Here is a 267,068-nt window from a genome sequence, read left to right as displayed (position 1 = left end):
TCAGAGCCTCCTCTGCAAAAGAAGGATTCGGCTTCGGTCCTGGCCCAGCCCGCCACCCCGGGGCGCCTGCCTGGTACCGGTACCTCGGAGGGAGGCCTTGGCGCCCGCCCCCGTGGAGCTTGCAGTCCTGCAGCGGGTGAGTGAAAGCGAGAGAAAAGGAGCTCAGGTCCTCAGCCTCCAAACTCATCCTTCTTGCAGCGCTTCAGTGAAGGAGATGGCCTTGAAGTCCTAGGTACAAATCCCAGTTCTCCCGACTCCTTTACATCCTAGCTGCTGGACTTTGGCAACAAGTCCCCTGACCTCTCTCAGTGTCTTCATTTCTGAAGATGGGGAAGGTCGTATGTCAGACGCAAAGCCTCCTCTAGCAGTTGGGCGTTGTGAGGGTCAGAGGAGACAATGACTGTGGGAGTCTGGAGAGGGAGTGAGCTCTTTTAATGCCAGAGTTTCTTTCCTGCCTCCTGGACCTCAGTGCTATTTTGGGCGAGGCAGCTGCCCTCTATACACCTGCATCTACGATCTGGAAGACATATTTAGAATAGAGCCGCTAAGAGGAAAGAAGAGGACTATATTGCCAGGGTCCCCATAATCAGTGACTCCCCACAAAGTGAAACTGCACGGGAGCAGCGTCACTGGGACGTACAGTTTCTTCAGGATGAACAGCTAAAGCTGCTTTCAAAGCTCTACAAGGGGGAGGGGCAAGGCTGGTTTCCACCACCTTCCTGTTGGCGCCAGAGGTTGGCATGCATGGACAGCGGCCAGTATGCTGCACGGAGATGTGGGGCTGGGCAGTCCTGCCACACGCAGGAGTGGAGTTGAGGACGACAGGTTCAGCCACAAGTCCAGCAGCTGGGCAAAGCCTCTGCCACTGAAATACCAGGAGCTGGGCAGAGGAAACAGCAGCCCAGAGAGCAAATCCTTCTCCCTGCCCTAGGATGCAGTGCTCCTAACCTCGGTCCTGATCAGGCTTCCTCGCCGAGCTGCTAGGCTCCTGCTTTTCTATCTCCTAGGGCTCAGAGAAGCTAATGGACCTCTTCTCAGAAAAACACATTTATGTGCAGATAGCGCCTATCAGAGTATGCCAGACAGCTCAAAGTCTCCCTCGAGAGTAAGGTCAAGTTGGGAAGGGCATTGAGAATCCATACTAGCAACCACTGCCTGAAAATCTCTAGTGGCAAAAATGAACCACATGAGGAAAAACTATTAATTCCGAGTATCGGAGAATCTGAGGTCTAAACATCAGAGAAAATGTTCCTAAACTTTAGCCCAAAGTGTTGCCTCTCCTTAGAACTTCTACTCATGCATCACAGTTCTGCCCTCTTAAGTCACACAGAATTGATGTAAGGTACCTGTGGGTCTCCTGGGAGTTTCTCTGAAGTTAGAACTGGTTATAAATCCCAGTTCCGGCATATAGAAGTTGTGAGCCTGTCTGAACCTCAGTTTCTCATGTAAAATTCAGTGAACAATAGGTCTTTCCTCTCAAGGGGGTTGTTAACATTAAACAAGGGAAGTCAAGCCAGGACTTGTCACAGTCCCTGGCAGATAGGAAGTGACTGTTAACTTACTCTTCAGGAGCCCAAATTCAGGGAGATGAAATGCTTTGTGGAGGGTCTGGGAATGGGATGTTGACAGCCTGGAAAAGGGCAAAGGAAGGATAGAAACAACTTCAGCAGAAACCTTTAAGGTTGATGTCCCCCAAAGTCTTTTGATGCTCGCAAATGTGAATCATCACACATTCCCTACACTTAGGTCTGCCCTTCATGTCGTCTTCTCCATTCCACAGCTTAGTTTGCCTACATTCCATGGATCACTTCTGTTGAATTATGTTTCCCAGAAAAATACGTTGAAGTGCTAACATCCCCCACCCCCAACTTATGGATGTGACCTTATATGAAACAGGGACTTGACAGATGTTAAGGCAAGATCATTAGGGTGGGCCCTTATCCAATGTGACTAGTGTCCTTATAAGAAGAGATACAGAGAAGAGAATGCCATGAGAAGACACAGAGACACAGGAAGAAGAAGCCATCGACAGAGGCAGAGATTGGAGTATACTGCCACGAGCCAAGGGCTATTGGAAGATGGAGAAGGAAGGTAGGATCCTCCCCTAGACGGTTCAGCAGGAGCATGGCCCTGCGCGGACACCTTGATTTCAGACTTCTAAGCGACAGAACTGTGAGACAATACGTGTTTGTTTGGTACAGCCACCCCAAGAAACCAATGCACCCTCTTAGTTATGACTACGTAAATGTAGGAGAGAAGAGGGAAGATGTGAACCAGTCATCGAATAGAAGATCTTGGAGCCAACATTCATTCATTCATTCATTCATTCAACAAAACAAGTATTGGGCTGGGCGCAGTGGCTCAAGCCTGTAATCCCAGCACTTTGGGAGGCTGAGGCAGGCAGATTGCCTGAGGTCAGGAGTTTGAGACCAGCCTGGTCAACATGGTGAAACCCCATCTCTACTAAAAATATAAAAATTAGCTGGGCGTGGTAGTGGGCGCCTGTAATCCCAGCTACTTGGGAGGCTGAGGCAGAAGAATCTCTTGAACCCAGGAGATGGAGGTTGTAGTGAGCCAAGATCAAGCCACTGCACTACAGCCTGGGAGGCAGAGTGAGACTCTGCCTCAAAAAACAAAAAAACATGTATTTGAGTGCCCATTCAGTGCAGGCACAGGCTAGTGCTCAGGCTAGAGGATTGAGGAACTAGGTAAGGCTCAGCCCTCAGGGAGCATTCATTTCCAGACCACAAACCTTACAGATGGAATGATGGGACTTGGGAGATGAGCTCTAAGCCTTGAGTAGGAAGCTGCCACAGGAAGATGGAGGACAGGGCAGAGGAGAGCATGTGCGAAGGCCTGAAGTGGGCTCTTTTGAGGAAGAAAAGGAAAGGCAGTGTGGATTTAGATTATTCTAGGCACCAAGAAACTGTGGTCTTAGGGGAGCCCTTCATCAAATTCTGCCAGTGGGGAGCTGGGGGCTTAGAGGAAGGCCTCTCTATGAGCTTGCCACGATCATCCTTTCTCTTGCTCCGAACTTCCTTCCACGCTGCATTGCCCACGTTTATATTCTCCCTGCCTCTAGCACCCCCGAATATTATATTACTTGACAAAAACACCACTGTCCCTTGGAAAAGGGCCGGGTCTCTAACACCCAGGTCAGAGCACATACATGTCAATCTCAGACACTTTAAGACTTTATGCATGGACAGGAGATCCCAGAAAGTGACTTTTTTTTCTTCTAAAACATTTCAGAAGTTTCTATTAACTTCCTTGAGGCTTAGTTTACACATCTGTGAAGGAGGGATAAAGGCCCCCAAGCTCCGAGAAGACAGCCCCAGTTCTCAAGCTTACCTCGCCTCAGACCTGGGGCGCAGGAGGTTAAGGATGTTGAGTCCGAATTCCGATCTCATTTGCCCTCCTCCCAGCTGTGTGATCTTGGCTAAGTTACTGCCAGTCTCTGAGACGTTTACTCAGCTGCAAAACAGGAGTAACTGGAGAAACCTTTCGTGGAGGGTGTCAGGCGCTGGAGCGTGGCTAAGGCAGGGACCACGACCCAGCCTCCCTTTCCCGTCCCGCAGCGCGGGCACCTTCCCTTGGCTCTCCCGGCCGCGCACACCCAGCTCAGCAGCCCCTGCTGCCGCGGAAGCGCGCAGTGGGACTGGAGGGGCCACGAGCAGCACACTGGGCATGCGCGGCCTGTAGAGCCTTGAGAGACGCGGCGCGGCGCCGCGCTGCAGTACCGCCCGCGGCCTGTGGCGTCGCTGCGCACCCGACTGATCCAACTCTGCGTGTAGAGCTCTACCCAGCGCGCCGGGTGGTGCAGCCCTGCGCTCACCTGGCCGCCCACGCTCCCGCCCGCCCGGCGCCTCCAAGAATCGGGAATGTAATGTTTTGTGTTACATTCCCATTTGCTCCCTCCCCAGGCTGGCGTGGGATCCGAGGGTTCCTGATGACTGTGGCTCCTCACCCCTCCCGCTTTGTTCCCAGCAGCCCCTGGGCTGAAAGCGCCACCAGGAGCCGTGGCGCCTGGGCTTTGTTCATCATTAAAGCCTTGGAGATATAGCAGGAGCATAGTTCCCGGCAGAGAAGAGGTCTGGCTGCCACGGCCCATCCGGGCGGAGCCGCCAGCGTCCCTTGCCTAGACAGAGTTCTGGAAAGTGGAGAGGGGGACAGGGGCCGGCCCCAGAATGGTTCCGGAGGGGATAGATCAGAACCGGAGAGGGTGCATTTAGAAACTCATTGCAACCTGACAAAGCTGCAGTGTCCTAGCGCAGGATCAGCAACAGGAATTGGGGTGGGGTCGAACTCAGGGAGTGGTCGCTTGCGCGCAGTAGGTTCAAAAAGGATAGGCGTTGGGGGCAAGGCCTAGTCCTTCACCACAGGTAGATCTAGGCTGCTGCGGGGGTCTCCTGGCTCATCTCCCTGCATCCACTGGCCTCTCACCCACACTGCGACATCCAGAGTGGTCCTTACACAAAGCAAACTGAAGTCATTCCCCTGCTCCAGAGTCCTTGCAGCCTCCAGTCCTACAGGATGCGCCTCTGCCAGCCTGCCTGCCACGTCGTCTCATACCCTCTCCTCATGGTCTTCCAACACTGACTCCGCTCTGCACCGCTGACGCACCGGGCTTCTCCCGGGAAAGACCTTTGCACTATTACGCCTGCCTGGGATATCTCTTTCTCCTCTCAACTAAAAAATCACCTCCTCAGAGGCCTTTCTAACCATTTCATTACTCCTCATTCTGTCACATCCCTGTGTTTTATGTTCTTCATAATGAACTGAACCTGTTTGTGTATGCTTTCTTTGGTCTTTTCGTTTCCTTCCACTTGGAAGTAAGCTATTTTCTGTCTTGTCCACCCTTAGATTCCCAGAGCCTGAGGCAGAGGCCTGACACTTATAGGCACCTATTTTAGTTGAGTTGTCATTTATTAATTCAAGCAAAAAACTTGGGTCACCAAAGCATGAAAGCCCACTTGGAATCTCAGGGGTTTGGATATTAGCACTTAACTGTTCATCTACTCCTTCATCTCTAAATTTTCTCGTCAGAGAAAATCATGGAAATAATATTAGTATCTGTCTCATGAGGTTTCCATGAGGATGAGATGAGTTATCTTTTGTAGAAGACTCTCATGTTGAGAGACGTTTATGATTGCCATCAGTTAGGATGGGCTGGGTTACACTACAGTAGTTAAAAAAAAAACTCCCAAATCTTGGTAGCTTAGAAAGACAAAGGTTTCTTTTCACTGACACTAGATCTCCATCAGGGATTGCTTGAGGACTCCTTGGTATCTTTAGTCCAGAAACCAGACTGACCAAGCAGATAGCAACTGATGCGTAGTCACTTGTCAAGGCAGAGGGAAGAAGAGCTTGGCTTAACTGAGCACTGACTCTTAAGACTTCCAATCAAACATGGCACATTTCTTCCACTCTTATTTAACTAGCCAAAGCAAGTCACATGACCCCTCCTAACTGCAAGGAACAGGGGAGTGCCATCCTCTGTTCATGTGCCTTGGAGAACTGGACGTATTTTCTAAATGATAACAGATATTGTTACTATTCATTCTAGAAGACTTCCAGTATACTGTGATGTCCATAAACATCATGAATGAGAAAACTCAGGGAAGGCTGAGCTTATGTAGATATTCAGCATGGATTTTTTTATTCCCGTTCTTGGACATAGCCCAACATTCTTGCTTTGTGTTGAAGGAGTGTGTAGTGACAGGTCTCTTGGGGTTCACTTGTTCTCTCTTCACAAAATCTAGACAGCACTAGATAGTACTAGATGGTAAGACCCATTAGAAGAAACATCATCTATTTTCCTCTGCTTTTGTATACTGAGATGCTACTTAAATGGCTGGCACAATACTTACTGAATCAATGACTATTTGACAAGTATATCTTACTAGTAAAGGGATGACAGCCCTGAGAATTTATCTTTCCAGTTTATCCAGGAACACTGTAAAGAGAAATGTGGATGATCCATATATTTAGCAAATAAGTAGCTTGAGAATGTTGTTACATCAACAACTGGCACTAGAATTCCTCTTGGGGAGAAACCATCTTCATTAAGGAAAATAAAATTCCAGACCTTGCCTTGGCGACCTTACTTTCCATACCTAAAGCAGAGAGTTTACTCTTTATTCAAAACAGCATAAGGAGAGCAGCATAGCTCCAAGGATTTTTTTTTTTTTCTTTTCTTCAACTTTTAACTTCAGGGGTACATGTTCAGGATGTGCAGGCTTGTTGCATATGTAAACATGTACCATGGTGGTTTGCTGCACAGATCATCCCATCACCTAGGTATTAAACCCAGCATCCATTAACTATTGTTCTTGATGCTCTCCCTCCTGCCACTGACCCCAGTGTTTATTGTTCCCTACCATGTGTCCATGTGTTCTCATCATTCAGCTCCCACTTACAAGTGAGAACATGCAGTGCTTGGTTTTCTGTTCCTGTGTTAGTTTGCTGAGGATAATGGCTTCTACTTCCATCCATATCCCTGCAAAGACATGATCTTATTCCTTTTTATGGCTGCATAGTATTCCGTGGTGTATATAAATTTCCTTTATGTAGTCTATCATCAATGAGCATTTGGGTTGATTCCATGTCTTTTCTATTGTGAATAGTGTTGTAATGAACATACACGTACATGTATCTTTATAACAGAATGATTTATATTCCTTTGGGTATATACCCAGTAATGGGATTGCTGGGTCAAATGATATTTCCGCCTCTAGGTCTTTGAGGAATCACCACACTTTCTTCTACAATGGTTGAATCAATTTACACTCCCACCAACAGTGTAAAAGTGTTCCTATTTCTCTCACCAGCATCTGTTGTTTTTTGACTATTAATAGCCCTTCTGACTGGTGTGAGATGGTATTTCACTGTGGTTTTGATTTGCATTTCTCTAATAATTAGTGATGTTAAGCTTTTTTTTCATGTTTATTAGCTAAGTGTATGTCTTCCTTTGAGAAGCATCTGTTCTTGTCCTTTGCCCACTTTTTAATGAGGTTGTTTTCTTCTTATAAATTTGTTTAAGTTCCTTGTAGATTCTGGATATTAGACATTTGTCAGAAAGATAGACTGCAAAAATTTTTTCCTGCTCTGTAGGTTGTCTGTTTTCTCTGATGATAGTTTCTTTTGCTGTGCAGAAGAAATTTAATTAGTTTAAATGTAGTTCATTAAATTAGATCCCATTTGTCAATTTTTGCTTTCATTCCTATTGCTTTTGGCATTTTCATCATGAAGTATTTGCCTGTGCCTGTGTCCTGAATGGTATTGCCTAGATTTCCTTCTATGGTTTTTATAGTTTTGGCTTCCAGGAATTTGAGGTTAGGAAAACTTGAGAGAAAAGTTCAGAGTAGAGAGAGGAGGTGGGGTCTGGAGGAAACATCCTAAGGTGCTTTCTATGATAAATTTCCAGGAGTTATGTGGTAACAGACTTTTAAGAATGAGCAATATAATAGTTTCACTGTTTCCCTGACTCTTTAGGAAAAGTCTGATATATACAATGTAGTATTTGTAGTTATGTTGGAAGCTGCCAGAGTTTACCCAATGTGTTTTCTCTTTCTCCTTAATAGAACCCTACTTTAGTTAGATATATGGACACTGCGGCCCTTTAATCCTCTCTTTTTAGAAATACTCTCTGAAATGTTGCTAGACAACCCACCAAAACCTATAATTAGTTTAAGATTCCAGTGGTAGCATAGTCTGCTAATTGTTTCCCTAAATCTGTCTCTCCTCTCTTCTCCTTAATCATGACCTTCCTACAATTTCTTACTGGGCACTATAGCTGCTCAGCAAGGAAGACTGGGCTGGGCTGGGCTGGGCTGGGTGGCTGATACCTGTAATTCCAAAGTGTTGGGATTACAGGCGGGTCACTTGAGACCAGGAGTTTGAGACCAGCCTGGCCAATATGGTGAAATCCTGACTCTACTAAAAATACAATAATTAGCCAGGCATGGTGCTGCATGCCTGTAAGTACCCAGGAAGCTGAGGCAGGTAGTGGCCCACATAGTGAAACCCTGCCTCTACTAAAAATACAAAAATTATCCAGGTGTGGTGGCAATCACCTGTAGTATCAGCTACTCTGGAGGCTGAGACAGGAGAATTGCCTGAACCCAGGTGGTGGAGGCTGCAGTGAGCAGAGATAACACCATTGCACTCCAGCCTGGGTGGCAGAGTGAGACTCTGTCTCAAAAAAAGAAAACTGAACAGCATGTAATGGATGGTTTGCAAATTCAAATAGTTTAGCAGAAGCAAAAACTTGGAGTGAGAAGTCTACAGAAGAAAAAGAATTAATCTTTCTCTCCCAACACCACTCCTTCATAAATTCCCAGAAATAAAGTGATGTCCATTCCATCTCCTACTACAAGAGGGATGCTCTCACGATTTTTATTTGAATCTCAGAATAAAGAGTGATGTATCTTCTCTCGCTGTCTTTAAAGGAGTTTTGAGTCTGGGCAAAGGGCTCATGCCTATTATCCCAGCACTTTGGGAGGCCAAGGCAGGTGGATCACCTGTGATCAGGAGTTTGAGACCAGCCTGGCCAATATAATGAAACCCTGTCTTTACTAAAAATACAAAAAATTAGCCAAGTGTGGTGGCAGGCACCTGTAATCTCAGCTACTCGGGAGGCTGAGGCAGAAGAATCACTTGAATCCAGGAGGCGGAGGTTACAGTGAACCGAGATGGCACCATTGTACTCCTGCCTGGGCAACAAGAGCAAAACTCCGTTTCAAAAACAGAAAAAAAGAAAAGAGCTTTGAGTGCTCTGCATGCATATTATGGTTCGTGGTGATTAGACAAGCATGTTCAGAATTAGACGCTTAACCTGGTGTGCTATGTACTCCCTACCATCACAGTGATCAGCATGGAGTTTTGAACTACTTCTTTATAATCATTTTTAATGACTATCCATACTGACTAATAGACAAAATAAAAAGGCAAAGAGAATACCGATGCAAGAAAATGAGAGTAAACAATGACAATTTTCAGCTTTTTCACGCCTCAAGGTGAACTTTTTTCTAGGTACCTGAGTTCCAGGTATGTGATCCAAATTAATATGTAGAAGATGAAGACTTTTCCAGCAATTAAAAAATACAAAGAGAAATTATATCCAATTTGGCTTTAAGGTTTTTGGAAATAAAGACTGTCTACACCAAGAGTGTTTTATTTGCAGAGAAGTGCTTGCAAATACCTGCATGAAATTCTTTCTTATCATTTAGAAATAAAGTCATGAAAATTACAGATTAGAAACCACCTAATTTTAAGTGGAAAAATACTAGAGTTCTAAATAACTAGTCATGAAAACAGTGTATTTTCAGTGCTGCTTAATGTAATTTGCATTTTAATCTGTATTTTATATAAATTTTATTCTCAACCTAAACATATCTGTTTTTTTAAGCATAATTAATTATTTTAAAGTACTGATAAATAATGATGAATAGTTTTTTCAAAGCCATCCATGCATGTGGTTAAAAAATTAAATGGAATGGGAAGACAAAATGCAACAGTCTACTACTAAATCCCTTCTTAAGCATCCGTTCATTTGATGAATTTTGATTGAAGTTTGCTACAATGCCAAGCAAACATTATTGAAGGGTCTTTTAATTAATTCCACTTTTTCATTCTTCAAGCTATCGCATAGGAGAATTAGCTCCATATGGCTAAGTAATATTTGTATAATGTTCTTTTTTTGATTTATCAATTTTAGAAATTCTCTATTCTGTTATGATAGACAAAGAATTGCTTCTTTTATGTGAATCATCACTTCCCCTCCATGAAATTATTTTATATAATTATTTCTCTTTGTTTTTCTCTTTTGTTTCCTTTTCAGGTTGAAATAATATATTAAAACTTCTTTTTTTTCATTATAGACACAGCATCTTCTGCTCCTATCTTTGTAAGAGAATCCCCCCGCCCAGTGTCTTTCCTTCAGTCCTCTTCTCTTCCATCTCTTGCTTCTGTATTCTCTACTTTTACATCTTCAAGGCTGAACATGCATATTCTGCTCTTTAGCATAACTGAATCATTGCCTCTTTCTTCATTATGTGGATTATAAAAGTGGAAGTCAAAGTAGTTACATTATTGTAATTATAAGCATATGAAACTGGCTGGTTGTGGTGGCTCAGGCCTGTAATCCCAGCATTTTGGAAGGCCAAGGTGGGCGGATCACCTGAGGTCAGGAGTTCAAGACTAAACTGGCCAACGTGGTGAAACCGCGTTTCTACTAAAAATACAAAAATTAGCTGGGAGTGGTGACAGGTGCCTGTAATCCCAGCTACTCAGGAGGCTGAGGCAGGAGAGTCACTTGAACCCGGGAGGCAGAGGTTTCAGTGAGCAGAGATCGTACCATTGCACTCCAGCCTGAGTGACAAGAGTGAGACTCCATCTCCAAAAATAAATAAATAAGCACAAGCATATGAAATTATTTATTGTTGAATTTCTAACTTTCATGGGGAGTTTCTATATGCGGGTATTTTTTTAAATTACTAAACAAATATATTTTCAAAATTTTCCATGTCTTTATTAAATGGAGTGTTCTAAAAAGCTTCCCTTGTTCTCTCTCAACCCGCAAATTACCAGCAGACATGTTCTTTTTCCAGTGGTCATCTGCATGGGTAGCTACACCTGCTCCCCAGGGGTCATCCTATGATTTTCCCTCGTGGCTTTTCTCTTTTCTGTATTAAAATCCTGGATACCAGAATCTCTTGGCTTATTTACTTACTTTCTTTTTGCCGGAAAATATCTCAAATAATTTACTAAGAAACAGTAGTGTAGGACATAAGCTTTCTGAAAACTTACAGCCTGAAAATATCTTTTTCATTCCTCACATTAGGTCATTGATTATTCTAGGTTGAAAATATTTCTCCAAGCCTTTGAATAAAGAGCTCTGTTGTCTTCTTGGCTCAGTTTGGGTGAAAATTCTGATGCCTGTTTTTCTTTCCTTTATAGGTAAACTGTTATAGAGTTTTGTCTTTATCATTTGTGATGCTGTATCTAGATATGGATAAATACATATTTGTTGTTCTGTGCAATTAATACAGCTTTCAATGTAGAGATTCATGCCCTTCAATTCTGAAACTTGTTTTTGTTATCTTTTTGTGCTTTTTTTTTTTTTACACTATCTGTTTCTATCATCATTATAATCATGACAATATTATTATTCAGATATTGAAACTTCTGGATTGATCTTCTCCATCCAATCTCTTCTCTCATATTTTCTACCTTTCTTCCATTTCCATTTACCTTCTGGAAGATTTCTTTGACTTTATCTTCCAAAATTTACATAATTTCCTTGACTCTTCAATCTCATTGTCTTCTGTTTTTCCCTTTTCTATAGAATCTTGCACTTTATGACTGCATTGTATTCTCTAATCTCTCTGAGGATGCTACTTAGGATTTCTTTTCATCTGAGGTCATTTGTTCTCTAGCTTTTAAGTGGGAGTGTTTCCTCAAATTTCTGATGATCCTTGCTTGTCTTCTGAATAGTATAATGAGATAATCAAAAGCCAAAGGGAGATTAAGGTACACAGCAGGGCCCAATGACTGGCAAGCTTTGCTTTGGGTGGACTGAATGGAGCCATTATTTATGTTGCAAGATCCCTGGAAGTCCGCATGTGGATTTCATGCTTCTTAAGGCACTCTTTTTCCTTTTTGATTAGAGTCATTTCAAAATATTGTAAGAGCATTTAACAGTTATCCACATGGTCTTCACCCAGCTTTAGATAATATGAACATCTTACCATATTGCTTTAAATCTCCTCCTTTTCTTCCAAAATAAAACATAAACATTGTTGTTTACTTAAAGGTAGCTCTTTAAGTAAACATATACTTAAAGGTAGCTCTGTCTTTCTGCTATGCCACATTATCCTCCTCCTCTCCTAAAGAACACCATCATGCTAAATTTTGTGATGACTGTTTTGATGAATATTTATGTATTTTACTACATATGTATTATCTTAAATAAGAGTACTATTGTATGTGGTTAATTTCATGCATAATGTGATATGTATGTATATAGTTAAACATGAAATAGTAGTCTTTTTATTTTTATTTTTTTTGAGACAGAGTCTCACTCTGTCACCCAGGCTGGAGTACACTGGCACAACTTTGACTTATGCAACCTCTGCCTCCTGGGTTCAAGCAATTCTTCTGCCTCAATCTCCCAAGTAGGTGGGACTACAGGCATGCGCCATCTTGCCTGGCTAATTTTTGTATTTTTAGTAGAGATGGGGTTTCACCCTGTTGGCTAGACTGGTCTGGAACTCCTGACCTCAAGTGATCTACCTGCCTTGGTCTCCCAAAGTGTTGGGATTACAGGAAAATAGTACTCTTATATAAGTATGTATCACATATATATATATGTGATTATAGACATACACATGTGTGTGTATAAACTAAACACATAAAATATATATATGCACATTATATAATACAACAAACAACATATAATTGTATCTATCAACCTATATGTAATTATGATACATGCAGAAAATAAAAATTTTTAAAAAAAAGAACAAAAAAGATAAAATAATAATTATAATGCATGCACATTCTGCAACCTGTTTTTGATTCAACATCATATTTTTGATATCTATTTTGAGGTGCATAATCTAATTCATTTCCATGTTATATGAGATTCCATTTTATGACTATACTATGAGTATGGTTCTCTGTTCCTGGATGTTTAAGGTATTTCCAGTTTTCTGGTGTTTGATCAGTGCTGTAAGGAATATTCCTTTACAGATATGTAGAAGATGAATGGAGAGATGATAGAGGCAGGGCTACTGGTAGAAGACATAATGAAGACTTAAACTTGACAATGGTGGATTCAAACAAATTATAGAAACTTTTTGAGGTTATACATCAGCAGAACTTGGTGATTAATCAGAAATGGGGGTGAGAGTGGAAGTGGCGCATGAGGCAGAGGAAATAATTTATGATAACTCTAAGTTTCTGCCTTGCCTAAATAAATAGATCTTTGAACCACCTCCTGATATAGGGCATTCAGAGGATTAGTGGAGTGGGCAGAAAAAAAAAATTCCATTTTAGAAACAAGTTTATATGACCATGAGCTATTCAGTTGGAAATTTCCAGTGGCTAGAGAAGTTAAAGTGTTTTCCAACTCTGTGATTTCATGGCACTGCATATCTTGACTGCTTTGGTAAGCAAAAGCCCACTGGACATTTAAAAAGAGGGTTGTGTTAGTATCATAGGCTGAATAATGAAACTCCAAAGAGGTCCATGCCCTAATCTCTGGAACTTTATGTAGCAAAAAGAACTTTGCAAATGTAATCAAGTTAAGGATGTCAAAATGGGAAGATTACCTGCATTATCCAGGTGGGTCTAAGGCAATCACAAGGGTTTTCCATAGTTTAGATGTTTGTCTCCTCAAAATCTCACGTTGAAATGTAATCCCCAGCGTAGAAGGTGGGTCATGGTGGGAGGTATTGGAGCATGGGGGCAGATCCCTCAGCAACGGTTTAGTGCCATCCTCTCCAGGATGAGTGAGTTCTCACTCTGTTAGTTCATGTGAGATCTGATGTTTAAAGGAGGCTGGCACCTATTCCTCTCTCTCTTGTCCTAGCTCTTGCCATGTGACATACTGACTCCCCTTTCCCTTCCACCGTGATTGGAAGCTTCGGGAGGCCTCACCAGAAGCAGATGCTGATGCCATGCTTCCTGTACAGCCTGCAGAACTGTGAGCCAAATAAACCTATTTTCTTTATAAATTACCGAGCCTCAGGTATTCCCTTACAGCAATGCAAGAATGGACTAACACAGAGGAGTACAGGAGTTGGAGTCAGAGAGAAGGCAATGTGACAAAGAAAACACAAGGAAAAAGGCTGTTCGATGTGGAGCCAGGAGAGGAGGAATGCTAGTTCCGTTGGGAACCTGGAAGGCACAAGGAATGGAGTCATTTCTGGAGCCTCCAGAGGAAGCCAACCATGCTGACACTTTCATTTTAGCTCAATTTTTACTTCTGGCCTCCAAATCTGTAACATAATAAATGTGTGTTGTTTGAAGCCATCACGTTTGTGGTGATTTGTTATAGCAGCCATAGGAAATTAATGCAGTTGGCTTTTCAATAAGAAGACTTAACTGAAGATGGCTGGCTTCAGGGGCCTGTGATCTGTGTAGTCGCACAAGTCCTCACACTTAGGGGACCCCATGCTTGGTTTAATGCTCTGTGGTCACTGTCTTGACATGATTAATGATATTTTGAACAAGGAACCTGACTTATTCTTTTTTTTTTTTTTTTTTTTTTTGAGACAGAGTTTCGTTCTTATTGCCCAGGCTGGAGTACAGTGGCACAATCTCAGCTCACTGCAACCTCCACCTCTCCACCTCAAGCAATTCTCCTGACTCAGCCTCCCAAGTAGTTGGGATTATAGGCATGTGCCACCACGCCTGGCTAATTTTGTATTTGTATTAGAGACAGGGTTTCTCCATGTTGGTCAGGCTAGTCTCCAACTACCAACCTCAGGTGACCCACCTGCCTCAGCCTCCCAAAGTGCTGGGATTACAGGTGTGAGCCACCACGCCCAGCCCCACATATTCATTTTGAATGGGGCCCTGTCACTTGTGTACTCAGTCCTAACTAAAGATAACATATTTTGGGCATAGCTTTATTTTTCTTATATTTTTCTGTTATTAAGATATTCTAGGCCAGATGCCACCACACCTGGTGTCATGCCTGTTATCTTAGCACTTTGGGAGGCCAACGCTGGCAGATCAGTTGAGGTCAGGAGCTCAACACCATCCTGGCCAACACGGTGAAACCCCATCTCTACCAAAAATACAACAATTAGCCAGGTGTGATGGCACATACCTGTGATCCCAGCTACTCAGTGAGGCAGGAAAATTACTTGAACCCTGGAAGTGGAGGTTGTGGTGAGCTGAGACCATGCCACTGCATTCAGCCTGGGCAACAGAGTAAGACTCCCTTTCCAACAAAAATAAAAAAATAAAAAAATAAAACTATATCAAAGGGGAAATCTTTTTTTTTTTTTAAATTTAGTTGGAGTCTTGCTCTGTGGCCCAGGCTGGAGTGCAGTGGCTTGATCTTAGCTTACTGCAACTTCCGCCTCTAATGGTGAAATCACTTTTAAAAAGTCTAGGCCCCCACTCAACTGAAGAAATTACTCTGCTTAGCTTCTAACACTGCATTAGATTTGGGCTCTGTAGGAAGTGTTGGGAGTTAGAAACCACGGTCTTCAGAGCAGGGCTGCTACACTGCACAAGTCCATTGGGGGACTGCCATTCATATGGGATGAGAGGGACTACGTGTCAGAGCTGGGACTAACTCCTAGGTTTATCAAGGATGCTTTAGGACTTAGAAACAAGGGAGTCTCCCTGCATTTTCCTCTCCACACCTCTAGAATGGAAAATAATCATAGCTATTTTCAAAGCCTTTGTATAAGTTGAAATGGATGGTTTCACTTCTAATGAATAGAAAACTTTAAATTGGTTTAAACACTAAGGAAATATATGGTCTCATCCTTCATGAGGTCCAGTGGAAAGGGAAACCTCTGGATTGGTTAATCAGAGACTTCAGGTCCTCCTGTCTGTGCTTGCTGCCGTGGGGTGGGACACTATTTCCCTCCAGCTAATGGCAGCAGCCCAACCCTCCAGACAGTGCAACCCTCAAAGGGAAAAGAGCCTGACTGCCTGTGTGTAGTGAGAAACTTTCTAGAAGCTTAAGATTTCTTTTCCTGTCTCTCTTTGTTTTTTGTTTTTTTTGTTTTTTTTTGAGACAGAGTCTTGCTTTGCCACCCAGGCTGGACTGCAATGGTGTGATCTCGGCTCACCAAAACTCCAGCCTCCCAGGTTCCAATGATTCTCCTGCCTTGGCCTCCTGAGTAACTGGGACTACAGGCATGCGCCACCACACCCAGCTAATTTTTGTATTGTTAATGGAGATGAGGTTTCACCATGTTGGCCAGGCTGGTCTCAAACTCCTGACCTCAGGTGATCCACTCACCTTGGCCTTCCTAAGTGCTGTGATTACAGGCATGAGCCACAGCACCTGGCTTCTTCTTGTCTCTTTATAAAGAATGACAGCCAGCCGGGCATGGTGGCTCATGCCTGTCATTCCAGTACTTTGGGAGGCCAAGGCCAGCAGATCACCTGAGGTGAGGAGTTTGAGACCAGCCTGGTCAACATGGAAAAACCCCATCTCTACTGAAAATACAAAAATTATCCGGGCGTGGTGGCATGTACCTGTAATCCCAGCTACCTAGGAGGCTGCGGCAGGAGAATCTCTGGAACCCAAGAGGCAGAGGCTGCAGTGAGCCAACATTGCACCACTGCACCCCAGCCTGGGCAACAGAGCAAGATCTGTCTTTAAAAAAAAAGGACAGCCTGTGGTGGTGCTTCAGCCAGTCAGGCCCAGAACTGGCACCATGTGCTGATGACCTATGCAGTCACGCGGGCCCCGTGCTTAGAAGGATCTTGCACTTGGTTTAATACTTTGCTGTCACTATCTTGACCTTCTTAATACCTTTCGAGCATGGGGCCCTCGTTTTTAATTTGCACCAGACCCTGCAAATTCTGTAGCTGGTCTTCATCTGGATTTACCCTTTGGGCCTCAGGATAGAGCCAGCCTTGGAAGACCATGACTGCATGAGGATATCTGAGGGGGTACCTGACTACAGTGACAGCCATTTTCCTATACCTGTTGTGAGGATGGACATGGTCAGTTTCAACACAAGCTAGTTGACTAAAAGTTCGATGTTCAAGGAGTCACTGCAATGGGAGCCTTGGGGAATTGAAAGGATGCACAAGACCCCACAGGGTGTCCTCATTTAGAGCTTTAATAAAGGTAAAAGATGGTACAGCAGGAGAAAGAAAGCACAGGGGACCTGGAAACGTCCAGAAGCTTTACCTTTATTATTATTATTATTTTATTTTATCTTTAGATTGTGAACCACCAAAGTCTGTGTGAGGTGCCTTGGGTCAGTAAAATTTCCATTGAATATTTCCCCTGCGAGTCTAGAGAACCTAGCTAAAGGGTGGTAGTGTTTCTAAAGACAAAGCTGTCTTAATTGTTCATATTTGGCCACGTGCAGGTAAAGAGCCAGAATCATAAGATCCGAGTCAGGAATAACAAAGTCCACCTCACAGGTATCCTGTGAAGAGTAAAGAAAGATGATACAGCAACTCACTTATCAAGATGGGTCTTTGAGCATGAAGATTTCCTCTTCTATAAATAAATAAAACACCCTTCTCCCACTGACTTGTAATATCACCTTTATCACATCTTCAGTTTCCTATTTGTTGATGTAGTATTTTTAGTTACAGGGGTTTTATGTGTCACTACACTCCTGCCTGGGTGACAGAGCGAGACTCCGTCTAAAAAAGAATCTGCTAAAGCAAGCTTGGCTCCCACCCCATTTATCCCACTATGTTTTTCACCAGCATTTTCTTGGGTATTGTTTGACACTTACTCTTCACATGAAACTGTTTTTTCCTTTTGTGCCAGTGCTAAGGGTACAGAATTGCACGGCTTTGATCAGGTATCTTCTTCAACTACTGGTGCAAAAGCCCATCATCATGGTGGCACTTCTGAGCACTCCTGGGAAGCAGCCGTCGGGGATGCTGGTGGGCGCAGGGTGCCAGGCAAGGGGGGATACCTGGGTGAAGCAAGGGGTGGCATTGGGGTGCAATCCAGGCTGTGTTGTCATCTCCAAGGGGTGCATTTAACACAGAAGCTCCTTGTCAGTAGCAGCAGCCCCAGGGCAGAACTGCCACAGGCTGGCCTGGAGGGTCCGCCCCTCTCTTTAAACTGAAAGGCAGTTTAGAATGTCAATCATTAAAAGTCAAGAAACAATAGATTCTGGAGAAGGTGTGGAGAAATAGGAATGCTTTTGCATTGTGGGTGGGAGTGTAAATTAGCTTAACCATTGCGGAAAACAGTGTGGCGATTCCTCAAGGATCTAGAACCAGAAATATTATTTGACCCAGCAATCCCATTACTGGGTATATACCCAAAGGATTATAAATCATTCTATTATAAAGACACATATGTTTATTGCAGCACTATTCACAACAGCAAAGACTTGGAACCAATTCAGTTGCCCATCAATGATAGACTGGATAAAGAAAATGTGGCATGTATACACCATGGAATACTATGCAGCCATAAAAAGGATTAGTTCAGGTCCTTTGCGGGGACATGAATGAAGCTGGAAACTATAATTCTCAGCAATCTAACACAAGAACAGAAAACCATACACTGCTTGTTCTCACTCATAATTGGGAGTTGAACAATGAGAACATGTGGATACAGGGAGGGGAACATCACATACTGGGGCCTGTTGGGGGATGGGGGACAAGGAGAGGGATAGCATTAGGAGAAATACCTAATGTAGATGACAGGTTGATGGGTGTAGCAAACCACCATGGCACGTGCATACATATGTACCAAACCTTCACATTCTGCACATGTACCCCAGAACTTAAAGTATAATTTTTAAAAAGTATATATTTTGGCTCATAGAACAAAATCTTTCTAGTTTTTCTGTTCCTTAAAATTTATTGCCATATGTTTTAGGTCCTAGGAGATGGTTCTTCTTGGATGTTCTATGTGGACTAGGAAAATAATGTGTATTCTATATTTGTTTTGTGTTGTTTTGTGAACTAGTCTGTAAATGACCAGTCTAGTTGGTTGATAGTGGTGTTAAAATTTCCTATATATCCTTATTTATTTGCTTACTTTATCAGTTTCTGAGAATTGTTTTAAAATTTCCAAATATACTTATTTTTCCCTTTCAGTACTCTCAGTTTTTGCTTCTGAATATGTATTTATTTAAATAGCATTCTATTCATATTGTGTGGTTTCAGTGGCTTATCTCTCCATGAAATTAACTATATTTCTTGTGGTAGTATTTTTTTCTTCAGCATTCCAAATTATCTCTCTCCCTTGAGTTTTCCTTTTTTTTCTCGTTTGTAGCAATTTCAAACATGTCTTGGCTGGGCATGATGGCTCCCACCTGTAATCCCAGCACTTTAGGAGGCTGAGGCGGGTGAATCATCTGAGATGAGGAGTTCAAGACTAGCCTGGCCAACATGGTGAAACCCCATCTCTACCAAAAATACAAAAATTAGCTGGGCTCAGTGACGGGCGGCTATAATCCCAGCTACTTGGGAGGCTGAGGCAGGAAAATCGCTTTAATACAGGAGATGGAGGTTGCAGTGGACAGAGATCATGCCACTGCACTCCAGTCTGGGTGGCAGAGCAACCCTCTGCCTCAAAAATAAAATAAAATCCATGTCTTTCCCATTAGAAGCTTCCCTTCAAGCTTCTCATAGTTCACATGTGAGAGTGAGGCACAATCATGTGGATTGAAATTTGTATGTGCCTGGGTGAGCTCCACTGTAGCATGAGAGAGTAGGAATCTGCTCTTTCATCAGGGAGTCTGTTCTTTTACGATGTCGTTTATGAAGGATCAGTATTTGCAGCAGAACTGCTCTGTTCTCTTGTTTAAGGGTTATAATTCTATCAATTCCTCCTTGGAATCAAATGTTTAAAAAGGCATTGGGGGTTCTAAACATTGGTAATGAAACTTTCACTTATACCCCATTTCTCAGCACAGCACCCATCTCCCACTTTCAACTGTATCTTATATGCTTAATTCAAAATATTTCCTGGAGATGCATTGTCTTGATGGCTGCCAGAGCTGGGGAAGGATGATATCCTGGCTAAGTAAACCTCTGGTTCCTAGGTGAGGGATGTGTTGATGATAATAGATTCTTATAATGACTGCTGATGAATAACTCTTCTTTTCACCCCAGTCCCTTTACCAGTTCTGTCGTTGTTCTTATTGTTGTTTTGAGACAGAGTTTTGCTCTTGTTGCCTAGGCTGGAGTACAATAGCACGATTTCGGCTTACCACAACTTCCATCTCCCGGGTTCAAGTGTTTCTCCTGCCTCAGCCTCCTGAGTAGCTCGTATTACAGGCATGTGCCACCATGCCTGGCTAATTTTGTATTTTTAGTAGAGATAGGGTTTCTCCCTTTTGGTGAGGGTGGTCTCAAACTCCCGACCTCAGGTGATCCACCCACCCTCAGCCTCCCAAAGTGCTGGGATTACAGGCGTAAGACACCGCACCCGGCCCCCTTTACCAGTTTTTAAGGGTAAATAGTGACTCCAATTTCCAAGTCTTTCAAAGTTTTTATAATGGGAATCAACTTGTTTCTTATTGAGTTTCCTGATTATAATTGAGTTTCTACAGGGATCAAAGTTACGTTCTTATTTAGTTATATTTTTGCTGTTGTTTTGTTGTTGAGACAGAGTCTCACTCTGTTGCCCAGGCTGGAGTGCAGTGACCAAATCAATAAAGGAATTGAAAAGGCAAGAACATAGGATAGAAGGAATGGAAGAAGACATGGAAGAAGAAGATAGATGTCAACAAAATTCTGGATGGTGGAAATTAAATGGACAAATGGTAACTGAGTTAACAAAATGGAGGAAGCTAAAATGTTAGCCTAGTAGGAGGAAGTTCCATAAGAAACAATCTGATTCCCATTATGAAAACTTGGAAAGGCTTGGAAACTGGAGTCACTAATTACCCTTAAAATTAGTGGGGCGTGGTGGCTCATGCCACTAGTCCCAGCTACTCGGGAGGCTGAGGCACAAGAATTGTTTGAACCCAGGAAGTGCTGCTAATTCTTGTATTTTTAGTACAGATAGGATTTCACCATGTTGGCCAGGCTGGTCTTGAACTCCTGACCTCAAGTGATCTGTCTGCTTCGGACCCCCAAAGTGCTAGGACTACAGTGTGAGCCACTGTGTCTGGCTTCTTATTTAGCTATGTCTTAATTGGAAGTCTTATTACAGTGGGTGCATACATTTTGTATTTTACTAAATACTGCTAAATTGCTTTCCAAAATGCTATACTGATTGATGTTCCAACTAGTAGATGAAAATTTTAGTTTGTACATCCTCATCAGCTTTTGACATTATCTGAATGTTTAATTTGACTCAGTGTGATGGGTGAAAGTGCTAGGTAGTTGCTATTTTAATTAACGTTTCTCTGGCTGCTATTGTAGAAGTAGCTGTCAGATATGCATGAAGCCTGGAAATGCTGGGAGAGTTTTCTGGGTAATCGTCTTTTGCCAGGCCTCCCAATAAGCACTGAGGAATGTTCTAGGGTTTGTCTGCTCACTTTACTTTTATCTAATGGACTTCCGATACCAAAATCTGTATTAGTCTTGGTTCTCTAGAGGGACACAACTAATGGAATACACACACACACACACACACACACACACACACACGGAGCTTAATGGGTATAGATATGTGTATACACACACACACACATATATATATACACACACACACACACAAAGGGGGGTTTATTAAGAATTAACTCACATGATCACAAGGTCCCACAATAGGCTGGCTGTAGGCTGAGGACCAAAGAGAGCCAGTCCCAGTTCCAAAACTGAAGAACTTGGAGTCCGACGTTCGAAGGCAGGAAGCATCCAGCATGGGAGAAAGATGTAGGCTGGGAGGCTAGGCCAGTCTCGCCTTTTCATTTTTCTGCCTGCTTTATATTCTAGCCGTGCTGGCAGCTGATTAGATGGTGCCCACACAAATTAAGGCTGGGTCTGCCTTTCCCAGCCCACTGACTCAAATGTTAATCTCCTTTGCCCCCCACCCCAGACACACCCAGCATCAATACTTTGCATCCTTCAATCCAATCAAGTTGACACTCAGTACCAATCCTCACAAACAGGTAGCCAGGAAGCCCATTTGCCATTCTCATGGGGGTCGCTCAGTCTTCAGGCCTCTCTTTAGGCATTCTGGCTGAAGTCTCCCTCTGAGTGGGTCCATTGTCTAGTACTGAGGGACCACAGGAGCCAGACTCCATCTCCCACTCTGCTCCATTAGACTCCATGTCATTTGTCCTTTTTTTTTTTTTTTTTTTTTTTCAAAGAAGGAGTCTCACTGTTGCCCAGGCTGGAGTGCAGTGGCAAGATCTCAGCTCACTGCAACCTCCGCCTCCTGGGTTCAAGCAATTATCCTGTCTCAGCTCCCAAGTAGCTGGTATTACAGGCACACGCCACCGTGCCAGGCTAATTTTTGTGTTTTTAGTAGAAATGGGGTTTCATCATATTGGTCAGGCTGGTTTTGAACTCTTGTCCTGGTGATCTGCTCACCTCAGCCTCCCAAATTGCTAAGATTACAGGTGAGAGCCACCTCGACCGGCCATCATTTGTCTTTAATGATAGCTTCATGATAATGGCTATTGGCATCCTCTGTTAATTCCATCACAGACCAGCTATAATAGACACACAATAACAAAGCTGGATATCTTAACTTACAGGACTGGGTAATGCTTTCTAATCAGGGATGCCATAGCTAACCCTTCTCTCTTGAGGCCCTTCTGGGAGAAACCTCTGTACCAGCTCTGCTTGTTTCTCACCTGACTGGATATTAGCTTTTAAAGATGTTTGATAGGATTCATTTTGGTCTAGAGATTTTTTTTCGTGAGAAAGCTTCTCATTTCTTTTAACAATGAAGGGCTATTCAGATTTTCTATTTCTTCTTGTACTGATTTTCATCTGTAAAGTTATCTTTTTCAACTTCACTGGAATAAAAGTGCTTCTGATAGTTCTTTAATATCCCTTCAATGTCTGCAGTATCTGTTTTGTCTTTCATTTTTTGTTAGTAAGGTGTCCTTTTACTTAGTTTTTGGATTATTTTAGCTAGCTGTTTGTTAATTTTTTTTTTTTTTTTTTTGAGACAAAGTCTCACTCTGTCGCTTAGGCTGGAGTGCAGCCACTGCCTCCCCAGTTCAAGCAATTCTCCTGCCACAACCTCCTGAGTAGCTGAGACTACAGGGGCATGCCACCATGCCCAGCTAATTTTTGTATTTTTAGTAGAGACGAGGTTTCACCATGTGGTCAAGATGGTCTTGATCTCCTGACCTCATGATCTGCCCATCTCAACCTCCCAAAATGCTGGGATTACAGGCATGAGCCACTGTGCCCTGCCTATTAATCTTCTTAATTGTACTTAATTGTTACTAATTTTCTTAACTTACAGGAGTGGGTATCCAGCTTTTCCTGTGTGTGTGTTTACAACCTTTGCTTATTATATTAGGTTAATTGTCTTTTGACTTTGTTTAACTTTTGTAAACATTATAAATTTTGGTGTGATGAATCTATCAATATTTCCCTTGATGATTTTTTTTTGTTTTAAGAACTCTTTCCCTGTCTCAAAGTCTTAAAAATTATTAGACAAAGATGTAAGACTCAATTTAAAGATTGCTTTTCGATCTTAAGTATTTGATTCATGTAAAATATATTTTTGTATATGATTTGAGGTAGAGACATAATTGTATTTTTTTCTGGATGATGAGCCAGTTTACCCAGAACCACTTAATACATTATCTCTCCTTTCTCTACAGATGCTGCCTCTATTGTATCCACTTCCCTTCAAATCGGTAGTCTCTGCTTTATTCCCCATGGCCTAGAATAGTGCCCCTAAAACAGGAGTACAAGTTGAACAGTGTGTTCATTTGAACACCCCTGGTTTAGGAGTACAAGCACGTAGCCCATTATTGAATCTGGGCCACACTGGAAGAGTCTTGTTGGGCCACACATAAAATACACTAACACAAACAATAGCTGATGAGCTTTAAAAAAGGTTGCAAAAAAAAAAAAAATCTCATAATGTTTTAAGAAAGTTTACAAATTTATATTGAGCCACACTCAAAGCCATCCTGGGTTGCACGTGGCCCATGGGCTGAGGGTTGGACAAGCTCATTCTAAAGCCTGCATTCTGGGCACACCCTTCAAGTCTCTTCCTGAACATCTTCTCTGGGAAATTTTCCCAACTACATCCCTCCCCACACATCTCATTTCTGCCGACAAATGCAGTGGTGGTACAAGGGAAAGAATTTCCAAATCTATTATTTTGCATTACATGATCTTGTTAACATGTGTTATCTTTTGCTTAAAAAAAAAACACAGCTTCATTGAGGTATAATTGATATAATAAAAAACGGACATAGTTAATGTATACAATTTAATGAGTTAGGAGATATATGTACACTCACAACACCATCATCACCATCAAGGTAATAAGCACATCTGTCACCTCCAAACATTTCCTCCTGCCCCATCTCCTTTTTGGTGGTAAAAACACTTAACAAGCTTAACATGATGTCTACCTTCTTAACAAAATTTTAAGTAGATAACATTATTGTTGACCACAGGCACAATGCTATACAGCAGATCTCTAGTACCTATTAACCTAGTGTAACTAAAATTTTATATCCATTGAACAACAACCCTTCATTTCCCTCTCACCACAGCTTCTGGTGACAACTATTCTATTCTCTGTTCCTATGAGTTTATTTGAGATGCCTCATATAAGTGGAGTCATGCAGTATTTGTCATTCTGTGCCTGGCTATGTCATTTAGCATAATGTCCTCCAGATTCATCCACCTTGTCATATGTGGCAGGATTTCCTCCTTTTTTGAGGCTGAATAATACTCCATTGTATGTGTATAACACATTTTCTTCATTCATTATTTTATTTTATTTTATTTTATTGAGACAGAGTCTTGCTCTGTCACCCAGCCTGGAATGCAGTGACACAATCTTGGCCCACTGCAACCTCCGCTTCCCAGGTTCAAGTCATTTTCCCACCTCAGCCTCCTGAGTAGCTGGGATTACAGGCACCCACCATCAAGCCCAGCTAATTTTTTTATATTTTTAGTAGAGATGGAGTTTCACCATGTTGGTCAGACTGGTTTCAAACTCCTGACTTTAAGTGATCTGACCACCTCAGCCTCCCACAGTGCTAGGATTACAGGCATGAGCCACTGTGCCCCACCTATTCATTCACTTTTTATGGACATTTAGGTTGTTTCCATATCTTGGAATAATTGTGAAAAATACTCCAGTGAATATGGGTGTGCAGATATCTTTTCAAAATCCTGATTTGATTTCTTTTGGATACATACCCAGAAGTCGGATTGCTGAATATCACAGTTCCATTTTCAATTTTTTAAGGAAACTCTGTACTGTTTTCCACAGTGGCTGCACTACTTGGCATTCCCACCAGCAATGCACAGGGTTTCCATTGGTCTACAGCCTTGCCAACACTTGTTATCTTTTGTTTTTTGATACCGGCCAACAGGCATATGAAAAGGTGCTCAATTTCACTAATCATTGGGAAAAAGCAAATCGAAACCACAATGAGAGATTAACTCACACATGTTAAGATGGTTATTACATGTGTATCTTGCCTGCCAGGCTCCGAGCTCTCAATCACAGGGATCGTGTCTTTTTCACCTTCACCTCCAAAGTCTAGCATAATGCTCATACATCAATAATTGTTCTAGAAATTTTATCCTAAATTTGCCCTAAATATAATTTCAAAAGGGCTTTAGGGGCAATAGGGCATGAAACAAAATGAAGCTATGTTTTGAATTTCTTTCTTCAATACTCAGATACAGACAAAATTATAACATTTAATTACATATTTGCTTTTATTTAAATTAGCATGGCTATAAATTATGAATGTAAATGTGCTTAGCTAGAACAAATATTGCTCAGAATAAAGAAAGATATACAAATATAATGCTAATATTATACAATGTAGGCTATCTCATAAGAACTTGTATATGTGTACACACATACATGACAAGTGGCTACATTCGACAATGGAGTTCATTTGATTCCTCCACAGTAATTAGAAAAGGAGATTTAACTGATTACAGCTATGATGCAGTTACTCAAACACACCCATGCATGCACACATACACACATGCACACATGCATGTGCACACACACATACCCCCCACATAAATTTGGGAAAATTTTAAATTTTCTGACTCAGGACTTTTCAAAACTATCTCAAGGGAGCTTCATGAAAATATTTAATATTGGCCTCACCCCACAAGCACTCAGAGATAAGTGTTAAAATAGAAATCCAATCAAGTAATGGGAAACCAACCTAAATTATCTTATTTTTTTTTGTATATTTATTTGTCATCTGTCTCTTTTATTTACTGCTCTATTTTCAACATCTACAACAGTGCCTAGTAATGAATACACATGCAATACACAAAGGTGCTAACACAATACGTGACAAATGATGAGGCTATGCACGTTTCTCCAGAATGGGAATTATTTAGTCCAAAAAATATCTGGAATGCATAAACATTGTAACAGTATGAAACTAAAATTCTCTTACTCTGTTGAAACCAGGTATCAAGTAATACTTTTAAACTAAACATAAGGTAATGGTTAAAAAGGGATTAAAACACTGGAATTTGGGCATGTCAAAGCCAAATCATTGAATATTCAATTACAGATTTAATAAAGCAGGTAGACTGTGAATAGTATAATTGTGTATGAAGACCTTGGTTCTAGTCACAACTATGTCACTGTGAGATTTTGGCCAATGAAGTACAATTTCCTCAATTGTAAAATGCTTAGAAATAGCTACCCTATCTTCTTTACAGAAGTGTTGAAAGAAACAAATACAATCAGATTTATATACCCTTATTATTTAATCATCCATTACAAGCAAAATGTAAATGTGATTGTCCTTACTATGATCAACACTGAAAACAGTGAATTCAGAATGTCGCTGTGGCAGGCCAGAGGTGGGTCACTTGGGACTCCGCTGAAAGAACTTCCTGGCCAGAAAGTTAGTGGCCAGAATCCAGCCGTGCCTTCTGGATCTGCCATGGCATTTGCAGGTCTTTTTTTTTTTTTTTTTTTTTTCCAGGATAGCCCCAGACCATGACTTAGCATCGTGGGGCACTGAGACCTGGACATTTCTGCCCACCACGACACTCTCTTCTCTATGGAAGACTTTGCTTTGGGCCTCACCATGAGCTGGACAAGACACTCCAGAACTGTATCTCAATCTCATGCTTTTTCTACTCACTCCCCCACCTCCCCTCTTCCCTCTCACAGGTGGTAGCCTGAAAGCCCACCCCATACCCATACTTCTGTTTCTTCTCCCTTTGATCTTTCTCAAACATTAACCTCCAATCAGTGTTTGCACTTCGAACTCTGTCTTGGTGTCTGAGTTCTAGAAAACACGACTAACGCAGTCCCTCAAATCCCAATCATCTGAAGCAACCCATGTCAATATTTTCAATTTTATATTTTTTACAGAAATGTTCAAATAGATAAAAATATTGTGGGCTTTTTATTACAAGATGTTTAATTTCTTTTTTTTTCTTTCTTTTCCCCTCATTCTTGCTGTCATCTTAAGGCTACTTAATTTCTACTTCTTTTTCTTTTTGGAATTATATCATGTATGTATGATATAAGGTGATAAAGATAAGAGGTGATAATACATTATTTCAAATATATACCTCATCAAATGCTAACCTCCACCTGACATTCACCTATTTTACCAACAGCAGTGGTTGAGAGGACTCATAGACATTTCTTGAGAACACAGCATTGAATGGTATGGCCTCAATGAGTCAGTGAGTTGGAGTTATCAGTCATCTCCCAATAGCTTTGTAGGATGAGGGTCACATTCTTTCTTGACATGAGCCTGGAGCCCTTCTGTAGAGTCCTTGTTTCCATACTGTCCCTGGCTTGTTGAATTCCAGTAGAGAATGACCAGCAACCATATAGCTTTTAGCTCTGGCCAGACCAGTGAGTTCCCTAGTATCCAAGCTCCAATGTAAACACTCTTATCTCTTGGTTCATATGTAATCTTCTTCAGGCACACTCTAATAGGCTCAGTTAGGTCTCAAAAATGCCAGCTTTACAAAGAGCGTCTTCATTAAATGCTCCAGATGTAACTTACAGGCATCACTTCACATTTACCTTGTGAAGGAAGAGCACCTGAGCAGGTGTTTGGACGGTGGGTAGATGCTAAGAGCTTTTCCGAGAGCTCATCGTCTGCTGTCTTACAGAAGAGACGATCCTCAGCATTGTTGGTACTGTTTTCATCTGATTCTATTGACTTTTAATTCTTTTCAGTTTTCTTTCTGCATTAACGCTACAATTATATAATACTCTATGAATTTCCCGTGTAAGCTTTGCTACCATTTGGCATCATGATATACTGTTATTTTCAACAGTATATATATATATATAGTTTTTAAAAAGCCTATTACCAGGAGAAGAGTTTATTTACGGTGGTAAATCTGCATTTTCAAATTGTTTCTTTCTCTCTTTTATCGCTTTTCAACTTGATAGTAAAATGCCACAGTGTGGAGAATGCACCTGGGAAGATGAGCTTGCATGGAGCCAGGCAAAGCAGATTACAATCTGGGGCTCTCTTCTCATAACTGATTAAGATCCATAGCTTCTTCAAGCCTCTGCTTCCTCATCTTTATTGTAAAACAAGAATAAAATTAAATCCTCTTAATTTAATTTTATTAAATTAAGGCATAAGCCACCATGCCCTGCACAGGAATAATATCATGACATGTGCAATGTTACTGCAAGAATTAGCATTAATTTGAGGACAGTTTTTCTTCGTCTTTGAATGGAAGTCCGTAATTGGAATTGTTAATACAATTTTTAGTTTCCCTCAGACACATGCTTGGCTGATGGCTAGAGGAGGATATAATCTGAGCGCTTTACTATGTTTTTTTGTTTTTTGTTTTTTTGAGACGGAGTTTCGCTCTTGTTACCCAGGCTGGAGTGCAATGGCGCGATCTCGGCTCACTGCAACCTCTGCCTCCCAGGTTCAGGCAATTCTCCTGCCTCAGCCTCCTGAGTAGCTGGGACTACAGGTGTGCACCACCACGCCCGGCTAATTTTTTGTACCTTTAGTAGAGACGGGGTTTCACCATGTTGACCAGGATGGTCTCGATCTCTTGACCTCGTGATCCACCCGCCTCGGCCTCCCAAAGTGCTGGGATTACAGGCGTGAGCCACCGCGCCTGGCAACCAACATCTTTAGTGTAAGAAATCATCCACACATTGCAGACGTGTAAGGCCAAACAGCTGACATAAAGGCAGCACAGTGTCCTGTAAAGAGCATAGATTTGGGAATTTCCCATAGACTTGTTCTGCACTAGCTGCAAACAGTTAAGCAATAGCTTCTGGTCACCTTTGCTGCTTGCCTGTATCATGAGCATAATGGCTATGTTTATAGAATTTTGTTGTAGTTTAGAAGATACTTTTAAAACCTGAGTTTTTATTTATTTTTACTTACTTTCCAGTGGCCAGATACTAGAATGTTTTTATTTTCTCTGTGGTTTGAAAATAAACATTTTCTCTGTGGTTTGAACTTTTAAAATCGTGATTGATTTTCCACTTTCTGTTCTAGAGTGTTTTTCTTTTCTACAAAGTCAAAAAAGTCATCCTTGGAAGGCACAGAAAATAATCTTTTGAAATCAATGAAAACGATGGAAGCATTGAATCCAGTAAACCAAAGATAACATAAAAACCATGCTACAGAGGTGAGAAGTGTCTGGAGAGAGAGAGTGGCTGAGTCAGGTAACATTGTTTCCTGTGGGCCCCAGTTTTATCTTTCCCATCAATTAGTATAATGGGAAAATACTTGAAGTGTTCGATGATGGCTTCCACTGAATCAAACTTCTGAAACACAGAAAAGAAAGTTAATGATTTTTAAAGTATCTTTTGCCTCTGCAGGTTAAAGTATAGCTAAGGTGCTTCATTTTGCATGGGGAAGAGGTAAACCATGTAACAATTTTTGTATGGTAAAGATGTTTCAGGAAATGCTTTTTGTTTTGTTTTGTTTTCTGAGACATTGTTTTGCTCTGTCACCCAGGCTGGAGTGCAGTGGCCTGATCTTGGCTCACTGCAACCTCCACCTCCCAGGTTTAAGTGATTCTCCTGCCTCAGCCTCCCGAGTAGCTGGGATTACAGGCACGCGCCATCACGCCCAGCTAATTTTTGTATTTTTAGTAGAGACAGGGTTTTGCCATGCTGGCCAGGCTGGTCTCAAATCCTGACCTCAGGTGTTCAACCTGCCTTGGCTTCCCAAAGTGCTGGGATTAGAGGTGTGAGCCACCACGCCCGGCTGGAAGTAGTTTTTTAAAAAGAATAGGGCAAGCTTGAAGGATGAGTGAGAAGAATGATAACAAGGGAGGAAAAAAAAGTTATTAAGAGGACCAAAAGTGAACCCTATGGCAGCTCTTTAAATTTCCTCCACATGGAGTTTTCCCTCTCTGGAATCAGATCACATTGGTTAAGTTCCATTCTATTGTTATCACAACCTTTCTATCCTAGCAACTCAGATGGGTTAATTACACAGCAATCAGGCCTTGGAATCTCTGTTGCCTCCCAAACCTCAACCTTAGCTCTAACCAGCAAAAATATAGAAGATTGAGGCATGAATGTATTAAATTGGGAGGTGATGCCTGCAGTGAGTTTGCCCTCCAGTAATGAAGTCTAAGGAATTCTAGCAAATACAGAACAGAGACAACCACAGGGCTGCTTAGCCAATTTAGCTGCCCTCCTTGGACTTCTTGTGAAATAATGAGATGACTGCAGATTTCAGTGTTTCTAGATACACAGATAAAGTGTTATGACAATTTAACGGAAAGTAAGAGTATTTCAGGTTTAGGGAAATAGGGAAGTGCTTTGTCAAGGATACAGACTTGAAATGGGCTATGTTATGGTTCATTCCAGACAGAAAGGATTAAAGACATTAAAAGCGGAGAATGTACAGAGCCATGCACAAGGACAGGTATTGGGAAGACTTGAGCATATACAGTAATTTTTTAAAAAATTTCAGTGGCTTTAGAGGTACAAGTGGCTTTTGGTTATGTGGATGAATTGTATAGTGGCGAAGTCTGAGCTTTCAGCATACCCATCACCGTCATAATATACATTGTTCCAACAGGTGATTTTTTCATCCCTTACCCCCCTTCTCACTCTCTCCCTCTCTGAGTCTCCAATGTCCATTCTGCATATACAGTAATTCTGATTAGGTGAGTTTGGATGAGTTCCTGAAGGAGAATATTGGGAGATAATCAGGAAGAGCTTGCTCAACTTGCCTCCCCAGTTTCAAGACACCTTGGATTCTCCTTAGCAAGCCTATGAGGTGAACAGGGACAGGGAATTATTTTCTCTAAAGAGCTAAAGGAATTTCAGCTCAGAGAAGCGGACTAACTTACTCAGAGTCCCTTGGTTAGGGAGGCCGAGACCAGGAATGAAGCCTCACGTTTCTGGATACTTCTTTTTATTATTCAACTTTGCCTATAGCTCGTGACCTCTGATGTTCCAACAAACCAAGGTAGAGATGACATAGCCTGAAGAAACGGAGCCGCCGTGGGGGCTACTCTGCCTCTGATTTGGTTTTGTCTACTCCTTCCTCTGCCCAGGGCATCCTAGGTGCAGAAATGTTGGAAGGCCTCAGGAATAGCCAACAGGGAATGAGATTGACCAGTTAGGACCTCACAGAGATGACATTCTGTTGGAAGCATGCAGAAAACAATTTCCTATGCAAACAGATAATTTCATTTGGGGATATGTGCTGTGAAAATTGTCAATTGAGTTTAACAATCTCACCAGATCACTCAGTGGCTTCCCTCGGGGCTGTTGGGAGGGAACATTCTTTTTTGTTAGAAGCACACTGAATAAAAAGGAGTTAAAAAGCTAAAAACCTGTGACTTCCAGGGTCATCTCCTCCTTCCTACCATCATGGGGGTGGAGGGAGGTTGAAGAGCAAATAGACACCACAGTAGGGACAAAAATGTGGGGAAAGAAATGCGGAGTGGGAATTTCTTGATGTTAACTAGTCCCTGGATCGAGTCCATTTCTGTCCTTTCTGGTTACATGGATCAACCAATTTCCTCCTCTCCCACCTGAGCTCATTTGAGTTGGGGTTTCTCTTTTTATACCCAAAGAGTCCTGGTTCATTCTGTAAGTCCCTTGTCCCTCTGAGCCTTTTACTGGATCTGTGGCAGTTTCCAATGATATAACCTATGTGTCAGTCTGACTTAGTGTGTTCAGCCTGTTAAGATACTAGGCTGGAAGGCATGGTGGCTCACACTGGCAATCCCAGCACTTTGGGAGGCCAAGATGGGCATATCATGAGGTCAGGAGTTCGAGACCAGTCTGGCCAACATAGTGAAATCCCATCTCTACTAAAAATACAAACAATTAGCCAGGTGTGGTGGTGTGTGCCTGTAATCTCAGCTACTCGGGAGGCTGAGCGTTAGATGTAGTGAACCCCAAGTTTCTCTTCAAAGAATCGGTATGTCAGTATGTTCAGCTCTCTTTTTCTTTAATTCTCCATTTTAAAGTTTAACTTCCTTGTAGTTTCAGTAAACAACCTTTTCCACCAGTTCTAATCAGTAGTTTACATCTTCTCCCCTGGTTCCCTGCTCCGTCCTGACTCATCCCTGTCAACTGCTCCAGTCACCTGCTTTGACCCCTAGCTACCTGCTCTGACCTGCCTGTAATGTCCTTCCTGCCAAACTACCCACCCCACCACTCTGGCTCGTACCCCTGCTCCCTTTAAAATCAGCAATTGGAATTAGACTAGACTGTGTGATCTAACGCTAGATAATAGGGGAACGACACAGCAGTAGGGGCTACCTCCATCAGGAATAAGTACCCCTTCCCCTCTGTCCAACTGTGTGCTCACCATTGGTCCATCTGTGATCTGCACCCTTCTATACAAGTAAACTGCCTTGCCAAGGAAATTTATATTCAAATGCTACTTCTTTTGCAGCACTGAAAATTTTACTTATAACACAGAGGCAGGAGAATCACTTGAACATCGAAGGTGGAGGTTGCAGTGAGCTGAGATTGTATTCGGAGGTTGCAGTGCCATTGTATTCCAGCCTGGGCAACAGTGTGAGACTCCATCTAAAAGCAAACAAACAAACAAAACTAGGCCTGGCCCGGTGGCTCACACATATAATCCCAACTCTTTGGGAGGCCAAGGCAGACAGATCCCTTAAGGTCAGGAGTTCGAGCCCAGTCTGGCCAACATGGTGAAATCTCATCTCTAACAAAAATATAAAAAATTAGCCAGCCTTGGTGGCATGTGTCTGTAATCCCAGCTACTTGGGAGACTGAGACAGGAGAATCACTTGAGCCCGGGAGGCAGATGTTGCAGTGAGCCGTGATCACGCCACTGCACTCCAGCGTAGGAGACAGAGAAGAGACTCCATCTCAAAAAACAACAACAAAAAGCACTGTAAACTTAGCAGCTTAGAAACAGCAGAAACTTATGTCTCACAGTTCAAGAGCCTGGGGAGTCCAACATCAAGGCACTGGAAGATTCAGTGTCTAATGAGCCCATTTTCTTGCCTTAATGCTGTGTCCTCACATGGTCAAAAGAGCAATGTCCTCTTTTATAAGGGGACTAATCCCATTTGTGAGGTGTCCACTTTCAAGACATAAACACTTTCCAAAGTCCCCACTTCCTAACACCTTCACCTTAGGGCTTGGGATTTCAATGCATGAATTCTGGAGGAATACAAATGTTCAGACCATAGCACCACCCATATTACGTATACAATAAATATGAGTTTCTACCTGATGCTAAGGTAAGGTACTTTGCCTGTTGTCCAATGGGGAGAATAATTTCTAATACGTAAGGGTAATCCCAGCGGAACCTAAATGTCTGAGTTCAAAGCCCAGCTCTCCCAGCCACTAGCAGTGTGACTGTCAACATGTTTCTTGCATTCTCTGTGCCTCAGTTATTCTGTGAACAGTGATGGTGATGATAGGACCTGACTTTGAGGTTCACTGTGAGAATGGAATTGATGCATATACAGTACAGCACTGAAAAGAAAGTGTAACACACAGTGAGTGCTCAGTAAATGCCAGTCCTTACTATTAACTCCTCCCTTCTGGATTTGCCAAGAACATCATGGGAGAGCAATGAAATCACTAAGAAGTTTATAGACCATTACTGAAAGCCTTTAGGAAGAGAATAATTTTCTGTATTTCATTTCCAATTTTAAACCAAGCACAAAGTTTTCTTTTTCTTTCTTCATGCTTGATAAAACGAAAAGTTATTAACGACAACAAACACTTTTCATGCAGAATTCTTTCACAAACTTGGTTAAATCCACATCGCTAAAAGGAAATCTTTCCTAGTGTCAGTCTTCAGAAGGAGAATTATTTCTTTGTCCTGTTCTCATTCCTGTTTTCTTTAAGATTGTCCTGAAATAATACATTTGCTATTAATTGTTTTAATAATCTGCTACATGGATGACATTTCATATGAAATAGTAATTTTAACAGGTAGTAGGAAGCAAGACAGGTGAAATTAGTCACATGGTCTTTCCTTTTTTTTTTTTTTAAGATGGAGTCTCACTCTGTTGCACAGGCTGGAGTACAGTGACACAATCTTGGCTCATTGCATCCTCCACTTCCTAGGTTCAAGCAATTCTCCTGCCTCAGCCTCCCAAGTAGCTGGGATAACAGGCACGTGCCATGGCTCCTGGCTAACTTTTTGTGTTTTTAGTAGAGATGGGGTTTCACCAAGTTGACCAGGCTGGTCTCAAACTCCTGACCTCAAGTGATCCTCCCACCTCAGCGTCCTAAAGTGCTGGGATTACAGGCGTGAGCCATCATGCTCGGCCTGGTCTTTTCTTATTATTGGTTTCTAATGATGGGGTCAAAACTGAAATATTACCCTGAAGAGACTTTTTAAAAAAGATTATAATTGGCCAGGAGCAGTGGCTCATGCCTGTAATTCCAGCACTTTGGACGGCCAACACAGGGGGATCACGAGGTCAGGAGATGGAGACCATCCTGGCCAACATGGTGAAACCCCGTATCTACCAAAAATACAAAAATTAGCTGGGCGTGGTGGTGTGCGCCTGTAGCCCCAGCTACTCAGGAGGCTGAGGCAGGAGAATCACTTGAACTGGGGAGACGGAGGTTGCAGTGAGCCGAGGTCATGCCACTGCACTCCAGCCTGGGCAACAAAGGGAGACTCCATCTCAAAAAAAAAAAAAAATTATAATGAAGCTCTTGCATATTGAATCATCTTTTCCGGGGGGACAACAAATGTTATGCTAATATTAGATCTTAAAATCCATTTAAACCTTTTGTGTTTATTCTATATATGAACTGTGGACAACGTTTCCTTGCCAGAAAAGTAAATAAATCTGTTCGGGTGCACACATGAGAGTGAAAGAAGGAAAGGGGGAGAAAAGAGAGAGAGGGAAATGCCAAGCAAAAAGGATGAGGAGGAAGAAGACAGGAGGTGTGAAAAAAAAACCCACGGGTTAATTATTTGTCTGTCTTCTAGTCTTTAAAGTTTAGTTTATCATGTATATGGTGATTTTTAGAAAATTATAAACATTTGCAGAACAAAAAGGAAAGATCTGGAAATTGAAATTATTCCCTTCTCTGAGATTTCACAGAAATGTTGACAAACATGACTTATAAAACTGATACGCAGGCTGGGTGTGGTGGCTCACACCTGTAATCCCAGCACTTTGGGAAGCCGAGGTGGGCGGATCACCTGAGGCCGGGAGTTTGAGACCAGCCTGACCAACATGGAGAAACCCTGTCTCTACTAAAAATACAAAAAATTAGCCAGGCATGGTGGCACGTGCCTATAATCCTAGCTACACAGGAGGCTGAGGCAGGAGAATTGCTTGAACCCAGGAGGTAGAGGTTGCAGTGAGCCGAGATCACACCATTGTACTCCAGCCTGGGCAACAAGAGTGAAACTCTGTCTCAAAAACAACAACAAGCAACTGAGATGCAGGGTTGACATTTGGCAGCAGTTTGGCCTCCCAAAGTGCAGGCTGTTTAAGGCAGGTGCCTCCTTGGCTGGGAAGGGCCAGTGTTCCACCAATCTCATTCTTGCTTAGGTGCCTACAGAGATCAGCACAGGTGAACAGGGCCTTCCCTGAATAGCAGGGACTTGATATTACTCTTTCTGTGTTCCCAGAATGCAACGCTGAATCTAACATACTGTAGGCATACAATTAATGCTTAGACAATAAATAAGTAAATGAGCAGGGGGTGCTGAATGATTCCCCCTCCACTATGTCTATGTCCTAATCCCAGAATCTGTGAATGTGTCCTTACATTGTAAAAGAGTAAATACTATTTTATATGCTATAATACAGGATTCAGTTAAGGATCTTGAGAAGGGGAGCTTATCTGAGGTTATCTCAGTAGGCCCTAAAAGCAATCATGTGTTTCTTCATAAGATAGGAGCAGTGTGGCCAGGCCTGGTGGCTCAACCCTGTAATTCCAGCACTTTGGGAGGCTGAGGTGGGTGGATCACAAGGTCATTAGTTTGAGACAAGCCTGGCCATTTTGGTGAAACTCCGTCTGTATGAAAAATACAATAATTAGCTGGGATTAGTGGTGTGGGCATCTGTAGTCCCAGCTACTCAGGAGGCTCAGGCAGGAGAATCGCTTGAACGCAGGAGGTGGAGGTTGCAGTGAGCCAAGATCACACCACTGCACTCCAGCCTGGGCAACAGAGTGAGACTCCATCTCAAAAAAAAAAAAAAAAAAAAAAATGATGGGAGCAGTGGGAGATTTTGATCAGAGAAGAGGAGAAGGTCACGTGACCATAGAGGCAAAGACTGGAGTGATGGGGCCTTAAAGGAAGCCAAGGATTGCAGGCAGCCATGGAAAGCTGGAAGAGGCAAGGAGTGATTCTCCCCTGGAGCCTCTGGAAGAAGCGTGGCCCTGCTGATACCATCATGTTGGACTTCTGGCCTGCAGCACTGTGAAAGAATAAATTTCTGTTGTTTTAAACTGTGAAGTTTCTGGGGAAGTGATACTTATTAAGCACCTGCCTCTATGAGTCTGCCACTATTTACATCATCTCATGTCACACTCAAAATAACTCCTATGAGTTAGGCATTGCTGCATCATCTGTGTGGTTAAATTCAAAAGTTGCAAGATAGCTACAAAACCACAAGAAATTAAAATAATCCTTGAAGATGCTGTTTCTTATTATGTTTTTCCTGCTGAGTTGGGTGAAGATGCTTTCTTTATTTGAACACTGGCTAAGGTAGCTAGTTGTTGGCTTGCGTTTAGCAGAGCCTTGCTATGCAAAGTGCCTTTATCTTGTTTTAAAGAGGTGTGATTCTTTCTTAGCAAGACAAAAGGCTCAGGCTGTAAAAAGCTTGAAGGAGTTGAGTGAAATCCAGATGTCTTCCTCTTACACCTGGGTGTAGCTCCCTCAGAGGGGAGGCAGGAAGAACCACCTGTGAACTGTCATTTTTTTACCTACTCTCCAGCATACAGTAAACTCCAAGTAAGTGTTAACTATTCCTTAACGGTGATTCAGCCTGAAATGTTTTCAAACAGGTGAGGGATTGCTTGTATTTGCCATGTATGTGGAAGCGAGGCATGAGAAGGGAACCCAAGGACTTTCTAGAACCAAGTCAAATGGAAACCCATCAGCTATGACAGGAAATAACCTCTCCATGTACGTAAGGCATACACCAAGTAAATGACTGTGTAACTTTACTTCATCCTCTACATTTATACAGGGTGCACACCAAATAACCAATGGAAACCTCTAGAGGATATTTAAACTGCAGATAATTCTGTAAGGGGGCCCTTGAGCTCCTAGGCTTGGGCCCGATTCCACCCTGTGGAGTGAACTTTCATTTTCAGTAAATCTCTGCTTTTGTTGCTTCATTCTTTCCTTGCTTTGTTTGTTTTGCCCAGTTCTTTGTTCAAGATGCCAAGAACCTGGACACCTTCAACTGGTAACGGAAGTCAGTATTTTGCAAAATATGCTGTATCCCAGCATTCTCATTTGCTAGCTGTGACTTTGGGCCAGATACTTAGCATTTCTGTGTCTCAGTTTCACATTTGTTAAACCGAAATATTGACAGCACCTAACTCAGAGGGTGGCTATGAGGATTCAATAGATTAAATTAGTTATTAATGGCTAACTGCACAGAATAGTTTCAGTGCATATAAAAAACCACCAAAACTCAGGATTCTGCCTTGGATTTCTCTCTCATTGCTTGATTTGTGTATATATATTTGTATTATTAATGAATGCTTTAATTGATTCATTCTTTCACCTGTGGAAATGTATGTTCGACACATACGTGGGAAAAACAATAAGGAATGCAAAGGAGGAGAAAATTCCAGATGAACGCAGAAAGGAGCTTCTTAAAACAGACATTAGGTTCTCTAAGGGATCCTTGATGACAATTATTAGAGCAGCTCATCTGGAGGCGGAGGGTCTAATCTGTGGCCTGCCATAGGAGACGCTCCTTATTTGCCAAGACAGGCAGTGAACCGGCTGACAGTCTGATTAAGCTATTAGGATATTATCACAGAGTCACTCTACTTCTTCTTTATTAGCAGACCGAAGTAGGGCATGTTCCAGAAAAAGAAAAAGCTGTAACTATGTTCAGGTCTCAGTTTCCTTGCTAGTAAATGGGGTTCATTAATATGTCCTTTCCAGAGCTTTTTCAAGAACTCCATGTGAGAACAAATTAAACAGCATTTGGCCCAATGGCCTGGCACATGTAAAGGCACACCACGTCGACATCCTCTATTATCTAAGGAAAAGAAACCCTTAAACCCAAGCATTTAAGAATTATATAATGATTTCCTAGCTGGGAGTGGTGGCTCACCCTTGTAATCCCAGCACTCTGGGAGGCTGGGCGGGTGGATCACACGAGGTCGGGAGTTCAAGACCAGCCTTACCAACATGGAGAAACCCCATCTCTACTAAAAATATAAAATTAGCTGGGTGTGGTGGTGCACACCTGTAATCCCAGCTACTCAGGAGGCTGAGGCAGGAGAATCGCTTGAACCCAGGAGGCTGAGGCAGGAGAATCGCTTGAACCCAGGAGTCGAGATCGTGCCATTGCACTCCAGCCTGGGCAACAAGAGCAAGCAAGACTCCATTTCAAAAAATAAATCAGTAAGAATTATATAATGCTTTCCTAAAGATGAGAAATTCTATGAGCTGGGAGAAGATATAGAAGGATAAAGGGACATTGAGCTTGAAAGTCCATTACCATAGGTATCTCGGGGGACTATATCCTAGTTATATAAATGACTCAGTAATAGTAATAAAAATATAACTAACATTTATCATGGGCTTGATAGGTCCCAGGCACTGTTCTAAGTGTTTTACATTTATTAACTTGCCAGTCCTCTTCACAAAATGATGAACTGGCCCCTTCTCAATTTCGTGTTAACATAGCACTTTCTTAATGTGGTTGTGCCTGGTAGATTTATGTATTACTCTAGTGATTCACTCATGCACTTGTTCATGTCACAGTGTTCCCGGGCTGTAGCAAAGGATGGTGAACTGACCCCATAGTTGCCTCACTGGTGCTGACTACTCCTGTCTGAGTCTCAAAAGAGTGCTCTGAGTCAGAGTCAGACACGGGATTTAAGCTGGAATCTTTATGCAGCTTGCGAATCGATTTCACACACATGCCTACCTGAAGCATGTGGGCAGCCCTGATAATGTGCCCTATTTTTTTATCTGCTGAAAAACAGTCGGTATCAGTGTGAAAGTTCTGGTTTTATCCTGTGTTAGTCTGTCAAGGCTACCATAACTAAGCACTACAGACGAGGTGGCTTAAACAACAGAACTTTCTTTCTTCGCAGTTCTCAAGGCTGAAGTCCCAAGATCAAGGTGCTAGAAGGCTGCTTTCTCCCGCGGCCTCTCTCCTTGGTTTGCACATGGTCGTCTCTTCCCAGTGTCTTCATGTGGACCCCCCTGTGTGCGTGTCTGCTTCCTAATCTCCTCTTGTCATAAGGACATCAGTCATGTTGGATTAGGACTCGTTCCAATAACCTCATCTGACCTTCATGAGGTTATGACCTCTTTCAAGGCCCTATCTTCAATTACAGTCACATTCTGGGCTACTGGGGGTTAGGACTTCCATGTGTGGATTCTCTGGAGTGAGAGAGACACGATTCCGTCCGTAACTACGCACACCCACAGATAAAACTGCGACCTGGAGATGTTAAACGGGAATCACTAAATTATTGAAGTCTAGGCTTTAAAACATATACGTTTGAGGAAAATAAAGCCCAGAGACGTTAAGTCACTGCCTGAGCTTGCATCCTTAGATATGGTGACTCGTAACTCACTTCATTCCTTCTTTCCTTTACCCCTTCCTTTATCAACAGAAGAGTTGCAAGAGCAGCCTCTCCTTCCCACTCCCGTCACCGCCTGTGTGTCTTTGGTCATTTATTTAATTTTCCAAGCCTCAATTTTCCTACATCTGAGATAGGAAAAATCATGACATCAAAGAGTTGTTGAGGATCAAAACAAGTAATGCTAGCCAGGCACAGTGGTTCATGCCTGTAATCCCAGCACTTTGGGAGGCCGAGGCAGGCGGATCATCTGAGGTCAGGAGTTCAAGACCAGCCTGACCAACATGGTGAAACCCCATGTCTACTAAAAAAAATACAAAAATTAGCCAGGTGTGGTGGTGCATGCCTGTAATTCTGGCTACTCAGAGGCTGAGGCAAGAGAATCACTTGAACCTGGGAGGAGAAGGTTGCAGTGAGCCGAGATTGTGCCACTGCACTCCAGCCTGGGTGATAGAGTGCGACCCTGTCTCAAAAGAAAAAAAAAAAATGCAGATAGACTAGGCCTGGCATATACACTTTTTAATGAAAATTTCCCCTTTCTTGTGGATTGATTTATAAGTTACTCACAAATATTTTACTTGATTCATTCTTTCGCCCCCCACCAGCAGATGTGTACTGAGAACAGCCATGCTCAACATAGCCCAAACACTGTGTCTGAGTTCACATTTATTTTGGGGACACAAATCCATAGATAAGGAATTCTGACAGACATCAGAAATGTCTGCAGTGGGCAGTTCAGTGCTGAGGAGGAAAAGGAATCTGGCATTAGTATATGCTCCCCTGAAGGCTTCCCGGGAGGCAGAGTTTAGATGTGTCTTAAAGAATGGGTTTCTTTAACAGGCAAAGCAGGGGATGAGGTGCATGAAATGGTCAGAACTGGCCCGCTGGCCTGGTGGGCCAAAGTGTAAGACATATGAGATATTTGTGGAAGGGGAGGGGAGGTCAGCCTACATCCCCTCCTCCAGGGCAACATCTCCCAAACTCTTCCTTTATTTCTTGCACTTAGCCTGGAACAGGAAGGCAGTTAAGTTATACTCACCTCGTCTCCTCTGAGTCCTGTCCCCAGGGCAAACTGCTGATTCCTCTCCAGGAAGCGGATTTTTACATTGTAGACTTTGTTCCCGTTAAACACAACCAAAACATAGGGCTCTTCCTTGGATTTTGTGGAACAATCTCGGACCAAGAAAGTACCATCCTGAAGCAGAAAGAGTACCAGTCATCTTTTCAGGCATGCCAGCATTCTGCCCTTGTAATAGTGGCAACAATGATGTTTGCATGCATGAGATTCCCAGATGGATTTAGTTTTCGGTAAACCACAATTCAGTAAGTTTTTACTGAGTGTCTGCATGTCTAAGGGTTCTTGTCATTTTCTGAGATACGTAGCAGTTAGATCTTGACACTCTCTTCTTGAAAATCTTTCATCAAGACTAGGGGGTGGTGGCTCACGCCTGTAATGCCAGCACTTTGGGAGGCCAAGGCAGGTGGATCACCTGAGGTCAGGAGTTCGAGACCAGCCTGGCCAACACGGAAAATCCCCATCTCTATTAAAAATACAAAATTTAGCAGGGCGTGGTAGCGGGCTCCTGTAATCCCAGCTACTCATTAGGCTGAGGTAGAAGGGTCACTTGAACCCAGGAGGCAGAGATTGCAGTGAGCCAAGATTGCGGCCCTGCACTTTAGCCTAGGGGACAGAGTGGGACTCTGGTTAAAAAAAAAAAAAAAAAAAGAGAAAACAAAAAAATCTTTCATTATCTCCTACTGACCTGGGCATAGTGCCCATGAACTTAGCATGACCAGCCTATCTTGCAGTTTGATCTCTCATTGCTCCTGCAGCTCCTGCTCCTGGCTCCTGGCTCCAGCCAAGCCACCATTTCCCAAAGGCACCATCTGATTTGGGGCTCCCAGATTTTGCATGATGTATTCGTCTGTTTTCACATTGCTATAAAGAAATATCTGAGACTGGATAATTTATAAAGGAAAGAGGTTTAATTGACTCACAGTTCCATATGGCTGGGGAGGCCTCAGGAAACTTACAATCACGTGGAAGGCAAAGGGGAAGCAAATTTGGACCTTCTCACATGGCAGCAGGAGAGTAGAGTGAGGAGTGAAGGGAGAAAAGCCCCTTATAAAACCATTAGATCCCATGAGAACTCACTCACTAGAATAGCATGGGGAAAACTGCCCCCATGATCCAGTCACTCCCACCAGGTCTCTCCCTAGACACACGGCAATTATGGAGATCACAATTCAAGATGAGATTTGTGTAGGATCACAAACCATGCCACATGTGCTACTTCTTCTGCGTGGAGAAGCCCTTCCCCCGGCCCCTTCTTGATATATTCATCTCTGATGTTCACATATTTCCTCTTCTGCCTGATGCTTGGGTATTATTCTAGAGACAGTGAGAGCCACTGCAGGTTTTGAGCAGAAGAAGCTCTTACCTAATAAATTGGAATTCTGTGTGGAAAGATGTCTATGCAAGATTAGGGTTCCTGAAAGAGACTTGGGGCTTCTAAGTCATGGATATGAAACTGAGTGGAGAGATCCTGTATGGGAGGAGGTATTGTAGCCTAAGTTGAGGTGAAGGCAAGTACAGGGCAAAAAAGCGGAGACAGAAAAGACCTGGAAATATCTGAAAGATGAAGGAAGACCAGGAGATTCAGAGTGACAGAAGTCAAGACGTGGAGATTGACAGTTTCCAAAAGTAGGTCAACAGTGTCAAATGGTCCAAGAGCTGAGAACAGGATATTGATTAGAAATAATTTTTATACTCCAGGGAATAATTCAGAATGATACTAAGATCTGGTTGTAAAAGAGTGAGAAATGGAGCAGTCCTCCTGAACGTAAACACACCTACCAGGCTTAGTTTTGTGGTTACATTGTGTCATTTATGTGATGAAAAACACTGAAAAATCTGTAAGTGTAATTGTGTGTATTGTATAAAGGGTTATAAGTGATCTATGAAGAATAAATAGAGGCTGGATGAGATGGCTCATGCCTGTAATCCCAACACTTTGGGAGGCTGAGGTGGGTGGATCACTCGAGGTCAGGAGTTTGAGACCAGCATGGCCAAGATGGTGAAACCTCATCTCTACTAAAAATGCAAAAGTTAGCCAGGCATGGTGGCATGTGCCTGTAATCCCAGCTACTCTAGAGGCTGAGGCAGAGACTCTCTTGAACCCAGGAGGCAGAGATTGCAGTGAGCCAAGATCACGCCACTGCATTCCAGCCTGGGCAACAGAGTGAGACCCTGTTTCAAAAAAAAAAAGAATAGATATGATAGATATAGATAAAATATAGAGTGATTTATATCTATAATAATGAATTATAATTAGATTTTATAAAAGCTACATATAATTATGTATTTCTATAATGAATATTTATAAATTTAGATATATAATAATGGTAATAATACTATGCAGTGCAATATAGCAATGCTTTAAGTATACAAAATTTATAAATAATACTGTAACATTATAGTGATGTTATGATGATACTGGCAGCTAAGGTGCATTGAGAATTGCCCTCAAGGTGCCAAGCACTTTACACACATTGTTTCATTTGCAGGTTCTTTTTTTTTTTTTTTTTTGAGATATAGTCTTGTTCTTTCGCCCAAACTAGAGTGCAATGGTGTGATCTCAGCTCACTGCAACCTCCATCTCCCAGGTTCAAGTGATTCTCCTGCTCAGCCTCCTGAGTAGCTGGCATTACAGGTGCAAGCCACCACCCCCAGCTAATTTTTGTATTTTTAGTAGAGAAGGGGTTTCGCCATGTTGGCCAGGCTGGTCTCAAACCCCTGACCTCAGGTGAGCCACCCACCTTGGCCTCCCAAAGTGCTGGGATTATAGGCATGAACCACCACACCTGGTCCATTTATAGGTTCTTTACATAAATGTTGGGTTCTTTACATAAACGTTGATGGAAGTATTTTAGTCTCATTTTACAGGTAAAGGAATAAAGGTCTAAAGGCTTAAGTGAATCCCCTAAAGCATCACAGTTACTAAATGGAATACTTCAAAACCAAACCAAGTTCTTACTCTTTAAATACACAATCTCTGAGTTTATAAAGTAGGATGGAAGAATTTTCTGGAACTTGTTCTGCCTAAAATGTTTAGTCATAATTGAAGCCTTAATTTTCAAGCACAGAGCACTGCCAAAGATCAGAAAGAGAGAAGAGGCCAAAACTCATGGCCAATTTTTGGGTTTATCCTCTTAAACTTTGCAATGAATTTGTCAAAATAAATCTGAGTAATCCTGAAATTTAAATTAAATTATCTTTCATAAATAGGAAACACATTTTGACAGAACTGACTGAAACAAACAGAAAGGGAAAATATGAAGTCATTTAACTGAGATTTTATTTTCTTAATGTTTCTTGGGAAGAGGCAGAAATAGGCATACAGAAAGAGAGGAAGGGAGCATTTGCTGAGCGCCCAAATGCTGCCAGAAAAACATCAGGTAACACGCATATTGCTTTTCCAGAACAATCCATGCATGAGTTCCTGGAAGCAGGTCTACTAAGAGTAGCTTTTCTGGAAAACAGGCTCTGTGAGTGCTAGTGCACCGAGCACTGATTAGCCAAGAAGGAGAGCCAGGGTTGGAATCTACCATCACCAGGTTCACCACTCTACCACGGCATGGACAGATTCCCTGGAAGGAGAAAAGGAAGGTCCTCGAGGAGCTGCATCAGCCAACCACCCAGGCTTTCCACCTGGGCTGTGAAAAGAACTGTGAGGGCTACTATAAAGGCAGCTGAGATTTTGTGAAAAGTGCACTGATCTTGAACACGTGTTCTGCCGATATATTTACTTTCTGACCAACACATTGGCTTAGCCTCAGTTTCCCCATCTAGGAAATGGGATGTTCCATTTATTCCATGTATGTTCAAGATACTTTTTTAGCAATGGTATTATTTCCTACTGCTGCTATAACAAATAACCATGAAATTAGTGGCATAAAACACAAATGTGTTCTCTTACAGTTCTGGAGGTCAGAGGTCAAACATGAGTCTTGCTGGGCTAGAATCAATAGGGAAGACTTTGTTTACATGACTTTTCCAGTTTCTAGAAGCCAACAAGATTCCTGGCTTGTGGCTCTCCCATTCATCTGACCTTCACTTTCACTATCACGTCCCTTCTCTGACTCTGACACTCCTGCTTCCCTCTTACGAGGACCTTTGTGATGACGTTGAGTCCACCAAGATAATGCCTGGTAACTTTCCCATCGCAAGATCCTTACCTTCATCACACCTGCAAAGTCCCCTTTTGTATAAAAGTGACATATTCATAGTCTGGGGATTAGGATGTGAACATCTTTGAAGGGGCATGCTTCTGTTTATCATTGCAACTTATACATATAATTTATTTAATTTTACAACATCAATTCTGAGAGTTATGTTTTATTAAAATTTATTGTAGGTCTATCATTTATTCACTAATTAATTAATTAATTCATTTTGGGTTACCTCCATCAACAATGACCATTGTACTGGTTAGCTGGGGATAGATTTTGATGCTGCAGCAGTCTGGAGACACTTTCTATAACTTCTAAGCAATCTCGTGTAGTTCTCTGCACATAGTCATTGTTTGATAATTATTTGCTCTTTGGGATGATGATTGTGGTAGTCATTTGACCTGAGTATAAGTATTCCAGTTCTTTTCTCCTTACGGCCATCTGGTAAGTTTGCACTTCCACGCCTTCTTTGAACTTAAGGTTGGTCATGTGACTTCCTTTGGTCAAAGATATGTGACTTCCTTTGATCAAAGATACGTAAGCAGAAATAAAATATGTCACTCCTGAGGGATATATTGAGAGCCACAGTGTGGGCCAGGTGCAGTGGCTCACGTCTGTAATCCCAGCACTTTGGGAGGCTGAGGCAGGTAGATCACGAGGTCAGGAGTTCGAGACCAGCCTGGCCAAGGTGGCGAAACCCTGTCTCTACTAAATACAAAAAATCAGCTGGGCATGGTGGTGGGCACCTATAATCCCAGCCACTTGGGAGGCTCAGGCAGGAGAATCACTTGAACCTGGGAAGTGGAGGTTACAGTGAGCTGAGATCACATTACTGCACTCCGGCCTGGGCGCCAGAGCAAGACTCTGCCTCAAAAAAAAAAAAAAAAAAAAAGAGCCAGAGTGTGAAGGTGGAAGCCCACCATTGAGATGGAGCCCCCAGCAGCCTGAGTTTATCCACCCAAACCCATCCTCAACGTGGTATGCAAGCAAAAAATAAAGTTTCATTATGTTAAGCAACTGAGATCATGGGGTTGTTGCTGCAGCATAACCTATTATATCCTGACTATTGCAGCTTTCACAATCCCTGCTCCTTTCCAGAAGAAGTGAGACGTAAAGACCCAACAGTACCTTGGGCAAACCTTGATTAAGAAGATAAACCTTGAAGAAAGCAGAAGGAAGGCCTTTCTATTGTGACCTCTGTAGCCCAGTTTCCATATTTCATGTTGAAAATAGTTCCTTAGGGTTGATTTTACTATATTTCATTTTACAAATGACTAAATCTACACGGGAAGTTATTTAGAAACTTGAGAAAGCCACACAGCTGATAATTAGCTCTACCAACCCTAACGTCTGAAACTCTCCATGTTGTTTTGTTTTTTGTTATTTTATTTTATTTTATTTATTTTTGAGACAGTGTCTCACTCTGCTGCCCGGGCTGTAGTGCAGTGGCGCGATTGGTTCACTGCAACCTCCACCTCCCTTGTTCAAGCGATTCTCATGTCTCAGCCTCCTGAGTAGCTTGGGTTACAGGCACATGCCACCACACCTGGCTAATTATTTTTTGTATTTTTAGTAGAGATGGGGTTTCACCATGTTGGCCAGGCTGGTCTCAAACTCCTGACCTCAAATGATACACCTACCTCGGCCTCCCAAAGTGCTAGGATTACAGGTATGAGCCACCGCATCAGGCCTGAAACTGTCCATGTTAAAGCTCTTTTCAACTACAACCTCCCAGCATTGAGAAATGCAGGGTGATGCAGGAAATGCTACATTGAAGCTGTTGCTTGTTACGTCTTGCAACCCATGAGCAGAAAACCATAAGATGCCTATAGAAACAATGAGGATGTGCCATGTAGAAGGCATTACCTTGTTCTCCTTCATTAATGCCTCTTCCACTTCCTGGCGACTGTGTTCTCCAACGTACCATTCATTGTGCTGGATATCCTGCAGTACCGAATCAATAACAATATTTTAGGATTAAAAAGACGTATGAATTATTGATTAATTAATTCAAAATTTACTTTTATTCTACCCGTGCCTAGTCATAGTTTAATCTATAGCAGATATTCAGCACCCAACATTTAGTCTCTGACCTGGAGAAGCCCACAGATGCTTAGGGCAGAGAGACACAGAAAAAGTTACTGTAGCTAGGGAGTTTTGAAGTCTATGAGAATCTGTTGAGAAAGACCCTTCAGCGCCACCCTCAGAATAGATAATAAACCCTCTATCTATCAGTGCTTTCTGAACCTTCAGCAACTGAGGCTTGTTGAGGTGGAAATGTGTTTTATTTGTGAAGGCTGTACTGCCCTCATCACATACAAACAGCAGGGAGGGAGAAAGAGGTGCAGAAAGAGCTCAGTCTCTGCCACTTCACCAGAGGCACAGGCGGCTGAGCTATGATTTGGATCCTAGTTTAGCTAGCCTTCTCCCTGTGCCACACTGCTTTATTTTATATCAATATTAAATGATTTTAAATTCTTTTGATTATAAAATCCAGACTAACTGGGAGAAGGAAGGGCAGTCAGGGGATGCATCATGGACTTGCAATTCCTTCACAGGGTTCCGAGGATCATAATATGAAATAACCCCCTTGTGAGGCCAGCATCTGTAAGGCCCTTCCTTATGTAGTAGCATGTCAATCCATCCCTTCAACACTTCTTTGAAGTAGGCGTGTCAGGTAGTATTAACCCTGGTTAAGATGGACAGTAAGGGTTCAGAAAGTCAAAACCTGTCACATGGTTGGCGAGAGTTAGGTACGTGACATCACGTCTTTGGTTTCTCATTTATTTGGAGTCACTGGTCCACTGAAAAATAAACCTGATCCATCCAATACTGAGATTCTGATTCTGTTCACATGAGAACACGCTGATGTGAACAGCATCTGGAAAGGTATGAGCTAGCTCTAACTCAAGCCTGCAGCCTCACTTCCTGACACCCTATTTCAGACGTGGGTCTGGCCAAAGTGCTTGTATTCTGGACACACACAGCTTCAGGAAAGACCAGAACTGGCCCTACTGCCTGAATCCCTCCTTGTTCTTACCTCTGCCTACCCAGCTCAGACATTCTTTTGCATCAAGATTGGGACCAAAAGTCACCTCTGTTTTTTTTTTTGTAGATGGAGTTTCGCTCTTGTTGCCCAGGCTGGAGTTCAATGGCACAATCTTGGCTCACTGCAACCTCTGCCTCCTGGGTTCAAGCAATTCTTCTGCCCCAGCCTCCCAAGTAGTTGGGATTACAGGCATGTACCACCATGCCCAGGTAATGTTCACCATGTTGGTCAGGCTGTTCTCTAACTTCTGACTTCAGTTGATCCACATGCCTCGACCTCCCACAGTGCTGGGATTGCAGGTGTGAGCCACAATGCCCGGCCCAAAAGTCACCTCTTATTTGACCTATTCCCTGCCCCCAGGGGAGTGCTGAAAAAGTCCATGTCGGGGCCAGCTCTGCCTCACTCCAGCAAAGGCATGTGACAGGCTCTAGAGGTAAAGGAAGCCTCGGAACCCCATCTCCCCACTGAAGCCTGAGCTGTCTGAGCTTGGAGTGGTCTGCTGATTCCAGGTGGACTCTTGGCCAATCCATGGACATGGCAGAGATCAGTCATGGTGCATTTCATCTACTCTGTTTTTATTTATTTGTCCAAGTCGGAGGACGTTTCCAGATTAGACCTGTGTTTCTCCAAGTGTGGTCATGAGGGATGGCTGGTGAGTTTAGCTGGTGCTCAGAAACTGAATTATGTATCTCCACATCACGTGGGGGAAGGAAGTCCCTTCTAATTCTCTTTCTAGCCCCCTGAATAATTCAAAAGGGAATTTTCATTTTGGTTCTAATGTGTCCTTAATATCTCTCTGACATTTCAAATCTCTTCTTTAACAGAAGAAGAGCAATCCTTACGGTGACAGCCATTAGCAGGTAACGGAATCCTGCTACAATTTAATAGCTTGTTTTGTTTGCATTGCAATTACTTTTTAAAAAAATTAAGCAAAAATATTGTAAACCAAAAATAAAATTCTAAGGCTGCCCCAACCATCTGAATGGACTTCCTCCTCTGCCAGGGCATTGTTAAAATTTAATCTGCTAGACTAGTTTGGGTCATGACGGGAAGTAGGGGTCAAACATGCCTCATTATACCTCTCCAGCAGTAACATCAACACAGACTTTAAGTCTGATAAGAAGCATTTACAATCTCTTCTCTCTGAAGCCTGCTACCAGAAGGCTTCATCTGTACAATAAGAACTTCAGTCTCCACAATCCCTTAACTGATAATTAGCCCTCTAGCTATCAGTGATATTCCCTTTGATCCCAGGTCTTCAGCTAAACTCAACCAATTGTTATCCAGAAAATTTTGAAATTTACCTATAACCTGGAAGGCCCCACTTCGAGCTGTCCCACCTTTCTGGACTGTAACAGTGTATTTACTAAACATAATCCTAGCACTTTGGGAGGCCGAGGCAGGCGGATCACCTGAGGTCAGGACTTTGATACCAGCCTGGCCAACATGGAGAAACCCCGTCTCTACTAAAAATACAAAAATTAGCTGGGCATGGTGGGGTGCTCTTGTAATCCCAGCTACTAGGGAGGCTGAGGCAAGAGAATCACTTGAACCTGGTAGGCAGAGGTTGCAGTGAGCTGAGATTGCGCCACTGCACTCCAGCCTGGGCAAAAAGAGCAAAACTTCATCTCAAAAAAAAAAAAATGTATTTGATTGAAGTCTCCTATCTCTCTAAAAAGTATAAAACCAAACTGTACCCTGACTGCCTTGGGCACACATTCTCAGGATCTCAGCATCTCTGGAGGGCTGTGTCACGGGCCATGGTCACTCATATTTGGCTCAGAATATATCTCTTCAAATATTTTCCAGAAATTGACTCTTTTCATCAACAATGTAGTAAGATTTACCATTTTAACCATTTTTAGGTGTATCAGTCAGTGGCATTAATTACATTCACATTGCTTCGCAGCCATTGCTACTATTCAACTCCAAAAGCTTTTAATGTCTCTAAACTGGAATGCTGTATCCATTAAATAATAACTCTCCATTACCTCCACCTCCTTCCTCAGAGCCCAGGCAAACCATTCTACCTTCTGTCTCTATGAATTTGCCTATTTGTTTAAGTGGGATCACATATTTGTCTTCCGTGTCTGACTTATTTCTCTCAGCATAATGTTTTCAAGGTTCTTGCATATTGTATTACACGTTAGAATTTTATTTCTTGTTAGAGCTAAATACTGTTTCATTGTATGTGTATACCATTTTGTTTATCCATTCATCCGTCAATGGACATACAGGTTCTTTCCATCTTGTCTATTGTAAATAACGTTATGAACATGGGTGTACAAATATATGAGTGTCTGCTTTTAATTCTTTTGGGCATACACTAACAAATGGAATTACTTCTAAAGTCACTTTCTACGATATACAATACTGGTTTTAAAAAAAACTAACCAGAGTAGTGATATAAAGTGAAAACAGATCAACTTAAAGAGTATTAAGTAAGTGTTTTTATTGATGGTGCATAGATATGGCACAGATCATAAAAGCATTTTCAAATAGCTGAAATCAGGGAAATCCTGATGTGGTCCAAGCCTGTGTCATGCCTATGAGGAATCTGGGATCTGGGAGGGGGCGTGTGATCTTGTGTAGATGTCTAGTTAGAGCCAAGAGATCCCCATGTTTATGAAGAAGACGACAGAGCAAAAGGAAGTCGAGTGTATGACAAGGGGCAATAAATAAAGGATGTGTAATTTGTGTGTGTGTGTGTGTGATAAAGTCTAGCTCTGTTGCCCAGGCTGGAGTGCAGTGGAATGATCTCTCTCAGTTCACCACAACCTCCGCCTCCCGGGTTCAAGTGATTCCCCTGCCTCAGCCTCCCAAGTAGCTGGGATTCAGGCACCTGCCACCATTCCTGGCTAATTTTTGTATTTTTAGTAGAGACAGAGTTTCGCCATGATGGTCAGGTTTGTTTCAAACTCCTGACCTTAGGTGATCCATCTACCTCAACCTCCCAAAGTGCTGGGATTACAGGCGTGAGCCACTGTGCCTGGCCAGAATGTGAAAATACTTTTCAGAGTCGAATTTAAGATTATGAGACCCCTTTTAGAATTAGGTAGAAATTAATATGAATATAAGGACAACAACAGAGCTTTAGGATACTGTAGGAATTTACCAGAGATATCCCGTGCACTCTGCTCCTGCTTAGAAACCTTCGAAAGCTCTGTAGCAGGACAGTGAGTAACAGCAGGATATGGGATGGATACCTGGAAAAGGCACATCCTCTGGGGCTTTACAGTGAAAGACATAAATAAGTAACATCCCAAGGTGATGGGGTGAAAGCGTACAAGATACAGTGAAAGCTTTATCCCCCCAGCGTAGGATAATGTAAGTGAAAAATGGTCCAAAAATAACCAATTGTAGGGAAGGAGCGTATTTTAGAAAGAGACCAGAAAATAGATGAAGGACACACAAGAACACATCTGTAACCATTTGCATCTCCCCCTTCTTTACATCTCCATTGGGGTAGGGACCATAACCTCTACCACATTGTCTGGCACATAATAACTGCTCAACTAATGGTTGCTGAACTGTTCAACTGAAATGAGTATGTCATACACAAATTTTTTGCTGGAAAAAAAATTACAACCTGTAAATCCCAGTTAATCCCCCAGAAGATTATTGGACAGCCAGTAAACATCAAACACATGTCTAAATATCTGTATTTTTGGATTAATCTTTTAAAAATACTTTAGAATCTGGAAACATGCCAGTCAAAGAATCTGGTGAGAAACCAATGTAGTGTGTTATACAGCAATGTATTTAAAGATATTAAAATACTTTAAAAATATTAAAACCTGGTAATATACAGCCAGACAGGAAAAAGTTAAAGTCCAACATAAATAATCTCCTTTTGGGCACTGTTCAGGAAAGCTCTATTTAGATACCAAGTACATCTAGAAGAACTTGGCAGAGATATGTCTGCTTACCTTTCTATCAGACCTTTCGGGGAAAGGTGGTCTCCAGCTTTTGTATTTATAGGGCGGTATATTTTCATGAGGGATGTAGCTGGCTGGAGACTGGCATCTCTGAGGAGAACAGGACTGCATGCTTCCTCTATGATCTGGAAAGGTTAAATTCACATTTCAGTGTGATTTTGTGACTGGTGCAGACTGTCCCCCACCTCCAAAAAGGAGCTAGAACCCTTTGTTCCTTCCTGTGTCTGTGCAGACCTTCTCAGTCTACATCACTGTTAGCTCACTCAGTGACGGTAATTCTCTCTGTTTTGTTCTCTGGCTGTAGCTTTGCCATTCCCCCTCTCTTTCCTTAGGGTGCTCAGAGTCATCTTTTAAAAATGTAATTCTGGGTTGGGCACACTGATGCCTGTAATCCCAGCACTTTGGGAGGAGGAGATGGGGGGATCACCTGAGGTCAGGAGTTCGAGAGCAGCCTGGCCAACACGGTGAAACCCCGTCTCTACTAAAAATACAAAAATTAGCTGGACATGGTAGAGCACTCTTGAGGCTGAGGCAAGAGAGTCACTTGAATCTGGGAGGCAGAGGTTGCAGTGAGCCTAGATCGAGCCACTGCACTCCAGCCTGGGCAACAGAGTGAGAAAACACACACACACACACACACACACACACACACACACACACACACACGGAATTCTGACTTTGCCACTCCCCTGGTAAAATTTCTGACATGATTTCCTTTCCACCTGGAAGAAAATATGAATGTTTTCCTTCTGTCCATAAGGCTCTGAATGAACTGTCTATTCACGTTTCTCCATCCTCATCCTCATTTCTCCCCCAATTGTCTACTCTGTTCTGTATGTAATGAACTCTGTTCATTTTCTTAAACATCAACAGTTTGTTCCCTATTTTGGGAACACCATTTTTTTCAACTTGAAAGAATAAGTTTAAAAAATGAAACATCATATTTTTTAACCCAAAAGAATGACTAACAAACTATCGTTATTCTGACTTGGATATTTGACAGATATGTTGCTAAAAATAAACAAAGTGAGCCTGTCACTTCATAGAAAACAAGGGGCAGTATCTGTTACTGATTATAAAATCAGATTTTGCAAGTGCAAACTGGAATTTGAGGAATCTTGTATCTGCCACTGTTACATTTACACTTTTCTGATGTGGTGTGTGGTGCAAACGTGATTTTAAAAATATATTACAGGCTCACGCCTGTAATCCCAGCACGTTGGGAGGCCAAGGCGGGCAGATTACTAGGTCAGGAGTTTGAGACCAGCCTGAACAACATGGTGAAACTCCGTCTCTACTCAAAACACAATATTAGCTGGGTATGGTGGTGCATGCCTGTAATCCCAGCTACTTGGGAGGCTGGGGCAGGAGAATTGCTTGAACCTGGGAGACAGAGGTTGAAGTGAGCTGAGATCATGCTACAGCACTCTAGCCTGGGCAACAAGAGCAAAACTCCATCTCAAAAAATACAAAACAAAACATAATGACATATATCAACAGTGGAAGACCTGTGTATGTCCATTATCCATTATTTTCCAAGTGATCAATGCATGACGCTGCACAATCCTGCCTGCGTAAAAGATAAATTCAAGTACAAGATAGACCAAAGGATTTTAAAGTAGCAGAATATAAGAAGTTCATTGATAGGGCTTTGATCTCACATGACAGCTAAGCTTTAAGATACTCCCAGTTGTCGAATGTTAATGTGGTATTTTCTCTATCCTCAATCAAAATAACTTATTTTCACTGCATGTCTTTCCAGTCAATAATAATAAAAAATATATTTTTTTGAAATTTAGACCACAAACATAGAGTGAAGTATAAGAAGGAAGACCAAGCAAAACATCTGTAAATGTATTGGTAATTTTAAGCAAGGAGTAACTATTAAAAAAAAATCATAAAACCTTGAGGATATACAAACATTATATAAGTAAAATACTAGGCAAAAATAACATATGAAATGGAAAAGATTTAATCAGAGTGAATACAGAATTATAAGCTTTTTAGTTGTAATTCATTATTGAATTAAAACATAACCAAAGTTACGGTCATGGTTATCAACTGGACAAGAACTTTGAAAGGATGGTTTTTTTTTTGATCCAGTAAATTTTTGAGATTAAATATTAATTAAACATTAGCAAATACATGCCATTTTCTGTAACATTTAGATTATATAGGCACTTATTCTGCTTCTTGTAATCAAAAAGCCAAATTTACCTACAAGTTTACTAAGAAGAACAGTACTTCTGATACATTGACAATTTTATTCTAATGAGAGCAAGGATTGTAGCTTTTTTTTTCCCTCTGAAATGGAGTTTTGCTCTTTTTTTTTTTTTGAGACAGAGTCTCGCTTTGTCACCAGGCTAGAGTGCAGTGGCGTGATCTCGGCTAACTGCAACCTCTGCCTCCCAGGTTCAAGCAATTTTCTTGCCTCAGCCTCCTGAGGAGCTGGGACTACATGTGTGTGCCACCATGCCCAGCTAATTTTTGTATTTTTTAGAGAGACGGAATTTCACCATGTTGGCCAGGATGGTCTCGATCTCTTGACCTTGTAATCCGCCAGCCTCAGCCTCCCAAAGTGCTGGGATTACAGGCGTGAGCCACTGCTCAAGGCTGAGTTTTGTTCTTGTTGCCCCGGCTGGAGTGCAATGGCACAATCTTGGCTCACTGCAACCTCTTCCTCCCAGGTTCAAGCAATTCTCCTGCCTCAGCCTCCCAAGTAGCTAGAATTACAGGTGCCTACCACCATACCCAGCTAATTTTTGTATTTTTAGTAGAGTCAGTGTTTCCCAATGCTGGCCAGGCTGGTCTTGAACTCCTAACCTCAGGTTATCTGCCCACCTTGGCCTTCCAAAGTGCTGGGATTATAGGCATAAGCCACGACGCCTGGCCAGGATTGTAGCTTTTACTGTTGGGCCTAAGAATTTTTGTTATGAGGGCTTATTTGTATCAAAATATTTGTTGCAGAAAACTGTTTGATCACTTAAAGTTTAAATTATCTTAATTGTGGTTAGTTAATTTCACCCACCAATTTCTATTTTTAGAAGTGGGAATAAAACTAGAGCCATTCCTAGTTTTAAAATGTTATTTTATAAATAAAGTTTAACTTTCAAACACAGTGAAGAATTCACACCTTCAGCATTCTAAGTTTTCTGAATTATTTGAAAAGAAAATATGGATTTCAGACTGTTAAAATTTTAGCATGCCATTATTAAAAAATATTTAGGGTAACCAAAAGAAGACTAATATTGGAATGTATAACTTCCAAGAAAAAGAAAGAAAGGAAAATAAAGGAGAGATGAACCTGTATACAGCAGGACAAAAAAAAGTCAATACAAAGCAGGACAAATAGGAGGCACAACATAATAGAAAAACAGACCCCAAAATATCAGTAATCACAGTAAATATCAAAGGTGCAAACTTAGCATTTAAAATCAGATACAGATTGATGTAAAAATTCCAGTTATGTGCTAATTGTACTTCTAACATATAATGACACAGAGAGTAAAATGATGGAGACCTGTATACCAGGCAGATCCTAACCAAGAGAAAGACAACAGAGCTATGCTAATACACAATAAAATTGACTTGAGACTTATTTAAATGGCCGTAATTAACTTAACATGGACTGAAAAAATAGGAACATACCCAAAAGGAGAAAATAATCATTTTCGGTATTTCCTATCACTTAGATGGTGTCGCATACATAGTAATGTTCAGTGATTATGAATTTGTCATGATATTGTGGCAACTGATTTATTTTTTTTTAACCTTCAGTGGCTTGCTTGGATATTTTAAAAGTCCTACTTTAAAAAGAGAATTTGGAAACAGCTACACATTTGTAATTTGTTCAGAGAATGACTTAAAACAAAACAGAACAAAGAGACAGAAACAAGTTTGCCAGGTAATTTTTCCCTGAAAGCCTGGTTGGATCTTTGTTGAAAGAATGAATGAAATTCTGACTATGTAACTGGCTGTAAGTATTTACTAGATTTTGTTTTAAAGTAATCGAAGCTGTTAATCTTTGGAAATTTTATTCTTAAATAAAACATTAAAGTTTCATAACCCCAGGAAATAGGACTCTCCTAACATGGAGAATGGAAGGTCACAGAAATGAAGCCACAAGCTAAGGGGTGGAACAGTGGGAACAGCACAGTGTAGGTGCACAATAAATTTGAGGGAGAGTAGCCTAATAAAAAGGTATGGGTTGAAAAACCACACTGATATCAATAATTGCTAATATTTAAAATTCTTATGTGTTACAAATTAAGCTCTTAGCACAATGTCTGATCATATAATCACTCATCAAGGCTAGCTGTGAGTGTTGCTTATATTACTAGGGAAGCACAGTTCTAGACTTTCCCTGTTGTAACTTATAATAAAGCATTTTATTTTAAGCAGGTGGTCCATATTTATTAGAAAAATTTAATTACCTTATACGTGATTTAAAAGATAATTTTATAAGAAAAAGAGCCATCCATTTTAAAGCAAAAATAAAGCATTAGTGAACAAAAGCTAAAAATAGAAAAAGAAAAGAAAACAGATGATCTACAATCCCAGACTTAGGAAATAACGTTCTTGCTACTTTGGAATCTAACCACAACTGGAGCCCCTTCCAACATGTCAAAATATCTTTTTCTGTCCTGAGATCCACTTTCTTGGGATCCTAATAGTTTAACTTGATCAATTTATGAAAGAATGGAGGCAAATCTGTTTATCAGGCTGTAACTGAACAAGAGTAACTGAACTTTCCCAAAATTATTTTCTCATTTGTAAAATAAGTATAATAACATGTAAAACTACAGAGGTGTAAATTTTACTCTGCTGTATGAATGCCCATACCTGGTGCATTAGAGAGCCCATTAGACCGATAATTCCAGGAGTGTAGACTGTGTTGTTTTCTGCCCACTTAACATTACCAAGTACTGGTGATTCGGGAACGAATTTGTACCCGGTAGAACGAGTGTGGGTTCTGTAACTGATGGAGGAACATCACACGGGTGCTTAAGCACTGGTTAAAAGAAAGTTGGGTGGTGTCCACTGTGTATTCTTGGGGCCCAGCCCAAGTTTTGATACAAACCATGTTCTTGGTGGATATTTGTTTACTGAAACAGGAATTAATGAAGACTCAAGCATTTCCCCCATCTATCCCGGGCTTCTTTCAGTAACCTGTTTCCTCTGAGATAAGGTGAGATGAGCTGAGAGCAACCTAAGCAACCCCAGTACAAATGATCTACTTACAGCCCTGGGATGCTTGACCGGACTCATGTCTGTGAAGGCCATTTCCATCACTCCATTCCATTATTCAATTGCTCTTTATTTTTCATTTGTGCATGATTTTATTTTATTTTATCTTATTTTTGAGACAGAGTCTTACTCTGTCACCCAGGCTGGAGTTTGGCTCACTGCAACCTCCGCCTCCCAGGTTCAAGCAATTCTCCTGCTTCAGCCTTCCGAGTAGGTGGGATTACAGGCACGCGTCACCATGCCTGGCTTATTTTCATATTTTTAGCAGAGACGGGGTTTCTCCTGTGTTGGCCAGTCTGGTCTCCAACTCCTTATCTCAGGTGATCCTCCTGCCTTAGCCTCCCAAAGTTCTGGAATTACAGGTGTGAGCCACCATGCCCGGCCAATTTTATATTTCAAGTTAAGATTCTGGATTCCTTGCTAGGCTATGATTCTGCTTCCCCATCCCTGCAATGAAACCTCTATAAGTAATGCCCCTTCTGGGCCTGGTCAGCCCCTGGACTTTCCTCCTGGATGCTCCAAGTCTTTTCATCTTCATCCACCTAGATCTGACCTTTAGGACTCCCGTTCCTGACATTTGATGACTAGGGATTGAGTCCATCGGGTTTATCTCAGCCCTCTTTGGGCATCTTTTAAATAAGGGAATCCTCTGTTGGGAAACTCTCATTAGCAATGTGTATATGAGAGGAAGTGAATTTATAAGCTTGGTTTTCCAGCCTCAGGTCCAGATGGCATATGGTGAAATGACATGAAGGAAGTCATGATGGAAGCCAGTGAGACAACCTTTAGGTCTACCCAGGTCAATTGGATGGGAAGAAGAAAAGAGAATGCAGAAAACAAGAAAAGACATTAAAATGTATCAGTTACCTACCATGTGGCAGGCAGAGGGCTGTGTGTGTGTGTGTGTGTGTGTGTGTTTGTGTGTGCGCGCATATATTAATATGAATATATCAGTTAACATTACTACTTGAATTTTATGAAAGGGAAAATGTGAAGCTTAAATAATTAACTTGTTCAAAGTGATCTTAGTATAAGGAGAGAGGTAGAATTAGGAGCAGATCACTAGAGCCCTCATCCTCTCCACAATACTTTGTGGGCTTTGCTTCCCCCAGGCCTAAACTTCTCCAGGCCTCCAGGCCCCCCCCTTTTTTTTTTTTTTTGTGCTCAGCAAAGAGAGATTCCAGTGCCAGATGTCAACACAGAGACTTCATGGCACATAGAGTGAAAAAACAGGAAAGACAAATGAATATAATGGATCTAGTTTGTGCAAAATAATTAATAGTATCAATACCCACCACAAACAGTCATATAACTCTGTATTTATATGCCGCTTCAGACATTGCCACAGATGGGGTATCCTTTTGACTTTTACCTTACAAACAGTAAGAGGTGTCAGTTCTATTTTCTTCATTTCACAGATTTTTCTTGAGACAAGTTTGTTTTGCACTCAATGGATTGGGAAAAATTAAAAGTTTGTCAAAAACAATTGTTGGAGAGTGTGGGGAACAACGGGGACTCACACTGTTGGTGAGACTAATTAATGTCTACTTTGGAAAACACATCTAGGGCGGTTGAAGAGATGCATAGCCTAAGACAGAGCCATTTCAGTCTTATGAAGGGAAATGATCACATTGTATACATGGAAGACATCTATACTAATGTTCATAACACAGTAATATTCACAAGAGGAAAAACTAGAAACTGGCTAAGTAACCATATTTAATCATGGATCAAAACTATGTCATAGTAACACAATGGAAATGAGCTAATTACATCTGTACACATCAGCTCAGTGACTCGGGTTCACGACAGTTAAGTCACAGTGCAGCAATATCACAGTATCATGACTTACCTGTTTATTTTATAATTCTTAAAGTGCTCTTACCTCTGTTTTGCACATTGTGGTTGCTCGTTATGAATGAAGAACTGTAAGAAAATGTGTTAGAATTCAAAGAATGTTAGTATTTCCCTTGGTGGTAAAATTCCACGCAGAGGCAGGGTCAATGATAATAGCCTGAAGTCACATTTATAAGGCAGTTTATATTTTACTGGATATGCTAGAAGAATCACTTATTTTGAAAGGCACTAGGAGGCATGTTCTCCTCCTTTCTGAAGCTGGCAATATTAGACACGGAAGAAGACCATGTAAGTTCTTCTCATGTCTTTTCAGTGAGCACATATCATTATTCTTTACTTTTTGAAGCCATGAGTTTAAACTTGCTTTGTAGCTACAGTCACTATGGAAAACAATATTTTGCTGGTTGGGGCTTATAGTCAATAGAAACTATTTACTAATTGAAAGTCAACTGTAGAGTGGAAGAAGAATATAGAAATTATTGTATTCCTTCTAGAAATATGAGCTAAGAAAATTCAGTGATTATAAGAAACCCCCAAAGAAAAAGAGATTATAAAACTGTAAGTCAAATAAAATAACAAAAGGGATTTCTAAATACAAAATGTACTACAAGACTGTTCATCAGTGGCTTTTCTTAGCACTCTACTTAATACTCAGTTGTAATTTTCTGGTTCATTTTGTATCGTGGTCAGCATCAATATAAGCTCCAGGTGCTACTACAGTTAAATCTAATTACATGAGAGATGCTCTATTTCAAGGACTATGCTATTGACTAAAGCCTCTGGGTTAATTAAATGAAACCTGATCCATTTCTAGTGCCAATGAAATCAACTGAGCATATATCTGGTTTATGTTATCACCATAAAAGCCTGGGGTCATGTGTTTTGTTTTGTAGATAGAAACACCGGCAGTTCATCCAACCATCACACTACTCTGTCATTGCCAGTCAGACTTCTACTGAAATTCAAGATTTGACTCTGTTAAAACCAGAATCCTGTTACTAGCAGCCAGTGTACAATTTTGTTAAACGTCTGGGAAAAAGTAGGGAATAGCAAAATTTTTCTACTCTAATAGTTTAGGATTTTTAGAAAATGTTGAAAGAACGGAAATATCCTCCGAGGATATCCCAGAAGTACACAGTTGATAGGAATATGAGGGGGAAAAAATAAAGGCAAAATAATTAAAAATTTTAAAAATGATGACTCTTTCATTTAACAAACATGTTGGCCACTTACTAGGCACGATATGGTATGTTCTGGGGAACAGACGATGAAGAAGATACGGCCTCTGCCTGAATGAAGCTCATTTTATGAAAGAAACACATCCTTGCACCATAATTATAATGTATAATAAATGTTATGTAAAGGTGTGCATAGCATAAGTTTTTGTGGTTGTAAAAGGTCATGTAAACAAGAGAAAATTGCTTTTGTTCTCAGGAAAGGCTTTGTGGGAGAAAGGGCTAACTGAGTGGACCCCTGCGTGAACAGGAGTGAGAGTGTATTCCAGGCAGGTGGAGCAGCACAGCAAAGGCCCAGAGGCAGGGGGGAGAGAGTATTCCAGGTAGGCAGAGCAGCACAGCAAAGGCCCAGAGGCAAGGGGGAGAGAGTATTCCAGGTAGGCAGAGCAGCACAGCAAAAGCCCAGAGGCAAGGGGGCATGGCCTTTGATTTAAGAGACCAGAACGCAGTTCCTTCTAGATGAAAGGCAGGATGTGGCGATGATCAGCATCACTAGAAGGCTAGTGCAATAGTCCAGGCTAAAGTTGATGGTGGCTGGGCCATGCAAGGAGCTAGGCAAGTGGGGAAGAAGTAGATACATTCAACACACGTTTTAGACGTATAATTTTGGGAGTTGAAAATGGATGGGATAGGAGGAGTGAAGATGGGAAAGAGAGCTTACTGAGTTTACCAGGATGAAAAGATTTGCAGAAGGATATTATGAGTTTGGGAATGAGACTAGAAATAAAGAGTTCGATTTTCACCATTATGAGTTTGTGCTGCCTGGGACTTAGCTAAGGAAAACTGCTCGCGGGGTCGTTAGATACACAGGTCTGGAGCTAAGAGAGGTGGTTTGCAGGAAATAGGGATTTGGGAATTATCAACACAGGGTTGACGTTTGATGCGGGGGATGGATGTGGTTACGCAGGCCTTAGTGATAGTAAAGTAGACCTCGGATGAACTCTGAGGAATACCAACATTTAGAAGTTAGTTTGGGAAAAAGTCCAAGATGAGCAATTAGAAGAAGCAGCCAGTTAAGAGAGGAGGAAAAATCAAGAGTCTTTATTCAACAAATTAAACAAACAAACAAAAGAAGTGAAACCGCATCAAATAACTACTACAACTTGAGAACTTGTTATTTTTCCACTATACTATACTGTGTATATTTTTTCCTTTCAGAAAATTACATTAAGAAAAGGGGCTGGGCATGGTGGCTCATGCCTGTAATCCCAGCACTTTGGGAGGCCAAGGTGGGTGAATCGCTTGAACTCAGGAGTCCAAGACCAGCCTGGGCAACATGGTGAGACCCCATCTCTACAAAAAATACAAAAATTAGCTGGGCATGGTGGTGCGTGCCTGTAGTCCCAGTTACTCTGAGGGCTGAAGTAGGAGGATCGCTTGAGCCTGGAAGGTCAAGGCTGCTTTGAGCTGTGATTGTGCCGCTGCAAGACAGAATAAAACCCCGTCTCAAAAAAAAAAAAAAAAAAAAAAAAAAGAAGAAAGAAGAAGAAGAAGAAGGAGTATTATAGTTTTGTATTTAAGCTTTTCGGAACTTAAATACCAGACAGCCCCCAAAGCATAATGAAGCTACATGTCCCAGTACCCATAAGCCAAGAAATGAGAACAAAGTTACTGAAGGTGCCAGATGGGACCAGGGAAGAAAGTTAAGGAGGGGAAAGGAATAGGATATGGTGATCTGTGATCATGGCCCCCGATACACAGGCCTGGCAACAGGAATGACAGCTAATGTTCACTGGGCTTTTACAACATGCCTGACTCTGCCCTAAGTGTCTCATGTAAGATAGTGAGGTTGCCCAAGTCACATGGCTCACTGCTGATAAAAGTCAGGCAGCCTGACTTCAGTGCTGTTCTTCATTCTGTTTCGCCACAAACATCGTACATTCCCGGTAAATACTTATTGACTAGATCGAAGGCAGCATTTTAGCCGTGGGCAGTCACCAGGGATAGTCAGGATTTATGGGCTGCATGTTTAGAATCAAGTACTTAAGGGCAGCACTGGCTACTGAACAGTGCTTGGGCTTTGAGGCTCGGCTTGGCTTCAGTGGTAAAGGGCTCAGTATTTCCCAGCTTCATGTTTTTCATGTGAAGAATGGATACAAATTATCTCCTGGATTCATTAAGCTTTAAGCTGGGGTTCCATGGAGGAATAGGAGTTTTCCAAGTAGGGAGAGGGTGGAGAGGGGCAAATATGGGGCAGGTGCTACCGGCAGGGGCATGGTGTGCTCCAGTGCTGTGCACGAAGTGACATTGAGGTTGCTGGAAGGCATCTGATGAGGCTGCAGTGCTGAGAGGGAGGGGAGAGTGGCTTGAACTGAGGTCAGAGCCACTCGCCAGAGTAAGATCATGAGGGCCTTACAGCACTAACACTGGAGGCCCTGGATTATGTTTTAGGGCAGTCACTACTAATTTAGTGACTTTGGGCAATGAATTACCTGCCTGAACCTTGGCTTCTTTACCTCTTCAGTTGGGTTGACAGTTGCCACAGTAAGTAGAGCAGGCAAGTATCTAATCTGATGATAGCTTTTCAACAACACTTGGTCATCTATCCATAAATTGCTTTTCAGAAGTAACTATGAGCTTTGGTGTGGTCATCAACCCAGAATAGTTAGAAACAACCAACTTTTCCTCCCAGGCTGACTAGCAGCCTTTCTATTTAATCCTATCTGATTAATATTTAATCCTTAGAATGCCCCAAACTTCTATAACAATCAATCATTTATAAATTTCAGAAAGAATAACATTATTAAAATCAGTAACAGCTGTGATTCCCAGTTTCTCTTGAGCCTCTTTATTGGGCTTTAGAAAAAAGACTTCCGTTTCTCAGAAAGTCTTAGTGATCCATTTATCCGAGACAGCACATGGCCTGACCCCCAGCCTCAGACCTGAGAAGGGATTCTGGGCTCCTTACCTGCTAATGGCAAGTGGAATCTCTTGAGTATTTTTGTTTTGCAACAGATGAGTTGATTCAGGCTTCCTCTGGTTATAAGGAACTATATAAAACAGTGACATAATTTGGTCAGATTGCAAAATAAGAATAATTGAGAACCATTAGAAGCCCCCTGGAACTACTATAATTTTCTCCATGTAATCTCTGATTATTAGGAAGGGGCTCTTGATGGTCAGTGGAAACTATAACTCACGTATTCTACAACTCTTCTGGCTCCTGAGTGTGATTTTTTCTGAGGTTATAAAAATTGCTTTGAATATTTACAAGCTAGAACACATCACTGAACCTCCCAGAAAGACAGAATATTTCATTGGAAGGTATTTAGGGATTATTCTGGACCCATGATTTTGAAAGATTTTTAGTTTCAGTCTCATTCATTCATTCATTTATGGCATTTGACAGATATTTACTGAACAGCCGCTATGGGACAAGTACTCAGCCAGAGTCTGGGAATACAGTGGAGAAAAAGACAGACATGGTTCCTACATGCTAATGAAAGGAAACAGAAAATAAGCATGCAAGTAGGCCAAAAAGAACGTTTCTACTAGGCAGTACCAGTGATATAAAGGAAATAAAGTACTACTTTGGGATACAGAGTGACTATATGTATGGCTAGAAAGACCCTTCTGAGAGATGGCATTTGAGCGGAGATGTTCACAAGAAGAAAGTTAAACAAAAGGACCATTCTGGATGATGGAGGAGATTGGGGTGCCCAGCTGGTCATGGCACTTGTATTCTCGTGTCCTCCTGTGACAGGACAGGTGAGCTCCTAGGGTTCTGATGTAGACCAGCAGTTCCTACCTGGTTCCAACCAGGGATAGAGTTTCTCAATTTTTTCCTTCCTCAGTCATCAAATTTTTAAAAGTTCTGCCGGAGACCATACAATCTGGAGTTATTTAGTAATTACATATGCAATTGATGTTACTGCTTTTTATTTTCTTTTCATTACAGATAGATTTAACCAGCCATCCAGAATTGCCAAGGGCACATCATAATATTATGATATAAAATCTCATAAAACACTCTTCCAGTTGTGACCGTAAGTAATAAAGCTAAGGATGCACACAGGCACCGACATATTTTAATTGTGGTTGTTGCTCTGTACTCTGCCCAAGGTTCATCGCAAACTGGACACCTTTGATTGAAGGACTGTGATTACTTGAAATGTAAGTCAGTGACTGGTCCATTAATCATGCATCCCATAAAATCACTTCATGTCATCAACAGCCACCCAGAGTATCTGCCCCTCTTGAGCTGAACAATGCCACATTGTTGTGTTAATAATCATTGTTGTGTTGCCTGTTGAAACAATACCTGAACTACCTGAACATTTTAGTTAGGATATTGAGCTTTGTTGTGGGAAAGGGCATGGTTTCAGTTAGGTTTGTGAATTATTTAGACTTGCCAACAAATTCCTACTCCTCCATCAGGGACCCATGAGGAATCCATAAACCCAAGTTAGGCCTCTCTTCAAGTTTAGCTTTGCCAATGTATAGAGAAGAGCAGACCTGAGACTCATAGAGAAAAAGCTACTTGAGCAAAACCACACAGTGAATTGGTGGCAAGCCTCTGAAATCCGAACCTAATGTTGCTCTGTCGAACTATGCTGTCTCTTGCAAACTCTTTGGTCTGTGATGCAGGCCCTTTGGCTCTGGACATAATTCATCATTCTAGAGGAATGGAGAACAGGATTTCAAAGGTGAATATGAAAATACTTCCTGCTTAGCATCCTGCCATTTAGGATATGAGTGACCCTTGGATTTCATACTTGCACAGCGACACCAACACTGTAGAGGTATGTGCATTTGTGTACTTGTATGTGTGTGTACATAAAACAGGCATGTGTGTGTGCATGGCTAACATCAGAGGCAGAGATACCAAGAGCTTCTTTGGAGCAGTGGACCAGCTATGTCTTTCCAAAGTGGTAGAGGGTGACAGTATAAAGCCTTTTGGTCAGTAACCTATGGTTAAAGAAAGATGTGTGGCCTACCCTGGATTTAAATCACCTGTTTAGACTAGAGGACTCTGGGGTCCTGGGGATGTATGTGTGTGCATGAGGATCACGTCATCATGCACACACATGCATCCCCATCCCAGACTTCTAAACAGTCAATCCTTTTCAGTAACCATGAACACCATAGATCTAGAAACAGAATCCACTCTAACAGTATTAGGGTAAGAAAACAAATGTAAACAATTCACCTTTTTCTGCTTCAAGGACCTGTATTGAATTAAAAACAAATGTTTACTGACATTGATGACAGAGAATTTAATATAATACCCTGTGTGTTTTAGAGCTTTTGGTTGGTAGAATTTTGGTAACATTTTTGTTAGCATAGTTTATATTCTTAAAAAGGCTAAATTCCTCATAAAACTAAACAAAAATCAAACATTTTTAATCTTTGTGTGAAGGAACAGACAAGTCCACAGTCTGCTGATGGGACTACCTATCATTTTGACTCTTTCAGAAAGCAATTTACCATAATTATAAAAAACTTTAGAAATACTCTTATACTTAATAATTTCATTGATGAGACTCTAAGACACGACCTGAAATCTGAGTCATGTTCTATGCACAAAGATGTTTCTTGCATCATTACTTCTACAGAGTTAAATCATTAAAAACAATCTACATGCCCAGATAAGTGAAAGTCGTTAATTTTGGTGCTATACTCACTTACTGGAATATTATAAAGACATTGTAAGTATTTCTGTCGAGAATGAAATAAGATTATAAATATGCATCCATGTTACGTGAAGAGTTTGAAATAAAAACTGGACCCATGATATATTTTTATGTGATATATACCTATGTATATTTGCATGCAGAAAAAAATGATTGGAAGTAATATGATAAAATACTAGTAAAGGTTGTGCTTAAGCGATAAGGCTATGGTTAACTTTTTCTTTATACTTGCTCTGAAATTTTTATTTTTTTAAAAAAGGCTTGGAAATAATCACATTATCCTTTTTAAATGTAGCCATTTATCTTCCCAAACATTTTCTTCCTCTTTCCTTCCTTCCTTCCTTCCTTACGGTGGTAGAATTCTTGATCATCCTTCATTATGAAAATCTTCATGCTTATTGGGCTTGTATATTGGGGCCCTACTCTACCCTTGAAGAAGCAAAAAGCATTACAGTAGGTACAGTGTTTGCTGCAGTATTTATTTAACTGCAAATAACTTTATGAAGTCTAACTATATATTGCATCAGTTGAGGAGGACCTCAGGTATCATTTAGATAAGAACTGCTTTAACCAGGGGGATGAACGAGATCATTGAATGGCCTAGCAGGGTCCGGGAACCTTCTGAAATGAAAAACTAAATTTCTTTTCTCTATAAGTATGTGCATATATATTTTTTTCTTTTTCTGGGGTGAGAAAGGTTTATTATAACTTTCATCAGATTTTCAAAGTGGTATGAGGTCCATGAAATGTTAAAAACAGTTGGTTACAGATGAGGTCCCAAGGGGTCATGCCATTCACCTAGATTCCCGCAGTCATCTGAAGGCTAAACTGACCCTGAGCCCAGCTCTCCTGACTCATATTTGTTTCATAGATAAGAAACTTTTGGCAGCAAATTGCTTAGAGAGGCAATGTATATCTCTTCCGAAGCTAGCCAACAGAGAAGGCTTTTTATTTCAAAGACTTTGGCATTCCCTAGGATTCTGGAAAGAGGACATACATTTCATTATGGACAGAAAATCAAAGAAAATCTATAGGCTAAGTAAAAAGAGTAACGAATCCATTCTAATGAGCGGTTGGAAAGTATCCCTACTGAGTCTCCCCCGGGACTTTGAACCTGGCTGTTCAAAGTGCTCAATCAGAAGCAGCAGTTGCTCTCAGGCTTGTCAAAGGTGAGGGGAAGAAGAGCTGCCAACAGCCTGAGAAGCCCTCCATCTGAGGGAGCAGTTGTTTTGTTTAATTGAGACCAACCAACTTTTTGCTTGAGGGTTCTGAATTTAAAATCAAATGTAGTTAGAAAAGTAGAATGAAATCGCTCATTTTTCTTCTGTAACTTTTTTATTGTTAGAAAATAGTCAAGTTAAATAGTAGTATCTCTTTTATTACCTCTCTCCCTCTTTCTTTTTCCTTTTTTCCTTTCCTTTCTCCTCCCTCCTTCCTTCCCTTTTCCTTCCTCCCTTTCTTTCACCCTCTCTGCCCCCTCCTTTCGTTCCTTCCTTCCATATTCTGTTTAGTTATTTTAGTTCAGAGGTATTTCTGTATTTTTTTAAGGCAGAGAGACATGGCTGTGGGGAAGACACCTAGCTTGGGATTGCCAGGACTGGCTCTATTTCCTGCCAGCTATAAGAACTGGCCAAGTTTGCCACCTCTCTGGGGTTTCATTTTTCTCTTAGGGCTTTGTGAGTACAAAATGAAACGAGTCTTTCCTTTTTCTGAAAGCTATAAAATGCCATGTGAATCTGAGTGGGGACAGGTAGCACATAAAAGATTCCAGTCCACAAGACAGGAGTCAAGCAGGCACTGAGTGCAGGCACAAGCAGTTTGCCCTGATGGGCTTTTGTCATGAAGAAATGGTCTTGAATCTCAGCCTAAACAAACAATGGGGAAATGTCTTGGCCAAAGATAAGGAGCAAGAATGTGTTTTTCCATTAGACCTTCTTGTTCTTTAGACGATATCAACTTCTAGCAGAATGCCAACTAAAGTTGAAAAGAAAACAAACCATCCTGCACACTTCCTGCCATCTAAGGCTGACTCCCAGTCCCCTAATTCCTTTTTGCTTGTTTGTGATTGGAGGGCTTACCATCCTCTCAGACTGACCAGTGGGTTATGATTTGAGGTCATTGTGAGTAGCAGCCAACTACCACTTTAGATACCCAAGCCTGCCTTACAGGAAGAAGCGGGTGGAGTCCTGGATTCAGGCACCTTGGATGTGTGGGTTTCCCCAGCAGCTGAGCATCACCCCAGCCTGCTCCTTCCTGGAGACACTAAGGAAGTACAACCGCTCCCAGAATAGCATGAGCCTGGGGAAGTCCTCAATGGAACCAGAACTGTTCTTCTCATCAAGTAGTTATGTATGTTATCTTTCTTGACATGATTGTCTTGTGGGTTAGGGAGATTAGGGGTAGTAAATGTCTTGTTTGAGTGACAAACTAGAAATGTGAGTTTTTGATTTAAACATTCTCATAAAACCAACAAATGAGAACGAAAGCAAGGAAAGAAATTTACGTCTACGATCTAGATGAGAGCATTGGTCAAATACAAAGACAAGAACAAAATTCCTTCGAGTCCAGTGGGAGTGAGTTGAGGTCACTTGTGCTGTTGGATAGTCTTTCCATCAGTCATGGCGACCCCACTATCCTCCCAGTGAACTTCCTCTTTGGGCAGTGAAGGGAGTCAATCCCCTTGGAAGGCTCTACTACAGCTCTCTTGCAAAAGACTTTCATGCCATGTATTGAGCCTCTACTGGTCACTGGCGATTTATGCACTTGCTTTGACTTTATCACATCCACTTTGCACAGAAATGTACCCATCCCTATTTCATGGCTGAGGAAACAGACACTGGGGTGATTGGGAGTATTTTCTGAAGTTCGCCAAGCAAGTAGGTGGCACAGCAGGATTTCAACCAGGTCTTGTGCAACGCTGACTCTCATGTTCCTTCTACTTTGCATTCCTGTCTTTCTTATGAAGGACAAACAGCAAAGTGCAATACGATTTCTAACACTTTATTCCTGTAACGCTAGAGACTGGAAGTGATCAGTAGATACTGTATATCTTCCATGTGGAACTCGGCACCTCGAACCCTGAATGACCATGGTGGCCAAATAGGATCTTGGTTTAAAATCTGGAGCTAAACTTATTTTACTTTGGCTTTCTCATCTTTAAAATCGAGATACTAATGCGTTTTGAGCATAGCTATTGTGAGAATTAAGTGTAATAAAGTGTCTGAAGCAAATAGAATCTTGGCTATTGCAGACTCTTAATGCTTCAAAATTCCCTTCTTTGCTTCCAAGGATAAAATTACTACTTACCTCACTTAAGTCCCTTAAGCTTATCTGACTGCAAGAAAAAGAAATACGATGTTACATAAAACACAGTTCATAATGACTGAGATAAAATCATTCTGAGCCTTACAAACCTTTGATTACATTTTCATTGCCAAATTAACAGCCCATAGTCCAGTGTGATGTTTATCACTGTTCCATAAAACTAAAGCCAGGTTATTTTTCTCATAATTTTCTATGGAAAAGACAAAGTTAAGAGCCAAAATAAAAGGTGGTAATAGAAAGGGCATGAATAAACTTGCATCTCATTTTAGGAGAAATTAAAAAACATCATCGTTTCTCCTGACATTTGATTTCCTAAGTCAAGTTTCATTAGCACAGTCAGACCTGTTATTAACTTGGTTTTCAAGCTCTTAGTTTTTTACTTTGAGGGAACATAAAGGGTTTTCAATATGAAGCTGTCAGGTGCAGTGGGATCCCAGGAAAGCAAGTGTAAGAGAAAGAATGCTGATAAAGAGCAGAGACAGGAAAAAGACATGAAATTGAATGGTAGAGAAAAAATTCCAACATGGAATTGAATAATGTGAATTTTGGAAAGGTCTCAGGATAAACTCCAAGCTTTTCATTCTATCGGCAAGTCAGTTAATTTCTCCAAACCTCATTTTTTAAAAATCTGCAAAATGGCAGCAAGAGTACTCATGAGTGTTAATGTGAGAATTGCTAGAAATAAAAGTAACAATGTTGGGGCCTGCTGCGGTGGCTCACACCTGTGATCCCAGCACTTTGGGAGGTCGAGGCAGGCGGATCACTGAGCTCAGAAGTTCGAGACCAGTCTGGCCAACATGGTGAAACCCTCTCTCTACTAAAAATACAAAAATTAGCTGGGTGGTGGCACAAGCCTGTAGTCCCAGCTACTCGGGAGGCTGAGGCAGGAGAGTAGCTTGAGCCCTGGAGGTGGAGAGGTTGCTGTGAGCCGAGATTGTCCACCGCACTGCAGCCTGGGTGACAGAGTGAGATGCTATCTCAATAAATAAATAAATAAATAACAATGTTGGGCATTCACTGTGCATTGCTGTCAGAACGTGGTCAATGGTGAAGAAACTGTGAAGGGAGTGGAGTGAGGGTATACATTCCAACTCCTCAGCTCTGTTAGTGAAAACACCAGATCTGAGGAATACGGGAATATTAAGTGTGCTGATCACAGTTGAAAGCTATTGACCTAGAGTTTCAGGAGTCAGGCTGTATCAGGTAGGATGATCCCAGAAACATACAGTGCTCAGATGCTAAATCCTGGCCTCAGATCTGCAATAGGCAACTATACTGAGGTTCCACAGCCTGAGCCTCTGACATCTTACACCCTCCCTCCCCCTTTTAGTTAGAAACCTGAGAAGACAAAGAGATTTGAATAGAGGTAATGAAGTAGAACAAACAGCCAGAGTATTAATTATTTTGGGGTTAAAATGTGGCTAATCTCAGTATTAATGTTTAAGAAGCCAACGTATTAAGGATACCAACAGATTGGCTGTATGGCGTCAATTTGAAATGTAAATTTGAAGTTAGTTAGAAGAGTCAAGGTGTGTTTGTTTCCATTTTAAAGAGTTTGAACTTTTAAGAGAAATTAATTTTTTTTAAATTTATACATTTACTGGATTTACAGAAATTGTTAAAGTTTGTTGGCTAGCATTTAAACCTACCCTGTAAACATTAGAAGTACTTAAAAATCAAGTAAATTAAATGCATGAAGATATTTCAAATATTTAAGTAGATTTAACTGAGTTTGTAACAGTTTTACTAAGATTCTTTAACCCATCTCACTCGAGTTGGTTGAACATTTGTTGAAGAATAAGCAGAGTGTCTTTCTGTTTGGATAAAATCACTAGATTTATAAATAGAGTAATACACTTTATAGATTGAAATCTGAAAACGGTTTCAGGAAAACTAGGGCTCGGAATGTGCAGCTTTAATAAATGGAATTTTAACTGAGAACCCAAGTGATTGTAAGAAGGCATTTCTGTGCAAACAAGAGTTTCTAACTCTTCGAGAGTTTTGAACACATGTTTGTGCAAGTTCTGTCCAGTGAAGATGGCCAAAAAAACCACATCATTATTTTTTCCACAATTTTTTCCTATGCATAAGAGGTCCTCATTACAAATATATTACCTTTTACTATAAATACAGGCCTTCCTGAGACTCCCTTAGTTTATGGCTTAGTTTTAAATGAATTGAATTTTATTCTTGCTCTATCATCTGTGGGTTCTGTCACCCTGGATAAATTAAATTTTCTCTCTGAAGCTTAGTTTTCCCACATGTAAAACTGATAAATCCAGACAGTAGTGAAGAGAATTGTTGAAGGTTCTAATGAAAGAATGTGATGTGGAAGCTATTTGGAATGAGATAACACTCTACATTTGCAGAACATTTTAATATTCACGTTTGCTTTTTAGTCTGAGATAATTACGGATTCCCATGCCGTTGTAAGAAATAATACAGAGAGTTTCTATGTACCCTACACCCAGTTTCCCCCAATGGCAACAACTTGGAAAACAGTAATAATAATGAAGTTTGTACTTTAAAATCAATAGTTTCCATTCATAAATACAAATTTGTATATCTCCATAACCATACATTCTATTTTACGAGATCATGGTTTCTTGATGTCTATAAAGATTTTTTTGTTTTCACTTCCTAAATCATCAGAGCATATATTTTTGCAATAGAGATTGCATGAATTGATGTGATGCCAGCATTGCTGGTTGTAAAGGGAAAGCTGGCTGGGTGCGTTGACTCACACCTGTAAGCCTAGCACTTTGAGAGGCCAAGGCAGCCAGAATGCCTGAGGCTAGGAGTTTGACCAGCCTGGACGGGAGTCTCAGTGAGGCCCCTATCTCTACTTAAAAAAGAAAGAAAAAGAAAATGGAAAGCCACAGTTAGGCAAGGGGGTGTTTTGTTTCTTAAAGATTGGGTCCTTCATTTAAATTATATTTTGGCCAAACCCTGCACCTTGGGCCATTGAGTGGACTGAAGCTTAAAGAACTTATGAGACAATGAACTCTCAATTTCTTCATTTTTATTAGTAAATTGGAGATAGTAATATCGATTTTTTCACAGTGCTGTTTTAAGACTAAATGAATTAACACATATAAGACTTCAAACTGGGCTTGTGTATAGTTACAACTCAGAAAATGTTGTTGATTACTCTTGCTGTTACTCAGGATGATTTTATTTGGTGCATGGACAATGATATTAAAACTGCAATTGATCCATCGTAGAAAAGTTATTCCCTGTTTAATTGTCTTTCAGATTATGTCAAGGAGAAAGGCTCAATGCAGTGGTGAGTAGATATGAAACACCCTTCTAATATTTGCTTACTTTCCCTTTTATCAGAGGGAAAATTCCCCATAGCTCAAAGTTTTGGCTTGAAGCTATCTGTATTGAAATTATTTATGATAATTATGTCTTTCTTTTAAGTAAATTTATTTAAGTTGAAAAAATGAGCAGAGCAGAAAAATCGTTAAGTACATGGACAGTGTAAAAATCATAATGATGGACGATAAGCGGTTGAGAACGCCCAACCAACATTCTCCAGACTTCAAAGTTCTCTTCTGGTTTTGAGTTGTCAATGAATGAACTGGGGTGACGTGTTCCTTTGCTGAATGGCTTCAATTCAGTAATTGTTTTGTGAAACCAAGGCTTAGCTTTCAAAAAGAGAATAGCAGAGCTGGCAGAGACAAATGGGGCCTGAAACACAGTAGCTGGAACCGCAGCGACCATCCAGGGTGAGCACAGCCTGCTGCAAAGGACTGTAGCTGTCTAACTGCCTGTCATTGATAAAGTTGATTGCCAGATGTAAATCCTGGCCTCTGCCTTAGGGAAGGCAATGCATCTCACTCACAGTGCCTTACCAACAGCTGGCAGAGAGGGGGCAGGCACTCTGCTGCATGGTTCGGCTGCAGAAGCTCTGATTGCCAAAGTTCCGTCTGTTTTCAGAGCAATATCCTTATGTGGTTGATTACATGGGACTTGGGCATCACTAATGATGATATTACTACCCATGTGGGCCCTGCTAAAAAATGAATTTGAAAGCACATCTCTTACTTTCAGAAGCAAAGCTGTCACATTTATCGTGGTATCCCCAGTGTCTTCTATGGGGCTGTGCAGGTTTTTCCCCCCCAATAGTCAAATGGCAACCGTGATTTTGAGTTACCTAACTTCTTTGAAGCTTGGTGACCTTAGGTGCCCAATGAGCAGTGAAGTACTATTTTTCTGAGCATGTATGCCATCCACTGGACTAGGCACTTTACTCTTTCGAGGCTTAGGAAACCATACTTTACAAGACTGGTGGAAAAATGCAATAAGAGAAAATGTAATTACTCTCTTGAGCTATTTTGGTGAAGAGATCCAGCGCAATTCTCATCACATCTAAAAATGATTAAATAAATGCAAACTATAACTACAGGAAGCCCAGAGATATCAAATGCAACTTCTAAAGATGTCAACATCACCAAGACGGTGACCCAATAGACTAGTGCGATTTGGGCCCACAGAGGGGTGCATTTGGCAGTCGAGTGAGCATTATGTGAGACTCCGGAAACTCAGGCACAGATAAGGCTTGTACACCTTCAAAGCTTTTGTGGTGGATGTATTCCTAGAACCTGGTTCCCTCTGGGTTCTTAGCCCTGTCTACCTATTAGCTTTACCTGGGGGAGCCTTAAAAATTCTGATGCCCAGGTCCCACTTCGGAGCAATTAAAGTAGATACCGGACATAGTGCTTTAAAATAAGCTTTCTAATTATTTTAAGTGTAAAGCCAGGATGAGAACCACTGTACTATAAAACACAGCCTCTGTTTCTAGAAAAGTATAGGGTTATGGATGCTGGTTACCTAATTCTGCTAAGAACTTATGGGAGAAGCTGGGTTTCTCCTTCTTTCCTTCCTTCCTTTCTTCCTTCCTTCCTCCCTCCCTCCCTCCCTCCCTCCTCCCTTCTTCCCTCCATTCCTCCCTCCCTCCCTCCTTCTTTCTTTTTTCTCTTTCTTGCTTACTTGCTTTCTCTTTCTTTTCTTTTTTTCTTCTTTTCCTGTGCTGTGACAGATATTATCCTAGGCACTTTACAGGAATGGCATACCTTTTCATCATCACTTTATCACATGAGGACGGTTATTCTTTTCTTATAAATAAGAAGAGCAAAACTCAGAGTTGTTAAAGAGCTTTTCTGAAATCATACAGCCAAAAGTGGCTCATCTGGGATCCAAACTCATTGCTACTGGGTCCCACGGTACTGTTCTTTCCAGCACGAGGAAACAGAAAGAAGATAAAATTCTCTTTTCTCCATATTGAACAACCTCATCATCTTCAATATTTTATTTTAGTTTTTATTTACTTGAGACAGAGTCTCCCTCTGTTGACCTCTGTCGCTGGAGTGCAGTGGTGCGATCTTGGCTCACTGCAACCTTTGTCTCCTGGGTTAAAATGATTCTCATGCCTCAGTCTCCAGAACAGCTGGGATTACAGACATGCTCCACCACGCCCAGCTACTTTCTGTATCTTTGTAGAGATGGGGTTTCGCCATGTTGGCCAGACTGATGTTGAACTCCTTGCCACGTGTGATCTACCTGCCTCGGTCTCCCAAAGTGTTAGGATTACAGGCGTGAGCCACTGCGCGCAGTCTCGATATTTTATTGATCCTATTTTCTGTCTCCTTCTCTGAGGTTTGATCTGCCCTTTACATATTAGACTATTTCACCAGGAGTTTTAGGAATGCAGCATTTTACATTTCCAATTCTGATGACACAGCATCATGGCTTTGATGGTCTATTATTATTGTTGCCTCCCGGTTTCTCACTCTTTGAAAATGGAAATCAAAGCACAGCAAATCTGCTTACTCCTAGTCTGGTTAAGTTCCTTTGAAAGCTGCAGAAGGAAATTTATATTTACCCAACATCTACCATATTTCAGGCACTGTGCCAGGTTATATGGGTACTGAAATGAGTCAGTTCCTCTTCCACCCCTTCGTGGGGTGGAAGAAACAGACTTGTTAACTTGTTATATTATATGGAGTAACATAGGTACCAATGGAGAAGGGCCAAGGTAATAAAAGTGTAATAAATGCTGGTTAAAAATAGGTACCGGTCAGGCATTGTTAAGCACTTTATAGGAATCAGCTCATTTAATTTTCACCTTAGCCTATGAGGTAGGTAGTTGATATTATTTGTATTTTACTGCAGAGGAAAACCTTGGGCTTAGAAAAGGTTAGTTTAGTACTTTGCTAGAAAAGCTAAGGCAAAGTTTTCAACCTTTGCAATATAAACCTTTTAAGGTTATTCTCTGTTGTGGGGCGGTCCTGAGCACCACAGGATTTTAGCAGCATCCCTGGCCTCCACTCTCTAGAAGCCAGTAACATCCCTTATTCAAGATGTTGCAACCAAAAGTATCTCCAAACATTGCTAACTGTCCACTGGGGAGAGGAAGGATAAAGTCACCCCTAATTCAGAATCACTTCCCCAGATCCACCATTCATGAGAAGTAGAATCTAAATTTCAACCTTGACATACTTTGGACCTGTGTCCCCACCCAAATCTCACGTTGAAGTATAATCCTCATTTTTGGAGACGGGGCCTGGTGGGAGGTGATTGGATCACGGGGACAGACCCTTCGTGAATGATTTAGCATCATCCCCTCAGTGCTGTTCTCATGATAGTGTGTTATCACAAGATCTGGTTTAAAGGAGTGTAGGCTGGGTGCAGTGGCTCACGCCTGTAATCCAGCACTTTGGGAGGCCGAGGCGGGCAGATCATGAGGTCAAGAGATTAGGACCATCCTGGCCAACATGGTGAAACCCCATCTCTACTAAAAATACAAAAATTAGCTGGGTGTGGTGGCACATGTCTATAGTCCCAGCTACTCAGGAGACTGAGGCAGGAGAATTGCTTGAACCTGGGAGGCTGGGAGGCGGAGGTGGCAGTGAGCAGAAATCCCACCACTGCATTCCAGCCTGGTGACAGAGTGAGATTCCGTCTCAAAAAAAAAAAAAAAAAAAAAAAGTAGCACCTCTCCCTCACTCTCTTGCTCCTGCGCCTGCCATGTAAGACAAGCCTGTTTCCCTTTCACCTTCTGCCATGATTGTAAGTTTCCCGAGGCCTCCCCAGAAGCTGAGCAGATGCCAGAATCATGCTTCCTGCACAGCCTATGGAATTGTAAGCCAATTAATCCTCTTTTCATTATACATTACCAAGTCTGAGGTATTTCTTTATAGCAATGTGAGAACTAATACAAACCCAGACGATTTGAATTTAGACTTGAGAGCCTCTATCCCTTCCCATAGTGCCATGACAGTTGAAAGGGGAACAGAAAAGAGGGCGTTCCTTGGGAGAGACAACAAGGAGGGTGTTTCTTGGAAGACTTATGCTTGTGTGGGGTTGTAGGAGGGGAAAAGTTGAAGAGATATTCACCACAGAAGGCAGAATGACATTTTAGGCTATTTAATGTTCCCCATTAGAATCAGTGATGAATGGATTTCCCATAGAAGCTCAAAATGAGCCTGAGAGCCTGAGTTTCTGTATTCATGAGAAATGCTTCCTCACTAAATAATGCCTGTGCTCCAAACTGCTGATGCAAGCTTGAAGAAGAATGAAAAATAAGAAAGCATCCTTCATTCTATGCAAAAACAAGAAGAAAATGCTAATCTCTTTTCTGACTTTCAAAATAAGGTAATTTTGGAAATTTAAACTCTTTTGGGAAAATAAAATAGGTTCATTCGAGTTTGTCACATTTTGTGATTAGCGTCAGCTGCCAAATGTACCACACGTTTGGGAACAAGGAGCCATCATCAGTATTTAATACCAGAGGGTTGGTTTTATAATATTTATTTTTCATAAAGGCAATAATGTTTTTGATAAAAGAGTTTTCAAGCATGGCTATATTTCTCCAGCCTGGGTGATGGGAAGCTGGGGGCCAATATTGGTCCTGAAATAGTCTGGATCCCCTTTCAGTTCTTACATAAAATATGCTGATTTGGTTCTGGCATTTGACATTTTCTTTATTAACTAATTCAGGCCACAAATGAGCAATTCTTTCAATAACTCATTTTGTTACAGGGAAGTTGTATTTCCTGCAAAGAATCAAAACATAGGTTTCTAGGACTATTTTCCTCTAGTATAACTGGTTCCTCCCTGACATGGTTAGGCTTTGTTTACCCACTCAAAGCTCATCTTTAATTGTAATCTGCAGGTGCTAAGGCAGAGACCAGGTGGGAGGTGATTGGACTATGGGTGGTTTCCCCTGTGCTGCTCTCATGATAGTGCATGAGTTCTCATGAGATCTGATAATTTTATAAGAGGTTCTTCCTCATTTGCTCTGGACACAGGTTCTCTCACCTGCTGCCATGTAAGATATGCCTGCTTCCCCTTCCACCATCCACCATGATTGTAAGTTTCCTGAGGCTTCTCCAGCCGTGTGAAACTGTGGGTCAATTAAACCTCTTTTCTTCTTTTCTTTTTTTTTTTTTTTTTTGAGATGGAGTCTCACCGTGTTGCCCAGGCTGGAGTGCAGTGACATGATCTTGGCTAACTGCAACCTCTGCCACCCAGGTTCCAACGATTCTCCTGCCTCAGCCTCCTGAGTAGCTGGGATTACAGGCGCCTGCCTCTATACCTGGCTAATTTTTTTTGTATTTTTAGTAGAGATGGGGTTTCACCATTTTGGTCAGGCTAGTCTTTGACTCCTGACCTCGTGATCCACCTGTCTCCACCTCCCAAAGTGCTGGGATTACAGGTGTGAGCCACCGACCAATACACTCCCCACCCGTTAGGGAGTCTGCTCTGACAGGTACTTTAGTTTCCTTTGTTCCCGTTGTTCCCCTCCCCCATACCCACACGCACGCTGGTCATTTCACCATTAATGATAAATCTCTCACCTGGGCTGTCCCTGGACTTCTGGAAAGGTGTGTCTCTGAGAGAAAGATGGCTTGCTGCTCTCTGGTTCAGGGGGCAAGGGCTGGTACTTCTTCGGAAGTGTGATCAGAGGCCTGTGTGGAGAGTCAGAGTAGGGGCCTGAGAAGGTTTGCTGCATCAGCGATGCCTCAGGCCCTGAATCCACACTGCTCTGCCCTCAGTGTCCCCAGCTTTGGGTTGCAAATGCCAGTTTTGGGATGCTAACTTCGGAGAAGCCTGGTCAGGTCTGGCACTGTTTTATAAAGGGCCTGATATAATTTTCTACAGGGAGTCACATGCTGGTCCTAGTACACCTGTTTTGGCTTTAGGAGGCCTGTGGAGAAAATGATAACAGCCTTCCATTCATCCTAGACTGGGAGACCTGAGTTCTTAGAACTACCCAAAGAAATACAAAATTGTGTCCAGGATTGGTGGCTCACGCCTGTAATCCTAGCACTTTGGGAGGCTGAGGTGGGTGAATCACCTGAGGTCAGGAGCTCAAGACGAGCCTGGCTAACATGGTTAAACCCCGTTTCTACTAAAAATACAAAAATTAGCCAGGCATGCTGGCATGCACCTGTCATCTTAGCTACTTGGGAGGCTGAGGCAGGAGAATCACTTGAGCCCAGTAAGTGAAAGTTGCAGTGAGCTGAGGTCATGCCACTGCACTCAGCCTGGGCAACAGAGCCAGACTCTGCCTCCAAATATATATATATAAATGTTTGAAAGTCAGTGAACGCCTCACTCACTCATTTTATTCGCTCATTCACTCATTTGTTCATAAAGTGTATCCAGTACTTTAGTGGATGCTGGAGATACAGAGAGGAAAAAGATAAAGTTTTTAGTTCAAGCTGCTTCCCTCTAGGAGAGAAGAGAGAGGTCAAGAAATGATTGCCAGAGAGTGTAATGCATGCTATGGCGGAGATGCTCATGGGTCCCAAATAGAGCAAGAGTGGCCAGTCACTCAGAGCCTCTGCAGCTGTCTGTTGCTCCTTTCTCCATAGATATGTATACATGTAATAGTATTTGTGTATGTATCACATATATATCACGTAAATATATACTTATATATTGTAAGTTCCTTGAGGGCATATTCCATTTTCATATGAATCTAAGCCTACCAGAAGTATACCCAGCATATCATCCAGCAGATTTGTGTACTGAAATAATGAAGAGGAACAGAAAGAAACAAGGGAGGAATACGTTCATCAGGAAATAATGAGTGAAGGTATATTGAATAGATAACTTTGAATAAATGTTTAAACGGATGAATGAAGGCCTGGTTAATCCTGCTCATTGAACATCTCATATTAGTTTTTCTGTCTCTCTACATCCATCTCTCACTCTGAAATCATATTAGGTTTTCAATGTCAAATGTTTGTGTTTCTCTTTTTCGGATGCTGGCACAAATTATTTCAGTGTACAGGGAAACAAAATGCTATTTTAAAGTGTCTTACCGAGGAGGTGGTAAAGGAATCTGAAAAAGAAAGGAGAAACCTAAATTAAGTTTATCGTTCTGTGAGCAGGGCCACTGGTTAACGGTTTTTTGGTTTACAAGTAGAAATGACAAATTGTGACCAGACTTATAGGACATATTTTTCAAGAGCTACCCGAGCTTTTGCATTGTCTATATTGCTATGCTTCTAAAGTACATAATGAATAACAAATGCATTTTAATGATTTCTCCTACCTTGTTCTTCCTTAAAGATGTGTCTCCTAAAATATAAGCGGGAATGCCAGTGAATTTATGGAAAATGTCATCAAGCATTGATTTTATACATGCTTACAGGAAAATCATTTTTATTTATAATAATATTGATGATAATGTCAGTTAATATTTGTTGAGATCTTATGAGATACCCAGAATAATAATAAACACTTTAGTGATGTGGCCTTATTAAATCCTCACCCTTGTTCTGTTAACGAAGAAACTGACACATAGATAGGTTAAATATCTCACCTATACTCACCCAGGGAGTAAATGGTAGAATGAAGATTTCATTGCATGTGGTATGACTCTTCAAAATAGAATAATTTCTGAGGACCCTCAGAATCCAACTTCTTTATTTTATGGATGAAAACACTGAGGACAAACTAGGTGAGATAATTTCTCAAGGCCAATTAACCCTAGAAAAAGCCCAAGTAGAGCCTGAAACAGATTTGTCTGACCTCTAGGTAGTTTTATTTCTGTAAGTCGACTCAATATAATTATTGAGCTTCTATTCTGAGCTAAACACGGTACCAGGCACTGGGGTAGAAAGACAAATTCAATCCTTCCTGTCAAGGTGCTCCTAGCTGGGGTGTTCACAGGCCAAGCTTCTGGCTCTGGGGATGTGACCGTGAAGACGACTGGTAGGGTTTATACCTTAGTGGGTAGACCTGCACTGAAGGCATCACGAACTGATGAGGATTTCAAGTAGAGAAGACAAAGTATTCAATGAATATGTGGGAGACTTAAGTTAGTCTGGGTTGTCAGAAGAAGGCTTCTTGGAAAAGCAATGTTTGATTATCTCTAAAAATGGGCGTGGTATAATAAATGCTATTTGATCGGGCTGTTGGGAAATCAGTAAGAAAATGTCTATCTCATGCTATAGGAGACTTAAACCTCCACTGAAAACTGGCTGGGTGACTTCACACTGAGTCCCCTTTGCTCTCCTCACTTGTGAGACAAGGAGGTTGGACTAAATCAGTGATTTTTAACCATGTGCTGAAGAGCCCCCTGCACTTTCCCTGGAAGTCCCGTGGTGCCTGGGTGCAGGGGGACTGGTTACTGGTTTACCACCCCCATGTCATTAAAGGCTTAACTTCAGCCTGCTCTTCACTGTACCTTCTCTTTAGATTCCTCTTGGTGAAAGGTCCAACTGGCACAACGCAACGCAAAGCAGCACAACACAACACAAACTGGTCTGTATAATTTTAATGGCTCTTCTAGGTCTAAGATAATTACTTCAAAGAATAAGAATAAAATTACCATTCTTCCTTTCCGTTTTCAGTTTTGAAAGACACTTTTGCAATAGGTAGCATTAACTTCTTTATGTGAATTCCAAACACTGATTGCACCCGGAAGTAATGTGTGTCTTTGGCATTGTGAAAACACAAAATATGACCCAGGATGTACTTCAACAACAGGAGCAATCTAGTTAACGTGAGATCTTTGACTATTTCAAGGAAATCACAAAAAAGCTTAGGTCACATGATGCTTGCTTAAGGGACAAAATTAGAAAACATAAATTAATTTCCTTTCATTTGATTGCTTATTGGCTTCACCTCCGGAGTTCCCTGGTGGACCATCTTGCTGCCTGGGTTGATGACTTTCCCTGAAAAACTAGATGCTGGCTTTCCAAGAGAACTTTTTCCACTATATCTACTGGGGATCAGTTCAATTCACTGGAAAAAGAATTCAATAAAGAGACTGAGTTCCTGTAGCTTAATAGGAAAATTCCATTTATGGTTTTCAAGAAACCTATCCAGTTTGCTTCAGGGGTTGTGAGTTTCGAATGGGACATCTATCTTCTTTTGTTTCACTGATTTATTATTGAGCACAGAGTATGTGTCAGGCATGGACTCATTTTTAATGTATTTATTGATGTAGGTGTTGGGAAGTATAATACCAACAAATAAAGTTGCTATTCCTATGAAACTTACATTCCAGTGGCAGAAGTTAGGAAATACGTAAACAAAATTATAAATAAACATTCACAAGTGATGACAAGTGCTACCCAGAAAATAAAGCAGACTGGGGGACAGCAGGGCCCGGAGAGTTGGGGCCGGGTATCTGTGGTTAGAAGACTAAACCAGAGGCTTGAGGAAAGCGAGGGAGCATGTCCTGTGGATATCTTGGGAAGGGGATTTCTGGAAGAGGAAACAGCAAGGGCAGAGGTCCTCAGACGGTGTCAGTTCATTTTCTGTTGCTTAAAACAGAATACTTAAAATTCGATGATTTCCTTGAAAGTAGGTTAGTCCAAGAACACACAGGTGCACGTGGTGAGAGCCTTCTTGCTGGTGGGGACTCTGAGGTGTACTAAGACGTGCAGGACGTTACGTGGTGAGGGGCTGACTGTGCTAATGTCCTAGCTCGGGTCCCTCTTCCTGTTCTCATAAAGCCACTGGTCTTCCTTCCATGATAACTCAACACCCATTAATTCATTAATCTGTGAATGGATTAATCTATTTATGAAAACAGAGCCCTCATGATCCAATTGCCTCTTAAATGTCTCACCTCTCAATACTGCCACCTCGGGGCTGAAGTTTCAGCATGCATTTTGGAGGAGACATTGAAACCAGCATTCCACCCCCTGGTTCACCAAAATACAAGCCCTCACATACAAATATATACATTCATCCTTGTAGCCCCAAAGTCTTAACTCATTTCAGTACCAACTCAATAGTCCAAAGTTCAGAGTCTCATCCTTGAGCCTATGAAATCAAAACAAGTTATCTGCTTCCAAGATGCAATCATGGGACAAGTATAAGGTACACATTCCTATTCCAAAAGAGAGAAAGAAGCAAGAAGAAAGGGATATCAGGCCCCACGTGAGACTGAAACCCAAGAGAGAAGACTCTGGGTCTTAAGATTCCAGAATAATTTATTTTTATTCCATGTCTGGCATTCTGTGCACGCTGGAGCAAGGGTTAGGGCCTCTAAACCTTCAGGACACTCCACCACTATAGCTTTGTTGGGCTTAGTCCACCAGTTCTCCCAGATTGGCACTGCACACCAGTAGCTCTACAGCTCAGGGGTCTTGGTGGCAGGCTCACTCCCATTACCCTGGTGGGGATTCTGTGCAGTGACCTTGCTCCCATGGCTCCATTAGGCATTGCCCGGGTGGGGACTCTGCATTAGCTTCAACACCACATATCTGCTTTGTTTTGCTTTAGTGGGGGCTCTCTGCAATGTCTCCACCTGCACCAAGTCTCTGCTTGGGGGCTCAGGCCTTTGATGACATCTTTTGAAATCCGGATGGAGGTTGCTGAGCCTCCACAGCTCTTGATTTCTGCAAGCCTGCAGAATTAGCACCACACAGATAATGCCAAGGTTTATAACTTGTACCTTGCAGAGCTTCAGTACAAGAGTCTCAGCTGGGGTTGCTTCAGCCAGGCAGCCGTGAAGTGCTATGCTGCGGTGTACGGAGCTGAGTCGCAGGGTGGCTGTGGGCAGTAAGCTGGTAGACATACCCCAGTCCTATCCCCTGAAACCTTTCTTCCATCCTAGAACTCTGGGCCTGTGATAAGAGGGCAGCCTTAAGATCTGTGAGACACCACTGGGGTCATTCTTTCATTGCCTTGAGGAATAGCATCTGGCTCCCTTCTATCTCTGTTAATCTCTTTAGCAAATAGTCACTGGGATATACCCACGGTTTTGTCTCCTGAACACTTTTTCTCTGTTTATGTGGCCAGGCTGAGTTTTCCAAATTTATCCACTCTACTTCCCTTTTAATTATAAATTCTGTAAATTATTTCTCTGCTTTCAAATATCAATGTAAGTTGCCAAAATAACCCTGCAGCTCCATATATATATATATTTTTTTTCTTTTTTCTTTTTTTGAGACGCAGTCTTGCTCTGTCACCCAGGCTGGAGTGCAGTGGCATGATCTTGGCTCAATGCAACTCCGCCTCCCACATTCAAGTGATTCTCCTGCCTCAGCCTCCCAAGTAGTTGGGACTACAGGCATGTGCCACAATGCCCAGCTAACTTTTTGTATTTTTAGTAGAGATGGGGTTTCACCATGTTAGCCAGGATGGTCTCAATCTCCTGACCTCATGATACACCCACCTCAGCCTCCAAAAGTGCTGGGATTACAGGCATGAGCCACCGCGCCCAGCCTCCTTCTATATTTTATTTAGAATTTTCTTCTGCCAGATATCCTAGTTTATCACTTTCAAGTTTGGCCTTCCTCAAAACCCTGAGGCATAAAAACAATTCATTCAGGTTCTTTGCCAATTTATAACAAGAATGGCCTTTATTCCAGTTTTCAATATCTTGCTCCTCAGCTCTACCTCAAACCTCATCAGAATGGCCTTTACTGCCTGTATTTCTATCAGTATTCTTGTCGCAACCACTTATCTAATTACCAAGAAGTTCCAAACTTTACTTAGACTTCTTGTCTCCTAAGCTTTCACCAGAATTTAGACTTTTTCTATCCTGCACCTCCAAATTTTTCTACTTCTGCCCATTACCCAGTTTCGAAGCTGCTTCTGCATTTTCAGGTATTCATTATCAGCAACGCTCCCCTTCTTGGTGCCTATTTTCTGTCTTAGTCTGTTTTTTGTTGCTTAAGACAGAATACTGGAAACTAAGCAATGACTTATATGCAAAAGGAATTTATTTCTTGCAGTTGTGGGTGCAACCTGTGAGAACCTTCTTGCAGAGTCCTGAGGCGGTGCAGGGCGTCAGATGGCAAGGGGGCTGTGTATGCTGGCTCAGGTGTCTCTTCTTATAAAGCCACCAGTTCCCCTTCCACAACAATCCATTAATCTATTAACCCATTAATCTATGAATGGATTAATTCATCCGTGAGGGCAGAGCACTCATGATCCAATTACCCCTTTATGCCTCACCTCTCAATACTGCCACATTGGGGATAAAGTTTCAACATGAGATTTGGAGGGGACATTTGAATCATAGCAGGTGGGATGAGCACAAGGGGGTGGTAAGCCCTGAGAGGTGATGGCAGAGGTGGGAGAGTGCCCAGATCACATGGTAAAAACATTGCCTTAACTATGGTGAATCTTTTTTTTTTTTTTTTTTTTTTTTGGAGACGGAGTTTCGCTCTTGTTACCCAGGCTGGAGTGCAATGGCGCTATCTCGGCTCACCGCAACCTCCGCCTCCCGGGTTCAGGCAATTCTCCTGCCTCAGCCTCCTGAGTAGCTGGGATTACAGGCACGCGCCACCATGCCCAGCTAAATTTTGTATCTTTAGTAGAGACGGGGTTTCACCATGTTGACCAGGATGGTCTCGATCTCTTGACCTCGTGGTCCACCCTTCTCGGCCTCCCAAAGTGCTGGGATTACAGGCGTGAGCCACTGCGCCCTGCCCTGGTGAATCTTTTTTAAACCACTTCATTAAGGTATCATTGACATAGAAGAACTTTACAAATTTATTGTACACATCAAGATTGAATTTGGTGATAAGTACATACCCATGAAACCATCACCACCACATATCTGTCACTTACCAAAGTTGGCTCCTGCCCTTTTTGTTATTGTTACTTTATTTTATTTTTATTTTTTGGTAAGAACACTTAGCATCTACCCTCTTGACAAACTTTAAGTACCCAGTACAGTATCATTAGCTATAGGCACTAGGTTGTGGAGTGGATCTCCAGAGTCTATGTATGCACCATAACTGAAGCTCTGTCCTCTCTAAGCATCACCTTCCCATTTCTCCCTCCGCCTTGCTCCTGGCGGCCACCTTGTACTCTTGGCTTCAGTGAGTCTGACTGTGTTAGATTCCACGTTTAAGTGAGACTCTACAGTATTGTCTTTCTGTGTCTGACTAATTTTGGCCCAGGGTAATGCCCTCCAAGGCCATCAATATTGGCTGGAAAATACCCCGTTGTATGTATACTCCACGGTTTCTTTATCCGTTCACCTGTCTACGAACCCTTAGGTTGTTTGCGTATCTCGGCTATGGTGAAGAATGCTGCCATGAACATAGAGCGCTGACAGTGCTTTAAGGTCCTGTTTTCGATTCTTTGGATATGTACTGAGAAGTGGGATTCCTGAATCATATGGTATTTCTATTTTTAATGTTTTAGAGGAAGCTTTTATTCTGTTTTCAATAATGGCACTACCAATTTACATTCTCACCAACTGTGTGCAAGGGATCCCTTTTCTCCGTATTCTTGCCAACACTTGCCATCTTTTTCTTTTCTTTTTAAAGTAATAGCCATCCTAAGAGTTGTGAGGTGCTATTTCACTGTGGCTCTGAGATCCATTTCCCTGATGACCAATGATGCTGAGAGCCACTTCCTCTATGTGCTGGCTACTTGTATTTCCTCCCTGGAGAAATGTCCACCCAGATGCTTTGCCCATCTTCCAATAAGGTTGCTCATTTTTTAGCTATTCAGTTGTATGAGTTTCTTGTCCATATTGAGTATTAATCCTTATCAAGTATATGGTCTGCAAATACCTTCTCCCGTTTCATAGTTTGCCTTTTTACTCTGTTGACTGTTTCCTTTGCTGGGCAGAAGCTTTTTAGTTTGATGCAGCCCCGTTTGTTTGTTTTGACTTTTGTTGCCTGTCCTTTTGGTCTCAGACCCAAAAAGTCATTGGCAAGACCCCATGTCAAGGATCTTTTCCCCATGTTTTCTTCTAGGAGTTTTGTAGTTCTGGGTATACCCCAAGTTGATTTAATCCACCCCAAGTTGATTTCCTTGAATGGTGTGAGACCAGGGTCCTGCTCTGTTCTTCTGCATGTTAATATCTAGTCTCTCCGCTGTTCTTTGACGAGACCATTTTGTCTCCATTGTGTATTCTTGATGCCTTCGTCAAAAATTAGTTTAATCAATGCATGCATTTATTTCTGGGCTCTGCACTCTGCCCTACTGGTGTACATGCTCGGTGTACCACTGACCACTACGGCCCTGTCATGTTATTTGAAATCAGGAAGTGTAGATGGCTCCAGCCTCGTTCCTCTTACTCAGGATTGCCTTGGCCACTCAGGGTCTTTTGTGTTACTCAGGGTAAATCTTTATGATACACTGTCCACGTGTCCTGTGTTGTCATTATAATGTAGAATTTTTTTCTAGCATCACTTAGCATTCCTCTCTCACTTTTAAGATTCTTCTGTAGGATAATATAAGCAATAGTTACAAAAATCCATGGGGGTTTCAGCCACATCAAAAATGCCAACCGGCAACCACTAATACCATGAGCTTCACTTAATCATTGCTTAGCTAACCAAAATCCTTCAAAGTAAGAGGTCAAAGTGAACTTTAAGGAAATTTGCAAGTGAAAAAATAACTGGATCAAACAAGCAAAGTAACTTATCTACTGCTATACAGTTTTGATGGTAATTCAGATAAATTCTACCGAATTTTTTAAATTTGGGGGTTTTATTTAATAAAGCAATAATAAGTCAAGTATTTGTGATATTTAGAGGAGAGTGAGCATTGGAGCTGAATTTGTTAAGATTGAATCTTGAGTCTATTCATACTACGGGCAGGATCATGGCAAGTGCTTAATAAATGTTTATGAAATAAGCAAATTGATTGAGGAGTGAATGAATTTCCCCATCTGGAGGAGTAAGGAGTGCTTATTTATACTTCACAGAAATTCATGTGTGGAATAAATGCACTGATGCACACTTCAAGGCACGGTTCTTAATGCACAGCTGCAGTTACTGCTATTATTATGGTATGAAAAATTAGAGGGAAAATGAGAATTTACCCTCCTAGTGAAGTACCCAGATATTCCAAAACGCTAGGAAAAGTTCTCTGTCTGTCAAACAGGAGGAGCCAAACAGTTGTTCAGTCTTTCCCATCTTCAGTTTTCTCTCGGAGAAGCCCGGCATGCTCGCCACCTCGTGGTCATAGGGTGTAATTAGCACCATCTGCCCAGAGACTCATTTGTTTTTCGGTCTCAAGACAGATCTCACACGAGCTGTCAAAATTACTGCTTTTGGGGAGGTAATGTATTGAGGTGGGCATAGCATGGTTGCAGACTCTGATGGACCTTGGTTTGACTGTTTCAACTACAACTTATTATGGTGAAACCATGAAGACATTGTCAAATCACCGTGCTCTGGGAGGCTTAAAGTAAGGCCTCTTGGAGAAGGAGAAAGAGATAAGAGACTGTTCTTTGGAGTGGCTGGCGCTGGCTTGCAAGGGGCATTCGCTTAACTTTCAGGAATTCTGTGAACTGGTTTTACATATGGCCATTATTAAAAATAATCTACGTAAATGTACACTGAAGTCACAGTAGCCCCCCGGCTTATCCTGGGGGAAATGTTCCAAGACCCACGGTGGATGTCTGAAACCGAGGATAGTAATAAATCCTCTATGTCCTGTGCTTTTCCTAAATATACAGACAGACCTATGATAAAGGTGATATGTGACAGCAAAACTAGCACATACATTTTTTCCCTTCTTCCCAATTTCATGGATAGAAGATTCATTTTTATTGTAGCTCCCAGTAACCTCAGCATACAATATTTTTTCTTTCCTTTTTAAGTTGAGAACTTCCACCTTTTCACTGAAAGAACTCACTTTACATCTTCCGTTTGGCAAATCAGAACTGCCGGCATCACTACTGTTGTACTTTGGGACCATTATTAGGTAAAATAAAGGTGACTTGAACCCAAGCACTGCGATACCGCGCAGGGGATCTGACGGCCCAGACGGCTGCTAAGCGGCTAAGGAGTGGGTAACGGACACAGCGCAGCGGAAACGCTGGACTGAGAAATGATTGGAGCGGGCCTGCTCAGGATGTCATCGTGCCACTCAGAAACAGCGTGCAAATTAACACTTAGGAATTGTGTATTTCTGGAATTTTCCACTGGATATTTTCGGACCTCAGTTCGCCATGGTTAACTAAACCTGTGGAAAGTGAAACTGGGGATAAGGGGGACCTCTGTCTGTGTTTTTCACTTAGCTACTATTCAATTTGTGCTAAATATATAACATATGCAATACCCTCCCCCCTTTTTTTGAGACCAAGTCCCGCTTTGTTGCCCAGGATGGAGTGCAGTGGTGTGGTCCTGGCTCACTGCAACCCCTGCCTCCTTGGTTCCAGCAATTTTCCTGCTTCAGCCTCCCGAGTAGCTGGGATTAGAGGTGTGCACCACCACACCCGGCTAATGTTTTTTTTTAAAGTAGAGATGGGCTTTTACCATGTTGTCCAGGCTACTGAGTTGTCTCGAACTCCTGGGCTCAAGTGACCCACCGGCCTCGGCCTCCCAAAGTGCTGGAGTTACAGGCATGAGCCACCGCCCCCGACTGCAATACCTTTTAACTATGAAATACAATCATGCAAATCAACACTTTCAGAAATAGAACATAAGTATAATGCTCTGTAATTAGAGATGCAGACTTGGGACAAAATTAGATAAACTTGATCTCAATCAAAAAATTTATTGTATTTAAGACCAAAATTAGATAAACTTGGTCTCAATCAAAAAATTTATTGTGTTTAAGACCTTTATGATTTATGAAAGCAAACCATTAGGATATGATGTCCTGATGATTAATTATGGAAGAGTCCACAGAAGCAACTTATGCTTCAAGCGGCTACTAATGTGTATTTGGCAAGGCCTGTTTGAGGAACCTCTCCGAGTCTGCTGAAACTTTCAGAAATTAATCACAGCCATACACTGCTGAAACCATTGTTTGGGTTGCAATGGGAAGGGATTAAGTTAGGCAAAACCAAGGATGTGGGACAAACCTGCCTGCTCTAGCAGCTCCTCAAATGAGGCCAGAAAGTGTATTCTCCTAGGAACGTGTACTTCGGCTGCTTTCATGCTAGGGTTAGTGAGAGATGTGGGATAGAAACATTTTTCCAAAGGAAGCCTGGGTGGTATCTTTTCCCCCGACCTGGGTATCTCAGGGAATAGAGGACGGGAAAGGAGAGGATGATATGGGTGGTAGGGTAGCTGGATTTGTATGTATGAATCATATCCATGAATTCACAAAATGCTGGACCACTGAGTTCTACTGTGTTTCTACAGATAAGATATTAAGGCCCAGTGAAGGAATATAATATACCTAAACTCCGAAAGCGACAGATGGGGCCAGAAGCCACCCAGCCTTCTTGACTTGCCCCTCTACAGGTGCCCACCTAGTGGCAATGTGGGACTGAGGCCACAGTCTCATCTCTGGGTGCATCTAGGACCTATTAAACTATTAAAATGGGCTAAATTACAGATTTAATTTGAGAACTATTTGCTATGCATCTGATACAGGAAATAGAAATTATTTAGTTGATAGTAAGGGCAAGAGTCCCCAGCAGAACTTTTCTTCTAAAAGAAAAAAAAACAGCCCAAGAAATCATTTCTTTTCTAAAAAAGAGCCCACAAGATTGAGCTGCAAAAATAGATAAGGAAGTTGGAAGTTTGTGTGTTTGGTAGCAGGGTGGGGTGGGGATTATTATTGATTTATATCAATTAAAAAAAAAAGGCTACCTTGGGGCCAGCCATGTCCACCACGGAATCCGCATCTTCCCTTTTTTTGTTAGTACGTGTGCAGTAAGAAGGAAATGGGCAGCATGGAAAAGCTCAGGCCGAGAACCCACCTGCATAATAAGATTGAGGTGGGGCTGCCAGAGATGCGTGCCCTATGTAGATGGCACAGCTGGTCCTGATCAGTTTTTCATGCCCTATGTAGAACAGACATTGCCTCCTCACTAGCTCACTGTAGACTGGTAACCCATTTTTCTGGGGCTCCTCTCCATAGCAGAGAGCTATTCTCTTTCTTTTGCCTGTAAAATTTCTGCTCTTAACCTCACTCTTTGTGTGTTTGCATCCTTGATCTCTGTGGCCGTGAGACGCTGTGAGACAGCAAATTTCAGGTGCCAGCCCAGAAAACGAGGCCAGTTCTCATCCACCGTGTGCCCGATCCTGTGCCACGTGTTTGCTGTCAGGAAAACAATGTTTCATAAACCAATGTCTCTGTGATTGAGACATCTAGCTTATTTTTATATGTTCATCTAAAACATTTTATACATTTATCTAAATGATTTACAGTATATGCTAAAGAAAAAACTCCACGGGGCATGAGAAATAAGATTATGATGAAATAAGATATATTTCCCTTCTGTGTGAAACTGCCTTTGGCCTTCAGGGGGAGAATCTGGAAAACCTTCCAGAGCTAGAAGGACAGAGAGTAAAGGAAGGAGTTCAAACGCTAGCGCAGTTCGACCTGCCTTGGCTGCACGTCTGCTGTGTGTCAAGGACTGTGCCACAGGTTTGTGCTGGGTTTCACCTTCAAGGAAGTCAAATACTGGAGGATGTAGGTGCTGTTCTCTCTGTTTTTATACACGTGGAAGCCTAAGTTTAGAGAGGTGAAATTACTTGTTGTAGGTCTCATATTTGGGAAGCAGTAAAGCTGGGATTTGAACCCAGGGTTGCTTGTCATCAAGTCCAGCATTACTTAAACAACCACCTTCTAGCTTCTTTTTCTTCTTCTTCTTGTGTTTTTTTGGGACAGGGTCTCATTCTGTCACCCGGGCTGGAGTGCAGTGGTGCGATCTCCGCTCACTGCAACCTCCGGCTCCCAGGCTCAAGCTATTCTCCCATCTCAGCCTCTCTGGGGGCAAATATGTACCACCGCGCCCAGCCGATTTTTGTATTTTTTGTAGAGATGGGGTTTCACTTTGTTGCCCAGGCTGGCCTTGAACTCCTGAGCTCAGGTGATCCACCCACCTTAGCCTGACATATTAGCTCACACTGGGATTACAGGCATGACCATTGCACAGGGCCTTAGCTGCTTCTGAATATCACACATCACTTCCCCTGAGGACACTGTCTCACACCTCAGTCAAATGTCCTATGAAGCCTTCCTGGGAAACACAATTCTTCCTCCAAGGCAGAATTAAGCATACACTTTTTTGAGTTCCCACAATACTTAGTATAGGAATCACCAGACTGCAGGCTCCTCCAGGTCTAAGGTCTCACATGACTCAGAGCCAGCTTAGTGCCCAGGCACGAGGTAATTTTAAACAAAGTGGCCTAGATCACACAAACACACTAGGCAGTGTTGTGACTGTCAGTAAATGCCATGTGCTCCCTCCCTTTCGGGAACTCCTTGTCTGGTTGGAAAAGCAGACATATAAACGGAGTGCTTATTATGGGGCTTACGGATAGCCAGCCCTAGTGTTGAGCACGTAAGAGGTACTATATATTATTGGTTGAATTATGATGAAATAAGATACATTTTCCTTCTATGTGAAACTGCCTTTGTGAAGATTATATCAGTGAGAGAATTATAATATTAATAGTAAGCTAAGCTAACTCACTCCCCATCTTGCCTTTCCCTTAACTACTCCTGCACTATTGGGCCAGGCTAACTTTGGAAGACATTCAGGCTATAGTTTCAATGATAATAGGCCTTGCCCAAAACTCAATCACTTTTGTAAAGCTAACGGGAAGCCATCAGGCTGTGGGGAAGAGAACAGCCTAAGTTCTGCTAAGGCGCAGACATAAATGATCATCAGCCATTATTCCCAAGGTTATAAGGCATGCAACTTCCCCAATTATTCCTGCAAATAACACCACTATTGTAGAGAGGCCTTTGAAGATAGGTTTCTCATTTTTTGCATGCATGTCTGATATCTATGGTTCCACCTAAACCCAATGGCTTCACCATACCGCCAACCTGTGGCCTCACCCAGAAGCAATTCATCAGCTGGAAGACAGCTTCAAACCCCTATGAGTTCATCCCCACGCCAACCAATCAGCAGCAAGCACCTGTTACCTGCCTCCCATCCCTTCCCCCAAACTGCCTTTGAAAATCCCCTAACCTATGAGCTTTGAATAAGATGATTTGAGTATGAACATCTCCCACGTGGCGTGGTCAGCCTCGTGTCTATTAAACTCTTTCTCTACGGCAGTGCCATGGTCTCTCTTTACGTAGTTGCCAGGAAGAACTCCTATGGCAGTTACATGTGTGCCCATTTTCCTCCTGCTTTACAATCTTCTCTATCCTTTCCACACAAGCAACTTTTACTATTGCAATGTCATGTTTATTGTTAATGGCCTTTTCTTCATATCGTGATGTGGATTTGGAATTGGAAAAACTAAGTAGAGGAGAGAAGAGAGAGGGCAAGCTTATCACTGTCCAACACTCCTCCAGGGACTGGCAGGAAGAGGAAGGGAGAGCACGCAGGGTGGAAGCAGTTATGTCCACAAGATGTCTATAGATGTGGCTTTCACAGATTGAGGAATATCCGCCCCAAACAATGGATCATTTATAACACCCGAGAAACCACTCTGAATGGGAAATGTACTGTGAACCTAGAACTGAAACTAATGTATAAGTCGGTCTAGGCTTTTCTCAAATGTTTTCTAAGGAGCATGGGCCAAAGAACATGACCCAAGAAAAAGCAGCTTCCATGGACACTTACGTTATAAATGCTCCATGCCCTGACCCCCTCTGGAGATCCACAATGCTCTATAAATGTGGGCAGTAAAGATATCTGTTTATTTTTGTTTAACTCAGTGTTTCTCAAGGTTAGTGCATTCAGAGTCTCCCTTTTATTTATTTATTCATTTATGTTATTTTATTTCTGATACGAAGTCTTGCTCTGTTGCCAAGCTGGAGTGCAGTGATGCAATCTCCACTCACTGCAACCTCTGCCTCCCAGGCTCAAGCAATTCTCCTGCCTCAGCCTCCCGAGTAGATGGGATTACATGTGCAAGCCATCATGCCCAGCTAGCTTTTTTTGTATTTTTAGAAGAGATGGGGTATCACCATGTTGGCAGGCTGGTCCTCAAACTCCTGACCTCAGGTGATCCACCTGCCTTGACCTCCCAAAGCGCCAGGATTACAGGCATGAGCCACCACGCTTGGCCTTCCCTTTTATTTAATATGACTCTCAACATCTCGCACAATTAGTTTCAGTAACTTTACTTTGAGTTTCTTAGAGCTTCAGTCATTGCATCTTACTTAGAGCAAGGACCAATGGGAGGAGGTTGTAGGAAGACATTGCTGTTCCTCAGATTGAGCTGAAAGTAAACAGCTGGGGCCGCTTAAAGGTAGCGTGCGCTTCCTGGGAAGGTGGTGAGGCTCTTGGGCCACTCGAGCATCTGTGAGGGATGGTGTGTCTCAGTTACAAGGAGGGGCTGGATCATGGAGATTCTGCTATTTTAAAACTTTTGATTAAATAAACAAAATAACCCTTCCGTTCTGCTGACTTGCACGTAAAACATGTAGGTATAGAGGCCGCTTGTCCCAGTTTACCCCAGATGTCTCAGGTTTTAATTTGGAATGTCCTGCTTTTGAAGAATCCCTCCATCCAGAGCAAACTGGGATGGTTGATTTCAGTGAACACCCCAAAATTACAGGGAAAAGAAAAAGTGCTTTTCATTATGCATGCATATCAAGTCATTCTGAAATGGTTTCATGGGGAGGGCCGTATTTTGCCTATGCAAAAGGCAGTTCTTGTACATTGCAATGCTATTGGGAACCGAGTCTTCACTGGGGAATTATTATTTGGGGATATGAATTTTCTGGAGCTTCTTTTATTAAATACCTTTTCAGTCTCCTATTTGTGGCTACTTCATATTTCTCTATCAGAAAATGAATTTGTTACATTAAGCAGTTACAGATTCTTTTCCTTTTCTCTGAGCTGCATTATTTTTCTTGTGTGGTAGTGAGACAAAATACTGTTCTTTAGTTCAATTAATGAGTGATTTCATGAAGTTAACATTAACTTCGAATGAGCATTATATCAATATCTCTGTTGCTTTTTAGCCACGGGTTGTGGCTGAAATACATTTACATCTAAAATGCTGGGGGAATAATATTACATTTATTGCTGATCAATTCTGCAACCTCAGGCGAGTTATTTCTGCAAAGGATAGAAGATACCAAATCTCATTATTGCAATATTGTGTGTTGCCAGGTTCTGCCACTAGGGAGCAGTATCATCTATCAATTCACTCTGGCCCTGCGCTTTGTATAGTCTGGATGAATGGGATATTAGTTACGGAATGAGAGGGAGAGTTTGCAGAATGCATTTTATACACTAGCAAACACAGAAAACCCTGGCAACATTACCATAGTGGAATAAACCTTGGCTTTGGCCTTGTGACTACTTGCCGATGGCCTTGAGCAAGCCACTTCCCTTGCTAAGCTTCCTTATGTAAAATGAGGGAATTGACCCAGATTAAGCTCATTTCTGATTCTAATTTCTTCAGCATCTAAACTCGTCTAAAAGCAAACTAGTATAAAGATCTTTTGATGGCATTTTGTGGAATTCTACTTTGCTTCTTTTCAATCAGCTCGTGTTTCTGGATATACATGTTCACTAGCCTATGCATAATTCTCTTTTTTTTTCTTTTCTTGGAGGTTTATTGTATTTCTTTACAAATTCATTCTTGTATATGGTATGCTTGTCACTTCAAAGGAAATTGGCTTAGAGTTTGTGCTTGGTTCACATCTACAGCAAACAGAAAATGCAGTTTAGCTTCCTTTATTCTCAGCTTTGGTTTCTCTAGGAAAATAAACTACACTATATTTGAAAATTATAGCTATCCCTATCTGAAAATAAGATGAGTTCTTCTAGATCTGTGGTTAATGCTAGTGGTTCATCACACATAACTTGTATTGTAAATGCTTTGCTGCCAAATAAACTTTTACCCATTTTTTAGGAATGGAAAACAAAAAGTCAAGCTTAGGGAAGATAAGTTCTTGAAATCTGACAGTTTCCAGATAATGTCAGAATATGACTGCAAGAAAAATGACATAAAATGTACATTAACATAAATCTATAACTGCTCAACTTGATGAAAAATATCACCATAAAATTCTGCCATTACTGAAACAACCGATATGTTTTTTTCTATGACATTTTGTGAGAGTGAATAAATTATCTGAGAATGTGTTTGCATCAAAAATACAGAATTTTGTAATAAACACATAAATCATCCAAGCATTTTTTCAGCAAGATGCCTGATCCTAAAATGGGGGGCATTCATATTAATTTTCCCCTTTCCAGCCTCGTTCTAGATGTGGTAACTTAGGGCTCTGCATGGTAATGGGGACCCATCAGTTATGGCGATGAAGGGCAGGCTGATGTAGAAACAATAACTCGTATTGAAGAAGTCTTCTATCCCAGCCCGCCCCACCCCAAAAGCCTCAACGTCTCTGAACCTTTTGCTTTCGCTGAAGTCCTCTTTGCAGTTGTGGTCTCAGCTTACACTGGAGTCTGCTTTACAAAATGCTCATATTTTTGTAGTCATGGGACTCATGTATCAGCCAACATTTGCTGTAAAACAGACACAGCACTAACTTAATCCTGAAAGATATGTTTTTGTTGCTTTCCCTGAGGAACTGGTTTGTTTTTTGTAATGGGAAATTCATATCACGTAAGGAAGCTTGATTCCCTTTTTGCTTAGACTACCAGGCAGCTCAGAGGGAAATTCACAGTTTAGCCATAATAGAATTTAGTGATGTGTGCCTGAGAATCTTACATTTTATCTTCATTTTAATTATGTCCTCTATCTAGATTTTCTTCTGCTTCATTGTTCAAGCTTTTATTAACTAATATCTTTGTGAACTGAGGCAAAGGGTAGATAAACATACAGATGGGTAAACAGACATACTGATACGTGAAATAATGGTCAAATAAATTTCTGCAGTCAGAGAAATGAGGGTGGGTGCCCATAGTGAACTATAAATAAGATGGCAATTGTGAAGTTCATTTCTCATCTGATTTCTCTCCAGGACTCATTTCTCAATGAATGCCTACAAAGCATGTTATTATGACTGAGGCCATTTGTGTATCAGATGATTCTGGTCTGGTCTGTGATCCCTCTATGCTTCCCATCCCTTTCTCTGTTAAGAGGAGTGAAAATACTTCCTCTATGTTAATTCACCAGCTGTTCTTTAACCTGCTGGTTAAAGAAAAGGAGAAGGAGGACTCAGAAAGGTTAGTGTCTTACTTAAGGTCACGCAGCCAGGGAGTGTGCCTTCGGTTTCGGCTCCTCTCCGTGCTCTTTCCACTGCGCTGGCGCTTCCTGCTGTCTTCCATCTGCCCTCCAGAACCTCCCTCCGCCCTCACCCTGCTCTACCCTGCTCTCTGCCTGGGACACTGACCAGTAGGGACACACAGGGACTGCCCTGTCCTCTCGTTTCTAGTTAGGTGTAGCCATTGGGAAGCCCAAGCAGGAGGTCACAGAGAGGTTGGAGAGAGAGGTCGGGCGTTTACTCCCTTGATCTCCTCCCCGAGAAGTCTACCTGGGCTGGTGGTGCCCCGTGATCACTGCTCCTCTCAAGGTGGTGTGCTCCTTGTAGTTTTCAGTAACTGTCTCCTCATCCCTCCGCACCTAGGGGTAGGGCCAGTCCCGCTGCTGTTAGCCGTGTTCTGGCACCATTCCTTCTTCTCCCTATACTGCATACACCCGGTAAATAGTTCCTTTGGCATACATTTCCTTAAATTATCCCAATTTGAATGTGCGGTCTATTTCCTGTTGGGACCCTTGCTGGTACACCTTCCCATTAAAGAAAACATGGTGCTAATAATACGTTATGGAAGATATCATTAGACACACGAAGAGTGAATTTGATGTGTTTCAGTTATTGGGGAAAGTAAATCTTGACACTGTCATCTTTTCCAAACATTGTTAGAGGAGATGGGGCGTGAGGGAGTGACGAGAGAAGCTATAATGGGTACAATACCATTAAAATTTCTTTGGCTTATCTTCCATTTATGCTTCTAGCACTACTGAAATTGACTATTTGCTTTCAGGCTCGTACCTGTATTTTTGTGTTCAAATTGAGTTGTTTTGCCTAAAGCCTTAAAATCTGTTTTCATATTAATTAATCAACGTTTTAAAATTAGATTTCTATCTTGTGACTTTTCGGGGGTATGCCTGGAAAGATAACATGATTTTATATTTAATGCAATCCATATGTTTCAAAACAATTCATTTCCAAAATTGCACAACAGAGAATGTGAGTTTTTACAATCAATTTCATCATTAATTAGGCAAGGCGATAAATAGGCGTAAACTGTGCGAGACTCTGTCTAAAATTAGTTATTTCCTGAAGTGTAATTCAGTAGATCACCTTGTTTAACGTCACTCATGACCACAAACAACAAGGCAAGAGGTTCTCAGAAGCAAAATAAATGTTTTCATACTTACGTTTTAAACTTTGTGTGACACGACTTTACCTTTTATGTTTTGGCTCCTGATGTCCTTGGAAATGGGTTTGTCCACCTGTACAAGACAACGTGGCACCATTATATCTTCAGTTGTGACTATGAGTCCATCTGTGGTCTTGACACTCTCTGTGGTTACGTTCCCCAGGATAAAGCCATAAGTCCCTAACTCTCTGGTTTTCAAAGTATGGTTGGCTGTCAGCAAACACGTATAAATACATACCAATGAAGGGTGCAGTGGCCCGAGTGGTGTTTGGTATAAAAACACGTGGGGGGCCGGGCGCGGTGGCTCAAGCCTGTAATCCCAGCACTTTGGGAGGCCGAGGCGGGTGGATCACGAGGTCGAGAGATCGAGACCATCCTGGTCAACATTGTGAAACCCCGTCTCTATTAATACAAAAAAATTAGCTGGGCACGGTGGCGCGTGCCTGTAATCCCAGCTACTCAGGAGGCTGAGGCAGGAGAATTGCCTGAACCCAGGAGGCGGAGGTTGCGGTGAGCCGAGATCGCGCCATTGCACTCCAGCCTGGGTAACAAGAGCGAGACTCTGTCTCAAAAAAAAAAACAACAAAAAAAAAACACGTGGGGTTGAGAACCAATCCCGCCTCTATTGCTGGCTTTGTAAAAGGCATTGAGTATATTATGAACTTCAGATTTTTCATCTTTATCATAGGAAAAATGCTCATCATTCATGTCTCTGAGTTAACATGAAGATCCATCTGTGGGATCAGGTATATGAAAGCAATGAGGCAGACAGGTCAGAGTATGGCCTTGTGACAAGGGCTGGGTTAGGATTCCACCTCCAGCTCCTGCCGACTGTGAGAACATGGCAAATTAGCCTTCTGAGGCTCAGTTTCCTCATCTGTGAAATGGAGGTAACAAAAGCACTGATACCTTTTTGAGGATGGGAGGATAACACAGAACACTCCATGCAGTGTGCCAAGAACACACTAACCACACTGAATAAATGTGTCACTATTAATATTAGTAAAGACATGAGTGAACTATTAAGGGTACACAATGGGAAGACATAAGGGTGAAGAAGATGAAGATCGTAAAGGGTTCCCTATGTCTCTGAAAACCTTTAAGCCCAGGTTAACATTAGGCTCTTAGTATCAGTCTTGATTGGCACCAGGTTGAGTTGGGCATGGTGGGTCAGGAGCTCAATGAATGCCCTGTCACCTCTTATCCTCTGTGGAACATTGAACCACAGTATTCATGCCTGGAAAGGGCATGGCCCTTCTTCTTTGGGTTATATCTAGTCAGGGTTGAGTGCTGGTTGGATTTTTTAATCATGGCTGTTGTCTCCATTGCACCATTTGCTTCCGATTTCTCCAGGGTTACCTTATGGCGACTGGGGTGCTGGAGGGATTTTTCAATGTTCTCATTGCACCCTCATCTCTTAGTCTTCCCTGCATGCCTACTCCACAGAGGGAGTCTCTCTCAGTGCTCATGCCCCACCCTGCATTGCTGGCCTGGTCACGCAGGCAGGAGATGTCCCCGTTGTCTCTATCTCAGGTGGGACTTGCATGCTCAGGGTCTTAGATGGGGCTCCAAGCAGTCCCAAGCAGCAGTATTACTAGAGAATTCCCAGGCCCAGGAATATTTCCTGCCTAACCCTGGGGAGAGTTCCAATTTCTATCAAATAAATATTTACTAGTGCCTACTATATGCCTGTAGCCATGCTAGATTGTGAGGGAACGAAGAGAAATACCAGCTTGGATTCACAGGTACATTATAACGGATTTTTCAGTTTGGGTACTATTGAGAATTGCGATTTGGGGTCAGATAATTCTTGTGCCTTGTAGGATGCTTAGCAACATCCCTGTCTTCTCCCCACTAGATGTCAGTAGCATTCAGTCATGACAACCAAAAATGTCACCGGACTTTGTCAAAAGTCCCTGGGGGGCCGAAAACATTCCACCGAGTACCACTGATCACAATGCAGCGTGTACTACTGCACTGCGTGGCTTCCTTCGTAAGACTCCTCCAAAGGCGCTGGTGTGCTCACCTCCATCTGAGCACTTCCTGGAACATGGAAACTGCCCATCTGGGTCACTGCCTCCTCCCTTAGACTATGGGCACCGGTGTGCCTTCCTACCCACATTGCTAAGCACAGTGCTTGGCACACAGTACATGCTCAATAAATAGAAGGATGGGCATTCGTTTAGGGCAAGACAATTGTAACCCATCTAAGGGGTCTAGATAAGAACTGGCCTATATAAAAATTATTGAAGATCCATTTCATTTTTTCTTTTTTTTCCCTTTAAGGCAGGGTCTCACTCTGTTGCTCAGGCTGGAGTTCACTCTTGTCATCCAGACTGGAGTGCAGTGGCACGATTTCAGTTCACTGCAGCCTTGACCTCCCGGACTCAAGCGATCCTCCCACTTCAGCCTCCCAAGTAGCTGGGACTACAGGCATGCATCACTATGCCCAGCTAACTTTTGCACTTTTTGTAGAGATGGGGTTTCACCATGTCACCCAAGCTGGTCTTGAACTCCTGGGCTGAAGCAATCCACCTGCCTCGGCCTACTGAAACATGGGGACTGCACGTGTGAGCCATCACACCTGGCTGAAGATACATTTCACAGATAGTTTAATCACAACAAAAAAGTGCAGAACTAGTAAGAATCAACTCCTAGGAATGAGAGTGCCACAAAAAAGATAATCTGCTTGACATAAATCCTTGACATTTACAACACTGATTACAAAAGTCAAACAACCCCCGCTTTTGTGTATTTTGTATGTTCTGTCACTCAGGCTGGAGTAAAGTGGCAGGATCACAGCTCACTGCAGCCTCAACCTCCCAGGCTCAGGTGATCCTCCCACCTCAGCCCTCAGAGTAGCTGGGACTACCGGCACGCTCCACCATGCCCAGCTATTTTTTTTTCATGTTTTTTAAAGAGATGAGATGTTACTATGTTACTCAGGCTGGTTTTGATTGAGCTCCTGGGCTCAAGCAATTCACCTGCCTTGGCCTCCCAAGATGTTGGGATTGCAGGCATGAACCACTGCACCTGGCTAAAACTCCCTCTTTATCTGAATTGAGGCCAAACACGTGTTGAATCTGTAAGACAATGCCCCTTCAAAATCTTGTTCACCTTGCCCTAGCCTTTTTCCTCACATGATTTCACTTGACTTAATGTACTGAGACTGTAGTTCCACCTACAAAGTGATCTAACCAAAGGAAGAAACTTGTTTTTAACAGGAAGCTACAAAGATGATACGAAGGAACAGAAAGTCAGGATAAAGGCTTAAATCCCGGCATGGTTGTTTTTAAAAAAATCAAATGAGAATTATCCTTTGTAAAACAGTAATTCTGCTCATGAAGGTTTACTTATGTGAAAAGGGATTGTCGGTCATTTACAGGGAAGGTTCAGCTCAACTTTTGGTTCAGCGTTCCCTCCTCCTTCAGCCACTGATCCAGTCTCTCTGGAATTCTCGTTCCCTGACCGTGTTTTACGCTCTGGTGATGAGTGTTCTGAAATGCCCTCCTCCCTCTCAGACAGCCCCTGGGGGACTGCCCTAGATGCAGATCTTGACAATAGTAGCAAATAATAGCAGGAAAGTAGAAGGATTCTGAAGGCCAGACTGAGAAAGTCTTCTCTGTGAACAGAAGTTGAACTGGGGATGGACTCTGTCTCTTTTCCTATTAAACAGGTATTTATTTTTAAAGCTTGAGTTCAAATGATTGAAAGTTTTTTATTTTTCATTCATTTAACCAGTATCTATTGAGAACCTCTTACAAAGGCACCATGCGAGGTGCTGGGGCTAAAATAGCACCTGACCTCATACAGATGTCCTCTATGGACTGATTGCTTTGCACTTCAGGCTGGAAGTACAAAGATCCATTTATGGGATCTTACTGAAGTTCCATTTCCTTTCTTCCCCTTCCCCTTCCCCTTTCCTTTCCTTCTTTTCTTGACAGGATCTTACTCAGGCTGAAGTGCAGTGGCACAATCTCAGCTCACTGCAGCCTCGAACTCCCAGGCTCAAGTGATCCTCCCACCTCAGCCTTTGTGCTGGAAGCACATAGAAATACTGTGTTTTCTATGTATTACTATAACAGTGATGAGATTTTAGAGGTAAGACCATGAAGGCTCAGAGAGGGTAACAGGTCCAAAGGCACAGAGCTTGTAAAATTGGAGCCATTAAAATGAGAGTGATGATTTTGCAAGATTGTTGTGTTTTATTTTTATTTTTTTTTAGATTGAGTCTCGCTCTGTTGCCCAGGCTGGAGTGCAGTGGTGCAATTTCTGCTTACTGCAATCTTTGCCTCCCTGTTTCAAGTGATTCTCCTGCCTCAGCCTCCTGAGTAGTTGGGACTACAGGCACCTGTCACCACCCTGGCTAATTTTTGTATTTTTAGTAGAGATGGAGTTTCACCATATTGTCCAGGGTGTTCTCAAACTACTGAACTTGTGATCCACCTGCCTCAGCTTTTCAAAGTGCTGGGATTACGGGGGTGAGCCACCGCTCCTGGTGCAACATTGTTTTAAGGATTAAATGTCATTCATTCTTTCAGTCCGATCTCTACTGAGAATTTTTTTCCTTGACCTTCCTTATCCTGCATTATCATTATTTTTCAAAGCACATTTGCTTATCTATTGTTTATTGTGTAATTATTTGTTATTGGTCTCCTACCACTAGCATATATGTTTCTAGAGAGCAAGGAATTGGTCGTTCATGGATGTATCTTTGGAGTCTATAATTGTGTCTGATTCTAGCAGGCATTGATGACATAGTTCTTGAATGAATTTGTTGAGTGAATGATTCAAGTGTTTTTCCATCATTGCTGTGCCTGTGTAAAAAGGAAGTGTTTGATTTTTCATCACTCATCTTGCCCTCTTAATCTCTATCAGATATCTTCTATGTAAACGGTCAGTCTTGTTTGGTAAAATTTGTAGTTTCATTTTTCTGTCTAAATTAAAAGAATTCCTCAAGTTAAATAGACAATGTGAATATGTAATACGTGAGGAATATTTGAAAGCACTTTAATACTCACTCATAACTGTGGTGCAAACTGAAAAAAAAACAGTGAAATCTCTTCTTAAAAAATGCAATTGAAAATATAATAGCCAGTTTGGATGATATTTCTAATTGGGTGGACATTCCTATGTAGGGTTTCTGGGAAGGCAAATGGAAATAATTTTTTAGAAAGGAAATTTTACAATATATATTAAAAGCCTTTAAAATGTCTTCACTCAGTGGTTTAGTAAAATAATTTGAAAATCCCATAATGGGTTATGCTTTATCTATACAAATGATGCTTATGAATGCTTGCTTATCACATGGGAAATTGTTTTGTAACCAGAACTTAATGTGACAAGAAAAATAAAGCAGTTATATACAAAACAATTAGGCTTCCCTTGTATGACAGACATCTGCATAGAAAATAATGACAATGAAGAGCACCACAATGTTATGACCAATAACTGCAATCCCAGGGGCGATCATTTGTATTTTATGCATTTCTCTATTAAGAAAACCAAGTGTTGGCTGGGCATGATGGCTCACGCCTGTAATCCCAACACTTTGGGAGGTTGAGGAGGGTGGATCACAAGGTCAGGAGTTTAACATCAGCCTGACCAAGATGGTGAAACTCATCTCTACTAAAAATACAAAAATTAGCTGGGCAGGGTGGTGGGAGCCTGTAATCCCAGCTACTCGGGAGGCTGAGGCAGAGAATTGCTTGAACCTAGGAGGCAGAGGTTGCAGTGAGCTGAGATTGCACCACTGCACTCCAGCCTGGCTGACAGAGTGAGATTCCATCTCAAAAAAAAAAGAAAAAAAAAGAAAAAGAAAATAGAGTGTTAGCAAATGTTTTATTAAAAATAAAATTCTATGTATTCATTTATGGTATCTGCATTTACTAGATTTTCTTTTTTTTGAGACAGAGTCTCACTCTGTTGCTCAGGCTAGAGTACAGTGGTGCAAAACTATCTTTTGTAGCTTTCAAACAGCGTTTTGAAATAGGCATGGTAGGATTTTCTGTTTTTCCCTGTTTGGTAGATAAAGATACAAGGAGGTTTAGAGAGGTTTCATGACTTACTTTTACCTCCCAGCTCATAATTCACCATGTTGGGCTGAGACTCTGGTCAAAATCTTATATTATGATCAGAAAGATTTGAGTTCATGTTCTTTCTCTGGAGAATGCAATGAACATTAGATGAGATGCCTGTGAATGTCCTTAGCTTGCTCTCTGGCTCACAATCTTCAACACATCTGAATTCTCCTCGCTTCTAGCGGTAGGGCCATGATGCTACCAGTCATGAGAGTCACTCCTGTCCACCTCAATGAGCTCGACCGACCTGTTCTTTCCCTAATGAGATCGCCTGAGGGACAGGCGATGGGGCAGTTTCTGGCTGGTTAGGAAGAGCCCTACACATGTTTGGGTCATAAGGTCTAGCCTTTACTCACTCTTTCCGACTTCGTCTGTGTGTTCCAGGCTTGCTGTCCAATGGGGATAGAGGTCCTGGTGTCGAACGGGAGGGAAGTGTCCATTACACCCTTGAAATAGCGTGTATCTGTGCAAACAGAAAATATTAAAGTCGTACCTTATGTGGACTCCGCACATTACAATTTTCAAAATATCTGCACATCTACAAACTCACTGGATCATTACAACGAGTAGGGATCACGCATTGTTTGTCTTTTGTCCCCTGATCAATCCTAACATGGAAACTGGCACATGGTGATGCTCAACGAATGCTTATTGAATGAATGAACAAAAAAAGTCATCATCATTTACAAGATGATTTTCTCCAGATACACTTCAATAGATTTATTTTAGTGGTTCAGGCCCTCAGAAATTGTGAATGCTTCCTCTTTTCCCTTACAATAGGGTGTTTTATCTCAAGGAACTTGCTGAAGCTGCCCTATGTGCTGCAGTTAGAGACAGAGGCAGGTGTGAAATTAGGTCCCCTTTATTCTTAACAATTGCAGCTTTGCTCTCATGCCCTGCTGATGCTCGTAGGCTGGCTGGCTGCAAAATGAATTAACCAAGTTAAAAAGTCTTTTTTTTTTTTTTTTTTTTAATTCTACTGCCTTCTATGCAGACCTCATCTTCACATTTCCCAAGCTGCCCCATCCCTGCCTGTCCACCCTCTGTTATGCTCATCAGCTGTTCCTAGGGCTCAAGGAGAGCATCACGATAACAGTGGCTGAGAGTTACAGAGCTCTGGCTTGGTACCAGGTCCTCTGGTGAGAACTCAACATGCATCATTCATCTAATCTTCAAAAGAGCTCTCTAGGGCAACTTCTATTATTATGAATCCTATTTTCAGATAGAGAAAGTGAGTTTGAGAGACTTGCTCAAGGTCACACAGCTAGTAAGTCATGGGGGCAGATGTTAACCTAGGGTTGTTTAATTCAGAAATCGCACCTTTAAATAGTATGCAGTATGGCAGCAGGTACATGCATCTTCACATTTCAGGCAGACCCCTAAACGTTACCTGCATATTCAGATTCCTTTATAGGGCGGGCTGGTAAAATTTTAATCGACTGCCGCGTCTCTTCCATCTGAAGCTCAGGGTCTTCATAGTCATCATTACTGTGGCTTTTTGCTCCATCCAGCACTGCAGGAAAGTTTCTTTCCTAAGCAGGTGGTAACGTTCCAGTGAGTCAAAGGAAGGTACAATGTTGACAAAGAAAGACTACAGTGCTGGCTACAGGAGTGGGGTAGATTTTCTTAGCTGCAAGTTAAATACTTAAGAGTCTAGCATCTGAAGTCTTAAATGGAAGTTTAATTCTTGTGCTAGTGAGAAATCTAAAGAGATCTCCCAATATTTCCATTTCTGATTACTTAGTCAATACTAATCTAGGTACTGCTGTGAAGGGACAATGCAAATGTAATGGAGGTCACTGAGCAGCTGACTTTTAAATAGGGGGATTATCCTGGATTACCTGGGTGGGCCCAATGTGATCACATGAGCCCTTAGAAGCAGGAGGAGGATGTATTTGCAAATAAGATAATCTTATATTTAAAGAATTCACTAAAGGGGCCGGGCGCGGTGGCTCACCCCTGTAATCCCAGCACTTTGGGAGGCCAAGGCGGGTGGATCACGAGGTCAAGAGATTGAGACCATCCTGGTCAACATGGTGAAACCCTGTCTCTACTAAAAATACAAAAAATTAGCTGGGCACGGTGGCGTGTGCCTGTAATCTCAGCTACTCAGGAGGCTGAGGCAGGAGAATTGCCTGAACCCAGGAGGTGGAGGTTGCGGTGAGCCAAGATCACACCATTGCACTCCAGCCTGGGTAACAAGAGCGAAACTGCATCTCAAAAAAAAAAAAAAAAAAAAAAAAAATTCACTAAAAAATTATTAGAACTAATAAACGGTTCCTCAAGGTGTCAGGATACAAGATTAATATACCAAATTCAGTTGTATTCCTATATACTAGTAATGAAAATTCATATTTCTATAAATTAGTGCTAACAAATTGAAAATAGAAAGAAAATGGGCTAGGTGCAGTGGCTCATGCTTATAATCCCAGCGCTTTGGGAGGCGGAGGTAGGAGAATTGCTTGAGGCTAGGAGTTTGAGAACAGCCTGGGCAACAGAGTGAGACCTCATCTGTATAAAAATGTTTTAAAAAGGAAAATGATTATATTAGCAATAGTATCAAGGAGAATAAAATATATAGAAATAAATTTAACAAAAGAAGTGTAAAACTTGTACACCGAAAACTGCAAAACATTGTTGATAGAAATTTAAGAAGACCTAAATAATGGAAAGACAACCAATGATCATGGATTGGGAGACTTAACATTGTTCAAATAGAAATACTTTGAAAATTGATACACTGATTTTTTTGTTGTTGTTGCAAAAATTGACAAGATAATCCTAAAATTCTTATGAAAATAAGAAGAACCAAGAATAGCCAAAACAATCTTGGGCAAAAAAAAAGATAAAGTTGGAGGACACTTATTTCAAAAGTTACTACATAGATGCAGTAATCAAGACAATGTTGTATTAGCAGTAAGACAGACATGTAGATAATTGGAATATAATTGAGAGTCCAGAACTAAGCCTTCATACTGAGGGTTAATTGATTTTTAAGTGTGTGCTAAGACAATTCACTGGGTGGGAAGAGTAGTCTTTTAACAGATAGTCCCAGGACAACTGGATATTCACATGCATGATGGTGAAGTTGAACCTCTTTTTTTATATCATATGCAAAAATTAAATACAAATGGGCCATGCATATAAATTTAACAGCGAAACCTATAAAACTCTTAAAATACTGGAGTAAATCTTCATTTCTTGGCTTAGGCAATGGTTTCTTGGAACAAAAAATACAAGCAATAAAAGAAATAGATAAATTTAACTTAATTAATATGAAAATCTTGTGTACTTCAAAAGACCACAGAAAATAAAAAAGCAACTACAGAATGAAGAAAATATTTGCAAATCATGTATCTGATAAGGAGCTTAAATCCAAAATATAAAAAACTCTTACAACTCTATGATTTAAAGATAAATAGCCAAATTTTAAAGTAGCTAAAGGATCTGAATGGATGTTTCTTCAAAGAAGATATACAAATCATCAATAATCCCATGGGGAAACGCTCAGTATTATTACTAAAAATGCAAATCGGCCGAGCACCGGTGGCTCACGCCTGTAATCCCAGCACGTTGAGAGGCTGAGGCAGGTGGATCAGGAGGTCAGGAAATCGAGAGCATCCTGGCCAATGTGGTGAAACCCCGCCTCTACTAAAAACACAAAAAAATTAGCTGGGCATGGTGGTGTGCGCCTGTAGTCCCAGCTATTTGGGAGGCTGAGGCAGGAGAATCTCTTGAACTCAGGAGGTGGAGGTTGCAGTGAACCGAGATCACGCCACTGCACTCCAGCCTGGTGACAATGAGACTCCATCTTAAAAAAAAAGAGAAAAGAAAAAAGAAAATGCAAATCAAAAACACAATGAGATGTCAGCCATACACCAACAAGATGATTTTAAAAAAGATAATAATAAGGACTGACAATAATGTGGAGAATTTGGGACTGTCATGCATTGCTGATGGGAATGTAATAGGGTGCAGCTACTGTGGAAAACACTTTAGCAGTTCCTCAAAGGTTAAACACAGAACTACCATATAATCCAGCAATTCCACACTCATACAAAAACTAGCACATGTTTATAGCAGTGTTATTCTTAATAGTAAAAGAGTAGAAATAACCCAAAGGTCCATGGACTGCTGAATAGGTAAATAAAGTGTTAGATAGTCACACAATGGAAAATTATTCAGCAACGAAAAGGCATAAAGTACTGATATATGCTAGAACATGGATAAGCCTTGGAAATATTATGCTAAATGAAAGAAGATAGTCATATACAAAGCAGAATGTTGCATGATTCTGTTTATATGAAATATCCAGAAGAGGAGGACCTGTAAATAAAGAGTACATTGATACTCGCCAAGGGCTGGGGGAAGGCGGAAACTGGGTTTCATTCTGAGATGATAAACATGTATTGATTGGAGTAATGGTTATACAACTCTGGGAATATACTAAAAAGCCATTGAATTGTACTCATAAAATGGGTAAATTGAGTGGCATGTAGATTTTACCTCAAAAACAGCTGCTTTAAAAAGCAGAAGAGGAAGTCAGAGAAAGGAAGTAGAAGAGAAAGAAAGAGTGATCTCGGAGAAGGACAATTTACAGAGAATTCAACAGTAGAAGGATTTGACAACAGTCAGCCAGCAGGGACATGGGGTCCACAGTCCTACAACAGAAAGGAACTGGATGCTATGGAAGCAAGTGCCTCTTCAGAGCCCCTGGAGGAGGATGTAGCCCTGCTAGCATGTTACTTTCAGACTTGTGAGACCCAGAACAGGGGAACTAGTTGAGCCATGCTGTGCCCAGGCTTCTGATTGCATCCACTGTGCAATAATAAATGGTCAAGCTGCCAAATCTGTGGGGAAGTGTCATGGCAGCAACGGAAAACTAATGCAATTATTTGGGTCTTTATCATTGAGGATGGGCCTCAGGAAGTGACACCACTCTCTGTATATTGTTCTAAAACATAACACTATCACAATAAAAGCAACTTGCAAGGTGAAATTTTGTGCTAAAGCTGGTACCATCATTTTTGAAATTCTAATTCATTCAATCAAGTTTAGGTGTGAGAATTTAGGTAAAATGTATAGTTGAGAAAATTCTGTGGGTTCATATTCCCCCAGCTGCCCCCTCCCCAAGTGAATTGGCCAAGACTGCCATTTTTTGTCATTTTTCCGTTTTGGAAATGGAGCCAGGACACCAGGTTATAGACTGTTGGTATTGTACAACATTTGAGGTGGAGTAAGTGTCATTGGACTAAAGTCTTCATTTGACTAAAGTGTTCACTTTGCTGCATTGGAGATATGCCTTCGCCCTGAAGCTTTGTTTTTTCATCTGTAAAATGGGATTCCTACATATCTATACTGTTAATAAGAACAGTTGCCATAAAAGATGGCCTTAACCACTTCTCTCTAACCTTAGTTTTTGCTTTGGTTATTGTTGTAGACTAAATGTTTCTCCACCCCCACACCACCCCCTACTGCTCACACACTATTTGTATGTTGAAGCCCTAATCATCAGTGTGGCTATATTTGAAGATGTTACCTCTAAAAAAAGTAATTCAGGTTAAAGGAGGTCATAAGGGTGGGGTTCTTATCTGATAGGATTAGTGTTCTTATGAGAAGAGACACCAGAGAGTTCTCTCTCTCTCTGGGTTTCTCCCTCTCTCTCCCCACGGCTCCCCTAATGCACACACTGAGGAAAGGCCATGTGAGCACACAGGGAGAGGGTAGTCATTTGCATCACAAGGAGATAGTTCTCGATAACCCTGCTGGCACTTTGATCTTGGACTTCTGGTCTTCAGAGTCATGAGAAAATAAACCTCTGTTATTTGAGCCATTCAAGTAATGGCACTTTGCGATGGCAACACTAGAAGACTAACACAGGCACTCATCAAAGGCTCTGGGTCTGAATGCTAGACAGGCAGGAATGGACACCAGTCCCCAACAGATGCACTCACATGCAATGGTCATAATAGGAATTTTGGAATGTGCACCTCTGCATTAAAATCTGCAGCCGGCATTGTGTTATGTGTTAGCAGGGACACGACTCTCGATCTTGCATTCTTTCATCATCATACGGAGCCACCGAGCGATTGTTTATCCTCCCTCCATCTCAGAATGCTCACCTCTTGCCTCATTTGCAAAACTGTGTTGGGCCTGAGAGTGAAATCCAGGTGCTACAGTGTGAAGCTTTGTAAGATTTAAGCAGCATCATGTCATGCCAAGAGCTCAAAAGGACGAAAAGAAACATATTTGCATGCACATTCCCCAATCTGGCCCTCAAAACTGAAATTTTATCCTCCTTTTACAAATATAGAAACTAGAATTGGTAACTTTCCAAAGTCACAAAGATCACAGATGTGACAGGTGGGCCCAAACAGGTCCTCCCTACACATCCCCACTGGAACTCAGCACAAGGAATTAAAATTTATTCTGCATGGCTGGGTGTGGTGACTAACACCTATAATCCCAGCACTTTGGGAGGCTGAGGCGGGTGGACCACTTGAGTTCCAGAGTTCAAGACCAGCCTGGCCAACATGGCAAAACCCAGTCTCTTCTAAAAATACAAAAATTAGCCAGACGTGGTGGCTTGTGCCTGTAATTCTAGCCACAAAGGAGGTTGAAGCATGAGAATTGCTGGATCCCAGGAAGCGGAGTTTGCAGCGAGCTGAGATCACGCCATTGCACTCCAGCCTGGGTAACAGAGTGAGGTTCTGTCTCTAAAAAATTAAAAATAAATACATAAATAAAATTTGTTTTGCACCTCAAAAATAAAGAGCAGAGAATTTGAAGCATTCTAGGTGTTGCAGCATCTATAATTTTGACTTCTGTCCAAATAGTGTTGTCTTAGTTCATGTCTGTTCTTATAACAGAATATAAGACTGGCTAATTGATTTAAAAATCCATTTATTTCTTACAGCTCTGGAGGCTGGGAAGTCCAAGGTTGAGAGGCCACATCTGGTGAGTGCCATCTTACTATATCATAGCACGACCCAGAGCATCACAGGCGAAGCGGGTGAGGGCTGGCTCAGGTCTCTCTTTTCTTATAAAGTCACCAGTCCCATCATGGGGGGTCCTAACAGGTGACCTTATCTGAATCTAATTACTGCCCAAAGGCCCTGGCTCCACTCTATCAACAAATGAATTTAGGGACTATGTTTCCAACACATGTTCGATGTTACTTAGTTAGTATTATAAAATTGCTCGCAAGAAAGTTTATTTCAATTTAAAATTTTACTATGAGCGTTAGGAAGTGCATTTCTAATAATGCACTTGCCAGCACAGCGTGTTGGTATTTTCACTTTATCAGCCTTCACAATGACCATGTTAATTAATTTTTATTTCCATTTTATAGCTGAGGAATTGAAATATAGTTTTATACCCAATAATTAAAATGTAGTTTTTCTTGCCAGGAAAGTACGCCACTTGGAAAATTTATTATTGTTACTATTTTGTTGTTGTTGTTGCTGTTGATTTTTAAAAATTTTACCAAGTACCTTGAAAAAAATCCACCTACTTTGCAAATATTAAAGAGTGAGAAAATAGATAAGGGAAGCAGCTGACTTACCCAGTCGGGGAGAGGCTTGTTAATCCTCTGGTACTGGCCTGCCAACACAAGCAGATCGAGTGTTATTTTAATCACTGTGGTAGCTCCAAACATCAAAGAGACTGGGCCCACTTTTTCTCCAGAAATGTTTTGTCGGTTTTAATTAACTTAACCTTGATTGTAATTTTTCAAAACTAAAGTGCGTTTTTCTCTATTTCCCATTCTACCTGTTACTCTTGCAAAACAGGGACAATGAAAAGGGAGAAAAGAAAATCGAATTCAAATCAAACAGTGACCTGGAGGTAAGAAACCTCACCGCTACTGCAGCAGGTCAAAATTCCCATTGCTAGAGAAACAGAATGTTAGAAGACCTCTCATATCAGTTGCTCCCAGAGTCATGAGTCAGCAGCAGCTCAGCTAATGATGAGGTTCATTTTTCCCTTCTTTTCCCCCACAAGGCACACACGGCATGTTGCAATTGCAATAATCTGTCCACACATCTGTCTGCTTAAATAGACTATAAGTATTTTGAGGACAGGAGACATAGCTACTCACTCATCTATTCCTAGCGCCAGGCACAAGACCCCCTATTGAATAATTGAGTTATGGACCAGGTGTCTGTTGAATGAAAACACAGCAGTTGCCATTTCTCAGCACTCGACACTCTTATTTGGGCTTGTTTTCTGGAAGGTTGCCTAGGGTCATTCAGCCCACGCAGTATTCTGTGTTTAAAATTTTATCCTCGGATTATTCAAAACCACTGTAGAGTTTTTTGTTCTTCATAAACTTTATTTTCCTAAATTGCACTGTAGTTTCCTGCTACTAGCCTGCATCAGCGAGCATTAGGAACAGACATTTAAAAAAAAATGGTTTCTTTTAATCAAATTCCCTTTATTAGCACATATGTGAGAAGTTCCTTTCAGGTCTCAGGAGCTGCATGCTTCTTAGCAACTGGTTTGCTTTGATTTAAGGATATTTCCCTTCTTCCTTTGGCTGCTGAGAAATTCAGGATAAATTTCTGAATGTGATCTAGGTATTGCAGAGGACCATGACGTGATAAGCATTTCTACATCTTGTTCTGGCTTTATTATTTTCTTTTTGAGACAGAGTCTTGCTCTGTCACCTAGGCTGGAGTGCAGTGGTGTGATGTCAGCTCACTGCAACCTTCACTTCCTGGGTTCAAGCGATTCTCATGCCTTAGCCTCCTGAGTAGCTGAGATTACAGGAGGATACCACCAAGCCTGGCCAATTTTTGTGTTTTTAGTAGAAACGGGGTTTCACTATGTTAGCCGGGCTGCTCTGGAACTACTGACCTCAAACGATCCGCCCACATTGGCCTCCCAAATTGCTGGGATTACAGGCATGAGCCACCGTGCCCGACCTATTATTTTCTTAAACTTTTGTTCTTTCACTCTAAATTCCCTTATCTTACCAAAATATGAAATAAAGAGTTGTTAATTGTATCAGCATGCCCAAGTCTTTTCTAAGGTGTAATGTACAAATTAATGCAAGTTTGGCTCAGTGGAAACACAGTTCTGGAATTTGCCTAGGACCAGTACATACAAGGAGTGTTAATGAGAGAGCTAATCTCCTTGAAATAATGAGCCTGGAGGAACAGAATCCTGCCTGCACCTGCCCTTGGACCCAGCCCTTTCTTGTAGTTGGATAGCAGCTCTGGGGTACTAATGACACCTTCCTGACCCAGCACAATTACATCCCCACTGAGATCCCTGGCAGAGAAACCAACACATTTTCCAGCCCTTTAGAGCAGCAATTTGTACTCTCTCATGAATCGAGTTAAATTAATAAGGTCACCCATTAAAGACCAGCTGGCCCGGAAGGAGCAAATGCGCTCAGAATTATTGGGGATCTGTTCTGGCCCTCGTTATCCAGGAAAACAACGCCACTGACTAATTCAGGGTTCAATATAATTTCATTTTAGGAAACTGGCCTCAAGGAGTGCAGTCATGATGCTGACGTCTTCTCGGGGAGCTGCGGAGTCTCTTTTCTCACCGGAGGTGAGCGTCCCAGCCTGAGACTCTCCTGGATTCCCCAAATACGCTTCATGACCCTTCTGCGTCTGCTGGTGTAGACCCTGCCTGGAGCCCCTTCTCCCTCCCGCCTCGCCTTTGCTTCCCAGATGCTCACAGTCCTTTCAGATCCAATTTCCCTGCTTTTCTCTCTGACTACTCCAGGCCTCATCAATCTCATTGAATTGTTAAAGCATGTAATTTGTCTCACTCACCATGACCCTGAAATACGAATAGGCAGGATCTGATTACTTCTTTCTTGTGTGTTCTTTAGGAAAGGAATTATCTTCATCTCTCAGTCTCCTAGAGTACCTATCTGTGCCATCAGTGCCGAGTTTTGGAAGTGCCATCTTAAAGCATGGTCCTAACACTGTGCATCAGTTCATGTCACTCGTTGCCCATGTCCTACAGTCCAGGTGCCCTGTGCGGCCCCCAGAGCTCAGCACAACCTGCCTCCACCCTGCTCTCTGATCTCATCCCTTTCCTGCCTCTTCTCTCCTGGACCAAACTGTAGTCAGGCTCCCATGAACTCTCTTCTCTATGAGGCCCTACCTTGTGGGATTCCGCATTCAACTCTGCATTGTCCAATTTTTGCAAGACTCCCGCTAAGTCAGTTCAGCCAGAATCTCCCATTCTCCATGCCTGGTCACCCTCCACATCTCATCTAATCAGGGCCTTCCTCTGCCACCTCCCTTCCATGATGATGTCTGATCGCCCTGGCCTGCCTTCAGCAAGAATCCTTTCAGGTCAGTTTAGCCAGAATCCACCTCTGCCCCCACCCTTTGTAAAGGAGAACCATGAAATGATAAGGATTCCTACATCTTCTTCTGGCTTTATTCTTTTCAGTTTTTTTTTTTAACAAAAGGTGTTCTCTGTAATTTTCCTTTCCCAGACCCTCACCCCGCTCCCTTGGCTATAAATTTCCACTTGTACTTATTGTATTTTGAGTTGAGCCCAATCTCTCCCGTACTGCAAATGCTCATTACGGTAATGACCGTAGCTATCTCCATCGTCTGGAATAAAGCCAGTCTGACTGTTCTGTAATAATAATCATGAAACTCTTCCTCTACCTCTGTCTCACCTCCGACTTCAGCAGCTTCAACCTCTCAAGTGATTCTCATGCCTCAGCCACCCGAGCAGCTGGAATTACAGGAGGACACCACCATGCCCGGCTAATTTTTGTATTTTTAGTAGAAACAGGGTTTCACTACATTGGCCAGGCTGCTCTTGAACTCCTGACCTCAAATGATCCACCTGCCTTGGCTTACGAAAGTGCTGGGATTACAAGCATGAGCCACTGTGCCCAGCCTATAGTTTTCTTAAACTTTAGTTCTTTCACTCTAAATTCCCTAATCTTATCCCTTGAGTCTCCCAGCACACCCAGTTCATACTATTACAGGAGCTTGCACACACCAGCCCTCTGTCTAGAGCCCTCTTTTCTTGGCTCTGCCCATGCGTAGATCTTTGTCCACCATCCAACTGTATCTGAAATGTCATCTCCCCTGGAGTGGGCTTCCCTGACCACTGACGTCAGGCAAAAATTAAAAAGCACCTCTCCAGCCCCGTTCCTCACCATCCCTGGCACCTGGTATGGCAGTGAGAATGTTGCCCGCACGTATGCACTAGGCCAGCCTCCTTTCCCTGTAGTGCTTGGCTGCTGTACGTATCTCTCCTTCCCCTGCATTGGGCAGGCGGGTGGGCATGGCATGGATCTCTCGCCCCTGGGGCGTTGGCTGCAATGGACTCTAGGTTGCCCTACTTGACCTTCCATGCTCTTGTTCTTGCCTCGGTGGCTGGGCAGAGACCCTGAGGCCCATGGGGATGATGGAAGCCATTGGGGAAAAGGGAGGTGAATCAGAATGAGTGTTTGGAAAAAGCCTTCCTTTGATCCACATTGGATTGTGATGTGAGCAAGAAACAAACCTATATTATATTCCACTAACATTTGTAGTTTATTCATTATAGATGGTAGTCCTCCCTGATTCATACTTTTTTAAAAAAAAATTTCTCCATAGCATCTAGGAACAAAGCCAACCAGTAAATAATCTCGTTACAGACTGTGGTACCAGCCTTTCCCCAGGCAATGGCAAGACTTCAGGCTCCCGATGGCTTCTGCAACCCACGTGTAGCAGAGATGGGCATATGGTGAATGCACAGTAAATCGTCAATTGTCAAATATAGCATGCGGTACAGCACGAACATGTCAGAGCCGGGAAGCTGCGGCAGAAACTTCCTTCTCCCGCGCTGAGGGAATAGAGCTTTATGCTTCCTCTCTTGGACCTGGATCCCCACCAAAGTGGCTCACCCAAACCCCTCCAGGCCTTTGCATCTTCCTGGACCTGAAAGATAGATTGGCTTCCTAGGGCCATTTTCGAAAAAGAGAAAGAGATTTTCTCAGTAGATTTCACATCTGCATCCTGGGAGAATTATGGTTGTGTTGTGTGGATGTGTGGAGGGTCATTCATCACCTACAGACACCAGACAGCTCCAGAGAACAACTGACTTCTGTGTTTCCCTCAAGGAAACATCCTTTTGCAAAAAACAACGTCCCTTTGAAAGTTATTTTTAAGAGGGAAGTGAAGATGGATATGTGCAGTGTAAAGCCCAGGGAGTCTCCTGATAGGCAGAAGGCCTTCAACAGCTCTTCTCGCATCTACAGAGGCCCAGCCAAGGATGACAGGGGTGTTTGGCCAACACCCATCCAACTGGGGTCTCCTCACCATTTGCATCAGCCTCACCTTGGGAGCTGAAAAAAGTAAGTAAGGCAAAACCGGAGCCCCAGAGCAAACCGATTCGATCAGTCTGCTTTTCTCCTCAAGCTCCTATGGTGACATTTATCACCCCGAAGTTTCAGAACCGCTAACCTAGAAGCTCCAATTCCCTTCCAAAGGAAGGTAGGCCATTAAGTAAATAGAGACTCTCGGATTATTTTCATTTGGAAACACTTCTGTGAGCTTAAGTCTCTGGAGGTACAGGACCGGTGCCTTCATCTGTGCCCCCATTTAGTGGCTTTTCAGGGACGGGATAGCCAGTGGACCTTCAAATGCTGTTGACATGGGATATTCACATTCAAAGGAAATCCTGGACTGGAAGAATTCCCAGTGGGTCCCATGGCAAGAATATGCTTATCTTGTATGAGAGGAGAAATAAAATTAGGAAGCCTGCAGAGGTTTAGCACTTTGTATTTCTCTAGAAAGGAAAGTCAGTCAGCAGGTTCCTCAGACGTTCTCAAGCCAGACAGGTCCCCCAAGCAAAACCAGCTTCTGGTTTCATTTCAGTTACAAGAGAAGACTTGGGGGAGTGAAGAAGGGAAGGAGAGGTGTGGCGATGATCAGGGTTGGCTCCAAATCTGGAGGTGCCAGCTAGATTTAGTAATATATGTTGAACAAGATCAGAAAACCAAAGACCACATGGTCTCACTCATAAGTGGGAGATGAACAATGAGAACACATGGACACAGGGAGGGGAACATCACACACCCGGGCCTGTAGGGGGGTAGGAGGATAGGGGAGGGAGAGCACTAGGAGAAATACCTAATGTAGATAATGGGGTGATGGATGCAGCAAACCATCATGGCATGTGTATACCATATAACAAACCTGCACGTTCTGCACATGAACCCCAGAACTTAAAGCATAATAAAAAAAATAATATGTGTTGAAAATTGGGAGGTCCATGAGTCCTGGCTACCTGTCACTAACCACTCTGTGGCAGAGACAGTTGTGTGTCTCCCCATGTCTATTTTCTCTGTCTTCTCGGGTACCAGAACCCTTGTTGTTTAACTGGGCACGCGGTCACCTGGAGCTATACGTCTTCCTTGCAGCTACATATGGCCATGAGTCCAAGTTTTGGTTAATAGAATCTAGGTGGAAAATCAAGTCACAATTTTTAGGATACTTCCTGAAGTTGTTACGCACTTTTTTTGTGTGTGTGTGTGACAGCGTCTTGCTCTGTTGTCCAGGCTGGAGTGCAGTGGTGCAGTGGTGCGATCTCAGCTCACTGCAACCTCCGCTTCTCGGGTTCAAGCGATTCTCCTGCCACAGTCTCCCGAATAGCTGGGATTACAGGTACCTACCACCATGCCTGGCTAAGGTTTGTATTTTTAGTAGAGATGGGGTTTCACCATGTTGGCTAGGCTGGTCTTGAACTCTTGACCTCAGATGATGTACCTGCCTCAGCTTCCCAAAGTGCTGGGATTACAGACTTGAGCCACTGTGCCCGGCCTGCACCTTTTATTTCTCCTTTTTCTCTTCTTTCTCCATCCTGTTGCCTGGAGTACAGACATCAGTATTTTAGGCTGTAAGATTGAGGCCAATACAAGGGAGGGAGCAAGAAGGCAGGAAGAACAGGGTCTCTGAGGACTTCCAGGATCAGAGCTGCCAAAGAGCCTTGGACTGCTTACTTTGGGACTTGACTTATATAAGAGAAAAAAAATAAGCATCTATCGTGTTTAAGCCCCATGAATTTTTTTAAGTGCCTTGCAGTCTTTGATGTTTTATCTCCTTATGGAGGTGAGTGTTTGGCAGTGACAGAGCAGAGCTGCTGATCTATTTCATGGGAGCTGGTCCAGAAGTTTCAGGTTTAAGTCCTGGCCCTGTCACTCTTGAGCGATGTGACCTCAGGCAAACCCAATTACTTATAAGCCTCAGTTAACCAGGGTTAACTTGTAGAATGGGAATAATAGTACCTACCCTCAAATGGCTGTTGAGAAGTTTTGATCAATGGAATTTAGGTGGGAAATCAACTCATAATTCCCAGAGGATAACTTCTTGGCTCAGCGCCCAGTAACAAGATGCTGTGTTCTGTGTTTGTCTTTTCAAGTTTAACTTCACGATCAAATCCTTCTCACTCAACCTAGGTCGTTAGCACTGCTTTCAAATCTATATCGAGTACTTGTTCATTTTTAGTGCTGATTTTTAAACAAAATGTGTGGATTTTTCAGCATTCAACTCTGTTGACATCCACCTGCTGATTCTTCACAAGGGTTCTTCAAGCTGGGGTCCCCTTCAGCTGTGAGGCACAGGGATTCAGTGGCCACCATCATCTGGGTGTCCCCTTATTATAAGATTAACAAAAATACGGAGGCCAAAATTGTTTGGCACGTAACACCAACAAGGGCATTGTTACGGATTTGAGTTCTACTTCACTGATTTCTTTCCAAATTTTCTAGCGTCTCTTGGACTTGTTTTACCTTATCTGTTTTTTTTTTTTTGATGGAGTTTCTCCCTGTCACTCAGGCTGGAGTGCAGTGGCACGATCTCCGTTCACTGCAATCTCTGCCTCTAGAGTTCAAGCAATTCTCTTGCCTCAGCCTCCTGAATAGCTGGTATGACACGCGTGCCCAGCACGCCTGGCTAATTTTTGTATTTTTAGTAAAGATGGGGTTTTACCATGTTGGCCAGGCTGGTCTTGAACTACTGTCCTCAAGTGGTCCACCTGCCTCACCCTCCCAAAGTGCTGGGAATTCAAGCATGAGCCATCGCACCTGGCTAGTTTACCTTGTCTATACAGTGAGAATAATAAGATCAATCCTGTGAAGCTAAATTGGTAAGTTTATAAAGTGCCAGGCACAAGCTGGGGACTCCGTGTATGTAGCTGTCTTTCCTTTTTCCTCATCCTCAGGTCCTAAGCCTCGTTGGTGGTGTGAGAGAACCAGGGTTCAAACTCCGGGGTCTGGATTGACAACCCCACACTTTCTTTTCTCTATACTCTGTGGCCTTCCTCAGTTTCTTTTAGGAACCATATGATATTTGGGGATAGAAGGCATCAAGCTGATTTTACTCAGTATAATGAGAAATAGGGTAGTCTACACCCTTTCCCCTGGACGTTTCCAAACTTCAGAACATCTTCAATTTGGCATCAATCTATGTCTGTAGGGAAAGGGAGAAACCAACTTCCTTGTATTCCTTTTCACCATTCCTGAGTAAAGGATTATGATAGTCAATGAGTTTTGACTATATGGCTTATCATTAGGAAGAAGAAAAGAAGGAAGAGGGAAATGAGAGAGATAGATATAGGAAAAAAATATGCATTTACATGCCACATAACCATGTTTTGGTCAACGATGAATCACATAGATGACTGTGATCTCATAAGACTATAATAGGGCAGAAAAATTCCTATTACAGTTACAGGAGTTATTAAGAAATTGTTTTAGGCAAACAGAGAGGAAAAAGGGTCCTTGGAAAGTTTTTGTTTCTTTTAGAGCAGCTCCAGAAATGTTTCTCATCTAGCAGGAAAGCCCCAGCTCTCAGAGCCTCTGGCAAGCTTTGATATGCAAAGACAAGCCATTAGAAACCGGTCGCACAAACATGGTGATTCCCGCCCCCTTCTTCTTGCCCTTGCCCTCCATGTGCCAGACAACATGGCCACCCCCACATCTGCACCCTCTCTTTGTGTAGAACATCATGGCACCTTGCTTTGCATATTAAAAGGCTAAGGTGGGAGGGCCACTTTTTTCACAGGCTACATGAATGACATGCCTGGTCAAGCCAATCCCCTACACCCTATGCAAATCAGGCTCCACCTCCTCCAGCCTCCTCATATAAGCAAGCACTTTTCTGCCATACATGGGGTTTTCTCATTGTTCAAATCCCCCATTCCTCTGTCTCTGCAACAGGGAGCTGTTTTCTTCTTCCTTCCTTCTTTCTTGCCTATTAAGCTCTGCACTCCTTAAAACTACTCTCATGTGTCTGTGTCGTTTTAACCAGTTTGGCACAAGACTAAGGACTCTGCTGTTCCTCCACTCATCGGATTCATATCATTACTCATGATGTTGTAGCCATTATAACATCATAGCACAATGCAGGACTCACATGCTTGTGGTGACGTTGGTGTAAATAACCCCACTGTGCTAACCAGTCATGTGAAAGTCTAGCACATACAATTATGTTCAGTATGTAATACTTCATAATGATAAAATAACTATAACACTGGTTTATGTGTTTACTAGATAATACTTTTTACTTTTCATTCATTTATTTTTTTAGATGGAGTTTTGCTCTTGTTGCCCAGGCTGGAGTGCAATGGTGTGATATCGGTTCACTGCAACCTCTGCCTCCCGGGTTCAAGTGATTCTCCCGCCTCAGCCTCCTGAATAGCTGGGATTACAGGTGCACACCACCATGCCCAGCTAATTTTGTATTTTTAGTAGAGATGGGGTTTCTCCATGTTGCTCAGGTTGGCCTCTAACTCCCGACCTCAGGCAATCCGCCCGCCTCGGCCTCTCAAAGTGCTGGGATTATAGGCGTGAGCCACCATGCCTGGCCACTTTTTATTGTTGTTTTAAAGCATCCTTCTACTTATTAGAAAAAGATAACTGCAAAACAGCCTCAGACAGGTCCCTCTGGATAGGTTCTAGAAGAAGGCATTCTTATTCTAGGGGATGACAGCTCCATGCCTGTCACAGCCCCTGAAGACCTTCCGGTGGACAAGATGTGGAGGCAGGAGGCAGTGATACTGATGATCCTGACGCTGTGTAGGCCTAGGCTCATGTGTGCATTTGTGTCTTAGTTTTTGGCTAAAACTTTAAAAAAATAAATAAAAATAGAAAAAAACCTTCTGGAATAAGGATATGAAGAAGGAAAATAGTTTTGTAAAATGCTGCAATGCATTTGTGCTTAAGGTAAGTCTTATCAGGAAAGAGTCAAAAAGTCACAAAACTTTAAACATTTATAAACATAAAGGTTATGGTAACCTAAGGTTAATTTATTATTGAAGAAAAAATATAGTTTTATCAACTTAAGGTAGCCTAAGTGTAGAGATGATAATGGCTCTGTTGGCTTACAGTGCCCTAGGCCTTCCCATTCACTCACCACTCATTCATTGACTCATCCAGGGAAGTTTCCCGTCCCGCAAGCTCCATTTACAGTAAGTGTCCTACACAGGAGTACCATTTTTATCTTTTATGTTGTATTTCTATTATATCTTTTCTATGTTTAGATATACACATTTTTAGCATTGCGTTATAACTGCCTACAGTATTCAGCATAGCAACATCCTGTACAGGATGTTTTGTTTGTAACCTAGGTGCAATAGGCCATAGTATATGGCCTAGGTATGTGGTGGGCGACACAGTCTAGGTGTGTGTAAGCACACTCCATGATGTCCACACACTGTTGAAATCCCCTAACGATGTACTTTTCAGAACACATCTCCATTAGCATGTGACATACGACTGTGTATATATATTTGTGTGTGTATACATACACACATACAAACACATATAAAGAGAGAGGAGAGAGAGAGACTCAGTGATCTAGCTCTCTGGGCATTTCAGTTTATTCACTGAACAGCAGTTCTTTGATCTGAAGATTATGAGCTAATAATTCTAAGCCACAAATAGTCCAAACTCACAGAAATAGCTACACAGGAAACATTAAATGGGAATTTGAAAAACAGACATAATGTTCTCACCAGGTGGCCCTTGGAAATTGACTTCTGTTCTCTAGTTCTTAATTTCCTCATCTGCAAAATACAGTAATACATTCTCAGACTACCTGAGTCACCAGGACCTTTCATTTTTGTTTTCTTTCTTTCTTCTTTTTAAAATCTGTGCTCAAAGCTGGTTATATGGACCTACCATATATTGGTTGAATGGATGGATGGATGAATGGGTGAATGGTGATAGAGAAGGCAGCTGCCTCCCATCCCATTCCTTGAGTGCTCCTTAAAAATTCAAACAAAGTATAGAGACATTTGTTATCTAGAGAATTGAGAAAAGCATCTTGGTGGGAACAGTCTGGGTAATTTTCTTCTTTCTCTCTCTTTAACCCTCGAGCAGTAATTCTAAAGAAGAATGGCCCAGAACTACTTGAATTGAAACTATCTTGTTAAAAGTAAGGATTCCTGGCCTTATATGCCGGCCAAAAAGTTTAAACCCTAAAGTAGGCTTGAGAATATTCATTTTTAACAGTTGTGATTTTTAACTGTTGTAATTGAATTTTGAAGATAATGTTAATCCTTGGGTTTACCAATCTTGGAATGATTTGAAATCCTGGCTTGTCCCAGCGATTCAACTGTCATTTTTTTTATTTGTTTCTGTTCACTAATATTCCCAACACCCTGGGGAAGAGAACCAGGAGGATGTCAGCCTCCGCTAAATACATACAGGCATTGCAGCATCTAGAAACAGCCAGCAGGGGGCATTGGATGCTCACATATTCTATACCTGCCTGTTTCCCTCTTGTCCTAAAATCCTAAGTAATTTTTCTTTTACAAGAAGGAAAAATCAACCTTGAAGACTGCTTTCTTGAGAAAAACCAAAAAGTAACATTTTCCTGGACAAAATGAAATTTCTTGTCTTTTAAATCAAATCAGCTAATATCCATCTTCATCAATGCTTTTATTATATGTGGAGGCTTAAGACAGAAGGACCCACTTTCTAAATAGGGCCATCTTTTCCAACTTCATTCTTTATTTAGTGGAAGGAGAAAAACTCATGAGTTTATTTCATGGAAAACATTGCACTGTTCTCTGTGTCTCAGCCTCTGAGAAGGTATTGACCTTGACAGATTGTCCCAGTTTAAGTGTGTGTGTCTTCTCCAGGCTTGGAATAGTTTTCTAAAGAATATTTTTTGATAGATTGTTTTTAGCATACGAAAACATATGCTTCTGTAGAAAATTATAAGACACAGATATGCAAAAAAGAAGGGAATAAACATTACTAAAATGTTACCTTAGCAAACAAATAATACAAATATACAAATATTTGGTTATAGTCAAGTCACTGATACACACACATAACCACACACAACACACATCATAGATATATAGTTTAACATATACGATCACTCTGTGTACGCTATTTTTACCTTTTTCACAAAATAACATGCTATCCACATATCCATGACAATGAATATGCTTCATCGTCATCATTTTAATGGCTCCATAGCATTTTCTCACATGAGTGCCCTCTCCTGTTTTCAAATAATCCCGTCGTAAAAAATCGGAAACAACCTGAACTATCTCGGAATGTTATAAACCCCGCCGTCAGTCACCGTCTTTTTTGTAAATCCTCATGCATATCTTAATTATATCAGGTCTGCTATACTCGAGTAGACATTTGTAGTGGTTCATAAGTACGGCTGCGCTGATTCATAAGTATGCACAGGTCTGCTGGGCTGTCATTTCTAACAGACCGGGAATGTCATGCTTTGCTGCTGTTTTTGGTAAGGTGTACATTTGAGTGTGTATGAGCTGGCCTGGGCGACTTTGTCTCAATGGACTTTCGTGGGGTTTCAGTTCGTTCACTTTCTCCTGCTGGTGTCTTTAGATTGTTGTTAAGGAAAAGAAATGTCCATCTGTCCGTTTCTCTCTGCCTTAACCAAGGTGAGGAGCAAGATGGAAAAAAGAGGGTGCAGGCAGGTGGAGCTAGCTGCTCTATGTTACCTGTGTGCTTTATGATTGACCAGTCACCAAGCACATCAGACAAGTCACTTCATTCCCAGGTACAACCCCCTTAGAATATTCTCTATCCTCCAGGATGCCAGTGCAGGGTGGGAGGGGATGCGAGGTGCAGGTAGGTGGAGAGGTGCATTTGATACTAACGACCCAACACAATTTGGAAACATCTACCTTGAGAGAACATAGCCTTGGTTAGGCCTGACTGGGAATCTGAATGAAAACTTTTTCTGTAAGAGGGATTAAGGGTGGGGGTCCATTCCCTGTGTGAACTCATATTTCCCAATTTCACTTTTGCTTTTGCCCAGTTCTCCTGGCTGCTGGGTGGGACGTGCTGAGTTATATGTGCCAATGTTTCTATGGTGAAACTTCCAAATTCCTTTGCTGGTTGTGTAACTCTTCACAACTCCATCACTTCTTTGCATGCTTCCTCTGGACAATGTCTCCATTTTTCTGCCTCATTCCAGTCATTCTGTGTAGACATCAGCTTTCTAGGGAGGTTCTGTGGGACTTTCCCTGAAATAATAACCCTCCCAGATGAATAGTACATACTTTCACTCAAACTTTAATGGGCTCCTGTTAAGTGTCTAGTACCAGCAAATAGGCTATGAAGAGAGATACAGGAGAAGCATCAAAGCTGGCTTTTGAACCATTCATTCTTTCCACCCATATTCTGGGGGTAAATTAGTGAGTCGCCACAAGACTGGCACTGAGGTAGACTTATACCCATTGCACAGATGAAGGAACTCAGGCTCAGAAGGATCTGTGCTTCATCCAAAGCTGCACAGCTAAGTAGAGAGCCAGGATCCCCATCGGGCCAGCCAGCTTCCAAAGCTTGTGAGAGTCACAGATCAGGCTGCAGCCTGGGGCAACTGGAAGGAATGGCATTAGTAGCTAATGTCGTTTCAAATAGGCCATAGTTTTATTGAAATAAAAACAAAAAAGAATGGAAAAAACAGCCCAACAGAGCCTTACTGTCATTCCCACCACTTAGGTGACAGAGAGCCCCAACTCACCTGTGTCACTACTGAGGTGAGGCCACGACCTAGGGCAGAAAAGAGAACCAGTTAAGTGTCCACTGCTCCGCCTCCACCGACCACCCCCCACATAGGAACAGGCAGTCATCAAGGGTCATTGCACAAGTCAGCCTCTGAAATTACCTTATGTATGTACTATTAGAGACCTGAAGTCACATATTATTCTATTATATATAGAAATATTGTACATATTTCCATATTCTAGAAGATAGCATGTAGAAGAAAATAAAAATTGACACCACAGGTTATATTTTGGTTATTCCCATGTACGTAGCTATGTACGTACGTACCTGAAGATGTATGCATACATTTAAACACATAGATGTATTGTTAAATCAAGTTTAGCCTAAAATCGCCTCCTTACATATTTTAAGTTCTGCCTAAAGATTTCTCTGTACATCATGAGCTATAAAAAGTGGAGGTGTAAACAGACAGTAGCCTTCACTTGTGCCCATCACGGAGTTTTGGCCAATCAAATGTAGCCAACGATTCGAACTGTGTTCAAATCAGGCAAACGCTGAGCTGCAACCTACCAGGCTTTTTCTGTACCACCTCCACTTCCGTTTTCTATAAATCAGTTTCCTTTTTCTGTCCATAAATCTTCTTCCACCACGTGGCTGCACTGGAGTCTCTGAGCCTCCTCTGGCTGGGAAGGCCACCGGATTCTCAAATCATTCATTGCTCAATTAAGCTCCTTTAAATTTCATTCTGCTGAAGTTTTTCTTTTATCAGTATAAATATAATATAAGAGAGCCCAGCATGGTGGCACACACCTGTAGTCCCAGCTACTCAGGAAGCTGGGGCGGGAGGATCACTTGAGCCCAGGAGTTCACGTACAACCTGGGCAACCTAGTAAGATCTCTTGAAAAAATAATATAAAAGAATGTGTAGAATTTTGATGTTACAAATACATTCTTTTTTTTTTTTCAACTTTGATATTATTTTATTGAAAAAAGGTACACAAAAACCACTAGGTACACAAGCCCAGGTGAGCGTAACAGGCAAGCCACCTCACACCTTCTTTTCTCTGAAAAATGCTTGACTTCTTTGCAGTAATCTTGTGCATTCCAGCAGTAGTATCTCACTTAACCTGGTTCCTTTTTCTCCAGGCTCAAAATAAAATCAAACTCTTCTTGAGTCAGGGGCTGAATTGATAATCTCTGGCGAAAATGTTATTCAAAAACAAGGTATTGATTATCTACCTCAGTGGTCCCCAATCATTTTGGCATCAGGGACCAGTTTCCTGGAAGAGAGTATTTCCAAGGATGGGAGTGGAGGATGGTTTCAGGATGAAGGGAAGAAATTGTTTTACCTCAGATCATCATGCGTCAGTAGGATTCTCATAAGGAGCGTGAAACTTGATCCCTCCCACGCACAGTTCACAGTAGGGTTTGCGCTCCTATGAGAATCTAATGCCGCGGCTGCTCTGCCAGGAGGCGGAGATCAGGTGATAATGTTTGCTAGTCCACTGTCCACCTCCTGCTGTGCGGCCCAGTTCCTAACACGCCACAGACCAGTACTGGTTCGTGGCCCGGGGTTGGAGACCCCTGATCTACATGATATTTCGAAGGGGCATTTAGGTTCTTGCTAGTCCTAACTATGTAAAATCATGTTGCTGTGTGTATTATTCCTGCATCTTTGAATCTTTAAGCCTCATCTCTGAATCTTTCTATAGAGAGATGTTATCAGTCACAATTAAGGGATCAAATAATGTGAACATTCTAGGCCCCTTGTTGCATATTGCTCAGTAGCTTTCTGGATGAGCTGTGCCAATTTATATTAATTTATAGTCTTACCCATGGAGTGTGATCATCTCACTGTGTCTCACCACCTTTAAATCTATACCTTAAAACCACTTTGCCTACATGGCACTTGATTCCTCATTTTACCCATTTCACTTCCTTGATGACTGGTGAGATTGAATTTCTTTTTGGCCGAAAGGTTTTGGGTCATTTATGAGTCTTCTTTGGTAAGTTATCTGTACATATCTTTGCCCATTTTCTTTTCTTTTTTTTTGAGGCGGAGTCTCGCTCTGAAGCTGGAGTGCAATGGCACAATCTTGGCTCACTGCAACCTCCACCTCCCAAGTTCAAGCCATTCTCCTGCATCAGCCTCACAAGTAACTGGGACTACAGGCATGCATCACCACACTGGGCTAATTTTTTTGTATTTTCAGTAGAGCTGGGGTTTCACCATGTTGGCCAGGGTGGTCTCGAACTCCTGACCTCAGGTGATCTGTTTGCCTTGGTCTCCCAAAGTGCTGGGATTACAGGCATGAGCCACCACGCCTGGTCTCACTTTCTGACAAGGTTTTTTCACAGCCACAATCCAACCCTTGGATGGTGTCCCTTTGGAAACACCTTTTCCCTAGGTTTTGGGCAATGCTTTGAAAAGCCCCAAGGTAGTGGAAGGCTCCTGAGGACGCTGCTTCCGTGAGCTGACTTGTTTGTGCCTTTAATAATCACAGGCCTTTGCATTACACCTTTCCTCCAAGGCAATCAAAGTGCGTCATAGGAGCAATTAATTCAACATCGCAACACACGCTAGGTGTAAATATTTATGAGGTCTATTCGGTGTCTGGGACATTGGGCACAGAATAGATAAGCAGTAAGATATCTGTAACCAGGAGACCACGGTCTACGAGGCAAATCTGATTTCAGCCTACCTTGCTGCCTTCTGCTCACCATTTTTTTTTTTTTTTTGAGACAGAGTTTCGCTCTTGTTGCCTAGGCTGGAGTGCAATGGCGTGATCTTGGCTCACTGCAACCTCTGCCTCCCGGGTTCAAGTGATTCTCCTGCCTCAGTCTCCCTAGTAGCTGCGATTATAGGCCTACACCACCAGGACCGGCTAATTTTGTATTTTTAGTAGAGAAGAGCTTTCTCCATGTTGGTCAGGGTGGTCTTGAACTCCTGACCTCAGGTGATCCACCTGCCTTGGCCTCCCAAAGTGCTGGGATTACAGGTAGGAGCCACTGCGCCCAGCCTGCTCATCATTTTTAAACCCCCAAATGACCTGTGGGCTCACTGTTATTGCCTCAAATTTACAGAATAGGAAACAGGGTGGTCAGAGGGCTCTACAGCTTGCCCACTGCACAGAACCTCTAAGAGTGAGGGGTTTGACACCAGCCTATCCGCCTCTCCGGTGCCTACTGTTTCCCTTACCCCAGGCCTATAGGAAATGGCAAATCCTGCTTAGGAGGCACCATGCAGCTGCGACCTCAGAGCCCTTGTAATTAACAGTTGGTGCCCTTTCAAGCTGCCGGAGTTTCTGCAGAAATTAACAGTAAATCAGCCAGTGAGGAGCAAATCATTTATTGAGGGCCTGAGAGCTTTCTCTTGACACTTAAAACATATAGTCTCTTTTCTGACATCTTGGTCTTTGATTAAGGCCTCAAAAGGTTCCTAGGACTTACAACTCATGACATGGGAAATGGAAATGATACGTTTTTGTGATTGTGTACGGTGAGCTTAATATAAGCGTTGCAAGCCATCCCATTGCCCGAAGGCAGAGCATCCAGCGCAGGCGGCATGCAAATCTGAGCTCAGGAATTTCGAATAGAAGGCAAACTGTTCCTGAGATTAACTTTGGCTTTTAAATTAGAGTTCTGGCCATCTTCTAACCCTGGCCTTATCTGGATTTTAGAATCAAAGGCAAGCTAGTGCTAAAAAGCATGTTAGGGACAATGCTGTCCAGTGCATTAGGTTTTTAAATGGGAGAACTGGGGCCTAGAGCGGCCAGTGGGTTGTTCACAGTCTCAGACACTTGGAGGCAGAACTGAGTCTTTTGACATCTAAAAAGAGTGGCACCAAACAGAAAGGAAAATAACCCATTTAAGCACTGAGGTAGGTTCAACTCTGGCTGGCAGGCATTTTTTTTTTAATGGTCTGTTCAATCCATTTACATTCATTTTCACAATTTTTATTTTACTTTGAAATTCAATGTTCCTGTTTATTTTTTTTTAACATACAAAAAGCTGTACACAGTTAACGTAAACAACTTGATGAGGCTGGATATAAGTATATACTTGTGAATGGGCAAATATTACATGATACTACTTTTACGATACATGTAAAATAGTCAAACTCATAGAGGCAGAGTGGAAGGGTGGTTTCCAAGGGCTGGGTGGAGGAGAAAATGAGAAATGAGGAGATATTAGTCAAAGGGTACAAAGCTTTGGTTAGACAAGATACATAGGTCCTCAAGATCTTCTGGCTAGCACAGTGCCTACGCTTAGCGGTACTATATCATAGAACTGAAGTTTGGCTAAGAGGGTAAATCTTATGTTAATTGTTCTTGATGTACACACAATAATAAGTAAAGAGGGTGGGAGGACCCTTTGGCGGTGATGCGGACGTTTAAGGCATAGACTCAGGCTTTAGGCATTTTAAGCTCCGCTTTGTAGATTTCAACTAAAACTTAGACGAATTCAGCATCTTGCCTGAAGTGGCACAAGCAATCAGCAGAGCTGGGATTTGTCTGACTCCCTCCAAATCCCTTCTTCTTTATAGGCCTATAGTAGCAACTTAGCCGCGGAGTTCTCTTGTCTGGGAGCTTCCTCCCGATTGTGCAAGTGGCTTATCTAATCCACTCTGCCTCTCAGTGGGGCTCCAGAGAGACGGTGCTCATTCATATGTCACATCCTCCGGGATTAGGCACCCTGGGGCTCTCCGTGCGTCAATGCAAGCCAAGCGAATTAGCAGAGGAAGCATCAGCAAAACAGGGAACGGTGCTGTCATTCCAGCTGAGCCTGCTGCTGTGAGCCAGAGAGCTGCAGAAACAAAGCTGGAAGGAAAAAATGGAGGGCTGGGACCAGCCACCTAGGGTCTGGAAGGGAGGGGATCAGGGAGGTGTCCCGAACACCATAGTTTTGTCTAGATGGATTGTGGACATTGTCTTGACACAAGCAAGGGATGAGCTATCTGAAAGGACTCCTGTGTTAACATGCTGCAACTTGACAGCCCGGGGTGATTAATGAAGGGAACTGCTAGCAAACTTCGTGGAGATTTGATGCACTCTATCTGCACTCAAGCAAGACCCATGTGTTAGTAAGCTGCCACTTGCCAGGGAATTACAAGGATGCAACCGGCTTCCTTTTGTCAACAGCATCAATAACACGGCCATGTGCGAACGGGCCACAGCTGGATGGTGTTATAACTTGGCAGCCACCCTTCTGCCTTCCCTATCTCTGCTCCCCTTCACGTCTGGGCCTGAAGAAAGCAAGTCCTCCTTCCTCTCTATTTCCGGTGTGTGTAAGCAGGTGTCAACACTGCAGCAGGAGAGTTCAAGGCGCAGGAAATGAACAAGCCTGACCTCTGGAGGTCTGCGGTTTTTAATATTTAAAGCTCATTACAAATACTGATTTTAAATTCTGAATTATTTTTAATTTGTAATACTTTTAAATAATTAAACACAGTTAATAATTTTTAATTTTTAAAGGCTACTAAAGCAAACTCATCCCCCTCTTCCACTTCTCTCTCCTGCTGCCCAGCAGAACTGGCTCTGGTGAAGTAGACCGGGCACGCTTGCCTTCTACTTATCGACGGGAACAGAGTTTGGATGGCGTGTTATTCCAGTCCCATAGAGAGGAATTTGGTTCTGTCTCCAGGGTCAAGCTCCTGGCATGGAGACGAATCTTTCTTTGCCCCCTCGTGTGTGGTATGCAGTCCTTTGGGTCTCCCCAGGCACCGACTATTAGTCCAGGATTCAGCAGCAAAACCCTCGGGAAATGATCAGGGTGATTTCACACTGCCAGCCTTCTCTCTCTCTCAAACCTCTGAAATTAACTGGCTCAGTACCACGTCTCATTTTAAGTTCGTCCCCTGAAATTAAAAGGCTATTCTAGAATAAGATTCCCTAAATTTGGAAAGACAATTTATACTTCTAAGAGTTACTCATTTTAAATATAATCTAGTGAAAAACAAGGAAGAATGGAAAGTTTCTGCATTCATCATCACCTTCTTCCCTCGTTGAATGTCCGCACTGCATCTGGAACTGAGCACTTTAGAGAAATGATTTCACCCAAACCTCATAGCAATTCTTGGTGGGAAGCACCTATCTCAATTTGAGGGCAGTTATAAAATATTACTAGTGCCACAAAAGACATTAAAGACAATAAACCAACCCTGTAATTTTGCAGATGGATTAGCTGAGGTTAGCCCCCTGGGAGTCACACCGAGGCTGTTTGATGATACATCTCTCCTTCGTCTCCACCACTCAAAGGTGGAGCGTTTACATAGTGGAGCTGTGGGGACTACGGTTTGGAAATGCACAGTGTGCTCAGAGAGTAGGGAATCTGGAGGGATGAACTAGCAAAGCCTGTGTCATCCTAGAAGTAGTGTGGACGTTTGCAAGGCTAAAGGATGCTTAGAACTGTGTCTCATAGAAGTAACATAGGAACACACAGCATTGATTTGGGAGAGGAGTGGGCTTTATAATGTTCCAGGGAATAGGTAGTGATGGCCTGGACATACTGTGTATCTTGCTTCCCATGTGGCCACCAATGCCCTATTCTCCTTAGCTGGGCACATTCCTGGTGCCTAGGTAATGGAACTCACACTGACATAACTAAAACAGAATGCAAGTTGAATTCTCAGACTTCCTACACTGAACCTCTAACTCCTAAAAGGGAGACCTGGTGCCTAATACAGTGCCTGGAGCATGTGCACACCAACGTGTTGCTGAATGAGAGAGAATGAGTGAATGCCTGTGTGAATGAATGCCACATGCACATGCACAGGGAAGCATAGAAAAGAGGGGCATCCCAAAGCGAGATGGTCGAGATGCACTGCAGATCACGTCTGGGTCTTCCCATGGACCTGTCCTATCCCAGCAAGACCAACGGAGTGCCTAGCACATGGTGGGAACCTACTCCACGTGTGTGCACAAGTTCCACTTAAATTCCCCTGAATTGGTTGTACATTTTCATTAAAGATTAGACATTAGAGAGCTTCTCCTGATCCAGATGAAATTCTCTCCAAGGTGGAGTCAGGCCACAGCTCATTTTTAATAAGTGAATACATGGGTTCATTCTTTCTTGAAGGCATTCCCAACTGGTTTCAAGAATTCTACTCTTACCTATTTTATTTTTATAAGAAATATATGGGGCATGCAATTCCCTGAAGGGAACCTGGAGGAAACAATGGAGGGGTTTGGGGCTACTCAGAACTCCCATCAAGCTCATATCCCCAAGACCCGCCTGGCCGAGTGAGGCTCCCACCTCCTCAGAAGCCTGACCTGCTGGGGCCCATCTGGTCTCCTCCCTCCTCTGAGCACCTGTGGCACTTCTTGCTCGAATCATGCATTTAGTAGATCTGGAAGAAGACATATTATTAATTTATTTTTTAACTCTCATATGGTAAAATCTTACTTGTGTTTTTTTCCTTTCCTCAATTAGATTTTAAGTTCTTTGAGGGCAGAAAACATGTCTGTGTAAGCTATAGTCCTGTTCCTATCAGCTATCAATGCTCCCAACAAATATTAAACAATGAAAACAAAAAGATTTGACATTCTGGTGGGTTCTGCAGCAGACAAGCAGAGTAACAGGATGATTTGCTGGACGTGTTTTAGCTCAGACATCCCTCTAGTGGGCAGAACAACTGCTGAAATCCTTTCATCCCCTCTCAGAGCCTCCTCCACTTCCCCCACTATCTCTTTTCTCCATCCTTCTCTCCCTATTAAAGTTTCTTTTTCACATCTATTTAAGTATCTAGTAGGTGCCAGACACCATAGGAGGCTCTTGGTATACTACAGATCAACACCGTCCTAGGGTATCCACAACATAAGACCCCAGGGTTCTGCCTTGATTCTCCCTTCTTCCTCCTCTCCCATCAGCCAGTGTTTCTTGAGTATCTACTCTGTTTTTTATTTTTTGTTTGTTTGTTAGTTTTTTTGAGGTGGTGTCTCACTCTGTTGCTCAGGCTGGAGTGCAGTGGCACAATCTCGGCTCACTGCAACCTCCACCTCCTGGGTTCAAGGGATTCTCCTGCTTCAGCCTCCCTAGTAGCTTGGATTATAGGTGCCCACCACCACACCTGGCTAATTTTTGTATTTTTATTAGAGACCGGGTTTCACCATGTTGGCCAGGCTGGTCTGGAACTCCTGACCTCAAATGATCCACCGGTCTTGGTCTCCCAAAGTGCTGGGATTACAGGCATGTGCCACAGTGCCTGGCCTGAGCATCTACTCTGTAGGAGCCCTTTGGGGGCAACTCCCAGAAATCTGGTGGAGCACCATGTTCTATTCCCTGCATCCTCTGTGAAAGAACCTAGAACCTGTAGTAAAGCTCTCTGCTTGTGAGATCTTTTTGGATGGCACTAGGCCTTCTGACAGGGAGGTGGCCCATGGTGAAAAGAGTGACCTTGATGGCTGTCTCAGTGCTACAGAGGCTCAGGGCAGGCGGGGCAGACCAGAGCGGTCAGGAGAGCAGGCGGAGGTGGTGGTCACCGGGCTCCTGGTCTTGCCTGGCTGAAGGGGCCCAGTAGAGGGCCTCCTAGTGTACAGAATAGAAGAGGACTCCAGACCTGGAGTGGTGACTCACACCTGTAATCCCAGCACTTTGGGAGGCCAAAGAGAGGGTATCACCTGAGGTCAGGAGTTTGACACCAGCCTGGCCAACATAGTGAAATCCCATTTCTACTAAAAATACAAAACTTAGCCAGGCATGGTGGCGGGTGCCTGTAATCCCAGCTACTCAGGAGGCTGAGGCACAAGAATTGCTTGAACCCGGGAAGCGGAGGTTGCAGTGAGCTGAGATAGCACCACTGCACTCAAGCCTGGGTGATGGAGTGAAACTCAGTCTCAAAAAAAAAAAAAAAAAAAGACTCCAGTCTCCAAAGGATGACAACTGGGCCTCAGGGGCCCTGAGAAATTACAGCTGCCTGCACTTCTTCCCCCTGGATCTAACTATTGCTGCAAGTGCTACGGCAGAAAGGAAGAAGTCCACAGCCAATGAGGTGAAGAATGGGAAGGGGCTGAATGTGGATAATGTGGTGACACTGTTCCTAGCAGCACTGTCAAGTGTTGGGGAGGGAAAGGAGACTAGAGCTTGGCAAGAAGACGTGGATTGGAGCCTTGGTGCCACTGCTCACTAGAGTGAGGACTTGGCAAGCCCTTCAACTCCCTGGTTGATCCTGTGTCCCTCCTGTTCCCTGGTCCTGTGTGTATGTCTGCCATGTGCATGGCACAGGCTTACGATCTGTTATGTATGTATTTTATAGTTCCACACCCACTCTTCTGCTTCCCACCAGACACTGAGCATGCAGGTGTCAGGGACTATGTCTCGATCACCTTTGATTTTTCCAGTGCCCAACAAAGAGAACTTAAGGAGGTTAATGGAAGGGGTCAGACATTTTCCCAGTGGGGAAAACAGCTCCTGCACCCACCACTTCTCCCATCTCCCCGCCATCCTCTACCTTCCATCTTCCTTCCTCCACCCCACTCACTGTCACTCCGCAAGTAGGGGCAGAGCAAAATTCCAGCCCAGGGGCCTCTCACTCCAACTTGGAAGTTTGTACTCCTGGTAACCAGGCTTCCATCTGAGGTTCTCTAACTTGAGCAAACACTGGAACCCACAGAGAGGGCTTATTTCAACCAGGGTGCACCAGAAGTGGTGCAACAGGCCAGAGTCTGGGAATCTGCATTGCTAAGTTCCCAGGTGATGCTGAAGCTGCTGGTCCCAGGCCCATGCTCTAGGAACCACAGCTACCAGGCCTTCCTGCTATAGATGTGGCTGAGCTTTCCAGGGGCTGGGCACATGCCCCTTCCTCATAATGGGGAGACTTGACATGAGTAGATTAGTGACTCATCAGAATCGAAACCTGCATTCATATGGATATGCTGACATATAAGGAAGTTTTGATTACTTGGAACCCAGAAATGCCCTTGACTTGGAGCTAGACTCTGCATTCAAATCCAACTGGTACCAATTTCTACTGGGACTGTGACAAAAACATGTAACCCTCTTTAGACTATTTTTCCCTATCTGTAAATGGGAATACGAATGCCTACTTCAGAGCATTATGGTGAAGATTAAATGCCAGAGTTCTGGTGCATATCGAGTGCTCATTTATTGAGCGGAATTTGGATTTAATTGAGAAACATCAATTGGTGTTTTTCTTTCCCTATATACACGAGGAAACAGTACAAAATAAAAGTGGGCACCGGGGATTTAGTGAGCTAATTTTCATGAGATGTTATGAAACACATTCATCTCAATATTGCAGACAGGTCACGGATAATGAACGTGGATGTGATCTGCATTATTCTCGGAGATCCTCCCGGGCCATATCATCCAAGTGGGGCCCAGCACTTAGCTTGGCGTTTTGCTTTGTTTATTACCAGGTGATCAATGCACTTTTGAGCTTGGGGTGGTTGGGCTGTGGGGTAAGCAGCCCTCTTGAGTTTTCAGGAGAGTTAATTCCCACACTCAACCTAGCATGAGGGCAGTGGTGGGGAGCGCCAGGGTTGTCGATATTAATAATAATTATAGCTGCCATTCGCCATATCACAACTAGCCACCGAGCCTCGAGGGAAGTTATTCACCCTAAGCATGTAATTGTTGGGATCCAGTGCGAGTTGCCTATTAGCTCTTACAACAGCACCTAGCACATAGTGAGCACTCAGTGACTCTTAGTCCACGTTATTTAATGAGAATCTACTCTATTCCTAGCACACCTCATGGGTCATCCGTTTATTTTGTGAATACAGGAAGGTTCAAGAGATTTAATAGTGAACAAGAGAGTCTACTTTTTCAAATACCATTTCTAAAACACAGGAGGTGTTGGAATGAAAAGAGGCTTGTCTGGGGCCACACAGCTAATAAGCAGGTCAGCTGAGATCCGATCCAATGGACTCATTCTACGCTGCAATGCTGCCCACAGGTAGCTTCTTCCTTACCTTATCATCAAATGTGGATAATTAAAATTTTTACAGGAGCAAATACATTGGTTAATAGTTAAAGGAAGATGGTAGACACAAATTTGTAGTTTTCAGACAGTTTTAGTTGATTTATATATCTCAAATAGTAGTTTATATTCATATAATACATTCATTATAAAATATGCAGTGGTATAGAGATTTGTATGTCTATAGATTTTTTTAAAATTTAGGTTTATAAATAGTTTGGAACAGGTTGCAAAAACATCATCTGTTGCTCTTTTTAATATATCTTCAGAGTGCTATGACACATTCTGAAATAATTTGCTTCAGAAAAAAGCACTGCTCTTCTCTCTCTGTCTTTTTTTTCCCTCCAAATGTAACTGTAAATATTACTTTGATGTATGTAATTGCTTCAACCCTCTCCATTTGAAAGAAGGCTTCGAAACCTTCCATCTCCCATCTCTTGCTATTGTCAGGAAATAAGGCAAATGGACTTAAATGCATTATTCAAATGTATTTAATGTAAACATTAAAGAAATCTGAGAACATCCACAAATTTCCCCCAACTCAAAGTGGTTTTGAAAAACACCTCAAGTATTCTATCATCTTACCGGCATTCATTCAGTCTGCTTAGGGGAACTATTTATTCTGGCACATTTTAGGATTCCAAGACTGCTTCTAGTGTCTGGTACATAGTGGGGGGATTGAAGGATGTTTGATGGATGGACTTGAATTGGGATTCGAGGATTAATATAGCTTGTGAAGACCCTTGGGTACCTCTAGGAATAGAAGCCACCCCAGGAAGGCTTGGCCAGGGAGTCCTGCCTGCACATCCTCATTTTCTCAGTCCTGCACATGAGGAAGTGGCCCAGATTTAGTGTGCTGGACAGCGCTGGGCAGCGCAGAGCTGGATTTGACTTTAGGTCTTGTCTCTTGTCTGTAATTCCATCAAGTTAGCACTCGATTCTGAGCTTTTTGACTAGTCCGTGGGGCCCTTGAGGGAAAGACTGTCTTTTGTCTCTGCATTTTCAGTAGCCTGTGCAAGTTTTGATGCCATAACTGCTCAGTAAACGTTTTTTTCAATCGAAGGACAAAGCAGATAACAATGTAAGCACTTGGCTCTCTCTTGTCTGCTTGCTGTGAGACTCCAAGGCAAACTTGTGGCCTGATCCATGATCCATGATTCAAATCATTCACTGGCAGAGGAACAGAAGCTGCCCCATCACTGGCTCTCTCTGGGGTTGTTCAGAGCCTGGGAGGGGTCGGCGGAAAGAGGTCTGGCCTGCAAAGCTGTGGAGGTGGGGGCTTCTCAGCATAGGTTTGTATCACACACCAGCTGACTCCTCCAGCCCCGCCAAACCCCTTCTCCTGCACCTTGGTCTCTATCGGACTCTAAGTCACTGCCAGTCATTCCATCACATTGACAATTTCCGTGCGTGTGATGCTCAGCTTATTTGCTAAATTAATTTTTTTCCACTCCTCTATTAATAAACAAGTAAATATTCTGACCTGTTTTTCAGCAGACTGAAGTTCTGGAATTTCAAATCGTTGGATCCTTCTTTATTTGTCCTTCTATTGCCCCTGGGATGAAAGAAAATAAATTATAGATGGGAAAAAGCAAGAAGCTAGGGGAAAAAATTAATTAAGTGCATTCATTCATAGAAACAACCACCCAGTCAGATTTAAGTAATTACGTCTCACACATAATTCTGAATCTCTCTTTGCATTATCATTGAGGTTAAAGAAAATCTATGTTTAAAGTAATTCAATTACCTAATTTTCAAATGTAAGAGCTTTATTTTACAGAAAACAGTAGTGTGGGGCAGAATAACTGCCCAGTCAAGACAAGGATGTGGGCTGCCTCTCCTTCATCAGCAGGGTGACCTTGGTATCTTCCTTAAGCTCTGCCAGTATCTGTCTCCTCTGTAAAATATCATGCTTTTGTCACATGGTTGATGAGAGGCTGTTAAGAAATTTGAGGAACAGCAACCGTGAGCCAGGCAATGTCTCAGATGCTTTCCTATGTTTGTTGAATTTGATAAAAATCTAGCAAACATTATCCAATGTGGAAAGACAGACTATTTAGCAACTCTGATTCAAGTAATATTTATTGAGCTCCCGTATCATTTAGGCACTTTGCTAAGGCACTTTCTATGACAAGATTAAATTGTTTTTCATTGAGTTAATTTGCTAGCATTCATTAAATATATTCACTATCATAAACCATCATTGTTACGCATTCCTAGTTCATTTAATCAGCCATGTTTCACACACTTTCCTTTCTTCTGCAGCCATTTCACGAGCTCTATCAAACACTGACTGGTGAGTTTTTCCTTCACAAATGCTCCTGACAACTGCCTCCTTAGCTTGGTTACCCTCCTTGTCCTTCCAATTCCACTTGGGGCAAATTTGCCTCTCCCTGGTCCTTGGACTTTCTCTGCTCCCACCCAGGGGGCTCTTTCAGGTACCATTCACTGCTTCTCGGATGCCCTTGTCTTCCTTCTTCTCATTAACTGCAGCCCTTACTTCTGAACTCAGCTCAAGTGCTACTTCCTCAGAGAATCCTCCTCGACCTCTCAGACTCGCTCCTTCACAGCACTTGCCTGAATTTTAATTTTACTTTTGTGTTAGCTGGTAACTTGTGTTCACATCTGACTGTTGAACTTCCATCTCCACCACAGCAGAGATTTGCAGGGCTTAGCATCCTGCAAAATTCAAGAAGGTGACTTAATAATATGCTGCTGTTAATAACCAGAAATGTTGTTCTCGCTGCAGTCTGGTGTGTGGATTGGAGCCCAGGAGGCCAGGAAAGCAGTTAGGGGTAGATACTGGAGGCCAGCCTAGAGATGCTGAAAGCAGAAGTAAGGCTGAATATATTAATTCAATATTATGAGTCAATGCCTGGCCCACCAAGGAGCTCCGTGGACACACATGCATGTACACACAAAACTAAAGAAGTCCAGGAAATACTCATGAGGATTTGAGGTTCTCTCTTCATCTACTGGGATTCTGCCTGTAGCCCATTGAATAGAACATAATAAATTTAAAAATCTGTGAGTTGTTTGGGTTTATTTTGTCACTATATAAATTGACCATCTAGAAAGATGATGGCTTATTTCATTATTTATTAATTAAAATTAATTTAATTTTTCCATTTTTTATTTTAAAATTTCATTATTGCACTATTTCACATATTCCATTATTCATTGTTTTTTTTTTCCTATCCAAATACAGCTAAATTCACAAATTTCCATCTGTACTCTGACTTCTCTACTAAGTTCCAGATATGAATGCTGAACTGCTTTCTGGGTCTTTCTAATTGGTTATTCCCCAGCAGACACAGGCCTTTTTCCTAGTGAGAGTCTCCATTGCTCACATGGTTTCCAAACCAGTAGCCTGGGTGCTAACCTTGAGTCTTCTCATTCCTTCCCCTCTGTCATTGCCATCATCCTAATCTGTCACCATATTCGAACAGTCAGATTTTCCACATGCCCCCTGACTCTGTCTCTTCTTTGTCACTCCCATGAGCCAGTTAATATATTCAGCCTTACTTCTGCTTTCAGCATCTCTAGGCTGGCCTCCAGCATCTACCACTAACTGCTTTCCTGGCCTCCTGGGCTCCAATCCATACACCAGACTGTAGCAAGAACAACCTTTCTAGTTATGAATAGCCGAATATTATCAAGTCACCTCCTTGAAAATCTTCCTCAGTTCCCTATTCCTGCAAGATAAAACCCAAAGTCTTAACCACAATTGCTAAGATTCCTGCCCCAGTGGCCCTGAATCCCATTTCTGTTGCTCCTTTATTTCCTGCTACCCTTTCTCTCTGCCAGGTCACCCCACACTGTGACCTCTGGCCAGACTTTTTTTTTTTTTTAATGTTCCCGTCATTGACCTAATTATTCTTTTTGCCTCCTCTGGGCCTGGCAAAATGCTTTTCATTCTTCAAGATCAAGTTCAAATATTACTTCCCTATGAATTCCTTCCTACTGCTTCTACTTTGAGTCCCTCTGGTACTTTTGTATACTTATTTATTGCCATTCATTTCGTTTGTTTGTGAGTCCAATCGTTAATTTACTCAACAAACAGTTATTGGGTTTTTTCCATGCCAGGCAATGCATTAGGCAATAGGGTATAGTAATTAAAGAACAGATGAAAGCTGCCTCCTGGAGTGTTTAGTGTATTTAGGGAGTCAGGCCATACACAAGTAAACAATCTTATTTTGTCAAATGCTCTGCACATGCACATCCATGTCCATGTCCCCCTGGACATGCACAATTCATTATGCACGTCCATGTCCATGTCCCCTTGCATTGGAGTCTTGCAAGGGTAGGTTGTATCCTGGGCATCTTTTTCTCTCCCAGAACACTGGGTAACTGACCCTGCATGCTTGCAGGAATGTTTGTAAGATAATGAATAGATACCTAGATAACAAATACATAAATGGCCTGTGAATATGGGCTCATACACAATAGTGAGCCATGTAGTTAATTGGATAGAGTCCTTTGAATCTTTCTTATACCAGGGGAGTTCTGACCTACCCACTTCACTGAGAAGGAGCCCTCAAATTTTCATCTGCACTCTGACTTCTCTACTAAGTTCCACATAATAAACACTGAACTCTTTTCTGTGTCTTTCTAATAGGTTATTCTCCAGCAGACATAGACCTTTTTCTTAGTGAGAGGTTACATGTGTCATTTCTGTGCTCTGACAGCCCATGTAGCATTTGCCTACATGGCTTTAACAAAACCAATTTTAGGAGGATGAGACACAGTCTGGGAATTTCTCAACTTCTTCCTAGGTGCCTCAAGAACCCAAAAGCCTGGGAGCTACCTCTGACCCTTCTAGATAATCAGCTTTTGCCTTTTAAAGAAGAGAGCTTAACTCAAACTCTCTTTTTATTTCATGTTTGCAGCAACCCTCAGTAGTAAACAGGCAGGCAGTCATCTCAGCTCCATGCTACAGATGAGGAAACCAGGCCTTAGAGTGGAGAGGATTTAGTTCCACGTGACCAGGCTAGAAGGGGGAAGAACCAGGGCTATGCATCAGTTTGCCGTCTCTTGCAGAGTATGTGTCAGCTATGTTGCAGAGGAACCCAGAGGAGGCCCAGCTGGAAGCAGCAGAGGGATGCATGAGAGAGAAGGAAAGCTGGTGGGGAGAATGGAGAATGGGCAGGAGAAGCTGTTCTTCCTACAGTGGATTATTGAAGGAAAATATTAACAAGGCTGGAAAATAAAGAGCCATCCACCTGGACAGTGAGTAGTTAAAGCCTGTTTTTAAAATAATTACAAAGAGCAACAAGCATTACCAGGTCTCTCTGACTTAAATCTGAATCCTAAGTGTTCAGATTTTAGGGATACTTTTAAAAAGTGTACAATTCTGAAAGAATATCACAGAAAATGTTATTAAAGAATGTTAAGCATAATAGGGCAAAATTGTTTGTTTTGCATTGAATTGAGATTTGACCTTGAAAGGAGATGCTCAAGGTTCCCAGGTTAAATAACCTTTCTAGTTAATAGAAAGTGTGGCTGCCACACTTAGGGAGGGCAGGACCGTTTACCAATCTCCAAAGTAGATGCATATCATTTTACAAGGACCGAAACATCTGGGACCAGCTGTCTTTACTGTCCACTCAGCCCATCCCACCCACATAGTGAAATGACTCACGTAAGCATTTTTAACTGCTGCTCTATATTTGCTTGTCACGGAAGCTGGTCAAGTGTCCTCCAGGGAACCAACACAGGCTAATTGATTGCACTGACACCGCAGCACATCATGGAAAGCTGGAAGTGCCATAGGCTTGTGGGGAAACTGAGGCACAGAACATCAGTGAACCAACCAAATAATTGTTCTTGCAATCACTTCATCTTCTGCCAAAACACAGCACATTACCCCACACAGTCCAGCCTCTTTTCTTGAGCACCCTTCCAGCACCTTCAGGTCCAACACTTTGCAGTGATCTTTGATTTCCTTTTCCCTTTCTGCATCTCCCTCCTGCATGACCAGTCAATGACGCCCGTCTAGTCCTCCTTTGCGTTTTCCTTGCTATGTCTCTATCTTATTTTCCCTGTGAAATTGCCTTCTGCAGACGCTCATTATTTTTCATGTAGACCTAATAGAAGCCGGTTCAGTGTAGTTGAACTGATATGTGGATTTAACGATGTGTGCCAAGGTGTATGTCTACCCAAAAACCGTACATGTGACCTTATTTGGAAAAAGCATCTTTAATAACGGCATTAAGCTAAGGATCTTGAGATCAGATGATCTTGGGTTAAAGTGGGCTCTAAATACAATGCTAGGTGTTCTTCTACTAGGAGGCTGTGGAAGAGACCCATGTGAAGATGGCGGAGATTGGAGTGATGCTGCCGCAAATCAAGGAACACCTGGAACCACTAAACATCATAGAGTGTACTTACACAAACCTAGATGGTGCAGCCTACTACACACCCAGGTGATATGGTATAGCCTATTGCTCCTAGACTACAAACCTAAAAAGCATATTACTGAATATTGTAAGCAATTGTAACGCAATGGTACTTGTATATCTACAGATATCTAAAAATAGGAAGGTACAGTAAAAATAAATAAAAAAAGATAAGAAATGGCACACATGGCAAATATAAGGCACTTACCATGAATGAAGCTGGAGGGACTGGAATTTGCTCTGGGTGAGTCAGTGAGTGAGTGGTGAATGAACGTGAAGGCCTAGGGCATGAATGTACACTACCGTCAACTTTAGAAGCTCTGTTGTTTAGGCTACACTAAATTTATTTTAAAAATATTTTTTCTTTAAACTTAACTTACTCTAACTTTTGTACTCTATTAATGTTTCAATTTTTAAAATGTTGACTTTTATAATAACACAACAAAATACATTGTATAACTGTACTATTTGTTATTTACTTATTCTGTAAACATTTAATTTTAAATTTTCATATTTTTTAAAACATTTTTGTTAAGAAGTTAAGACACACATGCATTAGCATGGCCTGCATAGCGTCAGGGTCAACACCATCACTGCCTGCCGCCCCAACACCATGTCCCACTGGAATGTCTTCAGGGCAATGACACACATGGAATTGTCATCTCCTATGATAACAATGCCTTCTTCTGGAATCCGTCCTCAAGAAACTGCCTGAGGCTGTTTTACAGTTAACTTTTTAAAAATATATATATAAGTGAAAGAAGTATACTCTAAAAGCACAATAAAACATATAGGCTGGTAAACGCATAAACTGGTAACATAGTCATTCATTATTACTAAGTATTGTGTACTTTATGTAATTGCATGTGCTATGCTTTTATATGCTGGCAGCACAGTCTCGTTTACACCATCATCATCATCACAAACATGTGAGTAATGTGTTGCATTACAGTGTTATAGCAGCTGCAACATTACTAGGTGATAGGAAGTTTGCAGCTCCATTACGATCTTATGGGGTCACTATCATATATGAGGCCCATGATTCACCTAAATGTTATGTGGTGCATGACTAAGGTACATATGGCTGATCCTGTTAATCTATAGAACTCTGACTAACACACATCATAAAGATGTATTCATTGGGAGTTGCCTCTAGACAGATAGAAGAGAAAAAACATCTTTAACAGGTAGTAAGCATCTTGTTGTTGCAGCTACTGCCCTGGGTGAGCTGATTTAATCCTCACAATCTCTTAAATCAGATACGCATGTTGTTCTCATTTTACAGAGGAGAAAACCAAGGCTCAGGGCTCTAGCCAGTTGGGTCCCATAGTTAGTCACATCTTGGTTTAAAACCTGTCACCTCAATGAACAGACACTATTGATAATTGGTTGTCCATTCTAGGCAACCCTGGGTGTCTGAGGAATGGGGGAAAAGGTGCATCCATTTGAGTTTCTGTGCTGATGGATCTCACAAGAGTTGAGCAAAGCTCTGAGCTGGTTTCTGCTAAAAAGAACAAGGACAGGTGAGAGGTTCCTAACGGGTTGCTGTTGCCCTGCTGTGGCATGCTTGCTCTCCCCCATCTGAGTCATACTGGAGTTTGAGCTGCCCGTGAAGACACAGTGGGCCTTGTTATCTATCATTTGGCCATAGTACAAGCTCTCTTCTGATCTGGGTTGTTGCAATGAACCTGTGCCTTGTTATCTAGCAGGAAGCTTCATTTGCTGGGAAGCAGACACTGATGATAAGCATGATTGCAAACCCTGCTCAGAGATTGGAATCCTATAAAGTACTGTATCTCCTTGTGCATCTGCATGCGAGGAAGCACAACCCACTGAATTTGGAGGCTGTTTTCGTCCTGCCTGGCAACATGTCTGTAGGACAAAGTTGCGGAAATGGCTCAAATATAAGACAAACTTCTATTCAGAAGCAGCTGCAGCATTAGGGACCTTGCTCAGAGAGTCCTATACATCTTGTCAGTGCCTCCCATTTGTGGAGTTTTCACTTTCAGCCACAATCCTGGACAATGAGTCCAGGGACAACCAGCTGAATGGAACTGAGAGCTTGGCTGTATGATTCAGGTTTGAGCCCTGTTTTGTTTTTTTTTTTTAGACAGAGTCTTGCTCTGTTGCCCAGGCTGGAGTGCAGTGGGTGATCTCGGCTCACTGCAACCTCTGCCTCCTGGGTTCAAACAATTCTCCTGCCTCAGCCTCCAGAGTAGCTGGGACTACAGGTTCATGCCAACACACCCAGCTAATTTTTTGTAGCTTTAGTAGAATTGGGGTTTCACCATAGCGGCCAGGCTGGTCTCGAACTCCTGACCTCGTGATCCACCCTCTTTGGCCTCCCAAAGTGCTGGGATTATAGGCATGAGCCATGGTGCCCAGCCAAGCCCTAACTACTTTATCAACTCATTGTGTAACTCAACTAAATCACTAACCATTCATAACTATAAGCCCTGGTTAATGCTTCTGTAAAATCAGGGAGTGAGGCTGTTTGATGTTGCCCCTGGTGGATATTCAAATATATCCTGAGCACTTTTCTGTCCCTGTGTTAAACAGAGAGGAAAAAGAATCCTGAATCATTAGCAGCTGAAAGTCTAGTAGAAGAGTCCTGAAAACTCCATGTACTCTGAGAGATGTGCATATGTAACATGACGTGAGAACTTGGAGTGTCCTGTGCTTACCAAAGCCTCTTGATATTTCTCCCGGACCCCTGCAAGAATTCCTTCATTGATCTCCTTGACATGAATCCCTTTCCACTCAAGGACCTTTTACAATTTTATCTTAGTAATCATTTCAACTTTTCAGTTTTGTTTTGCAACCTACAGTCGAAGCATACTGGACTTCTCGCTTAGCTGAAAGATAGCAAGTTGAGACGTACTTTGCTCATGCAGTCTCCTTGGCCTGCTAGGCCCATTCCCTCCCTTTTCATCCTCTTCTCCCCTCTCTACATCTTCCAATTCTCCTTGGTCTTCTGGTACCAGCACAGATGCCATCCTTTCCAACCATCTTTCCAAAATCTATCTAGGTGAGTATAACATGTTTCCTCTGTGAGCTAAAATGATGCTTGCTTTCTCCTTCGTGAACAACAGCTGTGTTTCCTGAGCCCCCAGCTTCATCCAGAACCCCATGCCTCTCCTTCTGCATCCTTGTTGACTATTCCTAAAGGGCTCTGTGTCTGGGTCATGGGAACCAACTCCTTAACAATGATGAAAATTCTTTACTGAACTGAATTAAACTTGGAAAGAAAACCCTAATGTTATCCTAAAGTCAGATATGCATTAAGTAGCCACTGTGGGCTGGGTATCGTATTAGGCCTTGTCTGAGTCAAAAATTTCAGGCTGCTACAACAAATTACCATAGCCTTGGGGGCTTAAATGGCAAACATTTATCCCTCCTAGTTCTGTAGGCTGAGAAGTACAAGATCAAGGTACCCTCACAACTGGCATGTGGTGAGAACCTGTTTCCTGATTTGTGGATAGCTGTTTCCCTGTGGTAGCCTCACGTGGCCAAAAAAAATAATCTCTCTCATGTTTCTTCTTATAAGGGTACTAAACCCATTCATGAGGGCTTCAAGGGCCCCACCTCCTAATACCATCATTGGTGGTTGGGATTTTGACACAGGAACTTAAGGGACACAAACATTCAGTTCGTAACAGGCGTGGGTCACATTAAACAAGACAGAATAGGTGCTTCCCTCATGAAGCTGACAGCCAAGTGAGTGGGAACCAAGCCAGAGAGCAAGGCGCTCTCATTCCCCTTTCCCTTCTTTTTCCCACACTCCTACTTTTGTTTACTCCTGATTTGAATGGCTGCCGGGTTTCAGGACAGTCTACCTGGCTCTGGCCTGATTATCCCTTGGCACTCAGCTCTAACAGCTGCCTGTTGAATTCACACCTAGTCAGAACTCCTTATTGGTCAGGAGGTAACTAATTCTCTGATCTCCTTCCAGTCCCTGGAGTCCACCTGGGCTGCATTCCTGTCTTGTAGCTTCTGACTCAGAGTAAGGCCCTGGGTTCTCCATTGAAATGGATCAGACTTTGGTTTTCAGGGACTGCCGCCTGCACAGTCATCATCTGTGTGCACATCTTCTACCAAAACTCTGGGTTTCCTGACATTAGGGACCACCTGTCAGGACCCTCACACAGAAGAGCAGTAGAGGAAATATTTGTGCATGAGAAGATCCAAGATTGCTGGAGGCAGGAATGCCTCAAGGGAATAACTAATTCTTGTTTACTGAGGCAGAAAAGGGATTCAGAGTATTCCAGAATAGACCAGCACTGCCTATGGGTTGCAGGTGCAAAGTTGGAGGGTGGCATTTGATTTTAGCTCCTTCATTTCCCAGAGTTGTAGTCTCAAAGAATCTTAAAGCATGAAGCTAGATGGAAAAATACATATCATCTGCTTGAACCTGCCAATTTTACAAATGAGAAAAATGAGACCCTGGAAAGTGAAATCATCCCTCCAAGCTAACCAGATGCTGAGAGACAGAGAGGGTTCCACTGCAGCTTCTGGCTCCATCTGAGGTGATCTGGGTCCCTTTTATTTGGCCTTGACTTCTTTAGTATTCGTTTTCTAATTAAGCCTCGTTATGTGCCTTTTAAACGAATGCTTGCTCTTTTTTCTTTTTAATTTTCTTGAGAAGAGAAAAAGAGAAAGACAAAAAAAGCTGATCTAATTTAGAAAACAAGAAAATAATCCTGAATCCTTGATGCCCAGATTTCCAGAAACCCCATGAAAGCTTTTCGCCCCCTTTTCTTTTTTGTTTAAATTTTGATTCAGCAAGAGGAAATAAATGAACCTAGACAGAGAGGCCTTACATCTCATCTTTTCAAATGCTTTCTCCTTTTATTTTTCTCTGTCTTGACTGTCAGGGGATGTGGCTTTTAACAGACCATCAATGTATGTAATGAGCAAATACAATAACAACAGTGAATTACTCTTTTGATAGGTCCATAGATGTGTTCCCAGTGGGATTTAATTTATAGATGGTCATACCTGGAAGATTCTGGATGCGTGATAGAAATCAACATGAAAAAAGCAACGCACGCTCATGCACACACATGAAACTTCATAATAAAAACTTGATTTGTACCTGGTAAGTAGACACCCCATAAAAAGCCCAAGTGAAAAAGATGTAATGGCTTGGGCGTGGTGGCTCACGCCTGTAATCCCAGCACTTTGGGAGGCTGAGGCAGGCAGATCACTTGAGGTCAGGAGTTTGAGAACAGCCTGGGCAACATGGTGAAACCCTATCTCTATTAAAAATGTAAAAATCAGGCCAGGCACGGTGGCTCACGCCTGTAATCTCAGCACTATGGGAGGCCAAGGTGGGAGAATCACGAGGTCAGGAGATTGAGATCATCCTGGCCAACGTGGTGAAACTCTGTCTCTACTAAAAATACAAAAATTAGCTGGGCATGGTAGCCGGTGCCTGTAATCCCAGCTACTCAGGAGACTGAGGCATGAGAATCAATTTGAACCCGGGAGGTGGAGGCTGCACTCCAGCCTGGGCGACAGAGGGAGACTAAGTCTCAAAAAAAAAAAAGACATGATGGAGCTTCTTCTGCAGGAAAGCGAGGAGGGGCCTCCCGTGAGTGCTGGAGGGGCTTCCGGAGAAGGAGCCGCCAGAAGAAATAGCCTCTCCTCCATCTCCTACTACTATACTTTATGACTCCAGCAGGTCCAAAGAAAAGAAGGGAAAACAGGGTAGGGAAGCGAAATGAGAAGGGAGCGTGAGGTCTGATGATATGCCGGCTCCTGGGGGTGGGTCCTGCCTTCTGTCCTCTGGGAATCTCCAGCACTCTCTCCCCTTCCTTCCCTCCACTTCTCACTTCCTCCAATTTATTTGCTGTGTTGCAGCCAGGATCCTCATTCTCAAATTGGGCATGCCTGTGGTCACAGTCCGTCTTTGGAACATGGCTCACAGGCCCTCCATGGTCTGGTCCCTGACACTCCACACTCTCCCTACAGCTCCTCTTCTGCCCGCAGAGAGCAGCGATCATGAATAGTTGGCCAGAGCTCTGTCTGTAAACGGTAAACGCAGCATGTTACAGCCCCTATTCCCACAGTGACTACGGTGAAAAGGTGCACAGGTCAATGTTGAAGGCAAGCTTTCTGGTGCCAGGCCCATCTCATTTGATCCTCTCAGTAACTGAGTGTTGAGAGAGCTGAAGAAACCTGCCCACATCTCTCAGTGAAAGAAAACAAAAGACATGTTTTGTATTTCCATATTCTCAGCTCTGAGAAGGGGCCCCCGCCCACAGGAAGAGTTCCATACAGATTGGTGTGAAGTGACACAACTGAGCTTTTGTGTAAGGACCGCCCAAAATCATGGTCCCAAGAAAGAAGCCTGAGTTTGAAGCCATTCCCCAAAACAAAAGGCAATGGACATATTGGCCCGTGAAAGGTACCACTTCCACAGTGTCGTGCTGAGAGTGTGTCAGCCTCCCGCCCACCCACGCCCCGTTTCTCAATGATTCCTGTTGACAACACTTCAGGTTAAGCCATATTTCTACTTTACAGATAGGGAGAAAAAGCCCAGGGAGGCAAAGTCTATTGTCCGCAGCTGCACAGTAGTAAATGCCTGATGGCATTCAGTATCAGGCCCATCTGACCCAAAGACTGTTTCTTTCTTTTGTTTCATGCTGGATTTCATGGAAATGGAGAGTGGCTAGAAGCCCAGATTTACCCCAGGGCTTACCTACTGCCCTTGGTACACAGTTGCTTTGCCACGCCGATGAGCTCTGGGCTGCGGCAGAGCTCTTATTGTGTTGTCTGGTGACATGAGTATTCAAAGTACTTATCAAAAGATAATCAAACCTAGACAGCCAGGGTCAGAGTCAATCATTACAATTCGTCTCACCTGCGTTCCCAGGGACTGTTTAACAGCAGCATTTGGCACTGAGGATGTTTAGGTTTTGCTCTATCTTGAGAACGTTCTGAGGATTAAATGAGATAATGCATGCAAAATGCTTACAACCATGCTTGGAATAGAACAAGTCTTCAATAAGTATTTAGGCTAGAAATTTTTACCAAAATGAATTCAACAACACATTTATTTTTTCTTAGTGCTCAGTGTGGGCCAAGAATTACTCTCAGTGCTCAGGATATATCAGTGAACAAAAGAAAGGAGGTGCCTAAGTCTTATGGAACAAAGCAAAAAAGGATCTCTGTCCACGGAACAGAGAAGGACAATAGTAAACAGAATGAATCAGGAATGGGTACAGCGTGTTAGCAGGTGACGAGGTGCTCTGGAAGGACCACAGAGCAGGTGCCAGAATCAGAGTGCTGGGTGGGTGGGCAGGTGGGTGTGAATATTCACTGGGGTGGTCGAGGTCAGCCTCGCTGGAAAGGAGAACAGGGAAAAGGCACTGGTCACATCAGCTGTGGGGTTTCTGCAGGAAAAGCTGAAAGGCAGGCGTATGGCTAAGTAGTTGAATCAAGGTAATGAGGTCCACGTGGCTGAACTGGAATGCGTGCAGGGATGCGTGGGGAAGATGGTCCAAGAGCCTTTTGGGAGAATCAGGGAAGATGTGGTGAGACCCTGTCTATGGTCATCGAGAGGCAGTAGACTTGGGCCATGGCTATGAAGCCATGTCAGGGTCTCAGACGGAGGAACACAAAGATAATAATTATGATTCAGTAGGATCTCTCTGTCTTCTGGCTGGAGAATAGGTATGTCATTGAAGGATAAAGTGGAGGCAGAAAGACCTTTTGGGAAGCTATTGTTGCAACCCCAGCAGAAGATGGAGCAGGATGGGAGCAGGGGAGGTGCTATTATCTTCTTAATAGCTGAGATTTCACCCATAGAATTAATCTCCCCTGAATGTCTGCTCTCTTGGAAGCCATTAAAAGAACAAGTCTTCCAACTTTGCATGTTTTCCTTTGTTCCATGCTGCATAGTTTGTCTGACTCTGTGGAAGAGACATAGTTTGTCTCTGACATCCTGCAGGACAGGTTCTGTCCCACCTGGAGCATGTACTTAGGATTCCAGAGGAAGCAGGGAGCCAGGTGTTGACCAAGGGCCCTGAGTGCCTAGGCCACCCTCAGTGGCCACCACCATACCACCTGTAGACTGAGAGAACAACCTCGGACTCATAGTGTGTCTGCCCTCTTCAGACTGAAATTTCTCCAGCTGTAATGTAAGAATTTAGATGATTTGGGCTCTGAGAGTCTTTGGCTCAAACTTTAATAAATTTAGTGATTAAATTTTCCTCCCCTGGCAGATGTCTGGGTGAGATGTCTGCACGGAGCCTGCTGGTAGGAGATTTCTATGGGATGTTAGACATCTTCTGTGTATGGTGACTACTACATTGATGAGTGGCTCATAATGGTAAACACTGTCATTACAGAGATGCCAGGTGACCTGGGTATGCTAGATTTATCCACAAAGAGCCCTGGTTCCCTTAAGGAAGAGCTGAGTTTTCTTCCTTGGTTTTACAGGTATTTATGATGCTCTTGTTCCTCCAGGAATTCTTCTCCATAGACTCATGCTTTTCCAGAAGGCTGAATATCATGGACATTAAGAGTGTGGGATGTGAAATTGGCTAACTGGCCCGTATCTGATTTTCAGCCTGGGCATTCCCATTTCTTGCTAGTCAAAGTGTAGTCCCCAGACCAGCAGCATCTCCCAAGGGCTGGTTAGGCAGGCTGAATCCCAGACACCACCCCGGCCCCAGTGAATCGGGATCTGTATTGTAATAAGAGGCCACAGGACCTGTGTGCATATTCAAGTTGGCGAAAGTTGATGTGATCCCTCTGGGATTTATTTCTCTTATCTGCAATATAGTTGATGAGAACACTTCAGAGAACTATTGTGAGGATCAAAAAATCAATACATAAAGAGCCTTCTTGTGACTGATTCCTATGAGGACCCACTCTCCTAATCACAGAGGCTATCTGGTCACTTTCAGTTCTGGGTACATTAAAAACAGAGATTAGAAGAGCAAAGAAGGGGCCAGGCACGGTAGCTCACACCTGTAATCCCAGCACTTTGGGAGGCCCAGGAGGGCAGATCACTTGAGACTAGGTGTCTGAGACAGCCTGGCTAACATGACCAAACCCCATCTCTACTAAAAATACAAAAATTAACCAGGCATGGTGGTGCATGCTTGTAATCCCAGCTACTCAGGTGACTGAGGCAGGAGAATAATTTAGATCCAGAAGGTGGAGGTTGGCAGTGAGCTGAGATTGTGCCACTTTACTCCAGCCTGGGCAACAGGGTAAGACTCTATCTTAAAAAACAAGAAAAAGGCCGGGCACGGTGGCTCACGCCTGTAATCCCAGCACTCTGGGAGGCTGAGGCGGGCAAATCACCTGAGGTCAGGAGTTCAAGACCAGCCTGGCCAACATGGCAAAACTCCATCTCTACTAAAAAATACAAAAATTAGCCAGGCTTGGTGTCACGTGCCTATAATCTTAGCTACTTGGGAGGCTGAGGGAGGAGAATCCCTTGAACTTGGAAGGCAGAGGTTGCATTGAGCTGAGATCGCACCACTGTACTCCAGCATGGGCAACAAGAGTGAGACTCTATCTCAAAAAATAAAAATAAAAATAAATAAATAAAAAGAAGAGCAAAGAAGGGCCAGTGGAGTTCTCCATGCACCTGCTCCAGGTACAGACCCCAGGACTTTTGACGGGGAGATGAGGGTGCAAGTTCATAGTTTCTGAGCAGGTATGCTGCCTTGCCAAGGTGCTGGTTGGTTACTTTACCTGTATTTACAGTGATGCTATGATGAAGGCACAATCATCCTTGATTTACAAACAAGGAAATGACTCTCTGAGGTCAAATACTTTTCCAAGGTCAACTAGTCAATGGTAATGTTCTGGTAAAGCCTGAAACATTTTCACAGAGAGTCAGCAATAAAGGAGGCATTCAATGTCAGACCTGCATGGAGAGGAGGAAGAAGGGCAGGGGCAACATCGGGTTATCAGTGGTGTGCTGAAGCTGGCTTACGCTCCCCAGCACAGCTGACTTCTGCATTAAAGTTTCAGGAATTTTGCACACCAGTTTTTAAGCAGTCATCATTAAAAATTAAATTATATAAAATCATAATTAGATAAATTAGGCTAAAAGAGCAATGATAATGAATATGCAAAATGCATCACTTTCTAATTATTTATCACATTTTGCTATTATCTATGGTCTTGATGTTATGTACATCTATGTTATCCAAATGGTGGAAATATGCTACTGCTCAGCTCTTCACCACTCTCAATTTAGTGAAGTCATATTTGCAGCCAGACATTGGCCACAGTGGGAGTATTTACACCATAGAAATTGGCACATGCTACAAGTCAGTTTATTGCTTTGTTGACACATTAGACTTAAGAAGATAATGGAGGAAATGTTAATAAAGCAGATTTAACTTAAAAGTGTGCTGGGTCGATATCTATAACACTGCAAATAGCACAAAGCAGGATGCACTATTCCAGAATTGAAAACTATTATCTGATTCAACAAAGAAGTTGCCCACATCACTGAAGAAAAAGTGAAGTTCTCATATTTCTTTGCTGTTTCACTTTTGTTTTACTCATTACTATAAAGGAAAATATCGACCAATATTGATGTTAGAACTATAATCACTTGTCAGTTGCAACCACAGATTTGCTAAAAATAGGAGCATTCAGCAAAAATCAATGAAATCATTCTATGAGAAGCAACTGACTATATGGAATTTATAATGAGGAGTACTGCATATTTTATTATTATTTATAAATTTATAACAAAGTTGTGTGTGTGTGTATATATATATACACACACACACACATATGTATATATGCATGTTATATATATGTATATGTATATGTTATATATATGTATATGTATATATGTACATATATATGTATATGTGTATATGTGTGTGTGTATATATACACACATATATGCACACACACACACATATATACACACACACATACACATATACACACACACACTTTATATATATATATATATAGGCATACTTTTATTTTTTCTAGAGAGTTGTTCCACATTTACTAAAATTTACCAGAACATCGCTGGCTAACCCACCTTAAAGCATTGCCATTTATAGCATCCCGTGGTAGAACGAGCTCAGCTTGGGGGCCAGAAATTGCTAGTACATGGCACACCTAGAGTGAAATCCTGGGCCTCTGGCCTAACAATGATTTTACTGCTCTGATCCACATCCTTCTTATCTTTAAAGTGTGAACAGTAATAGTGTCTTAGGTGTATTGTGAGAGTGAGTGGACAATATAAGTTAATGCTACTATCCTTTCAAGAATAGCAACACAAAAGAAACAAAAATCTCATAGAACTTCCTCCCCTCCCTTCTTTCCTCCCCTCCCCATTCCAATGCATACATATATAAATTAAAGAACCTCCTTATCCCTTGCCTAATATGCTAATGTCTTCAGTATTTGTTTAGCTGTACTGCAAGTTCAACTCCCCAGCATCTATTGTTTATAGCTGGAGATGTAAAACTGGGGACCATTCCAAGTTCAATCTTCCTTTTCCTCTTCTCCCCTACAAGAATCTTTGTTAACAGGATTGATGTGTGCAAAAGGGAAGAAAAAATCCAAAATCCCTTTATGAACTACAATGTGATATATAATCATAAGGTACAGATTTCTCACCAGTGGGACTATAAGCTGCTCATTTGAAATTTCTTTTCTTTTCTTTTTTTTTTTTTTGAGATGGAGTTTTGCTCTTGTTGCCCAGACTAGAGTATAATGGCCGATCTCGGCTCACTGCAACCTCCACCTCCAGGGTTCAAGCGATTCTCCTGCTTCAGCCTCCTGAGTAGCTGGGATTACAGGCACGTGCCACCACCTCCAACTAATTTTGTATTTTTAGTAGAGACAGGGTTTCTCCATGTTGGTCAGGCTGGTCTCGAACTGCTGACCTCAGGTGATCCACCTGCCCTGGCCTCCCAAAGTGCTGGGATTACAAGCATGAGCCACCATGCCCGGCCTATTCATTTGAAATTTCTACTTCCATCATTTTCTGTACTAGGCACTTGGAAGGTGCACAAAACTCTCTGGTAAATTAAATTGCAATGAAATAATAGTTAATCTTTGCTCAGAACATTAAAAATAAAGGCTTTAGCTAGTGATTCATGAGTCAAACACGACTTTTGAAACTTGTGGTTTGATTTTCAGTATCTCTACTGTTACTTTGTTTTACTTGTACCATATAGCCAGAAAAGACTGAAAAAGGGAAAAAAGAGTTTATCACTTCCTTGGCAGGCTTATCTTATGGTTCCAACTCTGCACTTTTCTACTATGAGTGCAATCAGGAGAGAAAAAACAGCTTTGTTTCCTTCTGTTTTTGATTTTCATCCTGGGCTGTAGGGAGAAGTGTGGAAGTATGTTCCTTCCATTTGAATCACTAGTGTTTTAGTTGGAAAGCAAAGAGGAAATGAGCTTCTACAAAAGAATCAAGATTCTGGAGACAGTTTCTTAAAAAGCTGAACATGGATATACCATATTAACCAGTAATACCACTCTTAGGTATACACCCAAGAGAAATAAAAATGTATGTCCACACAAAGACTTACACACTCACATTCCTAGCTGTATTATCAATAAGAGCCTCAGATGGAAAGCAACCCAAATGCCCATCAATTGGTGAGTAAATAGACTAAATGTATAACCATGCAATGGAATATTATTTAGCAATAAAAATGGATAAACTGTTACACATGCTATGTCAACTAACCTCAAAAATGCTATGATAAGTGAAAGAAGCCAGACACAAGAGACCACCTATTGAATAATTCCATTTATGTGAAATAATCTAGAAAAGGCAAATCTGTAGATACAAAGGTAGATTAGTAATTGTCTGGAGAAGTGGGTGGGGGTGGGGTACTGAAATGAAATGAAATGTTGCCAACAGTAAATGGGCCTAAGAAATCGTGTTAGGTTGATGGAAATCTTCTAAAACTGATTTATAGTGATAGTTACACAAGTTGGTGAATTTACTAAAGAATCATTGAATAGTATACTTTAAAATGAGTGCATTATATGGTATGTAAAATATGCTGTTTTTGTTTATTGTCTCACTGCTATAAAGAAGTGCCTTAGACTGGGTAATTCATGAAGAAAAGATGTTTAATTGGCTCATGGTTCTGCAGGCTGTACAGGAAGCATAGCTGCTTCTGCTTCTGGGGAAGCCTCAGGAAACTTATAATCATGGCAGAAAGTGAAGAAGATGCAAGCACATCTTACATGGCAGGAGCAAGAGCAAGAAAGAAAGGGGGAAGGTGCTGTACTCTTTTAAACAACCATATCTCACAATAACTCACTCACTCACTCACTATTACGAGAACAGCACCAAGGGAATGGTGCTAACTCACTCAGGAGGACTCTGACCACTGGATCCAATCACCTCTCACCAGGCTCCATCTCCAACACTGGGGATTACAACTGGACCTGAGATTTGGGTGAAGACACAGATCCAAACCATACAGTATGCCTAAATAAATTTATATCTAAAAGAAGGTTCAGGAGATAAGTACATGTTGCCAGCATTCTTTTAGCCTTGACCAATTATCAGTGAGTGTCTCAGGCTCTGTCTTTGACCACAGAAAAGCTGTCAGTAGCTCTGTGTTCTACACCGCCAGTTGCTCAGCTCCACTGAAACTTGATAACACATTAGTCCTTCTAGAGCTATACCTGCAGGTAGGTGAACACCCATGAACCAAGTGCTGTATTTCATGCTAACAATGCCCAGCTATCTCCAAAGGCAATCGCTGGAGCCTTTTCACGCTAAATTAGAGCTAAGCATTGTAATCACCTGCTAGGAAAATAAACTCACTCTGGTTTCAGGAGCTTTGTGCTTTTATACCGGTCAGACTCCTTGAACTGCTGCCAGCAAACCAGGAATAGACATCAATGAGAGACAGATGGAGCCTTTGGGACTGTGTTTTGGTAATAATGATGTGGTTAACCTTGTTCAGAATGAAATGAAACGTTATGAGCCACCCTCCCTCTCACAGCACCTTGGCTGCTCTTTGTGTGGCAACGACTTCACTAATTGAGTGTTAGAATTATCTTCATTTCCTAAAGTGCGATAAAAAATATGTATTTTAAAAAAAGAAAAACAAGAAAAGAATTAGCTTCATTTCTGCAGGAAACATAAGTGTGTTTGTGTACACGGGGTGTTGGGGTGGAAAAAGGGAAAATAAATAAAAGGGGAAGGAAAAAGGGCATTCAGCAAATGAACAGCTTGGAATAGATCTCTGTGATCTACAAAAGATAGAACAAAACAAACAGCCACAAATAGAAAGGCGGTCAGCATGCTGTGCTGTGTGATCCACACAGAGACTCTCAAGTAGTCTTCCCCATATTGTGTGGAGCTGGCATTCCTATTTCTATTTTACAGATGAAGAAACTGAGGCTAAGGAGGGTAAAAACCCTACCCCAGTCACCAAGAAGTAAGTGGCTGCTGCAGGCCAGACTCTCCTGTTTGGCTCAAAGCCCAGGACGTTTTCCCACAATACTCTGTCTGAATATTCTCTAGTGGGTTTCAATGGTACAGAAAGAGGGAGCCTCACTCACCAGCCCGTTTTCTTTTCACACAAGAATGTGAGAAATCTGTGGCCTGGACAGTCCCTTCCTTTCTCTGCTCTTCACAGCCAAGTGAGAAATTCTGTGCATTAAGAAAAGGGGAGAGAACGGAGCCTGTGTCTCATCTTCTTAGACCCATCCTCCTCCCTTTCCTCAGAGCCTAGGCACTCACAACCCCTTGCTATGAAAATGAAAGATTTGAATCTGGAATCAGGAAGCTGTATACTTCAGTCACACAATAGGTAGTAGCTGTAACAAACTTCATTCCTTAGATGCATCATTTTACTAGGAGGCTGTTGCTTCATTTGGAATCCATTGCTTTGTCCTTTTCAGAGAGGTTTTGTCACCCAGAGTATCCATGTCAATCAACATCAATGCCAGAAATCCACCTATCCTAAAATCACCTCACTTAGGCATGGACTTAACTGTCAAACAATTGTTATTGATTTTATTTGGAGCCACTCAGTGGGGCTCTCTCTAACAAAGCTGTCCCATCCCCTTACGTTTTGCTACAAAGGTGATATTCATTCCTTACAGGGCATGCAGCATCTCATATCCATAAGGTTTCTCATGCCTGGGCTGTGGGGCTCCCCCGCACTTCCAGAGTCAGTTTGTTCTTACTCTGCTCTCAAAACCAAGATCCACGTCTGCCTTCTTTAGCATGTGGTGCCTGCCTGCACCTGTTCCATGGCTCCTAATTCTCCTGGGGCTCTGTGCTTACTTCTCTTATAATGTTGACAGTACAGTACTGTAACTGCTGGCTTGCTTGCCTGCCTGTTCTTGAAACACAATAGAAGTGTCTTCCTGGAGAGGGCAGAATGGTAACAGGACACCTCAGATAGGGAGATTCTTGAGGGCAGGGACTGTGTTTTATCTGTCTTCTAATTGCAGCCCCAAGGATAGTTACTGGAAGATAGTTGACCTGTATTAAATATTTGTAGAATAAGGAATAACTGAAGAAGTCTATAATTCAGTCCAAGAAAACTAAATGTCATTGGAGGTCTTTCCATTCTGGGGTCCAGTCAAGAGGACTCATAGGATACCCACTGGATAATGGGTATTATCCCTTCTTTCAGAGATGCTCTGCCCCTGCCCAGAGGGGAGGAATCTAGAGAGGCAGTATGGCTATCCACTCCATTAAAACCATATGACCACAAGCCTCAATTTTCCCATCAGTATAATGGGAATAATACCTGTTGTAACCCCAGATTTCAGGTTGGTTATGCCCCTAAAAATCTATATGATATTTACCAAATAAAGGGACAGATAATCTTTGATCAAGTTGTGGCCAAAAATGTGACATTTGTCTGAATCCAATCAGATCCAGTTAAGATCTACAAATGTTAGTCAGTGGACTCTATAGCCGTTGAATTATTCTGTCCTTAGATTTGCTAAACCATTGTCAGTTTTATTGCTATTATTTATTATTCTGTCCTCTCCAGGAAGACATTAAGAACACGCTGTCAAGAAAAGGATGATACGTGTGTTGAAAAATGTAGAACAATTCACTTTCCAGGTGGGGTGTGGGGGCTGTGGCTTCTCTGTGAACTTTCTTTGTGTGCTGTGAAAAATTTTCCAACTGCAGCTTATTGTCCTGTGATTAGACTCTGGGGCTCCACAGGTAAGAGATGAACAATTCTAGGGGTAATTGAACACTCCACAAATTTTCACAGTGGATCAGCACTGAGCCACTTAGCCCAGGTATTTCTGTGATTGCAATGCTGAGAAAATGTACACCGTTAAATGGCTCTCAAATCACTCTTTCATCTGAGCAAAACAGGACTTGTTATTTGCAGTCTAGGTCATAAAAGCAAGTGGTTTTGGAACAATGGCTGCTTAGAGACTAAGAGAAAAGTTTTTGTTTGGAAATTTGAGTTCTTAAAATCCAGGCATCAAAAATTTCAAAGAGTAGAAAATATATAAAAGTCTTTGCACTCTCTACCCCTTTATTTGGTAAATACCATTATAGATTGTTGGAGACATAGCCAGCCTGGAACCTGGGGTTATAAGAGGTATTAGTCCCATTATATTGATGGGAAAATTGAGGCTTGTGGTCATATAGTTTTAAAGGAGTGGATAGCCATACTACCTCTCTAGATTCCTCCTTTTTGGTCAGGGGGCAGGGCATCTCAGAAAGGCAGCAGCCCTAGTCAGGGGATTATAGATAAAAAACCCATCTTCCTGGGACAGAGCACCTGGGGGAAGGGGTGGCTGTGGGTGCAGCTTCAGCAGACCTTACTGTTTCTGCCAATGGGCTCTGAAGAGAGCAGTGGATCTCCCAGCACAGCACTTGAGCTCTGGTAAGGGACAGATTGCCTCCCCAAGTGGGTCCCTGACCCCTGTGCCTCCTGACTGGGAGACATCTCCCATCAGGGATTGACAGACACTTCATACAGGAGAGCTCCAACTGTTATCCGGTGGGTGCCCCTCTGGGACGAAGCTTCCAGAGGAAAAAACCGGCAGCAATCTTTGCTATTCTACAGCCTCTGCTGGTGATACCCAGGCAAACGGGGACTGGAGTGGGCCTCCAGCAAACTCCAGCAGTCCTGAAGCAGAGGGTCCTGATTGTTAGAAGGAAAACTAACAGAAAGGAATAGCATCAACATCAACAAAAAAGACGTCCACACAGAAACCCCATCAGAAGGTCACCAGCCTCAAAGACCAAAGGTAGATAAATCCACAAAGATAAGAAAAAACCAGTGCAAGAAAACCTGAAAATTCCAAAAACCAGAACACCTCTTCTCCAATGGATCACAACTCCATTCCAGTAAGGAAACAAAACTGGATGGAGAATGAGTTTGACGAATTGACAGAAGTTGGCTTCAGAAGGTGGGTAATAACAAACTTCTCTGAGCTAAAGGAGCATGTTCTAACCCAATGCAAGGAAGCTAAGAACCTTGAAAAAGGGTTAGAGGAATTGCTAACTAGAATACCTAGTTTAGAGAAGAACATAAATGACCTGATGGAGCTGAAAAACACAGCACGAGAACTTCACGAAACATACACATTATCAATAGCCAAATTGATCAAGCAGAAGAAAGGATATCAGAGATTCAAGATCAACTTAATGTAATAAAGCATGAAGACAAGATTAGAGAAAAAAGAATAAAAAGGAACAAAGAAAGCCTCCAAGAAATATGGGACTACGTGAAAAGATCAAACCTATGTTTGATTGGTGTACCTGTAAGTGATGTGGAGAATAGAACCAAGTTGGAAAACACTCTTCAGGATGTTCTCCAGGAGAACTTCCCCAACCTAGCAAGACAGGGCAACATTCAAATTCAGGAAATACAGAGAACACCACAAGATACTCCTCGAGAAGAGCAACCCCAAGACACATAATCTTCAGATTCACCAGGGTTGAAATGAAGGAAAAAAATGTTAAGGGCAGCCAGAGAGAAAGGTTGGGTTACCCACAAAAGGAAGCCCATCAGACTAACAGCCTATCTCTCTGCAGAAACCCTACAAGCCAGAAGAGACTGGAGGCCAATATTCAACATTCTTAACAAAAAGAATTTTCAACCCAGAATTTCATATCTAGCCAAACTAAGCTTCATAAGTAAAGGAGAAATAAAATCCTTTACAGACAAGCAAATGCAGAGAGATTTTGTTACCACCAGGCCTGCCTTACAAGAGCTCCCAGAGGAAGCACTAAACATAGAAAGGAAAAACTAGGAACAACCACAGCAAAAAATTACCAAGTTGTAAAGGCCATTGACACTATGAAGAAACTGCATGAACTAATGGGCAAAATAACCAGCTAGCGTCATAATGACAGGATCAAATTAACACATAGCAATATTAACCTTAAATGTAAACAGGCTAAATGCTTCAATTAAAAGACATAGAATAGCAAATTTGATAGAGTCAAGACCCATTGGTGTTCTGTATTCAGGAGACCCACCTCTCATGCAAAGACACACATAGGCTCAAAATAAAGGGATGAAAGAATATTTACCAAGCAAATGGAAAGCAAAAAAAAAAAAAAAAAAAAAAAAAAAAAAAAAAAAAAAAGGCAGGAATTCCAATCCTAGTCTCTGATAAAACAGACTTTAAACCAACAAAATCAGAAAAGACAAAGAAGGGCATTACATAATGGCAAAGGGATCAGTGCAACAAGAAGAGCTAACTATCCTAAATATATATGCACCCAATACATGAGCACCCAGATTCATAAAGCAAGTTCTTAGAGACCAACAAAGACACTTAGACTCACACAATACTAGTGGGAGATTTTAACACTCCATTGTCAATATTAAACAGATGAAAATGAGACAGAAAATTAACAAGGATATCCAGGACTTGAACTCAGCTCTGGATCAAGTGGACCTAATAGACACCTACAGAACTCTCCACTCCAAATCAACAGAATATACATTCTTCTCAGCACCACATCACACTTATTCAAAAATTGGCCACATAATTAGAAGTAAAACATCTCTCAGCAAATGCAAAAGAATGGAAATCATAACAAACAGTCTCTCAGACCACAGTGCAATCAAATTAGAACTCAGGATTAAGAAACTCACTCAAAATCCCACAACTGCATGGAAACTGAACAACCTGCTCCTGCATGACTACTGAGTAAATAATGAAATTGAAGCAGAAATAAATAAGTTCCTTGAAACCAATGAGAACAAAAATACAGTGTACCAGAATCTCTGGGACACAGTTAAAGCAATATTTAGAGGAGAAGTTATAGCACTAAATGCCCACAAGAGAAAGCAGGAAAGATCTAAAATCAATACCCTAACATTACACTTAAAAAAAACAGAGAAGCAAGAGTGAGCAAATTCAAAAGCTAGCAGAAGATGAGAAATAACTAAGATCAGAGCAGAATGGAAGGAGATAGAGAGATGAAAAACCCTTAAAAAAAATCAGTGAATACAGGGGTGGGTTTTTTGAAAAGGTCAACAAAATAGATAGATTACTAGCCAGACTAAAAAAGAAGAAAAGAGAGAAGAATCAAACAGACACAATAAAAAATGCTAAAGGGGATATCACCCCTGATTCCACAGAAATACAAACTACCATCAGAGAATACGATAAACACCTCTACACAAATCAACTAGAAAATCTAGAAGAAATGGATAAATTCCTGGACACATACACCCTCCCAAGACTAAACCAGGAAGAAGTCGAATCCCTGTATAAACCAATAATAAGTTCTGAAATCAAGGCAGTAGTTAATAGCCTACCAATCAAAAAAAGCCCAGGACCAGATGGATTCATAGCCAAATTCTACTAGAGGTACAAAGAGGAGCTGGTACTATTTCTTCTGAAATTATTTCAAACAACAGAAAAAGAGAGACTCCTTCCTAACTCATTTTATGAGGCCAGCATCATCCTGATACCAAAACCTGGCAGAGGCACAACTGGCCAGAAAATTTCAGACCAGTATCTCTGATGAACATCTATACGAAAATCCTTAATAAAATGCTGGCAAACCCAATCCAGCAGCACATCAAAAAGCTTATCCACCACGATCAAGTCAGCTTCATCCATTGGATGCAAGGCTGGTTCATCATACACAAAACAGTAAATGTAATCCATCACATAAACAGAACCAATGACAAAAAAACACATGATTATCTCAATAGATGCAGAAAAGGCCTTCAATAAAATTCAACACCTCTACATGCTAAAAAGTCTCAATAAACTAGGTATTGATGGAAGGTGTCTCAAAATAATAAGAGTTATTTAGGACAAACCCACAGCCAATATCACACTTAATGGGCAAAAGCTGGAAGCATTCCCTTTGAAAATCAGCACAAGACAAAGAAGACCTCTCTCACCACTCCTATTCAACATAGTATTAAAGGTTCTGGCCAGGGCAGTCAGGCAAGAGAAAGAAATAAAGCATATTCAAATAGGAAGAGAGGAAGTCAAATTGTCTCTGTTTGCAGATGACATGATTGTATATTTAGAAAACCCCATCATCTCAGCCCAAAATCTCCTTAAGCTGATAAGCAACTTCAGCAAAGTCTCAGGATACAAAATCAGTGTGCAAAGATCACAAGTATTCCTATGCACCAATACCAGACAAACAGAGAGTCAAATCATGAGTGAACTCCCATTCACAATAGCTACAAAGAGAGTAAAATACCTAGGAATACAACTTACAAGGAATGTGAAGGACCTCTTCAAGGAGAACTACAAACCACTGCTCAAGAAAATAAGAGAGGACACAAACAAATGGAAAAACATTCCATGCTCATGGATAGGAAGAATCAATATCGTAAAAATGGCCATACTGGCTCAAAGTAATTTATTGATTCAATGCTATTCCCATCAAGCTACCATTGACTTTCTTCACATAATTAGAAACAACTCTTTTAAATTTCATATGGAACCAAAAGAGAGCCCATATAGCCAAGACAATCCTAAGCAAAAGGAAAAAAGCTGGAGGCATCACACCACCTCACTTCAAACTATACTACAAGGCTACAGTAACCAAAACAGCATGGTACTGGTACCAAAACAGATATATAGACCCATGGAACAGAACAGAGGCCTCAGAAATAATGCTACACATATACAATCATCTGATCTTTGACAAACCTGACAAAAACAAGCAATGTGGAAAGGATTCCCTATTTAATAAATGGTATTGGGAAAATTGGCTAGCAGTATGCAGAAAACTGAAACTGGACCCCTTCCTTACACCTTATACAAAAATTAACTCAAGATGTATTAAAGACTTAAACATAAGGCCTAAAACATAAAAACCCTAGGAAAAAAACCTAGGCAATATCATTCAGGACATAGGCATGGGCAAAGACTTCATGACTAAAACACCAAAAGCAATGGCAACGAAAGTCAGAATTGACAAATGGCATCTAATTAAACCAAAGAGTTTTGGCACAGCAAAAGAGACTATCATCAGAGTGAACAGGCAACCTACAAAATGGGAGAAAATTTTTGCAATCTATCCCTCCGACAAAGGGCTAATATCCAGAATTTACAAGGAACTTAAACAAATTTACAAGAAAAATCAAACAACCCCATCAAAAAGTAGGTGAAGGATATGAACAAACACTTCTCAAAAGAATACATTTATATGGCCAACAAACATGAAAAAAAGCTCATCATCACTGATTATTAGAGAAATGCAAATCAAAACCACAATGAGATACCATCTCATGCCAATTAGAATGACAATCATTAAAAAATCAGGAAACAACAGATGCTAGAGAAGGAGGTGGAGAAATAGGAACGCTTTCACACTGTTGGTGGGAGTGTAAATTCTTTCAGCCATTGTGAAACACAGTGTGGCAATTCCCCAAGGATCTAGAACCAGAAATACCATTTGACCTAGAAATCCCATTACTGTATATATACCTAAAGGATTATTAATAATTCTACTATAATGACACATGCACACATATGTTTATTGCAGCACTGTTCACAATAGCAAAGACTTGGAACCAATCCAAATGCCCATCAATGACAGACTGAATAAAGAAAATGTGGCACATATACACCATGGAATACTATGCAGCCATAAGAAATGATGAGTTCATATCCTTTACAGGGACATGGATGAAGCTGGAAACCATCATTCTCAGCAAACTAACACAAGAACAGAAAACCAAACACCACACGTTTTTTCTCATAAGTGGGAGTTGAAAAATGAGAACACATGGACCCAGGGAGGGGAACATCACACACCAGGGCCTGTTGGGCAGTGGGGGGTAGGGGAAGGATAGGATTAGGTGAAATACCTAATGTAGATGCTGGGGTGATGGATGCAGCCAACTACCATGGCACGTGTACACCTATGTAACATACCTGCACATTCTGCACATGTATCCAAGAACTTAAAGTATAATAATAAAAAAAAAAGTTTTACACAAATAGTGTTAATTTATCTATATGTATTTAACTTTTAATTGTAAAAGAAAAATAAAGGAGTGATGCTGGGAGGCAAACTTGGGTGACCTGATTTTCAGTCTTATGTTTTCTCCAGACAAGTATGTCACTTCATTTATTCTTGGGTTCATTTAAAAATGTAAAACAAATGTCATTTTCCTCTGAGCACTTACAATTCATGAGAGGAGGTGACAGGCTATAACAACTTACGGCTAACTGCAATACGGGCATGAGGAAAGAAGGTCTTTGCACAACCTTGGTTGAGACAGTATAGGGCAGAAAGGGAGCACCCACACCATCTGGAAGTTTTCACCAGTACTTTGCCAAGAAAGAACATAATTTTGGTCTTAAAACTTGTTGTCATGGTTGGTGGATGGAACAGCAGTACAAATGCATATACAAATTATGCTATGAAATTCACCCATTTTGAGTATATAACAATTATTTTTATTATGAAAATGTCTTAGTCAGCTTGGGCTGCTGTAACCAAATAGCATAGACTGGGTGGCTTAAATAATAAACATTTTTTTCTCCTCACAGTTCTGGTGGCTGGAAGTCCAAGATCGGGGTGCCAGCATGGTCAAGTTCTTGGTGAGGGCTCCCTTCCTGGCGTACAAACAGCTGCTTCCTTACTGTGTCCTCACTTGGTGGAGAGAGGGAGCTCTGGTCCCTTCCTCCCTTACAAGGGCACTGATTTTGTCATAGGGGTTTTATCCCCTTGACCTCATCCAAACCCATTTATTTCCCAAATGCTCCACCTCTAAATACTACCACATTGGGGATTAACTAGGGCTTTGATATACCAAGCTGGGATAAATACTAATACTTAGTTCATAGCAGTAAATTATACCCCGATAAAGCTGTTAAATATTAATTACAAATCTATATTACATACAGTTCTCATTCCAGAAAATGAGTCTCCCTTTACTCAGTAAACACATTGATCAGCTTCATGAACTCCTGACTTAATAAATCCCTCTCTAGGTTTTTCAAGACAGATACCTGGGTTAGAGAGGGTTGGTAGACTATTTGCTCCAAGATGCAGAGTATGTAAAATCAGAGAAGCAGTTGTCTTATGGAATGCTCTTTTAATAAAGCCTCATACTTTTCTCTTTCAACAAATGTTTGCTGAGCATCTCCTCAGTGCCTCTGGGCAATATAATATGGTGGGCAGAGTAAGAGTTCTGGAATCTGTCTTGGTTCAAATTTCAGCCCCTAACTTTGTAGTTATGCAGCCTCTAATCCTTAGGCAATGCCAGCATATGTTTCTAAGCCTCCAATTCCTCATCAATAAATCAGGTGAAGGGCCAGCTTCTATTTCATTGGTTAATTGAGAGGATTAAATAAGATGGTACCTAACATAGTATTTAAATGAATTAGATATACAAATAATATCTAAAGTAAGTTTCAGATATTAAGTGTTAACCACACAGGTGATAAAATACTTAAAAGTTTGTACCCTGACCTGTAGCAACTCCTAGTATAGAAGGGAAATAGACAAATAAGCAATTTCAGTTCAGTGTGAAAAGTGCCCAGATAATGAAAAATGTAGTTGCTACAGAAGAACCCAGCCCTAGAAAACCTTCCGTGGAACTCCAAGTCAGGACAGCAATGTCTTCTCTTAAAGGATAAGAAGTGTACATGATTGAAGAAGATAAGAAGTGTAGAAAAGTGAAGAAAGGAAGAAAACATGTCGAATATTACGTGCCGCAAGGTACGTGTCTAACTTGAAAAGTCGAGATGTGCCTAAAACATACATTCCTGTGAAATGAGAGTGTACCAGTGATTGCAACAACCTAGAATTCTCTTAAAAGAACACTTTTTATTTTCCCCATTACTAGGTGGAAAAGTAAATAGCCTAAATGGTTTAGGTTTACACAATCTAAACAATCCAGAGCACGTGAGCTGGAGGAATGCAGATGCTGGGACAGGTAAGCCTTAACGTGCTATGCTGAACCCTAACCCCTTGCTATGTTAAACAGTAGCTATTCAATGAAGATAACCTCAAGCCATGTTAAACAGTAGATATTCCACAAAGATCAGTGTCCAGTAGTTTTTTTTTTTTTTAAACCAATTTTTTTAAACCTATTTGATAGTAAATACAACAGGCATAATTCCTGCAGGACTTCTTTAATATGCAAACAAGCATCATGAAACTCCAGAGAGTTTGAGCTGCTTTTCATATTATTTGGTAATGAAACAACTCATTTTATTCTTTTGCAGAATCTTGATGACTTGCATTTGGAGGAATACACCTTGGGAAATGGTGATTCTGCCCAAACATTTTGTGTTACGGCTGTGAGAAATAGACTTACAGAGGGAGCTGACCAGCCCAACATCTCTAAACTCATGGGTGGAAACTCAGGTTGGATTTAACGTTTTCTCAACTCTACTTCTCTGATTTCAGAGACGAGAGTCTGTGATGTCTTTCTTGGTAGTTTTCAAGTACAAATCACAGTAGTTTTACTGGGCAGTAGAATGATAACCATCTTGGTATTGTGAATGTGAACGCATCTTTCATGCCCAAAGCTGCAGGCACACCAAGATCACAGTAGCATTAGCTCAGAGATGCCTTTGATAGGAAGATCTCCTGCCCTTGGTGCTGTTAAGCCATGCAAGATTTTAGCAGGCCAATCCACCAGGCCCTGGGGATGGCTGACAGGATTTGAGCATCGCTGTGACAGGGAAACATTAACCGATGTCATTGAAAGCAGAGCTGTCCTCCACTCTGCAGAGGGAGGCGTTTGGTGTGTAAGGGGAGAGACAGGGCATACATGACAGGCTGACACCACTGGCAGCTTATTTCAACAGTTTGTGTTTGCTTTCCTTGCTGCCTTTGCACTGAGCTTGGCCCTTCTGGGCTCGTTGCTCTTCTTCCAATGGACTGGTCCCCTTAGACCCAGTGAGATCATTAATAGACTTTGGAAATGAAGAATGCCAGATGGTTATTGTACTATAGGCGTGGGTGGGTGCATGTGCTTGTGTGTAAAAGGCAGAGAGAGGCAGGGTCAGAGAGACAGAGTCAGAAAGACAGAGAGACACAGAGATAGAGATAGGCAGAGACAGAGATTAAAACAGAGAGAGACGGAGACAGAGCAATAGAGAGACACAGAGAGACAGAGTGATAGAGACAGATAGGCAGAAATATACATGGAGAGGCAGAGAGACAGACAGCAGGAGATAAAGAGAGACAGAGAAGGACAGAGACAGAAACAGAAAGACAGAGACAGAGCAACAGAGAGAGACACAAAGAGACAGAGTGAGAGACAGTCAGAGATAGGGAGAGACAGAGTCAGAAAGCAGGAGATAGAGACAGGGGCTGAGACAGAGGGACAGAGAGAGATAGACACATAGAGAGACAGAGAGAATCAGGAAGACAGAGAGAAACAATGAGAGACAGAAAGACAGAGATACAGAGGGGCAGAGACAGTGAGATAAAAACAGAGAGAGCGACAGAGCAACAGAGAGACACAGAGTGACAGAAACCGAGTGGCAAAGATAGGAAGAGGCAGAGAGACAGAGACAGCAGGAGATAAAGAAAGACAGAGACAGAGAAGCACAGAGAGAGAGACACAGAGTCAGTGAGAGATAAAGAGAACCTGAGAGTCAGAAAAGCAGAGACAGAAACAGAGAGACAGAGACAGGTGAGAAGTACCAACATCAAGCCTTCCACTTTGGCTGAATTACGCCAGTCCGCTACCAATCAAACTCCTACTGACGTGTCTGAGACCAGCGTAGCTCAAGGCTGAGGGTTCTCATAAGGGGAAGGAATTCTCTAGATTATGGAAGGAAGCCAATGTTTGTGACCTTCTCTGTACTGAACACATTCATTTCAACCGCCCTTTTAATTTAACCTTCACAGAAGCATTTGTGTGTGGAAATAATTCCCACCTTTCAGCTGGAGAGGCTGAATCTTGGGGGACACCCTTGACTCGTCCACTTTGACTGGTTGGGGGTGGTGCTGACTTCAAACCTGGGTCTCCCTGGCCGGGGCTCATGCCTCGTCCACTGTGCAGTGTCCGCCTGCCCAGTACAGCTCTGCCTCGGTGCCTGCAGACTTGGGGGAGTGGACTCAGAGCCCAGTGTCCCATTGCTACATCTGTGAAGTGAGGTTTGCTCTGAGGGCAATGATCTGAGCTGTTTTTATCTGCAGGATGCCTGGATTTTAGACAGACAGTTCCTCTCTCCCCTTTCTGTTTCACATTCATGCTCTCCTTCTCTTGCTTCTCTTTATTTCGTTGACCCACATCAACCCATCTGCCTTTCCTCTGATTCTCATGAATGTCATTTATTCACACCAAATTCTTTCCTGCAAGACAACTGGAGAAAGTCAGCTCCTCCCTCCTCACTCTCCCCTTTCCTTTCTTTTTTAACATTTGGTTTTTAAGTTTATATTTATAAAATATTTTTATTACAAAATTAACACATGGAGAAAATTGAGAAATGAAGAAAAAACAGGAAAATAAATATCATGTAATTCAAATGTTGACATATTCTGGTTTATGGCACACATATATGTAAATAAATTTTCGGTAAAAATATATGCATTATGAGATGTACCTCCACGAAATCATATTTGATGACTGCATTACAGTTTGTCAGGTTTTAACAATTTCCCAAATTCACGGTTGCAGACGTGTGCTTTAATGTCTGACGTGGAGTGTCATGCCACGTGCTTTACTCCTGGTTCTGCCTCTCTCTACCCTGGTGCTCTTTGAGCAGGCTGCTTCACCTCTCCCTGCCTCAGTTTCTTCACCTGCAAAACAGGGAGAGATTTTGTGCCACATTCATCCATAGACTAGCGCTAGAATCTGGTTTTCATGATAGCGCCAGGCTCTGTGAACTTCACCCAACCAACTACGACTTCAGCAGAGAGGTCAAAGGGGTGTCCAGGGCAGTCTCCCCTTCCTTTCCAAAAGACTTACACTTTCCTTTTTCTTCAAAGCTGTTGGCAGGAGGGCTGATATCCACAGAGAATGGGTTGGTTTTACTTGATGAAAACTGTGAGTTTTACAGCCACCTCCCGGAGGGCCAGGACTAGCCTCAGTACTATGGAACTGGAAGGTGGCTCAGGGGTTGGAACACAATTACCACCTTCCTGCAGAACAGGAAGCACATCACACACACCTCAAAGCCTGGCCCTGCACCAGGACTTCAGAGCCTGAACAAAATGAGAATCGTCCCCCTACTCCCCAGACTTGCCCTTTTCTCCCTCTGTTCCGGCTTTTGGAGGAAATAATACCTTTAAAAATCCATTTGCCACGGAAGCTTTTGTATTATTATTTATTTAATATCGGCGTTGCTTTCTACGTAATAGCATAGAGTATTACGTTGGGTCTGATTCACTGATCAACATTGCCACTTGAGCCATGCTTGGAGCTGCAGTAGATACTGTCAAGGTCAGGGAACTCCTCCTTCTGCTGCTTCAGGGTGATTACTCACTACTCCTGTTTTCATCCTTTTTGGGAGGGTTGCCTTTGACTGACAGAAGCCACAGAGCTTGGTGACGTCTGAGAGGTTGGGTTCCCCACTCCCATCCCGACAGGCATCCTGGGCTATGGACTGCCTGAGCCCCTCACTTCTGGGCTGCACAAAGTCTGTGATATAGCTCAGCTCCAGAGCTCGCTGAGAAATCGGGCTTAGATCAGACCTCCCCATAACTCTTCTTCCTCCTTCTGTCTCCTCTCTCCCCTACAGGGTTCTCCTGTAAGCACTCCCCCCATAATTCACTTGCACCAGAATCCAGGTCCCAGACTCTGCTGCTAGAGAGACTGACGTGGGACATGAGGGTTAGCAGGCTGTCAGACTACCACCTCTCACTTGGATGACAGCCTTTTATCTGGCATTTCCATGTCCCTCTTGGCCTCCTTCAATCTATTTCCAGAAAGCAGCCTATGGAAACTTTTCAAAATGTGTATCTGTTTATATGACTCTCATGCCTCAAAACATGTAATAGCTTCTTGCTGTTGGGACAATGGCCCCATGGACCTACATGGTCTGATCTTTAATAATCTCTGAAGCCTTACTTCGATGTTTCTTCCTCACACAAACTCCCCTACTGACCTTTCATTTCCTTAAAAGGGCCTTTCTCCCTTCATATCAAGGCCTCTCTCCACGTAGTTCTCTTAGATGAGGCTTGCTTGTGTTTTTCACTCTGCTGAATTTTCCAATTGTCCTTCAGATTTCAACTCAAGGTACACTCAAAACTCAGATGAAATCAACTCAGAGTAGTTTGCAAATATTCATGTATGAGATTATTTACTTTTCTTCAGTCTGTATTGACGTTAAGTTTGTCAAAGGGACTGTCTGTTTCTCTAGGATATGACAGTATCTAGGATATGACATATCCTGCTCTCTAGGATGTGACAGTACCTAGAATCTGGCCCAGCATATTGAGAATAGAGTAGAGGATGAAATCTTGAGGGGCAGGCAGGGATGGGCTCAACTCCTCATTCCCTGGGACAAAGTGTGCACAGTGGCCTCTGCTCCTCCTTTTTCAGTGAAGACTATGATGCCTGTGTTGGGGCTCAGAAACCCATACCCCAAAACATGATGCTTTGTACATACTGAACTGAACCAGGAGCTTTAAGCTCCTTCAGGCCTCCCCACATCTTACCATATCTCCCAAAGCATAGGACTCACCGAAGTGCCCTGTCTGCCTAAAGTCCAGACTTCCAAAGAAGAAAACAGTCACCTCCTGCCCTTTCTCTGAGTTTTCATGAACTGAACCCATATTGCTGGAAGGAAGGCTAAAATCTGTCAACACACCTGGACGGACTTTTGTCACAAACCGTTGTCTGCCCTGTGGGCCCAAGAGAGCTTGCCCCAGATGACTGCCTGTTTTTAAGCCTCTTAAATTCTCCCTAGTAGCCACTTAACATCCTTCACCAGAAGTCTTCTCCCCACCTCCCATGACCTGTATGACCAGCTCCCATGCCCCCATCCTTTCTGTAACCTTAAGACGATTTATAAGCTTCTGTGCCCCATGGTGGGGTCGGGTCTTCATCCAGAGGGCTCCTGTGTCATCTATAACTATGGTCAAATAAATTTGTATGTGTTTTATTCAACTAATCTGCCTTTCGTGAATTGATTTATCAGTGAAACTTCAGAGAATAAAGGAGAAATCTTCCCTTTGCATCTATGTTTGCCTCCCTCACAGGTTACGTGAAGGTCCTTCTTCAACACATAGTGGTTTATTCTTGGCACTGACATGGCCTGGGCTTTCCAGAAGAGAGGTGAGGGAGGCTCCCTTTCCCAAGACATGCTGGCAGCCTGAGAGTCAAGGTCATGGGATGTTCACATATGAGGCACCCTGATGTTTACACAACTTAGGGATCGGAAGTGGGCACAGCTGGGGCAGGGTGAGGAGGTGCTAACACTAGCCACCAGGCATCAGCGAGGGGACGCCCACATCAAGAAAACCTCAGCACAAGTTTCAGTGTTTCAGCAAACCTCAAGGAGATCGCACATTTACTCATGAAGAGACCACCCAGGCCAATGTCTCTCAAACCCAACTAGTTTTCAAGACACTGTCTTGCAAACTATAGAGTTCAGCAGGGAAGGCGGTGTGAAGGTGAGCATATCAGGAGCTACCTCCTGTGCTGGCTGCTCATTGGGAAGTTCTTTTATAAACAGAGAGCCACAGTCTATCTCAAGGTTTCCAAAATTAGAACCTCTTCAAACTTGTTTATTTTCAAGGCTTTAAAAATATTCCATAAATCTTTGAAAATAAAAATTTCTCCTATCCCCTCAGTCCTCACCAAGCAATGTCAAGTCATGCATGGTGTTAGGGGACCATGGTGCAAAACCTCTGAGGGCCTGGGGGAGCAAGAAATACTTGCAAGATTGAGAATAATTAAAGGATAAAACAGAGAATAGCCTCACCTTGCTCCTACTCCAGAAAATTAGATTATTGTCTGCAAAGATTCATCAGCCTTGTGGACACTGATGTGATACTGTAGATTGGAACTGAAATTGAATCTGGCTTGTTGTCTGTTCATTCCTGAGCCTGCTAATTTCTTTGAACAACTTTGCCTTTCTATAGTAGTTGATGACCGGCAAGTTACTATGACACACTTTTGTACCCATTGGACCCTGTGACCATTCTGTAAGATAAGCTCTTGTCACCCTCCCTCAAGGAAAAAAATAAAGATAGGGTGAGCTCAAAAGACTGGCCCAGGCTCTCACAGGCAGAGCTGGGATTCCAACTTGTGTCTGCTGAGCAGAAGCTCAGAGTCATTTCCACTCTTTCTGCTTACTCTACACTGAGCTCTGGGCTATGTGTTGTGGATTCACAGCACATATTATGGAGCCACTATCTCTCCAAATAGGCTGTGAATTCTAGGAGGGGAAGAGCCAAGAAAATTAATTATAGCAGTATAGAGGGAGAGGGAAGGCCTATATACCTTCCCCCAAGTCCAGCTCATTTCCATTTCCTAGCTACACAATCTTAGCATCCTTCTTTCTCATTCATTCATTCATCAAGTTTCAGCCCATCTTTTCATTTATTCATAAATTTGTACATTCTTCAGTAATTGTAACAATAAACCATTATTTATGGGGTGATTACCACTGGCCTGTCACTGTGCTAGGCACCATTGCACTATAGGTGTTGTGATGGGCATCTGCTTATAAACAGGTAAGCAGAATTGAAGGCGTTTCTCTCATTAGACCAAGCCGTTTAACTCCGTGCATATTTGCTGAATGAATAAATGGATGGAGAAATAAATAAGGGCTGTACTGATGTTATTTACACAGTGTATGAAGGAGAAACATAAAGGAAGAGATTTCCTGACTTTTTCTCACAGATCATTGGCACCAAATGCCAGTGCTGCTTTAGGGAATCAGCATTTCCGGATCCACTCTCATAGCTTAAGGAAAGCTTCCCTTTTGGCCTCTGTGTCCCTCCTGCTCCTCCCGATGTCTAGCAGTCTTTGGGTAAATATCGTGAGGTCAGCCCCAAAGAGCTCTACAGGTTCTCAGCAGAGTCCAAGTGACTGCTGCCCGGAACATATTGATGGAAAAGCATGTCCAAGCATCTAAGGTATGTGCTCTTTCATAAAGGCTGAGTGCTCCAGCTGCCTTCTGTGGGAAGTCACTTAATTATGTTCTGTTCTAGGATGGGTGGCACTGGGTAAGTAGAAGGCTGGAAGCCAGAGACAGGTGGGAGAGGAAATACTGCCATGGCCACAGATACTTAGACCAAGAAAAAAGGAAATGAAATGGCAAGAGAGGAAAGATCACAATTATGGGCAGCTGAATGTTTTTCAGATCTTTGCGTTGTGTGAAAATAAGATAAGGATCCTTGGTGGATAGGCGACTGATCGATCAATCAATCTAGACATGTATATGCAATGATCAGGAACTAGGGGCAAGGCAAATAATTTTAAACATTACAGAACAATTTCAGTAATCTTTGATTCCATGTCTAATATTAATTCACTCTAGCCTCATTACCAAGTAACCGAGATATAGGGGAGAGAAAGGGAAATGAACAAGTGAAAGGGGAAGTATTTCAACAGTGGTGTCTGCCAATTAGAAAATTTTCATTTTAGTCTCAAAGCAACTCTGTGACATAGGAGTTACCTTTACTTTTTAGTGAAGCTCACACAAGCAGAGGATTTTCTCAACTGTCTTTCAGATATCACACAGCTATTGGACAATGGGATAAGGATTCAAATATGTCTGGTTCTGAGGTCTGTCTTTTTATTTAAACACCTACCCTCTGTTTCAGAAATAGAAGGCTCAATATACGCATTACCTGATTTGCAGGTTGAGTTGCAGTATAACGTGGCAGCTGAAGGCATGAATAGCTCTTGCCTAGTTCACCTGCTCTCTCTAATTGGATGCCTGACAAGCATCTGATAATTAAAATATCCAAAACGTAACTCTTAACATTCAAAACTCCATCTTCTCAGACTTCCTTGGTTCAGTGAATGGCACCTTCTTTCCCCCAGCTGTGAAGTATGAGCATCCAGGCATCATCTTTGACCATCTCACGCCTCTGGACCAGTTCACAACCAATCCTGGAGATCTTCCCTCCAAACTCTCTTGGGTCTTCCCATTTCTCTCTATCTGACCTCTGCCATGTCCACCATCATTTTTTTCTGTCTCCAAGCCCACAAAGGCTGAAGACAATGTCCTTAGCCCTTAGCAGGGATTCAACAGGAATACATCAGGAGAGGGGGAGGGACTTCTAATTCTGCCCAAGCAACATGCATAGGGTTCCACAATATCATCCTATACAACTCTCATTTAGCATCTACAAGCTTTGTGTGACTATTTGTGGAATATTTGTTTCCTGTACTACACTGCAATGCCACAAGGGCAGGGACATCTCCTTTTGCTCATCACTGGACTCTGGGTCTAGCCTAGTGCCCAACATTCACTTTTCCTCATCTCTTGCTAAATGCTGTTGGTGCACATTGCCCCCATTTTCCAACATAACAGACTTCTCTTTGTCTTTCTGAATGTTCTTACTATTGAAAAGATCATGCCACACACTCACGTTACCTTTGCAATTTTTATTAAGTTTTTACAGAAAAATTCTCAATTTTCATTTGCACAACTTTCAATGCTCTCAACACTTTTACGTTCATCATATATTAGGAACCAAATACTATTTTAAAATGCCTCAAACTTAGGCCCAAATAATCAGATGTGGCTGCTAACTCACTCATAACAGAAGTATTTTATTTTATTTTATGACAGAGTCTCACTCTGTCACCCAGGCTGGAGTGCAGGGGTGTGATCTCAGTTCACTGCAGCCTCCACCTCCTGAGTTCAAGTGATTCTCCTGTCTTAGCCTCCTGAATAGCTGGGATTACAGCCATGCACCACCATGTCTGGCTACTTTTTGTATTTTTAGTAGAGATGGGGTTTTGTCGTGTTGTTCATGCTGGTCTCGAACTCCTGACCTCAGGCGATCTGCCCACCTCAGCCTCCCAAAGTGCTGGGATTACAGGCATAAGCCACTGCACCCAGCTTGGAAGCATTTTAAATTTGGATATTCCTTTCCTTTATAGAATCAAAGCTAAGTTAAAAGTTCTTAAGTTTAGAGAATGTGCATTATCTCAAGTCAAGAGTATTATTATTTATGTATGTGTTACATTCTTCATCAGCTTTGTTGCAACTAATGGGCTGTGGCTTTCCCAGAGTATCTGATGCAAGGACACGTTTACTGAGCACTTACTATGTACCAGATGATAGGTTAACACTTCATCGACATTCTCCCATTTAATTCTCATTCCCTACATGGTGAATTTGATTGTGATCATGGTTTGCAGGTGAAGAAAACGAGTTAGGCAATTTGACAGAGACCCATGCCTAATCCAGAAACATCTGACCCTAGAACCAGTGCTTGTAGGTGTCTTTCTGCAAGGTCTCCAAAGAGGAAGAATTCTGTCATTCTTGTACTTCACTCATTTATAACCGCTCCATACCATATTAAACAGTATGAATGTAATGGGGCTGAAGAATGTACATACAGAAGCAGACAGAATCCGTCACTCAAACGGTAGTAGAATTGGCAACCTAGTATAATCTGTGCTAGATATTGTATGCACTTTCACATAGAATATCTAATTTGTTCCCTGTATCAGCCCCTTGAGGTTGGTTGTAGTGGAAAAGGTTGAACAACGCTGGGTGCTCAGTCACATAATGGTAATAGCTATGCGCTGAGTTCCCATTAATACTTAGGCCAACTAGTGAGGTCAGAATTAGAACTCCCATTTTATAGACAAGGAAAATGAGATACAGCATAGCTGAGCCCCCCGTGTAAGATCACACAGGTAGAGCTGGGTGCAGACTGATGGACTCACCCTGAGCCCTTCCCTTCGTCACCCTGTGGAACTCACTCTTCTTGGACAATACTTGCATTGTGAAGGTGCCAGAGTCAGAGAAGAGAAACAGAGGCCATCAGGGTCGTCAGTAAGGCCCATGAGAAGAGAAGGGACACAGAGTAGAGGCTAGGGGAGGAAGGTTGATTATTTGCCTTGAAAAGGCGCCTTTTTCCAAAGGGAGTTTTGGATATAAAAGGAGACACCTGGATGGTCATTTTGGGAGGTGTGCCTCACATTAGCACCGAGTCAGTGGGCAAGCCTGGCGACCCTGCTGTTCCCAGCTTCCCAGCCGGCTTGCTGTGTGCACTCAGCCCTTTGTAATCTGGGGAACGAGGCTGCAGTTAATTAGTTCTCTTTTCTTCATTTGCCTGTCATTTCCCTTGCAACTCAAGCTTCATGCTTTCTACCTCTCCACATTTGATCTAAGGAAGAACAAATAACCCAGCAGCCTGGATTCTGCCTACTGGGCTTACACTGCGCTCTGAAGGACTGTGAATTTTTAGCGCTAATTACTCTAAGTACTTTCAGTTGCCCTACTGCTTTTCAGAGGCACGTCTGCATTTCCAGCTTTCCCCGTCTAACCTTGGTTTTGTGAGATACCTGTCACTGCTCTGCCTTCTGATGCTTTTTTGCTTCCTTCCTATGCAAACCTCCTGCAGAACAATTGACTTTTCCCTTCAGGTTTATTCAGATTAGTGAAAGTCATTAGAGATGAGGAAGGATCTGAGAATATCATTGTTGGAAAAAAATATTTGATAAAATGAGCAGTTGGACTGGGATTGGGGCTTTTGGGCAGAAACCGAGGCCCAGAGAGAGGAAAGGCCTATCCCACTTGCATGGCTCCTTACTTGAAGCAGGTGGCCATCTTGGCTCTCCTGATTCCAGGTCTAGAACTTTTCCCGTCATAACAGCCCTTTGGCTATTTCCCCGTTCAAAAGAGATGACAATCTTATGAAGCGTCTTCTAACCTGGTTTCTAGATTGACAACATATTTACTAACTGATCAAGTGCTATATTAATTTACTTATTTAGACATTCAGCATTTTGACAAGAATTTAAAGGGAAGTTGGACGCTGCAACAGGTTTATGAAGCTTTGTGATTTTCATGAGTTTCCGACATTCTGTATTAGACACATGTTGCTCATTCTGACTGCCCCGTTGTGACCGGCAACTTCCTCAATTGGTAGTGCTCTCAGTCACGTGATCTGCCTCTCCTGACAGTGAAGTGGCAGGAGATCCTGCCTGCCTAATCAGGTCGCTCCATTTCCTATGGCAGACACTGATCGACCCTGTCCACCTCTGACACTAATCTCTTGGCAGGAATTTGGCTGTATGGTAAGTGCTCTCGCCAAGTGCGAGAAGGCCTTTTCTCTCCTTGGGATAGCATGTTCTCCAGATGATATATACTTAGACACTCTCCACCATCTGTGCTGGATATGGAAAGCGACTGTCTGAAGATAAAGCTGGTACTGCAGAGTATCAGCAAGGAAATGGAAGAGAGCAATAGAGAGGGACCTGCTGATGTGCTTTAAATCCTTGCATATTGCTCTGTCTGAATCTAGATACGTTCTGGAATCTCCCAGTTTTCTAAGCCAATAAATTCTTCTCATGAATTAAGTGGGTTCGGTTGGGTTATTATTCCATCTCAAAGATGAAGAAATGAAAGCGCTTATAGGTTGTCCAACCTATAGGGCAACCTATAGGACCTTGTCCAAAGTTACATGGCTAGGAGATGGCAGGTTTGGGGTTGAAAGGAATGCCTGTCTCCAAAATCCATGCTTTTTTTTTCTAGACTAGGCCCTTCTGCACAGCATCCGGCTTCGTGAGGAATGCTGCTAGAGAGATGCAAATGGTACATGAGATGTGTTCTCTGCAATTAGTTTTTCTCACAAATTCGGAAAGAGAGATGTGAAAACCGCTAACTCCTGCCATGGAACAAACACTATACTCATAACAGACTATGATTAATGAGAACAAAGAGGAGGGAGGGAGTAATTCTGCTTGACGGGGGCTGGGTAGACCTCCCAAATGCTATCAAGGTTGAGCGGTGTCTTCCAAAAAGATGTGTTGGAGTCCTCACCCCTGGTACTGTGAATGTGAATTTATATGGAAATAGGGTCTTTCAGAAGCAATTAAGATGTAAGTTCCATTCATCTTGGAGTAGGGTGGGTCTTCAATCCAATATGACTTGTACCTTTATTAGATGAGAAGAGACACAGACAGAACCACACACAGAGAGAGGAGCACATGTGAAAACACAGACACAGAGTGAAAGACGGCCACGTAAGGATGCAGCTGGAAGGGAAGGAATGCCAAGGACTGCCAGCAGACACTGGAAGAGAGGAGAGAGCACACGGCCCTGCTCACAACCTTGACTTCAGACTTCTGGCCTCCAGATTGGAGAGAAAATACATTCCTGTTGTTTTAGGCCACCCAGTTTGTGGCACTTTGTTATGGCCGTCCTAGGAAAGTATACAGGCAGAGACACCTAAATGTATCATGGGGCCCGAGTGGTCTTGGGTAGAGGGGAGGGGAGGAGAGCAAAGCAGAAGGAACAGCAGCGTGGCAAGGCATGGAGACCGCTCTCGTACCACACACCTGGGAGTGTGTCTGGAGCTAGGTCATGCAGGCAGGATGTTGTATCTGTGAGGCTGAAACGCTTGATTGTGACTGAATTTGGAAGGATGGAGGTTACCTGGTAGAGGTGCTGTCTGGTCACTGCTCACCCACTTTGTCCTTCCCACCAAAGCTTTTGTAGGGGAGGTCTTTTAAGTCTTCCCAGTTCATCAAAGTAGAGCATCTATCATACCAATATATCTCTACTGTAAATTCCTGCCCCTCTCTCATTCTTTGGACTCCAAGCACACTTGTGACTGAGGAGAGAAACAGTTCCCCCCGGCTGGGCACTATGGCTCTGTGCACACAGGTGTTGCAGTATGGAACAGGGCCTCCCAAGTGCCTACTGCAGGTAGACTGCAGAGGCTGCTAAGAAGGACATGGGAACAGCAAATAAATGTGTTTCTATCATTCTCTGGATTCTGTGAGGTTGCTCATCAAAGTCACCTATTGCTTATTGAGGACCTGTGTGCTTTCCCACATTTCCCAGCCTTAGGCAAGGCCATGCAACTAGTTCCAGACAATGGGGCTCGAGCAAAAGGGAGTGTATTGTACCTACTGCCTCCCAGTTCTCCGTCTCCAGCCTCAGATGCCTGTTCCAGATGGGGAAGCTGCAAGATTGGAACCTTTGTATCACTGCTTGGAAGAAATCTACCAAGAAGAATTTCTGTACTCACAACAAGCTTTGTGAGAACAAAAAAATAGACCTTTATGTGGTAAGCAACAATTAAAAAAATTTTTTTTGTGGCAAGGTTGTTTCTTCAGATATTTTGGAGCATTAGAATCACACGTATGTCCTATCTTTCCAAAAGACTCCCAGCTCCTGGAACATGCCCATCATTCCTCTTTTATTGCACACTCTCTCAAAGGTTCCCTTAAACACATTAGGTGATTATTGAATTAATCAGAAAATTAAAGCTGGAGTAAGCACAGGGTCATCTAGTTTAATTCCCTCATTTCACCTACACTCTCACTGCAAGCCAGTGGCAGGTCCAAACCAAGGTATTGGTCTCCTGAATTTAGCCCTTAACTGTACCATGTTTTCTACACCGCAGTCTGACACTCAGCCTGTGTCTGCACCCACAGGTGTGCCTGTGAGAACACTGATTGCAAATAGACATTTCCGTACCTTACCGACAGCCACCATGCTCTAGTGAGGATTTGTAACCACCCCGGGAAAACTTTCACTATTAAATGTAGCTTATTTGTAGGATGACTATGTAATAAATTGTATACATCCAGATGCTTTTGAGGAAGAAAGGGGGATCTACTAATAATTACTCTGGGAAAACAGCATGAACGTGAACAGTCTTAGGAAAAGTGGGGAATATAGAAACCCTGAATCAAAGGTGGCTTTGGTGAAAAGCAGGTATATGAAATGATGACATGGAATTTGCTCAGGATTGAGGAGTCTAGGGATTAATATTTGTGACTCAGCTTTATTAAATATAGACTTTGTGAACTTGAAAATGTACATGACAGGGGTATATTAATTGTGAAAATCTATAATGCTTTCATTGTTTGTGACTGTTGTTGCCGTTGACACTGGTGTTGCTATGATCATCATTTCTTGATGAATTAAAGCTGGAACTGTCCACCTGTGCTTCTTGCTAGAATCTTCTGGGGAGATTTATCAAATTAATGCTGTATTAGTTTGCTTGGGCTGCCGTAGAAAAGAACCACAGACTGGGTGGCTTAAACAACAAATATGTATTATCTCCCAGTTCTGGAGGCCAGAAATCTGGGATCAAGGTTTCTCCCAAGGCCATCCTCTTTGGCTTGTAGCAGGCTGTCTTATCTCTGTGTTTTTACATGATCCCCTCCGTACATCTGTGCCCAAATTTCTTTTTTCATAAGGACATCAGTCACATTGGCTTATAGACCAACTTAATTGGCCCAGTTGAAATTAGTTCCTTCTGTACAGGCCCTGTCTCCAAATGCAGTCACATTCTGTGATGCTTGGGGTCAAGGATTCAGCATATGCATGTTTGTGGTACACAATTCGGCTCATATCAGATGCCTTCCAGAAGGCATCTTTTAAGACCCACAATCATTGTATTGAAATGGGCATTTCAGACTATTCTTTACCTGGTGAGTTAGAGACATTTCTGGCCAATACAAAAAGAGCCTAACATCAAGTTTCAGGCCCTTTCTTGCACTGCTGAGTGAGGCTGCATGAAACTGACTGAATGGCTCTGAGCCTTTTACCCAGCCAGCCTCTCCCGCTGGTGATGGGAATGGTTTAGACAGGATGCCTCAGCAATGACACAATGAATAATGCTTTGTCAGTGGCTGTGGCTCATTGTCCAAAGCATGTTCTCTGCTCAGGCGATGATCAACTGGCTTTAGGGCTTGCATATGTCCTTCTGGGCTGGGTGAGAGGGGCTGCCTGTAGCTCTCAGCTTGGGAAACAATTAATGGCATGCGACACCCCTATGAGAGCCTAGTGGGATTTCCTCTGTGACTCAGTTTCCTCATCCATAAAACGAAAAGACATTCGGTGTTATATAAGTCATGGAGAACAATTAAGACCATGAATTAGTAGTCTCTAGATATTTACCATCCAATATGGTAGCCATGCATTCATGTGGCTACTGAAATAGAAATTAAAATTAATTAAACATTTAAACATGAATAAAAATAAGTTCCTCAGTTGTACTAGTCTCGTTTTAAGTTCTAAATAGCCACATGTGGCAAACGGCTGCCATATTGGACAGAGCAGATTTAGAACATTTCCATCATCATAGAAAGGTCTGTTGGATGGTGCTGCTCTGAGTGCCTGACAAATATTCCCTCATGAAAGAAATTACCGCTACATTGGTGAAACATTGGAGGCATTGCAATGTGAAGTTATTTCTTCTGTAATGCATATAAAGTGGAATATCACTAAGACGCAACTCCCCAAGTGCCCAATTTCTAATGTCTGGGCTTTGTTTCACTATACCACACTACCTTCTATTTTCAGTGTGATGATGGACTATTGTTCTTCAGTCATTCGAATCAATAACATTACAGTCTAACTTTCAAGTCAATGAGTACGGTTCTTGTTTCTGAAGCCTCTGGCAAGGAGGTTATTTAGGGCATTGTTGTATGGAGGAGGACAATGGGCTAAAATTTCTGAAGAGGTTTTGAAAGTGTCTCTCTCTCTGTGTGTGTCACACACACACGTACACACTCATACATATTATAATTCTTCCTCTATTGCTAACTGCTATGCAACATTAAGGAAACTGCACACACATTCTTCACTTCCACCTCCTTAATAAAATATGGATCTCATGGCCAGGCTATTAGTTCACATCACCAGACTTGAGATGCAGACTGGGAAGGGCTGCACTAGTGTGAGCTGTTACTATTGTTCTTCCTCTTCCATCATCATGCTTCTGCCTTCTTCCAAGCACCGCAGGCTTCTGCTTCCTTGCCCAGGAACTGTCCTTGTAGCAAGAACTATAAACAGCAAAGTGAAACCTACTTACAGGCAGATAAAAAGCAGATGCTGGAAGCCAGCAGGAAGCGCTCACAATGGAGCCTGTGCTTCAAGCTTCAGAGGCAGACCTTTGCTAGAGCTAGAAGTGAAGCTACAGCTAAGCGGGCCTTGTGGCAGCTGCCTCTGAAAGCTTGCCCAACCCTCAACTCCTGAGAATGTCAGGGCTATTTTTCATGTAAAAAAATTAAAGCATTGGATTTCTGTAGGATTTTTGCCTTGGGTGTGTTGAAGCTGTGGGAGAATACAGGGAATGACATTTAAACTTTCTAGCATGATTTTGACCCTTAAGCAGAGAAAAATGGACCTCCTAAGGGACAGCTGGAGTGGGAGCCTGGGAGCTTTGCTAGGGGTGTGTGGAGGGCTGACTCAGTGGGATTTCGCAGGCCTCCTGGGGCTGGAGGACTGGTATGAGAGGGATGGGGAGTGGCACTGTTGTTACTACAGTTTTGCTAGTTGAAGCAGAAACCTCCGTGGAGGCAGAGAGACAGTAGGTAGTTCCCATTATTGGGGTTTCTGATAACCTGAGTCTGCACTAACAGAACAGCATGACTTCAGCAGAAACAGGAGCCTATATGGAGTAGAGGGGCAACTGCAGATACTATTCTGACTCCTGTGGAGACCCCATTGCCTTTGGGATAGAATCCAAACATTATGCCAAGACTGTAGTGGATACTGTACTTTGAGGTGCTGCCCAGAACCCCTTTGAGACTAAGAGATTTATTCCCCCAGCTGCTGGGAGTGCTTTAAGACCTCTTCTTCTGAATGAGTGAATAAATGAATAAATAAATGAATGACAAAAATGCGTCCTTCAAGTACATCATCCATTAACTCAGCACTCTCAAAAATACAACTCTCCTACTGATACGATTTGACTGTGTCCCCACCCAAATCTCATCTTTTTTTTTTTTTTTTTTTTGAGATGGAGTCTCACTCTGTCCCCAGGCTAGAGTGCCGTGGCACGATCTCAGCTCACTGCAACCTCTGCCTCCCAGGTTCAGATGAATCTCCTTCCTCAGCCTCCTGAGTAGCTGGGACTACAGGCATGTACCACATGCCTAGCTAATTTTTGTATTTTTAGTAGGGACTGGGTTTCCCCATGTTGGCCAGGATGGTCTCGATCTCTTGACCTCATGATCCACCCACCTCAGCCTCCCAAAGTGCTGGGATTACAGGTGTGAGCCACCGTGCCTGGCCCCAAATCTCATCTTGAATTGTTGCTCCCGTAACACTTGCATATTGTGGAAGGGACCTGGTGGGAGATAATTTAATCATTGGGGTGGTTTCCCCCATACTGTTCTCATGGTAGTGAATAAGTCTCATGAGATCTGATGGTTTTATAAAGGGTTTCCCCTTTAGCTTGGTTCTCATTCTCTTTTGCCTGCCACCATGTAACATGTGCCTGTTGCCTTCCGCCATGATTGTGAGGCCTCCCAGCCACGTGGAACTGTTAGTCCATTAAACCTCTTTTTCTTTATAAATTACCCAGTCTCAGGTATATCTTTACAGCAGTGTGAAAATGGACTCATACACCGATCTAACATATGAGAAACAAACTGTGTAAGTCAATTTCAATAAAGGCAAAGCCATAAATAAAAGTAAAAATAAACACAGAAATTGGCCATACACATAGTTCTTTACTGTTTTCAGCATACACTGCCATACACACTCTTACTTTATGTCCAATTCCTCCTACCACATGCCTGACATGTCTCAGAATTGTGCTACATCACGCAGAGATGGCCGAGACGCTGCACTTGCCCTCAGGGAGCTTCTGATTGAAAGGTCAAGGCAACATGAACCAATGCAAAGGGAGAGAAAACAGGCACAGAGAGGATGTTCCTTGAGGTTCAGAGAATAAGGGACATTTTTTTCTGGAGAGTCATTTAATTTATACCCTAAAGGTAGACCAGTTGGGAAGAGGAGGTCTTTCTAGGCAGAGTGGACTGCCAGTATAGAAGCAGGGAGGAAAGAATGAGGAGAGAGAAGACAGCATGAGCATTAGAGAGAAAAAACTGGTCATGTGACCGTGCTAGTGCATCTTGGACCTGTATGCAAGTGGGTAAGTCATTAAAACTTTGCCCTGAAGCCTCCTCATCTATATACCAAAAAGAGGGGGGAAAACTAATCAATGCAATCAACAATGACCCAATGTAGCTCACTGGGTGCACTGTCATTTAATACATGGGTAGCTGGGAAAGTCATCTAAATTCTTTAATCCTCAGTTGTCACAACTTTAAAATGGTAATAATTATGTTTGCCCTGGAATTCCTTTAAGCTCCTGGGAAGGGTATGTAAAATAGTGAACCCTGAAGGACATTTAAAGTGTTAAATGCTTCAAAGCTATAACTCACCATTTTAAAATGTTTATCTTAGTTGGTATCTGGTAAATCTGTATTGATGGATGACAGATACATCTACTTAGAACAAAACAGGCTATATATACACGCACATATAGAGAGACAGACAAATGGAAAAACAGACAGGATACTTAAAACTGTGTGGTCCAACTTCAGGATGTAAGTGTTCTGAATCTTGGCTAGTATGTGACCCTTGCCTTCACGTTTTCTCTGCTGGCTGTGTTTCTAATTTATGTCACCTGGAGAAGAATGCATATTCCTGGAAGTTACAAATATTTCTTTATATTTACTCCTCTCTATGATGGCTGCAGAGGGAGAAACTGATATGACTCCACACTCATGAGATACCAACTTTAGTTTCTGCTCATCTTTTAATCCATTGCTCTAGCACTCATTAATCAACAGAAAGTGTGTTGGATGACTACTTTGAAACAGGCTTGGTGCTATATCCTTGAGATGGATAAAATAATGACCAAGAGAGACACAGTCCTTGTTCTGATGGTGCCTACATTTCAGAAGTAAGAAAATAGTCTATCATGGTTGCCCAATAGTGACTGTTTTTTTTTCTTCTTTTGCTTGCTGCTACTATCTAGTAACTTCCTGCTTCCACAAGGACAGGTGCTAAAGTAGCAAAGGAGAAAACACTGGGAAAAAGCTATGCAGCCATGCACAGGTGTATAATAACAGAGGATAGGTACAGGATGGGTGACCAGTATCCCCACTCTCACACGTCTTCCACTTTTTAATATACCCCAATCAGAGTTCAAATTAGTTTATAACATGCCAAAATACCAATTCAATTGTAAACTCTCAGTGTCACAAACAAATGTTCAAATGTCCCAGAGGGAAATTCCATCATGACATCTTTGGGCCCCCAGCCATGTCAGATATCTTATGTTCCTCAATTATTTTATGCTGTTAGATGCTTTATAACTGTAGTTCCCTAGATAATGTTACGTGGAAATTCCTTCTCTCTATTGTGAATCTCAGTGAGCATGGCTATGAATGCAGGCCTGAAACTGATTTTTGAAATGACTCGAAAAAAATCAAAATGTTATGTATAATATGGAGACTAATTGGGACCACACAGAAGCAAGAGGGCAAGAAGTATACCCTCCCTAGTGAAAGGAGAAAGGGGGAGCCCATGGGATGTCAGGAAGCTGAACCATATGGGGGTGGAGCAGCATGGGAAGTAGTCACAAGGAATGAATCTGTTTGTTGGGTGATTTAAGTTGTTTCACACATGGAGCATATTTGCTTCACATACAAAGACAAAGCTTTGCTTGTCTTGGCTATTGCTATAGTGGGAGGGGAAGAGCAACGATTGCTCATGTTTATTTAGGTGCTTTCATAACAACTAACAACTGTGCTTTCTAGGTGTTTGGTTCTCTTCTACCACATTCCGTGTATTGACTCAGTTAAACCTCACAACTGTCTCCATTTTATAGATGAGAAAACTGAGAAACATTGAGGTTTGGTCACTTGTAGATTGTTTCCCAGCCAGGAGGAGGCAGAGCCTAGGTTTGAGCTCAGGCAGTCTACACTGTGCAACCCGAATAGAGTGGAGGCTCAGGAAGAAGAACAGGGTGAGACAGGTAAGGCACTTGCATTAAGAGCAAAATTTAAGAGGGAAGCAAAAAATGTCAGTAATCAACGTGAATGCATTGTTAAAAAAATAACATTAATGCAAACAATCGATAATAACAAATTTTAAAATAAAAACAGGAGCAGTATTACTGATCTTCCTTTTCTCACTGGCTTCAATATGGCTCAGCAAGATATTAAGTTAAGTCAGCTTTTCTGCTGCTTCTCAATTTCTGCCCTGCACTCTGAACCAGAGACAGTTATGAGAAGATAGTCATTCTGGGGATTCATATACTTCTTAAGTAAGGCTTCACATTTCTACAAAGAATAAAAAGGGCATTTACACCAATCTTAGCTGGATCTCAAGGCTTAGAAGATCCTAGTTCAGAGCTGGGTAAGCATCTTGTATCTTTCGGCACTTGCACATACTGTTTACTTTGCCTGTGATTGAATCTTGAAATACATTTATGAGCTGACCTGGAGCCATCAAAGGAAGTGGGGTGAATGGTGAAAACAAATACGTATTCCAGAGAGCCTTCCCTGATCTCCTTCCGCTCTGGGATTCCACTCCAGCCTTAGGTAGGTGTCCCCTGCAATGTCAAGCATCCATCCTATGTCTCAGCCTTGAGCCTTGCTGTCTCTGGCAGCTAATAGTATGATGTGAAGACACAAGTGAATGATGATGGACAGATGGAGACATTTCATGTCACTGTCCCCAGAGTCTACTCATTGCTCAGCCCATACTACAGAGCACACTAAATGCCTGCACGGTGAATAAATGTGCTTCAAGGGAACTTTTAACCCTATTGTTTTAAGATTCTATATTCATCCTGAAATATCCATTCCTCTCCTTTCTGAGGGTTAAGAACCTTATAAATTTACATGGTTAAATAAAAATGATACAAGTGCTTACGTCAGATAGATGTGAATTTAAATACTTAACTGCTTAATCATTTACTTTAAATATAATAATATATTTAAAGCTCATTCAATATTTAGGATTAGCTTATGCCATAATATATGTACCAGATACATAGTAGGTACTTATAAAATTGCACATATGCACACACACATAAACTTTCATTAAAACTGCATGTGTAGGCTGGATGCAGTGGCTCACACCTACAATCCCAGCACTTTGGAAGGCCGAGGTGGGTCGATCATGAGGTCAGGAGTTCGAGACCAGCCTGGCCACTATGGTGAAACCCCAACTCTACTAAAAATACAAAAAATTAGCTGAGCGTGGTGGCACGTGCCTGTAGTCCCAGCTACTCAGGAGGCTGAGGCAGGAGAATTGCTTGAACTCAGGAGTCGGAGGTTGCAGTGAGCCAAAATCATGCCACTGTACTCCAGCCTGGGTGGCAGAGTGAGACTCCATCTCAAAACAAACAGACAACAACAACAACAAAACAATAACAACAACAACAACAACAACAAAACTATGTACATAGCTCCTTTGAAGAGAAGTTGCTTAATGGATACAAAAATGCAGTTAGATAGAAGAAGTAACTTCTAATATTCAAGAGTACAGTAGGGAAATTAGAGTCAACAATAATTTATTGTATATTTTAAAATAGCTAGAAGAGAAGAATTTTAATGTTCTTTACACAAAGGAAAGATAAATGTTTGAGGTGATAGATATCCTAATTACCTTGATTTAACAATTACACCTTGTATACCTATATCAAAATATCACCTGTACTCTCAAAATATGTAAAATTATTATATATTAATTAAAAAGTTTTTAAATTTTTCAAATTCTAAATACATTTTAGTTAACTTGAATGTTTCTTTTAAATAAAGCCTAAAGAGAACTAAAGGCTGAATTTTGTAAGGTTAAGGTTTATTTTTAAATCCAGAGAGGTTTGGCATTTTAAGAGACAGTCTATGTCACTTATGTGTCAGCTCAGGAAATAGACCCAAGACTTGAAGTGCAAAGTGAAATGGCCTGATAATGGGTTTCCAAGACATATTATCAGCTTTGGAGCAGATGTGCCCAAGCAAATTCATTTTGCCAGGAAGAAATTCCTCAGTGCCAGTGAAACTAGCCTGTGAAAGACAGAAATGGAGAAGACAGAAGTGGGCCACTAAGCTGCATGCTTCTTGGCATGGAATGTGACATCCCAGCCACACTGCAATCAAGATAGAGAAGAGCTTTCTTCTCTCATCTGCTCTTTTTTTTTTCTAGCATGTAAACCTGAACATAATCATGGGTAAAATATGTTCTGCAAGAGAGCAAGCATCCACATTCAAACCATTATTCTTAACTATTCATTATCCCTTAAGATCAACTTTGTTCAGATGTTCCTATAGTAACTCTGTGAACAAACTGTGTGCATGATTTCACAAGTTACAGATTTGGCAACAGGAAGAAATTGCTGAATCAAGACTCTTGTTGTTGAGACTCCACCAAAGACATATGTCTTCAAGACAGCCTATCACTGGGTAGGTTTTTTTCACACTCTTTTTGTTGCTGTCACTGAACATTGTATACATCTCTATCCATGTGTTTCCCAGGTGATGCTGTCATTTGTTTGCCTTCCAGACCCCTATAGACTTTCATATCCTCAGGGATAAGAACTGAGTCTTACTTCATTAACCCCTAATAAATGGGTCCAGTCTCTGTGTGATATACAGAAACCATAGCTCATCACAGGCTGGCCATGGAGTAACCACCAAAAACTTGTTATGTATCAAGAGATCATTCATTTTCTCAACCATTTCCCTCTGTGACTATCTATCACAACATGGGGACTTATTACAGAATATCAGGTTTGTTGGAAGTCCTTGGACATTTTCAGTTTCTGTCTTCTATCTTACTACTTGTTATGAGGCATCTGAGCTGGTTGATTTTGAAGTCTTTGAAGACTGAGAAATAGTTATACATGTGTCTCGTTTGGATTTTGAGTTTTGCCAGCAGAATCTGTTCATTTTCTTTTGTTTGTTGCTATTAATTCCAGTGAAGAACAAGAAGGGAATTTAAGACAACCTTTTGGAGTTAGGAAGAGCACTTATTTTATGGACATGTGGTTGAGCTCTGACTTGTAGGAAAAGAAGTCATATTAAATCCACCTAGGATACAAATATGAGATTCTCATAAGCAGATCAGGGAGGGACATACTCTATATTAAGCAACTACTATGTCCTAGGTGAAGCCTTTCCTATGTATTCAAGTAATTCTAAGAGGTAGGCATTATAATCAGTATTTTACAGAGGGAAAACAAACTGTAAAAAAATTGTTTCACTTATTTATTCACCTGACTCATGCAAGAAACTCTTATAGGTGATGGATATGCAAGCCTGATGAACATAGATATATTAGCTGCCCTCGATCCCATAGATCCTCCTTCTCTTATCCTCGAAAAGTTGTCATAGATTCTGAACTGAAACCTGGATTTCCAGATTCTAGATCAGTGCTCATTCCACTATATCTAATTGCATCAAATCCACTGATTTCACTGTGACTCCTCTCTAGACACTAGCAGACTTTGAAGATTCACCTTCTACAAAGGCCAGAAACCAGAAAAAAAAATAATATCATATCTCATATTTCACTTGAATCCTGGTGTTATGCGAAAGACTCCCTATCTTGTTACTGATATTCTTAGTTAAGTATCTCACTGTACAAATTACCATGTAATGAGATATCTCATATTTGTGGTCCTTTTGAAGTGATTAAGACCTTTCCCATGTATTATATCAAGTGGCATCAGGGGACTGGTCTTGTGAGACATACATTATTATCCCCGCTTTACATAATAGAATAGGAAACTGACCAGTTTATCTGAGTCTCAAATGCCATTATATGTTGGAGCTGTTATTGTCTTAGGACTCCAAGTTCAAAGAACTAAAAATTAAGAGGCACTCAATGCTACGCATTTCTCATGTGTTTTAGATACATTACATCATGCAACTCTTATCTAGCAGAGAAAAGATTGGAACTGTGAACTGGTTGATTTCAAAGCTTAACCTTTTCTCACATAATCTCTTGTTACAGCAGCCGTAGTGCTCTATCTTCATGAGCAAATGTTCCGCCATTTCAAGCATGGGCATATGAAAGATGGTGGAGAAAACTGGTAGAAGTTATTACATCTCTTTTTCCAATAAAGAAACCCAAGGCTTACAGAGTAAAGGTTTTGCGTGGGTTCATAGAGGTTCTGAGTAGTGGAGAGAAAACGAGGGCTGTGGCTTTCTGGTTCTGAGTCAATGGTTTCCCCTTTATTCCATTCTTCTAGACATTCATGCCCAAAGCTTGAAACAACACAGAAGCTCAGTACAAACAAAACCCTCTCAAAGATATTCCAACATCTCATGCATCTTATCTATTTTACATTTCCCTGACAATGAGAGGTTTAACAGGTTATACTTACGAACCTCAGCTAATGTTCTATCTTTCATCTCTAAAACCAAGATCTCATTTTTGCATCTTAATATATAGAGTAGCTCTTGAATCCTTTATCTCTGAAGATTAAATCTAATAAGATAATGTATTTGAATAGGAATAGCACAAAGTTTGGCCTGCAGTAAGAACTTAATTCATGTTCATCAAATGTGCCTTTGTAAAATGTTGGTGAATCACATTAAGCAAAGAACAGATGTGTTGGTTTATATAAAAATAAGAGTATCGATGATGGAATGAAAAACATAAAATCCTCCTTCTTTCTATTTTTAACTACAATTTTATTAAAATAAAAATAAAAAATTGAATTCCACAGGGAGTATATTGTTTATTTTTTGTAGCATAATAAATAGATATCATGATTAACCTTCAATAGCAAAATTTTTTTATGTATAGAGAGTATGTCAAAAAGCCTTTAATTTTTATACTTCAAATGCTCTAAATTAATAAAAAGTAATAATTACCATGTTATCTTTTACTTTTTATTTTCAAGATGCCTTAGTGAGATAACCCCATAGTAAAAATAGCCCATAGTAGTAATTTAGGACAGGTGTCATGGGGACTTTCAGGTATTCTTGTTGACTTTAGCTACTGAATCAGCATCATTTCTGGATGCGGATATAAAATCAAGTTTGGTTACATCAAGACCAAGGAGCTATTTTTGGTGGTACATGTTAGTATAGCAATCCTTGGAAATGCTAAGTGTATTTCTTTTTTGGAACGTTTTCCCTTCATCATATATATTTTAATATTGCAGACAGCCAACATCACACTTGAAGCTGTCATTTAAAACTAATGACCTGGAAATGCAGTTCTGTTCTATACATTCTTCCTAAGAATGGCACAGATAAGCATGCTGAACAAAGGTATTTGGATGTAAATACTGAGGGCACAAATGGGTCCAAGGATTGCTTCCAATTTGTGATTTAACGTGAAAATATCTCATCAACAAAACTGGTCTTCAAAGAGAACTATGTGAAGGAAAGTAGTTTAATTTTATTTCAGGTTTTCTACTTGTTAGAAGAGATTTTGAATATCATAATTTGAAAATACATGCTTAGACAACAGTGTTTTAACATTCTGTTTCAAATAGTGTTTGAAAATGCCTGTTTATTATCTTACAACAACGTGAGATATAAAGTAGATGTAAGAAAATACAGCTGAGACGTGTATAGTTACTAAAGAAAACCAACAGATCTACATTTTAAAGTAGTATTCATAACATTAAACATTCTTAAAAGGTCATTTTAGTGCACTTTAAAAACATTTTCCTTGTGCTCTTTAAATTTTATTTATAGAATAATTTAATTCATTATAAAACTGTTTAAATTTTCGCTTAACTTTTTTTTAACCCAGTCTTTCTTTGAATAATTTGATTTATTTTCAATAATTTAACTATTTCTAGACCTCTTAGGGAAAATACTGATCAATACAGTGAATTTTCATTGTGAAGCAGTGAAGAGGAATATTGGAGACAAAGTTTATGTTTCTTTTATGAAATATATGATTTCTATGCTATTTTTCTATGTTCATTTTAAATACGACATAGTTCTATATATTTTTTTCTTCTCACAGTTTTATTTATACGGCCAAAACTTTCATCTCAAGTTGTCTAAAGATAATTTTAAAGTATTAAAATATATTTTGTTCTTGAACAGTTTTCTCCTTCATAATTATATACCTGGCTGATAATAGCCTCTCTTCTTCATGGTGCTGCATAGCGAATATCCATTATCTAAAGGGGGAAAATCACTTCTTGGGCAAACACCAGTTCTCCTGAAGCCATGAATAGGTTGTATTCATAAACCAGCAGCATCACTGCATCACCTGGTCCACGTCTCATAATCTGGGGAAGCAGGCCTTTGTACAAAGCTAAAGTTCCTTCTTCCTGATAGACTGCTGCCATTGTTTTAAAACAGGTCGTGTACTTGATCTCTCCAGGAACTGGTTGAGGGCCTTGAATCCTACTTTTGGCAACATCAAGAGGGATGTTAATGATTGAGGTTATTGTCCCCGAGAGAAGACCAATCCCGAGTTTTCTCAAAAACTCCAAGGATCAGTTCCACATGGCTGGGGAGGCCTCATAATCATGGCAGAAGGCAAGAAAGAGCAAGTCACATCTTAACGTGGACGGCGGCAGGCAAAAGAAGAAAAAGTTAAAAAAAGAAAAAAACTAAGCTAATTTTCAATTAATAGATGCCAAAAGTAGGGAGCATTCAGAGAGATCCCAAAATCTAAATGAAGGTAAATAAAGATGAGAGTCTAGAAAGAGAAGCAGAGAGCTGAAATCTGCTTTCTCCTTGGTTGCTTTGCCAACGCAGAGGAAAATGGTCTTTGATTTTCATGGCCTGGCAGAACATGGGAGACTTGGTACAAAGCTCAGACATTCTACTCTGTGGAATAATCTAGCAGGAGAGTGAAGAGAAAGAATCTAGTAGGAGACATCCCTTGTGTAAAACTGGCCCCTAAAGAGCTGCTCTCTCAGGGTAAGGGTGAACTAGAGATAAGCCTACCTCTGCACGCTCAAACATTGGTACTTAGGGGACAAAATTTCCTTCTGTGTATTAACAGATATGTGTGGGCTTTCAGCATAAATTGTCTAGAAACCTTCAATCTGAGTAATGTAAGGAAGGCCTGTTTTCATAGTTCCTTTAGGCAACTGACAAAACAAATACAAATTTTCTCTGGAGGAGCACACTTTCAACCCAGGCCTCAAAGCATTCCCATGGATTAATTTCTAAGAAATATGAGCATGTGGACAAAATAAAATAAAAAAAAGAAACCCTCAGATAACAACAGCAAAGCAAGAGCTAGAAGAAACAACAGACAATTGGATTAGCTGTTCAGTCTAGATGCTAAAATTAGTGGACTGATGTTATATGTCATATATCCATTAGTGGACATGTGAACAAAGTATACATACTATGTTTAACTGAAGAAAAAGAAACTTTCACATAGAAATAAAAAGGAGACATAAAAATGATCAAGCAGACTTGTGAAATATTTATAGTAGAAAAGGATAGCTAAATTTCAATTAACAAAGCACCTAATTTGGTGAATTGGTGAAATATCAAACTCATATTGCTGAGAACACAAACAGAGGAAATAATAAAAAGAAATTACTCATATAGAAAATAAAATGAAAATATAGAGGACTACTGAAATTTATTAACTTTTGGCAAGCTTGATCAGCAACAAAAGGGAAGACACCAACAGACAAAGTTAGAAATGAAAAAGGGAACACCATTATAGGCACAACAGAGTTTAAAATGATAACAGAATATTAGTGAACAAACACATGTTTAGAAAAATATATAGCAACAAAAATTACTTATGAAGTAAGTTGAATAGTAAAACTAAATATCTTTCTATAATCATCTACTATATTGAACCAATAGCTGAAAACCTTCCCCCAAGGAAATACCAATCCAAGATCAGTTTACTGATAAAGGTCCAATGTATTCCCAATTAAATAGTATCTTCTCCAGAATAGAAAACTGGGAAATACACGGCAACCCCACTTGATGAGGCTAGCACAGATGTGATGTTAACCAGCAAGGAAAGTGAAAGAAAGACAATTACAGGCCATGCTCATTAATACTCATTACTGAAACACTGCACCAATATATTAACAATAAGATGTCATGACCAAGTTGAATTTATCTCAGAAATTCAAGTTTTGTTTAACATTAGCAAACCCATTAATATAAATTATTACATTAACAAAAGCTGAAGGAAAAATATGCAATCATTTTAATAAATAAGGAAAATATTGATTAAATATATATATTAAATATGTCTATATATGTATACACATATTTAAAGTATCTTTGAATACCAGTCTTTAACCTGATATTCAAAGCCTATCCAAATCTGAAAACAAGACTTGTACTTTGTGGTAAAACATTAGAGAATATCCCTTAAGATTTAGAACGCAGGTGGCTGCTGTCACCACTCTAATCTAGTCTAACCAGGGTAGTCAGGTAAGGAAAAAAAAGTAAAGGAAATGGAGAGGAAGAAAGAAAATTTAATTATTTACAGATGATATGATTATTTATATAACAAACATAAAAGAATAAACAGATTATTAGAATTGATCAAACTTTTAGGAATCCTGATGTCTGCATCATCATAAAAAAAATGCCAGCAACAGACATGAAGAAATGAAATGTTGATATCTTAGCATTTACAATAGCATTAAAATAAGTAAAATGCCTAAAGAAGATTTCTCAAAAGAATTTAAGGTCTAGTCTTTTGGAAAGAAAATTATGAATCATTGTGGAATTATATTGAAGAATTTCTCTCTGACTCTTGGTCTCTCTGGAGATAAATAACATGTTCATGAACTAGAGAACTCAACATCATAAAGATGTCATTTTATCATCTAAGTTATCTGTAGATTTCAAAGTAATTCCCACACAAAATCCCAGAAGTGTGTATGTGTGTGTGTGTGTTTCCTATATTTACATGAAAGAGTAGCCATTCAAGAGCCAATTTCCTGCTGAAGTACTAGCTGGAGAATATAAATGCTAAGATATTATCAGCTACAATAAAGCTATACTAATTAGGACATGTGCACTGATATGGGATAGATACATTAATCATGGCAAAGAAGACCTAGAAAAGAACCACCTGCATACTACAACTTGGTTTATGACAGAGCTGGCATTGCAGATCAGTGGAGAAGGGATAGCATTTTTAATATACAGTGCTGAGTAAATTATTTATCCACGAAAAAAAAGAAAAGACCCCCAAACCCTTTCACCTCATACACAAATTAATCAACTCCAGGCTGATTAAAGATTTAAAAAGGGAAGGCAGATTTTATGATGTTTGGAATTCCATGTAGGAAGCTATGATCTCATATTAAGTTTCTTTAAACAATACACAAAATGAATGAATTATAAGGATAAGTTTGCTATGATTCATTGATCTGAAATTATGGTCACCAAAAGGAAATATCAAGAGATAATAACAACTCAAGTCACAAACTGAGAAAAGTTTACAGAATAAATAAACAATGCATACAAATCAATATGAAAACGACAAATGCCTGACAGAAAAGTGAGCAAAAGATTTGACAGGCACTGTGTGCCGAAGAGAAAGGCTTAATGGCTAAAAAATATCTGAAAGGATGCTTAGCTACACCATAGTCAACAAAATACAGATTAACGCCACCCACTGGTTTGGTAAAAATTAAAACTGCCAGTATGGGCAAGGTCATGAAGAAACTGGGTCACTTAGGCACACTTGTGGGTAGAGAGCCTGGTTGCTTTGACAATTGTGACATTGCCCAGTAAATTGGAGGTATGCATACTCTGAGCCTCATAAATTTTAATCCTAGGAATATACCTTCTATACAGATACTCCTGAATATATGCTTTAAGACATACAAACTAGAATGTTTTTAACAGCACTGGCATAAGCAATATTTAAGAAACAACTCAAGCATCTATTGACTGGAGAGTGTGTGAATAAATGGTATCACATGCACATAAAGAAATACTATATGTCCATGAAATTGAAAGAAGTATGGCTATCCACAATAGCGTGGATTATCTTTGGAATGTACATTGGGGCAATCATAAAACGGACTGTAGAACAATCAGAACTCACATTTACATAGCACTGTTTTAAAAGTCCTACATGAATTAGTTCATTTCATTCTCACAAGAATACTGCATAGTCCACACTATTTGTTTTTCATTTTGCAGATGAGAAAACAGGTATGATGAGGCTTATTAACTTTCTCAAGATCTCATAGCTCATAACTGGTAGAACCAGTTGTCGGGGTGCAAGATAGAATCTGTAACATGATTCTTTTGGCAGGAATCTCAAAAACAAGCAAAACCAAAGAATTTATTATGATATAAATTAAAGATTAAAGCAAGTGAATGATTAACCCAGACTTCAGGATAGTTTTTGCTTGTTGGAGGTGAGCAGTTGTGAACATGAAAGGTGGGATGAAAACATCAAAATTAACGGTAATTTATAAAAACTGAGAATCTACACACATATCTAATATTTTTTATTGTTTTTTATGCCTCATGCATATTTTATTACTATTCTTTGTATCTAATCAATATTTAAAACAATTGACAAAATAAAGGAGAAAATGAAACCTCGACAAAGCCGGTAGATAAATACTTCATGCTTCTTCTTCATGAAACTCCCCGGATCTTTGCAGATAGACTTCTTAGAAAAATCTACGGAAGATGAACTGGATGTAGAATTTTCGTTATTCACAGAATTTTTGTTCAAACAAACAACAATGGCAGCAAATGGCAGCACAAATGCCTCTAATTGCAGCCTACCCGAAAGGAAGCATTTCAGGGCGGCAGAATCCATCCCGCCAACACAGGATTTTAAAAATTGCCCGTCAGATTCAGGCCTTTATTCTCCTTCTGATTTTGCACTGAGGCTTCTTCTCTTCCCCGCCAATCGAGAGATAGGAAAAATCAAATTCCACCATTTATCCTAAGTAGTTCAAATATCTTTCCAATTACTCAGAATGAGCTTTTGAGCGACATAAGTCAAATTATCAATCTTAATGTTATTCTTTACAGTAAATCTGGGTAGAAGTTCTCCAGCTGCTGTAATTACTTGAGAAAATCTAGCCCCACTGTCTTCTTCCATTTGCTGCTTGGTAACATCCCATCGTTCAAGGTCAGCTCACATCACTGCCTCTGTGAGGATGTCTCCTCTACTGCCACCACACGGCTTCCCAATATTTGCTCCCAGTAGAATAACCACTCACTCCTCTGTGTCCTCTTAGCACACTGCACACACTCAGAACAGACGACCTCTTATTAGCATCCTGCTCTCCCACTATCACTTGCTGATTTATTGTTATTCTCACCTACAATGAATGTTCTTCATGGTGGAATATCAAGCCCTATGAATCTTTAAATTGTATCCTGAATATCTAACAGGAAAGGCCCTTGTCTGAAGTGCTGATTGTGATGATGATATAAACAGCAGACAATATGTTTCAGTCATCTGTTGCTTCCTAACACACCACTCCCAAATAGTAGCTTAAAATGACGATTTGTTTTTTATCTCTCCTGGTTCTCAGCTGGTGGTTTCCTTTAGGGTTCTCTGGTGCTGTTTCATTCAGATGGTTATTTCAGGGCTGAACTGAGCTGAACGTCCAGACTGGATCCTTGGTTCTCAAGGTGGGTGACTAGTGCCACCAGCCTCGCTATCTCTCCACAGGGTGTCTCCCAAGGGCTTCTCCACAAGGCTTGGCTGTCTTCACAGTAGGGCGGTCACAGCGTATGACTTTGGTGGAAGCTGGTTTCTAAAGGCAGGAAACAGAGCTGGCCAGACAGTTAAAGACTGTGCACAGACCTGACATAGTGTCCCTTCTGTCACAGTCTGTTGGTCACAACTGCTGTAGGCCCATGCAAGTTAAGTGGGGTGGAGAAAAATATTTGTCCTTGAATGGAGAGTGTCCAGGATACACTGCAGAAAAGCATGTGGAGTGGGATACATTTTTGTAGCCACCTCTGGAAAGTATTAAGCTGGTGTCAAAGTAATCATGGTTTTTGCTACTGGACAGGGAAAATGTGGCACATATACACCATGGAATATTATGCAGTCATCAAAAACAATAAATTCATGTCCTTAGGGACATGGATGAACCTGGAAACCATCATTCTCAGCAAACTGACACAAGAACAGAAAATCAAACACTGCATGTTCTCACTCGTAGGTGGGTGTTGAACGACGAGAACACATGGTCACAGGGAGGGGAGCATCACACACTGGGGTCTGTAGGGGGGAAATAGGGAAGGGACAGCCAGGGTTGGGGAGTTGAGGAGAGATAGCATGGGGAGAAATGCCAGACATAGGTGATGGGGAGGAAGGCAGCAAATCACACTGTCATGTGTGTACCTATGCAACAATCTTGCATGTTCTTCACATGTACCCCAAAACCTATAATGAAATAATAAAATAAAATAAAATAAAAGTAATTGCCCATTTGGGAGGCGAGCTGGGTGGATTACCTGAGGTCAGGAGTTTGAGACCAGCCTGGCCAACATGGTGAAACCCTGTCTCTACTAAAAATACAAAAAATGGGCTGGGCGTGGTGGTAGGCACCTATAATCCCAGCTACTTGGGAGGCTGAGGCAGGAGAATTGCTTGAACCCAGGAGGCGGAGATTGCAGTGAGCTGAGATTGTGCTACTGTACTCCAGCCTGGGCAACAAGAGCAAAACTCCATTTCAACAAAACAAAACAAAAGAAAAGAAAAAACAAACAAACAAAGCAAAAAACAGTAATTGCTAAAATTGTGGTTACTTTTGCACCAACCTGATTCAATTGGCTACAGCACCTATGGCATGCTCCCTATGTGCCAGACACAGTGCTACACATCTTGTATACATTAAGTCACTTAATTTTCTCAATAACCCTTTGAGATAGTTACTATTTCATTTAATAAAGAAAATGAGGCTCAGAGGGGCTAAGTTCCTAAAATGTCACAGCTCCATTGGCACATGGCACAACCAATATTTCTGTCGGATTACTGCAGAGTGATACTTCTATTAAAGTATTTGTTCTTCCCACCATGGGAGACAGATAAATATTTGACTTTATCATCTCGTTTCATGGATTACCTCAACAGAATCCTTTCTGACCTCTCTCAGAAAAAATTCTTTCCCACCCCAACAAAATAATATAGAGAAGAACGGAAGGCAAGAATGAAAAACCAAGCTGGAGGCAACTGATACCTGGCTATGGTAAGGACTCCTCTTCTCTTACCATGATCTGATCTCTCTCTACCAGGAATTCTGAAATTTTAGGCATCTAGAGCTCCAGGAATTCCTTTTTCTCCCCTTTCCAATGGATACACTTTCTAGGACTTCCTGATATTGGCCCCAAATCACATTAATTCAAAACTTTCGGCAATCATTTTACAATTTTGCTATCAGGTGTACTTGAACTTGACCAAAATTTTCCTGAAGTCAACTTTTCTACCTTCTTATGTCTCATCTGTAGGGGAATTTTGGGTCAATGTAAATTATAGACATGCAAATGACCAATGGTGTGGATTTCATGGGTAAAATAGCAACCATAAATGCTGGACCTTATTATTGATTTCCCTGTATGTTTTTATAATCAAATACTACTCTATTATAAACTGTCATTATGGCTCAGGCTCTCTAAACACTGGCTTAGCTCACAATATTTTCTAGGATGATTGTTTTTCCTTAGATCCACATAATTAAACACAGCCTCTTAATATTTGGGCATGGTTATGTTAATTGAATTTGTCAAATTGGTTCGTGAGTTGTATTGTTTTCCTGCAGTGGAAGAATATAAAATATGGGATGCCTAGGGGATGAAAGATTGCATAGCTATAAAATGACTATAGTAACATTGGGAAACATTATACATATGATACATCAAGTTAAAAACAAAACACAATGCATAGTTGTACTGGAAAGTCTAAAAGAAAATATCCAATACTGTTTACCAATTTTCAGTGGTTCAATTAGTGGTAGTTTCCTTTAATATATATATTTTTGTACCTTAAATGTTCTCCAAAGAATACACATTACTTATATGATAACAATAAACTCATGCGTTAAATACATCAGAGCCTTTATTATTCTTTGTGACATTTTCAAAGACCATAATGATGAAAACTCTAACCTCAGGACAGTCAGCAGGAGACTTTGTTCAGCTGGAAGTTTCCCAAGTGGTGATAAGCTGGTTAAGTCAACTAGTTCTATCAGCAGCTGGTAATCTTGCCAGTCAGAGAGAGAGAGAAGACTATCTTAAAATCTTCTATTCCCTCATCACCAACCATCTTGATTGAATCTCAGAGCCAACCACACCTGCTGCTCCTGCAAAAGTATCACTGGCCATGTCTGCAACCGCTGGCAAAGTCTCTCTCTGGATCTCAGCTATGTTCCCTCACAGCTTGCAGCTTTTTAATTACCAGCCAACCACAAAGTTGAATCCTACCTATGTGACTTTCATAACATCAGAGGACAGACCCAGTTGGTCCAAGAGTTGGTTCATAATTACTTCTGGGTAACTAGGAGGGCAGCCATACTGACTACACAGCTGGGTGTAGGACTCTGATCTCAGGGTGCCAAAATTGCTGGTTCTCATTTTCCCTAGATTCAGTGGGATTTACACTTATTTATTCCAGCAAATAAAAATGAAGGTACCCCGGTGGTCAAAAGCAGGGGGTGTTCACACATGTCATGAAGACAAATAATAATCTGAAGTTTACATGGAGTTTTATCATTCATACACACAGAGAGAAGTATCATCTATTGGACATCTGTGTGCCAGACATTGAGTCCTCTCAAGAGGAGCTGATGTACATCCCCACCTAGGGATTGAATACATTTTATTGTGCAAGGTTTCAAAGAGAAAATATGCCTCTAATGAGCAAAACAGTCATTCACTCAGGTGATGTATCCGTAATGAGAAATACACAAGCAAGATGTTCTTAATCACTATGTCTTATGACATAAGACTACGGATATTGGAGTCAGAAATATGTCTGTTTTACTCCTGAACCTGAATTTGGGAAAGTTGTTCTTATGTGGCAATACAGAAGGCTGTTTTAGTGCTGAGCAGCAGAGAGTATGACACAGATCCTCTTGGAAAATGACTAGCACGGTGCCTGGCATGTCAGGGAGGGTCAACAATTTCTGTATTCTTTTCACTCTTTTTCTCAAAAGGAGACACTGAATTCAAGTGAGAAAAGTATTGCAGAGATAGATCACTATTTTTGCCTAGGAAAGTGTAAAATGTCAATGATTAACATTGACTTGAAGGTGGCTTTGTTGACATCAATACAAAGAGGAATTTTCTTGCTGTTTCCTAAGTCATAGCCCAAGAAGAGATCATCTCTTTTTCCAAGAGTGTTTGAGAAGATTCTCAATTCTGTCTCACAGAGCTACTGCTAAGGAAATTATAACCATGTGCGTAAGGTGGAATTCTCTACCTTTAGGACGCTCTCCACCTCTAAATCTCTACCTCTATTTTATTGCTTTGTTTGCCATCAAAATTCTTTCCAAAACAAGCAATTAGGAAATACATACTCCCTATGCAAGAAAAGAAGTGCTAGGTGATTACTAGATAATTTGAACTCGTGTTCCTACATAGTATTAGACAATTAGGGTAGACTTAGCAAGTGTATGCCACATACTCAGCGTTGTCAGCTGGGGAGCACCACAACACTGTCTGCTCTAATACTCCTACAGTACATAGTGTTAGAGAATTAGGGTAAACTTAGCAAGTGTATGCCACATACTCAGCGTTGTCAGCTGGGGAGCACCACAACACTGTCTGCTCTAATACTCCTACAGTACATAGTGTTAGAGAATTAGGGTAAACTTAGCAAGTGTATGCCACATACTCAGCGTTGTCAGCTGGGGAGCACCACAACAGTGTCTGCTCTAATACTCCTACAGTATATAGTGTTAGACAATTAGGGTAGACTTAGCAAGTGTATGCCACATACTCAGCGTTGTCAGCTGGGGAGCACCACAACACTGTCTGCTCTAATACTCCTACAGTACATAGTGTTAGACAATTAGGGTAGACGTAGCAAGTGTATGCCACATACTCAGCGTTGTCAGCTGGGGAGCACCACAACAGTGTCTGCTCTAATACTCCTACAGTACATAGTGTTAGACAGTTAGGGTAGACGTAGCAAGTGTATGTCACATACTCAGCATTGTCAGCTGGGGAGCACCACAACACTGTCTGCTCTAATACTCCTACAGTATATAGTGTTAGACAATTAGGGTAGACTTAGCAAGTGTATGTCACATACTCAGCGTTGTCAGCTGGGGAGCACCACAACGCTGTCTGCTCTAATACTCCTACAGTATATAGTGTTAGAGAATTAGGGTAGACTTAGCAAGTGTATGTCACATACTCAGCGTTGTCAGCTGGGGAGCACCACAACACTGTCTGCTCTAATACTCCCACAGTATATAGTGTTAAGTTTAATCTTGGTGATAAAACTGCCTCATAAAACTCTATCGGTAACAACTTAAACGTCCAACACCAAGGGCAAGATAAAATAAACTGCCAAATAAAACACAGGTTTGCCATCCTTGATCCAAATCCCTGGGGCCAGGAATTCAGAATATTGTGGATTTTAGAAAAGCAACAGAGTGCATGTGCTGTATACCATGTAATGTTTCCAGTGAAGACTGGAACAACCTCTGGTTATTAAACATGCTAATATTTCTGTAATGAAACATGTGATAGACTAATTAGGATGAATGAAGGACTTACATTAGCTTGTTGCATGTCAGGTTATTCTGTCAAATTCGCTATAAAGACCTTTCAGTATTTCAAAGCCTTTTGACTTTGAAATTATGGAGAAGGGGTGGTAAACCTCATTTAAGTCATAGCTTCAAAACACCATGATTCTAAAGAAAATTTAATCATGTAGGACAATGCTCAGAAAAGGAAACATTATTATTAAGTGAATGACTTAAAACAATGAGTTTGAAAAGTAGGTTTTCTAAAATTTTAATATATTACATATAGATATAGAAAAATGAACTAAGACAACTGTAGCAAGTTAGTGCTGGGTGTTAGGATAATTGGTAATTTTCATTTTCTTCTGTGTATTTTTGTGCATTTTCTAAAATTTCCATCAGTATTGGGGATAATTTCACCAATGAACAAAACAAGCTTAGTAACTTTTTAAGCCTTGTTTCAAAGTGGACACTCTGGAGACCCTTGCTCTCTGATCTATCCCCAATCTGGGATGTGCAAGTGTCTTTCACTCAAATTTCCAAAAGAGCCTGGCTGGCCAGTACAGTACACTGGCTTACCGGAAAGAGCCCGGAAGCAATCGCTTGGGTGACTTTGTCTCTTCCAAAGCACTCAGAGCCACAGCGTCAAGGTTCTTATCAGTCCTGTCCAGAATGATGAAGAGGTACTGGAAACCAAACCCCAAGATGCCCTTATCCAGCCCCTGCGGTGTAATGGGGCCGCTGCTGAGTCTGTCTGCTCTTCTCTAACAGCATCCAGGAATGAGGCTTTCTGCATTTTAATGCATTGCTAGGGAAGCTGCAAGTTTCGTTGCACGGAAAGTCAATGAAAAATAGCCTGCTAATTTCAGAAGCAATTTAGAATCATACCATCAGAACCACTTCTTAGTACTTGTGGAGTTTTCTCATCACTCTCTATGTAATACTGAAATAATTCTCTTTACATATGGCTAATGTTCTTTGTGGCAGAGACTAGATCTTATTCATCTTTATAAATGAGGCTCATGAAATGTATACTCAATAAATAAGTGCTTTTGACAGATACAGTCATATACAAATATGTGTGCATATGCTTGTATTGTGAGACCCCTAAATCCAATGACACTTAGATATGCCCATAGGTTCACATAACTGTGTACGTATATAATATGTATTTCTATATCATCCATTCATTTGTGCTTATTAATTTATTCATTGTAAAAGTGCTTGATGAGAGATACTCCTATGATTTAAAAGTTTTTGAACCCCTTAAATTCATATGTTGAAAGCTAAGCACCAAGGTAATAGTTTTTAAAGGTGGGGCTTTTGGAGAGTGATTAGGCCAAGAGGGCAAAACTCCCCTGAAATGAGATAGTGCCCTTATAAAAAAGGTCCCAGATACATTCCTTCCCTTCTTTACCACGTGAAGATGCAGCAAAAAACCAGCTATCTACGAACCAGGAAGTATTCTCACCAGACACAAAATCTGCTGGCCCCATGTGTTTGGACTTCCCAGCTTCCAGAACCGTGAGTAATAAATTTCTGCTGTTTCTGAGTTACCCAGTCTGAGCTATTTTGTTATAGCAGCCTGAGAAGACTAAGACAGTAAGGAATTAGCTGTAGTTACAAAGTCTGCTTAGGACTCCAGGTTACAGAGTTGTAAGAAATTCCAGGTGATAGAATTGGGAGACATTATTCCACAAAAGCGGCAGTAGATTACATTCAGTTGAGCATTAACAAATAAAAGACAAGACTGATGTCCGACTACTCTGGTTTCTTTGCTTTGGGGAAGGACATCGAAATTGTTTTTGTTTAAAGCCTCCCTGATGTCATTCTAATATTCCTTAGGGTTTAAAATCTACTACCTTGAATTGGCTGGGTTAATAATTTTGACAGAGGAAGTGAGTACTACCTCACGAGGCACAGCAAAACAAAAACCTCTGTGTGTGTGGTGATGGGGGGCACACGCTTCCAAAGGACACTCACACCCAACCCCATATGTGGCTGCCTTCTCTGAGTCATGCCTTGGCGACTACTGTAGATAAGTTCTCAAGTGTGCTGGGAAGGAAACAGTGCTGGGAGCTCCCATTCTAGTTCAGCACTTCTCAGGCTTTAATGTGTCCAGGAATCAACTGAGGATCTTGTAAAAGTATGGATTCCGACTCAGCATGCCTGGGCTAGGCTGTAGCAGCTGGGACTCTGCATTTCTAGCAAGCTCCCTGGTGATACTGACACTGCTGTCATGCAGGCTGCACTTAGATCAGCATCATCTTCCAGCTCAGGACACCCTGGACGGGAAACCTGAAGGTGGAGAATAAAACGTGGAGTGTACTAGGGCATCTTACCTTTCATTTCCTTTAATGTGTAAGTGTACTGGCAGGGGGAATGGTGCAGAGGGGATTCTAATTTTAATGTTTGCTTTTCACTTTGGGACAGGCCAGCAGCAATCCCATATGGACTGACTGGGTCGAGGCTGCACAAGAGGAAAGAATAAAGAAGAGATTGGGATTAGGGGAGAAAAAAGATGCCCTGAGCTTTGAGAAAGAAGAATTATTCAAGGCAGGTGCCTAACGTTGAGGTGTCAGATAGTCAAGTGTGTAGGCTCCACATGAACTCATCCTAATGAGAGGAAGCTAGTGCTTGTGAAATGGTGATGGTTTGCCTGTCCTCTGGTCTATGCATTGCCTGCTTCAGATCTAATGTGACTGTAAAGCTGAAACCACAAAGCTTCCCTCTGGAAAGCTTCAATGGAGACCAACTCCCTGGCTAAAAACCAAAACCACCGAAAGTCCTCATAAAAGGGGAAAACCTCTCCTCTTATAGAAGAGGCCCTTGGCACAAGGTGGAATTATTAAAAGACATAGAAGCAGAGACGGAAGGGGTGGGAATCTCAGCTACAAAGCCAGGCAGACGCTCTTGGCAAATATTGCCAGACTTTTCAAAGCCATCCCACATTGCCCCCCAAGAGAGAAGATAGTGTGAAGACAGTGCCTGCTGCCGTGGACTGAATGGTGGCCCTGCCATCCAAATCCCTGTAGTTTGTGAATGTGATCCTGTTTGGAAAATGTGCAGATGTCATTAAGGATCTTGATAAGAAATCATTCTGACTATCCAGGTGACCCCTAAATCCAATGACAAATATCTTCATATCAGACAGCCAGAGGGAGTTTGAGGTGAGAAGAAGAAAAGAAAATATGGTCACAGAGGAGAAGGTCATGTGAAATGGAGGCAGAGAGTGGAGTGATACGGCCACAGGCAAGGAAAGCCAGAAGCCTCCGGGAGCTGGATGAGACCAGGAAGGATTCTTCCGTTGAGACTTTGGAGGAAGAAAGGCCCTGCCGACCTCTTAATTTTGAATTTCCGCCTCCTAGAACTGTATGCGAATAGAATCCTCCTGTTTTAAGCCATGCATGTGGTGGTAATTTATTAGAGCAACCCAGGACACTAATACACCTGCTGTGCTGGTTATGCCATCAGCGCAAACCTCCAGTTCATCTATCCTACAATGAAACTGCTGTTTGCCACGTTTATCCCCAGTGCCAACCTTGGGTCTGGGAGTTCATCCCCTTTGTGGTGCAACCACAGTTAACCAGCTCACCTGGATTGACATTAGCCCTGACTGCCTTACTGGTGCTTTCTCCGTTTCCCATGGTGGGGAGGAGAATGGAAGGAGCACTGAACTGGGCGTCAGACAGACTTGAATTCCAGCTCCACCTTCATCTCAACGCTCTGAGCCATCTCAGACAAGTCATTGAGACGAAGAAGCTAATCTTCTAGGGAGCTAGTGATACCTGCTGTATCACTAGCCACCCAGTCCTGCTGTAAGGATTGAGGAGGAAAAGGTCATAACTCCTGGCAAAGAAGGGATGCTTGATGAGCTTAATTCTTACTTGAGTGAGGAGCCCATCTGTGGACTACATGCCAGGGAGCTCCTGCTGTGCTGTTCGTGGCAAGAGGAAGAACAGAAGCTCCAGACTTCTCATCCCTTGGGTCTGGTTGTGAGTCAGGTCGCTCCACCTGGACATCTGTGGGCATCCGTGGGTAGCTGAGATGCCGGGGCTGCCACAGCACCTGCTCTTCCCTCTGTCTCTTGGACCAGAGCCCTCCAGCCAGTGCCCACCTGCGAGATGCAGCCATTGCCTGCCTATTCTGTTCTGTCCCCTAGCCTCCCTCTAGGATCAAGACATCCACCCAGAAGCCAGGCAGTCCTCCTCCCCAAGTCAGATTCTGCTTTTCAGAGGGTTAAATAACTTCTTGCATATCCAGAGGGTTAGGATATCATCATTCTCCAGTATCATACAATGTAAAATGACAGGGCAAGGGATTTGGTCTGCCTGACTGTGAAACTCATGCTGTTTCTAATACAATCCCTCTGCTTTTCACAACAAAGAGGAACAACAAAACTACCTTTCTGACTGGCAAAATAAAGCAAATAAATAGATAAAGAGGTTAATTTTAAAACTGGTACACCAAACTTTGCCAATTTCAAGGTCCTTTTTTTCACTGTAAATATTTCTTAAATTTTTGAGTCCTGCTGTTTTTTTATTCTATATGAAGACATCAAGGATGGCATTTTTTAATTTCAGGCACAAATTTGGGTGTCTCAGACTGACCACACCACTTACTCTGGGTGTCCACAAAGAGAATGGGACTCCATGCTTTCTCCGGTGGGAAAAAGTGCACACACCACTTCCTTTTACTTAGTCCCTCACGCCCAGGGATGGAAAGTGACTGGGTGCTCTTCTAGCATCATGGTGCAGGGATATGTTGTCCCTGACCACCACACACCCATGCTGGGTGAGAACCAGTGCTCTGTCAATAAGAAAATGCAGCTACTCGAAAAAGGAGTTTTCCGAACACCAAAGCGCACACTCTCAACCATGGCCTCTCAAGAAATCCCCTTTCCATGGTGGGCAGAGGGGGCACAGCAGCATCATTTCTTAGTTCATCTTGCAGGAAATATGTCCTGTCTCAGCTAAGAAAAGGGAATTGGGGCTCGCAGTGATGCCATGGTACTTACTGCCTGTTCATAGTTCTTGGCACCCAGCAGATAAGAGGGATCTTCAACTCAGCCTGTGGAAACAAAAGCAAACTCGTTACTGGAACTTCCACATCATGTTTTAATTCTGGGGAACAAGCCGTCGTTGCTTCTTGTTAAAATCGGATGCAGGTGCTGGTTTAGAGGAAATGACAGGAAGAGAATCAATCCAGGTCAAGAATTGGCTTATTTCTGGAACACTGTGGGGGAGGGGATTTCTTTCTCTGACAGGCTGTCCTCTTTCTGTCAGCATTCATCCCATCTGCCCCTGGGAGCTGAGCAAACATAAACTGAGCCTGGTTTTCCCTGGCGTGCAACTGTGTGCTTCCGCTGGGCACCGAGGGCACGTCAGCCAGGCTTGGCTGGCTCTGCTCCGAGCCAGAGCCTGCAGGAGAAAGGGTGCTTTTCATTTCCAAGTGTGACTTTACCATGAAATATTTATTGGAAGTTACAATTCTGTATCCCTTTACGTAGAATGCAACATTTTATTTGAGCCTTGTATTCACCCACATAGGAGAGATTATGTTATTTACCATATAAATTAGCAGCAGAAATGCTGGGAGTATTGAGTAAGGGCTTCGTATCAATAATCACATATAATCTACTCAAAGACCCTAAGAGGTATAAAGGATACAAGCTGAGTTTCCAGCAAGAAACAGATGACACTGTCAAATTGGGTAATTTGAGTACAGCTTAATAAAGAGACCATTTAAAAGGTGTGGGCAGAGTAGAACGAATGAACAGGAGACAGTGAAGTATCTGGAGGTGGTAACATAAGGGCGCTGTCACATGCCTGGGTTTGGAGGGGCTTGGGGACCAGGTGGGCACTGGGACACAGAGACAGAGCTCTCTTCCTGGGTTGCAGGAAGAGGAGCTGCGGCTTTCAGTTGTGGGACTCGCAGGGAGGGAGCTGAGGTGAGTGGAATGAAAATCTCCATCTCATGCTCCTTCTCCCCTGGATCTCCTGATGCTATCTCCCATTAGCCAAACTCGATAGGAAGCCAAGGGCGAGGAGCTATCAATATGGTTTAATATTCATCAACTTCCCTGGGCTCCCAGCTGAGTGGAGTAGGGTAGACAGTGGGCTTCACGGTTAAGAATAAGATGCAGGAAGATTAAATTATGTGACCAAGAACACCCATATGCAATAAGAGCTGAGGTCCAGAGGACCCAGAAATTTCCATTTCCTAACCTGTCAGCATATGGCATCCCACTGCGCCTAAAGCATTTTTAGTATATTCTGCCACCCATCTATCCATTCATTCATTCATCCATTTAGGAAACTACCATTTACTGAAAATTTACTTTGTGCAAATATTGTGCCCAGTGAGACACAGTCTCTGCCCTTAAGCCACTTCTACAGTTTCTGCATCTCTCCATCATGGCTGTTGTTAAAATGTTTTGCAAAAAAAAGATAAATGTAAAACAAAACATAACAAATCCTAACTCTATGAAGATTCAGCCAAGGTGATCTTCATAGAGGAGAGAATACTTGAGCTGCATCTTACCAGTAAGTCTGGGCCTTCTGGGTTCAAAATTAAGGAAGGTGTTCCAAGCATAACATCATGTGTAAAGGTATGAAGATGTTACAATGCACATTGTGCCAGAGTGGCTTTGTACATTTTGGTGAAACTAGAAGGATCGGCAGCTGGGATGTTGGTAGTGCCTGAAAAAGATCAAGGGAAAGTCCCTTGGATTGAGATGATCAAGGATCACGCTTGCCAGGGGATGGGATTTGAACTTGAACTGTGTGATCTTCAACCCATACTGGCAACCCATACTAAAGAACTTGAACTAAGCTCTATGTCCTCTGATACCCTGTGTATTTTCCTCTGCCCTCGCCCCCCTGCCTCATACCCTCATCTTATGCTTGTAAGTCAGTATTGACAGCAGGGACAGGGGAGGCGGCTGTTAGGCTTTCATTCACAGATGGCCCAGTGTGGACAGTGTGTAGAGTGTCTAGCTCATGGCCTCATTTGGAAGTCGTCTCCATCCTGGTGGTGGGAAAGAGGACTTGAACCTTCATTAGTGTAATATAAAGAATGCACACCAAATACTGGAAGGGTCCTGGACTGGAAGTTGAGAGACCTCCGTTCAGTTCCAGTGCTGTCATTAACTAGCTGTGTGGTCTTGAAGGAACACTTGGTCTCTCCTAGTTTATAAATAGTAGTATCAGTATCTTTCTTTTACAGCTTGTCTTAAGTGTGAAATAAATTGATGCATATGAAAATGTCTTACAAACTATGAAATGTTATGAAATACGGATGTGCAATTACTTGTACAACAAAGCAACATTTGCAAGTTGCTTTAACATCAGTGATGTTATATTTGGGTATGTAGGGTTATTGATGCCAATATTTGAATATTAATATTTATAGAGATTAAATTGCTTGATTATAGTCATACAGGACAAATTCATCCCTTATCCCTTAAGGACATCTACCACGTGCCCAGGGGGTGGTGGCTTACGCCTGTAATCCCAGCACTTTGGGATGCTGAGGCGGGTGGAGCACAAGGTCAGGGGATCGAGACCATCCTGGCCAATATGGTAAAACCCCGTCTCTACTAAAAATGCAAAATTAGCCAGGTGTGGTGGCACATGTCTGTAATCCTAGCTACTGGGGAGACTGAGGCAGGAGAATCGCTTGAACCCGAGAGTCGGAGGTTGCAGTGAGCCAAGATCGTGCCACTGCACTCCAGCCTGGCAAGGGCAAGACTCCACCTCAAAAAAAAAAAAAAAAAGAGTATCTGCGGCTGAATGATAGTTGCTTATACAACTACTCCATTCTTTTGAATGCATTAAGTAGCATCGAAATAGGACAAAATAAACCCGTCTTCGTGGAGGGCTCCCTGCATGCCTGGCTCTTGGCCAGTTCTCATGTACAGAGTAAGGGGACCACAGATGCAGGACAGTTCTCTGCAAGGCTTATTGCCTCAAATAAGAGGTCTGGCTAGGTGGCCAGGGAAGCTGCTTTCCAGCCCCAGCCCTGCCATGTAGCTTTGAGTAAGGCATTGGAGCTCTCTGGGGTTTGGTTTCTTCATCTGAAAAATGAGCAGCTTAGGCCAGATAGATCATTTTCAGCTCAAAGAAATGGAAATAGTTTCATTAAAAAAATTACAATCCATCAATATTTGGTGACAAAAATGGTTTCAAAAGTTAGAGTATACCATTACATTTCTTATATTTTATTGTCTTTTCCAATAGAGCTCTGTGCAGAGCCAAATTGCAGAAGATTCTGACAAATTGCTAATACATAGGCTAGCAGGGCTGGAAACTGGAGGGATCAGGGAGGAATCCTTAATTTTTGCCTTATATAAATTTCTGTATATTATTTGATTGTTAACATCAGTGCTTATTAGACTTGTATCTTAAACTTTGAATAAAAGCTAAAAATATTATTAGTAGCTTTTGAGAGATGCAAGAAATTTATTGTATTAGAAGAGTTAAAAAATATACAGAGAACCCAAATTCTTCCATCATTTTAAAGAGCAGAATTTGAGGCCAGGCGCAGTGGCTCATGCCTGTAATCCCAGCACTTTGGGAGGCCAAGGCAGGTGGATCAACTGAGGTCAGGAGTTTGAGACCAGCCTGGCCAATATGGTGAAACCCCATCTCTACTAAAAATACAAAAAATTAGTTGGACATGGTGGTGGGTGCCTGTAATCCCAGCTACTCAGGAGGCTGAGCAGGAGAATTGCCAGATCCAGGCGGAGGTTGCGGTGAGCTGAGATCGTGCCACTTCATGCCAGCCTGGGCAACAAGAATGAAACTCCATCTCAAGAAAAAAAAAAAAGCAGAATCTGAGGTCTCAGCAACCCACTCCAGAGACTGAGCTAGCCACACAGTGTCATCAGCAAGATAAGAGAGGCATTCTACAGGGCAAAGAGCTGTGCTCTACTCAGAATGGCTGACACACTGACAGCACCACACTCTGATCTGATCTTAGTCATTGTGTAAAGGATGTGGTGAGTCAGTCAGAAAGAGTCTTATGTTCACCAGCTTTATGAAGGTAATATGTTATACACAATACAGGCCACTCCCTTCCTGGTGTGCGCATTTTCAAAGACAAGGGAATGAACATAGATCCCCTGTTATACATTCCCCCATCTCCCCAACTCAGTAACCTCACACGGTCTGTATTATGATCCTTATTTTATACAAAACCAAACTGAAATTCACGAAAGTTAAGTACTTGGCTCTACCTGGCCAAATACAATCATCTAGCATTTGAAGCCCAGTGGTCCTGACATGTTTTAGTTATAAAGGAAATAACGTATAACCGTGGTCCATTTCCAAGACAAAGTGCCTTTAATCGGCTTAGGTCAGCAAACTACAGAAGAAACAGCTTTTCTTCCCATGTAGTTGCCCTCACCCGAACCAAAGAATTTTAGTCAAAGGTAGCAGTTTACTAGTATGCAATAGGTCACTTTGTCTGTTCTTACCAGCCTGCCCAGCTACTTAGGTCATAAGTCAAATACTTAAAGAGCCCCTGAGCTAACTAGGATTGCGGTGCATTGTGGGCGGCTACAAAGCGCAGCAAGACAACCCTAAAAAAAGAACACCTAAAGCCCCTGCCTAAAAATAAATAGGCGACGTCACGTAAGATAGTAACCCCATAGTACTCATCCTATGAGGAAACTGGGGAGGGACCTGCGCACTACCGGATAAATTGCTTGTTGAGACCGTGCTGGGTGTGAGGGCATGCTAAATACAGGATGTTGCAACACTGCCATTAAAAGTCTCGCGTTTGCCGTTCTCCGGATCTCGGAGTCCATTCTTTGGGTTTGGACAGGTGAATTTGTTTCTCACAGTTATGCTTTGGGACAACCATTTAACCATTCTGAACCTCCACGTGCTTATCTGTAAAATGGGGGTAACACAACAGCTACCTTTTAGCACTCTTATGAGGATTACATGAAAAAATACTATATCTAAGACATGGGGAAATAGTGATTATATGAACCTGAACTTGAAGATTAATTAAATCCTTATATCACTTTAAGTGACTTAAAGTGGCACTGGATTTAGTTAGAAATGAAAGATGCTTACCTGCTGCTAATAACCACTGATGTAGTCATAGAATCTTCTATCTGCCTGAGCTTCGGAATTACCTGGAAACCTTAAAATATGTACTGTCCCAAAAAGTTTGATTCAGTTGTACTAGGAAGAAGCCCAGGTATGGACATTGTCTAAATGTCCCAGGTATTTTAACAGGCAGGGAGGCAGAAGAGAGTGGACATGAGTGTCATGTGTTCCCTTCTCCATTTACCCAGCACCACGCTCTGGCAGCTTGTCACCGAACACACCTACGTTTTCTCATTCTCAGGGAAAGCACCAAATAATCACATGCTCATCCACCTTGCTTTCCAAACACATCTTATATAGACATTTAGGAAATGGCACTGCTTGCAAATAATCCTCTATACAGTTAGAGTTATTTTGGAGTCAATTTTTAGTGAAAATTAATTAAAAAAAAAAAAAAAACCTACCACATCCAAACATTTAACAATTTGATCATGGAAAAGGTTTCTAATCACGTCAAGCATCAATTTCTCTATCAGGTCTTATTTATAGGCAGTGAGGAAGTAAAGTCCAGATTTTTGCAGTTGTACAGGGTAGAGTTTACTACTGTATCTGCAACTATTTATGAGGCTTTACTATGTCCCAGTCACATTCCAGATACTAGGAATTACAGAGCACAAGGCATGGTCTCTGCCATCACTGTGTTTATCTATTTTCTCCATAGTGCTATAGTGATTGTAATGGAGTGACATTAAATACAGACCTGTAAAAACATAGGGGAATATAAGGTGTTATGGGAGCACAGAGAAAAATAAGCCCCAGAGGGATCTACATAGCTTTCTATGGAACAGTCTCTTACCCAGCTTTGCCACAACTCTCCTTAGCAGTAATCCCAACTCCCATGTGGGCCATGATAATGGAAGGGGAGGCAGGATCCCCAGCCTGTGGCTGTGGAGGCTCTGGAGCCCCAGCTTTCCAGGTCTTTCTCCAAGGGGTCTTACTTTGAAGATCTGACCCAGATCAAAGAGTGTACGACCTCTTCTTGCCTTGATTAGGAGACCTTGAGAAGCTGGAAAGCCCCAGAAACGGAGCACATCTCATGGTGTTTGTGCATTCACTTTCTATATGAATTGAGGCATTTATTTCAGTTTCTCTTCCTGGTTAGGCTCATAAATAAAGGCCATGCATAGCTCTCTCTGTCAAAGAGAAGTGACACTGAGTGTCATCTGTAGTTCTGCTTGTGGAATCCAGAGTCTCAGCAGGGCACTTGGCATGGGTGATATTAATAGGTCCACAGTCGACTCTGCCATAGGGAAGGTCTGAAGGTCTCAAGAGGAGACCACACCCTACCTTCAGGGACTCACCATCAGGGATGGACCAGGCAGAAGGAGAGGTGTTGGGTGGAGCAGTGTGGAGGTGCAAAGGAGCCCAGGGTCCTCCGGGAGTCCACAAGGAGAGGCTGCCCGTTCATGATGCCAGTTTACTTCTCCAACAAGGAAAAACACCACTGTACTAAGTGCTAGATGCCAATGCAAATCTAATTGCAAATGCCAACATGGGCAATAAAATCGCCTGAGCGCATATCAGGCCCTAAAGCCTAGGCAAAAAAGCCAGAATATGCTCGTAATTAATTTACCTTGGGTTGGATGGCTGTGCTTTCATTTCATTAATACAGTTCCCATATACTTTATAAACCCTGACCTGGAACTTTTTGGGGAACCAAAATGAACCCCAGTTTGAGAAGTGGTGTGTGTTGTCTCCCTACAGGGCTCACTGTACTCTCCTCCAGGTATAAAGGGGATCATGTCAAAGAGAGGTGCACAGGGTGGCTCATATCCTGAGTAGAGAGACCCCTGTCTCAACCATCTATTTGGACCAAACAGTGTTACAGCTTTGGAGCTGATGGTCTCAATGATTATATTTGATTATCTCATTAAGTAATTTGTGGTTTGAAAAATGTTTTGTAAAGATAATGGATTTGATTTCACTGTTCAACTCCCACTTAGGAGTGAGAACATGTGAGTGTTTGGTTTTCTGTCCCGGTGTTAGTTTGCTGAGAATGATGGCCTCCAGCTTCATCCATACCCATGTCCATGTCCACAAGAACACATGGGCACGGGGAGGGGAACATCACACATTGGATCCTGTTGTGGGGAGGGGGCAAAGGAAGGGAGAGCATTAGGACAAATACCTAATGCATGCGCTTAAAACCTAGATGATGGGTTGATGGATGCAGCAAACCACCATGGCACATGTATACCTATGTAACAAACCTGTATGTTCTGCACATGAATTCTAGAACTTAAAGTATTAAAAAAAAAAGAGGTAATAGATTTGAGGGTTAAAAAAGCACACCTATATTTTAGAAAACTAAAATAAAGAAAACAGCATTCTGCAGATGAAAGTATCCATAAGATTTCTGAAGAACATACATTCGATTTGGGAATTAAAACCCTGATGGCTGCTTCTGAGCTCAGAACCCACCTAGGGTCTGAGTGAATGTGTTAGGAAGCACAGCCTTGTTTTATAAATAGGCTGGATTTTGATGTGTGTCTTAATCCAAAAATAATTAATACCCTTATGGTATCACAAGCAGTTTAAACAATTGGAAATACGTAACGCAACAAATCGCATTTCCTTGTTATCCTTGAGAACTCTTGTTATCCACTGGGAATTCACCAGTGCTGCCAAACCGAGCTTGCAAAGAGACATTTATCATAAATAACACTGCTGCGTTTCACCTGATCCAAAATTAATATTTCATGAAGAAAAAAATTCTTTTAGGGTAAAGAAATTGTTTTGCTCCCAAACATTACTTACTTATTCCTGGAAGATAATGCTTATAAAAATACTGGCCACTGTTTATTTTAAAGCTTAGGAAATATCATTCTAATAATAGCTACAATATACCTACTAGATATAGGAAACGACCAAAAGCAAACTGTGAATGGCTAAAGAAACGCTTTGAATGAATCAGGAAGGTAGGAGGTAGCTGTGCAGTTAAAACTGGGTCAAGGCTGGAAAATAAGGTTTATATTAAGGCTTAAGGCTTTTTTTCTCATTAAAACAGGAAAAAAGGAAAATAATATAAAATCCACACAATACACATCTGACTTTTTCAACACAATCACATCATACATATCCAAAATGTTAAATGTCTTTTGAAATTGAGAAAGAGAGCAATTTGTGTATATTTGGAGAAGAGAACCAGTAGAGTGAGTGTGTGTGTGTGTTTGTGTCTATGTGTGCCGTGTTTGCACACACATGTGGGAGCTTTGAGTAAACATGTTGCAATCAAGATTTCTCAGATGCAGGTTATATTCATTTGGTTACAATTCAGTTATATGTATTTTCTTTAATTTTCATATCAAAAATGAGAACGTTACATTTTAGAGATGCTCATACTTAGAGGAAGATATATGCTGATTGGATTTCTAATTCTATACTCCAGTCAGGTCAATCAGCTAAATTTAATTAAATATAACATTTAATTTTATTGGATTTCCATTGAGTGGAGGCATTTGAAGTCAAAAGGATGGTTATTATAGATTTCCCTTTTTTTGAGGGGTAAGGGAAACTGCTTTCCTAGTTTTTCTGCTATTATGTATGGCATATTTTTATAAGATTTTACAACTGTCTTGGTAATGAGCAACTTCCCTTAAGTATCTCAAGGTAATGTGACTATGCATTCATTTTTTATTTTAAATGATTTTGAAAACACTCTTAATGAACTGATGCAATCTATAGTTTCTGAATTTATTAATCCTGTTGAGTTTTGTTTTAAAAAACCATTCCCTTTTTCTCTTGAGCTGTCTGATTCTGCAGAAAGAGTATTCTTCTTTAGTAAGATTCTTTATCTCTCCTCTTATGCCATTTTGTGGTGAATAGACTCTTTCATTATCCCTTTTCTTGTTCATTTAGCTTTCTCATATTCTTTTCCTTCCTGTGTCCTTCATTTTTCTCCCTTCTCCTCCTCCTCCTCCTTTCCTTGGATCTTGCCTCTCTCTGCTCTTATTATTAAAGTGATTTTACTGTTCACCTAAAGTGAGACTGTAGAAAAATAGTCTCCAAGTTTGCCAAAATCCTAACAGATATTATATTTTATTATTTTTAAGTTTACCTCTGTCTTGCCCCTATTTTTCTTTTCTTTTTTTTTTGGCTTTCATAAATGATGGCAGAACCACACCGACAAGGGGCAGGTACTTCTAGCCCTGTATTAAATCAGAACATACCCAACTGTGATGGTTCTTCCACTGATTGATTAATGCTCTGAGGTGGTACTGAAGACAAATTTTAGAGGGGAAAAAGTATAAGAAAATAAACTAAGACCTAGGGATTGCTATTTATTTACCACAATTTACAGGCTGGTCCTTGGGTGAAGATGGGGTGAAGATAGATCCAGTGAACCCCACCATCCCCATGGGCATCTAAAAGCCAATGGCAAAAACACTGCAATTTTTTAAACAGTCATTTATTAAGCACCTGCTGTATGCTGGTGATTTCCTGAGGAGCTGTTTCATGATCAGGAGAGCCTGAAAAAATTTTCAGGGAAATTTAAAATCCAAAAGAGGAACACAAAAGCCCAGGTAGTCTAATCAAGACTGGAAAAAGTAATACAATTTATAATGGTAGTAATATGGTTTAGCTCTCTAGTCCCACCTACATCTCATCTCAATTAGTAATCCCTAGGAGCGAGGGAGGTGGAGGTGATTGGATCATGGTGGAGGGTCCCCCATGATGTTCTCGTGATAGTGAGTGAGTTCTCAGGAGGTTTGATGGTTTTATAAGGCAGTTTTCCCTGCTCTCACTTACTCTTCTCTCTTTTGCTGACTTGTGAAGAAGGTGCCTACTTCCCCTTCTGCCATGATTGTAAGTTTTCTGAGGCTTTTCCAGCCCTGCAGAACTGTGAGTCAGTTAAACCTCTTTCCTTTATAAGGCACTCAATCTCAGAGAAGTTGTTTACAGCAGAGTGAAAATGGACTAATACAAGTAATAATAATAATAATAATACCATTTACTGCTTACAAGAACTGTATGTAGGGCATTTTGTTTAATTTAGTTTCCGTTATACAGCAACTATCCAAATGGCCTAGATTTTTCAGCATTGAACAATCCTGTCATTCTGTGCAAGAGACTTTTCCTGAGTCAAGCCAGTCCATTGAACAAATGCACAGTGTGGATCCAGATGAGATCATCATTTCATCTGTAACTTCAAGTACATTTAGAACCTAACTCCTGAATTAAACTTCCCCTTGCATAATTAGCTATTTCTTTTTTCTTTCCTTTTATTCAGGATCAATTATCTAGCAAGATGGGAGGCAAGTCTTTCAGCCCAGTTGTGCTGAATTATACAGTGAATTCTACGACTTGAGTCTCAGTTTCTCTAATCTGAAAGATGAAGCTACGAGAGTGCTCATCCTTCTTTGCTCACAGGATTACTTTGAAGACCAAATGAGATGATGAAAGTGAAAGCACTTTGTAAAGTATAAACTGCTATGCAAGTATAGTTCCACAGATAATTACTGAATAATTTCTATGTGTCAGTGCCATGAAGGACTCTGAGAATTTAAGATTGGCTAGGAAGATATTCCAAAAGAATTTCTATCATTTTTCATTAAATCTTAACATTTTCAGTGGATTAGTACATTTGAGGAATTGTGAGACACCACCAAGGCTTTGATAGATGAATGATAAAAAATAAATAAGAATATGATGAAATTAGCTTTCGGTAGAAATCACCTTAAAATAGGACTTCTTCAGGTCAAATTTCCTAAAAGAGGACAAAAGGCCAAGAATCTAAGGAAGGTTTTTTTAAATATAAAATAAACTCATAATAAGATTGCTAACAATGACGATAATAGCCAGTACCATTTACTTTGTCCTTAATAATTGCTAGACACCATGATACACATTTTTATGTACTAAATCTCATTTCTCACCACAAATTCAAGAAGTAGATATTTTTATTCCATTTTATAAAGGATAAACAGAGGTTCTGAGAAGTTAAATAACCATATTGCCAGGAAGTAACTGATTTCAAACCCAGGCTATCCATGTCTCAACGACTGGATGGCATGGTGCAGCGAAAAAAGCATGTAGAGAACTAGGAGTTTGGGATGGGGACAGTGTGGTGGTGTCCTGTATAAAATGCCCAGACAGATAAAGCTGATTGGGAGATTCCCTAGACTTGCCCATGAGTGAGGACATCCTGGTATATAAATATTTGTAGGTAGCCATGGGGCAGACTGGCTTTCCAGGTGCCTACCAAGGCATCAGACCACCTATAGCTTAGCAAATCCAGCTATTGAAATGATACAGCTCTGACTTTGTGCTCACCAAGCTACTGTCCAATAGCAATTTAGTTTCCTGTGTACATTTATCTTCTGGGAGGGAACATGCCAGTCATCTGAACTTATAATCTGAGTACACTTGAACAAAATCACCAAAGATGGATGCATAGGCCAGCACGCCAGAGTGGACTGACCTCCTGAGCTCTACCAACTCTGTGTGGCTCGGATACAATGAGCCTTCTGGATCTGCAAAACTGATGGTGAAATGTGATTCCTTAGGCACTCCACAAAAATTCAGGCTTCTCAGAGTTTGGACCTGGGCTATTAGCCCTCATCTTTATCTTAAACTAAATTGAACAGAGAACCTACCATAGTTAAAGATTATGACCCAAACACATGGATATTAAGATGTTAACTTTTCATGTTGCATCTAGACTTTTGGCTTATCTTAGTTCACATGACAAACCACAGTACCATTTAAACATAATGGGATTTTGATTCTCATGCATAAGTGTTTAGGAAGCAGTGTTTCAATTAGTATCACCCATGAAATTTAAAAGAAACAACTAAAATACATATTTGGCTAATGCTTGTGGTGTATCTGGGAGTTCCTAAAATGCCATTGGCCAGTTTGGAAGACAGTGATGCTCGGACCATGAGCCTGGGCACACAAGCAGGACGCTGATTGCGCACCATGCAGAGAACAGGAGCTCCAGGCTCAGGTGGACCTGGGTCTCATTTATGGCATATCTTGTTGTTCATTGCATGAAACAGACAATGTGTGGAGCCTGCCTGAACTTCAGAATCTGGTTTTGTAACGTAAGAATTAAGTATACCTTCTAAAAAATGAGAAATGATGAGTGTTTCATGTCTAAAAACACTTAAATGGTAACCTGTAAGTCACTGGTCTTTGGAAGACATGATTAAAATTAAGCAGAATAATCACAATAATTATTCCCAAATATGCTGCCTGCAAGAGTAACAAACAATAAATAATAAACACAGAAAGTAGTCCTATAATGACTCCTTTTTTACAATTCTGGTTTGGTGTGTGTGTATGGTTATTTTTTCTTTATTGCTGATATCTAACCTGATGCTCCTCAGTTTTGTTGTTAAAATCAGTGAATGTTTGGTTTAATCTGTTAAAAATCATAATTATAATTTATATTCAAGTACTCATCTCTCTGGTTAATAATTTAGCCCCTTTGAACATTTTATGTCTCTCTCTTTGTCATGCTGTGGGGTTAGGTACAGCCTGGAAACTCTGCAGAACTGAAGTCTTGGCAGATGTTGTCAGTAGCTTGTGATAATGGATATAACTGCTTCATGTATTAGGATTCAGAAAAGGTTGCTTCTAGGTCTCTCTGCTATTCTTTATGTGACTATGGGCATAACACCACACAGCCACCATTTATCCGGTTCCTGGCTGTCTCTTCTGTGTCAGACACTGTGTGCACATTTGCTCTCACTCTTACAGCAACACACAAAATGTATTCTTCCACCCAGTTTCAAATTACACAACACCAACAATAGCCAACTGAAGATCTGAGTGGCTAAGCTACTTAGCTAAAGACAAACAGTGAAGTCACACACTAGATTCATATCCGTTTTTGATGATCGCAAAGCCCTGTTTCTTTCCATTTCACCATGTTGTCTATCCTCATCTTTTCTAAGCTTCAGTTTCATCTTTTAAATGCTCTAATGTGTGCTCTGCCTACTTCATTAAGTTGTTAAGATCATTCCAGAAGAAAATATGTATTCATAGACCTAGATTACAGAAGGCTATACAACTGTAGAACATTACTATTTTCTAATGAGATTAAAATACAATATGTGTATTAATCAATTCCACGGTAATTGTGGGTATATTTTATGAAAAAAAATCAGAGCCGATTGGAGTGAGGAAAGGAAAGTAATGGGCAAAGAAGGCAACGCTTACCGAATATCTACTAAATGTTATGAATATGCCATATTTCCTGTAATATAAATGTTATGTTATTGAGGCTAAATAATTGTCAATACAGGTTTTATATGATCTTACTCTATTAAAAAGATGCAGGAATTGAGGATCAGATATGAAGCAACAATCCTGGTACAAGTGACAGAGTCACGATTCTCACCATTTTGGTCAAGTGTCAAATCCTACAGTCTTTCTAAGACAGCACCTGACTTATGGCAAAGTGAGCAAGAAACAGAATCCCCTGGTGTTCAGGCTAGAGCTGGCTAAATGGTACAGAAAATTATAAGCATTAGCTTTCAAATGGTCTTGCCTACAGGGTCATCTGAGAGGATTAGTTGGAAATAAGAAAGAAATACTACCATTTAGATGGTCGGTGTCAGAGACCATCCAGGAGTGAGTTTAAGGATGAGCCCTGTGAAACTGCAGATCAACACTGTTCACCATTCCGATCAGTCAGTAAGGAAAATCAGTTTCCTTTTGAATTCTATTACTGACATTAGTGACCAGACAACCTTGCACATATTACTTAGATAACTCAAGTTCTTTACTTGTAAACTGGGGAAAGTAATAGCCAACTTTCTAGGCCAGCAGGAGCTGGAAGTAAGTAAATGCCATTTACCTTTCCTGCTTCTCTAGGGCATATTGTATCTTAAACTTCTCAGAGGATTTCTGAAGCTCTGTCATTTCTCTGGTAGGCCTTCAATTAACTAGGTCTACCATTGTCTTCTTGATATTTGCAATGATTATTCCTGGTGGGTTGGGAGGCCCCTGGAAATCCAAAGAACAACACTTTTGGGATGCTGTGCCACAACATAGATGAAGAGAGACAGCCAGAAAAATAGCCAGGTGGGTAACAGACAAGTAACACTGGTAACAGGTAAGCCAGATGAGTAACACTGGTGTAAACTAATAAAAAGAGTATTGATAAAAAGTTTAGACATATCAACACCTTTTAAAATCAAAGTATCTATCTTTTGATGATAGTTATTTTCTTTTCTGTCTCACTCCACTTTGCTTTATCCAAGAAAAACCAGGAAGAGACGACTCCTGGCTCTTTTCAAGAGTAAGGATTTAACCCCAACTTTAACCTCACTTTTGAGCTCCTTACTCGTGTGAGTGGAAAGATGTCTGCGTGATTCCAAAGTCTAAGTCTCCTCTACACCAAAGCAGAAAGAAAATCGTATTACTTTAGAAAATGTTAAAAATATATTTCCACAGGGCTCCAGGAGTTAAGTTCTACTTTGAATGACCTACTTTGAATGAAGGCTTCCTTTCTAGGGGGCTTTCTTAATGAAGATCAGCCAGGAAAGCCAGCCATGGGGCCTGGTCTTTAGATTTCAGTTGCAAACAGTCAGGGAGTCCAAGCTCCAGGAAAGAAGATTGAAAACACTTAGTCTTTCAATTTTCTATGGGTAGGTATCTTGATTCCTTCTCCCAAAGAATGAAAGAGTCTTTAACAATTGAGTTAAGGGCTTTCTTCTTGCTCCTTTGATGCTATAGAGAAGGCCCAGACTTCCATGTTAGAAACACATTTTGGCTTGGTGCTCAGGTCTTTCCTATGATCATTTATAATGAGATGACCATGAAATGCCCACTCAGACAAGCTGGCCTAATGAGTTTACCTGAATAGCGTGGAAGGCACCGAGGGCGCTGGGCTGAGGCGACCGTCTCCTGTGAGGAGGGGAGGCAATGCGGAGACCTCGGGGGTGCTGGAAATTAGTAAGGCCGTGGATTGAATTGTTCTCAATGCTGAGCAGTGCCCTTCAGCAGAAAACCTCCTGATAGGTCCCTTTTAGGTTTGGTTTCCTGTGACATTCAGCCACAGACCTGAGAGTTCTGACCCGAGGGCCAGCAGGACTTCCTCTTCTTAGGTTGGAGTGCAATAAATGAAGCTTTCAGAGGCTAAAATCTTCTAATCCCAGTACCTGTTTCCTCTTCTGGGGACTTGACATTCTAGTTTTATGTAAATTGATGCTGAATTTCATAACAAACTCCAACATTATTTACAATAAATTCAGAGGTAGAGGTTTATATTTCCTTGGGTAAATAACTCTGGTTTTGCCTTAACATACACCCCAAGGAAAACACTAAAATAGGCACTCAATGAATGCTAATTACGAGTCAGTCACATTGCCAAGCAACTTGCCAGCATTATCCTCCTTAATCTTACTAATAACCGTGTAAGGAACATACTTTAAACCCCATTTTGTAATCGTGAACACCGAAGACTAGGGAGACTGGAGTAATTTAACCACTTTATCAATTAGCTTTTGCTGCATCAGGGTCTTAAAGCAGTAACCATTTTATTTAGCTCATGATTGTGTGTGTCACTTGCTCATTTCTTTTGGTCTGGACCTGTATTAATTTTCTAGGGTTTTCATAAAAAAGCCCCGAGCACTGAGTGGCTAACAAAACATAAGTTCGAACTGTATTGTCTCACAGTTCTGGCCTCTGGAAGTCTGAGATCAAGGTGTCAGCAGGATTGGTTCCTCCTGAGGGCTGTAAGGGCAGGATCTGTTCCAGGCCTTTATCCTTGGCTTGTGGGTGTCTTTGTATCCTTGCTTTTGTGTTTACGTGGCATTCCCCCGTGTCTGTCCAAATTTCTCCTTCTTAATCAGGACAGAAGCCACAGTGAATGATGTCTCACACTGATTACCTGATTTTAACTTGATTACCTCTTTAAAGACCCTCTCTCTAAGTCAGATGGCATTCTGAGGTATTGGGGGGTTAAGACTTTAACAAATGAATTTTTTTTTTTTTTTTTTTTTTTTTTTGAGACGGAGTTTCGCTCTTGATACCCAGGCTGGAGCGCAATGGCGCGATCTCGGCTCACCGCAATCTCTGCCTCCTGGGTTCAGGCAATTCTCCTGCCTCAGCCTCCTGAGTAGCTGGGATTACAGGCACGCGCCACCGTGCCCAGCTAATTTTTTGTATTAGTAGAGACGGGGTTTCACCATGTTGACCAGGATGGTCTCGATCTCTTGACCTCGTGATCCACCCGCCTCGGCCTCCCAAAGTGCTGGGATTACAGGCTTGAGCCACCGCGCCCGACCAACAAATGAATTTTAACAGGGACATATTCGACCCATAACGACACTTGATCAACCGATCTGTGCTAGTGGGTTGGGAGGTAGTTGGATGATCTAGGATTATCACATTCATGCATCTGTTGGTTGGCAATCATGTCAGCCAGGTGCCTCGGTTCTCCTCTGCATAGCTTCCTGTTATCTAGCAGGCCAGCTCGGCCCATTTACATGGTGGGTTTGGGGCTCCAAGGACAGTGGGAGAGGGGAAGCCCCAGCCTCCAGCCTTTTCCAGGTCTCTGATTGCATGCTGTTTGCCATGCTCCTGTTGGCCAAAGCAAGTCACATGGCCAAGTTCAGAGTGGATATGGGAGAAGATTATTCAAGACATTAATACAGAAAAGTGAATTATTGTGGTCTTTATTGGCAAATAATCTAAAATCCATGTTCACATCCAATTAGTGGCTAGACCACAATAAGAACTCAAGTCTAATGATATGAATATTCTTGCTTTTTACCAAAGAAGGACTGAAGACAGTTTGGTCTAATGAGAAAGTTGATAATAGTGTAGGTGACATTTATAGCATTTTTCTTGGAATATAATTCATTAATTTATTATCTGTTGAATATGTACCATGTATCAGGAGCTCTATTAGGTGCTGGAAAATAAAATTAGGTAAGAGATGTGCCTAATCCTTTGATGGAGCTTATGGCATGGAAGAGGTGAAAATAAAGGAATGGACTTCAGATATATATAAGACTACAATTACTGGTAAATGCAATGAATAGTGCCTGATCAGACATGTATTGATTAAACAAATAGATATTCACATCCTCTACCTACTACTTCCAGGCACTGGGCAAGGTGTGTGGATATAGAGGTGAAACAAAATAGCTTGTCCCTCCCTTCATGGAATTTAGAATCTAATAGGATAGAGAGGTATTGAACAAGAAATAAACCATCAAGATAGGAACAAAGAGGACTCTGAAATGTGTAAGAGGCAAATGTGTTCTACTCTGTGAATTCAGACAAGATTTCCTCCGCGGAGGTGCCAAGAAAGCTGAGGTATTGATAATAAGTAGAAATTTGCTGGACCAGAAGTGGAGAAAAAAGGGGAGAGAAGAAGAAAGAAGAAAGGAAGGAAGAAACAAAAGAAGGCTTCTAAGAAGGAAGGAAGCAGGAAAGAGAAGAGGAGGGAGAGGAGAAGGGAAGAGTAAAGCAGGTGTCTGGGAGCACATTCAAGGCCAAAGATATTGTCAGTCTGGATGTCTGGGTGGGAAAAACAGCATAGCTCACTGGAAAAGTCTATATAGCAAAAGGTGGCTAGAACGGAGAGGGAGCAAGGAAGCAGCAAGGGAGGCCAGCCGCAAGTTCTAACTCGCATGTTCTCGCTGCCTGTCCCACATTCCACAGTTAGAGGGAGTCCCTTGCGTTCATCTTCTCTTTGGGTGATAATTCGTTTTGTGTTCATTGCTTCATGAGTTTTCTTGCCTCTTATCCCCCATCCCCCTCTTGCATAGTTTATTGGGTTCATGGACCTTGAGTCATAATAAGAAGTATAAATCCAGAGACGTTTGGATTTTGCCAACCAGGTTACAATTATCCAGATGTGTCACAGAGTGGGTGCCTAGATCTGGACAAGGAATTTGACTACTCAGGGTGCCATATGTAACGTAAGGATGATAATACTTACTTGGAGGAGTGGCTATTAGGAAAAAATGACTTACCTCCTGCAAAGGTCTAGTATGTGCCTGGCTATAATTAGCATTAGCCCCCATGGCTTTTGTTGGGCCTGTCTCACAGTGCCATTAAAGCATAGTATGGGACCACCAGAAATACTCAGTTGTGGATAAGTGATTGAATGGAGTATGTGCCATATATAGAGAGCTGAATCTATGTTCAAATGGGATATCTCTGAGTCAATGCTTGACCTACTGATTTTGTTAAGTTTTCATTTTCTGGATAATCTACTCAAGGCATGAAACTCTTGGGTGGATCATGTGGAAGAATTACAGGGAGCCAAACAAACAAACAAGCAAGCAAAAAAACAAGGGGAAAAATCCCAAACAGGACTTTTAAGGTCAATCATATTCGAGTAGGACCATGGTGCCTGGATGACTGGGAAAGAGCTTTTCCTGGCTCTCGCATGGCCTGCTGGGAGGCTAATTTGCCAGGTGACTGTCAGGTTTTGGAGTTACACTGGCTTAGGTCAAATCCCACCCAGTTATACTAATTGGATAAATGTAGACAAGTTATATAACCTGGCCAATTCTCTCCTTTAAAAAGAAGTTTGATACTACTAACCTCCTAGCATTGTTAGTGCATGAAATGATAAAATTATCCTGCAAATACAGGCAGGTAAGAATATATGGGCATAACACATCCGTTAACTACTTGAAATCTATTCAAACAGAACAGGTTTAAAATTTTTTTCGGCTTCAGCTATGCATTTAGTGCATATGAGAAGAAACTGACATTTTTATCTATGCTTTAAATATCATTTTTATTATTTTAACCTTTTAATTTTGAAGCAATTACAGACTCACAAGAAAGAAAAAAAAATAGCACAGAAAGGTCCTGTGTAGTACCTGCCACCCAGTTTTCCCCCAAGAAACAGATTTCTTATGAATAAACATTTTGTGCAGAAACAGATTTGATTCTTAATTCACTTCCTCTTTCTAAAATTGAGGCAGTGTGCTGGGGGAAAAATAAAAGATGGCAAAACCTTACCTAACCTTACCACTTTCTCTCTGTTTTTGCTATCTAAGTTTTCTTTTTCTTTATTCTTTTCTTTCTTTTTCTTTTTCTTTTTGTTTGAGACAAGATCTTTTTTTTTTTTTTCTTTTTTTGAGACGGAGTTTCGCTCTTGTTACCCAGGTGGGAGTGCAATGTCATGATCTCGGCTCACCACAACCTCGGCCTCCTGGGTTCAAGCAATTCTCCTACCTCAGCCTCCCGAGTAGCTGGGACTACAGGCCGCACCACCATGCCCAGCTAATTTTTGTATTTTTAGTAGAGACGGGGTTTCACCATGTTGACCAGGATGGTCTCGATCTCTTGACCTCGTGATCCACCCGCCTCGGCCTCCCAAAGTGCTGGGATTATAGGCGTGAGCCACCGTGCCCGGCCTGAGACAAGATCTTACTCTGTCGCCCAGACTGGAGTGCAGTGATGCTATCATAACTCACTGCAGCCTTCAACTCCTGGGCTCAAGTGATTCTCCTGAATCAACCTCCTGAGTAGTTGGGACTACAGGCACACGACACTGTACCAGGCTAACTTTCTTTACTTTTGTAGAGATGAGATCTCCCTATGTTGACTAGGCTGGTCTCAAACTCCTGATCTCAAGCAATCCCCCATTTAGGCCTCTCAAAGTGCTGGGATTACAGGTGTGAGCCACTATACCCTGTCTTGTTTTGAAATGTTTCCAACAAGACAAATTTAAATGATGAAAGAAGTCCCTGGTTTTGGGTAAACACCCTGACATTATTCAATGTTTGGTTTCATCCTTTCAGCTGGTAATGACTGCCAAGTTCAGGCTCTTGTCAGACAGCTAGTCTCAGGCTGGTTTCAAGGCGTGGGGTTGCACCTTTCAACTTACACACACACACACACACACACACACACACAACACACGTGTACCCTCAAAACACAAAAGAGAACTATTGAACACAATCACGGAAGGGTGTGTTGTTTGTTTAAAAAATTCCTAGTTAGGAGTGCTATCTCCTTCAATGGATTAAAACCCGTGTATCTTTTTTTAACAAATTATATGAGTGGAAACCTGTGTTAATTAGTGCCAGTATCTCTGATTTATTACAGTTTAGTACCTGTTTACATTGATGCCTCAGGTGGTTTGACTCCAGGGCCTTGAGAGGAGCTCAACTCACACTAATTGCTGTTCCCTTCTCATCTCATGGCCTGTCTCCTGCAGGACACATGCTATGAGCCTCCCCACAATTAACTGTGATTTCTTTTTCACAACCGCTAGAACTTTTGAAAGGGGAAGCTCCATGTGAGCTTAAGTCATGTCCTCTGCTGGATTTCAGACGTGCTGAATTTAAACTACCACGGTCTACAGCACGAGTTAGACAATTTTCATGGCTGCTAAGAAATAACTCCCTGGTCGACACCTCAGTAAATAAACATGGTTGGCATTCAAACGCATCTGGTCAAGTGTGGGAACCATATTGGGGTAGGGGTGTTCCTACCTTTCTCCAGCAAGGGTCTCCAGGTGTCCCCTGCTTCCTGGCCCAACCACCCTGACTAAAGTATCCCACAGTACAGAAGAACCCAACGTGGGTAAATCCAGGGCTCAGTATAAGAGCTCATCAGTCATTTTGAGCATAACATGGCTTCTGACTTTTGCATTTATTTCTTAGCCTCATGTTGTTGCATTCATATCTGGGTTCTTTGGAAATCACATAAGGAGGGGTGATAAGTGAATGTAGAAAAAGTTCTTTTGGAAAATCTCTACCTTGGTTTCCTTTACCTCTCCCAATTCTTCTTCCAAAAAATGATAAAAGTTTATCAATTAATAAATATCCATTAATTACAAATTCATTGCTGAGCTCACACTACTTTTCCCCAGAAGAACCTCATGGGGTTAACATTAATTAAGACCTCATTATAGGGCCGGGCGTGGTGGCTCACGCCTGTAATCCCAGCACTTTGGGAGGCCGAGGCGGGTGGATCACGAGGTCAAGAGATCGAGACCATCCTGGTTAACATGGTGAAACCCCGACTCTACTAAAAATACAAAAAATTAGCTGGGCATGGTGGCGCGTGCCTGTAATCCCAGTTACTCAGGAGGCGGAGGCTGAGGCAGGAGAATTGCCTGAACCCAGAAGGCGGAGGTTGCGGTGAGCCGAGATCACGCCATTGCACTTCAGCCTGGGTAACAAGAGCTAAACTCCGTCTCAAAAAAAAAAAAAAAAAAAAAAAAAAAAAAAAAAAAAAGACCTCATTATATGCTATCATTGTGCTAGGCACTTTGCATGAATGCAGAATTTAATCATTACAATAATGCCCCTGTGTTTGTATCATTATTGTTATACCTTTGAGAAAGCTTTGGTATTATTATTGCTGTTATACATTTGCCTATACCAGTCTCAGAGTCACCAAGTTCTCACAACACTAGTGATAGATTCATTCATGCCCCATTGTCTCCATGAGTCCCCTTTCAGTTGTGGCACCATGAGGGCTCTCAGAACATTGGTAGCTCTGTTCTACTGAGACCATGGGAGCAGGTAGAGGCAGAGGCGACTGGACCTGGTGAAATGCCAGTAATAAGTAAACATGTAAGAGAAACTGCAGTGCAACAAAAGAATGGGCCAGGAGGGGTGGCTCATGTCTGTAATCCCAGCACTTTGGGAAGCCAAGGCGTTTGAGGTCAAGAGTTCGAGACCAGACTGACCAACATGGAGAAACCCCGTCTTTACTAAAAATACAAAATTAGCTGTGTGTGGTGGAGCATGCCTGTAATCCCAGCTACTCAGGATGCTGAGGCAGGAGAATCGCTTGAACCCAGGAGGCAGAGTTTGCGGTGAGCCAAGATTGGACCATTGCATTCTAGCCTGGGCAACAAGAGTGAAACTCTGTCTCAGGAAAAAAAAAAAAAAGGAATGAAACAGGATAATGAAATGAAGAGTGGCTTGCGATGTGTGGGGTGGGAACCTTTTATAGGGAGGTCTGAGTCTGCATCTCTGCAGAGGTGAGGTTTGAGCTGTCTGAGTGATGAAAAAGACCCAGCCAAGTGAAGCTCTGGAGGGGAGAGATTTCCAAATAGAGGAAACCCATTAGAATTTCGGAGGGAAGAATTAGCTTTGGGTGTATAATATGTATTAATAAATTAAAAACTCCTTGATGGCGGCCACAGTTATTTCTCATCTTGGAATCCATTGCAATACTAAGGACTCACCTTGCATCACTCAGCAATAGTTGAACTGAAATGATAATAGTCTAAGCCTCACGTTTTCAAATAAGAAGGTGCAGTCCTAACTAGGTGAAGTGACTGGCCACCAACGTGAGTAGGGGGAAGAACCAAGACAGAGACCTGAGTTCCAAATCTCTTTCCAGATCAGAATAGCTATGTTTCTCAATTCTAAATTTAAATTGTATTCATTGCTAGCAATTTATCTTGAGTAAAGCCTTGTTTAGACAAATCTGGCTGGGAGTGTGACATTATCCATAACAGCAACAAAAAAATCTGCTTTGGGTTATTTGCCAAACACTTTTCCCCAAGGTTAAAAACAATGTAGTATTTTTAATCCATGCTGACAAAATTATTCCCTCTCTGTGCAGGGGCTGAATTGTTTCCAGGGTCTCCAAATTGGCAGGGCAAAGAGTCCTATACCATCTGTCCTCAGATTGGTTGAATTTAGGTCTTGAAGCAAAAATCAGATTAAGAAAGAAAAAAACAGCATAAAACACCACCAAAGAATCTCTTGGTGAGCTTCGTGTTAGCACGTGTGATTATTAATCTATGGGTGGGACAAGGAGACTTCTAGAATAGAAGATAAGAGAAATGAAGCCAATTTCAACTCTTAAAATAAAACTAGACCTTTGACTTTTATACAGGGACAGGACTGTTCAACTTTCTCATTCTCTTTCCCTGCCACTGTCTTTTTAATTTTTTTTTTTTTTTTAATTTTCTTCTCTAGAAAGAATGAGAAGGGAACCAGAATTACTTTCCTCTCTTTAAGGCAAATAGAAATGATAATAGCTGGTATAAATAGAGTAACTGACATTTTCCCAACATTTTCCTGTACTTTGTTTGCATTCGTTTGAAGTTTTAGTCTACAACGTGCAAACTCCTCAGCATAAGTTTTTGAGACACAAAGAGGTGAAGTTCCCAGTCTTGCGTGGATCCTGCAGCTCGTAAGCTACTGGGCAAGGACAAGCTCAGATCTTCAACCTTCAGATCACTTGTCCTTGCCAGTATGTTAACAGAGACATAGCAAGGTTGAAAGGCAGGGCCGCGTTCACAGGCAGCAACTGGTGATCCCGTGACTCGGGTTCTAAGCCTGGACGTCTTTGCACAGTTCCATGGTCTCCTTGCATGTGAACACTCTGAGACTAGGGTTTTGAGTGGCAGCGTGGCTCCCTAATGATCAGATCCACGCATGGAAAATTCTCAAAATAGACCAGGCATGGTGGCTCACGCCTGTAACCCCAGCAATTTGGGAGCCTGAGGAGGGCAGATCACCTGAGGAGGGGAGTTCGAGACCAGCCTGACCAACATAGAGAAACCCTGTCTCTACTAAAAATACAAAATTAGCTGGGCATGGTGGCGCATGCTTGTAATCCCAGCTACTCGGGAGGCTGAGGCAGGAGAATCCCTTGAACCTGGGAGGTGGAGGTTGCCATGAACTGAGATCATGCCATTGAACCCCAGCCTGGGCAACAGGAGCAAAGCTCTCTCTCAAAAAAAAAAAAAAAAAGAAAAAAAAAGAAAAGAAAAAAAATGAAAGAAAAGAAAGAAAGAAAAGAAAATTCTCACAATATTTTATGGCAGACTAAGATCCTAAGAAGGAGATTATACAAATCCAAAATGTGGAGGAAAGAATTCTAAGGCACAATAAGGAGAAAACAAGAAAATGTTTTCAAAATGCATGCTATGTGGGGGCAGGGTTTTGTCTCACTTGAAATCTAACATGTAGAACATCCTCAGCCACATAGTAGGTGCTCAGCGAATATTAATTAAAAAAATGATAAAACTTCCATGGGACTTGGGATTTATCTGTATTGTTCATGCTCTCCTCCTAGCACCTGCAAAGAGCACTTACTCAGCCTTGTAGAATAGCAGACGGAAAAGAGGAAAAGAAAGGGTTAAATATACTTCACAATTTATGCTAAATAATTTGATCATTAAGCCAAATTGGTCCATACTAAGTGTTAGATCAAGGTACGGCTCCTGTATTGAGAGATTGCCTTGTGTGGATTGAGCAAATATACTGATCAGTTAATCTGGGGGCATAATTTTCATGATAGGCCGGTTAGTGTATATATAACAAACTTCAGCTGGGGAGGAAGCACTGATTCTGGGCCATTCAGGAACTGTCTGGGCTTGCAACACAGCTGTTTTATTTGGTTATCCTTGAGCCTGGTATAAGAAGTCTGGTAACAGTGAATGTAAAAGGGATTAGTAGATGTAAAAGCAATGTGAAGTGATTCTGATGTTGCTGATGGGAGAAAAGACTCGGGAGCGAAGTTGGTTATAATTACAGACTAGATTTCTCAGTGATATTTTGGTTTTGGAGACTGTTCTGGGTTGAATTGCCTGTCCCAAAGAAATGTGTTGGAGTCCTAACTCCCACTCACATTAGAATGTGGCCTTATTTGGAAAAAGGGTCTTTCCAGATGTAATCAAGTTAAGATGAAGTCACTAGGGTAGTCCTTAGCCAAGATAACCGGCACTTTTATAACAAAAGGAGAGATACACAGAAAAAAGAACTGCATTTGAAGGAACAGAGACACACAGGGAGAAGACAGCTATGGGAAGACAGAGGCAGATACTGGAGTTATGTGGCCACAAGCCAAGGAATGCCTACGGCTGCCAGAAGCTGAAAGGGGCAAGGAATGATCCGCCCTTAGATGCTTTGGAGGGAGCGTGGCCCTGTCTACACCTTGATTTAGGATTCTGTTCTCCAGAACCCTGAGAGGACTCATTTTTGTTGTAAACCACCCAGTTTGTGGCACTTGTTACAGCAGCCCTAAGTGCCTGATATAGAGCCATATATCTACTACTCTGATGCATCATTGTTTCGAAAATTCCTATAGAAAACCCACGTTTATGCCTAAAGATTACACATTTTTAGTTCCCTATCCCTTTTAATCCTCAGGGAAACCATTGTTTTTTAATAAATGTGATCTTAAATTAAGGATCCGAGATTTTTAGGGATGTATATAGACCATAACCACGTGTTGCAGAGTGAGGAGATTGCTGTTTGAAACCATCTTGAAGCTCCAGTGGCCCGAGATCCTATGGATAGCAGCTACAATTTATTTAAATAGCACTTGAGATAATGCAGCCAAATATTCTAGACTTTTCAACAAAAATACTGCCGTATCTTCTGGAGATGGTGTACCAGCTTTTCCAGCCTTTGCTACTGGTTGTGGTAGAGGCAAGGGAACCATTCTTAGGCCCTGTCCCTAAATCACCCCCCAGGATCCTACAATTGCCATGTCAGTCTTTTCAGCAGCAGAAGCACCAATGATGTAAGTACAGCCAAATATACTGCCTCTTTTGCTGATTCATACTAGATTCTCAATTTCTATTTAATTTCTATCCGACCAGGTGGGACCAAGCGTGGGCCTTCAGCTTACCATTCACACCTTTAGACACCTTGAGGTAAAGAGCAAGGGCACTCACAGTGGCTGGGCGTCTGTTTAGTCCTCGGAACTGGGTACGTATAGTCATGCGCTGCATAAAGATGTTTTGGTCAATGATAAACTGTATACACAACGAAGGTCCTAAAAGTTACACCATAATTGTACTGTACCTTTTCCATGTTGGATATGTTTAGATACACGAATAATAACTATTATGTTGTAATTTCCCACCATATCTAGATTATACGTTATAGTTTATCGTTCTTAGGCTACAAATCTGTATTATATGGTATAGTTTGCTACAAATCTGTAGCCTAAGAATGAACTATACCATATAATCTGGCTGTGTAGGAAGCTATACTTTCCTAGGTTTGTGTAAGTACACTCTCCAGTGTTTACACAACTATGAAATCACCTAACGATGCATTTCTTAGAACTTGTCCTAGTCATTTGGTGATTCATGACTGTATTATGTTATGGTGTTATGCTACCAACATTTCTCAAGGTGGTCATTATTTTCATTTAAAAATAAGGAGATCATGCAGCATTTGTCCTTGTGTTCCTGGCTTATTTCACTTAGCATAATGTCCTCTAGCTTCACCCATGTTGCAAATGACAGTATGTTCTTCTATAATGCTGAATATATTCCATTTATTCATTTATCTGTTGATGGGCAGTTATATCATTTCCATATCTTGCCTGCTGTGAATAATCATGCAATGAACTCATGGGAATACAGAGTAGAATGGTGATTGCCAGAGGCCTGGCAGGGATGGAGAAGTGGATGGGAAAGGGAAGGTGTTGGTCACAGGATACAAAGTTTCAGTTAGACAGGAGGAGCCAGTTCTAGTAAGCAGGATAACTATAGTTAACAGTAATGTATTGTAGATTTCAAAATTGCTAAGAGAATACATTCTAAATGTTCCCATCACAAAGAAAGGTTAAGTATGTGAGTTGATGCATTTGCTAATTTGTGTGATTTAATCATTCCGCAGTGTATACATGTGCCATAACTTCATATTGTACTCCTTAAATATATGGACAATTATTATTTAATTGACAATTATTATTTCTCAATTTATAATTTATAATTTAAGTGACAATTTTTACTTGTCAATTAAAAATTAAAAATGAATTTAAAAAAAGGAGATTGAAGCTGTGAGAGCTTGAATGTTATAAAAGTCAGAAAGCAGCTGGGTCTGTGCTTTAACTAGCTCATACCTGGCCAACTCCACACCCTAGCCTGCTTCTCCTTTCCTCTCAGACTAAACTCAGTGGCCCATTCTGTGCCTGCTTCTCATTAAGCCTGTCCTGGCCTGTCAGGGCCTCCCAGATCTTACGCTAACAGAGGCGAGAGATGATAAGGGGGATAAAACCCTCTCCTCTGAGTCATATTCTCGGAGTTTGCTTCTGTATCCCCACAGCCCGGACAAGGCCAGCTTTCCAAGTACGTGGTGCACCAGCCTATTTTCTACAAAATAGAGGTAAATATAATGAAGAGGGAAGAGGAGAGGAATTTCCAGCTCAGAATTTCATTTATTACCTCACAGAACATTCAATTCACCTGCATTGTCTTTGAGAATCTCATTTTGTCCTCATTCACAATTACAGCTGCTTCTTTTTCTTTTTCTTGTTTTTGAGACAGTCTCACTCTGTTGCACAGGCTGGAGTGCAGTGGTCCTGTGATAACCTGCTTTTTGCCAGCTAAAACTAACTCTCTCTTTCTCAGACTAAAAGCTGTTCAGACTTTATATTAGCTTCTTGAGCCGGTCAGACTCCATCTTAGCTTCTTCCTTTTAGTTATGCTCCCACCATTGACTATGTAACTATAGCATATAGCTGGGGCAGGCTGACACTGGGCACCTCCAGGAATGCATTTGTTGATAAGAGGCCGAGTTAAGTGGTACCAGCAGAGCCTGGGAATGCAGGTGCTGTCGAGTGCCCAGAGCCCCCATTATCTGTAAGTTGTATGTCTTTCATGACAGCTTTACCCCTCGCACCTGGCACTGTTTTATTTCTAATATACTAGTTTACCTTTTAACTTTTTGTTTACTCTACTTTTGTGAGAAATTTGCTTCAGCTAGGTCCCCCCTCCCCTTCAAAACTAGGGTATAAAAGACCACCTAACTTTTTCTTAGGGGCGGAGAGAATTTTGAGCGTTAGCCACCTCTCAGTTGCCGGCATAATAAAGGACTCATAATTAAATCTCAAAGCGTGGCGCATTCCTTGACTAGCTCGGGTACAACAGTGCGATCTCGGCTCACTACAACCTCTGCCTCCCGGGTTCAAGTGATTCTCCTGCCTCAGCCTCTTTAGTAGCTGGGATTACAGGCGTGTGCCACCACGGCTGGCTAATTTTTAGTATTTTTAGTACAGATGGGGTTTCACCATGTTGGCCAGACTGGCCTCTAACTCCTGTCCTCAGATGATCCACCCACCTCAGCCTCCCAAAGTGTTGGGATTATAGGCGTGAGCCACCACACCAGGCCTAGAGCTTCTTCTTTAAGTAGATGGCATGAGGAGTTTGCTTCTGTATCCCCAGAGGTTGAGCCTGGAATCTGCATCAGATGGGTCTTCACCACAGGTCTTTTTGTCATTGCTATTCTTTGGTCCTAGGTCATCTGTTTAAACCCAGCTTTAGGTACAGTCACACTCACCATGAGCTTCGCCAGCTTCCTCTGTGCATCTGCTCCACGTCCACTCTGTAACCTGCCAGCACCCAGCCTGATGTCTCCACCTTGAGCTTCCTGCTAGAGCACTGAGCAACTGAGTTGCTGCTGAGGCATAAGATGCTTTAGGGCTTGCCTGCAGCCCGTGCACCAACCACCTGGCAGTCTAGAGGTGTTGAAACTCTGTGGGTTTTAACTTTAACATTGGAAGATGTAAGCTGGCAAATAAGCTCTTTGCACTTTTGTCCTCCAGAGAAACTCTTCAGGACACAGTGGCCTATAAGGGACATAGGAGAAGAGCGCCACAAGAAAGTGGGATGGAGCAACTCCTTGGGCGTGATACGAAGAACTCAGCAGCCGAACATCTCTTCATGTTGGCTCTCCCTCCCAGCCTGCCGCTTTCCCAGTTGCCCTCGTTCCAGCCTCCCTATGATTGCCTTCTCAAATGAAGTAGTCAATCATAACTGCTTTAGGTTCTGTTTTCTGGGAAACCCATGTCAAGACAGGCTCCCTCTAAGATTGAGTTTACGGTGTTCTCTCTGGATCGATCAGAGATTTGTTTAAAATGCAGATTCCAGGGACTTCCCCCAGACCAGTGATTAAAATCTTTGGATTTCAAGCATAGGACTGTGCATTCTAAACAAGTTCTCCTGGTGATTCTTATGCACATGAGAGCCTGAGAACCAGCAGTCTAGTCTAGACTGAGGAAGAAGTTCAGGGTGTAGAATCAATCTTTGTCTTCCTATTTTCTTGGAACAATTGAAAAATCTCTAGCTATGACTAGGAAACCCAACTGTCACTCCTCAATCTTTCCACATTTTCTGCCACCAGTGAATGGTTCCAGACACATATGATTGCAAAAGAAATATTAAAATCCCTTCATAAAAGTCATTGTGCACCTGGACTCAGGGTTACCATGGAGATTCAAGGCAGTGATCTCACTGATGTTGGCCCCATGCCTTCTCCCACCCCAAAGTTTTTCATGAGGAATTCCTGAGTTTTACTGTGGTTCATTTAACATCTGGAGTTCAGAGACATGAATACTTGAGCCGGCAGGGGCTTCTGAGAACTAAGACAATGTCAGATGAGCCTGCATGACTGCCTTAATGAGGAAGACTCCGCTGGAGCTGGGGTCAGTCTCTCCAGGGAATTCCAGTCCATCCTTTCTCTTGGTGAGCAAAATAAGCCACTGGTGGTCCTTGCAAGTATAAGTGCAATGAAAACAAGATTATGGCAATGGATGACAGCGTGAGAGAGAAAACAATGATCACCTTCATCCCCCTCCCCAAATAATTCATTCTCTAAGTTTAACAGTCCAACAAGAATGGCTTCTCATGCCAAAGTATATTCTTCATCTACTTAGGAGGGCCACTGAGTGTGTAGAGAATACATTTGCTTTTAATTTTCTCTCTGCTGGCTCCTCCTCGGTGAGATTGCCTAGTGGTTCCCAAGGCAAAACTGGCTCTCACTGTCTTGGGAACATTGAACTGTACCCAATCATTCTAAATTTTGATCTACTCCTTTGAACAACATCCACCTTGCCTTCATTTTTTTTGAACTGGGAGAATAAAATGAGGCTCATTATAAAGGAACCATGATATATAATATATCAAGAAATGGTAGATACTAATCCTCATTGTCTCCATCATGATAATCATCACACAGAACCATGAAGGCCAGAACAGGGTATATGACTACTGAAGTGCTGACTGTTTTGTGTTAATTTCTGTAACATGAGTAGGAGTGTGGGCATAAAAGCTGCAATAAGCAGATTGTAGTTCAGAATGGAGACCTTTATGAGAGGTGAACATCCATGAACTATTAACTCAGGAGGTGGTTTGTAAGTTCCTTGTAAGTTCCTATAGTCATATGTCTGCAAATTGGGAAGCCTCTGGTGGTGAGAGTGGTGTCATGGGTGATGGTTATTTTATACTAGGTAACATTAAAGGCAACTTCAGAACTAGCAATTATAGGGTTTTATTAAACATCATTCTGAATACATTTATAAACATGGTCAAGTTTGCAGGAACATTATGAAGGCAAGGTCCATACTGCAGTTGAATCTTTGACCCTTGTACCTGGTGAAATACCCATGCCACTATTATGCCCTTAGTAAATGTTAATTGCTAAGTGAATACATAAATGAATAAATGGGTGACTAATGGAAAAATAAATGTGACAATATGTATAAGACAGGTTTGTTCACATTTCCAAAAACCTGTGAAGCTAATTTTGTTCTTGGTGCTCTCTGCTTTTTGCTTCCGTATACAGATCCACCTGTCCCTTCTGTCTCTTGATAGAGCACCTTCCAAAATTCTCACATTTCTCAGATATTTTCACCCCCTAAAACCTGCAAGGAAAGGTCAAGGAGCATCTTTCAACTTAAGCAGTGAAAGAGCTCTTGTGAACTCTAATTGCCACAGTTAGTTTTATGTGTCAACTTGACTCAGCCATGAGGTGCTCAGACATTGGGCCAAATCATATTCCGGGTGTTACTGTGAGGGTATTTCTGAATGAGATTAACATTTGAGTGAGTAAAGCAGATTGCCCTCCCTACTGCAGGTGGGTAGGTCTCATCTGATCAACTGAACACCTAAATAGAACAAAAAGACTGAGTAGGAGGGAACTCTTTGTCATGGTGGCTTGAGTGGAGACATTGGTCTTTTCCATCCTTCAGACTCAGACTTAAAGATTGACTCTTTCTGGGTCTCAAGGGTGCCAGCTTTTCAGTTAGAACTTACATCATTGGCTTTCCCAGTTTTCATGCTTTTGGACACAGACTGGAACTACACATCGGCTTTCCTGGGTCTCTAGCTTGCTGATGGCAGATCTTGGAACTTTCTCAGCCTCCGTGATTGTATGAGCCAATTCCTTACCTCTCTTTCTCTCTCTCTCTATCTCTTAAACACACACATACATACCACATATATGTGTGTATACACACACACACACACACACACACACACACACAGTCATCCTTCCTATTGGTGAGGATTGGATAGAAAAACCCATGGATGTTCAAGTCCCTTACATAAAATGACATAGTATTTGTATATAACCTATGCACATCCTCCATATTTATATATTTTGAGACGAAGTTTCACTCTTGTTGCCCAAGCTGGAGTACAGTGGCACAATGTCAGCTCACTGAAACCTCCACCTCCTGGATTCAAGTGATTCTCCTGCCTCAGACTCCAGAGTACCTGGGGTTACATGTGCCTGCCACCACACCCATTGTGTGTGTGTATATATGTGTCGCCTATTGGCTCTGTTTGTGTGGAGAACACTAATGTACTCATAAAGTTTTTGCATTTTCACAGAAATCAGAGAAGAAACAGGTTTCGCAAAGGGAAGAATGGCTATCTATGGAATAAGGCATAATGAGATGAAGAAGATGCTGACTTTGGGGGTAAAGAAAGTAAGAATGATAATTATGATAAATGAGATAGGCAACACGGTATATCCAACATCAGATATATTCAGTAAATGCTTTGAGGTTGATATGATTACTTTACAAGAAACTGAAGGTAATTGTGGTTAGAACAATAGCTAGCAGGTGGAACCTGAACCTTGGAATCAAAGTCTGTCTAACTCCAAAGCCAAATAAATATCCAGGCTGACTTTACAGAGACCTTGGAATTATTTATTATCCTGCAAGACAGACCTAGGTGGGTTGCTATTATACATTCACAGGGATTCACAGTTTCCAAAAATCTTTACCTCATTCAAATTTCAGAACCCAACTTGTGATGTAGGTGACATTTAGAATTTTACAGATAACGCAGATAAGGAAACTCAGGACATAGAGAAGAGAAATATTTCTTAGTCATGCAGCTTGAATGCAGTGGTCATGCTGGAGCTCAGGCCTCTGGACTCTAAGCCATGCGACCCTTTATTTGGTGCAGGTGGCTCGTAAAGGAGTTTACATTCTTCTGTAAGCTGGTAAGGCAGCAAGCATGGGTGGGGAAAATTACTTACAAAAATCCCTATATGTTTCATATAGTAAAATAAACATGGTTATGTGTAGACAATGGCAAACTAATACACAAGTGCCATTGTAGAATGAAAATACTGATTATATATATGTATATTTTATATATGTGCAAAATGATACACATATAATTACACAGATGTTTTGATTTTTGAAAATAAGATTAGTCAACTGTTTTATTGCTTGAAACATTTCAGCAAATTGTTACAATTAAATTGCTGGAAAATCGTGATCACCGTTTGCACCTGTAACAGATTTTACCAGCTCTCTAACTTTTGCTTAGTCAAAATTGCCTTAAGCCTTCCTCCAATTCTTCTATAAAGATGTCCACGGGGCTATCACCATCGAACTTTCCTAGCCATGAATGAAATACAGTTGTTTCATCTGTTTGTCAATATTCTGACAAGGAAATACTTAAACTCATCCTACAGATTTTGCAAGCAGACATTGTCAATTTAAGTCTTGTTTGCATCTATTGCCTGTGAATGTAAAATAAAATCTCCCCCTTAAAAGTATTATCTTCCCGCGGTGGCTCACGCCTGTAATCCCAGCACTTTGGGAGTCCGAGGTGGGTGGATCACGAGGTCAAGAGATTGAGACCATCCTGGTCAATATGGTGAAACCCCGTCTCTACTAAAAATACAAAAAATTAGCTGGGCATGGTGGCACGTGCCTGTAATCCCAGCTACTCAGGAGGCTAAGGCAGGAGAATTGCTTGAACCCAAGAGGTGGAGGTTGCGGTGAGCCGAGATTGCGCCATTGCACTCCAGCCTGGGTTACAAGAGCGAAACTCCGTCTCGAAGAAAAAAATAAAAAGTATTATCTTCCTTGCCTCTCTCTTAGCCAATGTGGCTGAAGGTCCTCCATTAAACATGTATGTGCTGACCCCCTTGTATCAGCTGTGTGTGTGAGAACACAGCTGAAAACCAGCATTATTTGCTGCTACTACAAACCTTCACTGAACTCCTAACCCTTGCATGTCCTGTGCTAGGTGCTGGAAGGAAAAATAAGACACAGTCCTCTTTCCCAAAGAGCCTGTTGTGCTGTGAGATACTGAAAATAGGCAAGTTGTTTGGTGAATGGAAGCATACAGACATGAACCTGATAATATGCAGGAGTGGATCCTAAGAAACATTCACATAGTGCTTGCCACAGGGCACCATAGAAAAGGGATCATGTTTATTAGCTCATTTGATCCTTACAATTACGCTGCGAGGTAGATTGGATGATCCCCAACTTATAGATGGGAAAATGAGACACAGAAAGGTGAGGTGACATGGAGTCACCAAACAAGAACAGGTACATCTGATGAAAGTGAAATCCAGGTAGACTAGCTCCAGAGTTCATACTCTTAAGAGGAATCTCACACCATCTCAGTAGTGGTCAGTGGGAGAAGGAATGGTTAAGCAGGCAGAAGAAGTGGGAAGCACATCCACGCAGAAAGAGCTGCCTATTCAGAGGCAAAGGCACTGAGAGGGCACGGCAGGACTGCAGATCTTCCACTTGGCACACAAGTGTGAAGATATGAGAACTAAGAGGTGGCACTAGACAGGTCAGCATGCTGACCATGCCCCTTGCATGTAAAGATGTCCCTACTTTATTCTGAAGACAATGAGAAGCCATTGAAGACATTTTATGTCCAGGAATGGTATGATCTAATTTCCATTTTCCATGTCATTTTCAGGAGCAGACTTGTGGGTAAAGACCTGGAGCAAGGAAGGAGACAAGCTGAGAGGCTCTCACCAGTGTCCAGATACCAAGGGAAGACAGGACATTGCAGGCACGAAAAACACTCCGCCTAAGATGGACTGGGGAATATGCAAAAAGTAGACTTGAAAACAATGGGCCATGAAAGTGAAGAAGAGGAAGGTGCTGAGGAGTATGGCCAGTTTAGGCGGGATGAAGGTAACACCTAAGATCAAGTAGGGAGGAAGAAGTCAGTCCCATTTTGGATATTTAGGGCTGGGGCTACTTGGGAGATCTGCCGAGAATGATGCATGCACATCACAGGATGGATAGAGATAGAAGTACTGAGAGGAAGCAAATCTGGGTAGAAGCACTAACTAAGAGCATCTTACAGCTGTGCTTGTAGAATGGTGACATGCATAATTATTTCTCAGGAAAGAGCATTCTGGAGGAGACAGTGGCGCAGCCCAAGTCCTCTGGATGCCGCGCTCTTGCACTGCCACTTCTTTTCTATTTTATTTTATTATACTTTAAGTTCTGACACATGTGCAGAACGTGCAGGTTTGTGAACATAGGTATACACGTGCCACGGTGGTTTGCTGCACCCATCAACCCATCATCTACATTAGGTATTTCTCCTAATGCTATCCCTCCCCTAGCCTCCCACCCCCAGACAGGCTCCCTGGTGTGTTATGTACCCCTCCCTGTGTCCAGGTGTTCTCATTGTTCAGCTCCCACTTATGAGTGAGAACATGCGGTGTTTGGTTTTCTGTTCTTGTGTTAGTTTGCTGAGAATGATGGTTTCCAGCTTCATCCATGTCTCTGCAAAGGACACAAACTCATCCTTTTTTATGGCTGCATAGTATTTCATGGTGTATATGTCTCTGGGACTACTATTTCTTATATAGGAGTTTGGAATTCTGTCTCTGGCCAGGCTTACTCCTAAGTTGTAGAAGTTATCAGCCTTAAATGAATTATGATTTATGAAACACCTAGAATAGTGCCTGTAAGTGCTTATTAAACAAGTAAAATAAGCAGATGAACCCCCAATGAGATAAGAGCTACACTTTTCCTTTTCACTTGATTTATGCTGGTCTTGAAGAGCAGAGGGAGAAGTCTGAGGAGCCAGCAGCTTAGAAATAGCCAAGGATGACTGTGAGAAGGACCACTAAGAGACAGAGAGGAAGTCCAGTGGAAGTGCACGTCATATGAGGTGTGTTTCCTCATGGAGATGGCATCAACAGGACAGCCTTCAGCCCAGAAGACAATTAAGTTAAAACTAAGAAGTGATTAATTAGGTTTAGTATCACCTCGAGGATAAGAGTGGGCATGGGCTTTGAGGCATTGTTAGTGATAACAGTCTAAATGTCTAATTTTTAGACCTGTTTGGTTCAGTTTTGAACCTGGAGCCACAGGCACTAACTACACTGTTTATCCACATGCCAGGAATGGACTACTTTTTGTTTAAGTGACTCAATAACCATTTGTTGAGTACATAATATGTGACCAATACTGAGTCAACTGGTAGGATAAATAGAACAAAATGCATTTCTAAGGAAAAACACGTTTTGGGATTTGTTTAATGTCTAAGCACAACTTGCCGGCACCCCCTGCTATGTGCTCCTGGGTTTCTTGTCTCAAAACCATTTGTTTGCTGGATTCTGCATTCCTTAGTATAACTAAGAGGTGCAGAAATTGTCTCACTGTAAGCTCCAAAGAGCAGAATCTTTTCTGGGTCTATACAGTCATGTGTCACTTGATAAGGGGCATATGTTCTGACAAACATGTCGTTAGGCGATTTTGTAGTTATGCAAACATCATGAAGTTTATATACACACACCTAGGTGGTATAGCCTACTGCACACCTAGGCTATACAGTATAGCCTATTGCTCCTAGGCTACAAATATGTGTAGCATGTTACTTTCCTGAATACTGGAGGCAATTGTAACACAATGGTAAGTATTTTTGTATCTGAACATACTTAAACACAGAAAAGATCAGTAATAATACAGTATTATAATCTCATGGGACCACTGTTGTATATGCAATCTGTTGTTGACCAAAACGTCATGTGGTGCATGGATTGTATTTCATGATATCCTGAGCACCTGTCACATAAACACAGACAGAATAATAATCACAGTTTCAATAAGTGCTATGAAGAGATAATACAATATTCTTTCAGAGCATATGGCGGTGGAGGGGAATCTTATTTAAAATAAGGGGTTGGTCAGGGAAAACCTCTCTGATAAAGTAATAAATTTGAGATTTGCAAGAATGATATGTGGCTAAAGGAGAGGGGAGAGAGAGCGAGAGAGAGAGAGAGAGAGACTCCAAGTGATTGCAATCCATCTTTCTCACGTCAAATAGTGGTTTCCTTTAAGCCTCTGTAAAATGTCATTTCAGGAAATTATGTATTCTGTTTTGCAAAATGACTCATGTAAAAGAACTTTTTTGTTGTCATTGGCCTTAAAAATAAATTCAGGATAAAATAACTTAGAACCATTTTTACTTTTATTTTTGATTTTTTTTTTACACACAACAATGGAACTGCAAACTTTATTTTTCTTTTGCCATTTGAAAAATACTTTTTTTTTCCTTGCTGTCTGATACCAGCTCCCTACTCTGAACCCCTGGGGATGCTGCAGCCTCCAGACCCCTTCCCTCCCTCCACTTTGATCGACCATATGCTGCAGTAGGTCCCTGTCTGCCCCTCTAGGTTGGGCAGGGTGGAGCTGCCTAGACAACACACAGCCTCTAGACCCAGGACATGACCGCTGTGCCCAAAGCAGCTGGTACTGACAGAGTCTTTGTGCCCACAAGGTCAAGCCCACCTGTACCCAACATACTAGGCAGTCTGCTTCCTGGCTGTGGAATCCGGGAATAGTTAACACACTTCTGAAGCTCAGACTTTGGAGCAATAAATGACACAATTTTATAAAGTGTCTGGTGAAATGTCTGGCAGTCAATAGATTTGCAGCACAGGTTAATCAAAGCAGACTTGGTCCCTGTTGGCTTGACCTCTTCCTCTCTTAAATTCAGTCCTAAATGTGTCCAATGGTACCAAGGTGGTCAATTAGGCATCTGAGTGCCAAGAGACTAGGGTGGGTATGGCCCGAGCATGGTACTTAATGAAGTACCTTCATTAAGCAAAAAAGGTAAGGGTAATTTTTGAAGTAGGCATCAGTAAAGAACTAGGAGGGAGTAGGAAGAATTTATCTGAGGCCTCATTACCAACATTTACGTATAAGCTTATATAAAACACTCCTTGGGAGCTATAGGTAATAGTGGGATAGAAGGAATGGAGTCTGAGGGCTGCATTCCTTCTGTAGTAAGTGGAGAGAAAGAGGGAAGAAAATACACGTTTATGCTGATAGAATCCGTTTGTCTTTACCAGTTGGTGTGACCTTGAGAAACACTGGTTACAGTTAGATGGTATTATTATTTTTTTGCTGCTATAACAAATTGCCAAAATCTTAGTGGCTTAAACAACACATTTTTAAAAAACTTATATTTCTGAAGGCCAGAATTCCAAAATGAGTCTTACTGGGGTAAAGCCCAGGTGTAAGCAATGCTGTGTTTCCTTTTCGTGGCTCCAGGGGCCAATCCCTTTCCTTGCTTTCTCCAACTTCTAGAGAGAGGCTGCCCTTGTTCCTTGGCTCACGGCCTCATCCTTCATCTTCAAATCCCACCGCGTCGGGCTGAACCCTTCTCAAGCCGTATCACACTTACCCTGCTTCTGCTTTCCTCTTCCACATTTAAGGACCCTTGCAATTGTACATTGCACTTGCTCAGACAAGATAGGACAACTTCTCAATCTTAAGGTCAGTTGGTTAGCGCCCTGAAATCCATCTGCAACCTTAATTCTCTTTTGTCATGTAACGTAATACATTTATGGCCTCTTGGATTTAGGATATAAACAGCTTTTGGGGCTGCTATTCTTCCTTCCACTGGCACTATGCACAAAATCAAATATTCCATTTAAGTCAGGTAAGGAGCACGGGAAAAGTGTAAGACACTGAACTAATTTGAGAAGCCCACAGTTTCTCTGGTTTCAGCATCATTGCTTAAATGTGTGTGATCCTGACAAGCCATTTTGACTCAACAAATGTGAGGAGAAGAGGAAGCAGAAACAGGGTGGGTCTGAGGGACTGTGTTAAAGGAAAAGACGCGTGTTCCCGGGTCCACAGGGGGCGTGGTTTCAAAGGCAAGAACTTCCCAGCGCCATGCCTCCCTCCACCTCCCCTTCCGGGAACCTAGAGTTGTTTGTCTAACTTTCCCGGCAAGGATAGGTAAAATTTCAGGTGCGCTCCTTTGTTTAAAAAAAGCCCGGGAAAAACTCTGGGAAGAAGGGCCTCTGTTCTGGGCTGGACAGCCAATCCAGCATCAGAGTTGAAGATCAATCATTCCAGAGGCGGTTCGAAGTAAATCCTCTCATTGGACAAGAACATGAAGGGGGCGGGAATAACTTCAAAGTTAAAACTTCACAGTTAAAATTCACTGCACCTTATCTGTGCGGATTTTTCCTCTCTGGGATCCCCTTTCCCCTCTCTACCTGTACTGATATCCCCTTCGGATTCCCATCCCACGACAGCGTGGGAGCGTTTACTCTCTCTCTCCCTCTGCCTAAAAAATCGCTTTCTGCTAAACTCTTTGGGTCCGATATTTACTTGAACTGTAAGCTCACAGTGCTGCCAGGGCCCCTTTCCCATTCTTGGGGCAAAGAGAGGCCAACAACCTCGGGCACGTCAAATGGCGGGGGGAGCTGAGCCCCGTCCGTCCCGTGACCGGGTTACAGGTCTGTGTTAATGTCTTGCTCTGGGGTCACATACTTGCATGTTTACAGAGATTCTAAACATTGTCCTCCAACAGGGAACGTGTGAATAGAGGCAGTGGAAATTCCACCTGTCTCAGCAGCTCAGAGTCTCAGCCCACACCTGTGTTTGGGCAAGTCACCTCCTTCATGCTTCTCAGTTTTACCCTCTGAACTCCTAAACCTCCCATGTCCTTCCAAGGGCTGTGCTGCTATTACTATAAACTTAAGACTAAAGGGATTTATTGGGGGAAACTTTGAGATAGTACCAGACTTTGTTTCTATGTTAAGCTGACTCCACACAGAAGTTCCTAGCCAAGAACCACATGCCTGGGTTCCCTGGTGTACAGGCGGAGATGCCAAAATAAACACCGTGGTTTCACTGGGCAAGGGAAATGCTTCGTTTCAATCCCTTCTGAGGCAATCTCTGAAGGGATCCATATCTGTTTGATACCAGCTGTGGGAACTTCAGGGGAAGAAGAGGAGGTACACATATGTCATCTGCATACATCTCCTATGGATGTCCTGAGCTGCTCATCTATTTTTCTCATTGAATCCCTCCCTCACATCTTGGAATATTGGGAGTTCTGTGATCTACACAAGAAGTATTTTGTGGTCTCTTTTGTACAGGTAAAGTGAAGCAGGGACCACTCAGCAGGGCACTGACCAGGCCAAGCCACCCTACCTTGCCTTTCCCTGTGTGAGGTCTGTAAACCAAAAATAAAAGACTGCCAACCAACTGAAAGGACCATCCTCTTGGCCAAAAGGACCCTACAGAAAATTGGAAAACTGTATTTCTGGCCGTGATGGGAAGGGAAGCTGAACACGCCTCATTATACCTCCTCCCTTTTGGTGTTTAGGCACAACTACCAGCATTAACATTGAAATAGAGACCAAGAGAGGGACAAAACAGACTCTTGTGGCTATGAGATGCCAAATTCCAACCTGACTCTGTTGTAGCATCTTATGACAGCAGATCCTGAAGGAAATAAAAATACCCTATCCCAAAATGTATTTCTTTGACACATTTTTAAATGACCTTACAAAGTCATCTCTTATGGAGGAAATTTGCAACTGTAGAGAATCTCCATTAATACAACCAGATCTTCTCTCTCTAGATTGTTTTCCCGAATCTAGGAGAGATTAACTGAGAATCTGATACCTTTAAGGTCTGAAAAAAGATATTTATTATCTATTCTCTCTGAAGCCTGCTTCCTGGAGCTTCATCTACTTAACAAAAACCTTGGCCTTCACAACCCTACTTATCTTTTTTTTTATTGTACTTTAGGTTCTGGGGTACATGTGCAGATCATGCAGGATTATTGCATATGTACATACGTGGCAATGTGGTTTGCTGCCTCCATCCCCCCATCACCTGTATCTGGCATTTCTCCCCATGTTATCCCTCCACAACTTCCCACCCGCTGCTGTCCCTCCCCTAGCCACCCCCAACAGACCCCAGTGTGTGATGCTACCCTCTCTGTGTCCATGTGTTCTCATTGTTCAACACCCGCCCATAAGTGAGAACATGCAGTGTTTGATTTTCTGTTCTTGTGTCAGTTTGCTGAGAATGATGGTTTCCGGATTCATCCATGTCCCTACAAAGGACATGAACTCATCGTTTTTTGTGGCTTTATAGTATTCTATGCTGTATATGTGCCACATTTTCCTTGTCCAGTTTATCATCGATGTGCATTTGGGTTGGTTCCAGGTCTTTGCTATTGTAAACAGTGCCACAATGAACATACGTGTGCATGTGTCTTTATAACAGAACAATTTATAATCCTTTGGGTATATACCCAGTAATAGGATTGCTGGGTCAAATGGAATTTCTATTTCTAGATCCTTGAGGAATCGCCACACTGTCTTCCACAATGGTTGAACTAATTTACACTCCCACCAACAGTGTAAAAGTGTGCCTATTTCTCCACATCCTCTCCAGCATTTATTGTCTCCAAATTTTTTAATGATCGCCATTCTAACTGGCATGAGATGGTATCTCAATATGGTTTTGATTTGCATTTCTCCAATGACCAGTGATGATGAGCATTTTTTCATATGTTTGTTGGCCTGATATATGTCTTCTTTTGAAAAGTGTCCGTTCACGTCCTTCACCCACTTTTAAATGGGTTTGTTTTATTCTTGTAAATCTGTTTTAGTTCTTTGTAGATTCTGGATAGTAGCCCTTTGTCAGATGGGTAGAGTGCAAAAATTTTTTCTCATTCTGTTGGTTGCCAGTTCACTCGAATGATTTTCTTTCTTTTTTTTTTTTTTTTGCTGCGCAGAAGCTCTGGAGTTTAATTAGGTCCCATTTGGGCTTTTGTTGCCAATGCTTTTGGTGTTTTAGTCATGAAGTCCTTGCCTATGCCTATGTCCTGCATGGTTTTGCCTGGGTTTTCGTCTAGGGTTTTTATGGTTAGGTCTTATGTTTAAGTCTTTAATCCCTCTGGAGTTAATTTTAGTGTAAGGTGTCAGGAAGAGGTCCAGTTCCTGCTTTTTGCACATAACTAGCCAGTTTTCCCAACACAATTTATTAAACAGAATCCTTTCCCCATTGCTTGTTTTTGTGAGGTTTGTCAAAGATCAGATGGTTGTAGATGTGTGGCGTTGCCTCTGAGACCTCTGCTCTGTTCCATTGGTCTATATCTCTACAAATGGCCATAATTCTCTATCCTTCTCCCTAGCCAGCATCTTGTAACACAATATCTTAGATCTTCCATCTGGAGGTAAACTCCATTCCCCCTCTTTGAATCTAGATGCCTTGTAACTTGCTCTGGGCAATAGAATGCGGCAGAAATGATGCTATGCCAGTTTTAAGACCAGGCCTCCAAAGACCCTGCACACTTTTCTTAGATCACTTAGAACCCTGTCAAGTAACTCACCAAATAAACACCACCAGGCAAGACTACTGGAAGATGAGAGACACAAAGCCCAGTGGCTCTATCACCATAGCTGACAACTGCAGACATGTGAGGCCATCCAAGATCAGCCCATCATGGGCCAACACCCCTGCTCATATCACTGATGCAGGAGGGATCCCACCTCAAACCAGCAGAGCTTGGACCAGAGCATAAGCACTGCCCAAGCAACCCTCAGTTGCAAGCTCAGCAACTGCTTATTGTTTCAAGTCTTTGATAGGATGCTGTTTGTTGGGCAGCATTATTGATAGCTGATAGGATAATCATTTGATTGCAATATTCAGACTGAAACATTTCTGGAAGGGAAAGAGGGTTCTGTTAATAAGTACAATAAGGTAATAGGCAGAAGGAAGCCTCGCAGGTTGCCCTCTCTCAGGGGATCCTAACTTAAGCAATGCACAGATCTGGACTCTCGTCAGAAACACAGCCTTTGTATTTCTGGGCAGAAGAGTGAGACATTAAGAGTGGTTGGTTTTCTGTGCTTCTCAGTCTGGAAGTGATGAGTGACCAAGAAAGCTAGTCAGACCAACCAGAGCTGAGGTCCATCCATCACAATTAAAATATAAAGGGGGAAAAGTGGGCTAAGTAAACTGAAGTAAAGCCACCAAAGGTTACCAGCCTTTCTGAGGTTTTGTTTTCTGGAATGTGTTCCTTTATTATAGTCCTCTCTAATAATAAGAACTAGTGTTCTTCAAGAACTGATTATGTGCCAGATACTATGTGGCTAATTTAAACGCATTAACTCATTTTATTCTCATGCTTTCTTGAGGCAGGCACAGTTCCTGTCCCCATCTGACAGCTGAAGACACTGTTGCTTTGAGAACTTGATTGGAAATGGAGCTATGATGTGCTCAACTCCAATGGCAGAGGGCCTGTTTCTCCCCTGAGCCATTTTGGTGCCTCCCAGAGGTAATTCCTCTTAAAGTAGGGTAATTAGTACTACAGACATTACCCAGTAACACCTTGGTTATGTCTGTCTCCCTTGACATTGTCCCCTCCTCACACTCAGCTTCTGTCTGCAATTTTTTTGTATAGTTCTCTTCACATATCACTCCTCCATAAAAGAAAAATGAACATTTGATGAGAGAACATTATGGAATTGATAGGTAGGACAACCTATCTGCTTTGAATTTGAAACTCAATGCTGCAAGAATATTTTTTGGGGGGTTTGAGGTCTTTGACACTGAGCATAAGATGGGTGCTATTTATAATTCAAGAGTCTGTCTTGGCTTCAGATTGGTTTCATACTTAAGGTGTGGTGGTTCCAGCTTCTCAGCAAACAAAAAATTTGTAGATCAATATGACAGATGCAGAACATGTGGGCAGCATACTCCTTTCTTTCTAAAGGCACGGACTGGTGGCCAAACCTATGTCTGGGACACTAAAGCATCACTGATCCGAACGGACTCACTGCACTGAGTCATGGGAATTAGGAACAGGGAGAACTCTGAGGTCCTTTCTTCATGCAGTTCAGGGTCTGGTGTCCAATACAAGTATAAGAAACATCAATTTCTCTTTGGAAAAACAAGTGCTTTCTAACTTGGTTCTTTAATCTCACAGAAGACCTTCTGGCCTAATACTGCAGAGCCATAAAACATTCTCTTCCAACGAATAGCTGCCAAATAATTTTGAAATATAAAAAATATATATTAATCCATAAAACAAAATGTCTCAGAGAACACTGAAACAGAGAGTCTTAGAAACACATACTGTTTATATTTTCTTCATGGAGTCTTTTTGTTTATCAACACTGGTTTAGTTCCACTTAAAAACGGAAACATATTTTTAGTCTCCCTCAATTTAGAAAAAAATTTAAATATTAAAGGCTGTCTTTTTCCTAGACATTGGTGATTGAGAAGTGTCCAAGTCAGGGCAGCTGGCTTTGTTTCAGCTCTTCCAATTAGAACCTGGGTGCCTTGACTTCGCCAATAAACTTTCTGAATCTCAGATCACACTCTTTACTAAAGGATGAAATTGAAATAGATTATTTCTTGTCTTGTGCAATGCCAACATTCCACTGAAGTATTTACAAGAAGCATTCCTGACTAGTCCTGTGATCTGCACCATGAAAAGAAGGTTTGAAGCTGGGAGAAATTTCAGAAATACTCTTGGGGATTCCGGAGGTTCATTAACATATTCAACAGAACCTGGACATAGAAATATTGGCTGAGGCACCAGGAGACAATGGATATAGCCTTTGAAAGGAAGTGTGTTATCTGCTAGATCACATGCAGAAAGTTCAAAGCAGGTGATCAAACATGAGTTAGATGTCTCACCCACGTCCAAGGTATCAAAAGGGGCATCATAGGGGAGTGTAAGGAGAATTTTTTTGAATATGTATTTTCAGAAAATGTATGGCTGTGTTGTGAGGCCTTTACCCCTCATGGAGAGAAAAGTGAGGAGGTGCAAGCCTCTCACCTCAAGCCTGGTGATTTGAGGGGCAGGTGGTTTTCAGCAGGACCACTCAGAAAATTTTGCTTAAGTCCCCTGCAGTGGAGTATATGGATCAGGGGTGGGGTGTTGGTGGTGGTGGTGGTGAAACTGCCTTTGCAAAGATTTTAACAGTAACAATGAGAAGGATCTAATATAACTGACTCCAGCTTGCTTGTAACTGCACAAGCTAACCACCCTGGCTCATTCCTGCAAATAGGCCAAAATAACAATGGGAGGAATTTAGCTTATAGTTTAAAACAAAGACAATAACAGCTCCTTCCTGAAACTAAACCCCTCCATGGTTGGGGACTAAAATAACCTGCATAGCATTAATGAAAAGCCACAAGGCTGAAATTGTAGTCAAGGGCAGAATTCTGTTAAGGCATAAGCAGAAGTTAAATGGCAACCAGCCACTCTTTCTTAGCTTCCTTTTCTATAATTGCTCACTTTACTGCTCATGGAGTCAAGCAGCCAGGGACAGTGGGAGGGACAAGATTTATAACTTCCCCAAATTGCTCCCATAGATAACATCACTATTGTGAAACTCAGGACTGGTCTTTAAGATATTTTTCAGAGTCTGCATTCTTGTGGACCAACTGATGCCCACCAGACATGTGGCCATACCAAGGAAAGAAGTGACTCAACTGGTCCTATGACTCCCACCAGAAACTGACTTAGCTCATGAAGTTAATTTCAACACCACAATGACTTCATTCCCATCCATTCAGTACCCTCATTCCCTAGCCCCTTACCCACCAAGTTATGCTTAAAAGTCTTAAGTCTCTGAGGTCCCGGGGAGGCAGATTTGATAGATATCTTCCATCCTCTTTGCTTGGCCTCTCTGTGATTATTAAACTTTTTCTCTGCTGCAACAGCTGCTGATCTCAGTGCATTGGCTTTTTCTGGGCAGTAGGAAAGAAGAACCCATTGTGCTGTAAAAATGGTGATCACAGAGTTCTGGAATCTGAATCATCTCTGACACAGGTAAAGAATAAGAGATAAGCTGACCAGTTGTATGTGGATAGGTTGGATTGGATGGGAGATGGAGGTATCAAATGTCCCACACTCCAAGAATTACTCTGGGAAAAAGATGTGTGAGTGAGACATGGACAAAATGAGTGCCATGAACAACAGAGAACTGTGGTGGATTGATCTTAGCTCCTGTCCAAGATAGTGCCAGAAGGAAGTGGGAATAACCTCAGCCAAGAGGAGGTGGAGGAGATAGAGGAAAGCGCTGAAGAAGATGAGGTTATGGCCCACATCAGATAGCTGCAGAGAGAGACCTGGGGGTAGTGAGGGTGTTTCTAAAATTTACCCTTAATATGGTTTGCACATTTGTCCCTCCAGAATCTCACATTAAAATTTGATCTCCAATGCTGGAGGTAGGGCCTAGTGGGAGGTATTTGGATCCCAGAAATGGATCCCTCATGGATGGGCTGGTGCCTTCACTGCAATAATGAGTTCTCACACTCTTAATTCATGTAAAAGCTGGTTGTTAAAAAGAACATGGCATCCCTCCCCTTCTTCTCTTACTCCTTCTCTCATCATGTGACAACCAAGCAGATACCAGCACCATGCTTTTTACATAGCCTGAAGAATCATGTGCCAAATAAACCTTTTTTTTAATAAATTGTCCAATCTCAGGTATTCCTTTATAGTAATGCAAGATAGACTAATGTAATCCTTTTTTAGACACTTCATGGGCCTTTTGTAACTGCCAAACCCAAGCAGCAGCTCACAACATTATTGGCCAAACAAGAACATTTCTGTCATTCTCTTCTTTCCTGCTTTCTTCCCATGCCACAAACCTAGACAGGCAGAGATTGTTGGGGAAGTGTGTGCCATGGAGGAGAAAGAGCTGTAGCCAACCAGAGCCGCCTTCCCTGACTGTGGCTTCCACAAACTATAGACTCTCCCAGGAGGAGAGGGGCTGAGACTCAAAATCAAGTTTGAGATTTTGCTATTTAAATAGTAACAAACATTTTAAACAGTAAAGCAAGATTATACTAGTGACTTAAACTGAGTAGAATATTTTGTGTTACTTAAGAGAGGCGAAGGAACGGAAATAACTAGACTCCATGATGATGAACTTAAACAGTGGGAAATAAAGAAAGCAGGTTATGCTCTGCAAAGTCCTTCAGTAAATAATTTTATTAACTTTGACCTGCGTTTTCCAAACCTATTTTCCTACAAGCTTCTTTTTGTCACAGAAGACCAATTCATATGCCATGGAAAGGAGAATCATTTGGAACATACTTAGGTATATAGTGTTCAAATGGCTAAATATTTTCTTTTAGATTAATATGCAGAGAGCTATAGTTTTGATTTAAAAAAATCATAGATCAAAAATCAGGACAACAGTTGGTATATATATTCTGTGGTCCTCAGATCTCTTTTAATCTAAAATATCTTAAATAATGCATTCATAGTGGTGTGTGTGTGTGTTATTCTCATATTGATTCCATGACTTTAACAGTTAAATATTGCAAATCTCAGTGAAAAAGGCACTCGTTAACAAAATCTTGATTTCATTTTTTAGTTTTTTGTCAAGCTATTAAATTATGCATTCTGACTTCAATATAGCTAAAGAATATTGAAAAATGCTGGTAAAAGGTAAGAATTTTTCTTTTTATATTCAGCATTATGCTTTAAATTTATTTATGTACATTAAGTTTTTTTCCCCCATTTAAATCAACATCTTTCTTTGGTTTCAGTATCAGTAATAAAATGGTCATATAGTTTTTATTACTATATTTCATTTTTAAGGGGAACACAAACAATAAATTGCCCCAAAATAAATTTCAATTAAAAGTCAAATTCATATTACTGTACTTTATGTATTGTCAAAGTGGGTCTTTTAGGTCCTTGCTATTTAAAATGTAGTCTGTAGACCAGCAGAATTGAAATACTGGGGACCTCGTTAGAAATACAGAACCACAAGCCCCTCTCTAGACTACTGACTTGGGAGTCTCCTGCCCGACAATGTTTGAGAAAAACCTTATTAGACAGATCCATGACATTTACCATGGGGTTTATTGTCTGTGTGTTTAATTACACCTTGCAGCTCCCACCCCTGCCCTATCATAATGGAATGAACAAGGGCAGAACTGAGCTGAATCCAGAGCTTGGGCAATTCACTTAAATTTCCAGCCCCAGTTTTCTTATTTTCAAAATATGGATAATAATCTTTGCCACAATGTTGCAAAGTGAGACTTATTCAAAATAATAGTATCTGTAATGGATCCAGTGTACTCTTGTGACTCACACTAACATTCCACAAATTTTATTCCCAACAGGAAAAGTTATTCTTCTTTCATTTCTTCTTCTTTATTTTTGGTTGTTGTTTTTGTTGTTTGTTTCTTTAACATCTACTTTGGCAACTTCAGTCACATAGATTACAACTAAGAATGTTAAATTAAGTTTACATGACTTTAGTGTCACTGTAACTATTATAAAAATCACCTATGTCAAAATCCCTATTGGTTGCTTGGTAGGAGAAGCCCTGTGTCCTTAGCCCAGGTGTTTGACTCTTAATTTACCCATTACTTCATCAGGCATAGTTATCTCATTTCCAATTCCCCAGAACATTACGGACAAGAATTAGGGATCTGGGGTGCTGCAGATTCAGGAAACTGTATTAAGAGCTTGTAGCTGCTTGGCAGAGAGAAAGCAAACTGCCCCAGCAGCTTAGAATTAGGACTGAGTCATCAAGAAGAGGTGAATTCTTTTCCTGAGCATCCGCTGTTTGAGGAAGTAGGAAAGTTTTTAATAATATAGAACCAAAGTTCAACATGTAAAATTATTTTTAAAATTCGGATTTCTGAGTGAATGCCACAGAATTGAGGTTTCAGCAATATTAAATCAACAATAAGCAGTTTCTGAATTAATTCTCAAGAAGTTTCTTCTTTAGAAGTGACAACATTAACTCTCTCCTAAGTCAAGAAAGCTTCTATGGCTTGTTTTTTCTTTTTCCTTGTTTTTTCATCTTTTGTTGGCTTCGAGGATGAGGATTGATAGGATCAAATAAATATGATAATAAATAAATAAATCAATGTATGTCTCAGTTAAGATAGGCATATAAGCAATTTAGTATTTCTAAAGGTGAATCATGAACAATTGTAACCTCTGCTGAGGTGGAGACAGAGTAGATGTATTTTGCCCACTTTTTTCCACTAACTACAATTGAAAACCCTGGGCATACTTAAAAACATTTGAGAAAACTTAAATGTGGAGAGAAGGTGATAGACTGGCTAGGAACCTCTAACCCCAAGAACAACAAGGTGGTGAGTTCCCTGAGTTTTCTTTCAGTTTTACATGTCCCAAACTTCACGTTGAAGAATTAACAATCAACAGATGCTGATAGGCACAGATGAAAAAAGCCTTAACAAAAGCTTTCACTCTCTGACAAAAGGAACAGGAAAGAGGCAGGCTAGCAAGACAGAAAACTTTTCAACAGTAACTGCCGCAGTGTAGCCAAATACCAAAGAAAAAATGTTATATTCCACCCACATCAGCCAAGGATGAGAGGGAAGCCTAGACTTTCACCTTGCTTGTTTGCAATGAGGGGGGCCACAGGAACCCAGCTGGGGTAGTGTGGGAGGAAGCTGAGCAGGAAGTTAGAGCTTTCCTCCTTGCCAGGCAATAATAAACCCTCCCCATGGCGGTGTCTGTAAAGACCATGTGGGATACCTAAACTTTCAGCCTCATTGAGCAGTAATAAGGTGTTTCTCTCCCTCCTCATTGGGGTGGTATCAGAGGAGGGAGTAGTGAAAAGCCGTATGAGGCACTCCCACCCCTCCTGAAGAGGGAGGTATCAATGGAGTCAGCTGAGGAATCTGGATTTCTACATCCAACCTACCCCTAGGAGCCGCTTTCCCTTGTCAGAAAAGTATCAGAGGAAGTCAGCTAAAGCATGAAGTTTAAACAAAATCCAGGGTCTCATAATATAATACCTAGAATATGCAATTTTCAATAAAAAAGTCATTATACCAAGAACCATAAAGTTTCAGTTGGTGAAAAGACAATCAATAGACGCCAACAGAGATGTAATAAGACTTATCTGATGAAGATTATAAAGAGTCATCGCAAAAATGCTTGAAAGAGCAATTATGAACAGGCTTGAAACAAATAAAGAAATAAGAGTCTTAGCAAAAAAGCAAAGTCTTATAGAAAATAGAATAGAGAAGAACAAATGGAAATTTTAGAAGTTAAAATACAATAACCAACATTACAATAAAACAAACAAACAAACAAAAACTTACAAAACCTCAATGGATGGGCTCAACAGCAGAACAAAAGGGTCAGAGTAAAGAATCAATGAACTGGAGGTAGAACAATTAAAAAGTGTTAGATGCCCTTGGAGCCCAACAAAGAGAGGAGAAAAAGGGCAGAGTTGAAAGAAATACTCAGAGAAATAAATACTAAGAATTTCCCATTTTGTAAATACATAAATCCACATATTCAAGAAGCTGAATGAATCCTAAACACAAGAAACCCAAATAAATAGTCAAGTTTCTGAAAACTAAAGACAAAGAAAAAAAATCTTGAAAGCAGCAAGAGAGAAACAATATATAAAGAAAAAATACTTTGATTGGCAGTAAATTTCTTATCAGAAACCATGGAGACCAGAGAAAAGTTGCATAATATTTTTTAGTCCTGAAGAAAATAAGATAGCTGTAAAGCCAGAATTTTATATCTAGTAAAATGTCTTTGAGGAATGAAGGAGAAATTAAAAATTCTCATACAAAAAAAAAAAAACCAAAAAACTAGGAGAATTTGTCACTAGCAGACCTGTTTTAACAAATTGCTAAAGAAAGATCTCTAAACAAAAAAGAAAATGTTAAAATAAGAAATCTTGGAACAATAAATCTAAAGGAAGCAGAAGAAAACAGTACAGAGCAGAAACAAATCAAAACACAAAATATATTACAGAAAAAAATCAATGAAACAAAGTTGTTTGTTTAAAAAAGATCAATAAAATTTACAAGTTTCTGTGAAAAAGCTGACAAAGAAAAAAAGAACACAAATTGCCATTACCAGGAACGAAAGATTACTAGGAACATTACTACAACTATCTAAAGACCTCTCAAAATTTGATGAAAAAAATTAAATTAGAAAATAGGCTAGAGGTATGAACAGACATTTCACAGAAGAGGATACGCAGGTGACGAATGAGCACATGGAATGTTCAACATCATCAGCCTTTAAAACAGTGAAAATTAAAACCACAAAGTGTTATCACTGCATACCTATTAGAAAGGCTAAAGATTCCTCCCCAGAACTTGTGCACTTTACTTCCTACTGTACTATGAAGACATGATTAGGTACAGAAAAACCATGAGAGAGAAGAAAATAAAGAACTGAACAAAAATACATACAAAAAAAGTAGTGACACCACAAAATGGTGACAAAAATATGTTGAAACTGGATCACACATACATTACTGATAGGAACGTAAAATTGTACGGGTACTCTGGAAAACAGCTTGACAGTTTCTTAAAACAATAACAACTAACAATTGCACTCCTGGGCCTTTATCCCAGAGAAATGATAACTTATGTTCACACAAAAACTGGTACACAAATTCATTATAATAGCCCAAAACTGGAAACAACACAAGTGTCCTCCAGTGGGAGAATGATTAAATAAACTGTGGTACATTTGTATCATCACATACCGCTCGACAATACAAAGCGATGAATTGTTAATAGTACCCAACTAGGGTGAATTTCCAGAGTTATGTTGAGGGAAAAAATTCAGTTGAGGGAAAAAATTCAATCAAGAAAGATGACTTACATATGATTCCATTAATATAATATTCTAGAAATGAGAAAATCATAGAAATGGAGAACAGACAGGTGGTTGCCAGGGACTGAGAAGGGGGTTGCTGAAGGAAACTGGGTGTGGTTATAGAAGGGCTGCATCCTTGTGATGATGGCAATGTTCTGTAACTTGACTGTATCAACTCCATGCCCTGATGGTGATACTGTATTAATAGTTTTGAAAGTATTACCACTGGGGGAAAATGGGTAAAGGACACACAGAGCTCTTTTTTTTCTTTTTTAATTTCTTACAACTGTATGAGACTCTACAATCATCTGAAATTTTTTAAAGTTTTATTTAAAAATTAAAAAAGAACACATTGACATAGTTCTCTTCCCAAGAATATGGGCTACTTCTGAGTCATGCTGTGGTGGAAAGAAGCATAGAAAGCATATGGTATGTGAGGGTGAAATCTCTACTCCTTATGGGGAAAGATAGATACGGTAGAATATTGATACATTTTCTTCTTTTATTCATTTGCTGATGAAGTCAGTTTGTCCACACATTTATATTCTCATACATTCATTCATTTATAAACTTATTAATTTCCTTGTTCACTTTAACTTTCATTTAAACAGTAATTATCAGGTTGTATGTTAGGCATTGTACTAAGCACCAGGAGAGAGTGAGAAGCAGCATGGCACGACTTTGCATTTAGAGAGTTCACATTTATTTATACATTCCATCAAGCAAGTACCAACCCAACCAAACAACCAGTGTTGACCAGGTGCCTGTTGTATTGCCAACGCCTGACATACTGCTTAGCATAAAAGTATGAATAAACAGTCATGCAGTGGCTTATGCCTGCAATCCCAGCACTTTGGGAGAACAAGGCTGGAGGATCACTTGAAGTCAGGAGTTTGAGACCAGCCTGTGAAACATAGTGAGAACCCGTATCTATCAAAAATACAAAAATTAACCAAGCAAGAGGCTTATGAATGTAATCCCAGCTACTCGGGAGGCAGAGGTGGGAGGATCATTTGAATCCTGGAGGCAGAGCCCTGATCATGCCACTGCACTCCAGACTGGGTGAGACAGACCCTGTCTCAAAAATAAATAAATAAATAAATACGATAAGGTAAACATGGAAGAGGAAAGGAGGGAGGGTAAGTCACTAATTTGGTGAAGAAGGACATGCCAAATCACAGATTCAGTGGGACTGAATTTTGATCATCCCCAGTATAAAGTCCAAGCTCCTAAATATTAAACATACGGCTCGTACCAACATGACTCCAACATCGCCTTCCAATCCCATCTCCTGTTAGCTCAGCTGGGCTTTATGTGCTTTCCACTTTCTCTGTGTGTGGTCCTGCTGTTTCCTTCACAGGAATGTCCTTTCTCCAGTTGTCAACCTAGTGCCCCACTATTATGCAGCTTTCGGTAACTTTCTGTATCTCCATAGAGGAGGAGTGAATGACCTGCTCTTCTCTGCTCTCATAATGTTACCAGTTTAGGGTGTCGAGGTTCTCGGCGTTTTGAACAAATAATTGAACAAAACACACAGATCAAGTAAAGAATGAAGCAACAAAAGCTGATTTATTGAAACTCCACAGGGTGGGAGTGGGCCCAAGCAAGCAGCTCAAGAGCACCATTACAGAATTTTCTGGGGTTTCAATAACCTCTAGACAGCTGGGTATGGTGGTTCATGCCTGTTATCCCAACACTTCGGGAGGCTGAGGCAGGTGGATCACCTGAAGTCAGGAGTTTGAGACCAGCCTGGCCAACATGGCAAAACACTGTCTCTACTAAAAATACAAAAATTAGCTGGGCATGGTGGTGTACACCTGCAGTCCCAGCTACTTGGGAGGCTGAGGCACAAGAATCACTTGATCCCAGGAGGCGGAGGTTGCTGTTAGTTGAGATCACACCTCTGCACTCCAGCCTGGGAGAAAGAGGCAACCCTCTCAAAAACAAAACAAAACAAAACCCTCTAGACATTTCCCATTGGTTACTTGGTGTATGCCCTATGTAAATGAAGAGGATGTAGTGAAGGTACAAAGTTATTTACTTGGTGTACACCCTACGGGGCAAATGAAGAGGATGTTTCCTGTCACAGCTGAAGTAAAGTTACATTGTTATTTACTTGGACACAGAAAGTTGGGGATTTTCCCTGTGATTTAGTTCCAGGCAGTCCTTAGGGTCCCAGCTTTCGGACTCTATTCTCTTGCCTCAGGAACACTTATGGATATATTTGGTTCAAGTTTCAATCGGGACAGGTAACATACCATGAAGTTCGGGATCAAAGGGATCAAAACTAAATTCTACTTTTAACACTTAACAATTGTTTTAACTCAGGGAAGCTTGTGAAAGACTTTATGGATATGAATAGGCTCCTGTCTCAGAACCGATGTGTGGATTAAGAGAAGTAATGCTAAGAAGGTGTTTAGGAAACTGCCTGGAATGTAGGTGGCCCTGAAAAAATGCTGGTTCTTATGGTATTATGGGAAATCCTTTTTGTGTTTCCACTTCCTTGAGGCAGGGACTATTTCTTGTTCATTGAGACCCTTGGCAGTAATAACAACATTACTAAAACTTATCATGCCTACCGCACAACATATTACTTACCTGTACATAGTAGATAACACAGGTTTGTTGAAACAGCTTCTTTGGGAATAACTAGATTGCAGGACTTCTTGTGTCTCCTCTGTCTCCTCCAGTTAGATCACATTAATCTGTGTTCACTGAAATTCTAGTGTTCCCTGGAGAGGTCTGAAGATAACACAGGAGTCAGAGAGAGAGAGAAGGAGGGAAGGGGCGGGGAGAGAGAAAGAGAGAGAGAAAGGAGAGAGAGAGAGAGAGAGAGAGAGAGAGAGAAAGGAGAGAAAGGAGAAAGAGAGAAAGGAGAGAGAGAGAGAGAGAGAGAGAGAGAGAAAGGAGAATGAGAGAGACAGAGAATAGGGCAGCGTGGCTCTGGTTACTTTTATGTGTGGGTGGGATAAATGAATTTACCCAGGAATGAATAAACAGCTATTTGAACAAGAAGTTCTTCCTTGTCAAGATAGCATAAGATGCTCTGCGAGATATTTCAGAACAAGAGTCCATGGGGTTGGGTAGCTCTCAGTATAAGTCCTTACCAGGGGACTAAAGAAACTCTATAAGGGCTTATATGTTATTACGTAGTTAATATTTCTATATAGTTAATATTATATAAATATAATGTATTCTGCACATATTACAGTCCCATCTTTGCTCTTTGTTTCATTATTTCATCTGCCCAGGATGCTGTCCTGCTGGATGCCTGCATGGATAACTCCCTCACTTCGCCCTTCAAGTCCTTGCTCACATGTCACACTCTTGAAGAGGCTTATCCTGCCACCCCACGTAATTCTACAACCTGTCTTCTCTATGCTCAGAATTTGAATCTTCCTCATCCTTCTCTACCTTTTCCTGTTGCTATAGTTTAAGTCATCTTCTGGAATACTATACCCCACACTTGATGTTACATTTTTAGTGTTTTTTAAAAGTTTTTTTTCCTCCCCCATCATGACATAAATCCAATGAGGGCAGAAAGCTCTTTCTGCTTTGTCCATGCTGTATGTAAGTACTTGGAACAGTGGTCAGTAACACCGTACGTGTCCACAGTTTGGTGAATAAAAGAATAAACCAGATGAAGCTTTAGAGAGGAAACAGCTCTTAGGAAGAAGAGATGAATGAATGAATGAATTTGTTTTACAGCAACAATTGCCAGATAAGAAGATACGGATTTGCTTAGAGATCATCCAAAAAAAGCAGGAGCAGGTACAGCTTGGGGCTCAGATCTTTTTATAAGGACACCAGTCACAGTGAATTAGGGGAACAACCCACTCCAGTGTGCCCTTATCTTAACTAATTACATCTGCAATTGCTCTATTTCCAGGCAAGATTACACACCTAGGTCCTGGACATTAGGATTTCAGCATATGAATTCCAGGTGGACACAATCCACCCATAACAGGGTAGAACGAAGATTCCAATTGTAAAATTATTATTATTAAAAATTTAAACAATCTCTTTAACCTCCCAATTTTATAATCGCAAGAACTGAAGCCCAGAGAAGGTTTAGGATAGTTTGAAGTGGGAAAAACATGCCCACTCCAGCTCCACCCATGATAAACCACATGGTTTAGAATCTCCCATTGTGAGCCGTATCCTTCCCATGGGAATGACAATGCCTGCTTGCTGTTACCTAGCAGGAAGGTTTGAGATCAAATGGAACGGTTGCTATGAAAATGTGTTGTCGCCTGTAACAGACATATATGTGTAATAGGTGTTTTTTTAAGGCCACATAGCAAGTGACGGGCCAACATTCAGTATGTATCTGTAGAGCATCACATCAAGTCTGGAGTTCGTTCCTCACACAAAGCACTGTCCCAGCCAATCTTCTGTGTAGAGGTCAAGGCAGAAATCGGAGACTCACAAGCAGGCGCAGGGGATATATGACAACAATTCATTCTTGAGCCATAAAAAACCGGAAATCTGACCCAGGAAATCCAACCCAATTCTGTGGAGAACTCATATAAAGCAAAAGCCGTTACTCTTTTCACTTGCAAAATTCTCAGCAAAATGACTGAACTTTCTATTCACTTAAGAACATGAGTAGGAGGGTAAACAAGCACACTTTACAGGTGGGGTCATGCTGAAGGTCAGCTTGAGAGTCGTGGAAAATTCTGTGGTGGAACTTAAGGCCACCGAAAGATTATTTCGTCAGTTACCGGCAGGGTGGAGTCAGACTGGGGTTTGCACCAAGGCATTCACTCACTAGCGGTGTTAATGGTGGAGTTGGAGGGCCAATCTAATTAAATTTCTGCTTCATAGTTTCATCCTTTGTTAAACGGGGATAAAGCTATTTATGCATACCTGGGATCAGCTATTCTAGAGTGTGAAACACTTATTGAAATAAAGCATCTACACACCCTATGAACCTGCAATGCCATTCCTGGGTAAAGACCTAGAGAAAATCACACCCCAAAGGGTAAGGGGACAGGCATCAGAATGCTGATTGCAACCTTGTTTATGAAAAGAGGGCAGTAACACTAGAGCAATGAAAAAGTAAAATACTAAAGTTGTAAAGAGTGGAACACCAGGCAGCAGAGAGAAGAAATGAAGTAGAACAGTGATTCTCAAACAGTGGTACCAGGACCAGTGACACCAGAATCACCTGATAACTTAAGAGAAGTGCACATTCCTGGGCCCCAACCCAGTTCTAGTGAATCAGAAAATCTGGAGATGGGGCTTAGCACCTTGTTTTAACAAGCTTTCTAGGGGATTCTGATGCATAGTGTGCTTGAGGTTGAGAACCACCAAATTAGAGGTACAAAAGGATAGGCATGAGTATTTTGCCTCCTAGTGGATATGGTACAATGTCTGGAGACATATTTGGTTGTCAGAACTGGAGAAGGGCTTCTGGTATCTACTGACGGGGCCAGGGCTACTGCTGATCATCCTACGATGCACGGAGCAGCCCAGCACAACAAAGAATTATCCAGCCCTAAATGTCAGGAGTGATGACCCTAAGAAACCAGGATGCCTCTCCTTCACAAAACCTCTCTTGTCTCCCCAAAAAGCAATGTTTGCCAAACTTTATTTAGAAGAATAAATGAATACCATGAGTTTTAAATGAGGTGTTCTGTTGTTCTATTGTGAAGAACAAACAGAAACAAAGCAACATTTTACTTTAAAGAGAGAGAGAGAGAGAGAGTAGTTAAAAGCATTTATAATAGATGATCTTAGTGTTAAGAAATAACATGACATGATGCCTAAAGCAAAATCTCCCGGCTTCCCCTTGGTCAACAGGTACCTTTACCAATGAATTACTGCAGGTTTGCAATCATCTCAGTGGTCACTGATCTGTGATATATCCTTTCTTATAGTTTTAGCATATACATTTGATAGTATTCTTGGCTTGTATACTAAACATCCAAGTTTGATCATTTTATACAGCAATTAATTACTCATGGAATATATCTTTTGCCATGAACTTCAGCCCACATGCATATTTTATATAATGATTTCTGTTAATTTCCTCATACTCAAATCTTTGAATCATTGCTAAGTAAGAATGATTGCTTCCTCTTCTGAATTTGTCTCTTGTTTGGCATTCTGTACCTTTTAATTCAGAATCTAGATTGTCTTTTATTGGTCTTACACCAGTCAGAATGGCTATTACTGAAAAGTAAAAAAAAAACAGATATTGGAGAGGGTGTGAAGAAAAGGGAACTCTTATATACTGTTAGTAGCAATGTAAATTAGTACAGCGTCTATGGACAACAGTATGGAGATTTCTCAACTAAAAACAGAACTACCATTTGATCCAGTAATCTCATTACTGAGTACCCAAAAGAAAACAAATTATTATATGAAAAATAGGCCTGCACTTACATGTTTACTGCAGCACTATTCACAATAGCAAAGTGTCAACCTAAGTGTCCATCACCAAATAAAGAAAATGTTACACACTTACCCATACCCACACCCCCACACACACCCATCAACACTGAAATACTATTCAGCCATAAAAAAGAATGAAATCATCCCCTTTGAGGCAACATGGAAGAAACTAGAAGCCATTATCTCAAGTGAAACAACTCAGAAACAGAAAGTCAAATACAGTCACGGTTTGCTTTTAATACTCATTAAACCTCTATATTGTAAGTACTACAAGGAACATTGCAAAATTTAGAAAAATATAATTATATACAATTACCTGCCCACTACGTTTTTCCCCATAATATTTACTTGACCACGTTTCATTAAATGTTGAATATATAGTTCTTGCAAGTATGAAAGATTAGATAGATAAAGCACAAAAGATGCATGTTGGAAATTCCAAGAATAGATACGTAAAGCACGAAAGATGCACGTTGGAAATTTCCCAGAATGGTTACTATATTTAGTCTCAAGACAATATTTTTTACTGCCATTTGTTTTTGAAAAACAAATGGATTTGAAATATAGACACTTATTTATATGAATCAAACCGCTAAGTTTATCCAAAGAAACCAACAGGATGCTGAGCAGCACGTGAGTTGATAAGTAAAAGCCAAAAGATGTGGCCAGTGGCTGTGGGGCCCTAGTCACACCACTGCACCGTGAGTATTTCCGGGCACCTACCTGCTAAGCGTGGGGTCTGCATAGCCCCCATCTGCAGCCACGCTGGCTCATCACCACACCATCGAACCTCACGCTGTACAGACTCACCTTCCATGGTGTGGTGTTCCTGCAGTTTCCCCCCATTTCACTAAGGGATACCAGCATGCCCTCAACTCTGAGAGTCATTAGATGACTTCTCTATTTCCATCACCTTCAATGTTGTTCTACTGTCAAGTCCTACCGATGGTGCTACCTCCAAAATATATCTGAAAATCTGTCTGCTACTCATTCCCATTCAGCCTCCATTGGTTCTTGCTGGATGAATATAATGACCTTGAACTGTACAATGAATTTTTAATCTTGCATTTTAATCTTGGCTCCAAATTTTCCCTTTCCCCTACCTCAAAAGGGATTTGCAACTCCAAGTGAAGTATGTCCTGTTCTA

At 41.7% G+C, this 267,068-nt stretch overlaps 1 protein-coding gene across 5 annotated transcripts; it reads right to left on the bottom strand.

Annotated features, from left to right (window-relative positions):
* Window positions 1-24,124: 24,124 nt before the first annotated feature.
* CLNK (cytokine dependent hematopoietic cell linker) lies at window positions 24,125-223,557 on the bottom strand. Of its 5 annotated transcripts, XR_010338534.1 has the most exons (20): window positions 223,488-223,551; window positions 208,575-208,627; window positions 137,691-137,762; window positions 125,285-125,313; window positions 111,859-111,896; window positions 105,685-105,826; window positions 104,651-104,757; window positions 98,242-98,287; window positions 80,101-80,126; window positions 79,868-79,887; window positions 78,395-78,505; window positions 69,513-69,540; window positions 65,723-65,741; window positions 63,482-63,563; window positions 59,367-59,407; window positions 52,226-52,359; window positions 47,114-47,191; window positions 41,055-41,210; window positions 32,577-32,800; window positions 29,471-29,557 (listed from the first exon to the last, which is right to left on the bottom strand). XR_010338534.1 is itself a non-coding variant. In XM_064365714.1 (19 exons), exons 6-19 carry the CDS (start codon window positions 105,749-105,751, stop codon window positions 29,411-29,413), a joined length of 1,062 nt encoding a protein of 353 aa, XP_064221784.1. In that variant the 5' UTR covers window positions 105,752-105,826; window positions 125,285-125,313; window positions 137,691-137,762; window positions 142,814-142,886; window positions 208,575-208,627; window positions 223,488-223,557; the 3' UTR covers window positions 24,125-29,410. The 5 variants fall into 5 exon arrangements, 4 of the variants coding, with proteins under 4 accessions (XP_064221784.1, XP_064221782.1, XP_064221770.1 ...); XM_064365714.1 differs by lacking the exons at window positions 32,577-32,800; window positions 111,859-111,896 and adding an exon at window positions 142,814-142,886 and having other exon boundaries at window positions 24,125-29,557; window positions 223,488-223,557; XM_064365712.1 differs by lacking the exons at window positions 32,577-32,800; window positions 125,285-125,313 and adding an exon at window positions 142,814-142,886 and having other exon boundaries at window positions 24,125-29,557; window positions 223,488-223,557.
* Between the last annotated feature and the right edge of the window lie 43,511 nt (window positions 223,558-267,068).

Source organism: Aotus nancymaae, unplaced genomic scaffold, assembly GCF_030222135.1.
Source record: "Aotus nancymaae isolate 86718 unplaced genomic scaffold, 86718_ANA_hifiasm-v0.15.2.pri h1tg000006l, whole genome shotgun sequence".
Lineage (NCBI taxonomy): Eukaryota > Metazoa > Chordata > Mammalia > Primates > Aotidae > Aotus > Aotus nancymaae.
Note: the sequence above shows the minus strand (reverse complement) of the source record. Positions and strands in the feature narration are given on the sequence as shown.

What these genes read in the sequence shown, in the direction of transcription:
- CLNK (XM_064365700.1), bottom strand. An exon ending in TTCAGTCTGCTGAAAAACAG is followed by an intron (nt 125,314 to 137,690) that starts GTCAGAATATTT and finishes TTTCTGCCCTAG; the next exon opens with GTCGTGGCCTCACCTCAGTA. An exon ending in ATTCCTTTACCACCTCCTCG is followed by an intron (nt 78,506 to 79,867) that starts GTAAGACACTTT and finishes CTCTCCACACAG; the next exon opens with GCCTCTGATCACACTTCCGA.